Source organism: Miniopterus natalensis, chromosome 17 (assembly GCF_054644295.1).
Source record: "Miniopterus natalensis isolate mMinNat1 chromosome 17, mMinNat1.hap1, whole genome shotgun sequence".
Classification (NCBI taxonomy): Eukaryota; Metazoa; Chordata; class Mammalia; order Chiroptera; family Miniopteridae; genus Miniopterus; species Miniopterus natalensis.
The window spans coordinates 44,832,996-45,068,556 of record NC_142097.1 but is presented as its reverse complement, the minus strand read 5'-3'; the positions used below and the strand labels follow the sequence as shown (position 1 = coordinate 45,068,556).

The 235,561-nt window shown below is 60.7% G+C and overlaps 5 protein-coding genes and 1 long non-coding RNA gene across 7 annotated transcripts; 3 read left to right on the top strand and 3 right to left on the bottom strand.

The window, feature by feature from the left end:
- Positions 1–2,144: 2,144 nt before the first annotated feature.
- LMTK1 (lemur tail kinase 1) lies at positions 2,145–25,164 on the top strand. 2 transcript variants are annotated; one of them, XM_087826400.1, is made up of 15 exons: positions 2,145–2,196; positions 9,332–9,465; positions 12,106–12,253; positions 14,666–14,745; positions 15,198–15,316; positions 15,486–15,573; positions 16,300–16,433; positions 17,652–17,736; positions 17,814–17,935; positions 19,299–19,448; positions 19,884–20,780; positions 20,856–22,545; positions 22,640–22,793; positions 23,113–23,304; positions 24,298–25,164. In XM_087826400.1, the coding sequence occupies exons 1-15, from the start codon at positions 2,145–2,147 to the stop codon at positions 24,336–24,338; spliced, it is 4,086 nt and encodes a 1,361-aa protein (XP_087682526.1). In that variant the 3' UTR covers positions 24,339–25,164. The 2 variants fall into 2 exon arrangements, with proteins under 2 accessions (XP_087682526.1, XP_087682527.1); XM_087826401.1 differs by lacking the exons at positions 2,145–2,196; positions 9,332–9,465 and having other exon boundaries at positions 19,884–22,545; positions 22,640–22,823.
- Positions 25,165–26,654: 1,490 nt separating this feature from the next.
- BAIAP2 (BAR/IMD domain containing adaptor protein 2) lies at positions 26,655–72,946 on the bottom strand. The gene is made up of 14 exons (XM_087826403.1): positions 72,838–72,946; positions 62,652–62,727; positions 61,395–61,481; positions 48,754–48,815; positions 48,401–48,472; positions 47,856–47,993; positions 38,745–38,897; positions 37,009–37,233; positions 36,672–36,873; positions 35,931–36,132; positions 34,981–35,049; positions 34,250–34,412; positions 33,245–33,279; positions 26,655–26,926 (listed from the first exon to the last, which is right to left on the bottom strand). The coding sequence occupies exons 1-14, from the start codon at positions 72,889–72,891 to the stop codon at positions 26,857–26,859; spliced, it is 1,608 nt and encodes a 535-aa protein (XP_087682529.1). The 5' UTR covers positions 72,892–72,946; the 3' UTR covers positions 26,655–26,856.
- Positions 72,947–74,094: 1,148 nt separating this feature from the next.
- Positions 74,095–78,182, top strand: LOC107532064 (uncharacterized). Its single transcript, XR_015715899.1, has 2 exons — positions 74,095–75,503; positions 75,711–78,182. It is a non-coding gene; the product is annotated as an uncharacterized LOC107532064 (long non-coding RNA).
- Positions 78,183–83,185: 5,003 nt separating this feature from the next.
- Positions 83,186–89,848, bottom strand: CHMP6 (charged multivesicular body protein 6). The gene is made up of 8 exons (XM_087826404.1): positions 89,773–89,848; positions 87,678–87,787; positions 87,469–87,556; positions 86,588–86,674; positions 85,687–85,752; positions 85,379–85,459; positions 84,417–84,471; positions 83,186–84,014 (listed from the first exon to the last, which is right to left on the bottom strand). The coding sequence occupies exons 1-8, from the start codon at positions 89,833–89,835 to the stop codon at positions 83,959–83,961; spliced, it is 606 nt and encodes a 201-aa protein (XP_087682530.1). The 5' UTR covers positions 89,836–89,848; the 3' UTR covers positions 83,186–83,958.
- Positions 89,849–91,997: 2,149 nt separating this feature from the next.
- On the bottom strand, positions 91,998–190,365 carry RPTOR (regulatory associated protein of MTOR complex 1). Its single transcript, XM_016206316.2, has 34 exons — positions 189,977–190,365; positions 168,169–168,271; positions 162,306–162,388; positions 152,343–152,501; positions 149,445–149,591; positions 144,698–144,873; positions 140,792–140,851; positions 129,187–129,287; positions 128,639–128,783; positions 125,065–125,140; positions 123,242–123,343; positions 121,960–122,043; positions 120,091–120,201; positions 118,338–118,412; positions 115,666–115,731; positions 115,179–115,370; positions 114,798–114,938; positions 114,545–114,662; positions 113,596–113,736; positions 113,131–113,289; positions 109,946–110,064; positions 108,343–108,446; positions 107,655–107,838; positions 107,102–107,209; positions 103,569–103,674; positions 103,158–103,272; positions 102,692–102,816; positions 102,203–102,307; positions 97,671–97,777; positions 96,188–96,315; positions 95,772–95,858; positions 94,951–95,067; positions 94,644–94,773; positions 91,998–94,086 (listed from the first exon to the last, which is right to left on the bottom strand). The coding sequence occupies exons 1-34, from the start codon at positions 190,136–190,138 to the stop codon at positions 94,018–94,020; spliced, it is 4,005 nt and encodes a 1,334-aa protein (XP_016061802.1). The 5' UTR covers positions 190,139–190,365; the 3' UTR covers positions 91,998–94,017.
- A 33,214-nt stretch (positions 190,366–223,579) lies between these two features.
- On the top strand, positions 223,580–228,850 carry NPTX1 (neuronal pentraxin 1). The gene is made up of 5 exons (XM_087825706.1): positions 223,580–224,017; positions 224,292–224,499; positions 226,478–226,722; positions 227,803–227,982; positions 228,629–228,850. The coding sequence occupies exons 1-5, from the start codon at positions 223,580–223,582 to the stop codon at positions 228,848–228,850; spliced, it is 1,293 nt and encodes a 430-aa protein (XP_087681832.1).
- The last annotated feature ends 6,711 nt before the right edge of the window (positions 228,851–235,561 follow it).

The window sequence follows — 235,561 nt, the reverse complement described above, 5'->3', positions numbered from 1 at the left end:
AGGGGTCTGCAGAGGGACCAGCCGCGCCCCTCCGCCTGGCCCTGCGGGGAGGGGGGTGCCATCCACCAGCCACGGGGTGGGGAGTGTGCAGGCGGGCTGCTGGAGCCAACACCTGCCCCCAGATGACAGATGGCTGGTCCCCTGGGCTGTCCCTCGGGTTTCATTTCTGTCCGTAGCCCTGGCCCCGGCTCACTGGCCCCCACTCTGGGCTGAGCTGGCCCGGAGGGGCCATGGGGACCACCTCACAGCACCGGGGACACTGCTGTCCGCCTGTGCCCAGGCACGGCGGGTCACCCTGCCAGGGGAGCAGCAGGGCTCCTGTTCCTGTGACATCTCAGAGGACCCCAGTGCGTGGCGGAGAAGGGGCATCACTCTTGCAAATGGAGCGAAAGTGCTGGACCTGGAGCCCCGGGTGGTCTTCCCTTTCCTGTCCTGGACCCGGGGGAGGACTTGTAACCCCAAAGCCCAGAGATGCAGCCCTTCTGTGTGCTGGCACGTGCACACGTGTGTGTTCATAGGCAAATCCAGGTCACAGGGAGCCGGCTTCCGACCCTGGTCACTGAGGCCGGCCACGGGGGCTCGGAGGCTCTGGACAGAGGTAACTCAGGCCCCTGCCCGTCCACAAGGAGCCTCCCTGGCTGCGCTGGGGTCCTCTCCTGGGCGGGCAGAGGCAGGGCCCTCCCTGTGGGCTTGGGCTTGCCTCCTGGCGGGAAGGGGAGGCCCCCACGGGGCGCAGCGGGCACCCCGGGGCCACTCCTGGATCACAGCCCTCAGCTGCCCACATCACCGGTGGTCCTGGGATCCAGGCACCTCCCCGAGCCAGGACCTCCTTCCTCCTCAGTGTGGGCAGCGGCCACACACTCAGGGCCGGGAAGAGGGACCCCAGGTCCCCCTCCACAGGCCTGGGGTGGGGTGGGGACCCCTCACGCCTGAAGGAAAAGGAGAGCCCCACGAGGGGCCGCCTTAGGATAGGAAGGGCCCTCTCCTAAGGCCTCACCGGCCGCCGTCCCTTCTCCGTCCCTGCCCACCCCCCTGCCAGTCACCCTGACCCCTGATTCCCTGAAGCCTGGTGGACCCCGCTGGGCACAGGTGCCCTCCCCGGCCCCACCCTTCCAGCCGGGCCCTGCCCAAGGGCTTTGCTCATCCGGCCAGGGGCGGATGCGCGGGCGGGCGCGCGAGTGACCCGAGCAGCAGCGAACTTGAATCTCGGCCACGCGGGGCTCCCGGCGCCCCGGGGGGGGGGGGGGAGGGGCTTGTGGGGGCCCAGCTGCGCCCCGCCCGCCGCCACCGCCGCTGCGGGGCAAGATGGCGCGTGGGGCGCGCGCCGCGGGGGGGCGGCGGGGCCGGGCGCTGGGCCTGCCCGCAGCCGCCGGTCGGTCAGCCGTGCGCAGCGCGGGCGGTCCCGGGCGCCGCGGGCACGGCGCGGGGCTGTTGCCGAAGCGCCCCCCCCCCCCCCCCGCGCGGCCGCCGCCCAAAGCGCGCGGGCCGGACCCCAGCTGCCCCGACCCGCCGCCGCGCAGGCCCCGGGCGGCCGACCCGTGCGCGTGGGCCCCGCGCGTCCCCGCCCTGCGCGCGGTCGCCTCCCTGCGCCACGGCGCCCCGAGTCCCCGGCCCCTCCCCCTCCGAGCGCCCCCCCCCCGTGTCCCCGCGTCTCACTCTGCGTCTCCCTGACCCCCGCGCCCCCTTGCCCCCCAGTCTCTGCGCCCCCACCTCCTCCCCGGGTCCCCCTCCTGCGTCTCCTGCCCCCCCCACGTGCCTAAGTGCCCCCGGCCGGCGGGTTCCACCTCCGCACATCTCCGTGACCCCTCTGCCGCGCCGCCCCCACACCGGGCGCCCCTCAGCCTCCCGTCCCCCTCCGCGCGGCGCCCCCCAGCCCGCGGGTTCCCCTCCTGCGCGCCTCGTGCCCCCCCAGCCGGAGAGGGAGCCCCCCCGGCGCGCGCGCTCCCGCCGGTGTTTTCGGACTGCACCAGCCGGAGCCCGCGCCGGCGTCCCCGCAGCTCGCCCCGCGCCCGCCCCGCACCCCGCGCGCCCGGCTCGGCGCGGGCGGCTCTGCACCTGCGGCGCCGGCGATGGCGCGGCGCGGGCCGGGGCCGGGGCCGCGGGCGTCCTGAGCGCAGCGCCCGGTGCCCGCCCGCCGCCCGGCCATGTCGTCCTTCCTCAACCCCAGCTTCGCCTTCAGCTCGCACTTCGACCCCGGTGAGTCCGCTGGCCGCGCCCCTGGGCCGGCCCCCCGCGGCCGCGATGCTTCCTGAGCCCCGGTTCCTATTCTGCGTGGAAATGCACCGTTTCCCCGCCCCGAGCGGAGCCCGCGGAAGGACCGGCTCACCGGCGGGACCCCCTGGAGGCCTGGGATCCGCGTAGGTCCCGGCCCCGGCTGACACCCAGCACGGGGCGGCCTCGGGCGGCGGGTGGGCGGCAGAGGCGCCCCCACTCCCGTCCTCTGGACGTTCCTGGCACAGGTAACGGGCAGGAGGGCCCAGGCTCGCCCCAGGTGTTCAGAGGAGAGGGTGGCCAGGATGGAGGCGTCTCGGGAGGTGTGGGAGTGTCCCCCTGGGGCCTAGGCCACCGTGCCCCTTCTGGTCCGAGGTCTCAGCGTGGGAGGCTCCTTCCCAGGTTAGGAGCTGGGTCTGGAGCTCTGCCTGCCGCCCGCAGCCTGTGTGTGGAGGTGGGAGCCGTGGCCAGCACACGGGACAGAACCCCCGGGCAGAGGCTCAAAAGGGATGGGCCTTAGTGGGTGCCCAGGCCCCCCAGAGAGCTGGAGAGGCTGGATGGTGCTGTCAGGCTGGCTGTGGGGGACCTGGGGCCAGGCCTCTTCCCCTGCCAAGCTGGTGGCCCTGGCAGCGTGTTTACCCGTGGATGCCTGGCCTCTTGGCAGCAGTGGGCAGCTGGGGCGGGCGGAGTGGGCCGGGGGCAGAGCTGGAGACTAGCATCTGTCACCCACCAGCTCCAGCTCCCTTCCCCAAGTGGGAGCTAAACCCCTGCCCTGGAGCTGTGGCCCAGGGGACTTTGGGCCCACCCACATGTCACTGGGGCTCTGGCACAGGCTAATCCAGCCAAAACAAAACTAAGCGAGCCTGCGATGGGCTGTCCTGCGCCCCCTCCCTGGAGCAGGGCTCAAGGTGAGCAGTGATGCGCAGGGTCCCCTGGGCACCGCCCATCTGAAGGCATCTGCTCCTGCAGGAGGGAGCTGGCGGCAGGGCTGCCTGCTGGGCTTAGGGTGTGGGTGTCACTGTCTCAGAAATGACTTTCCAGGCGACTCTCAGGGCCTGGAGAACATAGTGTCACCAGCCAGTGGTCCAGGCGGGAGCCCTGGCTGGGCCCTGAGGCTGGGGGCGGGGAGGTGGGGGTGGAGGTAGCCCTGCTGAGCAGCCCAGGTCCAGACAACCTCTGGGGACAGGCAATGTGTGCTCCAGGCAGTGTGCCTGCTGGGAGGGGGGCAGCCTCAGGGCTGCTAGTGTTGGAGCTGTTGGCAGGGGGGTGGGGGTGCCAGTACTGACCCTGGGATGGGGAGACTCTCCCCCGTGCCCTGCCTCTCGCACTCTCTGTGTGGCCAGGACGTGTCCTGTGTGGGGCTGTTATCCCCTCCCTACCCTGGGGGTGTTGGGCACGAGCCCCTTCCCCTAGACGGTTGTGGTGAGTGTGATTACAGTGTCAGTTTAATGATTTCAGGGAAAGTTGTCAGAAGGCAGGGGCCTCTCCTACCTGCAGGTCAGTGGAGAGGAAAGCTGGGTCCCACTGCGGGAGGGGACGCTCTGGGTGGTGGTGCTGTTTAAAGGGTCGGGGTGCAGGGCTCCCTGTGGCTTCCATGTGGGCCTTGGGGAGGAGAGAGGTGGGGTTCCCTGCCATCCACCCCCTGGAGTCCCACAGCCCATCTTACCTCCTCGAGCCTCAGTGTTCTCATCAGTAAAATGGGATAGCAATGCCTACCCCCTCCCCCCAGATCCTGGGGAGGGGGGAGTAAGTGCCTGGTGAAAATTTGATGCTCAGTAAACAGAGACTGCTATTTTGGAGGGAGGTGCAGTGCATGGAGACAAGGCTACAGTGGCTTCGTGGCTTCTCCATCCCCAAAGCGGAGAATGACGGCTCTTTGGAGGTCTGTTTGCGTCCATGGGGGACCCTGCTGAGGGTCCACCAGACTCAGAGGGCAGCGGACGCTTGTGCTTGTGGCTGTCGGAGTTTGTTTCTGTGGTCACTCAATAGTCTGAGATAGACAGAGGGGCCGGCCCCAGGCAGGGGGTCCTCACAAAGTCACCGGCCAGGCCTGCTGCCCACAGTTGGCTCTCCATCCAGCATGGGATTCCATGCTGTCCCCATAGAGGTGGCAGTGATGGTGGCAGTGATGTTGAGAATGAAGGGGGCTGAATTTGAGGCTCTGGCCCTGGGCGCTCGGTCAAGTGCAGCCTGGGGACTGGGAAGCGGGGTGCTGGAGGGGCCAGGTGTCGTGTAGACTCCTGGAGTGATGTGGCCCACACAGGAGAGCATCCAGAGGGTGGCCTCCTCTGGGGCCCAGCTCTCCCTCAGGACCCAGGTGGCTCCAGGGGACTTGCTGGAGTCACAGCCCTGTGACATCAGTGCTGTGTGGCAGGACCAGTGCAGTGGGCAGTTCTGGGCAGCCTGGGCGCCACTTGTCATAGGATGGGTGAGGTGAGGCAGCAGGATGGCTGGGTGGGGTCTCCAGGTGACTTCTCACAGTGGGGTGTGGCCTGCCTGGCCTTGCTCATCCTAGGTGAGGGTGTGGTGCCCCCTTCTCCCCCTGAGGAGAGACAAGGTCGCTCCCACCCACCCACCTGCCTGGGCACCTGGCATCTGGCAGCCGCGACCAGCTGGCCGCTGGTTGGCTGGCTTGACAACCGGTTCGTCTGCGTGAGCCTCTGTGCCATCCTTGTCTTTCTGGCCTCACTGGCCATTCAGAGTCCTTGGCTTTCCCTCCTGGGTTGGTGGGTGTTAATCAGATATTCGGGAACTGAGCCCCTGGTCCGACGTGTGTGTCTGGGCTTCTGTTCCCGCTTCCTGGGGGTCTCGCGTGTCTGGTTGGAGAAACCGCAGGGTGGGTGGGTTCCGAGGTGCGTCTTCCCCACCGAGCTCAGTAGCTTGAGACGGAATTTACACCACCGGAACTGGCCAACGCCACACCTCCGGGCTCTCCCCATTCTCTCCCTGTCTCTGTCTCTGTCTCTGTCTCTGTCTCTGTCTCTGTCTCTGTCTGTCTCTCTTTCCCTGTCTCTCTCTCGGAAAACCAGTTGGTAAGCATTTACCAACACAGCACAGGTGTAGGCCGCCTTGTTTACCCCAGGAGGCAGGCATCCCTGAGAGGCAGTTTCTGGCCCCTGGGGATGGATGGTCCTCCCCAGACCCCTGGACTGGCACTCAGGCTTCTGTGGGGACTGCTCTCCTCCTGCCAGGCCCACGAGCACATTGCTGCCCTTGGCTGAGGCCAAACCTGGCCTGGGCACTGACCCTGCAACCCCTTCCCTAGCCGGCCGTGCCCCACCCACTCTCTGCCCCACCTGGGGTCCAGGCAGAAACCAGGAGGCCAGGATGTCCACACACCTGCTCCTGCTCCCCGAGCCTTTGTCCCCCCAGCACCCCCATCTTCCACAGGGCAGAGTGTCCTGTCGGGGGATGAAGAGGTTTGGAAGGTCCTGCGGTGGGGGCAGGGGGGCACAGTCTCCCCACACAGATGCCTCTCAGGCCCCTCTCACCTGCTTGGGGTGCAGCCTGGGCAGGAGCGGAGGTGGGGTCCGGCTGCACCTCTGCCCAGAGCTGGGTTCTGAGGCAGGGAGCGTGGGTTTCCGTTTCCCCACCTGGCTGTGGTCAGAACCAAAAGACAGCCGAGGTGTGGGGTCAGCTGGAACTGGGGGCTGACGCAGTCCAGCTCTTGGGGTGGGAGCAGGGCATCCTACAGATGTGGCCTTTGTCCTGGGAGGCCCAGGGGGAGCATGTGGGCACATGCACTCGGCCATGCTCCCACCCCAGCCCCGGGAGCCCCCTCACAGACAGCTAGGGCTCTGACTCCAGTCCCGGTGCCTGTTCTGTCTCCACCTGACCTCAGAGATCTGCAGGGAGAAGTGAGGAGACAGATGGTCTGGGACTGGCCCCACCCGGGAGACATCCAGCTGGGCCACACAAGTGCCGTGACCTTGCTTCCCTGTCTCCACCAGCAGGGGGTGCCGTGTCCCCGCTCGGGGATTCTGTTCTTGGAAGAAACTTCCGCTTCAGGGCTTTCGGGCAAACTTTTGCCAAGAAACTTTGCCCCCCAGGCCCCCAGTGCTGGATCTGCCCTGTGGATGGCTCATGAGGGTGTGGGCACCCCTCCTGCCACCCCCATGCCCTCCCAAATCTGCCACTTGCTTCGGCTGGGGTGTCAAGGACAAACGCTGGGCCTGTCCAGCCTCTCCTGACACGCCCCGGGCGCTTAGCTCCGAGAGCGCCCGCTGGTTGCACAGTTCCTTCCTGCACGAGATCCTGTTTGCATCACCGCAGGCTTGGGGGGTGGGGGCTGTGCCAGGATGTCCTCAGAGGCCCAGCTGAGGCCCCGCCCCAGGCCTGCTGGTGACCCCAAGCATGAGCCCCTGTAGGCTGTGGCACCGGAAATACTGAGTCTCCCTGACTCTGGGGTGAGGACCCCCCTCCGACGTCCTGGCTGCTCTCACTGGACCCACAGGCCAGCGGGGGCTGGGCCGGGTGTTCCATGTCCTTCCCGAGGGGTGGCATGGTGCCGTGGGTGTCGGTGTGAGCACCTCCCGGGGGCTGTCCAGGGCTGGGAGGGAAGGTGACAGCCTTTGGGGCCTCAGAGCCTGCGACCAGCCCTGGACCAGGTGCGTTACAAGGTGGGGGACACGGGGTGGGTGCTTGGCACTCAGAGCAGCAGAGCTGGTGGTTTAGCTGTGTATCGACTGGGTGGACCGGGCTGATTCCTTGGGGCGTTTGAAGCTGTTCAGCCTTGGGGGGGATCTGAGAACACCCACCCCTCCTGAATAGGGGCAGGCGGACAGGGAACTGTGCGGACGGGTGCTGGGCCCTGGTGGTGGTGGGCACAGGCTGTGCAGCTGGGGCGGGCCTGCCGGTGGGGTCCCGGCCTGTGTTTGCCCTGACCTGCAGGGTTGGGGCTGCTCTCCATCTGAGCCCCATGCAGGAGAGAGTGGCCTGTAAATTTCAAGGGCCTGGATGGGTGTCTGGCTGCTGGAAGCGTTTTTAAAATGGAGGTGAAGGTTGTGTAGCATAAACGTGAGCACTTGACGGCGAGCCATGTAGTGACGTTTCGTGCATTCGTGGCGTGTGGGTCACCACCTCTCTCTAGCTCCAGAACGTGCTCATTGCCCCAAAAAGATGTGCGTGGCCCTGGCAGTCACTCCACCCCGGCCCCTGGCGCCTGCCCAGGGTCTCTGTGCATCCGCCAGCTCTGGGCACGCCTGTCAGAGGTGCCATGCAGCGTGCACTGAGGAACCGTGGACTTCCCTTCCCCACGGCTTCCCTGCCAGCCGGGGTCAGGCTCCTGTGTCTCCATGCCACCACCACCACTTGGGGCAGATTGCTCCCCTATTCTTCAGGCAGCAGGCCGTGGCCCAGACTGGGGAAACTGAGGCACAGTGTTGCGGCTGGAGCGGGCTGACTGGCCCCACCCTCCCTCCCTCTAAATGGCTTCTGACTGCCCTTCCCCTTTTTCACCCAGTCCCTCAACCCCCCTCCGCTCTGGCAGCCAGCAGCCTGTGCTCTGTATCTACGACTCTGTTCTATGTTTTTCAATTTTGTTGTTTAGATTCCACATAGAAGTGAAATCATACGGTATTTGTCTTTCCCTGTCTGATGTGTTTATTAGCATAATACTCTCTAGGTCCCTCCATGATGTCACAAATGGTAAAATTTCACTCTTTTTTACGGCCGAGTAATGTTCCATCGCATAAATGTCCCACATGTTTGTCCGCTCATCTGTCGGTGGGCACTTGGGTTGCTTGCGTAGCTTGACTATTGTAAATGGCGCTGCAGTGAACATAGGGGTGCATGTCTTTTCTGATTAAGTTTTGGATTTCTTTGGGTAAATACCCAGAAGTGGAATTGCTGGGTTATACGGCAGCTCTGTTTTTAATTTTCCAAGGAGCCTCCACAGTTTTCCACAGTGACTGCCCCAGGTCCCAGTCCCCCCAGCAGCACAGGAGGGTGAAAAATCTTCTTAAAGCCACTGTTTCGGCCCCTGGGGTAGATCTGCCATTGTGATTATTTAACCCTTTCTTGTTGCTGTGTCTGGAGATGGGTCTTGAGGGATCCGCCGTTGGGAGCTAAGAGGCGGGGGGTGCTCAGTGGGCAGAGATCTGGGGGCCGGCAGACAGGAGAAAGCCCGCGGAGTGGGGGGTGCACATTGGGCCGGAGTAGCAAGACAGGAGGTGCTGGCCCTCCTATCTCTGGGGGACGCCTCGCCAGTCCTACCAGGCCATCCTGGGGGCACCGCAGGGCCGAGCTTCCCCAAAGCTCTGGCTCACTGGCTCAGCTGTGGAGTGGGGGCAGCTTGGAGCCCTAATTTAGGTGGCCGTGCTTGTGTTGGGGGATCCTGTTGTGCTGTCCTGGGCACCTCAGTTTCCCCATCTAGTGAGAGTCAGCCATGGGGGCCTCGCATGGACCAGGTGCTGTGGGAGGGGGCCCCTACTGTCCCAGGACAGTTCAGCAAGGGGGTGGCTTGGAAATGCCAGGCCAGCACAGTGCCACCTTCTGGGGACAGCAGGGTCCCCCTGCCTCAAGGGCCAGACAGGCCTTATGTCTCACAGCCCTGACCCCCAGCTGCCCAGAGCCTGGTGTGTGGCCATCAGCCAGCCTCACAGTGTCCCCCACTTAGTGGGGCCGAGTCCCCCTGTCCACTTGGGGTCTCACAGCTTTTCCCAGTGACATCCCCGGAGCTTTGGCAAGGGTAGCCTCCGGGGCAGGCTCCAGAGGGGGAGGCGGGGTGACCAGAGTCTGAGAGAGATGTGGAGGGGGTCCTCCACAGCCCTGGGCCCTGACCTTGAGGAAGGGTGTCCATGAACCCCCACAATGGGGAGGTGGGCAGGCTCTGGCCGCCTTGCTAACCCCACGCCCCAGGTGAGGCCAGAGTGGCACCTAGTGGCCGGCTGAGGGACTGCAGGCTCGGGCTCCTGCAGGACCCACGTGTGCGCTTGCTCCGGGTGTGAGGTCCCCGAGCAAGGGTGCCGGTGCTGCGGCTGGACCAGGAGTTGAGGACTGGGGAGGCTGGGACAGGGGCGTGCTGGTCCCTGAGGCACCCGGGAGAGTGGGTGTTGATGGGGGCGTGGGTGCCTGGGGGGACTGGCTGCAGAGGCCCCCTGACCGCTCTCTCCCTCAGCAGACGGCGCCCCGCTCAGCGAGCTCTCCTGGTCGTCCTCCCTGGCCGTGGTGGCCGTGTCCTTCTCAGGCCTCTTCACTGTCATCGCCCTCATGCTGGCCTGTCTGTGCTGTAAGAAGGGCGGCATCGGGTTCAAGGTGAGGCCGGGGGTCCCAGGGGCTGTGCACGGGATCTCCTGGGCCACCTGGGGACCCTATAGACCGGGGCCTGGGATCCCACAGTCCTTCCTCTGGGGATGCTGCCAGCAGAGGCCTGGGGCCCTCAGGGACCGGGCCGGCCTCATTTTGGGTCCCCTCCCTGAGGTCATGGCTTCATGGTATTCTGTCCCAGCTCAGGGTCAGGCCTCCATGGGCTGGGCACAGGCTGGGCCTGCAGGGCGGTGAGAGTGGGCCTTGCAGGGGCCACCGGGGCTCCTGAGCTGGTGTGGGAGGGGCCCAGAGCCCCTAACTTCCAGGGGTGGGGGGAGAAGGGGAGACATGCTTCCTGGCACCCAAACCACCTGGCCAGCCGGAATGAGGAGGGTTATATGGCCCTGGACACTGCCAGTGTGGCTGGGTGCGGGGCTTCCACTGACCACCCACCCTTTCTAGGGCCGCCCTCCGCAGGGCAAAGTTCGCAGCCGTGGTCATGGGGTGAGCCTCCTCCTAAGAACAGAGGCCGAGGGGCACCCCTTGGAATGCAGTTCCCCCGTCTAGCAAGCCCATGGCTGCCCCCACCGTGGCTGCACGTCCAGCAGCAGTTCTGAGCAGCGGGGCCAGGTGGGAAACTGGGAGCTTGAGAACCCCAACCAGAGGCCGGGCATCCGCGTGGGCCCAGTTCCTGCTGACTTAGCGAATAGCTGCTGGCTGTGCTCCGCCGCCCACGGCCAGCCCCGCCCTGGCTGGAGGTCAGATTCCTGGGCCCAGCGCTGCACCCCTGTGAGTCTCCATTCTAAGTGGTCCACACCCCAGGCGTTTTAGAGGAACAGCACCCCCCACCGCCCAGTGTCACCTCGCGGAGAGGGCGGGGTGGGGGTGATGGGCACCTACCCGGTGAAGACAATGGACAAGGCCCTTGCTGTTTACAAAGCCCGCGTTGGATGGTCCGGCCACCCCCCGGAACCCCCCGGCGGCGGCCCCTGGTCAGCTGGTGCCTAAGCAGCAGGGCGTGTCCCTGACTGGCCAGGCAGTGCAGGCATTTTCCTGGAAGACCTTGAGGCCAGAGCTATGAGATTTGGGGGGACAGGGGTGGGGCAGGGCCTAGGGGTGGGACTCGAGAGCCGTTGTATAAGTCAGCCCCTCCTTGTTCTCTGTGAGAACAGGGCCCGAGACACCGGCCAGCGGCCCCTCCCTCAGGCGCCCTCTCCACCTCCTGGGACTATGGTGCCAGAACATTCCAGCACCAGCTCCCCGGGGGGCAGGCCTGCCTGGGCAGTGGGTCCCCCCGCCCCCCACCTGAAGCTGTGCTGGGGGACAGGGCTGGGCAGCGATGCTCACACTGGTCTACCTGGTTGCCCGCTGTGCTGGCACCATCCGGTGGGCCTTCAGGTGGCACTGGCAGGTAAAGGGCTGGGGCCAGGGCCAGGGCCAGACTCTGATGGGGGGGGGTACAGCTGTGATGGGGTGATGGGGGGGGCTCACACAGCTGGGATTCCAGGGCCCCAGGGTGGTCTCACGGGCCCTGGGGGAGGGGAGCCCCCGCGGTCAGCAGCCCCTTAACCCCACCCTCAGTGACTGTCCTCTCAGGGTACAGACTGGGACGGACCTGTAGGGACACACAGGGCTTCCAGCCTCCCTCTTGCAGTTGAGAAAAACAAGGCCCCGAGAAAAGAGGGCCCCCCTGTCAGGCAGAGCCGAGCAGGCGAGGAGCCCAGGCCTCCTGGCTCCCAGTCCCTTGCCTGTCCACATGGAAGTCCCTGGAATCCCTGGGCCTCAGTTTGCTCACCTGGGCAGTGGGGCTGTCCGGTGGGAGGCCAGCCGCAGGACTCTTGCTGTTGCACCAGGCCCAGAGTCTCTCCAGACTTTGGCGCCCAGGGTGGCGCTCCGGCCCTGGGGGAGGGTCCTCGCCAGACAGGTGTGGCAGCGAGTTTCAGAACAGCAGCCAAGCAGGTGGGGCCCAGCCCGGGCTGCCCTGCGCCAGGCTCTCAAGGAGCCCTGGGCGTGGAGTACAGTCTGCCCGGTCAAGGTCCAGGGGCGGCCCGCTGGCAGATGGCTGTGGTAGGTGGCAGGGTGCCGGGCCTGGGGCTGAAGATGGGTGGGCTCCCTGCTTCCGATAGGAAGGCTCCTTGTCTGGGAGGCGGGGGGCATTTAGTGGCTTGTCCACTGGGGCAGAGTGGGGTGAAGGGGCCCTCGTCCCCACTCCCTAGCCCTGATACTCAGGCAGCTGCCCCATGGCAGGCGGGCTGTCTCTGGGCGGGCAGGGCTCTGTCTGCCTCCAGCCCCACCTCATCCTTTGCCGGTGTGGGGCCGGCGTTGCCCACCATCCCTGAGCACCGGAGGGGTGGGTGCGGCGGGCTGAGTTCTGAAGGGAGAGGCGTTGCTGGGGGGGCTCATGGCCCACCCTGGACCACCACAGAGCAAACCCCGGCCCTCCTGGGCAGCTGGTGTCCCTGTGGACAGAGGGGCTGTGGGTCTGCCGTCTCTCCCAAGGAGAGGAGCAAGGAGATGGGTGAGGGGTGCCAGCTGAGGGGCTGCTTCACCCTCCAGCTCAGGGAGGCTTTTCAGAGCCTGCCCTGCCCCTGCCCACCTCCGGCGCCCTGGAGCTTACCCCATGTCACCCATGTCGCCCACCTGGCCCAGGAGTTTGAGAATGCTGAGGGGGAAGAGTACACGGCCGACTTCTCGGCACAGGGCTCCCCGGCGGCTGCCGCTCAGAACGGGCCAGACGTGTACGTCCTGCCGCTCACCGAGGTCTCCCTGCCCATGGCCAAGCAGCCGGGGCGATCAGGTGAGCGAGCACGAGGGGGGGGGCCCAGGTGGTGCCACAGGGTGTGCACCTGGGCGCTGTGAGCAGGCTGGGGGTCGGTGCAGAGGGTCGGTGAAGGGCACGGGGGCAGGGATTGTCCCCTCCGGTCCTGGGATGGGCCACCCATGTGTTGGGAGGAGAGGCTCCTCTGCTGTCCCAGAATGCCTGACCCCTGACCCCCGCTCGGTGCCGGCTGGCCAGGGAGGGACATGGGTTCCATTGTGCCCAGTGGGCAGTGCCCACCCACTCAGGGGGGAGGGGCTCTTTGGGGCTCCCTCTGTGGGCGGCTGTGAATGGGCCTTTCACAGGCCCCAGGGGTGGGGGCAGGCCAGCGTGGACCTGACCAGATGCTGCCCGCCTGGAGCCCAGCCTTCCTCATGGGCCAGGGCCCCCAAGACACTGGTCTGGGTCCCAGAGCAGCTGTAGCTGCCAGCCCCAGGGCCCGGGGCTCCATAGGTGCCACCCCGCACCCCCAGCCTCCCTGCCAGGGTCTCCATGGCACCTGTTAGGCAGGAATGAGCGCATCTGTTTAGAGGAGCACCCATAAAACCCTGAGGGCAGGCTCTCTGTTGCGGAGCCCCCAAACTTCCCGGATGACCATGGGGGTTGCTGGACACTGGGAGGTGGTGGGGAGCCAGGGGCCACCCAGGGAACACTGCCCCCAGGCCTCGGCCTGTCATCTCCCAGCGAGTGAGAGCCTGGGACCCGGAGAATCTTTGAGGCCCGGTGTCTTCTCCCAGTGAGAGTAATGCTCTGGCTGGAAACGCCCGGGGCCTTACTTGGGCCATGGGCTTCCCACAGATACCTCCCCTTCCCAAGCCGCGTTAGCACTGACCCGGCCCGGGGCGTCTCGCTGGGATGGCGAGGCATCCTCAGGAAGCACCATAAGGAAACGTTGAGAAGATACAGGTTTATTACTCACAGGACCTGGAAGTGACAGATTCTTGGGCTGCAGGGAGGTCGCAGCAGAGAGGGAGGATGCCGGCCTGGGAGCTGCTCTCCCTGGGGTGGAGAGAGGGGCTCTCTTTTTAACGGGAATTTTAAAAAAAGCAGGAAGAGAAAAGAAACCCAGTGGCCCAGATGGTCAGCTATTGAAAACAGCCAGGGTCTCCATCCAGGACAAAGGAGGGGAGGCAGGGCTCTCTCTCCGGTGTGAGGCCGGCAGTGGGTTTATTTGAGGCAGCCTGTTGGCGTGGACACTTCAGCAGTGAACGCTTAAGTCCGTTTTTTTTTGCAATACCACAAAAACACACAACCCCCTCCTCACACAACAAAAAAAACCCAAAAACAAACTGATGTCAGGACTTACAAGACACCGGGCTTTTCCCATCCTGGGGGAGTGTCCCCAGGGGTGAGAGAGGACAGGGACCCAGGGGAGTGATGGCCTGTTTTCTCCGTTTTTCAGCTCTCGGTCTCTGTTTTCTGTAGGGTCCCCTGATTCCAGGGAGGGGGAAAGATTTTGGGTGATGCTGGGAGGGCAGCCCACCTGGAGGTCAAGGGTTAAGAACCTGGGCAGCAGGGAGGATGTCACAGCCAGGCCCAGGCTCCACGCTCCCTAGCCCGGCTCTGAGGGCACTGCCCCCTGGGCGGACCCCAGCACCCCCATCCCTGGCCCGCATGCCTCCTGCAGCTGCGAGGGGAACTTTCCCATTGGGGCAGTTGGCACGCTCCCGCCTCCCTCACTGCCCCAGTGCCCTCTGTCCGGACTGCTGAGCCTGCTCTGGGAGACCCCAGGCCAGAGGGGGACCCGCAGGCCAGGGCTCAGGGGGGAGAGCCCTGGGGCTCAGAGCCCACCCTAAATTCTGCTCAGCATCAAGGTCAGCATTCCCTGGGCCCTCCGGGCAGTTGGCGTGGGAGCAGAATTCAGGGAATCCCTTGGGCATAGGAGGGCGTGAGTGGCCCCCGCAGCCCTGGCCCTGCCCCTTCCCCCTGCTGACCTCACCCAGCTGGCTGGCAGGAGAATGAGCCCACTGTGTCCCGTGCGGGGCCGTGCCAAGCAGCCCCCAACAAAGGAACCTTTGGCGTGCCTGGTGCTGGAATGCCAGCCAGTGGCAGGGGTGAGGGGACGGGTCGGTCCAGTGTCGTCCTCCCCACGGCCTCAGCCTGGCCACACTGCAGGCCCACATTGCCCCAGCACCGGCCCTGATCTAGGCCCCGCTGTCCCAGCCTGACTCGTCCTTGCGGCGTGAGGCACAGCCTCCCCAGACCCACCCAGAAAGATGCCGAGATGCATCTTGCGGGTCCACAGCTCCCCTGGGCAGCCAGCACCCTGCTCCTGAGGGTGGCCCCCAGGTGTGGCTCCCAGAACATGCCGAAAGGGCAGCCCCTGTCGGGGCCAGGTGGGGGGGTGGCGGAGGCTGAGCTGAGGTCCCTGAGCGCCCCGCCCCGTTACAGTGCAGCTGCTCAAGTCCACAGACCTGGGCCGGCACAGCCTCCTGTACCTGGAGGAGATTGGCCACGGCTGGTTCGGGAAGGTGAGTTGCTGACCCTGGGGTTGGGAGGGGCTGGCACCATGGGCCCCTCTCTTGCCTGGAGGTGGGGGGGGCAGGTAGAGACTGCTTTTCCTGGGAGCCTCCCCAGTCCCAGTGCCCCCTCTCTCTTCTAGGTCCCACCCTACTGGGCCCTTTCCTGGGGAGCTCGGGGTCTGCAGCCCCTTCTGTGCTGTCCTGGGAGGTGCCTTGGAAAGGGCTGGGCAGGGGCAGGGGCAGCATGTTGGTCCTGGTTTCTCTCTGTCCCCAGCCTGGGTGGGGCAGGTAGGGCCCCGTTCCTCACTTTGGGCCTTAGAGAGCTCGACAGCAGCCAGGGCAGGATGTCAGGGCCAAGAGGGCTCACGGGGAGGGTCCAGCCTCATTTCTCAGCGTGCAAGTCGAGGCACAGGAGGCGGTGCCCAGCCAGGAAGGGTGGTGATACGTGCGCCCCTCCCCAGGTGTTCCTGGGGGAGGTGAACTCGGGCATCAGCAGCGCCCAGGTGGTGGTGAAGGAGCTGAAGGCCAGCGCCAGCGTGCACGAGCAGATGCACTTCCTGGAGGAGGCGCAGCCCTACAGGTGCGTGGCCCGGGGGGCGGGCGGGGGCGGCTGGGGGGCTGCACAGGCCCCGGGCCCCTGCCACCCAGGGTGAGCTCTGTGCTGTCCCGCTTCCCCCAAACCCCCTTCCCGTCCGGCTGCGCCCTCCTGCCCTGCGTGGGAGTCGGGGGCAGCCTGTTGGCTCCCGCAGGGCCCTGCAGCACGGGAACCTGCTTCAGTGCCTGGCCCAGTGCGCGGAGGTGACGCCCTACCTGCTGGTGATGGAGTTCTGCCCCATGGTGAGTCCCCGCCCCGGCCTCCAGCCTCCCTGCCCGGGCTCCTCTCCAGGACCAGAGGGTGGGCCCCATATCCCCACAGAGAGGACTGTGCTCCGCGGGGATCCCTGTCCCCCCTCTGTGGGCCTCATATTTCCCCTAAAGCAAGGTTGGGGTGGAGGGATCTGCCCCACCACCTCCCAGAGGCACCTGCAGACTGCCTCCAGGCCCTTCCTTGCATGCCCACATGGAGGTGCCCTCGGCATACGTGGGGCCCCAAAGCACCCAGGTCCCGCTGTCTGCTTTCTGGACTCCTGGCCATAGCCCTGACCTTGGGCTTCCCCAGGGTAGCTGGGCCCTCCTTGGAGCTGGGTGGTGTCAGCAGGTCAGGAAGTTGCCCCTGACACATTGGTCACCTGCCCTGGGTTCTGTACTGGCTCAGCATTGCTGATCATGTGGCCTGTCTGCAGCCTACCAGCGGGGCTCCAGTGGTCTGTACCCAGAATGTGGCCTCACTGGCCCCACAGGACTACCCGGGTCTGAACTGTGAGGCTGTTTGGAGAAGATGCCCCCTGCCTTCGGGTTGTCCTACAGAGAGCCAGGCCCCCGGTGGTGGGTGCAGCGGCTCCCCTGGGTGCCTGTCAGCAGGACCCCGGTGCATCCAGCAGGCCATGTGGGAGGGGGCGGGCGGTGGGCTTGCACAGGCACCCACTCCCCACCAGCAGATGATGGTGCTGCCCCTCTTGGCAGGGGGACCTCAAGGGCTACCTTCGGAGCTGCCGGGTGACGGAGTCCATGGCGCCGGACCCTCTGACCCTGCAGCGCATGGCCTGCGAGGTGGCCTGTGGTGTCCTGCACCTGCATCGCAACAACTACGTGCACAGGTGAGCGTGGGGCTTAGGCTGGGAGCCCTGGGCCCCGGGAGCTCTCTGCAGGGCCTGCGTGAGGAGGGCTTGTGTTCATTCGGCTTCCAGGGACCACCCGTGCAAAGTGATTTTATTAAACAGAAGCCACCAGGCAGGTGGGGGTCAGACACCCGTGCTCTGCAGGACAGTTGGCTAAGTGATGGGACCCATACTGTCTGGCTGGCCGGGGCAGAAACACCATAGGGCCAGAGCTTGTTCTTTGGCCCCAAGGCGGTCAGTGCCGCCCCTGGGCCCCACGCCAGCCCCTGCTCGCCTGTCTTCCCCCAGGCCCGAGGTTCTGGGGAGGGATGGCTCTGTCCTGCTTCCTGCCCTGGCCCCTGAGTCTGAAAGATGGGCCAGGGTGTCCGGCGCAGGGGGACCAGCCTGAAGAGGTGGCAATGGACATGGCCCGCCAGCCCTGGACGCCGACGGGCCGTCCTCCCCAACAATATCCTGGTGCTGAGTGATGACACACACAACTCCAGCATCAGTGATTTTGTTGAAGAGGGCAGCCGCCAGCCTCCCGACCTGCCGCCGTGCCCACACGCCCCCGTGCCCGCAGCCAGGCCCATCTGTGGCCCCATCCCATGGTTATCCCTGTGCCCTGCGCCCAGACACCCCGGGCAGGCAGGGGAGACTCGGGCAGCCACCGCCAGCCTCGGGGCTGGAGGTGGGGCTGGGGGTACGGAGCTGCTGCAGGCGGGCACTCACACCCCCGCCCCACCCGTGGGCAGGGCGGGACCTGCCGGGACACTTGGGACCTCAGTTTCTCTGATGACGGAGCTGAGGGTGATGGCGTGGTGGGCGGGAGGAAAGACCACAGAGTCCCTGGGCTTGCTGGCCCCCGAGGGATGAGGGACAGGTCAGCAGGCTGGTGTCCAAGAAGAAGTGGGGCTGGGAGTGGGAGTGACTGCAGGGCCACACCTTCACCCAAGGCCCGGCTTGTTCTAGATCTCTCTGGGCTCATTGCCCTCACCCACATTGTAATGTTTGAGGCCCATACGGACCCTCTGAAGTGCCCAGTGCTGGGCGAGGGCCCTGGGCTCTGGGCAAGGGGAGGGTGGCAGCCTCTCGGACGTCCCTTCCTGCCTATCACGGAGCTGAGCCAGGGTGCCCTGGGCAACAAGCGGTGCGGCCCCCTCGGTGACCTGGGACCCCGGCCGGGCACAGCTGGCTGACCCCCCTTCCTGCCCCCAGTGACCTGGCCCTGAGGAACTGCCTGCTCACGGCCGACCTGACCGTGAAGATCGGCGACTACGGCCTGTCCCACAGCAAATACAGAGTGAGTGGGCCGGGCCGGGCCGGAGGGGCAGGCCAGTGGCGTGGGCCTGGCGGTGACACTGTCCCCCACACCCGCAGGAGGACTACTTTGTGACCGCGGACCAGCTGTGGGTGCCGCTGCGCTGGATCGCGCCCGAGCTGGTGGACGAGGTGCACGGGAACCTGCTGGTGGTGGACCAGACCAAGGCCAGCAACGTGTGGTGAGTGGGGGGCGCGGCCCACCTGCTGCCCTCAGCCCTCCCGGCCGCTCTGCCTGGTGCTGGGACGTCCGGTGTGGGCGCAGGGACTGAGCCCCACCTACCGCCTGTTTCCCGTGCTGAGGGGACATAGGCTGGCTGCTCAGAGGCCACGTGTGGGAGGCTGTGCTCACCTGTCCAGCCTCATCGCTCTGTAGGTGGCCGCATGTGGCCCCAGGTGAGGTCACGGGTGCTGGAGTCACCTGTAGCTGCAGGTGCCCATAGTCCTGGCCTGGCCATGGAGGAGGTCCCGCCCCTCCAGGACCCCCTGGGCCAAGGCCTGCAGACAGCAGGTTGCAGGACCTTCTGGGAGCGACAACAGGCTGGACTGATGAGTCGGGGGGCCCCACATAGCCCCTGCTCCCATACAGAGGGACCGGTGGGGACCAGGGATCTCCCATGACTGCAGTCTGGAGGCACTGAGTGGGCACAAAGTGGGCATTTGCACCCAGCACTGCAGCCTCTGGGAGGCGTGAGAATCGAAAGGCATGGACTTCCACAGGCCACCCCTGGCCTTGGCCGGACTGCTTCCTACCCCCGCCTCTTCACAGTCCCCAGGCCTCAGTCTGGCCTCCCCTCTGCTCCTGATTAACCCTTAGAGTCTAGGTCCATGGTCCAGCCCCCCTTCCTGAGTTTACCAGTCCCCCTCCCTGAGCCACCAGACCATGCCCCCACAGTGGACACGCCGTTCCCTCTCTGACTCTCCCCTGCCTGCCTGTCCTGCTGCACGCCGGCTGGGGTCCCCTGGATGGTTCTGGCCGAGGCCATCATGACATCTTTGTTGCCAAATCTGCTTTGTCCCTCATGTCCCCAGCTGCCGGGACAGCTCAGGGTCCTAAGGGAGCTCGGTGAGGCCGGCACTCACCGTAAGGAACCCAGTTGCCTTCTCCCGGGCCTGTGTGTTCCCCGGTCCACCCTTGCTGACATGAGATGTCCCTAGACTCACTCCTCCCTTGATCTTGGCACAGTCCCTCTCTCCAGCCTCTGCTGGTGACTGGAAGGACCAGAAGCTTGGCCAGGGCAGCTCCTGCACCTGGTAGTGTCTGGTCTTTGTGGAAAGGGAATGAATGAATGAACACACAAGTGGACTTGGGTTCGTGTAAGGCCAGGCTGGCTTTTATTTGCCTGGGCACCATGGGCATGGGCTTGGGCCTGGCCAGTGGCACGTCCTGCCTGTTTACGGAAGGAAAGCCTGTCCGCGAGGGGCATCCCTAAGAAGCTGGTGTGATGATAGAGACTTCCCCTCGGTGCCCCATGGTCCGAGATCCTGTGCAGTGGTGCCCTGCTGACCGCGCCAGCCCCCTCTGATGGCCGTCGCCCCCTGCAGGTCCCTGGGCGTGACCATCTGGGAGCTCTTCGAGCTGGGTGTGCAGCCCTATCCCCACCACTCCGACCGGCAGGTGCTGGCCTATGCCGTCCGGGAGCAGCAGCTCAAGCTGCCCAAGCCCCAGCTGCAGCTGACCCTGTCTGACCGTTGGTGAGGACCCAGGGACGCCAGGCCGGGATGGGGGTGTCCCCAGCAGGAAGGCGAGACAAAAGGGGTACTCTGAGTCCCCAGGGAAGAAGCAGCTCCTGATCACTTGGGTTTCCATCTCGTCCTGGCTCCCCTCTGATCCGCAGTGACGACTGGGTCCCACCCTGCCCCTGAAGGGCAATGGACTCTTGACCCAAAGCACAAATTCTCGCAGGCAGGGTGGCTGGCCTACGGAAAGTGCCCTGCCCACCATCGGCGCCCACACCGTGCGCCACCTCCAGATAAACGGCAGCTTCCTTTAACTGCCCTCAAGGATTTTGTGTGTGAGGAGGGGACCCCAGACCCTAACTCCGAGGGCAGGTGGGCTCGCTCCTGTGGGGGTGAAGGGGCTGGGGCGGGCGGTTGGCAGGACTGAGCCCCGGGCCTCCCTCCCGGCAGGTACGAGGTGATGCAGTTCTGTTGGCTGCAGCCGGAGCAGCGGCCCACTGCCGAGGAGGTGCACCTGCTGCTCTCCTACCTGTGCGCCAAGGGTGCCACTGAGGCGGAGGAGGAGTTCGAGCAGCGCTGGCGCTCCCTGCGGCCCGGCGGCGGCGGCCCGGGCCCCGGGCTGGGGGCAGCAGGCCTGGCACTAGGGGGCTCCGGAGAGCTTCCCCTGGCCGCTGCCTCGTCCTTCCCGCTGCTGGAGCAGTTTGCGGGCGACGGCTTCCACGCCGATGGCGACGACGTGCTGACCGTGACCGAGACGAGCCGCGGCCTCAACTTCGAGTACAAGTGGGAGGCGGGCCACGGAGCGGAGGCCTTCCCACCGCCAGGGGGCATGCCGAGCCCGGGCTGCCCCGCCCGCCTGCAGGAGCTCTGTGCCCCCGACGGGGCGCCCCCTGGCGTGGTGCCTGTGCTCAGCGCGCACAGCCCCTCTGTGGGCAGCGAGTACTTCATCCGCCTGGAGGAGCTCACGCCCGCCGCCGGCCACGACCCCGACTGCGCCGGCTGCGCCCCTAGCCCTGGTGCTGTGGCCCCACGCTCTGAGGGTGGTGATCGTGACAAGGACTCAGACGACGGGGCAGCCACCTCACTAACTATGGAGCCGCTGCTGGGCCAGGCGCCATCCGCGGGCGGCCCCTGGGGCTCTAGGGACCACTACCCATGCGGGAGCCTTGCCCAGGACCCGCCCTGCCCCTCCCGCTCACCCTCTCCCAGGGGCCTGATGCTGATGGAGCGCGGAGAGGAGGACACTGACTGGGGGGTGGCCACTTTCTGCCCACCCTTCTTTGAGGACCCGCTGGGAGCATCCCCCTCTGGAACTTTAGGGGCACTGCAGTCCGGGGCCAGGGCGGAGCTGGGGGAGGCCGAGGAGGGCAGGGCCGCCCAGCACAGGCACTGGAGCTCCAACGTGTCGGCCAACAACAACAGAGGCAGCCGAGCACCTGGGTGCGCGGTCCCAGGCTACGCGGGTGGCCACACGGACTGCTGCCCTGGCAGGAAGCAGGCCCTACGGGCTGTGTCTGAGCTGGGCCACCCCCTGGCCCCAGAGGACCCCAGAGAGCCTCTCCTTGGGCCAGAGGGCGCCCCCTTTGGCCAGGAGCCAGGCCTCTGCCTCGACCTCCCGCATCTGTGTCCTGCTGAGGGCCTGGCACCTGCCACCAGCCTAGTCACATCCCCCTGGACAGAGGCAGCTGTAAGCGGGGGCCACAGCCCCCAGGCAGAGCCCAGGTTTGCAGAGGAGGCTGAGGGCTCTGCAAGACCCCAACTGCCCCTTCCACCCATCCCGACCCCATCCCAAGAGGGAGCCCTGCTTCCCACAGAAGAGGCCAGCACCCCCACTGCCCTGCCTGCCTCCCCGACGCCTGCCAGCAGCCAGGCAACTGCCACTGAGCCGGCCCAAACCTTGGACAGTGGCAGCAGCTCCCTGGAGCTGGAGGCGCCGGGCAGTGAGGACGACGACATCACCGAGGCCACTTCTGGTGTTTTCACCGACTTGTCCAGTGATGGCCCGCAGGCCGAGAAGCTGGACTTGATGCCTGCCTTCCGCTCCCTGCAGAAGCAGGTGGGAACCCCCGACTCCCTCGACTCCCTGGACATCCCATCCTCGGCCAGTGACGGCGGCTGTGAGGTCTTCAGCCCGTCGGCTGTGGGCACCTCCGGAGGGCAGCCCCGAGCCCTGGACAGCGGCTATGACACGGAGAACTACGAATCCCCCGAGTTTGTGCTCAAGGAGACGCACGAACCATGCGAGCCTGAGGCTTTCGGGGGGCCGTCCTTGGAGGGTGACAGCCCCGGGGCAGAGACTCAGCTCCCGGCCTCCCTCAGCGGCCTCAGCGAGAAGAACCCCTACCGTGACTCAGCCTACTTCTCGGACCTGGATACCGAGCCCGAGCCCCCGCTGGAGCCTGAGAAGAGGGGAGGAGGTGTCCCCGCCCCTGGGCCGGAGCCGGACCTGGAGAGTCCGCAGAGCCCTGGGCTGCAGCCTGCACAGCCTCCTCCTGAGCCCGGGGTGCCTGGGGAGCCGCAGAGCCCTGGCCCCCAGGAGGTATCTCCACTGCCACCTCCAGAGGACTCTTCCCGTGCGCCAAGCCCCTGCCCCAGTGGCCCCACCGGCCCCAGGGTGGAGCCTCTCTGGCCCCAGGGCCCAGCCCAGGTGCCACCAGCGCCCAGCCCTGGGAGGTCCAAGATTTTCCTGCTGACCCCAGTCCCTCAGAGCGCAGAGAGCCACCGCCCCGAGCTCCAGGAGGCCGGGGGACTGCTGTCGGCCCTGCAGGAACGGACCGGGGGCCTGGGCGCCCCCAGAGCCCCACTGTGCCTGGCCCTGCCGGGGCTCCCCGCAGCCCCAGAGGGCCGGCCGGAGGCGGGCGAGGAGGACAGCGAGGACAGCGACGAGTCGGACGAGGAGCTGCGCTGCTACAGCGTCCAGGAGCCCAGCGAGGACAGCGAGGAGGAGGCGCCGCGCGTGCCCGTGGTGGTGGCCGAGAGCCAGAGCGCGCGCAACCTGCGCAGCCTGCTCAAGATGCCCAGCCTGCTGTCCGAGGCCTTCTGCGAGGACCTGGAGCGCAAGAAGAAAGCCGTGTCCTTCTTCGACGACGTCACCGTCTACCTCTTCGACCAGGTGCGCGGCCCGGGCTCGGCGCGCGGGGGAGGGGGGTCCCCGGCGCCAGTGGCCGCTGCTGGCGGCCCAAGTCACCGCTGCCCTGACTCTGCAGGAAAGCCCCACCCGGGAGCTTGGGGAACCCTTCCCCGGAGCCAAGGAGTCGCCCCCCGCGTTCCTGCCGGGGAGCCCCAGCTCCCCCAGCTCCCCCGGCTCCCCCGGCTCCCCCGGCTCCCCCGGCTCCCCCTGCCGGCTGCTGCAGACCGAAGGCTCCCCGGACGGCCGGACGGTCCCAGAGGGTGAGCTGGGGGCGGGGCCTGCAGGGGTGGTGGGCCTCGTGGGCGTGGTCTTATGGGCGGGGCCTGCAGGGGTAACGGGGCCTCATGGGCGTGGTCTTGTGGGCGGGGCCTGCAAGGAAGACTGAGTCTCATGGGTGTGGTCTTGTGGGCGGGGCCTGCAAGGGTGGGGCTTCATGGGCGTGGTCTTGGGCAGGGCCTGCAGGGCGGGGCAGCATCAGGGGCGGGGACTTCTGGGGGTCGCCTGGCAGCCCCAATCTGCGGACTTGAGCGGCTGCCGGGCGGTTTGCAGGTGGAGGGTTCCAGTGGGACGTCGGCCTCCCCCCGACGCCGGGCCCGGAGCCCGCCCCCCGCGCCCCCGGCGCCCCCGCCAAGCCGGCCCCGCGCAGCCCCTTCTCGCGCTTCACCGTCTCGCCCGCGCCCGCGCGCGCCTCCCGCTTCTCCATCACGCACGTCTCGGACTCAGACTCGGGCTCCGTGGGAGGTGAGGCTGCGGCGGGGCTGATGGGAGGGGACCCCGAATCAGGCCAGTGAAGCGGGCAGCCGGCGGGGGGCACCTGCTGGGTGTCCAGCCCCTGCGCTTGTTCTTTCCAACGCACGATCTCCGTTTTCAGGCGGGGAAACTGGGCCCCGAGAGGCCGGTCACGCGTAGGCGTGTCTGGCTTGGCCCCTGCCTTCCGGGCGGAGACTGGACGCTGCCTGGCGCCCAGGCCTCCCGTCTCCTTGCTTTTCCAGAGGGACAGGCTGGACGCTGAGCGCTCCCTACCCTGCCCTCTCCCGACTTTAGCCCCCCAAAACCTGCGGCAGCCTCTCCCACCAGAGCCTTTCCAGGCCCTGCTGGTCGGCCTCAGCGGCTGCCCCCGCTGGCTCAGGACCCAGGGCCCCTCGGACCTGAGGGCTCTCGCCCCGCAGCTCCATGGTGGAGGCTCAGGGCCCTGGGGGGCCCTCCTGAGGGGCCTTAGCCCCCGCCTCCGTCGGCGCTGCACCCTGCCAGCCTCAGACCAGGCGGGCTCGGCCCTGCCAGGCTGCTCCCCAGCCAAGTTCTTGCCAGTCCTGAAAGCCCACCTCCCCTCAGACGCCTACTGGTCATCTTGTCCCCCAGGCAGGCCCAGCCCTGTCCCGCTGCCATGGCCTGTTGGCCTGTCCCTGCACACACCGTGTCCTGAATGGACCCCTGAACAAACCAGCAGGTCACCTGGAGGCGAGTGCGTGACGCTCTCCAGCCGTAGCCTCAGTTTCCCCACTAGTGAAAGGAGGGCTCGGAGGGCTCGGGGGTCAGACCCTGGCCTGGTCTGGGTGCTGGTGATTCTGTGGGAAGAGAAATGGGTCCAGCTCCCACCGAGACAGGCGGACAGCGAAGGGGCTGAGGGCTGCAGCCCCAGCTGGTCGGTGGCCCTAGGCCAGGGATCAGGCCAGGTGGGAGACCTGGGGAGCTCTTGCTGTGCTCAGCATCTTCTCCTTGGCGCCTGTTTGCCAGGCCCTGCAGGAGGTGCTGGGGTCAGCTGTGAAGAAGCCTAAGGCCAGGCGGCCCCCTGGGAGCCCCTGCTGGTCCTACTCCAGGCACGGCGAGGATGGTGACAGAGTGAGTGGGGGCTGCCGTCCTGGCGATGGTCGGTTGGCAGCAGCTTCCGGTCCCATGCAGCGCTCTGGACAGTGGACCGGCCATGCACGCCAGCCTGTGCTGCCCTGGGGGCAGGATTCCTCCCGGACACTTGGGTCTTCTGCTGTCCCCTAGGGATGCCCCACAGCCCCACCCAGCAGCACCCCACCCTGCAGCTGCCCCTCTGTCCTGGCCGCCTCTGTTGGACTGCTTGGCCTCTAAGGCCAGAGGACCTGCTCGTGGCTGGGGGGCCTTGCACACTGCCCACTGGCCCCTGCTGTGCAATGCACGCAGGATGCTGTGCCCCCTCGCAGGGTGAGAGAGCTGGCACAGGCCCACTGGACGGCCTCTCCCTGTCCCTTTGGCCTCTTCAGCCTACTTCTGGGTTTGCCCAGTGCAAGGAGAGGACCCCAGGCTCGTGGGCCCCACCACCCTTACCTCAGTCTGTGGCTGTGTATCCCCTTCACTGACCCATAAGCTCTCCGTCCCCACAGGGTCTGGGCTGACGCCCGCCTGGGTCCCCCTCCTGGAGCCAAGGGGGCAGCTTGAAAGATGGGGGGGCTTTCAGGCCCCACGCCTGCCACCTCGGCCACGTTCTAGAGGTGCCCTCTGCTGGCTGGTGTGGGCAGCACCCCTCTGCAGGGCACTGCACAGCCCTGCCCAGCTGCCAAAAGATAGTGGGGGCTGCCCCCAAGGTCGGTGTCGGGGCCCCTGCCGGCAGGGAAGGGAACGCAGAAGGGGTGGAGCTGGGCGGGGGTGGGGGTGGGGAAGCACAGGGAGTATTTTTGTACCCACGATTGTCCAGCGAACAGAAACGATGGAGGATTTTAAGTTATTGTTGCCAAAGAGACGTAAGTTTATCAAGTTTATCGTTGCTCCGGGAGTGTGGGTGGGGGCGCGGCTGGGTTTGTGTTTGTTTCTCGTTTGTTTGAGGCTTAGGATGCTGGTGCAATGATTTCCTTGTTCGTGTTTGTTTTTTAAGAGAAATCAGTTAAGAAAAAAGCCTTTATGCTAAGCGTGTTTTCTTTGGGGGGGGGAGGGGTTCAGATAAATCCTTGGGCAGGAGGGGGCTTGGCTGTGCTGGAGCGGGGGACCCAGCTCTGGCTCTGTCTGGGGGCGCAGTAGTCTCTCCTGACCACGGGGAGGGGGGCAGGGACTGCAGGAGGGGGGCTGCTGCTTCCCCCACTGCCCCTGGCACACCTGGGGGAAGGGAGACAGCGACCTGGCCCCCAGTGTGCCCAGGTGGGGTCTGCCCAGAGCAGAGTGGAGGGCTGATCCCTGCCGCCCTCTCTTCCTGCCCCACACCTGGCCCTGCCTAAGGAAGGGTGAGGAAGGGGCACAGACCTCCCCAGGAAGCCCTTCCCCACTGCCTCCTGGGGGGCCGAGGCTGTCCCTCAGCACTAAGGGGCAGTGGCGAGCTGGGAGGCAGGAGTTTTGAGTTGTTAGGGCTCCTATGCGTCCCCACCCCAAGCATCTGCCTTATGACCCCACCTCCCCCCACCTGGCCCATCTCCAGCTTCTGTGAGGTGAAAGGCCTGTGTGCCCACCTGGGCCCTCTGCTTCCTGTCCTGGGCGTGGGCCGGCTGCAGGCAGCTCAGGGCTCTGGAACCCTCCTTGGAGGTTCTGGGAGCAGTGGCTCTGCCGGGAACTTCTCTCCCGATGACTGCTGTCATCGGCACCAGGCACGGTGCTGTACTTCAGTCATAAACGTCTAATAAAGTTTTTAAAATCTGGTATTTCAGCTGAAATGGGGAAGAGGTGGGGCAGGGAGGGGGGCAGGCCCATCCAGGAATGCTGTGGCAGACACCCACCAATGGCTCACAGCTCAGGGACCCAGGCCATGGCGCCTACCACCCCCCCAGGGACAGGGAGGAGAGTGGTGGCCCCAGGAGCAGCCCGAGATGGGAATGGGGGCTTGGGTGGGGAGGACCTGGGACAGAGAGGTCCCCCAATACTGCCAGCAGGTGTGAAGGGCCCGGCAGAGCCCTGGCCAAGGGCCTGCCAGGAAGTTAGGTGCTCAGATATTCACCCAGCAAAGAGGATGGCAGGCTCTCTCCTCCCTGCGCCCCAGGCCTCCCACCCCCCAGATGACAGATCACAGAGGGCACAGGTAGGCAGCCTGTTTATTGACCAGACATCTAGGAGCTAGAGCATCGTGGGAGCTGGGCTCCCTTCCAGCCACAAGCTGATGGAATGTCCTTCCCTCACCCGAGGGCTCTGTGGCCCCACGGCCAGCCCCCCTCAGTTCTCCGGGGTCACGGGTGCCCTGTTGCAGGAGTAGCCGGGGTCCAGCCCAGGCCAGGCGGAAGTGGGGGCAGCGCAGGCAGGTGAAGGGTGTGGAAGGAACATCCTCTGAAGGGCGGCCCCGCAGGTCAGTCGTAGCAGAAGAGCTCACGGGTGGGGCGGGCCGGCAGGCGGCGGGTGCAGGTGTGGCTGTCAGCTGAGGAGGGGGGCCGACCTGTCATTGGTCACTGTGGGCTTCAGCTGGACGCTGGCGAAGGGATTCCTGGGGGGCAGAGGACACGGCTTTTAGTAGGGGATGCTGTGAGCGGCTGTGCCGCCCGGGCTGCCCTGTGCCCCAGCACCCCAAATGGCACCAACCTGGACCCTAAAGCCCAGCCTCTGAGATCAGAGCTGGAGTGGGGGAGGGGATGGAGGCTGCTGGGAGAGCCAGGGAGGGCCCCACCCGCAGGGCCACTGACCCTAATGCACCACTTTCCGCTCACCCCCACAGGAACCGTCAGCCCTCCCAGGGCAGGGTGGGCTGGGACGGGGAGGGCCTACGTCACCCTCCACATCTGCTCTGGGGTAGGGACCCAGTTCCTTCCCAGTCCCCAGTGGGCCCGCATCCAAGTCTGGAGAGGGGCCCACAAGGTCAAGCCACCCAGCTGCTGTCTGCCTGTCTGTGAGGACAGGTCTGTGACACACGGACACAGCCCAGCAGCCCACATAGCCCAGCCCATGCGTCCTGGCATCCCAGGGGTGACAGGACAGACAAGGCCCACACACACCGGCAGCCACAGGTCCGTCGGGGTGATGGCCCCTTGCAGAGGGGCTGACCACCTCCCCTTGAGGTGGCAGCCACCTGTCACCCCAGGGAGCTGCACCCTCCCCTGCATGCCAGAGGCCACAGTGGACGGACAGATGGACCGGCCAGACAAGAGACTGAGATGGAACAAGATGAACACGGGGGCCAGCACCCGGCCTGGTCCTCGGCGTCCCCGGAGCCTCGGGATGGCAGGCTGGGCGGCGGCAGGCAGCCAGGGGTGACAAGCACAATGGCACGTGGGACACAGAGGGCTGGGCAGGGACAGGACCACACTCCCGGCGAAGCACTCGGCCCTGGAGCCGTTACCTGGGCGGAGGCGCTCGGCTGTGGCGGGCGCTCTGTGCAGGGCGCCCAGGGAGAGCCGGAGGGTGGGGGTCACCTGTGTGCTCCTGAGCGCCTGGTGTTTCCTAAAGAATGGGGACGCTTTGGACTGACTTCACGAGGATGAGGTCCTGAGAGGAGCGGACCATCAAGGCTCGGCTTCTGCGTCTGCAGGATGGCATCTGACAGTTGGTGGCTAAGCTCTTCTGATTCTGGGCATCACAGGCCCGACGAGAGGCCGCTCCAGCCACGTGGGGTCTCAGGCCCCGCTCGCTTGGGCCTCTTCAGCTCCGATCTGCGCAGGCGAGCTTCCGTGGAGCCGGCCGTGGGCGGGGGCCACGTGGAGGTTCCTGAGGCCAGGTCTGCTGTGACCAGTGACATCTGCCCCTGGGACTGTGGCACAGAGTGGCCGTGCCCTGGCTGCCACCTCTACTAGACTGTGGTTCTCAAGGAAGGTTCTGTGCCCACGGCTGTCCCCAACCAGGGTCATGGTGGGAGGCCCTGGGGGGCTGCAAATGGGACAGCTTTGTCCACCTACAGTCCAGGACCAAGAGGAGGAAGGAGCACAGACCTTGTGCCCAGAGGAGGAAGGATGGCTCCGGTGTGACCACAGCCATGGGCAGAGTGGCCAGTGGGTTTGGGCAGTGCACAGTACACTCCCGCTGACCAACTTCTCATCAGAGAGGGTCAGTGGCAAACGGCATCGTCGACAGGGGCCGCAGGGGAGCTGTAGGGCCAGGAAGGCCCCACCTAGAGGTGTCAGGCCTCCCACCCAACCTTCCTTATCTGCTCCCCCAAACAGTGCTGCCATGGCCACCTACACACTGCCGCCCACACGTCCATGCTGCAGGTTGCGAGGACACCGGCGGCCGTGGCAAACATTCCAGGCCCCCTGAACAGCTCCCTCCCACAGCCCCTCACAGCCCAGGCCGAAGACCCTGGGTGGAAGGGCACTGCCCCCTCTAGTACCTATCACCTTCTGGAACGTTCTGCTCATGAGCTCCCCTGGGGAGGGCACCTCTGTGACCCCGAGCAGGGGCTGGGGTCAGCACTGAGATGGTGAGATAGACAAGACTGGGGCCCGGGGCCACTGCAGAGTCCGTCCTGCAGACGCTGGTCACTGCCTGTCTCCCAGTGGCACCGGGCAGGTGTACAACCAGCTCAGAACATGGCACAGGAAGCGGAGCCCAGGGGCACAGTCCCCTTCAAGTCAGAACTGTCGGGGCTCTGACCCCTGGCAGAGGCTCCAAGGTCACAGCTGTCCCCTCACCAGGAGCCACAGGGCAGGCGTTCACGGATGGGCACCACCAGTGGCAGCCTCTACATGGAGACTGGATGTCGGCTCTGGGTGCAGAGCAGGTCTGGGGTCTTGGGCTAAGGGGGCCAAGCGGGCACGGCGTTCCAGGACCCTGGTGCCCCAGGGCAGCCCTCAGGGGCACCGTGGGCATGGGGAGCCCTGACTGCACCATCCCTGCCGCCTCTGACCCTGCAGTCAGGCAACTTTCAACTCCAGTCTCAGGAAACACGTGGCTGTGGCTGTCAGGGGATGCCCAGAACTGTTCCCTGGGTCCACAGCGCGAACGGGAAGCGGTCGTTCTGAGGGCAGCCCAGGCCCGAGCGAGCGCAGTCTTCAGTGCGTCTGGAGCAGGGGAGCCAAGTGGGCGGTTCTCACACGGTCGTCTTCTCCAGAGCTGTCTTGTCTTCAAACCGAAGTGGTTTCCACAGCTTCAGAGCGCCAGCCCTTCCAGAATCATCTCAGCCCTTCCCGGCCGTAAACTTGGGCAGAGCTGGGCAGGGTTCTTCAACCAGAGGTGGTGCTGGGCACCCACCAGCTGAGTCATGGGCCAGGCAACTGTGCGGCCAGTGGCGCTGTGCTGTGTGCCCGCTTCACCCGATGCCCACTGGGCCCCCGGGGTCTGCCTTACACCAAGGGACGTGGTCCCCAGCCTCCGCCTTCCGGGTGCCTCCCGAGGCACGGACAGCTTAGAGGGACCACGGTCAGCACAGCTCCCGCGGGACAGGCGGGCCACTCGGAGGGGATGCGGTGGCAGGGAAGGAGGTGGCCCACGGCCGACCACTGCTGAACCACAAAGGCATTTCCACCGTGTCCCCAAACTTCAGGAGCGTGTGTCCAGGACATCCCAGAACTCACACTGCAGCTCATCAACAGCAAGGCGGCGACGGGAGAGCGGGAGCCCAGGCCCGCTGGGGTCTGGGTCGGCGATCCCATCCTTCACCAAGGATCAGGATGCTGCTGCGTGGGGTCGTCGTCTCAGTGACTTGGGGTGGGGCGGGGCCAGGTGGGCAGCACTGGCCACCCTGAGGGGAGGTCCAGGGACCCAGAGCTGTGGGCTCCATGTCCCCTGCTGGCTGTCAGTGCTTTCTGAGGACGGGAGGAGCTGTCACCAGGAGGGTGTTGGAGAAGCTAAGAGGGCACCCAGGCCTGGCGGCTGAGGGCCTGGTTTGGAACCAGGTGGGCGGGCCAAGGCCAGGTGGGTGGGGCAGAGCAGGCAGCAACACCCAGCAGGGCAGCCGGGCGCTCCTGCTCCCACATGCCTACGGCACTCGCCTGGCAAAAGCCACGGAGCAGCCCCCAGGTCCCATCCTGGTCTCCCAGCCCTCTTGGGGCTACGATACTCACCAACCCGGGAGCCGCCAGGTAGGCTCCGACATATGCCCACAGGCCAGTCTGAGGGGACACTCGGCCAAAGGAGCCCAAAGTCTGATCACCGGGTCCACCCTGATTGTGGCGGAAGCACCCAGCAGAGGCAGGAGAGAAACCCACGCACAGGGCAGGGCAGACCCGCGCCCAGCGGTGGGAAGGAGCCACAGGCGGGCAGCAGAGCAGCCCCGACAGGAAATCCATGAGCCCAAGAGTGACTGAGGCGAAGCAAAGGCCTGAGCCCTGAGCAGAGCAGGCCGGCCAACCCTCGGGCCCTGCCCTGACTGCCAGGCAGAGGCCAGAGGGTCTGTCCAGGGCCATTGCACACGCAGACTAACCAGCGTAAGAAAACGGGGCACTTACTAACTTGAGACGGCGGCTCAAAATCTGGCCACTTCCACATCGGGGCTGCAAGGGAACACAAGGGTGGTTGTTGCATGAGTGGGGGTGGGTCTGAGGGATCTGAGGGGGCGCAGAGGCTGGTGCAGGGTGGGGGACGCCCAGGGGCTGGAGCTCACCGCCAGGAGCAAGGGACACAAGCCACAGGGGCAGGCCACAGCACCACTCTTGTGGGGTGGCCACGTGGGATCCACGAGTGGGCCGGAAGGAGGCGCCACACCCAACTTGATGCAATAAATAAAACTTTTATTCAAACCACTGCAGTACAGGGCACAACTCAGTTTTAAAAAAAAAGAAACGGGAAAAGTATCTTCAGCACTTTACATCTTCGTACAAGTTTTGCGGTTTTGGGTCTACATTCATCCATCGAGCGTGGAGTCCCCTGGATTTAGGATCTGTTAGCAAGGTTAGACCACCAACACAGGTTCTTTTTACACAGGTCCACGTTCTGGCTTTGTGTTTCCCTTAAATATAAAACGGTCTGTGTCTTGGGCGGCTTCCGTCACAAACGCTACCAGCCACGTCCCAATCCACGGGCCACGTCCAAAGTCCACGGGCGGCTCTTGCTAACTCATCATTAAAGGAGCGTCTGCAGTTTCCCGGGGCTCCGTGGCGGGAAGGCCGGGGGCTGCCCCCTCACTTGCTTCCCGGATTCAGTGTGTGAGGAGGCAATACCAGTAGCCACTGAGTCCAGCGTGTCTCTTTCTGAAGCCACCAAGACACACAAAAAGATGAGAGCATTTAGGGGGGATGGGGGCAGGGACTGCCTGCTTCCCTGGGGGTGGCAGGCGTGTGGGCGGAGTGCCCAAAGCCCCCCTCACGGTTGGCCCTGCCAGGTCTGGCCGGGCCCCTGCCCTGTGTGGCCGGGTGGCCGAGGCTCCCTCACGAGGCTGGTTAAAGAACCGATTTCCAGAACAGGTGGGGTGGGGTGGTCTCTGGAGTCTTTGGAATGTCCGCGTGCAGCCGGGCAGTGCCTGCTCCCGACCCCCTCCCACCAGGGCGCTGTGTGCGGTCGCCACGCCTGAAGTGGCACCCACGCTCTGGTCTCTGTACACGGTCCAACAGCGTCCACGGAGAAGGAAACCCTCAGGAGCCCGGCCTGGCAGCGCGGGCTGGGCCGGGCCAGGGCCACAGCCTCCCTCACAGGAGCGCCAGCTTCCTCAGGAGGCCCCGCGTGGGGTGTGGCCCCGGGACGGGCCCAGAGGGCCGTGGGCCTCTGGGAGCCCCATTCCTTCCCTGTTCTGACAGACGCCAGCGGGTGCTGGGGGAGTCAGATGCAGAAATAACAGTACGTACACCGGAGTCCATGCATATCTGTTTTTCTGTTTTTGTTTTTAGGAAAAAAGTCCTTTTCCTGTTTTCAGGTTTTTTTTCTGTTTTTTTTGTTTTTTTTTTTAAAGGTTTTTCTTTTTCTTCAAACTTCAGAGCTGGCTCACGGTGAGCCTCTGAAAGGGGCTGAGCGTCGTGGCCATGGCAGATGGGGGGCAGAGGCCAGGACACGCTCCACGCTGCCGGCTGGCGGGACACGTGTGGGGCGTGTAAACACGGAGCAGAGATGGGGCAGCACCATGGACCCTGGGGATCTCAGGGTCTGGGGTCACCAACCAAAAGGCAAGAGGGAGCAGGTGGGGAAGAAAAATGACCCAAGAACAAACCAGCGAGAGCTGAGGAGGAAACCGATGGAGACCAGACAGATTGGGGGGGGGGCGCGGAAGCTCTTCCGAGCAGCAGCTGCCCGTGGTCAGCGTCCTCACACAGTGGACACCAGCGTGCCGCTGCCGCTGTGAAACAAAGCAAGGACAGCTGCCGGCCGCACGCCTCCCCCAGGCAGCCTCTCAGCAGCTCAGGGTCGGGGTCGCCTGGCCCGGGGGGGATGGGAGAGGCCCAGGAGCTGGGAGAGAGCAGAGTCTGGGCAGGCGGCCTGTGAGGCCCCAGCCCCCAGCCGTGTGCCGAGTGGACGGGGCGCCGGGGGAGAGGCGCAGGGCCACTGAACCGGGGGAGGGGCCCCTGCAGGGCCTGCTGGGCAGCACTGGGAGCCCCGAGGGGCCGGGTGGGACCTGGCCCCTCCGCAGGGGCGGCCAGCGGGGACGCGCCTGCTCCCGCCCACCCACGGGGAGCAGGGAGGCAGCTCTAGGAGGGGCCCCTTCCCACTCGGCGATGCCCCCGGACTCTGGGCCGAAGCCTCAGGACTGGGCGTCCTGCCCTAGGGGTCTTCACAGGCCCGGGGCTTTCAGTGTGGGGGACGGAAAACTGGCACCCGGGCCCTGCTCGCCCGGAGAGGAGACTGCACGGTTTCCAGCTAGCATCCCAGAGGATGCTGCCCCAGCCCCGCCTTCGGGGAGACCGCCCCCCACTGCCCACAGTCCCCAAGGACAACTCTGAGAGCCCCTTACCTGCTCACGGCCCGTGCCCCGTAGTCATCCAGACCCTGGGAGGAAAGGCAGAAACAGGTCAGGCTGGGGTCTCTGGGGCGAGGAGCACTGGGCGGGGCTGGCTGGGCAGGTGCCCCCAACCCCAGGGTGTCGTGCTGCCTGTGGCTGAGGGTGCAGAGGCCTCCTCCCCTACGGACAAAGGCGACCTCCCCAATCACGGGGACGCCTCCTTGTCTGGCCAGCAGCAGACTCGTGGCACATGCAAGACATCACCTGATGACCCCCTTCCACACATCTCCCATGGCAGGAGCGCCTGAGCAGTGAGGCTGGGCTACCTGGCAGTCTCAGGGCAGGCTGAGGGCCCTCCGCAGAAACCCAGGACCCCAAACCAGTGACATTTGGGTGGGAAAGCAGGGCTGACAGACTGGAAGGAGAGGGGGCTGCAGCGATGGTGACCTGCAGCCCAGCCTGAGCAAGCCTGGACTGGTTCCCAGGCCCCCAAACCCCAGCCAGCCTGGCCTGGCTCCGGGGCCATCGAGGGGCATTGGGGACACTCTCCTCAGCTCTCTCAGCACCGAGACCAAACCCAGAGACTGGGAAGTGAGAGCTGTGAGCAGTGGTCAGGGCCCCCCAGTGTGGTAGCTGTGCCATGAAGCCAGGCAAAGCTAGATGGGACTGAGTGTCTCACTGACCAGCAGGCTGGCCCCGTGACCTGAGGCACCAGGCCTCCACCAGCCGGATCAGCCTCTCCCTGAAGGTCCCGGCCACATCCCAGCCCAGGAGTGGCAAGTGCCACGTCTGCACCTTCGACTGCCAGAGTCCCATGCTCTCGGGGAGGGGCTCCTGGACACCAGGTTCTCCCTGACGCCCGGGCTCCTGTCCAGAGGCGGCGTCCGGGCAGTCTCAGGGCCCCGCCCCCCGACCCAAGCCTGTGGTCAGGCACCAGGCCTCCCAGCGGAGGTGCCAGTGTGGGGCTGCGGCCAAGCCCGCGCTCCACAGCCCGGGGACTCAGCCCCTCGCGCTCACCTGAGAGAAGGCGGGCACAGCCATGCTGTAGGGCCTCTGCTTGAAGGTGCCGGCTGTCTGGGAGGGGAAGCCTCGGGAGGATGTGCCGTAGTCGGGGGGCGGGAGGGCCAGGTCATCCTTGTCCAGGAGGTTCCCGGTGCTGCTGCTCTTGCCCTGCTGCAGGCTGCGGGCACGGGGATGGGCGCTCAGGGCCGAGTCAGCCCAGGATCCCCTCAGGCCCCATCTCCACGCCAAACTCAACCCCTTAAAAAGGGGGTGACGAGAGAATGCTCTCGGTGGCCCAGGTGGCAGCTGCTCTGACCCCGTGGGCCCCTCCCTTGGACTGGGCACTGAGGTGTGCCAGGAAGAAACTCAGAGGCTGAGTCCTGCGGCAACCCCTGCCCTCCCAGCAGCCGCTCGGCCCCTCTGCAGTTCCAGGAGCCATTCTTGTGCCCTCCTGAGGGCCAGGAGGACCTGGGGGACCCGTGGGAGATGGCTGGGGACCCCCCACATACCCTGCCTGCAGGATATGGCAGTGGGTGTGCCCTAGGCCCAGCATAGGGCAAGAAGAGCTCCTCCTGACGGTCACTGAACGAGGCTGCCCAGGCGGCACAGTGGCTGGCCCCCTCACAGAGCACCTCCCTGCCATGCGCCCAGGGCCTCGGACGTGCAGCACACAGGGCGCTCCCATAGCCGCAGTCAGCAGCACCCGCTCTCCCCACGGCCCCGCCAGCACCTCCGCAGCACCTCACCTCATGTGCAGCCTGTCACCGCCATCGCTGTCTAGGACCCGGGTGTAGGAGAAGGGGAACCAGCCCCGCCTGCAACAGAAAGCTCCGGTGAGGGCAGGCTGCGGCCCCAAGTCCCGCTGGTTCTCGTGCCTGGCTGTACGTGTCCGTGGTGGGGACATTCGCCAGCGCTCCCGGAGACCAGGACACCTCAGCCTGCCTCCCGGGTACATCGGGCCCTGGACGGACGCTGCGGAGTGAGCGGCACCCAGGCGGAGATCCTGCCGCTTCAACAGTGGGCGGGGCCTCAGCCCCAAGAGGCCACAGGCTGAGCCACGGGACTAACACCAGAGGAGGATTGGGAGGGAGGGTCCCTGCTCGGAGCCCCTCCCAGGACGGCAGCGGCCTGGAGGCCAGAGCAGAGCCGGGCCCAACCCCTCCCGTCAGGGCAGGGAGGTGTCGGGGCTGACCGTGCCCCAGTGGGGTCCCCTTCTCGCCAACACACATCCAGACAACAACGGGGGCAGTGGGAGGGTGGAGTCCCTGACCGGCAGCCCCAGGCTCAGCAAGAGCCAGACAGTCAGACAGCCTGCTGGGCACAGGTGTTGTTAAGCCACGAAGGCTCCGCTTGCAGAACTCAGACTCCTAGGACCCCAGCTCTGCCCCGAGATGTGGGGGCGGAGAATGGGTAGCAGGCTGCCCTGTACTGATTGGGAAGCCACAAGCCCACCAGCAGGGACGGTGCCAGGAACACAGGGGCCCTGGCAGAGTTGGAGACGGGAGTGAGGGGAGCTGGACGTGCCCCGTGAGCGAGAGGCCCGTCTGGTGTGTGCTGGTCAGGTTTTCGGCCGTGAAATGTTATGACCTCGACACTCAGTCTCACAAGAGCCCAGAATCGCTGAGATGCAGGGGCCCAGGGTCAGGGACGGTGTCCCCAGGCCCGTGGGCAAGAAGGCTGCCCGAATGGCACTCACATCTTGGTCTTCTCGCTCTCGCCGTAGTGCCAGCCGTCCCGGGCCTCGGGCACCAGCAGCGTGATGAGGTCGCCCTCCTTGAAGCTCAGCAGGGTGCTGTTGTCTCCGGCCGCGTGGGAGAAAATGGCCTTCACCCGCATGCGGCCATTGCGCTCCAGGCCGGCCGCCATGGAGCTGGAGCGGGGCAGTGTCTTGTTCTCAGCTGCCGGACGACAGGGTGGGCGTGAGGGGAAGAAGGGGCCTGGGCACCCTCCCGTCGGCTCCGAGGCCCCAGGCGGGCCTGGAGGGACCATGCATCCTGGTGGACACCTGCCAGGCTGGCAGAGCCCTGTGGGCTCAGGTTCTGGAAGGACCTGGGGATGTGGAGCGGCTCAGACCTGCCACTCACCCTGTGGCTGAGCCTCAGCCTTCCCACTGGCTAATCAGGAAGCTTATGCCAGGCCCCCCGGGGGGGGGGGAGAGCATGTGCCAGGCAGAAGGGGCCCAGGGGCCCATGGGGCAGAGCTGTCCCATTGTCAACTGACGGCCCCTCAGTACCCGCCCCACCACTTGCCAGACTTAACGGGGACCCTGAGCAGCCTGAGAGCCCAGGATGGATGTCTCAAAGGGGTCCCAGGATGCGGCACATGCACACACACACGTGTGCGCGCCTTGGAGCCCCCAACCCCCCCTCAGGTGTGTCATCGCTACTGTGGGCGGGGAGGGGCGGGGGCCCCGGCGTAGCCCCTGCGGAGCCCTTACTGGTGGCGTAGCTGTTTTTCGGGGCTACGCTCTTGCGCACAGGCAACGTGTTGGAGTAGGAATCGCTCATCTTGGTCTGAGGCTGTGGGGGAGACGTGGACTTGGACTGGGCCACCTTGCGGTCAGCCCAGGGGCTGTAGTCCTCACTGTCCGGGCCCGAGACGCCGTTCATGATGGGAGCGTTCTCCTGGGCGGACAGCCTCTGCGGGGAACAGGGGGCAAGGGCGCGGGATTGCAGGAGGGCCCGGCGTGGAGCCCCGGCCACAGCGGGGACGTCGACCGCGGCAGGGGGGCTGCCCTCCCCCACACAAGGGCTTTCTGGAGGCTGAACACTCACCCCCACAAACGGGGCCAGCTCGGGGGGCACCGGCAGGGGCTTGGCCCCCGGGATGGGGTCGGAGATGACCAGGCTGGACTTGGAGGCCGACAGGGTGCCGGGGAGGATGGCGCCGTTGCTGCTGGCCAGCTGCTGCAGCAGCTGCACGGCGCGGTCCGGGATCTTGTTGGGGTCGGCGCAGGCCTGTTGCCACAGCGGCAGCTTCTGCGCCAGCAGGTCCTTGCCCTGCAGCAGAGGAAGCAGGGAGGGCGGGAGTCAGGGCTGACAGCGGGGCTCCAGCACCTCCGGGAGCCTCCCTAAGGGCCTGCTGCCGACCTCACGATGCCACCCCGGAGACAGGAACACAGGCTCACACAGGTAACCGCGGAGCGGGTACACCCGTCGTGGACAAACTGCCAGATACTAAGAAGCACCGTCCCGGCAGACCTGAGCGCTGGGAGCCTCGGGAAGGGCGGAGACTGTGGGAAGGGCCAGCGCCGCACGTTGGGCTGCCTGGGTGGGAACGCTGGAGGGTGTGGACAACCGCCCTGCTGAGCAGGTGTGGCCCCTCCACGGCTGGCGGCATGGACCAGGGGCCAGGGCAGCACACCCAGGGTGCCCGCCCGTCTGGCAATGAAGTTTGACTGGTCTGTGTGTTTACACGTCACTGTGGCCGCTTCCTTGAATAATGGCTGAAACTGAAAATATTCACTATCTGGCTCCTGGTGGAAAGAAATGGTTGGAGAGCCTGGGGTGCTGGTGAGAAAGGCCAGCTGGAACCCAGCACCAGCTGGGACACCCCAGGGTCAGGGCACTGCCCTGAGCGGCTTCAGGTCTGAGATGACCAGGGTGGCTAGGGCCCCACCGGGCTATGAGGCCCCCGTTGCTAGAGGAACAGAGGCCACACCCAAGGGGCTGGGCCCAGCTGCCTGGGAAGTCAGGTGTCACCTCTCAGAGGTGGTGGTGTCCCCAGGATGATGGCTTTCCCGCCTGAGGCACCGATGGGCCTAGCACTCCCTGACCGACCACAGGGCCTGGCCGCCACCAGAGGGCGCAGGTGCCCGCTGCAGCCTCCTGGAGCCACGGGGTGTGCAGCCACCCCTGCTCAGAACACCGTGGCTGGCAGAGTGAGCACCAGTGTGCAGGTGGAGGCCACACCCCCGTCCACACCCAGGCTGCCACAGAGGATGCAGGTCCTGGCACTGTCCTTGCTTTGTGCCTGTGACAGTAGCCCTGGAGGAGACCGGGGCAGGCAGCAGGCTCTCCATTAGGGGGGGCCTCTGTCTCCTTGGTAGCCAGGCCATGGGGGCGGAAGCCAAGACTCAGGTCAAGAGCGTGCATCAGTGGGTGGGTGTGGACCTCACTGATCTGCAGAACCCGGTCAGCTCTAAGCTCTCAGAATGTTCTGGAATGTTACAGCCCTTGCCATGGACTATGGGGAACAGGGGCCCACGAAAGCTGCCCATCCTTACAGGGGAGTGTGTCCTGGGAGCGAAGCCGGCCTCTATGAGGGGCTCCTGGCAGTGCAGCCTCCACGAGGGGCTGGCCGGAGGAGACCCCTCTCAGGCTGTTAGCAACGCTGTTCTCAAAAGCACCTGGCAGCGCCTCAGACGATGCCCGCAGCCTCTGACCTGTCGGTCTAGGACCCTCCCCGGGGGAACCCTCTCCCTGGGGACCGAAACGTCTGGCGAGCTGCACTGGGCGGCTTCTGTTACGGCTCGAGGCAGGACCCGGTGTCGGGCGGGGGGCAGCCTCACCTTGCAGTGGTAGGCGGCGGCGTTCTTGGCCACGGCGCACTGCTTCTCCACCAGGAAGCAGAACCGCCGCCTCTCCTCGGTGAGCGCCGTCTTGTACCCGTCCGACACGTAGCTCTCCAGCTCGCCTTGCTTGCTGCTGATGGCGTCGATGTACTGGGGGGGGTGGGCACCAATGAGCCGGTGACAGGACATCACCCGCTCACCCCACATCCGGGAGCCCCACAGGCTTGTCACACCGTCCAGCCCACCTGCCCCTCTGCATTTGCCCGCAGTGGCCCGTGTGGCCCCGGGGCCAGCCTCTACCAGGGGCTCAGGGCAGGTGGTCTGCAGAAGGGTCAGGCTCCTCTCTGAGGGGGCGGGTGCTGTCTGCCCAGAGCTGGTGCCAGGCCAGCCCCTCCCTAAGTCCAAGGCCCAGGCGCCCAGGCCCCTCGCCCTGCCATCCCCTGGGCCCTCGCGTGTGGCAGTTTCCAGAACCTGTCTCAGCTCACACGGGAGGCACCGGAGGGTCCGTCAGGACGCAGCGGAGGGGGCCCCGCAGGGCAGTGGGACCCCAGGGCATGCCCTGAGCTTAGAAACGGTAAGTTTCCCACTGAGTGTTTTAGCAAAATTTAGAATCGTAAAAAAATGGCACAAACTCTGACCACGGGAGGCCACTGGACGGGACAACAAGCATTTTGACAAGGGGGTGACAGAGAGGAGAGGAAAAGGGGGCTTTGGGTGGAAAGTGGCCGCAGAGGCCGCTGCGAGGGGGGGGGGGCGCTGTCCTCCCACAGGTGCCCTGGCCCCGCCCACCAGGGGCGGAGCCCGGCGCCCGGCCAGCCCATTGGCAGGCCCCGGGCACGTGGCTTGCTTTGGCCAACGGGGTTTGAGTAGAAGTTACGGCCGCGCCGCCCCTGGCCCGCTGCGCCTCCCCGTCCCCCGGGAGCGCGCCCCTGAGCCCGCGGTCCCCTCTGCACCCCGCAGCCCCAAGCGCGGGGTCCTGCGGGCGCCGCCCGGGAGCCTGATGGCGGCGCGTGGCGATGGGCGCCTCCCGGATCCCAGCACCGGGAGCGGGGGGAAGGCTAGTGCCCCCCAGACCCGAGGGGGCGGGCGCCGGGCGCCACTGCTCTGATCCGGGCTGGAAACTTTCTGTGCAGAAGCTGCACCGCGTTGTGGGCGCACCCCGGGGGCGGCAGCCAGGCGCACCCGCTGGGGTCTGCAGAGCCCCCGGGGTGCGCTCCGAGCGGGGCTGACCGCCCGTCGGCGCGGGACTGTCCGGAGCGCCGGCTGCAGAACCGGCTCCTCCCGCAGCAGCCCGTCCCCCGCAGGGGCAAACCCGGGCCGCGAGGGGGCGGCCTCCCGCCGGCTCTGACTCACGCGGGTGGGCGGTGCCACGCCGGTGGGCGGCTGCGGGGGGAGCGCGGAGCAGGCTGTTCCCGCGGGCGCTGGGGGGCGAGCGCCGGCTTCCGGTGCGGGCCCGGCCCGCGCTGTCCCCGCGGCGCCCCAAGGCGGGACCCACCCGGCCCTGTGCCCAGAACCCGGGGCCCGCGCCCCCCGCCCTGCAGACCACCCATCTTCCACTGAATCCCTGGAGTGCAGCTCAGATGGGCCCCAGAACAGCTGCCCGCCCCAGACCAAGGCCACAGACTCTGGGAATAAGCCCCGGCTCCCCCACGAATGTGCCGGGGGAGCCCAGGATGGCATTTGGGGGAGAGCCCGCCAGCCCTGGAGAGAGGTCTGAGCACAGGCAGGAGGCCCCCCGGGGGGCTCCCCAGCTCCCTCTGCTCCTCCCCCGTGTCGGGGCAGCTGAGTACTTTCCCTCCGGTTACGAAATGCCCCTGCCCCCGCCCCTCCCCTGCGGCTCCTCCAGGAAGCAGGAAGGGAGCCGCAGGCTCCGCGAGCTTTAGGCCTCTGCAGGCCCAGTGGGCACGCGTGCTGTGGGCGAGGGCCCCTCAGATGCCCCTGGCTACTGTGGTGGGCAGGGTGCCTGTGCCCCCCCCCCAGCCCCGTCTGGAAGGCCCACAGGTGCTGTGAGGACAGGAAAACAGGCCCAGGGGCGGGGAACTGGTTCTAGACAGGGCTGGGAAGGGGTAGGGCTCGCTCAGGGAGAGGGGAGCACGTGCGGGGGGGGGGGCAGATGCACACACTGGCGTCCCACCCCCAGCACCGTGGGGCTGCAGCCAGTCCCTCCCCTCTCAGGGTACCATTGGGAACATGGCTGGTGACAAGGACACCTTGGTCTCTGTCCTCACAAACACAGGGGGCTCGGTTGGTGCCCAGGAGCCCCTACGGGGCAGCCTCGTGAGGAGCCTCTGCAAGGTTCCAGCAGGAGACGGGGTTTGACCCACCCAGTCCTGTGTCACCACCTCCCAGCGGTGCTCCCTGGGGGCTGCTGTAGCGTCCCCACCAGCTCCAGTGGTGGCCAGGAATGGGAGGAGTATGTGGGCTCAGGTGAGCCAGGCATGTGGGGACCCCGCCCAGGCGAGAGGGGCTGAGTGCTGAGAAAAGCGGGCAGGGAGGCCCAGGGGAGGCCGCCCAGGGCGATGGCCACTGTCACCTGAAGGGGGCTCTGGAGAAGGTAAAGCACAGCTTTGACCAGCCACCCAGGACGCGACATAAACGGGGACGCGGGCCCCCTGGGTGCACTCGCCCTGGGCACTGCTGAGAACAGCTCCTTCTGAGCCCAGCCCTCGGGCGCCCAGCCGGCCTGAGGACGGTTTCTGGGTTTCCAGGCTGCGCTCCCGTCCTTCACATCAACGCTCCCCACTCCCAGGGCTCTGGCCTCATTAGCAAGGGCTGGCAGCCTCCATTGTGTTTGGGGGGGAGGGGGTGTGTGATGTCTTATTTTGAAGATTTCCATTTGTTTAAAGACGGGTCTCAAGTGGGAACCGGAGCTTTGGTGGGGAGGACAGCTGGGGGGGGCATGGGGGCCACTGAGCATCTCCCTGGGGACCATTCCTCCTGGGGAGCAGGCAGGAGAAATGCTGCCTTAGCTACAAAGGCCTGCAATGCAGCCACCTGGGTGGGGCCGTGAGGACAGGGGAGAGCCAGCACCTTCCCCCAGGGTCCTGGGCTGTCCAGCTGCCTGAGCACCGGCACTGTGCTCTCTGGCCGGAGCAGTGTCCCAGCCGTGAGGCCACGTGGCCACACTTCTGTCGAGGAATACCGGCTGGCCTGACCTCCTTTCCCAGGGCACCAACTGCTCGTAGGGAAAGACCACAACTTCACCAGGCGGGCCTGGAAATCTAGGCCGTGAGGAGCCTCGCCACTCTGGCCCGCTCTGTGGGCAGCACTCCCCCAAAAGTGGAGAGTTCGAGCTCTTGGAAGCGGTGCAGGGGACGAACGGGCCCCACACCTCCGATGCCTTAGCAATGGGTGCCAAACAGCCCCAGCGCAGCGTCCCCGTGGCAGGCAGGCCCCCGCCCGGCCCCTCCCCGCCTTGCCTGTTCCTCGCGTAGCGGGTGCTATGGCGACGGCACTATAGAAACACCCAGCTGAAAGCATTTAAGGCCCACAGACTGCGCCCACTTAGTCACCCTGGGCAGAGCAGCCCTGTAATCCGAGAAGACAAAAGTGATCAGAACACAGGTCTCTTCCCTCCAGAGCAGCCGTGACTCAGCGTGGGGGAGGGGCGGCTAGAACAGACCCCACGCCCGTGATTCACCCGGGCCCACCCCATCCGGAGTGGCCTAGCCCCTTTCCCACCTTCCTCAGAACCCTAACATACCCTGCGCCCCTTCAGGTCCCTGCAGCTTATGAATGAGCGTAACCCGGCCGCTGCCACGGGTAACGACGACTCCAGGGGACAGCAAGGGAACCGGACTAACTGCCCTGTGGGGGAAGGAGCAGCAAGGCCGCCCAGCCCAGGCTGCCCCAGTCGCTGGGGGCCTGCCGGCTGCAGCCCTCGGCTTCCCAGGAGCCTGGGGCCAGGCCTGTGCCCCTTCCCTGGCCTGGTGGGCCTGGTACTCAGGCCACGAACAGGAAGCTGGCCCAGGATCAGTGGGTGAAACCCCGAGCTGCTGGACTATGGGCGTGGCAGGGCCATGAGTCTGACCAACAGACTCCAGCTGCCCATGCCCCGCCCAGCTCACCTGCACACTGGGCTCAGGATGCACTGGCGGGGGTGTGCCCATGGCGTCCCCACGCCCAGTGCTCCACGGAGGCGCCAAGAGGGAGCACACCAGCAAGTGGGACGCACTGACAAAAGCCCACACACCAACCCCAACCCCAGGCCAAGGGGCAAGTCTCAGGAAACCATAGGCACCCCTGAGCCATGGCCCTGGGTGGCTGCCAGGGAGTGTGTCACCTTGAAGGATCCACACGGCCTGGGTCTGGGGTCTGCTCTGCTCCCTGAAGACCTGGAGGATGTCAGGGGCTCACGCTAACTCCTGCTTTGCTGAGTGGCCTCTGCAAGTTGCTAAACCCTCCAGGTCTCAGCAGTCTCATCTGGAAAGGGAAGGGGCTGAATTAAACCACACTGTCCAGGTAACAGCCACCTGACAGGGCAGCCCCGCCTCCCGTGGCCATGGAGGTTCTGAAGGTGCCAAAGTCACACCTAATTTCAAAGACTTCATAGCGGGAAAAAATGCAGAACATTTCATTAATATTTTTATAATGGCTGTGTTGAAAAACATCCGAGGTATATTCAGCTAAAGAAAGTACGTTACTAAAACCAACTTCCCCTGTTCCTTTCCACGTGTTCACCTCGGCCACTTTCCGTGTGCAACGACAGCCTGGCATTGCCCTCGGGAGCCTCTCCCGGCTCTAAAAGCAAAAGAGGCTCTGAGTTACCGTCAGCGCCGGCTAAGGAGGCACCCAGGCCACAGCCCTGCGCCCGTCTGGGGAGGTGGGGGAGCGGAGATGGCCACAGTGGCTTGGTCCTGGGATTCAAAGGAGCCAAGTCCTGTCCCACGGGCAGAGTCCCCACAAGAGACCCTGAATGTCTTGGTGCCACCTCTGGACACAGGGACCCTGGGACGGTCAGGGGCCTCTGTTTTCTCAGTCCTCTCCCCACGGAGGTCCCTGACCTGACTGTCCACTGAGGCCTTCAGCTCCAAGGAGCTCTGTGAAACCGAACAGCACAAGCACCAGGGCTCCTACCTCCAGCGCGATGTCAACGCCACCCGCTAACAGGACCAGCCTCTACCATTATCCTTGACGATCTAAATTACGGTTATCTTGTTTCTGCTTTGTTAATTACACATCCTTTAAATAGAAGGCACAGTTCCCCTTTCTCAGACCGAGACTGGGATGCACGCCTTCCAGAGCACGGAAGCCCAGGGAGGGGGAGGCCACCTGACGTGGTCAACATCAGGCCAAGGGGCTGCCCCACAGCCTTGCCAGGCAGCACCCTGCCCCCAGGATCCCTCAAACCACACCAGCCGGGGCTGCCTGTCACACCTCCCCCCACCACCCTCCTGTCAGAGAGGGACCGGGAAGGTGGAGCCAGGCTTGACTGAGCCCTCCCTGCAGCTCCGGGCACCCTGGCAGCCCCAGCCTCAGGTGGGGGGTGGGCCGCCCTCCGCCTTCCCCAGGGGCAGGACCTGCCTCCATCAGCAGCTCCAAGGGCTGGGCTGCCTGGAACCCCAACAGAGACCCTCACAGGCTACAAGCACTCTCACCCCCTGCCGTGGAGTTGTACCCCGCTTTGCTGAGACACCCCAGGCCCAAGGGACAGGGTCACCAAAGCCTTGGACACATGGCACGACCTCCACCAACTGTGTCCCCCGTGGTGTCCTCCATGGACGGCACGCCCGTCAGTGATGACCGGAGGCGTGGGGAGCCCAGGCCGGGAGGGCAGGCTGGGGGCACGTCTGTTTCCCGAGAGAACCCTGCGGCCTAGTTAGCGCCCCAAATGTCTCTGCCTGCCTGTCCCCGACCTATAATTAAAACCTATTCTGTTCACGGAAATCCCAAAGCACAGTCTCAATTACCAGCAGTTCTTGACAGTGGCCGGCGATGACCCAGCCCCGTGTCAGGAGCACCCACCGCTGACGGACAGACGGACCGAAGCCTCTTGGTTCTGCTCTCTCTGGGGCAGAGTCTGGTCAACTTCACCACCCTCCCTCACCCCCTTCGGCACTTCATGGGCAGCGGCGACTGCCCTGGGTACAGCCTGTCCTTTGTGCCACTCGGGCCGCTGGGCTGGCCACTGGCCCAGGAGGATGAGCCGGCGGCAGTGCCCGGGAGTCCAGAGGCCCGGAGGGCAGAGAGCAGGGCCCGCGCTGGGCGTGCACCCATGAACCGCGTTCCGCCCCCCCCCCCCCCGAGTTTCATGCTCACTAAGCTCCAGTGGAGGCTGGGGGACAGCAGGTGGCCGGGGCTCCAGGCAGCACAAGGTGATCCCAGCGAACGGCGCTCATGAAAGACCACCCACCTCTCCCGAGCTTTGCAAGCCCACGCTCACCACGTGCTGGAGCCTCCTGGCCGCAGCGCCCACACCTGAGAAAAGCAGGCGTGTGGGCTCAGGCATCTGGGACACCGCCCCCTCTACCAAGGAGAACCTGCAGGCAGCTCGAGCCAGGCAGGGGTTTCAGTGTGGCTTGAGGGCCCCCAGGTGGGGTCCCTGTGCCGACTGCGGGGTCCAGGACCTGCCTCCAGCTGCCTGCATGGCACCCTAAGCTGCACGGGACTGGGCCTCAGGGGAGAAGCCCTGAAGAATGTGAGAGACCCCAGGATACTAAGGAGTTTCCAACAGACCAGCAGAGAAGCCACTTGTGCCCAATGCCCCACCCAGAGGGGCTCCTCAGGCCACTCCTGCCTCCTGGGGTCATCACCCACCTTCTGGTCGGCTCATGGACACGACCCCAGGAACCCAAACCCATCAGGATTCCAGCCCCCCACTCGGTGACAATGTATGGACACACCTGCCTCTCCACCTCTTCTCCAGGCTTGGGGATGACCACTGAGGTCCTGGTGACCCACTGAGGGCACACGCAGGAGGTGGTGCCCAGAGCCTGGAGCAAGTGGACCTGGTGCTCATAGTGTCCTGCAGCTCTGAGAACCACAGGAGACAGCCCCAGGTGCCAGGGGCCCTCGGCCGCCAGGTGGCTGGGCATCTCAACCAGGCTGTCAGGGGCATCCCAGCAAGCACTGGGCCTCCCCCCAGCTCAGAAGTCAGCCCTGGGGCCCTTTCCCGTCAGCACACGTGGGGGCTTCACACTACCGGGGAGCAAAGCACACACAGGGCTCAACAGTCCCTCTGCTCCCCCAGAGCTAGTAACTGAAATAACGGGCCTCACGTTCCCAGCCCACAGCCTGGGCAAACCTTGAGCACGTTACGCCGAGTGCGAGAAGCCAGGTGCAGGTCGCGTGCGTGTGACCACAGCCACAGGAGATGCCCAGCACGGGGGTCCACGGAGACAGACGGTGGCCAGGGAGCTGCTGAGGGAGTCACTGCTGACGTTCTAAAAGGGGCTTTAAGCGAGTGAACTATGGTATGCAAGTCGTATCTTGATGAAACTACCTAAAGAGAGCACCTCGAGGAGAAACAGGTGTGCGGGCACCTGAACCACAAGCCGCCTCCTGTCCTCTCTCCTGCCGTCAAACCAGCCCCAGGGGCGCCCTCAGACGGAGCTCCAGTGCAACCCCGGCGCCAGGAGCCCAGGCAGTGGGGGTGCTGTTCCCCGGTCAAGGCTTTCAGGAAGCAACAAGGAAAACTTCAGGGGTGGGACAAAAACTCCCGACTAACCAGCACGCGTGTCTCCAGGCTCCACTCACCCCCCACCCAGGAGCTCAGAGGAATGACTCCAGGGCGGCCCGCGTGGCAAGGCCTCAGGTAGGACGGGCCACGGATGGCCCACAAGACCATGGAGGCAGGGAAACGAGGGGGGCAGGCTCAGAGCGCCGGGACTGGGTCCCTGCAACTCTGGGAACCACACAGGACGCGTAGAGGCTGCAGGCCGAGGTGGACAGCGGCTGTGCGCTGGGTAACAGGGGACTGCTGCCCCCACCCCCGCGAACACTCGGCTGCTCCCACGGGGGGGATGATTCTCATCTGCCGAGGCCCGGTCCGTCCCCTCCGCCAGTGACGCCCACACACGGGGAGCAGCAGGCCAGGCCCGCGTACATCATGCTCACAAGAGGCAGGATCGCCCGGCTGGCGTGGCTCAGTGTTTGAGCGAAGACCCATGAACCAGGAGTCACTGGTTCAGCTCCCAGGCAGGGCACTCGCCCAGGTCGCAGGCAGGAGCCAGCCAATTGATGCATCTATGCCTCTCCCCTAATCTCTCTAAAATCAATAAACACATTTCTTAAAAAAAGGCAGGACCAGCTCTCAGTCCCTAGGGCGAGGCCCGAGGCTCTCGTGGGCAGCAGAGTCCTGGCACCACACGCACACACACACACACGCACACACACACGCACACACACATGCACACACACACACACGCACACACACACACACACACACGCACGCGCACGCACGCACGCACACGCGCACACGCACACACGCACACACACGCACACACAGGCGCTCACACGTGCACACACGCCGTCAGCAGCGGGCAGGTGTGTGCGGTGTGCCTCCAGGCTTGCCCACCTGACAGGAGGAAGGGTGGGGCTCCGAGAGGTGAGGCTCACCCAAGTGTCACACCCACACCCACCCCAGGGTGCTTCCCAGAAGCTGCCATTCCTGACCGGCCGGGAGCTGTTTTCCTGTTTTCTTTACTAACAAGCCAGTGCCCTGTTTTCTTTTCCCTCCTTATCGGAGTTACACGTGACCTTAGCGAGCAGGTGTCCTGGGCCTGGTCTGTGTCACCTGCTGGGGCCGTGCTGAGTCAAGTGTATGGGGCCGTGCCCATCAGGGGTCCCGCTGTCCTGAATCCTTGCCCCACTTGGCGCACAACGCCCGACGCTGGGCGGGAAGCTGAGACAGGACACAGGCTGCCCTCCCTCGCCCTCCAGTGCCATCTGCCCCGCACGGCAGGGCAGCTGAGAGGCTGCATGCCCAGAGGCCTGGGCCCAGGCGGACGGGCAGGCGGTGATTAAAACAGTCTGGGGTCACCGCCGAGGCCGGAGCGCGAGGGGGCGGGTACAGGCCACGTGGGTCTCTGCTCTTTCGGTGGAGAGCTTTCGAGCGCCCCACTGTCGCTCCAGCTGGAGCCCAGTGCCCGCGGACGGGCGGGGTCCTACCTGCAGCTCCTTGTCCGAGTACTTCTGGGGGTTTTTGCTGCCCTGGCTCTTCTTACGCAGCTTCTTCAGCTCGGCCTGGCACTTGTCCAGCGCGTCCCCTTTGCTCCTCTGCTCCGTCTGGTACTTCTTCAGCGCGGCCTGGCGCACACAGGACAGGACACAGAGCGGCCGATGAGCCCCCCGGCTCGGGGACAGAGGCCCACACAAGCCTCGGCGCTCCCAGCCCCCGACTCGCGTCACAAACGCCAGCAGAGCCTGGCTCCGGAAGTGGGTGGGCATGAGGGGCGCGGTGGAGCCACCGCGGGACAGGGAGCCTGGGTGGGCTCCACGGAGAGCGACATCCTGCCCCTTTCTCACTAAAAGCAGCCCGGAGGCGGGTTCAGGGGAGCCGGGCACGCGGGTCACCCGCAGGACTGGTTCTGTCTGAACGGGCAGGAATGTCGGGGTGGGGGGACCCCTGGATGGGGGCTCAGAGAAATCGGGAACCTCTTAGAGGGAGGGAAGGACACAAACACCAACAGGCAGGGGTGGGCGGGGCTACTTACACTCAGGTACCTGGAGTCCAGCTCCACCTTCTGCTCCAGCTGTGTGAGCAGCTCATTGTGAAAGGACTTCAGCTGCACCGGGACAGAACACGCGTCGGTCAGCCCCGACGTGTGGGCGGGAGCACCCCGAAGGGGGGAGATGGAGGCAGGACCCCCCTGGGGAAGGAGCAGGGGCATCCTCAAGGGGGAGAGGGGCCCGGCTGATCTGGGAGCCGACCACCCTGCAGGGACGGGTGGGCCCCTCGGAGCCAGAAGTCTCTGGGAGGAGGGAGCAGAAGCCCATGTCTGACCTCCCTGGCCTCCCGCAGGCCCGTCTGCCCCGACCCAGGGCCATGCTGGGCAGCTGGACTCACCATTTCTTCCAGCTGGTTCTGGATCTGCCTGTGGACTTCGGCCATCTGGAAGAGAACATCTCCTGGACACAGGACGGCAGGAAAGGAAAACGGTTAGGTCAGGACTCAGTCGACGTCCCTGTCATCCTACTGTGGCTGAGAAGTGGGGCACCAGGCCCAAGGGGCCACCAGCTGGCAGGCAACTCGTGATGGGCACCCTGAGCGCCTCCGGGGACCCAGGGCACCAGCCAGTCTCTCAGGACGCTGGCACGCTCTCCCACATTTGCGGGAAGGTGTCCGCACAAAGGTGCAGTGGTCACCTGGAGGCTACTTCCAGCCTGGACGTGAGGGAGTGTGGGTGTGGAGGACCCGCCCCCCCCAAACGGCTGTGGTCGGGGGGGCTGGAACACGGTCTTGGCCGCATTCGTTTGAGCTGCAAATATTTGCTGAGGACCATTTTCTCTGGCAGGCACAGCATGTGCTGTGGACACAGCCAGATGCCCACCTTGAGATGTTCCTCGAGGGCAGCCACTCCCTGGCGTGTCCTGTCTCTGAGTGCTGCCCACACCAGGATGTCCCTCCCCTGCTCTTGGCCTGGCCCCTGGGATCACGTGACCCACAGGGTCTTTTTGGAGGCAGCCACAAGGAACATCTCCAGCCCCCAACGAGGCCACGCTCCTGGGACCCTGCAGGAAGCCCTAATGGGATGGCAATGTCCTCTCCAAGACCACACCCCACCCCAGAGATGACCCCATGCCTCCGAAGAGGGGTCACGTCCCCTCTCTGAAGCACGGCTGGGTTCTGGGAGGTCCAGCTTCTCCTAGTCATCTGGCCCTTCCACTGGCTGCTGACACTGTGTTCGCCCTGATGGCCGTGGGTACCTGGAGCACCGACCATGACCAGCGGCCTGTAGAAGGATCTCTGCTCATTGGCACAGCCCTGAGCCCACCAGCTGCCCCCTGAACAGTGGGACAGGCACCCACCCTGCAGGCCAACGGCTCTGCCTCCTGGAGGCCCTGGGCTGTCAGAGGTCCCCCAAGAGTGGCTGCAGCCGTCCAGGCCCCCCACCCACTGTCGGGGCCTGAGTTACTCTCGCTCTCGACACCACTGGGCCACGTTCCTGAAAGTCTGGCTGCACAGATTTCAGTTGAAGGAGAGGAAGGGACGAGAGAGCTTCCAGGGACCTCAGACCGTCACCTGGCAGCTGGGACTAGACCCCGGCTCTGCCCTGGTTTCCTGCAGCCAGGACGGAACTGTAACCACGTGTGGTCCACCACCTGCTGAGGGGCCGAGCCAAGGCTGACCAGCCCCAGCAGGAGAAGACCCAGCCTCATTCGCTTCTCCTGTCCCCGACCCCACCCCCACTCCACCCTGGCTGGTCCCTGACCCGCCCCATCCTGACCCTGTGACTCAAGGTGTCAGGGAGCCGGCCGAGTACAGACATGGGCCGGAGGAGACACGAAGGAGGCCAGTTCCAGTCCTTGGCGGAAAGGAAGCCACTGGGACAAACAGATGTGGGTGTGGCCCAGGACAGCCCGGAAGACGAGACCAGGCTGCCACCACCTTGCCCTGCCTGGTACAGGCCCAGCGGGGAGGGGACCCCAGAGCGCTCTCCTCAGCCCCCCCGCCCTGTCAGCACCCCCCGGGGGGCTGAGGCTCCTGGGCACTGCCCAGGGCGTAACTGTGCCGCTGCTCCAAGCTGCTGAGAGAACTGGGCACGCAGGAAACCCAGGCACTCGGGTCAGACCAAGAGCCCGGAAGGATAGCACCGGGCCCCTGCCTCTCCCTGCTTTTCAGAGCCTGTAAACTTCCCAGGGTGACCGCTGAGGCTCCGGGATCAGGAAACCGCCTGGAGCCCCGTCTGTGTTCCTGAGACTCGGCTCTGGGTCCCCCTCCCGGCCCTCGGGGCTGCAGGCTCTGGGACTTGGTTACACTGAGGCCAGGGGTTGGCGGTGCCACGTGGCCCCAGGGCAGAGCCCTCACACACCCGCCCGCCCTGTGACCCCATGACCCTTGTGAGGGATAACAAATCCGTAACTAAGACGCAAAGCAAGCGGCGGTGACGGTCACATGCGGTCCAGCCAAGGCCCCACCGGGCAGGGTGCACGCCAGCAGCCACACAGGCCCCAGGATTACACGTTCACTACTAGTTCAGAACGTTAGAAAAAGTCAAGAATCGTGAGTAGCAAACCCTTGAGAGAGAGAGTTCCCGATGCCAACGGAGTACCCGAGGCCACTACACGGGCACCGTGGACACGCTCAGGCACACGGCAGTACCCCAACCAGCCGGAGCCCCACCCTCGGGCCCACAGCACAGCTGAGTCCTAAACTCAGAAAGCCAGTTTTAAAACAGCAGCTCGGGCGCAGCCTCCCAGAGTGGCTGCACCAGGGGCTCAGAGCCAGGAGGCTCCGACAGACGGGCGGCCTCGGCCCCCACCCCACCCAGTGTTTACCCTGCGAGTCCAGCGGCCAGGTCAGCGGTGAGTCACCCCCCGGCACACTCTCAGCCCGGGGGCCCTCGGGAACCTCAAACATGGCCTTTCATTTTCAGGTTGGGAGTGAAACTCAATCCACGTGGCAACGCCCTCCCCTAACGGAAAAGCAGAGGCCGGGGCAGCCATACACACACACACAGGCACATGCACACACATAGGCACATACACATACACACACAGGCGCACACACACAGGCACACACACACACAGGCACATACACACACACACAGGCACATGCACACACATAGGCACACACACACACACACACAGGCGCACACACACACACAGGCGCGCGCACACACACACACGCGCACACACACACACAGGCGCACACACACGCACACAGGCACACGCACACACACAGGCACACGCACACACACAGGCACATACACACAGGCACACACACAGGCACATACACACACACACAGGCGCACACACACGCACACACACAGGCACACACACACACAGGCACATACACACACACACAGGCACATACACACAGGCACACACACAGGCACATACACACACACACAGGCACATACACATAGGCACACACACAGGCACATACACACACACAGGCACATACACACAGGCACACACACAGGCACATACACACACACAGGCACACACACACAGGCACATACACACACAGGCACATACACACAGGCACATGCACACACACAGGCACATACACACAGGCACAGGCACATACACACACACAGGCACATACACACACACACAGGCACATATACACACACAGGCACATACACACACACAGGCACATACACACAGGCACACACAGGCACATACACACACACAGGCACACACACACAGGCACATACACACACAGGCACATACACACAGGCACACGCACATACACAGGCACACGCACACACACAGGCACATACACACACACAGGCACATACACACACAGGCACATACACACACACAGGCACATACACACACACAGGCACATACACACAGGCACATGCACACGCACATACACAGGCACACGCACACACACAGGCACATGCACACACACAGGCACATACACACACACACAGGCACATACACACAGGCACATGCACACGCACATACACAGGCACACGCACACACACAGGCACATACACACACACAGGCACATACACACACACACAGGCACATACACACACACACAGGCACATACACACAGGCACACACACAGGCACATACACACACACAGGTACATACACACACACATAGGCACATACACACAGGCACACACACAGGCACATACACACACACAGGCACACACACACACAGGCACATACACACACACAGGCACACACACAGGCACATACACACACAGGCACATACACACACACACAGGCACATACACACAGGCACACACACAGGCACATACACACAGGCACACACACAGGCACATACACACACACAGGCACACACACAGGCACATACACACAGGCACATGCACACACACACACAGGCACATGCACACACACATGCACACACAGGCACACAGGCGTGTCCACGCCCAGATGCGCGCACACACACACACACACACACACACACACACACACAGGCCACGAGGGGCGGGCCGTCTTCCCCCGGCACAGCGCGCTGTGGTGAGTGCAATGTGCACAGAATGTCTGCTGGACACGGGCTGTCTTGTGTGGCTACCACCACCTTTGTTGCAAACAACTGTGACGTGGGGCTGCAGCAGCAGAGGTCAGGTGACCTTGGGAGGCTGGCTGGAGCCCTTGTCCCCTGCAGTGGGGGCCCAGCCCTGGGCAACGGGCAGGCGGGCCTGGCCAGCCTTGCAGTGGGCACAGACGCTGGAGCTGCTGGAGCCCAGGCCCGGGTGTGCCCCTCGAGAGCACTCACAGTGCGAGCAGCCACCCCCACCCGACTCCAGAATGTTCCAAAAAGAGCCGGTGCTCCCGAGGCCCTGGCAACCAGTGACTGCCGCCTGCCTGCGGGCTTCCCCGGTCCGGGCCCTCACGTAAGTGGAATCCCCGCTGCGTGGCCTGGGGGTCAGCTCCTTCCTGAGCAGGTTTCGACGGTCGTGCACACGTGGTGGCCACGGCCGGTCTCCCGCCCTCCCGAGGCTGAGCGACGTTCCAGCACGCGGTGGGCACGTTTACTGTCCTGCTGAAGCGATAACCTGCTCACCTTAGGAGTGTTTTACCTCACCCTGACCCTGCACTCCACGGGCACAGTCTTCGCAAGACGTGTTTTCAGGTTTTCCCAGCTGCTGCTCCCCCCGCCCGGCTCTGCTCCCCGCTGAGTCCGCAGACCTTAGGGTCGAACGTCCCATGCGAGTTACTGCCCTGGGCTGTTTTCACACTCGCTCCGCACACGCACCCACACTCCCTTCTCTGAAACTGGTGAGCAAGCCGAGCGCTCGCCCTGCAGGGTCATTCATGGCAAACCCTGCCCCCCTTTGGGGTCACCGTGACAACGTGTCCATTGCTTTTCTGGCTTTTATTCTACAGTCAAGACTATAAATTCTCCGTTTTGTGGCTTTTTGTAACTTTGTAGCACTTCAGATAGCGTGTTTATACTTTGTTGCATAGAGTAAAAGGATTGTGGTGAATAACCCTAGGATTGGAATTGGGAAAAAAAAAAGAGCCGTGGGACTGGCAGGATCAGGAAGGACTGTGGCCCGTCCGTGGGCCTGGAGGCCTGGACAGAGGTCAGAAGCGGGCGGGGGGTGGAGGGAGGTGATCAGAGGCCCTTCTCTCTGCCTCTCCGGGCCTTAGCCTGGTGCAGACCCGCCTCCCACGTGAACTGGACAAGACACCAGGCGGGGCCCCAGGGCCGAACGCTGGCGCAGAGGCTTTGGGGTGGGTCTGAGGCCTGTGGCAGCCACACCCCGAGGTTCCCATCAAAGGCTCCAGGTGATCAAAGGGCTGAGTCACCTGCGCCCTTCTCTGGGGCTCAGAGGAGGCAGAGCGCGGTCTGCTCCCAGCACAGCCTTCCAGCGGGGGGCACTGCCCCGCCAAGGCCACGGGCACCGCCTGGGCGCCCTCCTGTTGCCACGTGTGCCCTGCTGCTTTTCTGAGACGTACGTACGCGTGTCGGCGAGCACACACTTTTTCGTCAATCCACCTGAAATGCAGTAGCGGGGGTCACGGCACAGCCCCCAGTCTGTGCCCAGCCCACTGACGGAAGTGCAAGGACCCTGGGCCTTCCCGGCGCAGCGTTCCTGACACTCGGCGAGGGCCGCTGAGCCCCTCATGCCAACCACACAGTGGCCTGTGCACGCAGGGCACCCCGGGTCTCACCCCGGTTCGTCTCTCTTCTCTGACGACCCAGCATCCTGTTACCTGAGCGCTGCTTCCTAAGCCCCTGAAACAAGTAGAATCAACATTTTCGGGGGGACCCACCATCCCTGCTGAGTGGCCACGGTGTTCCTTTTGGTCCCCGGTGACCACCAAGGGCACCAAGCCCCACTCGGGCACCTCTCCCCAGGGGCAGCCGGGGCCCCTGCTCCCTGCTGGCGGCAGAGGGCTCTGAGCCGAGGGGTGGCTGCCAGACTTGGCTGGGTGCGCATGTCACCTTCCGGAACCTTCTGAAGCAAACGTCCAAATGCTCAATTATTCCGGAGACTTCCCGAGTGGAAAAGGCACCTCGGAGAGCTAATCAGCATGGACCTGAACAAGGCAGGGATTCAGAGCTCTCGTTACAGGGAGACAGGCAGCCGGGCCGCAGGGGCGGGAGGCCTGCCCGGGGTCTGCTCCCAGCCCCGTCCTCCCCGCTGGCCTCGGAGCCACCAGCTCCTTCCTGGGAGAAGCAAGCAGGGGTCTTTTCCCACCTACAAAAAGGTGAAAAATGGGAGAGGGGGACCCAGAGAAAAACCGATGGCTGTGTTGCCACGGTGACGACACCCGACAGCAATCCCCTCAGAACAGGCCGGGGAGGCCCCTCTGCGCCCACGTTGAGTCAACAGTCAGGGCCTGGTGGCCGGGGGCTTCGGGACCGAGGGGGGGAACGGCTGGCCGCAAGCGGGGCCCCTCCCCGTCCGTCCAGACCGGCTGCCTTCCCTGGCCCTTCCCGAGGAACCTCCACCCCACCTGCCCCAGCTCAGGCCCTGGACCCGCGTCGGCTGCACCTGGGCGTCTGCTGGGATCTCGGCATCGCCTCAGGCCGCCCCTGCCCCTGGGTCGTGGTCCTCGAGACCCACTGGCGCTCAGGCCTGCGCAGTCGCAGGGCGGGGCTGGGGTGGCTTCAAAGGGCCTCCTCCGCCTCCTGCTACGTGCAGGACGGGACCGTCCCACCTTCCCTCTCAGAGCCGAACGAGCCGAGGGCAGAGGCCCCGGGCCGGGTCCTCGCAGCCCTCACGCAGCCCCGGCTTGGACCCAGGGCTGACAGCCCCTCGCCTCCCCCCAGGCAGGAACCCCGGTCTCAGGGAGTGGCCCTGCCGTCACCAGCTTGTCCTCGGGACGAGGCCCAGCCATGCACCGCCGTCCCCACCAACATTCCTGCCCCCAGCAGGCCCCGGACGCCCAGGGACCTGCACACACGCTGAGCCTTCACTCCTGATACCACCAGGGCCCCTGCGAGAACACGGCGGATCCAATTAGGATGTGTATTAATCCCCCGGGACACAGGCTTGATCCGGCACACAGAGTGCTGGGCAGGGCGGGCATGCGGGAGGACTGAGAGGGGCACCCCTACCCGGGACACCCAGCCCCCTGCCCCTCCCTGCGCCCAGCTCCTCGCTGCCACTGGGCCAAGTGAATGCAGCCCAGGAAGGGTGAAGGTGTCCCCACTGCCCCCCCCGGCTGGCTGCAGCCTACTTAGTGCCCACACCGAGCTAAGCACGAGGACAGAGCCTCCACAAAACCCTGCCTGGGTCAGGCCCCGACAGATGGACAGGCCGAGGAAGGCAGAACAGCATGGCCTCTCTCCTTGAGGTTTTGGAGACCACTTCTGGTGGTTGTCTCAGGGGCACCCCTCCTCCCTGTCCTATGCTGGGGGGGGACATCGGGGACAGGCGTGGCTTTATTGGCTGGGGAGGGAAGGTAAAGGCAGGTTGCAGGCAAGAAGTCCTGCTCCAGGTCCGCCACGGGGACGCCGTCTGCCGCCAGGGCCCGTGGCCCCAACGTGACCTGGGGGTTGGGCGAGGCGGAGGCCGAGTCAGGCCGCCCGGGGGTGAAATCAACACGGCTCCACCTGCAGGGGTCCAGCTGCACATCACAGACCGTTGTCCCGGCCAGACGGGGGCTGGACGGCTCTGCCCGGCTCAGGGCGGGCAGGTGGGCCGCTCGACCAAGCAAGCAGCGGGTGGCGCCACCTCAGGGCCCCTGCAGCCTAAAGGAGGCTCCAGCAACGGTCCCACAGGCCCCGGGGTCAGGCAGCAGGGGGTCCCTGTCTGCAGTCCTGTGTTTCAGCGACACGGGGACGGGCTCCCTGCGCCTCTGGGAGGGTCGGCTGGTGGCTGCAGGGACGAGAGGAAGGCCCCAGTCCCACAGGGCGAATCTCTGAGGCCGCCTGGGAACGCTGGCCTCCCTTCCTCACTTGGGGAACCAGGTGGACGGCAGCCAACTGCCAGGGGGTGTTCAGGCCACACCTCAATCCAGTGACTCAGTGGCCAAGCCCAGCCCGGTTTCAGGCTCAGGGGAGCAGCCTCCCGCCAGCGAGCACCCGCCCCGAGGCCGAGCCCAACAGAGCCCCGCCGCTCTCACGGGTGCAGGGTGCCAGCACCCAGCAAGCACGCACATGCCCGGGTCACAAACAGGCGGCCTCTTCAAAGGCAGAGAACACAACAGGGCCGGGGAGACGGGGTGGACCGAACACCACGGCCGCCGGCCCCAGCCGCACAGACGGACGACACCAGGGGCAGGCTCCGGGCAGAAGCTCCGGCCAGGGCAGACTTCGACCCGCATGGATGAGACAAAGGGTTCAGGGGAGGCTGTGCCCTGGTCACAGCACCGACAATGCCGCCTTCCTGAAGAGTGCAGAACATTCCAGAAGGCTGTGTAACCTCAGCCTCTGCAAACCCAGGGAGGGCCAAGGGGCGGGCAACGTGACCCGCCTCCTGCACGCCTGATTCCAGCACAGAGCGCCCGAGTCTCCTGCACACCTGCCCACGTTGGCACCGTGTGCCAGGAGCCCAGGTGCCTTGGGACTCGGGCCTCCGCCTCCCACTCCCACAGGCTCAGGCCCAGCTGGCTCTGCACAGTCACGGGGGAGGAGAGCTCGGGGCCGGGCTGCAGGTGGGGTGGGCTCAGGTGTGCAGCACCCTGGGGGCACAGGGACAGTGCAGTGTCCCTCCCCTACGCAAGGGACTAGAGTGGTGTCCATGGCTGGCACCTCTGGAGCCAGCACCCCCTGGAGAGGGTACCCCGGAAGCTAATCCTGGGAGAAGTCAGCAAGCACAACACAGAGGGGGACCCTGGGCCAGGCCATTCTTGAGTGCAGTGGACCCTGGGTGGGGGACGTGTGCTCTCAGCCCCTAGTGCCCCACCCCGTGCAAGCCGACGGGGGCTGGAGCGGGAGAAGCCGGTGACGTTGGGGACACTGGGGGGAACAGTGATGGGCACAGGTGGGAGAAGACCCGTGACCAGCTCAGAGCCCGGTGGGTAACGGACACCCTGAGTTCTTTACACTGTTCTGTCTGCTTCTGCCTGAATGAAAATGCCCCAAAGCTTAAAGCTCACAACAGTGGGACAGCCCGCAGGGGACACGGCCACTGCTGAGCAGGCCCAGGCCGGGGATGGATGCCAACACCAGCTGAGGAGACTCTGCAGCCAGGAGACTCTGCCCTCCCCCGGGGCAGAGAAAGGGACCCCCACGCCGGACCCGAGCCCACCTCGGGACATTCGGGAAACATCCTTGGCTCCGTGCTGTGCTCCCACCAGACCGCCGGTGGACAGAAGGACTGGCCGGGTGAGGCCATCCGCCTGCCCGCGGCCCTCTGCCCTGCGGCCTCCAGGCCGGGCCCTCGCCGGCCGCACAGCCTGGGCCCATCCCTGGCCTGTGGGCTCAGGAACACAAGCCCTGCTGGTGCCCGGACAGGCAGGCCGGCCTGGGGCACCCTCCCCGACCATCAGCCCCTCCTTGGCCGCCAGGCAGGGACGGTCTGCCTACGGCAGGGACTGGCCTGGGGCCTGGGCCCGGGCTGACCAGCGGAGTGCGGGCGGCGAGAGGAAGGGGCTTGGACGAGCCGGCGGCTGCGGGGCAGGCGGCCGGGGCACCTCGGGGGCTGCCGGCTGCCGGCGGGGGCCTAGCACGGCTGCGGGAGATTCCAGAGCTCGGGACTCAGGCGGCGCGCACTCCGGCTACGCAGCCTGCACATGAAAGTGAGCGGGGGAGCCCGCCCGCTGCGGGAGGAACATCCCCGAGAAGATGAGAGGCGGCCTCTGTGCGGCGCGCAGGCCGAGGGACCAAAGGCCGAGCGGCACTCGCTGCTCCACAGGAGACAGACGCGGGGCCGCCGGCTGCTCGCAGCTCGCAGCTCGCAGGGCGGCTTTGAAAACCGCGGGGAACTGCGCGCTGGAGTCGCTCCACTGCCAGACGCGGGCCCCCGACGGTACACGGCCGGCCGGCCAGCGTGCAGGAGCACCGGGCCCAGCAGGAAGCGGGCGGGGAGCCCAGGGAGCCGGCAGGAGCCGCTCTAAGGAGCGGGACAGAAAACACCGGAAGGACCGGGGAAGGGGAGGGGTCAGGACAGGACACTGAGGGTCAGCGAGGGGCGGCCAAGGCCCCTGACCCCTCGGCCACACCCGGAGGGGCCCAGGCAGGACGTCTTCGGGGGAGGGCGGACGAGCCTCTCGAGGCCGAGTCGGTCAGCGAGCGTCGCCTCCGAGCCCCGGGTGGAGCTCCCCTCCCCGGGAGCCACCCCGGCCACTCCTGAGGGCCCTCCTCACCCTAGACAGCAGGGACGTGGCCCCTCTAGCTCCGCCCTGGGGTGGGGTCTGCAGAGGAGAAAATGACCAGGACGGAGCAGCCCCGGGCCGCAGGAGGGGAACGGCTCCACGGGAGACAAATCAGGACGGTGGGAGTGACAGAGGGGCCGCCTGCAGGGAGGTTCAGCTCCACCTCCGTCCTAATCCCTGCTCAGAAAGCACACGGGTGGCGGCCTGGAGCGGGGCACAGAGGGGCGGCGGCAGGAGGGGTTTCTCGGGGCCCAGGAACTCCGGGGCGATGCAGCCGTTCGCCACCATGGCGTCTGCGCACACGAATGCGTCAGGCTGGTCACACTGTCCCCGTCAGACGAGGCGCCCACGACGGCCCACAGGGACGCTGCGAGCACAGCGATCAGCCTGCCGGGTGGGCCTCTCAGCTGGGCCAGGACCCCGGCCGTCACCTACACACTGGACAGTGGACCCGTGAGCCCCGTGGGGTTCACATGGGCGCTGCCCCCCGCGTCAGAAGCCCCCGTGTAACTTCTGGTTGCTCCAGACTTAACCGTCCCGGGGTGTCTGCGGGGAGCTGGCTCCGGGAACCCCTCCCCCAACACGGCACCAGAGCCCGCGGGTGCTCAGGCCGCCTGTAGGAAGTGGCCTCCGGCGTCGGTCAGTAAGTAACGCACGGTCCACACGGGGAGCGTCCAGCCATGAAAAGGAGTGAAGCACCGACACGCACGACAGGAGGGGCCTCAGAAACGCGAGGCCAGGGCAGCGACGGGCGTCTCCCCCCACGCCCCCCCGCTGCCCCCCCGGTGTGGCACCAGCCACAAGCCGACATCCTGCCCGCTGGGCCTGTGGTAGCAGCGACCCCAGGGGTCTCTGTCAGCAGGAAGCTCTGGAGCCTCACGGCGGCGGGACTGCGGGCTACACGGGACCCCGTCTTCCCCAGGGCAGGCCTGGCCCTTCTGTGCGGGTGACCCCAGGGAGGTGGCAGGCCCAGGGCTCCAGCACACGTCTCCCTCAGCCACATGGAATCAACCCCAACAAGTGCCCGACACAGACGGCAGGGGCTGTGTGCGAGCACACGGACTCACACCCACACCCGGCTCCCCGCCCCCAGGGCCCAGACCAAGGCTGCAGGCGGGAGGCCCAGGAGCGCGGGGTGGGGACCACATGCGGCCTCTGAGTCTGGAGCCAGCTGGCCCACGGCCCCGTTTACCACAAAGCAGCCCAGACCTGCGTCCACCAAATGTCCCCTCCACCCCCAGGCTGAGCCTGAAGGCCTGGCCACCAGCCCCTAGGCCCCTCCATGCACTCGGGGGGCTGCCAGGCTGGGGCAGCTCTGCATCCATGAGGGGCGAGAGCCAGAGAGCAGCAGGACCTCCCCGAGCCCGGAGGAAGGCCCCCCATCCCTGAGCGCAGAGCCCCCCCCCCCCGCAGGAGGAGTCTGGCCCCGGCCACTCCCTCTGCCTCCTGCTCTGACCCCACCTCCAGCCCAGGCAGGTCCCACCGTGTATCTGTGGTCACAGGACACACTGGCAGGCCTGCTGGCAACGGCACTGGGCCTCCATGTCCCCAAACAAGGGAGCGGCCGGGGCCACTGCAAACCCCACAGGACACAGACCCGACTCCTGGTGCAGGACGGGTGAGAAGCGCCAGGGGCAGTGGTAGCCGGACGGGAGCTGACCCTCTGGCTGACAGTCCTCTTTTGTCCCCACCCGAGGGCCCAGCCAGAAGCCACCACGGGTGAGACGGAAGCTGCCCCCAGACCCGGCAACTCAGCGGAGCCCATGACTTCCCACGTTTCACGCTGTGCACCTTGATCACCTGGATCACATGAGCTCATCGCAGGATATTTGCAAAACACGAAAAATAAGTGTAAAGAAAACAACCCACCCCGGGAGCCCCCGTTCCCGCCCGAGGTCTCTCCACCATGTCTCACGGGGTTTGCAGGCCCGCGGGGACCTGTTGCAGCCGTGGGCCCCGCCAGCCCGTCCGTTGCTCATGTTTATGCCAGAAACGCCACCTGAGCCCAACGCATTTCACAGCCGCCTCTACAGCCACTCACGTTTGCCCTGAACCTGCACCGTGAATCTGCGCCGCCCCCCACCGCGGGCAGGGCGCCTCAGGGACAAGCCACCTGCCCGGTGACCCTTCCGGAGGGCGTGCTCCTCCCAGCCCTCGCCAGCTCGGAGGGTACCGTCGTTTTAGAAAATCTCTCCTCATTTGACAAGAAAAAGCTGACCCCACCTCCAAGACAGACCAGCCTCCAGACCTGCCGGGCACACCTGGCGCCGTCAGGGGGTCTTACCGAGTTCTTTGGAGCCCTGGCTCTCGCTGGCCAGCTCTCCCATCTTCACGAGCGCGTCGAAATAGCCTTTGGCAGCGTAGGTGACACCTGGAGAGGAGGGGGGAGGTTAGTTTCCTCTGGGGTCAGCAGACCTGTGGCCCGCGGGGCGCAGCCAGCCGTCCCCGGGATGAGACAGGCTCCAGTCCGGGCTGGACCTGACCCTGGGCCTGGGGCTGATGCTCCTCTGGTCTCGCCCCACCTGAGAACACAGGTGCGTTCAGGTGTAGAGCCACCGAGTCCTAGTGCAGGAGCCACTCCCAGCAAGGGAACCAGGCGATGGGGTTGGGGGGACTGAGTGCCCCTCGTGAGACAAAGACTCAGAGAAGCCTGGAACCCGGCCGGTCGAGAGCCAGCTAACCAAGGGTCCTGGCCAACCTGGGAGAGAGAGCTCTGTCCCCCATCTGTCCCTGGTCTGGGAGCAGACTCATGGCTGGAAGTGAGTCGTGCTGTTCAAAGCTGAAGCCACCACTGCCCGTGGGGGGTGGGCAGGGGGTCACACGTGGACCTGGCTTCTCACTGGATCCAGAAAGCTGGGGGCTGCTGAATTCGTGCCCGGCATCTGCTGCCTGGGGCGACTTCCTCCTGGGGGCCCGTGGAGACCCAGGCTGTGCCCTTCAGCTGAGGAGGGGCCGGCCCAGGGCCCCGGGGCCCGTTGCCAGCGGATAATTACAAACTCCAGTCCATTCTACAGAACCCAGTTAGGGGCTTGTAACTGGGCACTTATCAGATTTTATTTGGTGGTTTTTAATCAGGTTCACACAGCGTGTTCTGCAGCCCAGAGGTGGGGGCTCCTCAAAACCAGTGGAAACAGGCTGAACTTGGCACAGGTCTGGCACCAGGAGGCCGAGGGCAGCGGAGGTGATGGTGGGGACGGTCCAGGGAAACAGGTGGAGGGAGGAAGCCTGTGATTCTGCTCAGGCCCCTGGGGAGCCGGGGGTCCAGGTGGGGACGGGAAGGACCGGGAGGGAAAGCTGCGGTTCACACCACAGAGCAGGCACATAGACCAGGGAAAGGCAGGCCGAAGCCTTGGCCAGGACGCCACGCACTCGACAGGGAAGAGCCTGGGCTGAGAAGTGCCCCACAGACGGCCCTAAAAAAGGAAGCAGCTGCCAGCCTGCACCGTCCTGACACTTCCGATTCCCACCCCGTGTGCACAAGGAAAATGAGGCCCAGCCGGGAGGAGGTGAGACCGGCCCCCGCGCCGGCCCCGCGCCTCACCTGCCAGGGCCTTCTCGTAGTTCTTTCCCATGGCGATGAAGTTCCGCAGGCTGGGGTTGAACTGCTCCATGATGGTCTGGGAGAGAGGAGAGAGCGTGTCAGTGGCCGGGGACCAGCCATGGGGACGAATGCAGGACGCACATCGCCTCGGGGAGGCCACAGCCAGTTGCCCAAGCCCACCTGTGCCCTTGAACGCCCTTGAGCAAACAGCCTTTCGCATCTGTACAATGGGGACAGGAACAGAACCCGCGGCGGCGGGCTCTGCGGCCCCCTCAGCAGGCCGTGGGGCCGTGCGGGCCGTGGGCCATGCGTGGCACACAGTGGAGCCCAGACGCGTGGCTGCTCAGATGCCGGGTCGTCTGGCAGGGCTGAGTCAGCCGAGCGAGGCCCTCCCGCCGGCCACACGCTGACTCTCAGCGCCCGGTGTCCTCCCCACCAAAGTCCTCGCTCAACACGCCAATTACCGAACAGCAGCTCTGATTAGCACCCCACGGCCGACCCGCACGTGCCCGCTATGAGTAACCCGCCGGCTCCAGAGCTGTGCGCCGTGGACTGACGTCTCGGTGCCAATATCAGCAATTCTTAGATCTTAGACTGAAGAAATTAGATTTCCACTCAAAGGCCAAATAGATGTTTTAATTACAAGGCATAAACACAGGCACACACAACCGGAGCCAAGCGCCTTCTCCCGGGGAATCTGCACCGACTGCCGACAGCCAACCCCACCAGCCAGGCGGGAGAGACACCCCGTCAAAGACACCCCGTCTTGGCCACGTCCTGTCTTCAGGGCCGTTGTTACCACCTGCGCCCCATCGTTCCTGAGGCTGAGGAAAGGCGCGGAAGGGAAGCCCGAGGCCCCTGAACAGAGGCCAGGTGCCCTCCCCTCCCAGCCCAGGCCACGGCCCAGGCAATGCCCTTCTGTCCCCTGCTGCTAGTGCCCCTCAACCAGTGTGACCAGTGTGACCAGCACAACAGACACCCAGAAGGGCAGCGGGACCTGGCTCTAGAAAACCCGCTACCTGGCTCCTGCCTCCATCTACCCGCCCTGAGTTTGGCAGGAGCGTCAGTCCGGGGCACCCACCGGGCCCTACAGCATGCGGGGACCCCAGGGAGGAAACGCACAGCCAAGCCCCCAGCGCAAGCTGGACCTCAGCTCCTGGACCACCTGCCGCGTGATCACCAGGGCTGAGGCACACGGGGCAAGAGCAGTGGCCCCAGAGATAAAGTCCCGTCCCCAAGGGGCTCCCAGCTCACGTGGGGGTGGGGAAAGGAGCTCTCAGCTGAGGTGGGCAGCAGGCGCCTGGGCATGTCATAGGGAGAGGGAAGCCGCCGGCAGGCAGGGGCAGGGCAAAGGCCCGGAGCCAGGGCCCGCTGGGCGCTCCAGGGCGACAGTGTAATCCAGTGCCAGGGGAGGGGGCAGGGAGCAGTGCCGTGATGGGCCAGAGCCCCTGCCTCGCAGACAGCCAGGTGGTCCCAGGGCATTTCTGGAAGATCCCCTCTGGCTGCGGGGTCCAGATTGCAGCCAAGGGCAAGGGCAGGTATGGGGACTTGTTGGAACTGCTCAGTCACCTAAGAGGTGAAGGTGCCGCGGAGGCAGTGCCCACGTGTCCTGAGCACGGTGGACCGATGGGGCGTGGGCGGGGGGGACAGGACGCAGGTCATTGGTTTGGGGACTGGACCCTGCAGTGGGGAACCCAGAGTCCAGACACATCATGTGTAGGGAGTGAGGACTCGGGGTGGGGATGTCATGTAATGGGCAGGTGGGCATCCGGGAGGACTCTGAGCCAGGTTAACGTGTGGCCGGAGAGCTCTGGGCCTCGTGGCTCAGCAGCCGTGTGGACCTGTCGGTAGAGAAACCGCCAGGGCTGCGCTTCTCCAAATGGGAGAGGGTTTGGACAGAAAGGCACAAGCCTAGGAAGGCGGGTCCCATCCCGAGGCCGGCATTCCAGCGTGTGCACGTGTGTGCTCAAGTATGTGCATGTGTGTGCATGAGTGTACATATGGGTGCTAGTGTGTGTGTGTGTGTGCACAATCTCAGCACCTTTCTCCCTGCGGTGACAGGCGCGAGTCTGAGACGCTGTCCTAGAGGGTGAGGTTCGAGGACCTGCACTCACAGGCCCCGGCGAGCTGAGCTCCAAGACCTCGCCCCCCAGGTTCCTGGGCAGCACCGCACCCCCACCCTGGCCCCGCCCAGCTTGTCCTCTGAGCTCCATTACCTTCCTGAGCGATGGCAGGAAACAGTCCACCAGCTGCCCAGGCCAACCACGGAGGTCACCGTGACGGCCCGCCCACACCCTCCCAGTGACACCTGGGGACAGCGCCAGGTTTCACTTCCTCAGCTCAGCGTTGAGCTCACGCACAATGAATGTGGGAGCAAGTAGGCAGGACGGGCACCTGTGCAGGGCAAGGCCCTCGCCCCGCGAGGAGGGGCGGGTGGCCAGGACACGGGGGCTGGTCACACAGGTGTGGCTGCCTCCTGGAGGCTGACGCCCAGAGGAGTCTCCTTCCCTGTGGAAGGGTCAGCTCTGCCTTCCAGCTCAGAGTGTGGCCGCCCAATCCCTGACCCGAAGGGCCACCCTTCCTGGGGCGGGCGGTCGTGGCGTCACCTGCCTGCCTCAGAGATTTCCTAAATCCACACAACTTTGTTGGGAGGGGCCTGGGTGGCCCAGGAAGGACCGAGTCCCTCCAGTGGGGTGTCCTCTCTTGCCCGAGTCCCTAGCTATTCGAGGACTCACGCAGACGCATTTGGATTCAAGGTGGACCCAGACCATGCTCAGAGACCTGGGGAGGGGTGCCTGCCCCCCGCCCGCCCCCCCGAACCAGGCCCTGCGGCCGCCTGCGTCGAGGGGCAGGAATGCCAGGAGCCCCCATCTCTCAGAGGAGGGCCTGTGGCCCCATCACCACACTACATTCTCAGAAGCGATGGGACAACTGTATTTTGGGGGGAACTCTCTGCTCAGAGAGAGCCAAGATCCAAACATGCAAACACCCTCCCCAGCACGTGCCCTGGCTGTTCACTTGGCAAGGGGAGGGAGAACCTCTTTGTTACGGGCACCGAAGGGAACCGGAACAAAAGCAAGGCCGGGACCCTCGGGTCCTGGCAGAGGAGCAGCGGCGCTCTGTGCAGCCGACCTCAGGCAGGGCCCCAGCAAACCACAAGCCGGCCCGTCTGCGGGCTGTGGGCGCCCAGGGCCTCAAGGTTCACGCCTCACCCCTGTCATGAAACTCGGGGGCCCTGGAGAGCCACGGGGTGCACCGAAGTGTCGTGGGACCCCACGCTCCGAAGCAGCTCCCCAGGCCAGGACCGAAACCTACGTGGGCCTCGACCAGCACCTTCACACTCCAGCACCTGTGCCTGCAGTCGAAACCCCCGGATCTGTTCCCACCCTGCTGACAATGGGAGGGGCCGGCCCAGGGCCCAGGTGGCCATGGGTCCCCCACACCCCATAGGCTGTGAACCCCACAAGGCCTTCCTGCGTGGCCCGCTCTGGTGACTCCCTGGACGGTGATAGCCATTTTGATTTTCACGGGTCACGGGTCACGCGTCTGCCCGACAGCAAGGACAAGGGCAGTGGGACACACGTCTCCAACTCGGGAGACCAAGAAGGGGCTCTGCAGGGCCTCCCCCAGCGGCCCGGCCGCCTCGGGCTCTGCTCCCTCCCGGCTCCGGCTCCGGCCAGGGCCCCTCTCCAGCCACTTCCTGGCAGGGCCGCCGCAAACAAAGAACAAAGTTTCTGTGCCGCGGACGGAAGGGAGGGCGCGCCTCCTGCCTCCTCTCCAGCCCCACACGCAGGAGCCGGAGCGGTGGCCCCTGCGCCCCGCCTCCGTCACCCCGAATCCTCTCCCAGTCAGTCTGCGTCGCGGCCCCACTGTACCGACGGACAAAGTGGGGTGGTTACGGGGCTGTGCCAGTGCCTGCTTCGCCCTGGGCTGGCAGCACAGTGGCTCATCCCCCCCCCACAGGCTCCAGCACAGCCGACGGGCCACCAAGGCTGCAGGACAGGACCAGGTGCCACCAGGTAGCTCCACCTGCCTGTGGCTCCCCAAGGAGCCACGTTTCAGCCACAGCAGAATGGGGTGAGGTTGAGGTGGGGTCCTGCTCCAAGCCCCCCCTCCAGGAGGGCCAATCCCTGGCCACCTGTCACTGCGGCCTCCCCCCAATCCCCATGGGCATCAATTAGCTGGGGCTCTGGGCAGAGTGCAGTCTGTCCCTCTCTAAAACCTGGGACGTCTGTCCTGGGAACCTTTCTTAAAGGAGTAAAACCAACTCCAGGAGCTCAGTAGGTGCTGGGGGGCTTCTTGGAGGAGGCAGATCTTGAGCTGGGTTTCGTCTGGTTAAAACCAGGGACAAATCAAGTGGGCTGACAACGCTTTCAACAGCACCAGGCTCCCCTCCCCACACTCTCCACCAGGCTCTCCCAGGGGCCATGAGCCCCACCCATAGACCACAAGCCCCCCTGGGCCGCAAGGACCCCCCCACTCTCACGGCCTCAGCCTGACGCCTCCAGCTGGGGTCAAGGGCCAGGGCCACAGGCAGCCTCCAGAGGAGGGATGCGAAAGCACTTTGCAAAGGAACCCTGCACTAGCAATGGGAGCAGGGAGGGCTGGGCCCGCCCCCAGCGAGGGGGAGGGGGGGCCCGGAGGGAAGCAGCCACATGCTGCTCAGAGACCAAGGGTCTCCCTAGAGGGGCTGGGGTCTCGGCCTCCTCAGCTTCCCAAGAAGTTGCCAACATCATAATAAAATGACATCTCATGTCTGCCACGGTGCCCTAGTGACATCGGGGAGGAGCTGAAGGGTGGGTATCCCGTCCTACCGTGGCGTGGGGCCCGAGGGTGCTGGGCAGGGTCTGTCCTGCTGTGAGCCGCCCCTACAGGAACCAGGCAAACCCCATCAGACCAGAAGCCAAGAGCAGCAAGGTCCAGACACGGGCCCCACTGGCCCAGCCACTTCCTTCCTGTCCGAGAGGCCTGTCCTGCCATCCAGAGCCGGGGCAGGGCCCTCGAGGGACTGCAGACACCTTCCAGTGTGCGGTCCTGGGCCGCTCGTGTCCCGGCCACTCAGGCTGCCCCAAGGACACGTGTGTTCCACTCACTTTCTGCCTGTGGTCAGGCTACGCTGGGGCCCTGTTCCCGCCAGCTGCTCACAGGGTGGGATCTCAGGAAGCCCTAAGAGGCCTGTGTTGTCACACACTGAGGGCTGGTGTTTGATTGAAGGTGGGGGGACCCCTCAGGGCCTGAAACACCAGCGGCCTAGAAACAGGCAGGTCACTGCAATTCCGACAGCACCCAGATGACCCCCACAGTACCAGCCTGCTCACCTCAGGGGGGTGACGGCCATGGGTGTTGGGGGCTGAACTTGTCCCCTAGATTTTCATGTGTTGAAGACCTAACCCCACACCTCAAAAAGTGACTATTTTGGAAATAGAGCCTTTACAGGGGTAACCGAGATGATGTCCCCAGGGTGGCCCCTGTTCCACATGGTGGCGTCCCTCCCCTGTGACGCTGTCCCTGTGAGAAGAAGAGACCAGGACACAGACGCACACAGCAGGATGGCCGTGAGGACAGGAAGGAGACGGCCATCTGCAAGCCCAGGAGAGAGCCCCAGTCTGAGAAATGAGTGTCTGCTGTCCAACCACCTGGCCCGAAGGGCTCGTCCAGCAGCCCGAGCTGACCAGGGCCTGGGCCATCCCCACCTGCCATGTGGAGGCCTGACCCCTGGTCCTGTTCTCAACACTGACAACAAAGCCAGACCTGGTTACTGCTTGACCGGCTGGTCAGAACATTCCAAGGCCACTGACCCGTGCCCGACCCCAGGCAGCTGCAGCCTGAGTCCAGGGGCTGGGCTCCCTCCAGATGAGAAGCGCCTGGTGAGCAAGCAGGGCGCTGGCCTCGGACCTGCCCCTCCTCCACTCCTCCCTGCTGGGCGGCTGTCACACGGACTAGGACACAGGCACTCGTCACCCAAGTCAACAGCAGGGCCCGGGCCTGGGCCTCCCCCGTCTGCCCCGACCTTACCATTCTTACAGCTAATAACCAGAACCGCCACTAGCCCAGGAAGCATTCCACTGTCCCATTTAGCCACTAGTGAGAAAACAGCAGCGCTGAAGCTAAAGCACTTGCCCGAAGCTGGTGGGACTCGGGGAGAAGCGGCAGGTCTGGAAGCCAGAGGCCGGGCTTGGGGCAGGCTCAGCCCCGGGGACGGGCCGATTCACAGCACGGCGGCTCCCCATCCAGCCGGGACACCCTGGACCCCGAGTGGAGCGGGTTTAGGGACAAATGAGGCCAGGCATACAGGACTCAGCACAGGAGCCAACCGACGTCCCCAGCACAGCGCACGGGCTCAAGGCAGGACCCTCCAGACCCAGCCAGTGCTGCGCAGACCACTGCCCGGGCCAGCGCTCCGAGCTGCCGTGACCTTCACCTGCAGACACTGGCACCTGCCTCCATGTGAGCCAACAAGGGTCCGGCGCTGTGCAGCCCAGCCTCTCTGGGAAGTGGCCTGAGCACAGGAGCTGCTAAACCCTGTCCGCCTGGACCTCAGTGCAGCAGGGAAACTGCCCTGTGCTGCCCTGGCTACTCCAGAGAGCGGGTGAGAGAGGCGCCGCTGCCGGGAAAGGCGGCCGCCACGCAGCACACTCGGGGGGGACACACAAGCAGCCCACGCAGGGACCGCGAGCCCCGCCATTTTTTTCAGAAGACGGTCCCTCAATGGAACATCCCCGGAAATACCTGTGAAGCAAAGCAAAGCACCTCCCCGCCACACACTTGTATGCACACACACACGCACACACATACACTCGAGCACACACACGTGCTCTCATGTTTACATACGCACACCCACACACATGCACATGTCCACACATGCGAGTGAACACAGCTCCCACACGTGTACTCATGCATGCGCACACATGTACTCAAGCACATGTGCACACTCTCACATTCATGCACACACAAGCACACGCTCACATGCACACGTGGGGCTGGGCGCCGTGCTGTGACTCCTTGCCTCCTTAGCAAAGCAGGCACTGGGTCTGCTCCGCCCAGCAGGCATTTCCGTTGCCAAGGAAGTGCCTGCAAGAGAGTCAACTTCACCACCTCCACTGGCAGCCTGCTGAGCTCTGTCCGCTCCCAACGCCCGCTTCTGATGGCTTGTCAATAGTTTGCCATGACTGCCCAGGCGTGGGCGAGGGTGAAGGGGGTCTGAGGTCAGCAGCAGAGGGCTTGAAGGCCCTATGCTTCCCACCACTGCCCAGTGGCCACCTGGGAGAGTGGGTGGTGTGGCAGATAGTGGGCCGGGGATGGCCAGCCAGGCCTCGATCGAAAAGCCAGTGGGGGCCTCTCACCTGCCCCGGTGGGCTGCCTCCTGCCAGCGGCCAACGCCTACCTTGCACCAGCCCTACCGGAGGTGGCGAGCCTGACTCCCTCTGGGCGGAGAAACCCACTGGCCCCACCACTTCACCAGGGGCCACACCATGGCCAGGCCGGCTTCCCCACAAACCTGCAGAGTGAGGACAACCTCTGGTGACCAGCCTGGCCCTGCTGACCCAGGCCCAAGGGCCATGACACCGTGAACACCCGAGGTTTTCCTAGGGCCCTCTTCTCCTCAGGTTGCCCCCCAGCTCCCACACGGGCTATATTCCTCGAGAACGCTCCCGAGCGGCCACCCTCAGAGGTCATCAGGTCGCTTGGGAGCCAGGGCTTTTCCTGGGACACAGACCGTGAGAAAAACATCAACCTAGCAGTCACTTTCCAGAACCTCTAGGGTCAAGATCAGCTGCTGGGAAGCCCCTCTCCCGCATGCGGGGCGTCCAGGGTCTCCCCCAAGAGGGCTGCAGTGTGGGCTTCATTCTGAGCAGTAAATGCCCCCCCTTTCCCTCCCCTAGGCAATTACCCAGGCTGCCCCGACAGCCAGGTGTGCCTGCTGCCTGCAGCCCATGCCGGGGGGTCTGAGGACCAGTTCTCAGGGGAAGGCTTTCTGCTCCTTTCCCCTTCACCCGCCACGAAATCCCCCGAGGACACGGGTCCCACGGGAACTGGGCCACAGGGAAAGAGAGCAACGTCTGCGCCACAGCTGCTCCCGGGAGAGAAATCAAGCTGCACGCTCTACCCTCGTGTTTTAATCAGCGAGGCCAAGGACGAGCGCCCGCCGCACCCTCCTGTGCCAAGGCAAACACAGGTCAGAACTGCAGCCGAGGGGATGCCAGGGCCAAAGCAAACAGAGGGCCGGGCCGCAGCTCGAGGTGACACTGAGTGGGGCCGCATCCCAGCCGCTCTTCCACAAGCCACCGACTCCATGCCCGAGGGGACGCAGGACCCGCCCGACCTGCCCAGGGCCGCACACACGTGGCTCCGGCTGTGTCCTGACCGTGCCTTCGTGTGGGCTGGTTTCTGCCAAAGCCGCCCAACCTGTACGGGCTCTGCGGAGGAACCTCGCAGTCACCAGGGACGAAACCAGAAGGGACGGGCGCACTGGGGGACGGGCGCACTGGGGGACGGGCGCACCGGGAGACCGGCGGGGAGCCCGCTGCACGGACCGGCCCGCCCAGGGGCTCGCCCGTCGACTGACCCACCGAGCTCCGATGCGCCTGGTGACTGTGCGCCCCAAGCCCTCCAGCCCGCTCCCGGAGGGCTCCGCGCCCCTGAACGCTCCACCTGACGGCTTCTGTTGCCCACTGTCCTGGCAGAGTTCACCTCAGACTCCAGGCAAGTCACAGCCCGGCGATCACGGCTGCTGACCGGCTGCCTGCCCGCCCACCTGCCCAGGCGCACCTTTCACTAAGGCCGACGCTGGGGACACCCCAATGCAAAGCCCTGCCGTGTGCCCCCCGTCACGCTGGCCACAGAAGTTCTTCCCTATTTAATGGTTTCAAGGCAGAAGTAAGGAAACGGGGGGGGGGGGGAATGCCCCGCGGGCACTGCCCTCTCCCTGCAATGAGCAGCACCTCCTAAGGGAACAGGAGTAACTGAGTGAACCTCCGCCCCTGAGCAGCAGGACCAGAAACATGTAGCAGAGGCTACACACCAACCCCCCCACGCTGCTCCTTCCCGGCTGCTTCCCCGCCGCGGGGCTCCTGGCGACCAGCAGCGCGGACCTGGCTCCAGAACTGGCCTCCTCGCCCCGCCGGGCTTCTGGACTCCTCCGGGGGACCTCGCTGCAACTCCAGAGCCTCCGCCGGGCCCCTGCAGGCCGAGGGCCACCCGAAGCCTCCCTCCCCGTCCAGAGCCGGGAGCCAGCGGGCCTCGCAGGCCGGGCTGAGAAGCCATAGTTGTCGGATACAATTAGAAACTGTTGCGCTGCCAGGCGCCGCAGCCCATGTAGCTGCCGCGAGCCGGCAACTGCCGGGTAAATACCAACCAGGAGCCTCCAGCCTACACCTAACCTTCGGACACAGTTTCGAAATAAAGCGCAGCTTTGTCCGAGGGCCGCGGAGGACGCCCCGGGCAAACCTCTCCTGCGAAAAGGCGTCCGGGCTGCAGCGGGCCTGAGCCACCGAGCCCGGGCCTGAGCTCCCGCCGGGGCTGCTGGGCTGGGGGGGGGGGGGGGGGAGCAAAACGGAGGAAATGGATGCTGGTGAAGCACAAGCCCCGGGGCACGTTAACGGGTAAAGGAGGCACACAGGGGACCAGAGCGCTTCCCGGTGACTTCCAGAGCAGGATGCGGATCCGAATGGACCCCACACACATCAGAGCAAAGGCAGGCACGCCAGCCTCCTACACAATTAGTCTTCTCCCTACGCGGTTACATAAGATGATGGATTATCTGCCCACCCGTCCAACCTGCCCGTGCGACCTCCCACCTGGGCCACGTCCACGAGTGCCCCGGACGGAGTTGTGGAGAGCGCGAGCCTGTTGAGAAAAAGTGCCCAGAGGCTTGCGTAACCGCGCCTGGAGGGGCCACCGCGCAGACCCGGGTAGGGCGACTAGAAGCCGTGGCCGCGGGCACCGCAGCCCCCGGAACCCGGCCGCCCCCGCTGCTGCAGCCCCGGGCCCGCGCCCCTCTCCACTCCGTCCCGGGCGCGCGGAGGGCGCGCGGGGGCAGCGCGGGGCAGCGCGGGCTGGGGAGGCGGGGGCGCCCGCGCACACCTGTGACCGGCCGGTGCCGGGTCCCCGTGGCCGCGCCGAGAAGGCGCCTGAGGGCCCGGGGCCGCCAGGTCGGGCCCGATCGCGCGGGCGGCGCGGGGCTCACCTTGTAGACATTTTCCGTGAGCCGGTGCATCTCCTCCGAGCGCGACAGCGACATGGTGCTGGTCCGGCTGCACCACGGACCGGAGCGGGGGCGCAACTGACCGAGGCGGCGGCGGCGGCGGCGGCGGGGGTGGCGACGAGGCGCGACCAGCAGAGAGAAGCCGCGCGCGGAGCCAGACCGGGAGCGCGGCGAGCCGCCGGCGGCCGCTTTTATAGCCACGCGGGCCCCGCCCCCTCCGGCCCCGCCCCCGAGCGCCCGCCCCCGCCGCGCCCTGCTCGCCGCCCCCGGCAGCCCGCCCCCGCCCAGCCCGCTGCTGCTAGGCAACCGGCAGGCCCCGCCCCCGCGCCTTCCTTCCCATTGGTGGGTTCCTGAGCGGGGAAAGTGGGCGGGATGAGGGGGCGGGGCATGAGGGACCAGCGCGGGGCAGCGATTGGTCGGTGGCGCTGTCGATCGCGGGGGTGGAGGCGGAGGCGGGGCGCGGGCCGGGGCCCTGGGAACAGCCTTGGGGGGCCCGGGCAACAGCAGGGCTGGGGGCGGGGGAGGCGGGGGCGGGGTGGCGCAGGAAAAAGGGAGCAGAAGGTGGGGTGCGGGGGGCGCCCGCGGCCCAGGAGCGTGGGGGCGGTGCCTCGCGAAGTGGGAGCGCGGGGGGCCCGGCCTCCGGAGGGCGGCGGGTTCGCGGGCTCGCGCGGGGCAGGGACGGTCCCCGGCCGCTCGGACGGCGGCCGCGCGGGCTGGCGCGGGACGGGGGAGGTCGGCGCGCGGCCTCGGGGCCGGCCCCCGACCCGGTACTTCCGTAGGTGAGTCGCGAGGCGGCGGCGATTCCGGGGCGCCCTTCTGAGGGGGGGCCCGGCGGAGGGAAGACTCGGGGGTAAGATCGCGGAGGGCCCGGGAGGTGGGGGTGCGGAAGAGGACCCCGGGGAGGGAGGGCCGGGGGCCGGGGGCCCCTCGGGGTTCTCGGGGGGCGGGGCGCCGTCCCGGGCACGTCTCGGTGGGACCTGCTGGGGCTCACGGGGCTCCCGGGAGGCCGTGGCCGGGAAGCGAACTCCCAGTGCGAGTCCTGCCAGAACTGTTCGCACGAATTCCACTAACGTAGGGGATTATCCGTTTCACGTTGTAAAACACAGATCTGAGAGTTTCGCTTTAATTAGACCCGACGTCCCGCCGGCCTCCTGCCCCGACGGCGCGGACTCGGCCCGCAGCAGCCCCGCGGGCAGGGGCCAGGGGCCAGGGGCCAGGGGCCAGGGGCCAGCCCGTGACCCCGCGTGACCCGGGCGGACCGCGCGCTGCTGCCCGTGGCTGCGCAGGACCAGGACGGGCCGCAGGACGGGCCACTGGACAGTCCCCCAGAGGCGGCTGTCCCGGCCCAGCCGCCAGCCTTCCTTCCGTCGATTTCCTTCCCGCGCTCGCCTCCTTTGTCTCCACCGCTCCCGGGTTTCAGGGTAGATCCCAGGCCGGTAGTTTCTTGGATCCTTTCGGTTGTGAGCGACAGAAAGAGCTCAGAGCGGCTGTAACAGGGACGGCGGCTATCGCTTCTCTTTCCCTTTCCTCTGGCCAGCCTGACTGGGCACTCCGTCAGAGCCACCCTGACTCCTGCCCACTGACCAGCGGGGGCACTGACCAGCGGGGGCACTGACCTGCAGGGGGACCCAGGCCTGGCTGCCTGGGTGGGGAGAGGGAGGGGCTGCTGCTGGTCCGGAGGGAAGTGGAGGGCTGACCAGTGGCAGCATGACCAGTGGGAGCTGGTCACTCTGGGAGGGGAGTCAGGGGGGCAGAGGTCTGGCTGTCGGCCTCTGGTCCTCAGCCCTGCTCCGCCCTCTAGAAGGGCCTGCTCCTGACACCGTCCCGTCAACTGGATGCTCACATTTGGCAGCAGCCAAGTAGGAGACCCACGCAGAGCCCAGCCTGGCTTCCAGGTGGGCTAGTGGCTCAGCGGCCTTGTCCCAGGCCTGCTCTGCCCACCTCACCACTGGGCAGGCAGCCAGCTGGGGGGGAAGCCATCAGTCAGAGGAACGTTCACAGCACACCTGCCACAGCGATGGAGACAAAGGAGCATCGCGCCTTGAGCAGCGGAGACGCGCAGGGCTGACGGCAGGTGCAGAGCAGATGTGGGCGCGGTGGTCTCCTACCCTGGAGAACCCAGCTGAGAGTCGCTGCCCTGCCCGCCGGCTGGCAGAGCCTCCAGCCTCCGGAGAGGTCCCCAACACGGCGTGGCCGCCCCAGCCAGGGGACACCAGTGTCCCACGAGGCCTTTCTTACTTTCATGGAAGGCCCTGCGAATGGCGGCCGTGATGGGGGGCCGAGGACCAAGGGTAAGGGCCTAGGGCCTAAGCAGAGTCGAGGGCCCGGCGGGGGGCAGGGTGTGAGAGCTCAGACCCGGAGCCAGCTCCCAGAAGCCAGGAGGGCGAGCTTGTCCTGGCACCTGTTTCCTCGGGGGGCGTTCAGAGCCCTCTGTGAGCCCCACCTGGTACCCTGTCACCTCACCTCTGAGAGTGTGATGGGGGCCGTGGGATCTGATGCGTTGCCTGGAGCTTGGCAGCAGGAGCAGCTGGGAAACTGTTGCCCAGCCTTGGGGTCCGGCCCACCCTTCTCCAAGACCAGCAAGAGGAAGCCACTGTCCTGCTGGGCTGGAGGAGCTTTGCTCTTCCTGCCTCCCCCACAAAGGACTGGTGAGCAGGCGAGCTCTGCAGGGAGGGCCAGCTGCCAGCACCCAGGCCCTCTGTCCTCGCCGGGACCGGGGTGTTTTTCCGGCACCCTGGGAGTGCGGGGGGCGTGGGGAGCGGGGGTCTATAAGTGAGCAGCTTATTGAGAGTCCCTGAGAAGCAGGTGGATGGGAACCTGCATGCCTCTCATTTCCTGTCACTCCTGATGGCCAGTCCTCACCTCGGCGGTCCACACGACCAGGGAGGTGTGTAGCCCTGCCAGTCGTCAGCACCCCAGCTCCGAACCACAGGGCCCCCCTGCCCCGTGCACCGCTTGGCCTCACCTATGCGGCGTGCTGACGCAGGAGCCTGACCGGCCAGGAGCTGCCCACGGTGATCCCGGCTGGCTGACCCCGCCGGGCAGCCCAGGGGGAGAGGCTGGAAGCAGAGTGAACACGGCTCTTCGTCAGCTTATTTTTAGCCAAGTTATGTAAGTGGCTTCGTCTCAGCGTCACGTAGGGAGGGGGTCTCAGATTTAATTACAGGATGACAGCCTTGGTTTCTCGAGCAAGCTGTTCTCTTGGCGAGGCAGGCCCAGGATTTGTGAATTCCTGCTAAACAGAAGCGCCCTTTCCGAGGTGACCGCCCAGCAAAACTTCGGGCAGTCTCCTCCTCCGTGCCTCTCTGGCCAGTCTGCCCCGGCTTGGCTGAGCCTGGCCCAAGGGGGTGGCGATTTGTCTCAGATCACAGGGAAACTCTGTGCCTGTGAAGGGAGCTGCCTCTCTCCCCCTCCTTCCTCCTGGCAGCCTCCATCCAAGAGCAGGATCTACCCAATCAGAACTCTTCCTCTTCTTCCTGGATTGAAGCACTTGTCACCAGTAACCAGAAAGTTCCAGAGCAGGAGAGACCAGAGGCGAGAGCCCCTGGGGACAGGCGTCAGGTTTGGGGCCTCGTCTTGCCCATCCTTGGCCTCCCTGCTTCCTCCCTCCACCCCAGGTGTTCCGGGCAGCCGGCTGGCCAGAGTCACCAGGGAAAACTACCCAAATTGTGTCCAGAGTACTGTTTCCTGGCTCCCGGCCAGGCCCACATTCTTTGTGCCTTGGCGTTATCAGCAAGAAAGCTCGGAGGCGCCTGGGACTGGAGCACACAGGCGGGAGCCCTGCCTCCTGCAGCAGGAGGTCACCTCAGCACCTCTGGCACAGGTGGCTTTGTCCAGCGTAAAACGTGGAGCCAAGCTTCCTGACACGGTGGGGCCTGAGGTCCACAGATGGGTTGTGGTAGAGAGTGGGTGCAGAATCGAGGGGGAGTCATCAGGAGCCGGTCACTGGGACACCGGCAGCATCAACTGCCCCACGGGCTTGGGCAGATTTTTGGTGTCTCCGGGCCCCACCTGTAAGTGGAGCCAGCAGGTATCCGCTGCAGCAGAGCCTATAGGCAGGAGTCCAGGTGTAAACAGGGCGGGAAAGGCCTGGAGAACTGGACCTGGCACGCGGCGGCAGGCCCTCAGTGTTTCAGCCATTACAGCTGCCCTGTCTACGGAACACCGAACGCCGTGTAGAAAGGCACACAGAAGCCCTCGGCTCTTAAGGGCAGGTTTTGCATGGCGACTCCTTCCAGAGAGGATGGAAGGGGAAACGCTGAGAAGAACTCCTCTGCCAGGTGAGCCAGGTCCTAAGAACAGCGAGAGCCTTGGTGCAAAGAGAAGGGCACCTCCCCCCGTGGTTTCCCCTGGAAACCATCATCCCAGTCTAACCCGGAGGGAAACGCTGGGCAAAGAAATCCCCACAGGAAGGCGTCTGCACAGTCCCGACCCACACTCAGCACCCACAACGAGGAACTCCGAGACGGCCACCGCCCAGAGGAGCCCGCTGAGATGTCAGTGACGACTGTCCCGTGGGACCCTGGAGCAGAAAGGGGACAACAAGCAAAAGGAAGGAAGCTTGAGGAGTGTGGACGGGGTAGCGACAATGTATCAGCTTGGGCTGGTCAATGTAACAAACGTGACAATGTATCCAAGTTAGTGTAACAAATGCACTGCTCTCACCAAAGACGTTACCAGCAGGGGAAAAGGGGCCTCCGGGCTGGGTATACGCAACTATTCTGTAAGTTTAGAATCGTCCTCAAATGGAAAGTTTCTGAAAAGTTTCTGAAAAGTAGGGCGATAGTTGCTTGGACACACGCCTCTATTTGGCCTACAGGTCTGAAGGACAGTGCCTGTCCTCACCCCGAATGTGGTCCCTGGAGGGTCAGCGGGTGCAGTCATCACCTGCTCCTGCGAGAGGCGCCAGGGCCCACTCTGCCGAGTGCGCAGGGCGGCTGCCAGCTGCCTGGCGCAGGGGGTCCCCCAGTCTGCAGCCCTGCCCACCACAGGAGGCCGTGAGGCACATGGGCGCGGCCAGCCCAGATTGGGGCTCTCACCTTCCTACCTCCCCTCTTTTACTTAGTTTTGCCCTTTCCTTCCAAACCTGCTCTCCCTTGACCTGAACATGGTTCGAGGGCTTTCTTCTCTGAAACCAAAACACTGGCCAGTGTTCTCCTTCCGGAGCTCACACCTCCCCGCCTCCCTCTCCCCCAGGCGCGTTACCTTCACCTGCCTCTCTCCTGAGCTCCAAGGGTCCTTCTTTTGCCTCTGTAACTTTTTTCTTGAGCCATTTCTTCTACCTGTGTGACTTTCTAAATAAACTTTCTCTTGTTAAAAAAGCAAAAGTGTTGGTCCTAGAATGATTCAACCTCATGCATCTGGGGACCTAAGCCCGCGTCCCCTTTGCCCTCACGGGGTGCGTGACGGTGCAGCGTCTGAGCTGAGCGCGCCTGAGAGAAGGGACTCGGATCTGAGGCCATGGGAATGGTGCCGAGCAAGACTCTAAGGCTCCCGCTGGGGAAGGTGGAGGAAGGAGGAGTGGGGGTGAGGGTACAGCCTCCCAAGGGCCTTTCAGGGCTGTGGACCAGCCTCCGTCCTTCTAGAAGATGGCCTGGAAAGTTCTGGAACTTCCCTTCTGGCCAGGCAGGGAGGTGCCGGCCCAGTCGCCCAGCCTGCAGGGAGAGGTTTCCCAGCAACAGCCCCCTTACATAATCTGCATCCCGTGACTGCGGGTGCCCGTGGGAGGCAGAGTGGGGGAGCAGGGGCTCGAACCAGTCTCGGAGTCTCGCTGGGGTGTTTCTCCCCGATTGTCTCTCAGCGTCATCCTGCGTCTGCCGGCTCAGTCACCCACCTGCTTAGGAGAAGACGTTCGCTGATAACGCAGATTTAAATAGTTCGGCAGGTGACGAGGCCTCTGGGGAGCCCTGTCCCTGGGCCTCTTCCCTGGCCCAGGTGAGGCAGGGAGGGCCTGGGCCATCCAGCCGCTGCTAGGCCTCAGTCTAGAGCTGGGCCGGGGGGGCCGGGAGGGGCTGGAGGGGCAGGCGAGGTCCCAAAGGGTCAGCAATGTGCCCAAGGGCCAGGTGCCGGTGGTGAGCCCTGGGCCCAGCCTGGTGGCCCCCAGGCACCCCGGGGCTTGGGTGGCCACTCGGCTTCCCTGGGCTCCAGGGAGAGGATTCTTCCTCAGGTGCCCCTGAAACGTCTTTGTTTTCTTATCACGGCTCTTAAATGACCTCAGTTGCCTTGAAAGGGACCTGAAAGGTGTTTTGGAAGGAGAGGAGGAAATCTGTTCTCTGGAACTTGAGACTGGAGGATGGTCTGGCCAACGAACCTGGGTGTGCTGTCGTGAGTCCTCCGAGCGGGACACGCGGGCCCGCAGACGGTGCCTCGCCGCCAGCCTTCGCCGCCGCCGCAGTCACTCCAGACGCCGCCGAGCGCCGAGCTCGCGCAGATGGTTCCGCCCAGGGCGCTGCTTCTAATTTCAGCTGCTGGAGGCTCCGCTCTCTCTCTGTCTCTTTTTATTCCGTGTTTATTTAAAGCCAGATTTTAAAATGTTTTCTCCAGCCCTGAAACCTTTCTCTTGCTGCAGATCCCAAACCTCCACTTGGGAATCTCTAGCTCCCAAAGGGGGGACATTGAGGCTACCTCAGTCCGGGTCTGTGCTCACCTTGCCAGTGGGGCAGAGAAGTGGTGGGGGCCGTCCCCAGGGTGCCCACTGTTGCACGTGGGAGGTGAGTCTGGGGCTGCCCCCCATCTCCGCCCTGACTAGGGTGGGTCCTAAAGCAGCGGGGCCTCTCCTGGTCCAGGTGTGTGCCCTGGAGGTGGGACAGGGCCCAGGTGGACAGTTCTCACCTGAGGGGTCAGGTCTCCCTGTGCCTTGCCTGTTCCCGTGCTTGGCTGTGCTGACACAACACTAGACTGCTCTGGTGGGACACCTGCCTGCTGACCACTTGCACCTCCAAGGGGATGGTGGACGCCCAAGAAACATGAGGTCCAGGTTCCTTTAACCAACACCTCCCTTCCCTCACCCCTTCCGGAAGCTCACCCCAGAATGTGCTAGGACTGGATGAAGGTGCTCAGGCAGAGGTGACGCTGGCTGAGGCCAGGCTGGGCAGACACTGTGGGGACAGAGTGTGTCTGTGAGACCAGGAGCTCCTGGTCATGCAGTGGGAACGCAGAGGGGCTGGGCCGGTGGAGGCAGTGCAGCCGCAGAGCAGCCCTGGGTGCGTGGCGTCCAGGAGCAGGGACCTGGGCCTGGGCTCCCTCCTGGTGAGCGACCAGGCAGCCATGCAAACAGTACTGAGGTGACAGTGCCGCTGGCTCTCTGATCCTAAAGAGCAGTGTCTCAGAATCTCTTCCCTGGCACGTCTGCTCTGAAGGTGAGATGATTTTGAGAAAAATTTCAGTGTCGAGCTTGAAAATATTGCCCATCAGGCCCTGCTTCCTCTCAAGAGCTGGAAGAGACAGACACCTTTGAGGTCCGTGGGACACTGGAGCTGCCCCCAGCTGCCCAAGTGGAGAGAAGGTTCCGTCTGTGGGGAAACAAGTGCTCAGAGCAGGTCAGGAGCCATCCCAGCCAGCCCAGGTGACCTCTGGGGCCTCCACGGAGTGGCCCTGTTGCTGGCAGAAACAGTTCCCGTGGAGACCTGGCAGCTCAGCTGCTACTTCTCACCCAGATTTGCATAGTTGCTCTGCGGAGCCCTTTGGGCACCTGGGCCTGGCTGCAGGGCTGTCTGCGGTGCTGGGTTCGGCGGTGACTTCTCTTTCTCCTTTGGCCTGTGAGTCCGCACAGGAAACCTCAGCAACCTTCACTCCGCCCCAGCAAAGTAAAACCCAGACTCTTCCAGCAGGACCCAGGCTCCTTGCTGGACCCCGGTCCTGGGGGGTCAGGGGCGATGGGGACAGGGTGGGATGGGATGACAGCCCTGTGGTGCATTTTGCTGGACAGGCGCCTCCCTCATGCTTCTGTCTAGTGTCTGAGGTTCCCGGCTGAGTTAGGGGGAGAGGGCCACAGGTGCGCACACACTGGGGTGTATACTAAGCTTTCTCCTGCGGGAGAGGTGACCCAGCACCTACGCCCCAGTCTGCAGAGAGGGGTGGGTGCGGCCTGGGTACCAGGCTAGGGTCCACATCAGGAATCTTTGCTGCCCCCTGGTGGACGGCGCAGAAAGGTGGCGCTGGAGAGCAGAGGCACAGAGTGGTGGCCCCCTGAGAGTGTGTGTGTGGGGGGGGGCGCTGTGCTGGGGACAGGAGAGTGCCAGCATGGACAGGCTGCAGGTGTGGAGGGGTGGTGGCTGGGACAGGGGCAGCTGAAGGCTCTGCTTGCCCGTGAATCAGGCAGTCAACAGGTGGATGTGAGGCCACAGGGTGGGGAGGTGGCACCTCCTCCTCGCCTGTCCCTGCACAAGTGACAGGGGTCTGCCCCAGCACCATGCAGCCCTGACCAGGACCTGCAGGGGAGTGTGTGCAGGACCTGGGTATCTCCTAGGCAACTCGGGCTCTACAGGAATTGTCGCTGTGATAGGTGTTTTCAAAGGGCCCTGTGACACCTTCTTTAAAAAACTGAGATAAAATTCACATAAAACTAACCTCTGTGATGTTAGTGCCTCTGTCTAGTTCTGCTTTCCTCACTGGCCCCCAAGCAGCCACCAGTCTTCTGGCCCTTTGGGTTTGCATCTCCCTGATGCCCAGTGGCACCAGCCCCTCTCCATGTGCAGAGCATCCTTTCTGATGAGCCAGGCTTCTCTAGAATTGCAGCATCATTTCAGAACTCCACCAGGGAGGGAGCTCTTGAGAGACATGTGGCCTCCCTGGAGGCTTTGGACCAAAACTTAGCTTCCCGCAGGATGAGGGACTCCCTGGACCCAGCTCAGCTTCCTCTGCGGCCCAGGCAGAGTTCCAGGAGCAGTGAGGACCACACCATGTCTGCGAGTGGAGCCATTGCTGTGTGCCTCTAACATGAAGCCCGTGGTCTGAAGGAGGTGGTGTGTGTGGAACTGAGGGCTCCTGGGCTGACAGGCAGCCCTGCAGGCCCTCCCTGGCCGATGCTCCTTGAAGAGACAGGCAGATGCCTTCTGACACGTGGAGTGAATGGAAAGCCTGACCTGCTGCCTGCAGACGCCTTGGGTGGGAGCCCAGACAGGCTGCAGCCCTGGCAGGAGGATTGTGTGGCCAGGTGGTGGCCAGGAGCCAGGGAGCCGGCTCAGCAACCTGCCGCAGGACAGGTGGGCAGGACATCACACTGGAGCCCGGGCTCCAGAGGGGCTTTCCCAAGGCCACAAGGCTTGGGGGGTGAGGGGGCAGAGCCCCACCCACTCCAGGCCTCTTCCCATGGGGGGTGGGAGAGACCACGCAGCTGTACCTGCTGGCAGGGGCCCCCTATTCCATCTGTGGGCACTGCTGAGACTGCAACTCCGACCCTGGGGCTGGTGCTGTCACCCACCTCTGCCCGTTGCCTCCCAGCTCTGCCTGCTCTGGTCAGAGCCAGGAGGGGATCTGGGCCCACTCTGCTGCTGGGGTCTGGAGGGGCTGGGGCCATGCTCTGCGCCTCCCTAGAAGCAGGCCATCCATCCCCTCTCTCCTCCCCGGGCCCAGAGCCAGGCTGCAGAGGGACAGGGTCATGGGCCTGCCCCTCCTTTTAGGTGAGAATGGCTGGCCCTCGGGAGTCCTAGGGACAGATGGCAGGAGGTGCCCGGCAGACTGGAACTGGCCATGCTGGTTCCTGCAAAATCCAGAGACTAGCAGGCAGAGCCCCCTGCTGGCAGAAGCATGCGCTGCACCTGCTGAGGATCCCTGCACCTGAAAATCCAGATGCCCGGCTTCTCTCCAGAAGCCCAGCCCTGGCACATCCACAAAAGAGCCCTTAGATAGGATGCCCCCTTCTCTCTCCTCGCTGTTGCCTGCTTGCTCTCTGGGGCATCTCGCTTCTTGCCTGGGCATCCCAACCAGCCCCCGGGGGCACCAAACTGCCCACCCTCCCTCACCATGAGGGTCTGAGCCCCGGCTACAAGTCAGGGGAGTCACACAACAGCTCTTGGACAAGGAGAGGCTATCAGTGCCCCTCTAAGGGAGGTGGGGCCAGAGCGCCACCCTGCATCTAGCTGAGAGCAGCTGTCCAGAGGTGACCGAGAGAACCAAGGCCAGCTTGGCACCAGAGCCCTGTCCTGCCTCCTGCCCATGGCAGGGAGAAAGAGAACCTCCACCTGTTCCCGACACCCGGCCCCACTGTGGTGCTGCCCAAACAGGTGCCTTCAAGTGAGTGCGCCATGGGGTTCAAGGGACACCTGGGATAGGTGGGGGCACCTCTAACCCACCCTGGAGCTCCCAACCCCAGTCCACGAGGCGGCAGGCGTGCAGGGTCAACTTTAATGGGGGCCAACCTGTTCACGGGGCTGGGGAGGTCTCGTTTCTGTTCCTGTTGGGAGTGAAACCCCAGCGAGACTAATCCCAGAGTGAACCGTGATCCAGTGAAGCAACTCCACCTCCACGGCCAGCTCTGGTGGTGACAGCTCAGAGCTGACAGGTCAGCAGGCCCAGGCCTCTGCAGGTTCCCAGGTCTTGGCCACAGGGAGTCCCATAGACACACGTATCCTGTCAGCACCTCCGGGAACCCCAGCAGGACACGCTGGCTGTCTTGTAATGTCCGTTCTCAGCAGGACCCACAAGTGACAGCTGGTCCGGGCTCCTGGGGTCATCAATGCAACAGGGATGGGCCCTTCCCGGCCACACCCCCAAATGCAGACACAGAGCATGGAGAGGTTTCTGACAGAAGCCAGTGGCCATGGGCCCTCGGGGGCCAGGAATAGGAAGTGTGAACAGCACCAGGTGTGTCCAGCTGTCCATGGCCTCATGGGAGCCACAGCTTCAGAAGCTGTGTTTGCGTTTGGCGAGAGGGTTTGAATGTTGCCATTTAATCCGAAATGAGAGCGAGGCAGAAGATCCTGACCCTGGGAAGGCTCCATGGAGTCTCCCTGACAGGAGCCCCGCATGCACTGCACCATCAGCACCGTTGGCCTGGCCTGGCACTGGCCTCCTGGGAGCCCGGTCAGGGCTGGCCATACACCCAAGCTCTCTGTGGGCCCCAGTCCCGAGGAGTCCCTGCCAGTCCTGCTCAAGGGGGCTGAGTTAGGAGGCTGCCACCAGGTCCGCCTGCCTGGGCCTGGCCTTGATGGGGACTTTCTCTGTGGAGGAAACAGAGAGACGTTTGTCCTGTGGAGAAATGGCCCGCAGAAGACAGGAGCTCCAGGGTGCGGCGGCAGACCAGAAAGAAGCATCTGTAACCCGCCAGTCAGGGTCCGGTGGGGAATTTCGAAGGCCTGTTAGGGGATGCCAGGGGATGGTCGTCCCAGGGCCAGGACACTTAGAGGACACTGGCCCAGGGTAGCCTGCACAGCTCAACTGGCCTTTTCAGGCTCCTACCTTCAGGACACGCCTCTCCTAGTAGGCGTCAGCTCCTCCGAGGTTACCCACCCCAGGGTGAGGCTGGTGTTCACCCACCGAGCCGGGGAGAGGGCAGATCCCCCGGCCAGAGCACTTTGCTCTGTCTAGAACTCACAATTTCCCCAGCACAGAACAGGGAGTACCTGGTTTCTTCTCAGGAAGGGGCTCTGAAGGAACCTCTGGGAGATCGATTTGTTCCTGCAGGAGAAAGGGAAGGGCTGGGACATGACCCAGAGGTCTGCCTTGTTGGGGAGGAAGGGTCCATCCACTACCTGCCCACACTGGGTTAGAGCCCACAGGATCCTACAGCTCCAAGCCCCTGAGGGCACCCTGCTCAGCTGCCAGCATCGCTGAGACAAGTGACGGGTGGCGTCTTCCCGCCCCAGGGCCCTGAGGGGATTCCTGACATCTCGGTCAGAGTCTGGGCCGTGCCAGGACCTTGGGCACCCAGGTCTGCTATGTGGTGGGCTGCCTCTCGGGCCCGGGGCAGGAAGTGAACCAGCAGGCAAGTACACAGGGCCCCACAGGACGAGCAGCGTCGCTAAGGCTGGCCAGCCTGCGGGACAGGATGGGGGACAGGTGATGTGGGCTGGAGCATAGTGGGTGGGGCATCCTAGGGCAGTGGCCCAAAGATGGAGGCTGCCTCGCCAGGGAGCACAGACCTCAGGGCCTGGACGGGACAGTCCTGCCTGGTCGAGGCTTTTGGGGCCGACCTGTGCAGGGCTGTGCAAGACAGAGTGGCTACCCAGGGAAGAAGACCTGCCTGATCGCAAAACTACATTCCTGCCCCCTGGGGAGGAAGGCTGAGGGGACAAGGGCAGTGGCTCTCCGCTGTGTCCAGGCACAGCTCGCTAGCAGCCCCCACCTGCTGGCAACGCTCCTGGGTGCACAGCCCCTAAACCACTTTCCAAGTCAGGCTTCCCTGCTGTCGGCCAGGGGAGCGGGGGACGGGCTCATGTGGCAAAAATGCCCATCGTGTCGGGGACAAAACCAGCCTGTGTGCTCAAGTAAAACCCAACACAGGCGCTCGACAGGCTCAGCCACCGTGACACCCGGAAGCAGGGGCAGTCCCGTCACCTGCGTGACAGCTCCGTGCGCCCGTTACCTGAGTGATGGCATCCAGCTCCTCCAGGACGGCCTGCTCGTCCTCCTGAGTGAAGCTTCCTGCCAACAGCTCATCAATTTGCTGCAAAAGGAGGGGCCAGGTGAAGTGTGGGGCGGGGCCAGGCTGAAGGGGGAGGCAGCCCCTTGGGGGAGGGGCACAGCCTTGGCTCAAGGCCCCTCACTTGAGGAGGTGGCCACCACGAGGCAGCAGACGTTGGGAACCAAGGGCGGCCCGTGGACATTCACCGAGTTGGCAAGGGCACCCGCTGGCTGGTGAAAGGTGGGCCCCAAGGCCATGGGGACACCTACCCGCTGGTACTCCACAGCCTCCTGAGTCTCGTCCAGCACCCGCTCCACCTCCTCTATGGACATCACCTAGAGAAACCGATGGAAGTTCTCAAGTCTTGTCAGCGAGGCCTTTACAAGAGCCCCTGCGTGTGGGCCGCCTGGACAGTAGGGCACAAGGCCTCACCCCTGTTCCTGTTCAAACAAAGCCAGCCCAGCAGGACACAACACATCTCCAGTCACTGTCCCAGGCAGGGCCCTGCCAGGGGCCACAGCGACGGAGGCCCCGGAGCTGCCAGACCAGCCTCCCAGAAGCCTCAGCTGCACTCAGACTCCCACGGTGCTTCTCACCAGACCCTGTACCCAAATCCGCCCCCAGTTTCAGGTGAAAACAAGTAAAAAGTGTGAAACGTTTTCCCTGGGCAGGTGATTCAATTCTCCTGGTGGCAAGTTCCAAGCAGCATCATTGCTTGAGTGGCAGCCACACTCGCCCCAGAAAAGCAGCAAACCAGGCTCTCCACCAGCCACCCCATCTTACTCAGAGGAGGCAGGGGCAGGGTGGTGGCACAGCCTCCCTCGGCTTTGCTCTCCTTTCACCAGCCACAGCCATGCTGCTCTAAGACGAGGCTGTGTTCACCTCCTCCAGGAAGCCCTCCTGGTTAGCTCCCACCCCCCCCACCCCCACCCCCCGCCCAACCAGAATTTCCCTCTGGTCATGTCAACACCTGTGGACCCAACTTGAAAGTGTCTGCCCACCACCCTGCTCTCAGGTCAACATCAGTCTGCCTTACCCTCTCCCAGTGGTAATGGCTCCCCACTCCCCATCCAGCAGACACATCCTGGTACAGGCATGGCCTCAGGGCACTGTGTGGGGCAAGCCCCCCGTCCCCATCCCGACCCCTCTCTGCTATAGCTCAGGACCCACCTGGTGCATCTTACTCAGACACTCGTTTCCAAACCGCAGCCCCTCCACCACCTTCATTTCAATCTGGGTGAACTCAATGCTCTGGACCTGTGGAGAAAACCGGCCCAGACCCGTGAGGTCAGGGGCTGCCTCTGCCTCTTCCAGACCCATGATGGATTTAGGACAACACCGTTACGGACTGATGGTCGAAGCACTTTCCGCTTTAGGAAGACAGCCTCCCCCCCCCCCCCCCCCGACCTTCCTGCCCTCACCACACTTCAGGGGCCGAAGTAGGGATGAAAGCGCCCAGGAAGGGCGACCCATTGCTTACTAGCAGCTCTGGGTGGCAAAAGGGCAGAACATCTTGTTCAGCGCCTAACACCACGGATGCCCCAGGAGGCTCCTGCTGGCTCCCTACCACCAGGGCAGACCCCCTGCCCACATGAATCACCTAGAAGTGGCCTAGCCCCCCAACCACCATCCTGCAAGAGCCTACCTGCTCCCCCACCCCTTAAGACCATCAGGCTCCCATCAAAGATCCCCCTCCAGTTTGGCCAGCGTGGTTCAGTGGTTGAGCACTGACCTAGGATCCAGGAGATCAAGGTTCGATTCCCGGTCAGGGCACATGCCCAGGTTGTGGGCTTGATCCCCAGTTGGGGACATGCAGGAGGCAGCCAATCAGTGACTCTCTCATCATTGACATTTCTATCTCTCTCTCTCTCTTTCTCTCTCTTCCTTTCTGAAATCAATAAAGATATTTAAAAAAAAAAAAAACCCCTCTCCACCTCCAGCTCCAGGCCTCACCACTCCTGAGCCTCAGGCTGAGAGGTCCAAGAAAGGAAAGGTATGGTTCAGTCCCGAAGGGGATCCCCTGCACCCCTTCAGCTCCCCCCTTGGCCTACCATGGTCTCCAGGCTGGTGATCTGGTTTTCTGTCTTGTCCAGCAGCTGTTCCCGATACCGCTTCTTCTTGAGCAGCAGCTTGGCCCGCCTGCACGGGGAACCCGGTGATGACCAAGCAGCTCTCCCCACCCCCCGGGCTTCTCCACTGCCCCTGGCCTCTGGGCCCACCCCAGCCCCTCTGGCCCAGCCGCCTGGCCAGATGCACTCACTCCTTCCTGCCTTCCCGCAGGAGCTGCCGGGCGATCTCCCGCTCCCGCTCCAGCTGCTGTGTGACCCTCTTCTGGTACTGCTTCAGCTTGTCCCGCTGCTGCTTCAGTTGCTGCCAAGAAAAGTGTTGCATTAACACCGACCCTCTGCCTCCCAGGGGACACGGGGCAGTGTCGAGACACTCCTGACTGTCAGATCCTGGGGAGGGAGAAGGCCCTAGTGGGGAGGCCAGCTATTCTGCTCAGCACCCTGCAGCGCACAGGGCGGCTCCCCCAATCAGCCAGCCATGTCCACAGCTCTGAAAGCCACCACTATGCAGCTTTGACTGTGGTCTCTGAGAAGCGTGGGTGCTCTGGTGTCAGGTCAGGGGGTGCTGCAGTCCCTCGAAGGTTCTGACAGTCACCCTCCCACCCCAGCAGTGGGCTGCCCTCCGGCTCTGCTCCTGTGGGCTCCTGCCACTTCCTTATCTTCCCTGCTCGTCACTGGTCATGAGTCTGAGAGGACAGCAGGTGACCCTGCCGAGCACCTCGGGCTCCTGTGCACTGTCCTGGAAAGGATACACGGTTATTCATGCACTCGAGCCAGTCGTCCCCTGTCCTAGGCATTCACGTTTCCACCAAATGCCATTGCGTCAGGACATTGTGAAGATACCTGCAGACATTGGGTGTCTTGGACCTGCAGGACTGTGTCTTTCTGGTGGGTCACTCTGAGCAAGTTAGTCAAGGGGACGCATATCTTTAAGACTCAACACAGCGAGGAATGATCCGCCAGTGGAGATGCCCTCGGCTCAGCCTGGAGGGGTGGGTTGCAAAGCTCCCTCTGCCAGGTCTCTGTAGTGTCTGCCCCAGGGCACTGCCTGGCCTGTGGTCGGCCTGGTGACGCTACAATGAAAGGTGCCCGCTCTCGCCAGCTCTGGCTGCCTTTCCTCTCCAGGCCGCAGACACCCACCCCTGCCCCCGGGGCCATCATCCATGCTGGCAGTGTAGCCAAGGGGCCCACCGTGTAAAATGAGTGGTCTTGGCAGAGGGTCACAGGCCAGGCACTGGGCCCTGTCGTTTCTCAGCTGGCCTTTCACCCTAGGAAACATCAGCCAATGACTTGCAAATTGTGCGCAAATCACATGGTCCCTGTGGGGATCTCCACAAGGTGGACACCTGGCAAGTGACAGGTCTCCTGGAGAGGCCCGAAGGCGGGTCCTTAGAAGAGAATGGCCTCAGGGCTTCCTGCTCGGCCAGGGGCTGGGTCAGCCCAAAGCGAACGGGTGCGGGGCCCAGGTGGAGGCAGCCGCCTGTGGGCGGGGCCGGGTGGAGGCGGGGCCTCTTGTGGGCGGGGCCCGGGTGGAGGCGGGGCCTCTTGTGGGCGGGCCCGGGTGGAGGCGGGGCCGCCTGTGGGCGGGGCCGAGGGGGCTCTCCGTCCTTCAGGGCCCACCCTGACCACCGCCTCGGGTGCCCAAGCTGTGCTGACCTGGCCCGTGACCGCCATGTCCGCGGCCGCCGCTGCTTCTGGGGAGCTTCCGTTAAGAACCCTGAGAACTTACGGTTTCGGAAGCTAAGGCTAAAAGGCCGCTCCCTGCAGTTCCTCTGAGTCTCAGAACAAAAACCACCCGCGTTGCGAAAACTCGGGAAGCGGGGCGAGCGCGGAGACGAGCGCCGCCCTCGCTGCCGACGCCTCCCTCCGACGCCTTTTCCTCGCGGCAGAAACGGGCGGCTCGGACCCAGCACCCACTGAACCCACCGTGGGACCCTCTCCACGGAACTAACTTCACGCGGAGCGCCCGGAAGCGGGAGCGCATCGCCGTCGCCATGGCAACGAGCGCCCGTCCGGCCCCGGACGCAGCAGCCGGGAGGTGGCCCCGGGTCCCCAGGCCTCGGGGGCGGCCCTGGCCTCCCCGCCCGAGCGCGGCCTCGCGGGCGCGAGCCCGTGGGGAACCCCGGTGGCCGCGGCGGCTCGCGGGCTGGTCCCGCTTTCCGAAAACCCCGAGCTCCGGGCGCAGAGGCCTCCCCGACGCCGCCACCCGGGCCTCGCGCGGTGCCCGAGGTCGCCCCGCCCCGCCCCGCCCGGCCCAGGACGCCGCGCCCGCCCGCGCGCCCGGCTCACCAGGATGGCCTTGTCCTGCTCCGTGACGCGGCTCTGCTTCTTGCGGCCGAACAGGTTGCCCATGGCGCCCGGCCCGCGCCCCCCGCCCGCCCTCCCTCCCGCCGCCGAGCCGTCGCGCCGTCGCGCCGTCGCCTGCGGGACGCCGTCCCCGCCCCGCCCCCGACGGCGGCCGCGCGGGGCCAGGCGCCGCAGAGCGCGAGCCACGACACAGCGCCCCCTGCGGCCCGCACGGGAAGGGCCACGGAGAACCGCGCTGGGGCCGGGAGGTGGTGGGGGCGCCGCTCCGGGCGCGTTCCCAGAAGGCCCCGCCTCTGTAGACGGGGGCGAAGCGTTCCGACCTACTTAGGGGGCCCTCGCAGGTGCACCGCGCGCAGCGTGACCTCCGAGGCCGGCGCGAAAGGCCACACGGCCAGTGTCTTGGGAGCCGCCAGGTCGAGGACCCAGCAGCCCGCAGAGGCCCGAAGGAGGAGCCGCCGCCCAGCGCCCCCTGCCGGCCACCAGCTCGGGCCGCAGGGACCCGGCGCTGCCTCGTCGCCTCGCCGCAGGTTGCGTGGCTCCGCAGCAGGAGATGACTCGCCATGGTCTAGGCACCGAGGGGCACAGGACGGGGGACCTCGCACTTGGACCCCACCAAAGGGGACCCTCTGCCCGCCTCTCGGCCGGGCCCTGGGCGGCGGGTCACGACTCTCCACTAAAGCTCCGCGTCGGGTCCCGTCGGCAGGCCCGGCCCGTGTCCCCTCCCGCTGTGGGTTCGCACCGCCCTGTCCTGCCTCCGTCTTCTTGGGCCCCCTCCCTGTGGGTCTGTCCACGTGCCCCCCTCTCATGAGGACAGTCACAGGCAAGGGCCCGCACAATGACCGTATTTTAACTTGATGGCCTCTATGAGGACCTCTCCAAATAAGGGGACACTGAGGTGCTGGGGGTAGGACTCCGCATGAATTGGGGCGGGGGCCACACTCCACATAACCTGCGGGGTGGCCCGCCTGCCAGCGCCCCTGGCGGGACCCGGGCGGCAGGGGGTTAAGGGCTGAGACACATCTTCAGGGAGCTCGAGAGCTCAGGAGACAAGGCCTGGGAGAGGCAGCGCTGGTCTGGGGGTCACACCGCCTCGCTCAGGCCCCAGGGGGCACCAGGCTGCGCGGGGTCGGGCCGTGGCGACCCCCGCGGTGGCCACGCGGTGGCACTGCAGGACGGCCGGCGGGCACGCGGCCCCTCTAGCTGTGAGCTGCTGGGTTTGGGCTGTTATGCAGCGTCACGCACAGGGGAACGACGCCCCCAAACTCGGGGCTCAGAAGCAGCTTCGCGGCCCAGGGGTCAGTGATCACCAGGTGTGACTGCCCGGGGGACCCTCTCCCAAGCTGGCCCGTGGCTGTGGGCTGGAGGACTCCCCGCAGGATGCCCGCTCCCCAGGGGGCTTCCTGCAGAGCCCAGACCCCAGGGCCCGGTGCGGGCTGCTGGCCCGTCGCCCAGCGCAGCCAGGGCTCCCTGATCTGGGACCGGGCCGGGGGCCACGCCTTTCCCGTCCTGGCCCCTTCCTCCTGAGTACCCCCGGACCCGCACCCTGGTCACAGCCTGCCCTGCCCCTCTGGCCCCCACATGCCCTGCCATTGGCTGCCCCTCACCCCTCGTCGGGGATATCTCCTGTCCATTCCGAGGACCCTGGTGGGAGCCTCCCCAAGTCCTTTCCTGCCTTAGCTGGTGGCCAGGCTCCCGTGTCACCACGTTGCTGGCACCTCTTCAGGGACAAAGAGCCACACCAAGCACCCACACCACCTCCCCTCAGCCACACGGGCCAGGCACAGCGGTCGGGGGCTTCTCCAGGAGGCAGACAAGCCCCTCACTGGGTGCGGAGGCAGCGATGGTGACCCCACGCCCCAGGAGGCTTGTCCGTGCATCGCACCCCAGGGCATCCAACCCTGATGCCAGCTTCACTTCTCACCCCTTTTGCAGCTGGTGGGCACAACCACTTCCTGGGGTGCTGCCCAGCCCCTTGGGGTCTGGATGCCAGAGCCTGTTCCCTGTCCCAGGGGGGTGACAAGAGCCTGTCCCCAAGCCGACTGCAGGAAGCCACAGCCAGAAAGTGTGAAGTGACCCAGCACCCCTGGCTTCCCACACACCCTGTGGGCCTGCTGATCCATCTTCAGGACCCCCCCCAAGCGTGGAACTGCTCACGTTCACGTGGCCGATGTGCTGTTTTCACAGACCAAGCCGCCAACGTGGCCCACTTATTCATTAGCGTTTATTGTCCACCACCGCTCTCCCATCCACATTACAATCCCATGTTTGTCAAAGTCTTTCCAATTCTTGTTCTGGTAAAATAAATAGAGATAAATGAACCTTTAGGTCAGGCCCCGGAGCCTGGGTCAACTTCATGATTGAATTTTCGCATTCAACCTGGGCACACCCTCTCATGGTGGCCATGGTCACCCCACAGAGGGCAGTGGCCACGCTGGGACAGGTCAGTTTTGTCTCAAAACAAACAGAACCGCACGTAAGCCTGGGATCTGGAGGGGAACTGATCCACGAATCAGACACGCCCTCAGTGTCTATGGGTGGAGCTCAGCTTCTGGAAGGTCTGGTGCCAGGAGCACCTCACAGAGCTGACAGGCACCGTGTGGGGAGCGAGACTTTCTGTGGCTTCCTGACCTCGCGTGGCTCTCACCCAGAACATGGCAGAAAGTCACAGAGCCAGAGTGGGAATTCTGTCCCAGAGCCTTCTCCTGGAGGGGACAAGCAGGGCCCATGGGCGGGACCACCGCCCGGCCCAGCCCATCCCGCCCCGTCCAGTCCCACGGAGACTGGCCCAGGGCTCCCAGGCTGTACTGCCGGGGGGCTCTGTCCCCGCACACGCCCTTGGCTGAGGCAGAGCCAGTTTCTGCAGTGCAAGGGCCTTTAAGCTCTCGTCACCGCTCACTCACATTCACACTATTATTGGCCTCTTTCTGGCAGAATTAATTAAGCCTCCTCGGTTCTCTATATGAATAATCCTGATTCCCAAGGAAAATGGAAAAAATGCTTTTCAAATATCATCATTGTGGTTGTTTTGTTTTCCAAGTGCTGTCTGTGATTGCTCAGCACATCCTCCGTGGTCCTTCCTGGCTCAGCTGTCGCCACGGCTTCCCTACTATGCACATGCACACCCACACACGCACATGCACAGACACGTGTGTTTGCACACACCAGCACACTCGCACATGCAGGCACACACCTGTGCACTCGCACACACAGACATGCACATCCACACACACCACTTGCACAGATGCCTGCACAATCACACATACATGTCTGCATACATGGGTACACACACACAGACACGAGCTAACGCAATCTGCAAGGAGCTCCCGTGTGGCGGCTGCACTGTGTGGGGATGGGGCCTGCAGACTGGACGTTGTCTAACCAGATGCTCTCGGGGCTCCAACTGTGCCTCCCATGTGCACGTGTGTGTTGTGTGTGACATGTGTGCATACACAGGCGGGGAGATCACAGGCCTGGGCACTGTCACTGCACCTGCCAGGAGCAGCCCTTCCACGGAAACAAGCCGTGGCCTCGGCAGTGGCTGAGTCACCAGAGACCTGCCTGCCCATCCAAGGCCACAGGCCCCTCCTGCTAAAGGATCTGTGGTGACAGGGCCCAAGCTCAAATCCAAGGCTGCGCCCGTGCCAGGAAGGTGGCTGCATTGCAGGGGGTTGGGGGGGAGGGGAGTGAGCCCCAGTGGGTTAGCCAGAGGCCCGGGTGCCGGCTCCTTCATCTCCTCTGTGCTCGGTCTCGAACCCCCAGCCTCTCCCACCTGCTTGGAACTGTTCCCAGTCCCTGTGTGCACAAGCGGGAGGACTCGGCCAGGCTGGGCTGCACCGGTGCTTGCTCATGGCCAGGCAGTGGCAGCCCAGCGACCCGCCAGGTGGCCGAGCCCTGGAGAAGCCGGCGTCCACCTCGGAGCTCTGTGGGGCTCATGCTTGGATCACTTGGAAAATAAAATGAGTGTTTCCCTCTTTAAAACTCTTGGCAGGAAAATGAGACAGGAAGGTATGGACAGTGACTGGTCCTCGGCCTAGAAGTTGTGTCTCAGCAGAGAAGCGACCCTCACACCACAGGGCTCCACCAGAGTCCCTCCCCTGGGCTCCAGGTGTGACAGCAAGGACAGACAGACAGCGGGGGCCTCCGGGAGCCCTCAGTGGCCAGGTCAGGATCAGAGTTGCCGGGCCGTGGAGGGCCCACTATGTACACACGGCCTGGCGGGCGGCGCCGCTATCTGACACGCTTCTCCACGGAGTACACGGACATGTAGTAGTCATTGCTGCCCACGGCCAGGTGAGGCTGCAAGGGGAGAGTGGAGAGCGAGTGAGCAGGGGAGTGGCCCTGGGGGATGCCCCCCTACACCCAAGAGGCAGGTGTAGGACCGACGGGACCCTCAGCTGGGCTTTCAGCAGAGCCCCTACACACCCTCCAGCACCGGAGCCTACAAGCTACCCAGTCCCTGAGCCTCCCCCAGGACTGCCCCCCAGGGATGGCTATGGGGATCGAATGTCGTGCATTTCGGCACAGCTGCACGCTGGGCTCCCATGGAACCCAGGTGGCCCAAAGGCAGGTGGGTAGAATCTCACTATAAATACAACAGACTGTGGTTCCCCAGACTTCTCATGGAAATCCCTCCAGGGTGACATTAGTGCAGGGGCCACAGGTGATGTGGAGGGCGGGGCTGTTTTACATGTTCCCTGAGTGACAGGACTGAGGGCAGTCTGGTGCCATGGCCCTGGACAGGGGAGGGTGGAGGCCCAGGGCAGGTGGTGTGGGGGGCCTCGCTGCAGCCCATCCGCTCGCTGCTGCTGGCCCTCAAGCCCCCAGCCCTCCCCCCCAGGCACAGGGACACAGACCCAGTACGGGTGGAAGGCCAAGCAGCTGATGGCACCGACACGCTGGCCCATGAAGCCGTCGTAGTACTTGATGCTGTTGATGAGCTCCCCGCTGCCACTATAGACGGCGGTGAACTGGTTCATGGAGCCGCTGCAGACGAGCAGACAGACCAGAGGGCTGGTCAGCACCCTTCTCCTGGGGGTGGGGGAGGGGCAGGCCCAGATCCTCCTGCAGGGGTCAGGAGGGGGGTCTACAGGGACAGCTGGGTCCAGCCTCCAGGGCCAGGGCCAGGGCCAGGAAAGGCCTGCAGAGGGGGTGGGCACCTACCACGCGATCAGGTTGGCCTGGGGGTGGATGTCGAGGGCTGTGAGCCCCTTCACGATCTGTAGCACGTTCACAGACTCTGGCATCCGAGGGTCAAAGAAGCGCACATCTCCATTCACGCTGCCGAGAGGGGTCACGGTGCCATGAGTCCCGGCACATCAGCCCTGGGAGCCCGAGTGCCTGTGAGGCCTACCCACTAACCTGGCTTCCAGGACCACCACCCACCACGGGAGCCAGCCAAGGCCCCGTCACAGGGCAGAGATGGGAGAGATGTGACTTATTTGTCTCATTTCCTGTGCCTGAGATTAGATTTCATGCAGCAGGGACCATGGGAGGGGAGGCCTGTGAGGCCGCACATGCCCCAGGAGGCCTCTCTCCTGCCCTCGGCCCTGACGGGCTTCGCTCCAGGAGTCACCTTCTGATCTTGTGTCACAAACGAGGGACACAGCAGCTCCTTGAAGAAGCGGTGGCTGTGACAGTAAATTATGTTTTGCTGTCCCTTTAACAGGCAAATAAATATTCGCTGCTCTCAGCTCAGAATTTACTGGCAGCAGAAATGATTTATGGGAGGACGACTGCAGGGGCTCCCACAGTCATGCGCTGGTGGATGCCCTGTGCCTAAGGGGAGCGCCTCCCACCCACCCCCCTGCACCCGCTATGCAGTCCTCCTGCCGCCCAAGTCCTCCAGCGGGGGGACCAAGGCGGCCCCTGCCCGGAACTCGCCCCCGGCACCACCACTACAGATGTTCAATACCAAGGATGCATTTTAAACAGGTAAACAATGTTCCACAGCAACTGTCTGGCAGCTGCTCAGCACATATCACCTCACGCTCACGATGTGGCCCTCAGGACGCTTCTGCAGGCAGGCCTTCACCACCCAGGCCGTGTGCTCCCGGTACGTCATGACGCGGCTGCAGGGACGAGCAAGGGACACGGGCTCAGAGCCCCATCGGGCAGGTGGGGGAGCCGGACCTGGGGTGTAATGGTGCTGTCACCTACCAGCCCCAGGGCTTCAGGCAAGTGAGAAAAGCTGGACACCAGCTCCTCAGTCCCCACAGGTGCCATCACCTGCCCTCCAGCTCCCTCCCCGCCTGGCGCAGCTTGGGTGGGAAACTGAGCTCAGGGAGGCAGCGCCTGGCCAGAATCCCTGCCCCGGAGTTCCACATGGTTTGTCCACAGCTCACAGGGAGGGAGGCCTCCATGGGGAGTGCCGGCAAGAGAGGAGGTGTGGCCCAGTTACCATTCGCTGAGGGCCATCCTCCTGTCATAGACACGGACGGAGCCGTCGCCCAGGCCAGCCACGATGAGGGACCGGTGGGAGTCACAGGCCAGGCTTGTCACACAGCTGTCCGCGCCCGTGGGGATATCCTAGGACCAAGCACAGAGAGCTGGTGAGGCCTCCACGGGGGCCTGAGCGCCTGCCGCCTGGGCCAGGGGACTAACCGTGCCTGTTCTCTGCCAGGACGCTGTCAGAGGCCAGAGGAGCCTGAGGGACCTGCAGGGCCCCGGGGTTGAGTCAGGTCCCCTGCGCCTGAAATGACAGGCCAGGCCGCACCAAAGCCCCAGCTGGGAGGGCACACCTGAGACCATCCCCAGGGCTGCTGCCTGCAAATGAGCTGGTAACAACGGACTTTGGTGCCAATTAAACTTTCCAACGCCTCCCTCTTTCCTGAAAAGAAAGACGATGCACGCTGGACAGTAGGAACCCTCATCAGCTCCTGCTGAAAACTAATGAGTCCGGGGAGGGTCTAGTGGGAGCTCTGAGCCCATAAACCATCTGCCCGCTGTTCATCCTGCGGCTGTAAATGCTGGACAAAGGCAGGAGTGAGGAACACTCAGCAGGAAGGAGCAGGTGAGAAAACGTGGCCTTGACAGGGGAGATGTCCTTCAGCCTAGAGGCCCTGCGCTCTTGGCACATGGGGGGGGACCCCGCAGGCTGGGGAATGGCAGTCATAGGGGCTTAAAAGGCAGGAAAGGCCTGGGATCCAGCCCCACTTCCTCGCCGATCAGGGGGCTCAGAGCACTGGCTCCTGTGAGTGACAAGGCATCCGGCCGCTAGCTGTGTGGGGAGGGGGTGGGCTCGCCCAGCCAGCACATCCTCAGAATGGCCGCAGCATGATGGCCCACGGCGTCACTGTGGGACAGGCAGAGGGGCCACGGCTGCCACGGCTGCAACTCCCCCTCCCCCAGGCCTCCTTCCTACATCAGATCCCGGGCACGAGCCGAGCCTTCCTTCCCACCAGGTTCTTGTCTAACCAGAGGGCTTTGCAAGTGGCTGGGGCTCTGCCCTGGGCTGCCATTCTTCCAGGAGGTCTTAGGCAACACAACCTACTCCTCTCTCCTTATTGGAATTAGAAATAGAAGGTACTTTGAGAAGCACACAGTCCAATAGTTAACCATTCTAATTTAGGATGTTTTCGTCCCATTGCTCTCCGACAGTCCCTGGCCCCCACAGACGGTTAACATTTGGGAACAGCAGGGTCAGTGCAGGGTCTGCTCAGGCTCAGCCACACTGCCGGGAAGGGTCACCATCACGACCAATGTGCATCCAGCCGCCAGCAGGTTTCTACAGGCTCTGGGGTTGGCTACACGGCTCCCAGCACCCAGGCCCCACTCGTCTACCCCCTACCCTGGGTAACTGTCATCTCACAGCTGCTCAGTGACTCTTGGTCTTGGTTTTCCATGAGGAGGGTGTAGACAGCTGGGGGGCACTGAGCAGTTACCTGCACCTTCATCTCACGGTCCGTGTCCCAGATCCGGACGATCCGCACGTCCCCTGAACTCATGAGGAGGCCGGTCTCCTGCTCCCAGTCCACCACCATTCCAGCTCCTGGGGGGACAGATGGACAGTAGCCTCACTGTGGGAGCCCATCCTAGGCTGACCCTCCACCAGCCAACATCAAGGACCCAGACCCACACAAGCTAGAAATGGGGCTCCCAGGGCACCCCGAGTCCTGGATGGGGCAATGGTTTGGAGGCGTCTCCAGATCCCTGCCACGCCCAGGCAGCTGCCAGAAGGACAGCGCCCTCCCAGGACTGTCCACGACACCGGTCTCTGGTTCAAAAGGCAGGTCTGGGGACCTTAGATGGGCATCGGGCATGGAGATGGGTGCCCCTCTGGGCCATGCGGGAGCTCGGGGACCGCAGTTCCCACAATAAGCAGGGGCCCTGCAGCTGCCACCTCCAGAGGCCGGGCACCGAGGTGGGGTGAGAGGCCTTTCCCACTGGGACTGGACGGGCCAGCAGGTGTCTATAGCACTAAGACCACACGGGAGGGACTCAGAATAAGACTTAACTTTAAGCTTAACTTTAAGTGTTTAGCTATGAATGTTTTAAACACACAGAAAGAACACAACAGAAATCCTTGTACCCACCTCCCAAATAGAACAGTTTCTAACGTTTGCCATTTTTGCTTTTTTTTTTTTTGAGAAGTAAAATTTTAGACCCAGTAAAAGCTTCCCTTTCCCACTCTGTCTGGGGACGACCTTCCCGAAGGTGGAGGGCACCCAAGACAGGGAGGCTCCATCTGCAGAGGGCCACCTCTCAGATCGAGACACTCAGGCACACAGGGCTGTGCTGCACCCAGCCCGCTGCCCCAAGGGGCCCTGCCTGCTCCTGCTCCTGGGTCTGTAGCTTGGCTGGTCCTGTTGCCCACCAAGGGGACGTGGCTACTGCCCTGCCCACTCAGCTCCTCCTCCCAGCTCAGGGTGCCTGACCCGCGGGGGCCCGGCTGCCACCACCACCGCTCTGTGGAGGTCACTGCCCTCTCCACTCCTAGCTGCTCCCTGTGACTGATGGTCAATAAAGGGCCAAAGGCCCAGGGAGATTTCATGCTCACACACGGGTGCCGGGCAACCCATCCGTTGCTCCTGGGCGGCTCTGACCCGTCCTGGGCTCTGTCACGGTGGGAAGGAGCTTGCCCTGGGGCCCCACTGCGATCCCACAGTGTGGCACTGGCTCCAATGTCCACCGACCAGCTGAAAGGTCAACACGGCCTGTTGGCCTTGTGTTGCCCTCCTCCCTGCCCCGCCCCAGGCCTCAACCACAAAAGATGCCCTCTGGTTCTCTGGGTTTTCAGAGGCACGGACCCCACCCTTTCTCCAAGAAGCCCTCTGGTCACCGTCACGGCCGCCACCTGTCCTCTCAGCTTCCTCTCTGGAGCTCAGGGGTAGAGGTCATGTTGACCTTCAGTTTCTCTTTTCTAACCATTCTTCCTTCATTTAGAACTTTTTACTGGAGGAGTTATTCACAAAATGCTCAAATGTAAGGCCACAATGCCCGCAGGAACTTCCTGTTCCTGGCTTCCAGGGACACGCGGCACCCCACCAGCCCCACGCTGCGCCTGCCTCCCGCGAGACTGAGCAACTAAACAGGCAAGGAGGAAAAGTCACGGGAAGGCGGGTCACACCTCAACCCGGACGCTGCAGATCCCAGGTCAGGGGGCACACGGCCGCCCCGGGCAGTGGCTCGGCTGGTGGGAGCACTGTGACACGTACCCAAAGGGCGCAGGTTCAGTCCCGGTCGGGTGTGTCTGGGAGGCAATGATGATGTTTCTCTCCCTCTCCCTTCCTCTTTGTCTAAAAATCAATAAAACATATCCTCAGGTGAGGATTAGAAAAGTGTCACCTTTGTTGCCGGGCTGGAAGGGCCCCACCTTTTTATAATTTACCTACATGGTGAGACAGAGAGAAAAAGGACTCGCTCTGTAAAAAGTGATGTAAACGAAGCGGCTTTAACGTGGAGCCAGAGCTGCACCGCCCGCGCGCCAGTCCCGGGCTTAGAACAGGCAACACTGTATCTATCCCGGAGGAGCGTCGACAAAGTTGCGAAGGTAACGAGGCAGCAGTGTGACGCCGGCCTGGGAACCAAGAACACTGCGGGCCGTGCCGCAGTCACCGCCCCGCAGCACTGCCCGGGCCCTTTCTCCTGGGTGCCCCTCGCCCGTGTCCTCCTCAGAGCACCGCCGGCCTCCTGCCCGAGCCGGCGCCCCCACAGCCATTCCCTGCTTTCGATACGCGCGCCCCTCTCATCGAGGCCTGTTTCCAGGGCGGCCGTTTCTGGAGCCGAGCACGGGTTTGTTGACGCACTATTGCTGGGCATTGGGGGCAGCTGCGCACGGCGCTGGTAACAGTCAAACCCACGGGTGGGTTTCTCAGGGAAACAGATGCTGCAAGAGCCTCGGTGTTAAGAATCTTCTGGAAAAGGTTCTTTTTGAAGGTTTTGGCGGGAAAACAAGCTGGATCAGGAGTGTCCGCTCTGATGAAATGGAAGCGAGCTCCCTAGTGACTGCCCTGCGCAGGACTCTGAGGCGGCGGCCGCAATGCCCCCGCCAGCAGATCTAAACTGCGTGTTCTCCGTGCTTGGAGAGGGAGGAGGGCACCGGACTCTCCATGAAGGCAGCAGGAGCCCACGAGGGGCAATGCAGAATGGGGAGGGGGTGAGATTCGGAGCCGGCCAGGCTCGGCCCCCCTGTGGAGTAAGGAGGCCCAGGAGGGTGGCCACTAGGGAGGCTCCCTCCTCGGCTCTAAGATCTCCGCTCACTGGCTGACATCCTTGTATTGGACGGGCCTGCACGGATGGACGAAGGAGAACCACAGCTCTAACCCTCTGCCAGCCCCGCGGGCGCTGCAGGCGTGGGGACAGCCGCCAGCAGAGGAGGGGCAGCTCCTGCTCCGGCCCTGGGCAGTCATGGGGCAGGGAAGGCACTCACCTCCCTGCTTACTGTGGTCAAGATAGATGGAGACCTTTCGGGCCAGACCTGCGAGGAGACAGGATGTGGGTCTGATGGAAGGCGAGCTGGCCGGGCAGAGCAAACTGACCCAAAGGCTCAGAGCACCAGGCAGACGAAAGGGAAGGAGGCACAGGCGGGAGCAGCTGGGCAGCAGCAGCTTCACCCAGACAGGGCAGACCTCCCCGCGCCTGCTGACCTGGGCGAGTGTTTACCCCACAAATGTCCAAACTCAACCAGCAGGGTTTTGAGACCTAGTTTGTCTCTAGACAGGAAGTCCGAGGTGCTGTGGTCACTGAGAAATGTGGCCTAACATGGCACCAACTTCCAAGTGCCCGGGTGCTTGGAAACACCGCATCGCTGAGGGAGCCTGGAGGGTGGGGAGACATGTGGGCAGCTTGGGAGGTTAGAGGCCAGAAACACACACATTAGTGCAGCCAAATTGGCAGAAGCTGGCCCGGCAGCTGCGCCAGGAGGCAGAGCAGGGGTGGCAGGTTCCAGAAACAAGGCGAGGAAGAGACTGGGGGCCCCAAGATTGCTGCCCCATCACCCCATCAGTGCACAGCCCAGCCTGGAGGGCCCTGGGCCACAGGGAATGGCTGTGTGGAGGGCTGGGGAGCAATCGATGACTAGTTTGTTTCTGAAAAAACACAAGAGTTGTCCACCCTGGAGCCGTGTGTGCTGGTGGCCGGAAGTCCCTCCCTTTTAAGTCGCCTCTGAGGGTGGAGACCCCAGGACAGGTGCTTGGACCAGGTGGGAGGAGAGAAGGAGCCACACAGACACCACTATGAAGACCACGGCTGCACAAGGACAGGCCACAGATGAGGCCACGTGGAGGTGGACAGATGGGTGGAAGCCCCAGGCCAGTGAAGGAGCAGAGGGGAGTTCACGGCTGTTGGCAGCAGCAGCAGCGGCTCTGGGATCTCGGGAAGGGAGAAAAGGACTCCGCTGCCCAGGCCTCTGGGAACCCGGACCCTGACAGCCTGACCCTGACTGGAAGCCTGTGAGCTGAACCATGGGGCCCTGCGGCCCCTGACCTGGCTCCCAGGAGGACGGCAGGGGGCCGGCACCTCTCACCCCAGCTCAGGCCCTGACAGGCAGTGTGCAGAACTGTCCCCGTGGGGCTGCAGCCACCCCCGCTCAGCTCCGCCTGCACACCCTCAGCACAGGGCAGGCCAGGTGGGCGCATGTGGCCTCCACGCCCAGACACAAGCACACGGCCGGCGACCACCGTGCACTCGCCCCATAGAGGAAATTAACTTGGGTGCAAAGAGCACAGAATGCAAGTCCCCCAGCCCTGTCAGTGGCAAAGCTTTGCCCAGCAACCCTCCCTTCCAGCCAAGGACGAGGGGCGGACAGGTGCATGCAGGCCAGTGACACACCCAGGCAGGTCAGAGGTTGGCCAGACGGCCACCTGCACAGCCATGTCTCCCAAGTAGAAGCTCTTTTGTGGAGACGGGGGAATCCGACGTGAAATCATGGCCTGCAGGTCCCCCAGCCCCCCTTTTATCCCTGAGGAGGACCCACCTCGGGTTGTGGGCAGCATGTCCGAGAGCCCCTGCCAGGCGGTCACCATTTCTGGATTCTTTTCCAAATCAGCGAAATTCTTCCAGACTCTGATGGCGCCATCATCTTGGGGAGAGAAGAGAAGGTAGTGAGAACGCAGGCCCGTTGCCCTCAACCTTGCCATGTGGGCTTCACGAAGGTTGCGGGGACCGAGGCAGCAGGTGCCTCTCCCGGGCAGGGATGAGCCGGGTCCCAGAGGTGGACACAGTCCCTGGGACACCAACTGGTACTGGTCATCTGCTCTCCCCACTACTGGTGAGGGAAGCCCTTTCCCTCGGAAACCTCCTAACTCCTTAGTGACAGCAGCCTTCACTGTGATGTAGGACAGTCCCCTTTGCCAGAGGAAACGGTCGGGGTGGAAGTAAATTCTGTGCAGGTGCATGCTGAGGTCTTGCACGGGCCCTGCCACCTGTGTGGTGGGTTTAAATCCCCGCGGTGTGCGCCCCTCACCTGTGGCTGTGAGCAGCAGCGAGCAGTCCTGGCCGTTCAGGTACTCCATGGCGGTGACCCGCGTGTACCGGGGGTTCCCGTTGTGGAAATAGTCCAGCTTCTCCCCTTTCTCCCAGTCCCAGAAACTAGGGGACGAGAGAGGGACAGGCCATGAGACCCCTGGGGATACCGCCTCACACCTCCCAGGCCGGTCGTCATCGGCAAAACGGAGACGACATGTGGGGGGATGTGGTGAATCGGGAACCCTGGGGCACCGCCGGTGGGAATGGTGGGAGCAGCGTGGAGATTCCTCAAAGTAACTCCACCCCGAACTGCCGTGTGACCAGGATCCGCTCCGGGTTACAGAGGGAGGTGTCTGGGCCCAACTTCAGGGCAGCACTTTCACCACAGCCACAGGCGGGGACTCCTCAGGACCGTGAGATGGATGTCAGCTCACACCAGGGGCTGCCTGTCCCCACGAGCTCACCAGATGCTGTCCTTGTCAGCCACGGCCACACACGGGGTGAAGGGGTGGAACTTGACCACAGAGGGGACACCTGGATTCCTGTTCAGGAAAATCTGGTCGTCCAGCCTTGTGATGCCTGAGCAGAGGAGGGCATGGCGGCCTTAGCTCAACATGGACTCACACCCAGGGGCCCTGGCCTGGGGAGGGCTGGCTCCTCCCCCCGAAAACGTCAAACACAGGAGCTGCGCTTGTGGGAGAGGCTGTGGGTCAGACAGGCGAGAACCCCTGGGGCTCTGTGGGTCTTGGGGTGAGGCACTCCCCACACTGGCTCCCCAGCCCCCCTTCCGGCAGCATGACCTGGAGGAAAAGCTCAGCCTTCCTTTCCTGTGGGCCATCTGGCCCCGCCCTGCACCTCAAAGCCCCTGCCCTCACCCTTCTGGATGAGCTGCTGCGCCTGCCTCCTGACACAGCTGTTGCGCAGAAACCTCCACTCCCGCTCCTTGCGGATCTGACTCTCCAGGTCGTGCTCTTCTGGGATCTGCAGCAAAACCCACAGATTAGGTTCAGCAGTTAAAAACTGTTATTTCCCCACATGCTGAAGAACCGGGTCCTCTGGCTGGCTGGTCTGGGGCCTCAGGTGGGGACAGAGCCCAGATGGAGAAGGGCTGGTGCTCAGAGGGTCTGCCTCTGCTCCTTCTCTGGCATCTGGGTAGAGCCACCGAGGGCAGTGACCAGAGCAGGGCTGCCCTGGGCACTTGGGAGGCAGTGGGCCCTGAGGGGACCCTGGGTCCTTTTCAGGAGCTGTGCTTCACCTAATACGGCCGAGGGTGCAGTGGCCGCCGGCTCCCCAAGGCTGGAGAGTGGGGAAGAGCTGGGCGATTCCCGACACCCCTGGGCTCTGCTCAGAAACAGATTACGATCTGAGCCGCCCATGGGGACGCAGCACTGCGCCCGTGGGGGGATGTGGTCTGTGACTCGGAGCGGAGTCTTACCGTCAACACCTCTGGGTTAAGAAGGTTAAGGGGCTCAGACAGAATTCAAAACAAGCCCGTGGCCGTCAGGGTGGGGAAGCCGAGGTCGGCAAAGGGGGGATGGGCTCGAGGGCAGGGGGCGGTGCCGGTTCTGACCAAGCTCCGTTTCCACCGCAAGTGTGATCTGGCGCCAGGACGCGAGCCAGCGCTCAGGGTTGACCGCCGACGTCAGCCATGTGACGGCCGAGCAGGGGGCCTCCTGCGGTCACTGGCACGTCCCTGTCGGCAAACTTCAGACGCGTGCCTCACAACCGTGTCTTCCGTCTGCCTGTAGCTTCTGTTTTCACTTTTTCCTCGTAGGGCTTGTGCCTTTTGTATCTTATTAAAGAAACCATCGCCTAACCCCGGGCCACCGGATTTTCTTCTGGAAGTTTCATGGTTCTGGCTTCTCACTGGGACGAGCTGTCTTTGACTCTGTAGGAAGTCGGTGGGCTGTGCGCGCTAGACCTGCTCCCGGGCCCGCCGCCCTGCTGGCCGAGGGCGTTTCATCCTGATGTCCACGGGCCCCGACTCCCTCAGCTTCGCAGCGAGCCTCTCGAGACCGGGCGCGTCCTCCGACCACGACCTGTGAGGCTCACTGGGTTATTTGCGGTTCCTCTGATTTTCCCCATAATTTGAGAACAGGCTTGTTGACTTCTAAAAGGCTGCTGGGCCTGGCGTGGGCTGTACCGACCCGCACATCACTTTAGGAGGCACTGCTGTGTCTGCAGCCCATGGGCGTGGCCTCCATGATGTCTCTCACCAGTGTCTTGGGTCCCTCAGCACCTGGATCTTGAGGCGCTTTCCTTTTGGTTTATGTCTGAACATTCTGTGTTTCATTTCGTGTAGGAATGCACCTGATTTCTCTACTACAACCCTGTACCCTGCAATCCTACGAAGCTCGCTCACTCCAGCAGCGTTCAGATTGTTTGGGATTTCCATCCACAGTGATACTGTCTGACTGGAGGTCGCTGTACCTGACCCCCTCCACCTGCACCCTAACTCCCACCCCCTCCACCTGCACCCTAACTCCCACCCCCTCCACCTGCACCCTATCTCCTTTCTTGCCTGCTGCCGTCAGGTCGGCCCGCGGGATGTTGGCTGGGAAGGGAGATGAGACACCCTTGTCTTATTCCTGATTCTAGAGAAAAAGACTGATTTTCCAGTGACTGTGATGCTGACTGGGTTTCAGGTGCCCTGTGCGGGGGTGGGTTCCATCTGTCCCCAGCCTGTGCACGTTTTATCCTGAGTGGCTGCTGAGCCCTGTCCAGTCCTCGCTCTGTGGCTATGGGGACACCCTGTGGTTCTTCTCTGGTCTGCTGATACACTCAGTCTCAGGCCCCTTGCTCCTTAAATACCTTTTTTCTGACATAAAGGTCCTTTGTGTAGAAAATGTAGGAAAGACAGAAACATGCCAGGAAAAAGCACACTCAGGCCCACCACCATCCGGCCATTCAAGACCCACTGTCAGGACCGGTCTCGTTCCAGTCTTGTTTCTGGGCACAGATGTGTGTGTGTCACATTCACAATGGAGGCCACACAACGACATCACATCACAGCTGTGACCGTTTTGTAGGCAGCCTGTGTCCTGCCTTTATCTCTTTTTAAAAAATACTTACCAGAAGCATTTCCTGATACTAACTTTTAAGCCTAATTTTTAAACAGCTCCAGTAACCCTGTGTTAAATGTTTCTCGGCGTGTAACTCTCTCCCTCTGGCATCTCGGTGGACCCTGCTTTGCTGTTGTAAACTGCACACAGATCATCCCTGACTACTTCCCCAAGTCAGCGTCTGAGCAATGAGCTGCGGGCCAGGGGAATGGCTGTGTGAGGCGCTGACCCACAGCCAACCGCTTTCTGGGAAAGTCAGGTTTGGGTAAGAGGTGGAGGAGGGCTCTCCTTCCCTTCTCCTCAAAGGGCTCGAAGATCAGAACCACTACCTGCCTCGGGGACTGGTGGCGATTATTTTGTGATTTTAGTGACAAAGACCAATGTCCCTCTGGGGAAAGCGGCAGCAGGCGGAAAGTGCGATAGAGTCCAAACACTCTCCTGTAATGGCTTAGACGCGAGCCTGACGCATGATTACGAACAAGCCCCAGTGTCACTCCCGATGACCTGTGAGAGGGAGGAGGGGAGGTTTCTGGGCAGGTGCTGGAGCCCAGGAGAGTGAAGCTGGGCCCCGCAGCTCCCTGTGAAGGACGGGACCGATTCTGCTCCGACAAAGCAGGGCCCGGCCCACCCGCCACCCCACTATGGGCTCCAATCTGCAGCGACAGGAGCATTTCCCATTGCGACTGGTGGAATTAAACCTGAGAGGAGTCTCTCGTGGAACAAGCCGGAGGCAGCAGAATCGCCCCAGAGGATGGGTTTTTATAAATATCAGCAAGATTAGTCCTCAAAGCACAGAGCCACACAGCGAGGCCTGGGGACAGCCATGAGCCATCTTCACCAGGAGGGAGCTGAAAAGCCTGCAGTGACCGTGCCAATCAGGGCAGAGGCAGTTCACAGGCAGCCTCGGCAATGGCAGGCCTCCGTTCTTCCCGCCTTCTCTTCCTTCTGAGCAGACGCAACGGTAACTGGGGTTTGTTCCTTCCGCTGCTTTATCCCCACTGTGAGCACCAGCTCCCGGGACAGTGCTGGTGTCACCCCTGAACAGCCGCAATGCAGTGGGACGCGAGTTTCAGGGGGCAGTGTGGGCGGCTGGCACCACAGGGCCTAGGCAGCCCTGGCCACCTGCCTGGGTCACGGCTCAGGGACATGGCAGCGTGGCTTTGCCTGGGGCAGTGGGAGCCACAGTGAACAGCCAGCTGAGGCTCCCGGTCGGCACACCCAGGTGGGTCCCAGCCATCAGCCGGTAGCTGAGGGGTTCGGATGCCCCAGGCTGGAGGGGAGATTCCTGGGGAGGAGGGAGCCTCAAGGAGCGTGCCCTTCGCCCCAGGGCTAGCAGCGAGCGGTACCTTCATGACGGGCTGGGCAAAGTACCGGGCGCTCCAGTCGCAGAAGCCTGTCTGCATCGTGGCCGAGATGAAGCTCTTGTGTCCAGTGTCATCCGGGTCGTCCGTGGTCTTCCGGGAATTAGGGGAGGAGAGGGAACAGACGAGTGAGTCACACCTCTCCATGCACTAGAAGTGGCTCAGACTGCAGACAAGGGCAGGGCTGGCTGCTGTGTCCTAGTGATGCCTGGGGTGCTGAGGGTCTGGGCGAGGCTCTGGGCGCCGGCGCTAGGAAGGGCGACCTGAGTCCACACTCAGGGAGCTGCATCCCCCTGGGGCTGGTCGGGGAGCCTGGGCTGTCTGTGTTTGGAGCCAGGTGGATAGGCCCATTGGCTCCGGGTCACCGATCCCCACAGGCCTCATCTACCTGGTACGGGGGCTGCCACTCAGACTGGGCCCCTGTGCCCCCCACGAGGTATGAGTGCCCCAAAGATTAGGTGTGAGGAGCAGAGCCCTCAGCACCTCCACACACGGGAACCAGTGTTTAAAGCCATGCGCCACACAACACAGTGTGTACCTGGTCGGGGCCCTTGTCGAACATCTTCCGTGTGCGGGGGAACTGGTGGGAGTGGGGTGTGTACTGTACCCCCGTGGGCCCTGTGGCACCCAGCCGACCCGCAGGCAGCTCGCGGCTGGCTGGCTGCTTGGCCACGTCATTGGTGGGGCTGGAGCTGCTTGCACTGGATGTCGGAGGGGAGCCCCTGCCGTTGGGGAAAAGAAACAGGTCACCTGGAGCCGCCACCTGACAGCAAATGCCAGCAGCTCCTCCCAGGCCACCACCCGATCCGTGGTCGTGACTCCAACCCCAGCTGCTGATGCTGAGCCGGTGACCCCAGCAGGTTCTAGGAACCAACTAAAACCAACGCAGGGCAGGCCAGCTGGCTCAGGCCTTGGCAAACGGCCCAGTGCATAGGTCCCTGTCCCTAAACTCAGCACACAGCTCCCTTCCCGGGGATGAGCTTGGTCCTGATTACGACAGAGGGTGGGGGACACAGAGTCCCCCTCACAAAACTCCAAGCCAGGGGCACAGAGTCAGGACAGAATCGCAGGAAGGAGCCAGATCAGAGCCGTGCAGGGTGTAGGAGGAGCAGGGAGGGAGGGAGGGCACAAGAGGAAAGTCGGGCGGGGTGGGGGGCAGTGAGATGGAGGGGGCGCCTGGGGCTGGAGAGCAGACCTGGGATGCTGCCCAGAGCCCGGCCACTCACCCTGCCTGCTGGATGTGGATGCCCTTGTTGGTGGGGCTGGCGGGCGCTGACTGGGTAAGCGAGGAGGTGCTGAGGATGCGCTGAGGCCGTGCATTCATGGTGGCCTGAAAGAGCAAAGGGACTGGTGATGGGGACGGTTAGTGACAGGGACAGTCGGCTGGTGGCGAGCCGAGGCTGCAGGACAGAAGCGAGGCTGGAGGGCCTTTCAAGCAGCTTCAGGAGAAAGGCCTCTTGGCTAAGGAAACTCGCACAGGATGGAAGGTTCCAGGTGAAAATTCCCTCCAATGTCGCCCTGCAGATAAGATATTGCTTTGCTTTTCTGAAAACTATTCACTGGGATGCAGTGTAGGCCCAAGGCTGACCCTCCGAGACACAGCGAGAGGGCCGGGGCCAGGAGGCAGGAGGGAGCCCCATGAGCCCGGGTGCTACAGGGCCAGGAGCGCCTGCAGGCCTGGTGTTTCACTAGCGAGGAGGTTTGTAGCCTCTTGATGCTGGCACTCGGGGGGGGGGGGGGGGGCGTAGTTTGTTTTCATTTCTTGGGAGGGTCTGAGGGATGCTGGAAACCACTCTCTGCTGGGGTGACAAGTACGAGGCACATTCAGCAAGCAAGGGCCTCTGCTCCTGCTGGGACCACCACCTGCCCAGGTCTCTCGAGGCCCTGCTCAGAGGACACCGGGCAGCGGATGGCCCTGCTGGCTCAGGACATGGCTAGTGGGACCCTGGTCTGGCACTGACAGGGACCCACACACTTGGGATTGGTGTCTCAGCCAACAGACAGAGAATCACAGAAAACCCACAGACACAGCTCTCTGCATCCTACCGGCGTTTCCCAGGCAGCCGCTCACTGCGAAGTAAGAACAGCAGGAAACTGAACCACAGCCAGCCTTTCAGAAATGCTTTTGTGTCTGAATTATACAAGTTACGTTGTTTGTGGACTTGCTTTTGCTGTGGTATTTCAATTATTTGGCCAGCCCTACACACATGCACACAGACACATGCATGCACACACGCAGACACACACACACAAAGACACGCACAGGCTGTGTGTCGCGGTCACGCGGTCTCAGGGAGAGTGGCCCGCAGAGGAGGCACTGGGAGCCTGGCCCAGTACTTAGTGCTGCTGGGCAGGCTGAACACTCAGGGCCTGGAAGAACCCCGGGAGGGAAGGCCCACGATGCCCGGAGCTCACAAGGAGGATGGGGCAGGGCTCTCGGTCCCCAGAGAAGAGTCCCCAAAGTGAGCAGGAAAAACAAGGAGAGAGGCGGGTGTCAGCGCCCTGGGAAATGAGGAACAACAGGAAACAGGGTGAAGCTAAAAGGTGGCTCTTTAAAGTTCCTTCGGCCGGACGGTCATGTGTAAGCGAAGTCGGGGCTAGAACGACCACCACAGGTCCCAGGGACTGAGCAGTAATGGGGACGGTGGTGATCCTCACCCGGTGCCCTGACACGTAAGCAGTCACAGCAACACACCCCAACAGAAGCTCCCTGTGGACACACCCGGGGTGTGGTGAGCATGAAACCAAGGGCAGACCTGGCCGCACCCGGAGGCCCTGCCGGAACCCGCGCCCCTGAGAACGGGGAGCCCCGAGGAGTGGCACACGCACCTTATAGGCGATGCTGTTGAGCACCTTCATGGCCAGGTCGGACACGTCTGGGTAGGGGTCCGCGGCCAGGTGCAGCAGGACCCTCCACATCTGGGTGTAGACGCTGTTGAAGGAGACGCCTGGGGAGAGAGGGGGAGACAGTTCAGGAGCAGGTGGCCCTGGGGGAGCCCCGTCCCTGCTTCTGGGGACAGGCCAGACACTCAGGAGTCCTGTCGGCACGCAGGCTTGGTGACACAATTCCAACTCCTGAGCCTGGATCTTTCCAGAAGGAAAAGCAAGTCAGGAAAGGGCAGGACTCCCATCTGGACACCAAGCTGCCTGGAAGCATTGGGGGCTGTGACCTGTGTGGGGGAACGCGCTGGAGGCATCCACGCCTCTCTACTCGGGCGAGCTCTGGGCTCCGGACTCGCTCACACAGCCCGTGCTGCACAGGGAGTCACAGGCAGACGGCACGGGTCACGTGTGCACACGCGCACAGTGTGGACGTGCAGGGAAGGGGTGTTTGCCGAAACCACATGCTGTCCCCCCCTCTGCTCTCCTGCACCTTCAGACAGACACAGAACAGAACCTTCCAACTCAAACGCCACGTCTCTGACACTGTACAGATTCACCACCCACGTCTAAGGAAATGGGCGAAATCAGCCTGGAATCGCGAATATTTCCTGCGATCTACTTTTCCGGCCTCCCACAGAGGCAGGACCCGGGCTTGTCAGGTGGGGGCCACCAGGTGACCGCAGGCATCACTTCTTTCAGAGGAGGGAGGTGGGCAGGAGGATGGCACCGGGTCTGCCGCAGGGCGGCTGTGGAGGAGGCGGGTGATGCGTCCACGAGGGAGCAGCTCTCAGGAAAGAAGCCCCCGCGGGAGGGATGCCACCGGCCTCAGGCCCCACGGGCTCTCACAGCCTCCATGCCACTGCTTTTCCTCTGGCGTTTTTGGGCGCAGAGCGACCCGTGGCAGCAGCTTCCTGAGCGTGGCCGTGCGACAGGATGCCGTGACAGGACAGTGATGCACCGTGACGACGACAGACCCTCAGCAGTGGGGCCCTTGGCACAGAAGTGAAGGTGGGCGCAGGGCAGCGTGTGGGGGGCCAGTTCCGTCCCTCCCCAGCTGTGTGACCTCAGGCCGTGAAGTGGGCGGCAGATGCTGATGCGGTGGCCTCAGTACACAGGTCACGGCGCTAAAGCCACCCCGGCGGAGGCGGAGGCCATGCTGCGCGCCGAGGAAGGCGGACACATCACTGTTGCTGTTGTTTACTTCCAGGGAGTTACTTGCACTGCTGTCGCTGACTTTCTCGCAGACGACTTGGGCTTTGCTCTAAGTTTGTGATTCAACAGGGAATAAAAACATCTCACTTTGCCCGGGTCCCTGACCACGGGAACGGTGGTGTGACCATGGACCAGGAAGCAGCACTGGGGTGTGGTGGTGTCCTCCGCCATCCGGCCAGTTGCTCAGCCTCTGCTCCAGGACTGACCCGCCCGCACATCTGCTGCCTCCCACATGGACGACCTGCGCCCGGAGCCGGGCCTGGGGGGCGACCCCTGGGGGACAGGGAGCTGGGAGGCTTCTGCTGTTAAACACTCAGAAAGGGGGCCTGCCTGGCCCTCACCAGACTGCCCACGAGCCCGAGAACTGAATCTCATGTCTAGACTGAAGTATTATAGAATCGTAACTAATGGTCTTAGGACTTATTTTCCGGAGCAATGGCTACAACTTTCCAAATAGCAGGTGGTGGAGGGAAACTGGCTCAGAGCTTTGTGGCAACTCTGGGTATCTGAAGTCCCTCGGGAGGCAGGAGCTGAGACTACTGCCTGGGCCTCAGGGGTCTCCTGCTCTGATGCTGTTGGTTATGCGGGTCCTAGGGCCTCTGCCTCCTCCAGGAACTAGTCCCCAGGGCTCCCCCCTACCCACAGCTGGGGCCCAAAGCGCCTGCGACCCTGGGCTCCTGTAGGAGGATCCCCTCACAAACCCTCTGCCTGCTGGAGGTGGGGGCCCATCCCACTGCTGACAGGACCAAGTGCCTGGGGCCACCAGGACGGGGCTGTCAGGATGGGGTGGCTGGCGTGTCTGCACAACCCTGTGATGTGCCTGTATCCCTGTTTGTCACACTAGAGACAGCCTTCGCTCAGGGCTCTGGCTGTAAAAACATAATTGATCTTGTGCCTAACTGATCACTTCCCTGTCACCCTTTCCTGACAAGAGACCGAAGCGGTGCCTGGGCCGCCCCTGCCCTCAGGAGGTGCGAGGTCCCGGCACCTTCCTTCTTGTGGGACGAGCTGTGCTTTCCTCCAGGGCCTCCGAAGGAGCCGGCACCGCCCCTCCGACTGGGGCTGGGGTGGGACACATGCGTGCGCCCTGTGGCTCCAGGTGGATGTGAGCACAGTCTCCCGCGTGTGTGGAACAGACCCGGGGGCTCGGATGCTGTCTTCTGAATGCTCCGAACTCCAGCTCAGTTAGCAGCTTTTCCACTCAAGTTTTCAAAGATTTGAATGATAAGAAGAAAAAAACCTCAGTTTTCTGCAGCAGAGAAACGCCCAGGAGTCGGGTTTTGTGTGAAAGGTGGAGGTGAGGTGCCCAGCACTCTGTGGAGACAGGCTCGGGGCTCTCCCCGGGGGGGGCGGAGGTGTGCGGCACCCAGGCCCCAAGCCCGAGGGCGAGCTATGGCCTCCCCAAAGCCGGCCGGCTTGTTTCTGCACGTGAGCAGAGAGCAGGGATTAAAAAGTCAAGAGAATACTGTGGGTGAAACGGAACAGCAACCGGAATGACAGCCACAGACAAGCGGATGGCCCTGCCAGTGCTGAAGAAGCGGAATCGGAATGAAACCCACAGACCCGAGGCCCAGCACCTGGAAGCCAGTTCCACCCAGACACCGGGTAACACGGAGCCCGTGCTTTACACAAAGGGTCCCATCTCAGGTGGGGCCTGTGCCGTGGGGAGACGCTCCGCCCGCCACGCGTCTCCTGGCACAGGGCCCCCGGGACACCCGGTCCTGGCTGTGAGGAGGGAGGTGCTGCCCCACAAAACGAGCCTCCGACCCCCTCCCCTCAGAGCTGAGGTGATGGGAGCGTCTCTCACCTCCTCGTGGCCCAGGTCTGGCACCTGCTGGGGGGACGCTGCGTGGTGCTGCGTGGGTTCTGTGTGGGCTGTGGGGGGCTGTGTGGGCGCCGAGGGGTGCTGGGGGACTCACCTATGAGGGAATTGAGGGCGGAGTAGGAGCTGACCCTGCGCATCTTGTCGATGGTCTCGAAGGACAGGATGTACTCCTCGTTCTCGGGGCTGCCCAGCGTGCTGCTGGCGCTGCTGCTGGTGCTCAGGTTCCCGGGCGAGAAGGCGACCGCGCCGCCCGCTGCCAACACAGGGAGCATGTCAGGCCGGGCGCCCAGGGCCGGCTTGGCCCCGCCCTGAGCGGCAGGTGACTGAAATGTGCATTTCACCCCCTACGCACCCACTGATTTCCGGGCTGAGCCACCCTCCCCCGGACGGCAGGGGACCCCAGGTAGGGAGGTGGGGCCTCAGGGGCCAACGTGCCCGCTGTGTCTGTGCCGGGCCACGGGCTCGGGCGCCGACCTGCCACGCGGGACACATTCACGGCAGAGAGGGGGCGGCACCTGATCACACAGCGTCCCCCCAGCACCCGGTCCCAGCGTCTCACACTCCTCTGTCAGGCTCAGGTTCTGCAGCGACTTGTTCAAGCTCCGGGCGGTGGTGACGGCGCGGATGTTCCCGTAGGAGCTCACGGAGCGCAGCCTGGGGGTGCAGGGGCTGTCGCGCACGGGGGTCAGGCTCCCGCCCTCTGGGGGGAGGGGAGAGGGGAGTTGCTCGCAGTGGGCTTCAGGAGAGCCCGGCGCCTTTCCTGCAGCAGGTGGCGATGGCAGGGGGCAGTCGCCCCTGCCTGGAGGAGCGCAGCTGCCACCAGCAGGGCCTGCCGAGGCAGGGAGGACCTGACACGTGCCAGCCGGGCGAGCTGCGCCCAGCAAAGGGCGGGGTAGGAGCAGGTGACCCAAGTTCCTCGATTTGCGAGCGGGCGGTTCCGGGAGACTCCACAGGGCAGGGCTGGCCCTGTGGCGCCACCAGGTGCTCTGTGTCCGCCCCTGGGTCCCCTCCCTGCCATGCTAACAGCAGCAAGGCCTCCACTACTGATCACGAGCCCCCTTCCTGGCAAGGACGGCTGTGTCCAGGGGAGGAGGTGGCCCCGGGAGGATGAGAGAAACCCGATGAAAGGCAGACGTGAGCGGAGGGGCTGCCCAGTGTGACTCAGTGAGCCGGGGACCAACAACGTGGTAACATCAGTCACCACGGGAGGGGCCCCGTGCTGCTCTCTAAGCCCTCTGTGGCGTCCAACATTTCCATGAATCTCGTTTCCAAAAAGGGTAAAAGGAAAGAATCAGAGAGTCAGAGCCGCCTCCTCCCTGCCCTTCTGTTCTGCTCAAAGGCTGTGAAGGTGGGAATCAGAGCCACTCAGAGCTGGTACCCGCATGGCAGGGACTGGACACTTGAGCCCCACATCTGGCAGCACTGAGGGGCCACCGACAGCTGTGACCAAGGGTCCTGTCTGGCGGATGGCAGGTGGACGGTGGTGGCGTGGTGGGCGAGGGCCTCACCTGCGGCCGCTGGAGAAGGCAGGGGGTAGCTCTTTTCCTCCTCCATGAACTGCAAGGCCACGGAACAGAAGTTGCTCTCGTACTGAACCACCAGGTGCGTCAGCGCCACCACCAGCTCCTGCCGAGAAGGAAGGACAGTCAGCGCCTGGCGGAAAAGCAGTGGCCCCTGAGAGTTTGCGCTGGATGCTGGGGTCACGGGAACCAAGCGCTCACGGCTGTGGTCAGGGTCACGGCACAGACAGGGGCCATGTACCTTCCGGACCACGGGGCTCCCGTCACTGATCAGCTGGGCCAGCATCATGGCCACGTTGTGGTCGATGGTGGTGGAGTGGTCGGTCCTCTCCGCAGAGTTGCCCACAAACGTGCCGAGGGCGAAGACGGCTGCACAGCGCACCTGCGGGAGGGCACAGGTCACAGCCCCGTCCTGCCGTGTGCGTGGGGACATGAAAGGGTCCCTGTCGCCCAGCTGAGGGGCTGGTGACAGTGAGAGAGACAGGGGTTTGGGGACGGGCTGTGGGGGGGACAGTTTCTGGAGGCAGGCAGCACCCCAGTGGCCCCTCCACACTTTCGTCCGACAGGACCACCAGCATGTGTGGGCCCTGCGACCTTAGCCTCGGCCCTGGGCGGCACACACCTCAGGAATGGGGTCGGAGAGCAGGCTGCAGAGCTTCTCGTGGGCACTGTCCCGCACCCCACACCACCGGGCGGAGTCGAAGTTCTGCCAGATCCGCCCCAGGCAGATGGCCACCCACTGGCGCAGCAGTGGGTGGGGGTCGTTGAGCTGCTCCAGGCAGATGGCGATCAAGTTCCCCTGTAGGCAGGCTTCCTGAGGGAAGGCAGAGGACACCGTGGGCCCCCCGCTGACCAGGGCGCCCGGGGAGGGGTGCAGCTGGGGTCATGACCCTCACCCTTCTCAAGGAAATCTTGGTCTGTTCCTCATTCTAAATCCCACCAATTTCAATCCATCCTGAGGCCCCTGGCTGAACCCTGTGCTGTGTGCTCTGGTCACCCCCTCTAAGGGTGACTGTCCCATTAGACACTTGGGACAACAGCCCCTCCGACCCCCGAGTGTGGCAGCGGGGGGCTGGGGGCTGGGGAGCAGGGCTGAGCAAGGCGCTCACCTGCCCCGTGTTGTAGTTGTTGACGATCACAGCAAGGATGAAGGCCGTCATGGTCCTGTGTTCAGCCTGGAAAACAGAGGCCACCCTAGTCTTGCACTTTTCCGTGGAAACTCACGGTCCCCACGCACAGCAGAGCTGCCTCTCAGACCTGTGAGGAGCCTGATGACACAGTCGCAGGAGCCAGCTTTCCTGCCCCTGAGTTTGCAGGAAAGAGCAGCCCCTGTAAGAGGGTCTGACGCCGAGGGCCGGCCTTCGGGTGTGGAGGCTGCAGGACGGCACAGCCGGTGCGCTTCCCTTCCCAGGCTGTCCTGTTCTACCAAGGCCCCGGTCGCCCCGGTCAAGCACAGGAAGTAAAGTGAGTCCCGACCTTGCCTCTGCCTCCTTCCTGGGCTTTTGCTGGATGGATCAACTTTCCCTCCCTCCCTCCCTCCCTCCTCCGCTGACTCAGGAGTCGGTCTGTGCACTTTAACTGCTCAGCGGTTGTCAGAGGCACTGAACAGTCCATTCTGAGCACTGTCTGTCTCCCTGGGATGAAGGCGAGCCCCTTATTCCAATGCACCTCCCGTCCTGGCCCCTCAAGTGGGTGATGGTCCGTTATTTTCAAGACCAACGACTTTGCCTTCTGCCGCTTCCTGTCCGACTTCCCTCTGGGCTCGACTTCCTCCTGAGCCTTGGGCTTTGGAACGACCTTCGGTGGGGGTCGCGCACAGAACCCCAGTCTTTGAAGACGCGTTGGCTCTGCCCTCATCCTGGTGACGCGTCAGCCGGACAGAGAATCCGGGGTGACGTGTGCAGGCCTCCCCATCTCCCCTGGTCATCCACGCTGATGGAAAGTGGGCTGCTGTGGACTCGCGCTCACGCCTCTCTCTCCTGGTTCTGATCACTTCTGCCTCCGACGGTCTCCACTTTCACTATGATGGCTCTGTGTGGACCTGTCTGTATTCAGCCTTCTCCGGCATCACTGTGCTTTTTAAGTCTGAAGACTCACCTCTTTGAGGGTAGAAACACCTCGGCCCCAGTTCACACTCCTCCCCTGGCCCCCAGGTTCTCGCTAGCGCCCCGCGCTTTCCTGGCTGTGTCCCTGGCAGAGTCTCCCCTGCCCAGCGTGGAGTGTCCCTGAGGAATTGTTCTGCCTTTGCTTCTCCCAGGTCCCTGGAGAGGTCAATGACCCTGAACGGGTCTTACATTCATGTCTCGGCAGGTGGCTCTCACCCACCTGTGTGCACAGGCCTGAGGTCTCAGTCTCTCAGAGGCTTCTCTTTAACTCTCTGACCAACACGGCCGGCCAGAGAGCAGCTTTCCTGGTCCTTCGTGATGAGCAGAGCAGGGCAGGCCAGGGGCACCCTGCGGGCTCCTGACTCTAAGCAGGGGAGTCAGTCTCTGAGACGTCGCCAGCTCAGGCCCCACATCTTCTGTGCAGTCTTGGGTCCACAGGCTGCGGGGACGCCAGGGTCACGCGATGTCCCTGCTCACTTCCCACCACGGCCCCCTCTGACTCCTTAGTTTCTGGCTTTTGGGAATTTCCTCTCCTTTCAGATCTGACTACGTCCTTGAAACCTGAGTGTGCCTATAGCTGAGGTGGGGCCCACTCGTGCTGGCTCAGTGCACGTTTTACTGAATTTCACCAGTTTAACTTTTTTCATCCATTTCATTGGTTTTCTTACTGACCCTGAGGAGCAAGGAGTTATTCCCAAAACTCACAGAGACTACAGACTGTAACTGCCCAAGATGACGTCTAAACGCCACACTCAAAACACACGCGCACTCTCTCCCTTCTACATACAAATCTCATTTTTAACCCTCTCTGTTTTTTAAATCATTTAGTTTGAAAAACCAATGAGAGGGTTAAATTATGTACAAAAATCCCCTCCTATAACTAAAGCCACCTGGGACTGTGTGGACGAGCCACACAATTAAACCAGGACGCCCACTCTGCCCTTCACCACGCCAGCAGCTGGAGTAGGAGCATAAAAACCCATCGCGTTTATAGGAGTTACTATATATGCCACTCACAGACCACTAAGCTTTAACACTTTAATATAATAAAATACAGGGTGTTCCCCAAAAATGTACACGCACTTTGAATAATTATAAAGGCAGTGTTTATTAAAATACATTTCATTTTCAAAATATAATAGAATCGGCTGTTAAAGTGAGTATACATTTTTCTTGGGCACCCTATAGATTTAAAGTTTGAACCTCCCTCCATCCCACCCTGATCCCTAAGGCAGGTCAGGGCCTGTCGTGTCCCTGCCCCACCCTGGGCATGTGAACTGTCACAGCAGGGCCCACGAGCTGTCGCTGAGCCAACTCAGTTCCTAGGGGGTGAGGGAGAGTGGATCCCACTACATGGCAGAGGTGCCAGGGGAAACAGACTAACGAAGACCACGCCAACCTGCACATCAAGGTTAACCAGATCCTCACTTAGAGACAGAAACGAGGCAGCTACTGAATTAACACACTGTATGTAACGAGCACCGTGTGAGTAAAGCAGTAGCGGAGTATAAACGTGGCTCCCAAAGCATGGCCCGTCGTGGCCTCTGCCTGGTGGCGCGTGGCGAGGAGCACCTCTCCAGAGCCTCCTAAGAGGTGCCCTTACTGCGCAACAGGTAAGCAGCGACAAGCGACACAGATCTCGAGCCATCGGAAACAGAATGGAGCTTGGTCCTTACTGGCATGTAGGGGTCGGCCAGGACGGAGAGGAAGTACTTGTGGCCGCTGTCCTTCACCAGGTCAGCTTGGCAGGACTGGGGAAAGAAGACACGAGAGGCGGTGAGTGTGGCTGCCTGGGTGGGCTCCCTGACGCTTGTTTATCAATCCATGTCAGCCGTCTCCGACTTACTAATTTAGTGTCTTAATATCTTTCCTAGTACTGAGCCGGCCTCATGTCCCTGGAAGACACCCCGAGTCCTGGGAGCGACAGGGGTCTGACCTGGCGCTTTAGGGAACACGTGGTGAACCTGCCTTGACTCCAGGTTCTCACATCGACACTGGTGGCACCTTCCATGGAGCTCACAGAGCCACCACAGCTGCTGGAGTCCAGTCGTGCGGCCGATCTCCTGGCTGACAACCCGTCCCTGTCCCCGCCCGGCCCTGCATATCTGCTCATTCAGCACAGTCCTCCAGTCATCGCAGCCGGTGGCCTTGCTGCCCTGCCTTTGGCCCCGGCAGATGCTCCACCCGCAGAAGGGTGATCCGAGACCTCCCCACCAGCACCGACTGGGGGGCCCAGTGGCCTGTGCCCCACTTCTCCTTCAGCTGGTCATGTCACTCTTGGCCACTTAGAGGATTTCAAACAACTGCCTCCCTCCTGCCAGACAGACACACCAGCTGCAACCTGGCCCCCTCCCAGGCAGGGGGGCTTCTGAGGCAGGAACCAGGCAGCAGCTCCTGGGACCCGGCGGAGCTTGGGCTCTGCTCTCCTGGTCCCCAGGTCCTCAGGAACCAAGAGCAGAACCCACTCCGAGGGCTCCGGGAGAGCAGCAGCTCACACAGCCCTGATGACAGCTAGGAAGGCATGTGCACAACAGCATCTCACCAAACGAGAGCCCCAACCCCATGAGCCACTTACTCAGCTCGCCCGGCTGACAGCTCGTGGGGAAGGCATGGGTCTCCGCAAACCTGTTCCCTAATGCTACAGCTTTGTTCTGCGTCTTATGATGTACAGTTTAGAAAGTAAACGGATTATCAATGCAATTAAGTGAATTCTGTTAAATGAGAGTGGGAGGTACAAGTGACATCTGTTAAGGGCCCGTGACAGCCAGGCCAGGTGGCGCCTGACATCAGGCCGGCCGGGCTGCTGCTCGCAGCTGTGTGTCTGGGACTCAAGGCCCCTGGAGGACACTCCCTCCCAGACCTCCTCCTCGGCTCCGCAAGAGTGGCCGCTCACCACTCAGCCCTGAAGCCTTTGTTTCACACCTGGCTGGACAAGACCCCAGACTCCTCTCTCAGGCCACAGGGCCTCATCACCGTGGCCTCCCGAACGTTCCCTCACCACAAGCGCCCGGCCACCCCATCACCAGCACAGCCGCCCCTCTGACTATCAAGCCCGAGAGAGTCTCCTCCACATCCACCAGCCCTCCCTGCCCATCGGCCGCACTTCCCTGGCCACCCTCAGCCCCTGGGGGAGCTCCCTCCACATAACCTCTGTACTCCGACGCTGGACGTCTCATAAACCACCGCTTGGCTCCCACTGTTCTGTTGCTAATCTGAACGAGCCGCCCCTCCTTCTACAGCCTGAGTGTCCTCTGTGCTTGCCCCCATCCCTCACTCGGCTGTGTCCATGCCCCCACCTGCCATCTACACTCAGCACCCCTCACACATTGGAGGCCCTGCCCACCCACAGCAGCCATGCCCTCGGGGCCGGGCACCATGGAGACACTCAGAGATGGCCTCATGCCCACAGGGAGGACAGGGACTACTCACACTGTCCACAGCAAGAATCTTGGCCCAGATGAAGACAAGCAGGGGCCGCAGCTCCCGGGCCGAGCTCTGCAGCAGCTTGAGCACATACGGGAAGATGCCCACGGACAGGGCCTGCAGAGAGAGGACAGCGTCAGCAGAGGAGCAGGTGGCTGGGGTGGCAGGTGGTGCTGCTGGGGAATTCGGCCGTGGTGCCGGCTCCCACAGATGGGCAGCGAGACGGGAACAGCTGAGCCTCACTCACGCAAGGGGCACCCTCCAGACTCCCGGCTCTGACTTGGTTCCTAGAAGCTGCCAGGCGGCCCCAGTCCCGGGAACCCCTTGGCCTTGCCTGCTCTTAGCAACAGGACAAAACGATGCGGGGCGTCTGGCTCCCCACGACATGCCACCCAACTCCCACAGGCACACGTGCACCAGAGAGGGGCCTCCAGACAAAGACTCGCTGGGAGGGGCCATTTGCAGCTTCTGGTCTCCCGGGGCCCAGTTTCTGGCAGGGTATCACCTTTGGGCGGGGGGCTTCCTGCTCTCAGCAGGAAAGTCAGAGAGGAGATGGTGTCTTAGTGAGCAGGGCAAGTGGGCAAAGCCCGGTTATGCCTGTCCCGTTGGTTTTGCACCACCCTCATCTCAAATGTGTGGGGTTCCAGTACGGTGTCCTCCCCAGGACGGGCAGGGAGGGATGCAGGCCAACGGCAGGGCCCGTGTCCCTTGTTAAAGCCCACGTCTAACAAGGGACGAACACCCGTTAGGCAGTTGGGCCCCTACGTCAGGGCCAAATCTGTGCCTGTTGTAATGCCTTGCTTTCCCAGCAGATCACAAATTCCCAGTGAGCACGGCTTAACTCCCTAAGGGCCTGATTCAGTTTTTTAAAAATTAGCCACATGAATGAAAACCTCTCTGAGATGTTATCAGCACACGTCTCCCTGTCTTTTCCACGGTGACCGAGCCATACTGCACAGATACGCAGACCCCTGCCCAGGCCTCTGCAGCCGCAGGCACCCGGAGGGCCGAACCCCGTGGCGGGTGCCGCGTCATCCTTCCCAATCCCAGACTCTCTCCTCCTTCAGTGGACTATCGTTACCAACCTCTGTTGACATTATATAATGAGAAGACTTAAATAGCCGTGAAAGGAGATCTGATAAACACTGAACACCCACGTGCCCATCACCCAGCTTCAGGAACCAGCCCAGTGACAGCCGTCCCGCCCACCCGCCCTCCCACCTCCTCGTCCCCGGGGCTCTGAGCACAGCTATGCCGCACAATTTCATTTGCAAACATTTAGCGCGTCTCTCTGCAAATAAGGTCTCTTTTATAAAAACAGGACCACGTACCGTTACACACCTAAAAAATGCACAATTATTCCTTAGTAACAGGATATTCAGCTAAACCTCCCATTGTTTCACGGGTATTAATTTTTCAAACTTTAACTTCCAAGTTATTTGCAAACAGAACTGGATAAAGTCCACATACTGCGACTGACTGACAGGTCTCTCTCGAATCTCCTCTAATCTACAGATTCCTTATCAGCATCTTTTCCTTCTGACTTGTGGAAACACAGAATTGCCCTTTGGTTCCACTTTCCCAGACCCTTCTGTTTAACCCTGCTCTCCGCACAGTGACCAGGAGAGTGTTTCAGCATCGTGCCTGGAACCAGAATGGAGAGGCAGCGAACGGGGGCTCCGGGAGACCTGCCACGCGGGCTGTGGGGGGCCGTGGCAGGGCTGAGCCGCTCCCTGAAAAGCCACATGCTGGCAGCACATTCCATCCTGCACAGGGGGCGCCTGTAACCAGCAGATGGGACGAGAGGGAAAACCAAACCCAGACGCTGCGGCAACAGGCCCACCACGCGGGCCCTGCCAGGGCAGAAACACGCACTAGGCTCACTGCCCAGGGGCCCAGGTCCAGGAACCGTCCCAGCAAGTCCAGGGCTCTCAGCCGGTGCACCTGGCTCAGCAGCACCTGTGGGGAGAGGGGGAGGAAGTGTCACTGGTGGCACCACTCAAGGCCATGCGGGTCCCAGTGGGGACCATGCGTAATGACAACACCCTGCTGTGAGTCTGCGGCCCCCACGGCCTCCTGGGCTTCAGAGCAAATGCTGTTTGTGAACAAAATGAGGCGGTGGAGCCGACAGTTTTCGTCAGTGAGGCCCGTGCTGACTTGGGGCTGACACTGTCCCGGAAAGTCCCGCCTTCGGTCCTCGCCGCCACACGGGGTCCTCCTCTACCTCCCAGGGCTGCCACGCACAGACCTCCCAGGGAGCCGGGACAGCGACTCCAAATCCGGCAGAGCCACCGACACCGGCTTCGCGGGCTTCCAGAATCTTCCCTCCCATCCCCTCTGACGACAGGACGTGGGGCTGGTCGGGGAAAGCATCTGTCCCTGCTGTCCCGAGGGGACATTTCACTGGACCCTGGCCCTCCTCAGCTCATGCCCGCGTTCCCGATGGAGAAGCTCCTCTCTGGCCTGGGGAAGACCAGCAGGGGCTGGAAGCTACAGGGCGGCCACCCAATCCTGGGCCCTGAGCAACACCCTGTGGCTCACTAGGCCCAAGAGGATAATTTATGGACATTGGGATCCAGACTTTGCAAGAACAAAGCTCCTTAAGATAAAGCAGGGTGAGGTTATCACCATGGGCCACCCAGGGAGGCCAGCGCTCGCTGCCCTGCCCCCTCCTCCTGAGTCCAGGCTCCTGGGTGGATCCGCTGGGCCCCAGGACAAGGCAGGACCCGCCATCTCTGTGTAAGGTCACAAGAAAACGCCCCTTCCTTTCTACTGCAGTTGCCCCCCTCCATCCCAGCATCAGGGAGTGGGCTCTAGCGGGTCTTTTCTCCCGAGGGAGCGCAGGTGTAGACGGAACATTAAAATCCCGTTGACAAGAAGCACTTACAACAGGCTGTTTGCCAGACCCAAGAACTGGCTCTGCGTGCCTGGTGCCACGCCTGTTTGGGAGATGTGACTGCCCCACTGCTGACATGACAGGGAGGCCAGTGCGAGGGCCACGCGTCCCCACCGGCCCCAAAGCCGTCTGTCTGGCTTCATCCACACCTGGCCTCCGTGCTGTCCTCCTCCACAGAGACAACCTCGTCTCCCACGCGGCCGCAGCAGCGAGAGGGCTGAGCCACACGCCCGCTCACATGCCCGAGCTGGAGGCACTCACCTGTAAAACGATGGGGAGCTGCTCAGGTGGGCTCCTGTTTTCCACACCCATCGTAAGCCACACCTGGAACGCGGTCAGCTGCTCGGCAAAGAACGGACTGTGCTGTGGGAGAGGCAGAGGGACGTGAGGTAGGGACCCACCTGCCTTAATTCCGCATGCCCCCCCACCGCCCTTCAATTCAGTCCCCCCTCTGCACAGCCACCACCCACTGAGAGAGCAGGGGCGGGGGTGGGGCCAGGGCAGAGCAGGGGGGGTGTCAGACCTGGGCTGCCCAGAGGAGCCCGTGGGCTGTGTGCAGACTGGACGCTGGCTGGGAGACACCTGTGAGTGGCAAGGACCACTCACAGCTCAGCCTGAGCACCAGGAGGGGGCATGAGCGGAGGTGGAGGCTGTGGGGAATCATGTCTAGGAGGAGGGTTGGCTGGGCCGTCAAATGTGATGCCTGCTGGACGCCGAGTGAAGATGTCCAGTGAGGATGGGCCATGTGGGTCCATGCTTGAGGAGAGGTCTGGGCTACAGGACCCTAGGCTGAGCCTGGAGCACCCCAAGGGTCAGAGGCCGAGGAGGTGAGGTGGAGCCGGCAAGGCCAAGGCCAGCAGGGGAGGGCAGGGGGCACCGGAGGGCCGTGCTCAAGGAGGAATGGTCGGCAGAGCCCAAGATGGGGGGACGGTCAGGCAAGACTCAGGTCTGGAACTGACTGTGCTGGGCTGAGCAACACAGGGACACTGGAGACCACCCAGAACCATCCACTTTGGCATGGGCTCAAAGTGGAAGGCAATGCAAAGACTCAAGCGCAGACAGTTCCTTGGAGGAATCTGGCTGCAGGGAGAGAAAGAACACCGTGGGCCTGCAGGGGAAGGGGACTGAGTGAAGAATTTTGGTTTAAAGATGGAGAATGGGCATATTTGTAAGCTGATGAGAGAGATTTGGGGGAGGGGGCACTGCCGGGCAGCATGGAGGCTGCGGGGGATGCCCCTGGGCCCCTGGGCGGGCTGGGATCCTGGGTGGGCGGGCCCTCAGCCTATCTGTAAGCTGCAGATCCCCAACCAGCGCAGACCAGTAAGAAACGGGTAACCGAAGAGGGAAACGATCAGGAGATGTCAGCAGGCAACTGACTAAAGGGGATCCACGAGGGACCAAGGAAGACGGGAAACTGCGAATGGCATGGACAGCCAAGGGAACAGAGACAGAGCTCAGTGAAGTTCCCTGTCAGGTCAGACGGGAGCCACCAGGGGCGGGGCGAGGGGACCCCCGGCTGAGCACGGAGAGCAGGGGGCGCCCTCACTGAGCAGGAGCAGCTCAGACTGTCTGCAGCGCCCACTGGTAAAGGCAGGACGCGGCGGGCGAGGGGGCGTTGAGGAAAGCAGGTTATAACAGCGATGCTTTAACAGGGGCATTTCCCAGAGCTGACCACTTCTAATCTAATTGACCCCCGGTGGACACCCATCTTGTTGTTACCCCTCACCGAGGATAAGTTTCCATTGATTTTTAGAGAGTGGGAGGGAGGGAAGGAGGAAAGAGAGAGAGAAACATGTTGTGAAAGAGACACATCCATGGGCTGCCTCCTGCCTGTGCCCTGACCAGGGCCGGGGACTGAACCGACAACCAAGGTATGTGCCCTTAACGGAGAATCAAACCCGGAGCCCTTGTCTGTGGGCCGACGCTCTAACCACTGAGCCGCACCAGCCAGGGCCAGGCACGCATCTTTTAAGCTGTAAGTGCAGACAGGTGCACGGCACCTCGAGTCCTGGGCATCACACCCAACAGGTGCTTTGCAGACCACGTCAGAGTGGCGGCCACGCCAGCGGTGCCTGGGGACTCACCCGGAACGCAGTGCCCTCCTCAATGATGGTGGGCAGCTGGGAGAGGCAGATGTCCACGGCGAGGTCCCAGGCTTGCCTGAGGAGAGAGCAGAGGGCACCAGGGCGTCACTGACTGGCTCCCACCAGGAACCTGGACGGAGCTGAGCAGCACTGTGCCCATGGCTGCATCTGGGCAGAACTGTGGCCCCTGGAGGAGGGCAGAGGAGCTGAAGTCATTTTGTTGGTGACATCTTTTCAAACTGAAATGAAAAAAAAAGCCTTGAAACAGTCAAGGGACTCACTCCCCCCTCTAATGTCGTTTCGGTCCGACTCGAGGGTCCCTAGCACGGGGCCCGCCCACTGCACATGCTCCAGGCAGCAGCCCAGGACACTGGGTTTGTTTGTGCAGAGGCTCGGGGGAGACGGGCCGTGTGAAAGGGAGCCACCGGGCAGCTGTGTCACTCAGGTAGTGGGGAGCGATGCAGAGAAGCTGCTGGGGGCCACCGATCAAGGGGTGCAGCTGAATGAGAGGAAAGGAACTTTGTTCAGTCTTTGCAGGGGCTGGGAGGGGAGGAGGAAGGTGTAAGAGCATCTGAGACCTGCTGACAGTCACATGGGCAAACACGAGCACCAGGTGAGGGTGCAATAGCCCGGGGGCGGCTACTGGAGGACCTTAGAGCCCCAGTAAAGTCTAAAGTTAACAGCACAACAATTATGTTCTCTGCTGGGCATTTTATCAGTTGACAAAAATAGGTGCATTTTCCAGGGTAAAATCGAAAAAAACTCAAGAGTCTTCATTTGGGATTCTCACTGAGGGAAGTGGGAAGTGAGGCCTGTGAATTCCTGAGGCTGTAGTATGGGCCGCTGGGGCCTGCTTTCTGGCACCCAGGCATCTGCACCCCACGGCTGTGCCCCAGAGAGGGGGAGGGTTAGGGGGGTGCAGAGCAGATATGGGAGGAGGGACAGGCTCACCTCCACCTCTCCTCCCTCCCCTCCCCCACCGGGCAGCTGGAGCTTGGGACTTGCGAGTGGCGCTGCTCAGATGAATCACAGCCTGGAAGATGTGCCACCCAGGCAAGAGGTGGGGTTTTCAGGAAACAGACCCCCAATGGCAGCGCCCACTCGGGGGGCAGGAGGCAGGCCTTCCAGGAGTGGGCCTCTGTCTGCACAGATCAATCAGCGGGCAGGGCGCCCCGGCTGCACTCGGAAGGCACAGGTCATCACCGCTGAGAAACGCAGGGGCTCCGGATGGGCTGAAACTGCACGTGAAGGGGAGCGAGTCCCTGATGGCTTCACATCAAAAATTAAACAGGAGCCAGGTCAGAGCAGTTCCTCATTAGCGCCCCCGCCCGAGGCAAATGTAAACGGATGTTACTGTTTTAACCTCAATTTTTGTCACGCTTTGTTCCTTCCTCCCCTACTAAAAATTCAACCTTTCCATCGCCACCCAAAGAACATAACAACCTCATGTAAATTATTCATTCCCGGTACATGTTCTGATGACCCTGGCCGTGCGCTCCCCGGGGACCCACAAACTACTGTCTATTCATGAGCAGCGAGGGCGCTCTGGGCACCGGCTGGTGTTTCCCAGGAAGCGAGCGCCGCAGAAAGGCCGCACCGCACTGAGCACAGCGTCGCCTCGGGCTGGGTGGCAGCAGTTGGCAAGACCAGAGCATGGGTGGGCACGACCCGCTTGGCGCCCGGCCGCACCACAGGATCAGCCAGGGCTCAGGGTGTGCGCCAGCCCCGGGCTGGAAGCACTGAGAAGTCCGGGCCTGGAAGGCGGCGACCCCTGGGCGCGACCACACAGGACACGTGCGCAGTGGCCAGCGTCCCCATGTGCCGAGGGCCCCGAGAGGCGTTCTCCGCGGGTCTGGCCTCCGCGACTGCTGTGCTGTTCTTGGTGCCACAAACACGCAGAACGGGGGCCTGTTGAGCACTGTGGCCACTAAATTCACAGGAGCCGCAGGGGCTGCGAGGCTGGAGAGGGAGGCGCATCGATGAGGGGCGCGGACAGGCAGGAGCTGCCAGTGCGTCTGGAACCCGGAGCTTGGACTCAACAGACTCCAGCTCTGGGGCCTCCAGGAGGCTGGCACTGGGGACAACGCTCCAGGACCAGGGCGCCGGGCAGGGGCGGGCCTATGCCGCTGGGCAGCCCCACTCTCCCCTCCCGGCACCCTCCGCCCTCCTGTCCTCTCCCTGCCTGGCTCTGGTCGCACTACCTGCCCACACAGCAGCGTCAGCATCTCTTCACATTGAGCAGATGACAGATGCGCACTGAAGGTGACCAGCTGGGGGGGGGGGCACTGCTGGTCGGCACCATGCGTCACCCGAGGAACCCGAGAGCTGGTGCCCAGTGGCCGGAAGGCCCTCACCCGGGAGGCTGCTGTGGTGCCTTCTCAGGTGCTTAACTGGTTTTCCGTCCATGACCAGACGCGGCCCTGACCCTGTCGAGCTTTCTCTGTTTTTCGTAACTTGCCGTGTAAAAGCTGGCTGAGAAGGCAGGGAGGGATCAAGGCGTCGGCTTTCTTAAGGGAACAAGGTGGTTCCGAGGACGCGGTCTCCCTTCTAACACTGATTCCGAGTGTCCGCAGCCTCTTCAACCATGCTCCCCGATCCTCGCCTTTGCGGGGGAGCGGAGACGGGGTCCGCTGTGTCCGCCATCCGCTCACCCAGGGTTGAGGCTGCTGCCTGGCTCCCGTGTCTCCGGGGGGGTCCCCCGTTTCACGCAGAGCGCTCAGGAGGAACACTGCGCCACGTGTCCTAACCTTCCCGTCACATCTGTGCGTGGCCAGCCGGTTATCTCACAGGCATGGGCACTGGTTCCCGGTTTCCTCCGGGGGGAGGCAGCACGTGCCCGCGTCCTGGCCTCAGGTTCCCCACGGCAGGGAAAGTGGTCATGCAGATAACAAACCTGACCTTGAAAACACACCATAAGGTGGCCTTCCAGTCTAAACACAAGGGATCAGCTCTTTTCAAAGACTTGTAGGAGGTGCCCCCGCTGGTGGGGTCACCCGCCCTGCCTGCACTGCCCCAAGCTCTGCCTTACGAAAGCGAGGGCGCAGGCAGGGGCCACAGGCCTTCAGACACAACGTCGAATAAAGATTACATGTTACTCTCAGTGGTGCAAGTAACAGTAACCCACCTGTTTTGAGGAAAACTGTAATCAAGAGTCATAAAGGTCCCACTCGTGTGCACGTGTGTGTACAGGGGCACATGTGTGCATCGGGACGCGCGCGTGTGTGGAACAAGCCCGGCTGCGACTCTGAGCAGCTCTGGACGCCGCCAGGACTCAGCGGCAGTCTGTCCTCTCCACGCCGGTCTCCACAGGACCCTGCCCTCCACAGGGAACCCCCCTCTGCAGGAGCCCCTCCCTCCGCAGGTCCTACCCGGGCCTGAGACCCTCAGAGGCACCAGCCCTTAGGCAGAGACGCGGTTCCCACAGGCAGAGAGGAAGCCTGGGGCTGCTCTCACTCCCCTGTTGGCACCACCTGGTCTCCACGTGTGGTGGAAGCCGGCCTGTCTTGGTCACGTGACCCCACCCAGAAAGGGGAAACCCCATCGCTGTGCGCCCGGGGGCTGGGGAGACACTCACCACATGGCGTGCATGTAGGTGGGCGGCAGGCGCGGGCTGCTGACGGGCGTGCAGTTGTAGGACCGCATGATCCTCTCGGCCAGAAGGAAGTTTCGGAACAGACTGGCCACCAGCAGGTCCTGCCTGAAGAGCTTCTGGAAGAGGTCTGCGGGCAGAGGACACGGCGGCCTGCCTTCAGCGACTGACCCCAGCATTCCAGCAAATACACAGATTTACCTCCATCAAAAATGAGCAAAGACCCAGACCCACCCGATCAATGAGTTTAGGAAACGTGGACATGGCCAACGATCATGAAGAAAGGTGAGCCCTTGATTCTGCCTAGAAAACAATCGGAGCAGATGCTCACGGAGAGCTCACTACACGCCATGCTCTCAGCCCTGACCAGCTCACCCCCCAGAGACCTCCCAGGTCCCTGCCCCCGACTGTCACCCCGCCAGCTCTCCTCGCTGTGAGAACCCATTTCCTCCATCTGACCTCCCTGGTATCGGAGGGCAGCGGCCCCTGGCCCCCAGCAGCCCTCCCACCCACTGACCCCAAGGCGGCCTCACCCCGAGGGAGCACGTTCCACGCGATGGTGTCTGTGATCGCGGTGAAGATCCAGTTCAGCTCGCCCAGGGGCGTCCTCCTGTCGTTCAGCCGGCCAGGGATCCTAGAAGACATGGCATTTCCGTTAGTGATGGTGGGAGGAGTCACGGCTGTGGAAGAAGGTGGGAGACAAGCAGCTTCGGACCAGAGGCGGGGGGCTTGGCCACAACGCGAGGAGCCCCTTGCCTTGCCGAGATTCTCAAGCCTCAGAAGTCTAACTTCACACCTGAGAATTCACCCCACCTTCCACCTGTAGACAAAAGCTATTTGTTCAGCACCCCCAGACAAACCCCCAGAGGGACCTGACCCAGTGGCCACATGCACCATTCCTGTGGTGTCCACGTCTGAGATGAGCCACACACTGGGCCCCACAGGCAGCCTGTGGCATCTGTGGCCAAGGAGTGAACACATTTCATTCCACATCCCAGCCCCGCCCGTGGCTCCCACCTGCGCACATGCACTCTAACGCCAGAGCGGAGGAAGGACACTTGTCCTCTAGGTCAGCTTACCTGCCACTCACTCAACAACTCTAAGCACCTACACCCCAGCTCAGCACTGTCCCAGCACCGATGCAGCTGCCGGGGAGCTTGCGTTCCGTTTGGAAAGGGCGGACAGGAAGGTCAGAGAACGAAGTGGACCTCCAGGGGTCTACCCTAAACCCAAAACCAAGGTTGGGGAGCAGACATGCATTTTCCTAACAGGGCCACATCAGAAACGGCCTGTTACCAACACGGGAAAAGTGATTAATGAAGGAACAACCACAACGAAATAACTACAAGCTACTAAACTATTGTCTATAAATATTTTAATAACGTGGGAGAGCGTTTGCTTTCTAACATTAAGTAAAGACGCAAGACAAATACGGTACCGTCCCAATTACACAGAGCGAGAGCAGGGCGACGACCGGCAGGAAAACCTCAGGGTGCGACGGGGGGCGCTCGGCTGTGGTTCCGAGCCCCCCGCACCAGCACTCTCCTGCTGCTGAGCCCGGGGAGGCTGGGGGAGGGGAGCCGCGACCACCTGGGCAGGGGCAGGGGACGGGCAGGTGCCAGGGCCGCACTCCGGAGGAGGACAGCGGCCTGACCGAAGTCCGTCTCCAGACCTGACCGAGCACAGCACCGCCCAGCTCGGACGCAGCCCCAGCCGCTCCCCAGGCCTGACCCGGTGAAGGAGCTGCTGTCCTTGGCTGTCTTTCACCAAACACGTGCCTCCCAGCTACACCGAACCTGTCCTTGTCCAACAGCCAGTGTGCCCTCCTGTCGTCCGGCTCAGGGAGCACCAACCAACACGCAAGGTGCCTCTTCTCAGAGGACATTCCAGGGAGCCACCTGCTGTCCCTGCCTAGGGTCCCCCAGGCTCTCAGGTTACTGCTCTGAGCTCCCACAGAACTCGGTGGGGTCTTTGCGTGAACGACAGCTATTACCCAGGTGACATCTTCCCCTGGGCTTGGAGCCCTCTGGAAGCCAGGACCGAGTCCTTCATCCCTCCAGCCCAAAGCACAGCACGGAACATGGGGGGCACGGCAGGTGAGCCACACGCATCTGATGAGCGGCTACCAGTCCTGACTGCAAGACCGCACGCTCTGTGTAAGTGAAACGTGAGAAACTGTGGTTTCCAAGAAAACAACACAAACTCACTAAAACCACTCAAGTGACAAGAAGGAAGACAATCGTCCCAAACTCCATCCTCTGAGAACTGCTAGAAACACTTGGGTGACTGGCCCTCCAGGTATCTCTGTGTGCACAAAACCAGGTCATTTTAAACGTGCAGAAATAACAGGGTGTAAGGGATGCTGCTTTTTTAAAAAGCTCACGCCCAGCTGGGCGTGGCTCAGCGGTTGAGCATCAACCTAGGATCGAAGCGATTAGGGCTCGATTCCCGGTCAGGGCACATGCCCGGGTGGTGGGCGGCAGCCGATCAATGACTCTGTCATCATTGATGTTTCTATCTCTCTCTCCCCCTCTCTGAAATCAATAAAGATATATTTAAAAAATAAATAAAATAAAATAAATAAATAAACTCACAAATACATTTAGAGAAAAGCCTGGAAGGGCTGCACCCAAGCACCAACCGAGAGGAGACGGCCTTGGCAAAGATTATGGATGATTCCAATTCCCTCTGCTGCTCTGTATTTAATAATATGTCTGTGCTGAATGCATCCTCCTTGCATAACAAAGGAGATAAAACTTTGTTTTTTAATAAGAGGGAGGCTACAGCACATTTTCCTGAAAAGGGGAGATATTTTAAACTCCATCGTTTTATAAACTTACATCATCTCACATCCAGCTCAAGTAAAGCGGATGCTGTCCACCGTGTGCTCCAAAGGGCTTCATGAAAATGGCTGCGGAGACGCTGCCGGGTCACTGACCGAATGCAAACAGCTCCGGACAGAGAAACGTGCAGACTAGGGAAATGGAGGTAAACCTGGCAACTTCCCTTTGAAACAGTTCTTCTGCTTGTCCCAGCCGGAACCTGATGGGTACTCAGTGGGAAGACAAGAACCACACGCACGAGACCAGGCTGTCTTCACCTGTGGGCGCGGGGCCTGGGAGGTGCGCTTGGCGTCACCGAAGGAGCCCTCAGGGGTGTCTGTGCACCGTGGTGCGTGCATTTCCTTAACTGGTGGGTGCTGCCCCAGAGCCAGACACACACACGTTCACAGAGCACACACACCTCAGTCTTCACGTAGGCACCACACTCGCCAGCACGTCTTGTGAGAACATTTCTTCATTTGCCGACATTCTCAGGAGCCAAACCAAGCCACACGTCCATCAGTCTCTTGTGATCTCTCTACTCAAAATTGTGCAGAACCCACGCTCTCAGTGTCATCTGAGTCCCCTGCCTGCAGGCCCTGCTGCTCCAGCCTCTGGCAGGCTTCAGGTGAGGACGCGACGTCCACTCAGCGTGCACGGATCTGCGTCTGTAGAGTGTGAGGTGCGTCCCCGGGGGTCTGGGGCGTGAGCGGAGGAGGCGTCTCCCCTCACCTGGACGCAGGACTGTGCCTGCCTCCTCACAGGAAGACGGGAGGGAACATGGGGAGAAAGCCTGTGCAGATCTCGTCACTAACTCAGCTGTTGTGATGCCACCCGGAGGGCTGAGTAGGCAGGGCCCTGAGTAACCCCTGAAACCCCAGTGTGTGGGTGGGTTCATCTCCAAGGCCCGGATGACGTCCTGGGTTCCCTTCTGGCAGTGGGGCCCTAGGTGACTCCCCCTCCTCCTGCGGGGAGCAAGCAGACGGGCTGTGTGTGGAACCTCTCTGAAGCCCCTGCCGGGCTGGCCAGGCGAGATGGAAGCCCCAGGTTTGAACCTGGCGGCTCCCAAAGCAGGACCCAGAGGCAGAGAAATGGGCCGAGCCGGCAGCCTCCTGGGCTGGAGAACAAACTGGAGCTGAGGGGCTGCCAAGGAGAGGGAGCTCTGATACCACCCCTGGGCTCTGAGCTGGGACTCGGAGGGGGGCTGGAAATAGCTCAGACCTCACAGCGCCCACTCACCCCAAGGCTCCGAATTTCCACGTTCAATTCATAGCATTCAATCAAAAACAAACAGGCACTTACTGGGGACTTAAGTGTACGCTCGAAACCAAGATAAACAACTGACAAGAGAAAGACTGCAGAGGACTTTGATAACAGCAAAATCAGAGATTTTTTTTTTTTTTTAAATATGTCTTTATTGATTTCAGAGAGAGGAAGGGAGAGGGAGAGAGAGAGAGAAACATCAATGGTGAGAGTCATTGACTGGCTGCCTCCTGCATGCCCCCGACTGGGGATCGAGCCCCAACCTGGGCCTGGGCCCTGACCGGGAATCGAACCCCGATCGCCTGGATCCCGGGTCGATGCTCAGCTGCTGAGCCACGCCCGCCGGGCAAAATCAGAGATTTTATGATAATCTCACTTGATGTGTTCAATGAACTGAAGAATAGGCTGGAAACTTTGGCAGAGAGTTGGAAACTATAAAATAAAGCCTGTCTCTGAGGAAACTAAGTACAGAAGGGAACTTTCTCAGCCTGATAAAGTACATCTACGAAAAATTCACAGCTCACGTGACACTCACTGAGAAAAGATAAAACGTTTCCTCAGCGGAGAGCAGGGTTGGGCGCCCAGCTGCATCTCTTCTATTTAACACTGCGCTGGAGGCAGCAGCCAGCACAATAAAGCAAGAAAAAGGAACAAAGACATAAAGATGGGAGAGGGAGACGGAAAACTACTTACGGACGACACAGAGAAGACCCTAAGGAGCCTACAAAACAGCTATTAGAACTATCCAGAGAGTTCAGCGAGGTCACAGGAAATGGGGTTTTTATTAAAAAAGCAATAGCATTTCTACCTGCTGTTGATTAAACAAGTTAAAAACTGAAATTAATTAAACAAAATATTTGCAAGCGATGAACATTTAACCTGCGGTGACTGCATCCAGGCAACCACGCGGCACTGAGGACGCCTAAGACGACGAGCCTGCTTAGTGCTCAGTCTAAGGCCCCTGCACCACCTGGCGAGTGGAAAGGGACTACCTTGCATTAGCCTTTAAGAAGCCGGGGCCCAGAGCCACCGCCTGAGGGCCAACTCCAGCGGGCGGCCTACGCGTCTGTACGGCCCACAGGGAACGGTCTATCCTTTTGACGACGAGACTTTGCGTGGCCCTCGGAGCCGCCAGCGGGCACCGCCTGGCCCTTCGCAGCAGCCACTGCTGTACGCGGCCATCCCAGTGCAGGGGGACACAGCTCAAGGGCCGCCAGAGGGGAGAAGGGAGCAGTGAAACTGCTAAACCAGCCCAAAGGGGGCAGGAAGGAGAGCGCAGGCAGCTAGAAAGAGACGGGGAAGGACCAAGACAGCAGGAGCTGACGGCTTTAACCGAAGGCCCACTGCTACGCAAGCACAGAAAGGCCAGGCACTTCGCCTCAGGTTCGCGGCTTTCAGTCTGGACTTAACGTGACAAAAGTCAAGGGTATTCTGCTAATAAAGAGATGCACCCTGAATATACTATGTAAAGGTACAGAGCACACGTCAGGACACCTGCTCACGCGTACGTAAGGGCGGAAACAGTGACCGGGGGACGCCGCACGGCCATGCCACTGTCCCCGGAGGGACGCTGTGGCAACGGCCTCATCCGACACGGGGAGTGACATTTCTGGATGACAAAAGGTGCGATTTGTCCCAACAGGCAGGGGACCAGTTATGTGACCCACCCTCCTGCAGGTCTGCAGGGCAAAGCCCGAGGTCAGAAGGGGACATGGGCCTCCAACCGAAAGCCAAGTGGCAGCAAACTGTCAAAGTTCCTTCTTGAACAACAAGAGAGGACTTGAGGAGACGTATCAGCAACGTCTCCAGCAAGGGCGCAGGTTCCAGGAAGCCAGGTGTCGGGCTGCAGCAGGTCAGGGGTTCGGGACGACAGACGGGAGGGAGACCTGAGTGCTAACGGCACCACTGACGAAATGGACGGACACGTAGGGTGTCAGCACGTCCAGGGCCCCCGTGGACACAACTCCAGCAAGAAACGCAGTTCGCCTGGCGACATACACCCCCATGTAAACACACACATTCAAACACAGAACTGGAGGGCATTCGTGTTACTAGGAAATAAAACATTTTCCATCCTGGTGAAAACGTGCAGACTGATCCCCAACCAGGACCCCGCAGCCTGACAGACATGGATTAAATGAAGCTCCTGTCGGTTTCTCCAGGGTACGGACTCAGGGTGATCGAAATGTTGGGTGGTGCACCCGAGATTCAGAGATTTCAAAATCATATAATTCTCACTCTCAACGAGCTGACTGACTTTTAACCACCTACCCAGGCAGCGTGTCGCCTAATGATCTTTCAACTCTGCAGTAAGCCTCTGAACGGAAGGGTCTGCGTGGCCTGCTGCAGCCCCGGCCGCTCTCTCCTTCAGCTCCCACAGAACAGAAATGCTCCTCTTCACTTGTGGAGCAAATGCAGAAAAATGTAGTTTTAAATTCTGAAGGAAAAGGAGTGATGTTTCCATGGCTCACTGGTGAACAGGAGTTAATACAACACCGGAGATAATCTGCCTTTTATTGACTTTATTGCAGAATGACAAACTGCGGCGATCCCCCGAGCCAGACATCCCAGGGCGGCAGGGGAAGGAGCCCTGAGGCTGCAGGGGGAGCTCCCAGGGAGATCAAGATGCAGGATCAGAGAGAAGACGGGCTTGGTCAATGAGCTTATTTAACGTAAATTAAACCAGGTGATGTTTCTTTCTCCCGAAGAGAACGTCGGGTCAGTGAGAGGAAGGGCTCTGACCGGGCTGTGACCACCCAGCGCCCAGCAGAGCCCTCAGCAAACGTGCTGAACAGAGGTCTGGGGACATGTGCCACCCGAGTGCGCGGAGCTGAGAACAGCAGAGCCACCACCAGCACTAGCACTTCACACGCGGCCTGTCGTCTCCAGGTCAGAAGGTGACGTGCTCCCCAGAGCTGAGTCCTGCTCTGGGAGGCGACTGGGCACCCGGCCCGTGTCAGTGCCGATGACCGAAAGTGCCAATTAAGGGACGGGGGGACCCAGGTCATGCACATGTAGAAACCGGAGGGAGGGCTGCTCAGTGACCCTGTCCCCCCACCTCCCGGGAATGCAACAGCCAGCACGGGGCTGCGAGGAGGGGCGCACATGGAGCTGGACTGGACAGCAGCTCAGAGAAAGGACGGGGGGCCGACGGTCCTGCTCGGTTGGTACAGGCACCCCACGGTGGCGGTGCTGCTGGTTGGAGGAGGGGTGAAGGACACCCCCACCTGCACAGGCACGTGAGTGCTGTGTGAGCACCCAGCTGTCCTCTCGGGGACAAGCTCCCAGGAGGGCCAAGCCCAGTGCCCAGTGAGCTGTGGAGCTCCCCGCAGCCCCCTGCCCCCGAAGCCGCCTGCAATGACAGAGCCGCCTCCGTCAGACACACGGCTCCTCAGGCTCCAGGAGGTGGAACCAGTGCCACAGCTGTGACGACCAGGGCCTGCTGTGTGGGCCTTTGTTCTGACGACAGAGGCTGGGATGCTGATCCCACTGTAAAGGAAACCGAAGCTGCCTGAGCGTGTGTGGGCGCCCGGGGGGGCCCTGAAACCTCATGCTCTCACCTCATCCCCAATTTCATGTCCAAGCTGGGCCCCCTCACACTGGCTCATCAGGACAAGCCTGGTGGGACCTGGTCCCCTCACATCCTGGCCCTGGGACAGCGCCCAGGACGAGCTGTGGGCGGCCAGTGGGCTCCATGGCAGAGGCCGCACTCGGCCATCACTCACCCTCTCCCGCTGCCTCCCAGCTGCTTTCCCACTTTCCGTCTAAAACAGCCCCAGCGAGTCTGCCTGGCAAAACCCCTGCTCCAGCCGCCATCCAGGGAGACACTGGGCGGGCTACTCGCCTGCTCCCTGCCTCGGTTTCCTCCCTTTGAAAGGCTCCAGCCAGGACTGGGAAAGCTAACATGGGTAAAGCCCTCGCACAGCACCTGGCGCACAGTAGGTGCTCATTAATGTTCCTTGTTATAATTCTCAACCACAAGAACCATGAACTGCTCTCTACTCTCGAGCACCAGTTTCCCTTCTCCTCGAGGCAGCCCCAGGACTCCTGGGGACCAGGACGCTCAGGGACGGGGCCACATCTACGCCAACGGAACGCTGCAGCGCCAGAGCCAGAGCCAACGTGGAACCCACGGCAGGACAGGCTCCCAGCCTCTGGAGCGCCAAGGGGGGGACACCTCACTCACTGCCTTGCAGACACTGGGCTGTGAGCTGTTTAAAATAAGCTGTTTACACAGTAGATGTTAATTATGAATAATTCCTGGTACACTCCACGCCTGCAGCCGTCAGCACACTAACAGCCCTGCGGAATCGGCTCAGTGTCTCTGACTCCCCGGAGCCTCTGAGCACCCGTATTTTCAGCTCCGCTTAAGTGTTTCGTTACCCTGTTTCAGAGCTGAAAAATGTCCCTTAATTCCCACGCACGGATCTTCTGCCACTCTCTGCGAGGCTCGCAGAGATAATTAGACATCGGGGCTGGAGGAAGGTTCACTGTAATTTACTCCAGACACTGCAGCTTAATTGGAACACAAACTCCTTCCGCAGCTTTAAAGATTGCTAAATAATTATATCTCACACACACACACCCCACAGGCACACACCCCACAGGCTCACACACACACACAGACATACACCACAGGCACACACACACACTCACACACAGACTCACACACACCCCACACAGACACACACAGACTCACACACGCACACCCCACACACACCACAGATACACAGAGACACACACACCCACAGACACACACCATGCACCCCCACGCACAGACACACACACTACACACACCCAGTCTCATCTCCTCTCGGTCTCAGGTGGAGGCTCTGAACAACACATTTTGCACACGTGACGGGGGGTCGAGGCCGGCAGGGGTGAGCACAGGGTATCCGGGGCCTGGGCACAAAGCCACCTGTGCACAGCCAGCAGGGCCGATGCCCTGGCAGCAAATGCCCACAGTCCCAGCCGAGCTCTGAGCCTGCAGGGCCCAAAGGGAAGCGGTGGGCAGAGGACGGGACATTATTCTTATCTCCTGCAGGTCACTGATGCTACAGGACGTAAACCTAGTGACACAGGCCCGTGTGCTCTGTTCCACCTCTGGGTTATGACTGGTCACTCTGGTCAGGTGGGGACAGTGACCCCTTCACACCCGGAGGGGACAGAAGTGCTCAATGGGGAAAGTCCGTGTGGTGAGCTGAGAAGAGGGATAAATTGCAGAGTCAGTGCTCAGATCCTTCCACGGGCAGAGTCGGGGGGCTCCGCACGACAGCCCAGCTAAGGGGTGTTTACCATCGCCAGGAGGCCCCACATCTGTTTACAGCGTCCGCACAGCTCCCAGGCTCTGGATAGTGCGGAAACACTCCCCTGGGTGTTTCCTGGCAGACGGGGTCCCCTCCCAAACCCAGCGATCAGGGATATGGAGTGGCCCAGAAGTAATTAAATAGGACCAAGGAACTGAGCAAAAGAGCTGGTTTCTGTTTGGTTGGGTCCTTGTATTAAAAATGAGCCATCCCGCCAACTAACCTGGACCCATAATCCCTCGCACATGAACTCCCTGGACGCCATGTGAGGTCCCCACAGGTCTGCAGGCGATGGCCATGTGTGTCCCACCTGGGAGACGGGAGACAGGACAGGGATGGCCACACGACTGTGCCATCAGCTCCATGCAGATGTGGTCACGGGGCTAGGAGTCCATGGTCCTCGGGGCAGAGAACTACATGGGGACATGTGGGAGTGTCACCGGCTTCACCGGCTAACCCCCGGACTGAGATCTCACCCGTAACCACTCTGACAGCTCTGCCAGCATTGCACAACCATTTTATTAAAATCTCTCACCCTATTAAAGATTTCCATCTTTTGTGTGGCTCTGACTGCGTCCTAAGCTGATGTTACGGCGAGTTAGTCATGTGCCCGAAAGGAGCCCTAGCGGCCCCAACCCGGGGAGTGCAGACCAAACCACCGCAGGGTGTAGGAGCTGGAACCAAGAGCTGCATATTTTAAGAAAAAAATCTCCAGAAAGTGATAATAAAGTGGGTGAAAATAATGAGACATTTCTCCAGGAACAGTCTCTGTGCACAGAGAGCGCGGCCCCCGGGAGACCGCCACACACGGGCGGGCGGGCGGGTGGGATCAGCCGAGCTCAGAGCCACAGACTCAAACCTGCTGGCTGACATGTTCTAGACGGCCGGCGCCCCGGAACAAAACTCTAAATTAAAAACAGGGCAGCAGCCTTTCTTTTCAGTCAACTGGTGAAATTAACCTCGCGTTGGAAGCAGGGGGACGCACGGCCGCTGCCCGCCGGGCCTTCCCACACCTTTTCACGTGCTCTCTGGCCCTAAGTCCCCTGTACAGTCTCTTCACGTCTTTTGCCCATTTTTTAACTGAGTTGCTTTCTTCTTATTTTGGGGGTTAGATCCTTCATACATTCTGGATACAGGTCCTTTCTCAGCTGTGTGATTTGCAAACGTCCCCAAGGCCATAGCTTGTCTTTCGGCTCTGAGCTGTGTCTTTCAGAGAATAAGCATTTTAAGTTGTGATGAGGCCCAGGCTACCAATCTTTTCTTTTGTGGAGCACAGTTAGGGTATCAAGTTGCTGCTCACATTCTGAAACTGGGACAGTGACAGGATGGGAGCCAGTTGTCCCAACCACCGTCTGGGGGAAGGAAGGGCCTGTGTGTGGGGAGGACCCCAGGGACATGGCCCGACCAGCCAGCTGCTGCGGGGGAAACGCCACCGGGAGGCTGAGCACACTGCACACCAGGCTCCTCGTCAGTAAAACTGGAGGAGAGGGACAGCACAGCCCTGCATGTGCCAGGTCACCAGGAGGCAAAAATCAAACATCAACAAAACGTAAAACCCTGTAGGGAAGGTCTGAGCAGGCAAGAAGCAGCGCAGGATAAAATGCAGCTTTGCTGAAATCTTAATGGACACAGTTTGAGAAATTACATGTGTAAGACAACCCACGGGGCAGGGGGCAGAGCAGTCCTGACTCAGAAATGCAGGGAAATGAAGACAGGACAGCGCCCAGCACCGACTGGCAAGCAGGGTGGCCTACTGGACCCTGAAACCTTGCCAGAGAACTGAACTAGACGCAGGGGCTGACCAGGCGGACCTGGTGTTTTCTTAGATTTAAACTCTTTTCCGCGGGACGTTTCTGGAGGATCGCACTGTGTGTTCAGCGTCTATAGGTGGTTTGGACGCATGTGTAGCCCCATCTGTCACCAGACTCACCACCGCTCACGACCTGCCGAGAGCCGGCAAGCGCTGCTCCTGGAGCATAACGTTTGCGGCCGACCACTGGGTCCCGTCGATGGAACTCAAGGTGACACACCTGCATGTCCCTGGGCTCCTGGGCGGCACGCCAGGAGGGACCCAGAGGTGGATTTGCTCTTCTGACCTGCCTTAACTGTTTTAACCCATGGAAACCCTCAGCTGTTTTAACGCACCATTTTGCATCTCAAGACTTAGAAAACCGACCTCTATGCCAATTCCAGAAGCAGGGGGTCCAGAGCAGTGTCTGAGGACAACCCGCTGCACGAGTTGGGACAAGTCCAAGGAGCCACACACAAAAATGCAGGCCAAGCGCAGGTCAGGAGGCGGCACCCAGACCCTGGGAGGCTCCCGACCCGAGGCGGACGGGCCTGCCCAGTGACCAGGGTGCGCAGAGGCCACACAATGTGAAGGGGCCATGGGGGCGGCCTGCCTGGACCTCGCACCTGCCCTAAGGCAGAACACAGAATGGGCAGGTGGGGTCGGCAGAAGCCTAGCTCTGCCCTGCGGCTGCCCCAGGACCAGGTAGGTGGTTTGCACGTGGGGGTCCATGTCTGTTCCGGCTCAGGGTCGGAGTGTTAAGTGATCAGGAGGATCCAGATGTTGATCCCTTTCTTTGATCCGATCCCACACCGAGCTATGTCCTGCACTGGGCACACACGGCCTCAATCAGAGAACAGAACACCCCAGGGAAGCAGACAATCCCTGCGCAGGGGAAGTACTGAGCACGGGAGTGGAGAAGCCCCAGAGCGGAGGCCGGGCACGGAGCCCCACTTACTTCTCTATCAGGTCCAGCGTGACTCCGGGCACCAGGCTGACACACTTCTGCATACAGAACCTGCGGGAGAGCAGAGAGTCAGCCACCCGTGGCGCTCGGGGAAAACGTCACCGTCCGGCAGGGGAAGCCAAGCGGCAGGCAAAGTCAAAAGAACCAACGGCGCATGATCCCACAGACTGGATGTTAGGAGCTGCGTCATAAGCGGAGCAGCTGGCACTATTCCGTGCCCACTGCTTGGTGCTGGTGGGAGCTCTGATGGGTTCTCTGTATCCGACAGGACAGCTCCGAACAGCGGCGAGTCCCGTCTGCTTTGCGTTGGTCACACAGACCCTGACACCACTCACCTCCTGCCATCAGTTGTCGCACCAGGTTCCTGAGCCAGGCACTTGGGGCCGGGTCACTCTGTTGTGGGGGCAGCATCCTAGCCGCCCCGACTAGATGCCGGCAGCAACCCCACTCCAGTTGTTAACAATAAAAAAGTCTCCAGCTACTTCAGGGGGGCGGGGGGTGAAATCACCCCCCTCAAGCCACAGCCAGAGGTGGAACCCCGGCACCTCTCCCATTTTCCAGAACAGTCTCTACGCCCACGCTCGCCTGCCCTCCGTCCCTCCTCCATCAGTTCTCCGCCCGGCACCCACAGCAAGCCTTTCAAAGAGGAAACGTGACCGGTCCCTTCACCTGCTGAAAGCTCTCTGCAGGCCCCCCGAAGGCAGATGACACACAGGCCCCTCCCCAGCCCAAGGCCCTGCAGGACTTGGCTCCCGGCCACCCACTCCCCGTGAGTTTTCCTTTTTACACTTAAATCTTTAGTATATTTGGAATTTATCGGGTTTTAAGTTTCTAACGGTTGGCCACGTGCCCCAGGTCCTGGCACTGAGTGAGTCTCTCCGGTGAGGATTCCCGCACAGGCGCCTCCGGAGCTGCTGTTCCGCCGCCTGAACCAGCCTCCTCTCCAGCTGCACCTTCAGCGGCACGTCCCGCACCAGCCGGGCGACTTTCTTTCACAAACCCCTTTCTTCCATTTTCATGGCTGTTCTCACCCCGATTCTTCCTACTGCCCTTGACATTCTGCGTGTGGTGTCGTTTAAGGTTTAATCTAGGGGGGATGTATAGCCCTAATCGACTGGACCTCACCACGTGACACCGGCCAGTCCCTCCGCTCATTCAAACCTTCTCTTGCCTGTCAGTCAAGTCCTGTGAATGTTCTGTGTCCAGGCCACTCGCAGCTGGTTTGGTTCCTGTCACTGTCTGTCGCTGCTATGAGTCAGACCTGCTTTCCCCCAGCGTTTCCTCGCTGGCTGTTTTTAATGTAAAAGGGGCACATGAAGAGCCTCTGGGACACAGACCTGAGTTTAAGAACAAAGTCAAGACGACGTCCCCGGATTAGGGACTCGTCCACGACAGAATCTGCAGGCCATGTGTGTCCCTCAAGTCTGCTCCCACCGTCCTCAGGGGCAGCCACTCGGCTCCATCGTGGGATCTGCATGGACACATTCATTCAGTAACGGCCACTGCTGAACATGCATGTTTCTGCTAACAGTTTTCCAAAGCATCTCATTGGCTTTTTGGCAAAGCTGCAATTGAGATCACACACAGACACTGTGATCTGCCTTCTCCTTAGAACATGTACTCCTTCCGTTCCATTTCTTGTCCAGTTGTCACACCAACTACACTTCAGAGCAGCTGGAGGAATGAACTAACCCCCCCTCGCAGGTCTAACCGCATAAATGAAATGCGGGGTGGCTGCTGGCCTAGAGAAATTTCTCTCACGCAGAGGGAGCTCGCTGCTATTCTTGTTGTAGTTTTTATTAAACTTCATTTTTAATTTTATCAAATAACTTTCCTCCATTTGCCTATTAAGATGATGAATTATATTAATAGGCAGCCTAATAGAAAGTCATCAAGCAGCTCTGAAACCCATCTCATCGTCCAGAGTTAACTGTTCTCTCACTGAGCTGCAGGCTCGCGCCTCCCAATGTTTTATCATGAGCCCGTCTATGGTGTCTGTGTACATGTATACGTGCGTCTTGGTGTGCATGTATATGTGTGTACATGTATACATGTGTCTGTGTGCATGTATATGTGTGTACGTGTATACATGCATCTCTGTGTGCACGTGTATACGTGTATACATGTATACGTGTCTCTGTGTACACGTGTCTGTCTCTGTGTACATGTATACCTGTGTCTGTGTGTACATGTATACGTGCATCTCCGTGTACATGTATACGTGTGTGTGCATGTGCGTGTTAGTCAACTCATTTACAGCCACATCATCACTTTTATTTGGAACTCGTCTCGGCCTCGTGTCGGCAGCTTCCTGTCTGCCCTCCTTCCCTTGCTCTTTCCCATCTTCTTCTGCAGAGAAGACACCTTTCTTCTGCGTGAAGACAACGTTCTGTCTCTCCTCTTCCGGGGGTTGTCTCCGACACACCCAAACTTGCATACACTGGTTTTTCACGATTAACATCTTAGAGAATCAGACTTAATCCTGTCTCTCTGGTGAGACTCCCTCAACTTGGCTCTAACCTGTCCTTCAACAGCACCCCTGCTGCCATTCTTTTTTTTTAAAATATGTTTTTATTGACTTCAGAGAGAGGAAGGGAGAGGGAGAGAGAGAGAAAGAGAGATAGAAACATCAATGACGAGCGTCAATGATGAGCTGCCTCCTGCACGCCCCCTGCTGGGCGTTGAGCCCGCAACCCAGGCGTGTGTCCTGACCAGGAATTGAACCGCGACCTCCTGGATCCTAGGTTGATGCTCCACCACTGAGCCACGCCAGCCGGGTCCCCGCTGCCTTTCTTCCTCGCTGCTCATTTCCCCTCCTGCTTCCAGAGTCTCCTCACACCCTGAGCACATGCTGTCCTCACTTGAAACCCACTCTCTGCCTGTACAGCATGTTTGCTGTCCCATAAAGGACCCTCTTTTTCCCCTTCCCTCTGTCCATATGCCTGTGCTGTGCCCACCCTCAGCCTGCCCTCACCTCTGGCCCTCACCTGCCCATCTCCCTTCCTGCCCCCTCTTCCCCAGTGGCCTCAGCCACCCCCGAGGGCCCCGTAGCATTTCTGACTTCGTCGCTGAGGGACTCGCCAGGGGACCATCACTCTCCCGCTCCCCTGGCACCCCGAGGACAGGCTCAGGAGGAGGCAGCCGACCGTGCCACTCTGCCTACTTCAATCCTTCTCAGCAGCATAAATCAGGCTTCTCGTGCCCACTTTTCAAAGGAGCTGCTACAACATGTCGACATATTCATCTTGATTGAGTGCGCGTCAGGAGACGGGACAGTGGGAGCGCACCGTCTGGTTTGGGGAGAAAAACTCCTTTTCAAGGAGGGCACCCAGCAGGTTATATAACCCAGCAGACTCTGCAGTCACCCCGAAGCCACCTTGGGCTCATGCAGAGGGGCCAGGTCACGCTGGGCCACACAGGGAAGATCTCTAACCAAATTCTACCCACCGCTCTGGCGGCTGAGACATGCTGTGACGTCACCAAAGAACCACACACAGAGACGTTGGTGTTGAGAGGGCAAAGGGAACAGTGGTTAAAAAAAGGTATTTTTTAACAGCTCACAATAAGTTGGAAGATTATACTTCAACTCAGCAAAGAACTAAATGACTTCTCTTTTCATGATAACTTTTCCTTTTTTCAAAGACAAGAGCACTTTCAGGTCTGACCAACCTTGGCACCATCTGTGACACTGCTCACTGCAGCAAACCACGCACACAGCTGCCCCAGGACACAGGTGCCCCGAGACCTCCAAGGACACCCCAGTGCCCACCCAGGAACCAAGTTCATGTCCAAAACCCAGCATGTGACACCGGGCAGATTCCTCAGACCCGTGTGATTTGGGACCCGTGGGAAGCCCCAGGGTGTGGGTCACAGGCGGATATGGTGGGCGCCACTCACCAGCGCAGGGCGATTTTGATGGGGGTGGTGAGGCAGGAGGTGAAGAGGTCAGCTGGGAGGTCGGGGATCATGGGCAGGAGCTCGCTGGCTTCGCAGGCAGCCAGCTGGATGCAGTTCTTCATGGACGGGGGCAGAGGCATCTGGGCCAGTGGGTGGTTGGGGTTGATGGCCGCGACCTGGGGGAGGACATGAAGGAGAGAGAGTGACATGCTATTGTGCCCACTGGAGTCTGCTGGGAGTGGACCGGGAGGGGGGGGACCCTTCACACTGTGGTTCCTGACAGATCCTTGCATGGAGGCGGCAACACCGAGGCCCCTGCTGGGGAAGGACCGCGGCTGCCAGGCTGCCATTCCCGAGGTCCCCCGACGACACCACTAGTCCCGGCCTCGGGGAAATCGGGTTTGCTGTGCCAGCGGCCTTCCTTACACTCCGATCATCTATGTGCATTTCCCATCAGGGCTTTTAGGGTGTTTTACTGTTTATTTTAAAATTCAGTCTTTAACCTACCGTAACCCAGTGGCAGGGACCACAGAGGGGGAGGGACGCCAGGCCTCTCCTCGGGAGACAGGCGGGCAGCAGGGTGGCGGCAAGACGGTGACCAGACACAACAGGGCCCCACTCGACCCCTGTAAGACGACGCTCTCTGACAAATGCCCCCCCCCAACGCATTTCACTTATCTCGCCCCGTCCTCCCCACCCGGCACTGGGCCCACAAAGGCGCAAGCCCTCTGCTCTGGGAACGACCAGATCGTCCCACCTGCTCCCCACCTTACCACCCGTGTCCACCACACTGTGTGTTCTCAGCTACAGGCTGAGTTAGCTCCCCTCTGTCCCCGAGCTGGGAGAAGTTCAGGGGTTTTTTACTCCTGAAAGGTGCTGGATTTTGTCAGATGCTTTCTCGTGCTGGTTCACTGACAGGATTACGTGACCCGTCTGTCACCTGCTGGGAGGGTGTTACATCGACATTCTGACCATGAGCGGGACCCGCCCACCTGGAATGAACCCCACGTGGCCACGGAGCACAGCTCTTCACAGCTGCTGGACGGCTCGTGGGGACCTGCACCTGGCTGGTGGGGCAGTGGCCTGCAGCTTGAGGTTTTCCTTCTGTTTGGTGCGTCCACACTGGCTCAGGGTGAGCACGACCTCATAAAATGACCTGCGGCGTGTCCCTCCCACCTTCTGTTTTCTGGAAGAGACTGTGAAATGGGTGCTAATTCTTCTAAACATCTGGTGGAATTTCCATGAACTCTCTGGGCCGGTGGGTTTCCTCTCCAGGCACCTGCAGGTGACTATGTCCATTTCTGCCGTGGTGTCAGGACGGTTCACCACAGGTTCCCTCGGCTGGCGGTATGTGTGGCTCGGGAGGGATCGGTCCACTTTGAGGTTCTCAGACTTACGCAGCTGAAGCTGTCCACCATACCCCCTGATTTTTCACCTAGAGGCTGCAGGCCCTGGTTCTCCTCTGGCTCCGTCTGTCAGTCTTGATAGAGGTTTATCTGCTTCATTGATTATCTCTGAGATCCCACTTCTGGCCTCACTGATTTTTCTCTACTGATTTCCTGTTTTCAATTTCAATGATTTCTGCTCCTCTCATGGTTACTTTCTTCCTTCTGGTTGCTCTGGGTTTATTTTGCTTTCCTTTTCTGGTCTCTGGAGGTGGTGCTGTGCTCTGAATGTCTGTCCCCCCCCCCCCCAAAATGCACATGCAGAAACCCTAACCCCCAAAGGTGATGGTGTCAGGAGGCAGGGCCTTTGGAAGGTGCTCGGGCCATGAGGGTGGAGCCCCAACCCCTCCCACCAGGTGAGGGCCAAGCGAGAGGCCTGGGCTGTGAGCCAGTGCAACGCCCTCACCCGACCGCGCGGCACCTTGACCTTGGACTGCCGGCCTCCAGGACTGTGGGGAACACGACTCTTGTCCATCAGCCCCCGGTCGGAGCTGTGCTGTCACAGCAGCCAGAACAGACAAGACCAGGGATCCGGAGGTTGGCCCTTTTCCTCTTTTCCGGCTCTGGTTTCGTCCTAAATTCCCCCTGCCTTGCTTTAGCTGCATCTGATCAATATCGACACATTGTATCTGTTTCAATTCAGTTCAATTGAGACTTCTATTTTTTTGGTCAGTTCCCTTGAGACTTCTGTTAATTCTTTCTGAGATTTCTCTGTTGACTGTTACCAGTAGATTCCACGTGGTCAAAGAGCAGACTGTGTGTCACTTCAATCAGTTACTGCTCCTGTGGTCTGCTGCGTGGCCAGGACACGGTGTTCCCTGTGAACACTCATGGACACGTGTGCTGCTGGTGTGTGGAGTCTGGTGAAGCCAGTTAGACCTTCACGGCTGTCGTCTCGACAGGGAGGATTGTTTCATCTTCACAGACAGGCCAGCATCTCCTTTCCCAGCCCTGAGCTTCCTTCCATGGCCTCGCCATGCAGGATTCCTCGCTGTGCGATGCTGAGGAGGCACCGAGAGCGAGCTCCTCCTTCCTACTTCTGACCTCAGTGCTAGGAAAAGCTGCTCCCCTGCCTGCCCCCTGGAGTGGCTTCCTGTCCAGCCAGGCTGCTGCAGCCATTCCCTGGCCGCCACCAGGAGCTGCACTGCCCGGAACCACCGCGGGTACTTTGCAGGCCACCTGGCCATGGCCTCCACGTCCTCCAGCTTCAGCCTGGGGGGGGGGGGGGGCACGTGCAGGGGAGGGGCTCCTGTGACAGCAATAGGGCCAAGCTGATGGGCACCCACACCACAACCCAGGATGCTGGCCAGGATCTGTGGTGCAGAACATTAAGCACTTTCTTGAATATTTTAAAGAGATGAAATTAGACAAAAGGATTAAGCTCTAAAGACTGAACTCTGGAGAGGCATGTCTGCGAACAGTGCATTGCAGTTGCGGGTTTAGGTTGACAATTTGTTTCCTTTTATGTTTCACACAAAGATGAAACATTCAACTAATCACAGACTAAAGGAGATGAGTAAAGGCAGCTTATTTCAGATGTGATTCACTTCTCAGACCAAGTCTGCAAATACCACCTGAGCCCCTGCTTCCTGTGCCACTCCCTGGAAGGTGTGCACATCAGGTGCAAATTACAGCTGCCAACCCCGAAAGAAGGCAGGCGGTGAGAGACACAATTAATTGTCACATTAATTGTGTAACTGTTGCTACAAGGCTGGGGAGGCAGCCTCTGGGCCCAGGGCAGCATCTTCACAGCAGAACCTGAGTTACAGTGGAGTTGAGTGTACTGAGGACAGACTTTGCTTGTCTGGGGATTTCATTAATGCCATCAGTGGTGAGGGCTCCTGAATTTTTTATGCAGAGAAATCACTTTTCTGTCTCCCAAAGCCTTTGAATGACAGGACTTGAATGGTAAAGGTGCTGGCAGAGCAGAGCGGAGTCCTCCCACACTCACGAGGAGGGGGTAGGGGTGCCCAGCGGAGGTAGAGTTCAGAGATGCCCAATGGTTCCCCCTGCATGCAGGTGATGGGGCTCCATGCAAACAAACTCTGCAAACTACACACTGTCCCATGAATGACAGGGAGAGGTGCTCTGGCCCCGGGGTGGGGTGCTCTGGCCCCGGAGTGGGGTGCTATGCCCTGGGCCACCCCTCCCTCCTCCCTCCTCCCTGCCCCTTAAGAGGCCGCAGAAGATAGCAGATCATAAAACGACTAAGATGCTCATGAAGATATGAGCTGGGCGCCAATCTCATCATTTTAATTTCCACTGTTCGTGCAGGACAATGTGTGAACAACAGTAAGTAGTAGCAGGTGCCATGGGAGAACACGGGACTCATCCGCAGTGTAGTTAGGAGAGCGAAGGTGCCATCGGAGCAGATCCTACGATGCATGGGGTGGCTCTGACGGCCATCTACATGCCACTTCAGACAACAGGTCTCCATCTCCTACGTGAGGCACTAGTTAGTCCATTAAACATTTCCCCTCACAAAGATAGATGGGGATCTTCTCTGTCACATTCAGCGAAATGAACAGTTTCAGCTGATGAATCCTCAACAGCACAAAGACAATGCTGACACACCCGCCTTCACCGAGAGATGTCGCACTGGTCATTCCTGAACCCCCAGAAGCTCATACATCTGGTTTAAAAACCATCAGTGGGGAGGAATTTCCTGCATTTCACCAGCTGGGATCCGTGACGTTCATGCCTGCAGAGTGTTACCCTCATGCTCTTGTGCTGGCAGCAGGGTGGGGGCCCTCAGCAGAGACTGCCTCTTCCATCTCTCTCTAGCGTTCACTGTCTAATTCAAACATCAAATGGTAATTAAAACAACCAAGGGAGCTGTGTCTTCCCAATCAGAGCGCCTCTCGGGCTCTCCTGCTGGACACCACGACTGATGGCAGCTGTTCTGGCTGGTTTTCTCTATTTAGCTTAATGGGTGTTTTTTCTTTTTTGTCTGTTTGTTTTTATTGAAACAGAAAATAAAATAAAGTTGGTCAATAACAAAAATGCTAGTGAAACTAAAGACTTTTTTCTCCTAAAGTAAAGGATTTGGGTTCATTCCCGTGTCTGTCTCAGGCCAGAAGAGCACAAGCCAACTCTTAATATCATCACTTAATTCATATTCAGGTTTAAAATGACACCCAGTAAACGGAGACGTAACAAGATGCCCGTTAGCCACCTCCGTGCCCACCAAGTTCCCTGTTGCTAAGGGTCCCCCCTTGCCTGAGCACTGGGAGCAGACCCCCCTCGAGAAGGACAGAAGCATAGAGTCCAGCCCCCCTCATCCCCCTAGGACACAACCTCACCTCCAGCTCCTGCTCCCGCTGCAGGGCGAACTGCCGGAAGGACTTGACGATGAGGCCAGCATTGGAGCAGTCGTACACGAAGATCGAGGGGCTGCCCATCCACGTCTGTAGGTCATAGATCGACAGTGGGATGTATTGCGTGTAGTTCTGGAAACAAAACACAGAGCATGCACGTGACCCACATGGAGGCCTCTGGCTGCCAAAGCGGCAGCCTCAGAGGGTACAACACGCACCCATCCATGGGACAGTCCCAAACTGTGTCTGCACCCCATAGTGACGGCCACGTGCACATGACCCCGCAGAGCGGGTCTGGGGGCTGTCTTGTGTCCATCCCACCCTACGCTGCTCTGCTGTGTCACCCAGGTCCAGCTTGCTGTCCACTCCAATGTGGGGTCTCCCTCCCCGTATCCCACCGCAGAGTCATGGTAGTCACCCACCCCCACCCCCTTTCTCTCTCTGACTGAAGGTCACAATGTCCCACTGCTCCCTGCTCAACAGCCCAAGTTGCTCTGTGCTCTTTACACCATACACTGGACACACTGTACCGCTCCACTCACGGCCCCCGGGGATGCTGGGGAATGGGGGGAGAATATCCCCCCTACTGGAGAGACGGTGAAAACCTCACTCACGCAGACATTGCTAAGCTGCTGGACAGAGGCCTCCTCCCTCCCCCTCTCCGAGAATGCCAACAGGGCGGCGAGTCTCGGCAGAAATCAATTCTGTGCTCTCGCAGCAGAGGTGACCGTGTCCCCATGGCTGAAGCACCAACACACCCCCGGTGTAGCTGGAAGGGCTGCTGTGAGGCCACAGGGAGAGAGCCAATGACGGGACCGGACAGGCCGGGGGAGTCTTATCAAGGCAGCAGAGGCTCTGTCAGCGCACAGTGAGGCGCCAGGTATGAGTCCCATCCCGACAGGCGGGGCTGAGCCACCGACTTAGGTGTGCTCGGGCACGTCGCAGCATGGGCATGCTCCCGACGTCCTGTGCCACATCACTGCTGCCCAGTGGCCTGCTTGGTATCGGGCACTGTGAGAGGACACGTGGGCGTGAGCTCTGAGCAAAGGTTCACGGGAGGATTCAGAGGATGCTGACTCTTCCCTGACGAGCCTGTGAAGTCAGCGCTGGCCATGCATAGCACCCACAGGGGCTGCTGTGACGAATTTGGACAGCAGATTCTAAAGCCAGTGCAGAGAGACGTGCCCAGAGCACAGGAGGCCATCGTCTGGTGAAGAAAGAGCGAGGCACCACCAGATACGAGGTACCCGCTAAACCTCTGGTGACCACAGGGAGGACTAGGGAGGCCAGACGGGCAGACCCACAGTGATTGTGTGGAGGCAGTGTTTCAGCTCCGAGGAGAGAAGCGACCAGCCGGTCAGCAAGGCTCGAACATCTAACAACCATCCCTGACTCCACACCCAGAAAACCAGGGCAGATTTAGGATAGGAGCAGGGGGACCCACATGCAGAGCTGGGCCCAGACAGCCACACGGACTGTCATGGCCCGTCCTGGACCCCAATACACTCCCAATGGATCACTAACAGAGCAGGAACCACACATCTGGTCGGAGGACCCCATATGGCTGTAGAGAGACCGCTGTTCAGACACATGGAGAGGGACAGGTGCTGGAGGCTCACTGTGACGTAACAGGACGTGTCTCAGAGCCTCATCTGTCCTGGGATCCCAGTTTGTGGGGAGAAATGGAAAGGCTGTGTATAAGGCGCCACATGGCTAACACTGCTCACTTGGATGCCATAAACCACCCTGAATGCGCTCGCGCCTGACACAAGAGCTCAAGTACGCAGAGCAAGACCACCGGGAACAAACCCATGGTCCTGTCACAGGTCCCAATAACCTCCCATCAGTGCTGACAGGTAACAACTTCCTCACAGAAAAAACTCCAGACACAACAATTACACTCTTTCTAATAAAAACGTCAGTGCCGACATAAAGACTGGAACAATACTACCCCTCGCTCTGACCGAGTGACACGAGCTCCCACCGGCCACTGCGGAAAACTCTCAGGTGCAGGAGGGATGTTCCCCAGTCTGGCGAGATGCTGGGTCATAAACACACAACTCTGGGAAGTCGCAATGATTGAAATCGCACCAAGAATACGATCGCTGAATGTGAGTTACAGGATAGCTGGGAAATCCTCAAATATTTGGAAATTAAATAACACATGTCAACTAAGATGTCACAAGGGAAACAAAAATAATTGAAACAGGACAACAGTGAAATACAACTTGTGGAAATGTGACTAGAGCTGTGCTTCCACTAAATCTCTCAGAGAAAGGAAGAAAGGTTAAAACCCAAATCTAGATTTCCACCTTAAGAAGCTAGACGATGAGCAGTTAAACTCAAAGTCAATGAAGGGGACAAACAATAAAGAGGTCCAACCAGTAAAACAGAGAGTAAAGTTGCTAAAATCTGTTGCTTTTGTTTTAAAAAGAGGGCGTAAAGAAACAATGTATCAACAAGAGGGGTGAGATGGACAAGTCTCAGCTTGAGGGTGTGAAGAAACAATGTATCAACCCGTGCAGGGGCGGCCCCTCCATCCCACAGGCCCTGAGAAGACGAGGAAGTAGTAATAATTTCATGCCAGTAAATTTAACAAGTCAAATTAGATGAAAAATGGCTTAAAAGTACAACTTACTAGAAGTGACCCAAAAGGAAACAAAGTCTGAACAGCCCTGTGTCCATAGCAGGAATCAGATTCACAGCCATGAGCCTCCCTACTAAGAGCTGGCAGGGGTTGGCCCTGGGAGGTCAGGGCTCAGGAGGGTGTCCTCAGACATTCCCAGCTCCTAAGTGTGTCTGCCTCCCAGAAGGGGCCCACCGCCCCACAGGCTCTAGCCGACCCAGAGCCAACAGGCTCGAGGCTGTGGCTGGCATGCTCACCTTGTTGAAAACCCAGATCTCGCCATTCACCGTGGGCCGGGGCACGCCGTGGCCATTGTAGTGGAAGAGCACGCGCTCCTCCTTGGCGTTCCGGCGCAGGGACGTGCACAGCTTCTTCACCTCGTCCACCGTGGGGTCCAGGCTCTGCTTGTACCGGGCCTGTCACAGAAGAAGATAAGAAACTTAAACGGGTTCGGGGAACACCCAGACCATGACTCTAAGCCGGCACTGAAGAGCCGCAGGAGCCAGGCTGCACTCCTGGTGTCTGGCTCCACTTTCCATCCACACGCCGCTGGCCTTTGGCCTGGGAGTGATAGGTGCCCCTGCTCTTGCCAGGCTTCACTGCACCCTGCCTCCTCCACGTGGCCATCCCATGAGGGCAGTGAAGTCCCAGCCGCACTGGCTTGCCCAGCATGGTCTCCTGAGACACATCCTAAATAAGAGAGCTGTTCCCCAAACACACACAAGGCCCAGGTCCACATCACTCAGAGACGCCAGTGAAACTAGGGGCTCACTGTTCCTGACCTCGGCTTCATCAAGGCCTCCCATGTGGGCTGCAGAGATGACTGAGCCCCGTTTCCTCACCGAGAGCCCGGAAGGACGCATTACTGGCTGGCGGGAGAGGCATTGCGGCATCAGGAATGGGCCTCCTGGGGCTTTGTGGGAATTAATTAATATTTTTAAGGGCTCTGAAATGAGTAGCAGTAAATTAAATGTCAGTGTACCACCGCGGCTGTGGAAACGGGGAGGCTGGGGTAATGGCCTCGCCACTGAGGGGCGGGAGTGGTGGCGGGAGCATCGACCTGCCTGGGGATTTATGACAATGGGAGACGGGCGCGGAAACGACAAAGCAAGTCTCTAAAATACTGCCTATTGTGCTGGGCACAGCTCCTCTGGGCCCAGGTCCCAGATGTCATAAAATCTGCGCATGTAGCTTCAGGGGACGCCACAGAGTCAAATAAAGGAATGAACGAGGGAGAAACAGGCCAAGGAAGGAGCAGAGAAAGGCTGCCCCTGACTGCCCACAGCGCCCTTTCCATCCAGTGGTGGCCTCTAGCCCCACGGTGACACCTGGTCACTTGATGTGTGTTGGTAGGCTGGTGGCTGTGGCCCATGTGGCTGCAGTGGAGTGGGATCTGCCTGGAGGGAGCTTCCTGTGCTGCTCGGGCCTCCTGCAGCAGGACCGTGAGCAGGACAACATCCCCTTGGCCCCCACCCTCCACATCAATGGGCCACACCTCAGCTCTGACCCACACCAAGGTGCACGGGGGTCCGTCTCAACACCAGATACAGCCCACCACCTCCGGCCCATCTGCCACTCCCGGCTCAGCCGTCCTGCCCCGGCAGTGCGGCCAGCATGGATCCGATCAGGACAGCCTCACTCACGCTCACAGCAACGCCCTGACGACACTGGTAACCTGCCCGAGGGCCCCCTCTAAGCCCAGCCTTTAGTGTGTCCAGCAGGCTGGACGGAGGGAGAGGGCCGCGGCCTTCTCAAGTTCATACCAGGAGAAGGGGCAAAAAATAAAACCCTGTTTTCACAAATTTAGAGAAAGGTGATTTTTTAGGTGATACCAAGTGCGATATTTCTAATACTTCATGTTAAGATAGAAAATGCAGTTCCTCCCAGGAGGGAACCACTGGACAGAAAGCAGCCCTCCCCCCCCAAATGAGAGGTTGGCCCCGTGATAACAGGCGCGAGTCCCCAGGAAGTGGAGGGAAGGTGAGCATGGTCTTGAGGGCTCCCCAACAGTTGGCCCCAGCGCTCCCTAGGAAGGCTTCCTGGTTCTGTGTCTACATCACTTTTAAAGGGTAAGGTTCCCGAGGAGCGAGGCGAGCGGGCCAGGCGCACCGGTGACCAGGCAGCATCCTCATTGGCACTGTGCCCACTCGGCTCTCCTGGGACTGGGGTCTTTGATGTGGAGCAGCCAGCAAACCACTTAATTAGGGTACAAGGACGCGGGAGAGGCAGGCTCCAGTCAGAGTGGGCTCCACCGTCAACAGCACGGGCGTTTCCGAAGTTTCCTTTCAGATATTGTCATTGACAGAAAAGGGAGGGTAGGAAAGGGGGAGAGATGAGGGAAAGCGCAGGAGGGAAACCTAGGCGGTACCCACAGAGCAGGAGAAACACAAGGCTTTTTGTCCCTTTGGGGAGGAATGAGGATTAAAACTCTATCAATACGGTCTAGTGTCTATAAAAGCACATTTCTGGGGGCACCTCACAGTTAACAAGCACGTCATATAAACGTGCCATCTTCTAATCAAGTTTCTGCCTCATTGGATACAAGAGAATAAAGCCCTCAGACCCAGAGCAGGTCAAAGCTGAATGAACCTGGAGATCTATCCGAGTCACAGTGTTCTCAGGGGCCACCTGACAGGCACGAAGCCGCCTGGTCGTTTCCACCCTGTGGTCTGTCCACCCTCGGTAACCTTGCGGGGTTCTGGGTGTGGCCAGTACAGATTTTTTCAAGATGTTCATCCTTTGTTTCTTGATAGTAATCAATATAACATTTTCTTTCTACTAAGATGACAACCTAATTGCTCACCATTTGTTGTCCTTCTTGGGTTAAAATGTTCATAAGTTTAGCTGTTGGATGCTTGGTGCAGGTAAAGAAAGGCAAGGGGGAGGGCTGGCTGTGAAAGACCCTCTAGCTCCCCACGCCTCCCGCCCACTGCTCCTCTGAGTCAGTACAACTGGCCCTACAGACACAGGCCTCGCCACCCCAGACTCATCATTCCCCAACGAGGGCTGGGCCCCCCTGGAGAGTGATGAACACTTGTCCCTAAGGCTGGAGGAAGGACCCTCCCCTCCAGGGCACAACCACGGGGCACAGAGGAGAAAAGGTGCACAGCAAACAAGCCTCACAGCCCAGAGGCAGAAGTCACAGGTGGCTCTGTGCGCCCATAGCCCCTGCCTACCTGGTGGGGCTGGTGGGGAGCAGTATTTTAAATCAGCTGCCGTTATTAAAGTAATAAATAATTATGACTTTTACGTGCAAGGCATATATAGAGGACTTAGGATAAAAAGCCAGTCTCCTTCAGCAGCTGCTCCACACTCACTGTGACAATGGACAAGTGTCTGTGACTAAAACTGACCATTAGGCAAGACCCCACCAGGTCAATGGGAACCGAGCCGGCCACAGGCTCGTCTCCCGCTGCAGGTTCACCCAGGCATCAGGACAGCTGGGGAGGCAGATCTACCTACCTGTCTACTACCTACCTACCTACCTACCCACCTGTCCACTCACCCATCCAGATGCCTTCACATCCTACACACCCACACTACTAATCCCACAAGCAGGAACAGATATTTTTCCAAAGAAGGTGAACAAATGGCCGGTAAGCACATGACAAGATGTTCAACATCTTCAGTCATTAAGAAAATCTGATTTAGAACCACAGAGACAGGACTTCACACCCACAGAATGGCTATGACGATAACATAGAAAATAGCAAGTGTTGGCGAGGCTGGGGAGACCCCGGGACAGATGCAGAAACAGGAAATGTGCAGCCCGTGGAAAGAACTGGGAGGTTCCTCCAAAAGGAACGCAGAGCTGCATCTGACCCAGCAATTCCGCTCCCAGGCCCAGACCCAAGAGGACTGACACAAGCCCCTGAGAAGCCCACCCACAGTGCCCACGTGTCCATCCACAGGTGGGTAAGCAGGGCGTGAATGCCCCCCACTGGGGTGTCACTCGGCTGCAAGAACGACGGTGTTACGGAACCACAAAACTATACACCCATGGGCGGATGCTGAAAACACTGCTCAGTGGGGAAGTCAGACACAGAGGCCACATAACTGTTACGTCACTTTTATACCAATTTCCTAAAAATGTCCACCATGCAGCACATTAACTAGTAAATCCCGACGTTCAAGAAGGGGTGTTGGCCTCTGCAGACCCTGAGGCACGAACGCCACTGTGACCCACTGTGACCCACGGTGTCCCCGGAAGATGAGATCCAGGGAGCAAAAGCGCCATCCTTCCAACCCGTCACATTCCCCCTCAGTGGCACCTTCCTGCTTGGCTGGGTGCCGTCGACACCTCTTCAAGTCACATATGGCGAGCAGGCGGCAGCTCCTCGTGGCACCTCCACTTTCCCCGTCCCGTGCTCTGCGCACCATCTCTCCCGTTTTCTGACAGAGCCCGGCACTTCCTCTGACTTTATTTCCCCCTGCAAGCCCCCCGAGCTCTGCGACCCGGGCCTCTGGGCTCACTGGGGAGCCCAGTGCAGCACAGGGAGCCTGACGCTGCAGAGGTCAGCGCCACTGTTTTGGTCCTTGCCCAATGGCACCTGGCCCGCATTTGCAGCCTGTCACACACGGGACGCTCCTGCTAAGGGAACGTGAAGAGTGAGGCCGAGGCCAGTCCTTGAGAGGCTCGTTAGGGATGGAGCGGAGCCCTCATTTCTCTCTAAAATACCACACTTCAAGTAGGTCAGTTCTCGAGGGGAGCCGAGAAGAGCCGGAGCGTGCCAGCCAGGAGGGAGTGCAGGCTGAGCAGGCTGGGTGCCAGCTTGTGCTGAAAAGGGGGGGGGGGGTCTGCCACAGGCTGCAGGCCTCCTGCTATGAACACTTCACCTCGCTTCGTTCTCCCCAGAAACCCCCAGTAGAAGGGTTAACAGGTAACCTCACAGTTATATCTCTGGGGAGGAGCAAAGCCAAAATTCAACAAGTCCACGTCCCTTCTGTGGTTGCCAGGCACGGGCCCTGCCCCTCCCCACACCAGACCCCAGGTGTGCTCCCTGCCAGTGGGGGACACACCTGCACAGGTAGGGGGGCTGCCTGCCCATGACCCCAGACAAGGGGAGGTCGGGAGCGTGGAGAGCTGGACTGGATCAGCCCCTCCTGCAGCTGTGCAGATGGTCTGAGACCATGCGGGCCGAGGCTCCACTCCCAAAGGCCAGGCTCACACCCCTTGGGCTGTTATTTACAGGTCAGGTCTCCACTCTGAGTGACGGGGGGACAACAGGGTTGCTTTCACGAAGCACAGTGGGAGAGGGTTGGCATGAGGACTCGGGCACAGCTGATGCAGAACCTGAACCCCGCACCCAGGAGGCTGTCTCGGGCGCCCCGGCCTCTGGAGGTGCGACAGGAGGCACGTGGGCGGGCAGAGCAGGAGCCCTGCAGTTGCCGAGCACAGACCAGTCTGCACGGATCTCGGCCGGGGGAGCTGTCAGGCGAGCGCGATGGAGCAGACGGGAGAGATGAGGGGACACCGTTAGGCCAAAGCAGGGAGGTAAAGAACACGCCTGTCAGGGGACCCGTGTTAACACTCAGGCAGGAAGCAGGTGAGCGACGCCGTCGGCACCGCCGGTTAACCCACGAGGGCCAGCCTCGGCCTCGCCCGCACGGCCACGCGGCTGACAGGCACCTGCCGCCCCTGCTCCACAGCAGCCAAGGTGATGAGAGCGGTGGGCCCCCCGCTCCCGCTGCAGCCCTGCCGGTGGCTACAGCCCTCACATGCAGTTTGTCACAAAAACAAGAACACAAACACGGTGGGTGAAGCCCAACCTCAGGACCCACAGGAAGGGACAGCGGGAGGTGAGGACAGCAGGGGAGCTGGCTGGCCCGGGGACAGCAGAGCACAGGGGAAGAGGGGTGGCAAGCCGAGCTCCTGAGAGGGCCCTTCTCCCAGCTGAGCTGCCATGTCCACTGGGACGAAGGTTAGGTGGCCACCCCAGGCAGGACAATGGAGGGACAATCCACACTGGTCTCCAGCACCCCCAGGTGGAAACAGCCCTGTGGCCACTCTGGTCTCCTCCTCAAACAGCGACCTGTGACTGAGAATCCTGACAGTAGCCGGAGCTGCCACTCAGGTCTACAGCATCCCTCACTTCCCCCAGCATCTCAGGTCTACTTCGGCCTTCATGCTGGGGGGAAGTGAGGAGAGTCCAGCGTGAACACCTGCTGCTCTGCCCCTACTCCCACCCAGAGGCAGGTGCCGCTGTCCAGGGTCACAAGGCTGCGAGCAGCCCCGGGAAGGACACCTGCTGTCCACACACCCCTCCCTCCAGGCAAATCAATGCTCTCGCAGCCGCTCCCAACCCCCAGGTCCACCCCCAAGGGAAGGGTGACATCACTACATCCAAGGGCAACAATTCCTTCTGCCTGGCTAGTGGACCAGGTGGAGGAGCCGAGCTGGTCCCAGACAGACCCCCTCCCTGAGGACCCTATGCCCCCAAAGTACCAGCAAACCTGTCAACTAACAGCAAAACCAACGGCTACCCCCGAATTGCATGGTGACTTCGACAGACCAAGGGAGAGGCTGAGACGCAAAATCCACTGTGTGGGGGCCACTGAGAACCGCCAACTGTTTCCATGGCCTGTGTGCCCACAGCCACTCACAGACCGGCAACGAGGTGCCTGAGTTATGCACTGAAGGGCATTTCCCATCTGCCACCCCCCTCACATTGACTCCCACGCCAGCCGGGCGCACCTCAGACACCTGCAGGCAGAGAAAGTGTCACCTCATTTCCCCCCTACCAAGTAAGTTAGAAACACCCACCTAGATCTGCCCTCCAGCCCCAGGAGAATGGCACATCCACTGGAGGGCGCTGTGGCCCTGCCTCTGGCTGGGAGCACCCTCTGGAAAGAGGAGAGAGAACAGAGAACAGAGAACAGAGACAGGTGCCATCTACATCTCCCAAGGGCTCCAGCGCCTAGACTACCCTGCACTAAACTGCCGCAGACTGTTGGTTAGAAAGTCTCAGTAAGATCCACCCCCTATCCCCCCTGACATGCTCAGCTTCGTATTTCTGCTCCCACCAGTGACACCTTCAGAGCAGACTCACGAAGAAACGAGGGGTTTATTTAACTGTGGGGTTTTCAGCTGAAACAACAGTTGGCGTTTCTCTTGCCATCTCCCACAGAACACAAATTCACATACCTACCTGGTAATAAGGCAGAGCCTTAGATCAATCACAAGAAATATTTCGCCAGTGGCAAACTGATAAATTATGTAGAAAAGGCTCCATCAGCCTGGAAGGGAAACCTGGGTCTGACAGTCCGGCACATGTCATGGTTTTTCTAAACTCCTTCCTGACCCCAAATCACCTTTATCAAAGGTTTAGTCTCGATAGTTAAAGCTGGAAAAGGAAGGGGGAAAATCAGGCCATCAGGATGCTGGTGAGGTCCCAGGGGCGGACTCTCCCCCCTTCCTGGAGGGGACTGAGCCGGCAGGAACCCCCTCGCCCCCCTGGCCCCACCCAGGGCGCCGTGGGGGCCTGGGAGGATTTCTGAAAACATTCACGGAAACCCCTTCTCCCCAGCTGCCCAACTTTGTGGGCCTTGAGGTGCAGGCGCAGGGACAGAGCCCGGTCTGTGGGCAGCTTCGACCAGGGCCAGGAGTTTAACGGCGCCCCTGTTGTGCCATCACAGTGGCGCATCCTCCTAGTTATTACTGCAGACACTCGAGAGCCTGCAGAGTGCACTAAAGTATGTGTGCTCAGCTCTGCGATGTTTCAAAGGGCCCTGATTTACAGTGAGGAAGCAGGCGCCGTGCGCACTAACGTCAGAGCTTGTAATTGCCTCATGTTTTGTGCAAACTCTAGAGGCAGTGTGAGGGGGGGCCACACACGGAGCCACGAGGCCACACTGCAGGATGCCAGGCCCCCTCCGTCCTATGACAACGGGAAGTCATGAAGGGCAGAGAGGGGCTCTTGCCCCAGGGTGTATACCGTGGCCATCAGCCAGGCAGCAGGCACCCTGCTCCGCCCATCACCTGGGCTCCTTTCTGAAACAGACAAGGCCCACTAATGTTTGTAGCAGTAAACGTGAAACATTTTTATCTACTTAAAGATGAATGCAGTGGTTCAGAAAGAAAATAGTAACCATTCACCGTGTGGCTCTGCGTCTTCCCAGGCTGCTGCTGCCTTGTTGCAATTCCACGTCCCACCTGCACCTCTTTCTCAGTCTGATAATCTGAAACATTCCCCCAAACCAGCCCATCCAGCTCTCCCCTCCTTCACAGAATCACACTGCAGATCAATCCTGCAACCCCACCGACTTCCCCGAGCTCCCTGGCTAGCGTCCCCTGAGCACTGCGGCCCTCTCCGAGCTCACTGCCCTCCCCTCTTGGGAGGCAGCGTCCGGGTCCAGTGTGTGATTCTGCACTGTCATCCGGGGACCCGCAGTCACGTCCCTGCATGAATGCTGCCTGCCGTACGCGGAAACGCCTCTTCCGGGTGCCAGGAGAGAGATCTGCTCTTAGACAGAAATTCAGGTTTAACAACAAATAATAGATCCTGCTTCAGAAGACTGCATTTGTGCCAGCCAGTGTGAATGAGCTGGTGTCTACCGAGCTAAACTAATAATGAAGCCAGAGTAATCAACTCCAGCTTCCAGAAAACTCTGCAGATCCCAGCAGTCAGCATGTACCACCCTGAGTGGCGACTCCTTAAGGGAGAGAGTATTGGGATGGGGCGGTGGAGCCTCGCTCGGGGAAGAGCACAGCCGAAGTCCTGAGTCTGGCTGCGTCTCCACTAAACAAGCAGCCCCGGGAGACAGCCAGACTCGGCTCCTCAGAAAGGCGCTCTTTCAGGGTGAACGGTGCCCCTTCGCCATCCTCTAGATGCCAATGCTACCATGTCATCTGACGTCACCTGCATGTATTGTCACAAGTGGTGTGAAAGGTTGGTCTGTGACACCCACCCACCCAGAAGTGCTGTCTGGCCTGGCTGAGGCTCTGGAATCCCTGGAAATCTTCAAAGAAACTATTTTCTACTGATAACCCCAGCAGCTCAGCTTTCTAATTTTCTATTAAAATCCTAAAGCCAGCCGATGAGAAAGGCTACAGGAAATAGGTGGTGCGTTTCTAAAGTAATGCACCACCAAGACATCTCTTGGTCCCCAGCCAACCCCAAACTGCTCTCCCAAGAGAAAGGCTCCTGGGTTTTGATCTGAACCATCAGGAGATAACAATGTGACTGGAGAAAGGCCTGTCGGCACAGATCCAAACCCCTACTGAGCAGTGGCCTCCAAGGAGCAAGACTCCCTCACTGTTGACCTGATGAGTTAGAAACGCAAAAGCAGAGTATACACCCCAAGACACAGAGGCGGCGTAACATGAGTCACCAGCATTGTGAGCAAAAACGACGGCAGGCCCTTCTCAGGCAGGAACCAATTCATTTCCAGCCATTCTCTTCACTCAGAATGTAAGTGATGCACAAAGAATTCCTAATTCCCGACAGTGTGGGTGAATGATTCACAAACGGAAGCTCAAGCAGGCGAGTCTTCCCCAGGGCGCTAGGCCGCCTGCTCCCTGGAGGCTGATGGCAGAGGAGGGGCAGAGACTCCGGAGGCCGGGGCAGGGCCACCTGCCCACCACCCTCCTCATCGCATCCTTAGGTGACTCCAGAACCAGCCCATCGCCCAGAGTAGAATGGAGAGGCACCTCCAGAAACACCTGAAATTTTGAATTTTCTATTAAAATCCTCAAGCCAGCTAAAGAGAAAGGCTACAGGAAATAGGTCTGGGGGCGGGTTTACAAATAACTTAAGATCTTACAGTCACTCTGACACAGTTCTCACACTCTACACCACTCTTCTATAAAAACGGCAAACTGTAAGAAGCAAGCAACAGAAGACAGTAATCAAAGAGAAAGCTCATGGCACGCGCCACCCCTGATGCCAAGTGCTTCGGTTCTCTGTGGGAAAAGTGGAGATGGAGAAACAGCTCTAACTAGCTGAGCTGCGGGGAAGTTACTGAAAACCCACTTCCTGGGCAAAATAAAACCATGATCAAACAGAACATGGGAAATACTGTTTCTTTTCCAAAGATTCCCGGGGGAAACGTGGGCAAAATAATAGACTGGTCAGTTCATGACACACTCAAAGGGGAGATGTGGGGACAGGGGTCAGATCTCGGGATTATAGGGTGATGGTTTCAGAAGTTCCCGCCTGGACTCAGACTGTCTGAAACCAAGGAATCGAGGTTCCCCGTAAGCAAGCAAGCAGGGGGCTTACCCTGGGCTGCCAGTTCTCGTACTGCTTCTGCAGGTTGGCGCCAATGGTCTCCAGAGCCTTCTGAGGACCCATCGAGAGCGGATCTGAGGAGCGACAAGAGGAGAGAGGTCTTTACGGGTGCCCACCCTCCACTGCCAAACCCCTTCACAGTCCCCTACCCGTTCACTTCAGTCACCCCGACAGAGACCACACACAGGACCTGAGGCTCGTCTGTGCTGAGCAGACAGTGCTGCTGAGGTGCCCACGTGGGCTCCCCGCCCCAGGGCCCTGCCTTTCAGGGGAGACTGGGCTCATCAAAGGGGCACCAGGACTGTTCTTGTCCTCTGTGCCCCTGGGCCCCGGTGGTCTGCACTCCGCTGGCTCCCTCGTGTGTGGACAGCCTCGGGCATGCATCTGCCCGCCAACACCATGCGGGGTGGCCAGCACAGCGCAGCGCAGCTTCCTGGGCACAGGGGAGGGGAAGACGCCGAGGGGCAAGGATGGGACATCCGACTACACAGCTATGCTCCAGGTCTGCCCATGTATCTCAGGGGCGGCTCTAGAGCAAGTCACTTCCAGCCAGCAATTCTGCCGCTGAGTCTGGTCTCAGGAGCTCTATGAGCTTCCAAATCCTGCTGTGTCTATGAGCCTTCACTGTGCTCGAAACTTGGATGAAACACTTAAAAATTATTTCTTTATACACTCATTTAAAATAAGAAACCCATTACATTGAACATAAATATTTATTATGAAAAATGACTATTTTTTCAAAAAATAATGAGAAGAATAGCACTGTTTTACGTTCTGCCATTTCTGTAACAGCTGGTTCAGCAGGGGCCGGCTGGGCCCTCCCACCTGCTTGCCCACCCGCCTGCTGCGATCTGTGGTTGCAGCTCATGTTCCTGAGGAGAATCCCCCCACCCTCCCCGACAGGCAGCACTGACATTAAACAGCCTCCCCAAGTGAGCACGGCCAGCCGTCATCCTTGATACGACACCAAACCCGGACAGCAGGCTACGGTTACTTGAGACGTGGATCCGAAACCACAGCCCAAGCCTGTGCCTGGGCAGACTGAACTGCACCCGTCTCTCCCGCCCTCCAAGCGGCTCTTCACCCACAGGGGACTGTCACCCTCACTGTCGCTGGGAAGCAGCTCGCTGAGCTACACGTGTGCATCTTCTGCACTTCAGTCTAACGGCTCGGCTTTTATCAGGGCCATGGGAACCGCCAGTCACTCTCCCTGAAGTGACGGCCACTCCGTCCGCCTTCTAGAAGGTGCCTGCCAGGCCCTACGGGCGCCTGTCCCTCCTTCGGGTGAAGGTGAGGTACCATGAACGCAGCCGGCCAGCCCCCACCCAACTCCTCGGTCGCAGGGCCCTCATCCCACAGATGCTACAGACTCAGTGGCTGGAGCCTAACGCCAACAAAAGGAGGAAAGACAGACAGACAGCCTCATCTGAGGAAGACGGTGAGTCTGCTAGAGTCGACACCTCAGGAACCTGGTGTCACCTTCAAGGGCACTAAGGACCCGCAGCTGAGCTGCCACCTGAGTGAGCAGGAAGTAAAGGCCACGGCCCACCCGTCACAGGCCAGCCGAGGAGCAGACGCGCCCACAGTCTGACCGGTTCGGGAAGTTAGCAGCAGGCTCCTGTCTGTGCTACGCGTCACCACAACTCCAAAGTGAAACACACAGAGCTCACAGCTCCGTGCAGCTTGCACTTAGTGGCCATTTCATACGTATCTGTTAATTGAGTTATTAACGGGGTGCCGTCTGCCAGACCAAGCGCAAATTTCTCCGCGTGACTTTGAAGGGCTCTGCCGCTAATTAGCTGAGTGACCTTGAGCACAGAATTTTTAATGGAGAAAATGCATAACGGCAGAGGGCTGCTTTGAAACCAGACATGGCTTTTAACGGCTCCGTCTCACGTCAGTGTAACGTCGCTGCACGCAGTTCATAATGAGCGTATAGTGAGAGGCGTTTCACGGTCCTGCGCCCGAGGGCAGAGCCAGGAGCCTCGGCAGCACCACCTGCCGGTAATACCCCAGCTCAGAGCCTTCCTCACGGCCCACCCGCGCTGACGACCGAGCTCGCCCCCACACTCCCGTGCTGTGCGGACGCCCAGCAGACACTGGGAGCGGATGGCTCAGAAGAGTGGGGGCATGGCTGGGACGCCGTGTGAAAGTACAGCCTTGTCCTGTCCACAGACGTCGCTCTGCACAGGTAAGGCGGGGAGGTGCCCAGTGGCTCTAAGGGCCTGCGGCAGGAGTTCCCAGTCAGCACCTCCCTGGGCAGTGGCGGCCACAGCAGGAGACAGCGGGTACCCTAGAGGCCACATGCTCGCTTAGAGCAGCTCGGTGTCTTGTCAGCTTGTCTGTCCTGGCTATGTCCTTGTCACCACCAGGAACCCTAACGTGCCACTTCTCAAGCACTGACTCCCGAGCCTCTGCAGGCAGCTGCTCCTGCGTGTGGGCCACGTGCACGCTGTCCATGCACACGCTGTCCACAGACAGAACAGAGGGAACAACCCGGCACTTCCCCAGCTGCCCATCCCTGTCCCAGAGCAGAGGCACCAAGGTCTCCGGGGGTGTGAAATGTCACCACCCACAGCTCCCCGCACCTCCCCCCACCCCGGGGAAGGCAGGAGCCACGCAGGCCACTGCTGGTATGTTCAGTGTCTACTCTGTACTGTCAGGGGTTCTGCTATGGATGCCCGCTGGAGACCTCCAGCCAGGTGAAGCTGCTGCCCCCGGCTGGCCCCTCCCTTGGGTGGGCACGCAGACGCACGAAGTAGCTCCAGCTCCCTCTGGCACCCTGAGGTGTGGGGATGGTGCGAGTGTCTCTGCACTGAGCCATGTGGGCTCCCAGGGAATCCCGAGTCAAGAGGAAGGTGCTGCCATGGGCTCTGAGTCGCAGGAGACGAGGGTTTGGCAGCGAGGTTACTGCTGATGAGGCAGCCAGTGAATGACATCCCGCAGGGTCCTGATGACCGCCAGCCTTGGGCTTCCCATGACAGGGCACTAAACGCTGAGACCTGGCACAAAGCTGAGACCTGGCACAAAGCAGCTCTTCGAGTTGTTTGACTGCACTGACCCCTGTGGGGCTCTTCCTCGGACTCCTCCCAGGGCAGGGCAGTGACAAGCTCCAGGCATTGAGGTCTTGGGAAAGGCAGGACCAGCTCGTCAGGCCATGGAGCCTGGACCCCCGCCTGCTGGCCAGGCAGCTCCCCGGCCTTTGCCTCATGTCCCCTTCTCTCTCCAGGATCCTATAGCCCGCCTGGCCCCAACTCTCATTCAACTGTAGCCACTGCTGTGACCATCAGCCACCGTGACCGTCAGCCATGCCCCAACAGGATGCAGTGGTGGACAGGCACGTCTCTGACACTCCTGTCCCAAAAACACCAGAATGGTCTCCCAGACAGAGCACCGTGGTCTTCTGAGGACAAGGTCAGGAGGTCGAGGAAAGGTGGGGACCTGCTTTGGGATGAGTGAGGCTGAGTTGGGTGAAGGCCAGGAGACACTTGGCCAGGCCCTTGTGCCGTGAAGGACGTAAAGGGCCTCGACACGTGGCAACATGCCTGTGTCCGGGGCTCCCAAGGCCGAGTGGTGTGTCAGCTCTGACCTGATGGCCGAGCTAGTTTGGAGAGAGGAGCCTCATCAGCAGGAGTTACACGCAGGACGTGGGGGGCTGGGTCCCTATTTCAGCAGCTCTCTCACAAACAAACCTGGGGAAATGCTGCTTCCGACTGTACTTGCAATTTCTGAATTTTTTAAAAATTAAAATTAAAACAGACTGTTAGATATCACTGCAGATTTGCCAAATCAAATGTCTAGGATTCTTCTTGTATCATCACTGTTAAAATCACCATCACGAGGACCACCCTCCTGAATAAAGGCCAAATGCCCTTTTGAACTCAATATCCACTGAAATTATTACAAAGTAGATTACAGTCCTAAACTGCAGAAAAAATTTAAAAACACAATATAAAAAAATCTATTCCTTTGCTGGATCATGGAAGGAAGGAAGGAATTCTTTTCATTTTCACTGAAGCTTCCCATAAACACTGATCCGCTAGACCGTGGGGTGGGGGACTCTTCCGGCTTCTTCTCTTTTCTTTTTTTGGTGGTGGGGGGCAGGTGAGGACCCTGGGAAACCTAGTCACAGCCAGGCCTCCGAGGTGTGGAAGATGCCATCCACACGCAGACACCACATAAGCAGGGTTCACGCATCCCTGGGAGCACATGCTGGGATCCAGGAGCCTTGCTGTAAAATCTAATGGAAGAGCAGTCACAGGGAGACAGTGGAGAGCAATCGATTAAGCTGTGACAGGGACAAATGAAGTGGAGACCGTCAGAGTCCATTTCAACCAGCACGGCAACCAGGCAAGCATCTCAGAAAAGCAGCCAGAGAACACGACCACTATCACTGGGTGTGGGGACAGGGCCTGGGCTGCCAGCAGGGAGACTATGAGACAAGGACTGTCACCCTAAGATACCCCCAAATACTGAGGCAGGCAAGTAAAATGGGGGGAAACATTTTTTTCTCTCAATTCAGATTAGAATAATTTCTAACGTTTGCTATTTAAAGTAGATAAGGGGGCGCAGACGGGTGTGGCTCAGTGGTTGAGCATCAACCTAGGATCCAGGCGATCAGGGTTTGATTCCCGCTCCGGGCACATGCCCTGGTTGCGGGCCCGATCCCCAGTCAGGGGCATGCTGGAGGGAGCCGATCAATGACTCTCTCATCATTGATGTTTCTATCTCTCTCCCTCCCTCTCCTTTCCTCCCTCTGAAATCAATAAAGATATATTTTTAAAAATAATAAAATAAAATAAATAAGGAGGACTCCTGCTTTTGCTCAGGATGGAGAAAGCTGGGCGGGGGATCCCAATCCCATCAGCAGTGGGAAAGAAGGAGAGAGCACCCTGAGACGGCGCCACTGGAAACCACACCAGGACGGAGAGGAGAAAGAATACCCATGAGCACACACTCTTCCATAAAACAGAGGAGACAGGAACGTGTCTCAACTCACTGCATGAGGCCAGTATTACCTTGACACCAAAGCCAAACAGATACATTGTAATAAAAGGTTACTAACCAATGTCCCTCATAAACAGATGCAAAGTTCCTTAACAAAATATTAGCGGTCAAGTCGAGCAACTCAGTGAAAAGACGACAGAAGTGAGGTTTGTTCCAGGAATTCAAAGCTGGCTCGCCAACCAAGATTTGATCAACGTAACTCACCACATCAAAAGAAAAGCCAGGCGATCATCTCAATAGAAGCTGAGAAAGCATTTTGTAAGATTCAACATTGATTCTTGACAAAAACCTCTCAGCAACTAAGAATAGAAGTTAACTTCTTCCCCCATAAAAGGCATTTAAAACAACTTGGCTACTATCACCCCTAACAGTGAGGCCTGATGTTTCCTCCCTGGAGCAGTCGGGGGTGGCTGTGCACACCCCCGACTCCCATTCAGCCTGCGCTCAGTTGCTGTGGGGGGACCATGACCAAGAACAGGTGGCTTCTCATGGGAAAAAGACAGGACTCTGTGCTGTGGAGTGAGGCACCTGCACACAGGTGTCAGTCACTCGATTTTTAAGGATAAACAGCTACTATTATATGCCAGGTACAGGGCAAATGTACAGGAGAAAAATCACATAATCCAATAACCATGACTTTATTAACTTTCCCTGAAACAGTTTCTCCATCATGAATCACAAGTGACTGCATCCCAGACAACTTAAAGGTCGGAGGCCTCCTGAGAGACACCCAGGCCTCAGGTTCACACAAACCAGCACCAAGCCCCCACTGGGCCAGGGCAGGGAGAGCACGCCCTGCCATGCCCTGCCTCACCTGGAACCCCACCCAGGGACCTTGGGGACTTACCGATCCAGCACTCCAGACGAGCACAGGGGGTGGTCTTTACCACATCAGGAGGGTCCACACCAACATTCAGGCACAGGACTAAGGCAACGCTGACCGTCTTCATCTGCAAACAACAGAAAAAGCAACAATTTCAGCATGAAGCTCATGGGGGCAGCTTTCCCGTTTTCAAATGTCCCCGGGGTCTGCCCACTCTGCCTCTCTGCCACATCTTCACCGCCTGCACCTGCACGGCCAGGTGTCACTTCTCTGAGAGGTTTCCGAGTGAAGTGGGCAGAGGTGGCGAGGCTTTCCTCGGGCTTCCCTGTGACACGTTCCCAGAAAGAAGCACTTGATCAAACGCACTAACATTTGAGGCACTTGCAGCATTCTGCAGATTCCTCCACCTGACCTCTGCACAAGTCTATATGCACAGTAAGGTGGTTACTTACTTAGCAAGAGACAGTGCACTGGCGTGGGGGTGCCCTGTCGTGCTCCTCGTGCCTTATCCTCTGGGCTTCCTGCCTGTTTACACCGGACCAGTGGCTGCTCCTGATCGGTGCTCACACCCTCTTTACAAGCTAAAGACTTGTCCACACTGCTGGCGGCAGGTACTTCCCTAGTCTGGTGTTGCCACATGATTCATCAGGCACACCACAGCCTGGGTCTGCCACCTGAGACACTTTCCTGCCCACCTGTCCCCTCTCCAGAGACCTCGATTAGGAGATGTCAGCCTACCTGCCCCGACACACAAGCCAGAGACCTGGGCCGCCACCTCCTTCATCCTGTAGGACTTGTAAGTACACAAACATGCTGTCTGAGACGACGCTGAGTCCATCCAGTTCTTTCCAACAGGTCACCCCCCCCCCTTTCCTGCCCTAGGCCTGTCGGCACTGCTCAGACCTCCAAACCATAGGACTGTGATTGTCACACGAAGACAGCGAGGTCTCTGCACTGGCCTCAGTGCTGCACCCTCGAGGATGTGACGGCCACAGATGTGAAATGTCACCTCCATCATCTCAGGAAAGGTTCCTCCTCTCAAAAGGGACATGTTTTAGTCCCTCCTCTCTCAGCACTTGAAAATACATGCTTATTAACAACAAGACCACTTTCTAAGGAACTGCACCCCTGCCCTAGCAACACTGCGGAGAGAACAGCATCCCCAGGCACATGCAGGAACCTGCCACCCGAGTCACAGGAGCACGTGCCCCTTTACCTGCTGTTGGGGGAGAGGGAACCAATGAGAGGACAACTGCAGCCGCCGTGTCTGTCAGTACCGATAACCCCACACAGCTGACCGATTATTTCACAGCAAACCCAGCCCTGGAGGATCAGCTGCTAAAAACCAGAAGTCCCGTGTCAGTACCTCTGGGGTCTTCCTGTGGCCATGGCGAAGACATGTGAACACCTGCCCACAGCCCCTCCCAGTCAAGGGTAGTCTCTTTCTCCCTGACACGGAGCTCACAGCCATCTCCTCTATGCGGCCCACACTCCAAACAAATGACAGTCCCTCCACCTCCACAACCACAGCTAATAAACTTTTAAAAATTCTAGTAAAATAATCTCTGACTTGATTATTAAAATTCTTGTCTCCAAAGCCCCCCGAGTCCCTCAGACGGAAATTCTAGTGGAAGCACACGAATCACTCCTCCGTCCCACAAGCCAGCTCCAGCCTGTCCACCAGGTGACCAGCCAGAGGTGCTGAGGACCGTGGCTTGTCTGTGGCGGCTTCACGGGGGAGCAGCAGGAGCGCAGCCTCAGACGGCAGTTGTGACGTGGGCTACACTCCGCAAACGAAGATGTGAAAGGACCCACTTATACAAACACTGACAGATGAACTAGAGAAACGTATCTGTCCTACCAATTCAATGCCACAATCGGCAAAAGGCAATACCATGAGTAGCCGCAAGCCACTCAGATACGTCGTGTTCATCCCCCTGCAAATGTTAACAATGTCAGCCTGATTTTAAACATGGTGAGTTTTAAATTCTTAGCTATACCCTAAAGAGTCTTTTTGGTATTTTATTTTCATTTCTATGGTAACCTCATTCCAAAAATTCTAGATTAATGTTTTTTAATAATACAGTTACAGCATTAAGAAAATGTAAGGGCTATCCATTTAATGTGCCCAAAACTGCGTAATAACACATAAAATAACCATTTGAACTGGAACACACATCCTCTCCAGTGCCGTGTAATTGGAGACAACAGTCACATCGTGAGTTAATTCTGAATTTGCAAAGAGCATCATTTTGAGACTATAGGACATTCAGCGACAGCTGAAACATGCGACTTCAGACCCGCCAGCGAGTCACCCTCTCTCCCGAACAATGTCCTCACCCTAAAGGAAGGGGGCTGGGTGCAGGTGAGCTCCAAGGCCCTGAGGACATCACTGACCCTGAAGCTCTGACCCAGAACTGGCCTGCTCACCTCTAGAAGCGTGGAGCCTGCTGCCTCGACCCTGAGCCCAGCCAAGGTCTCGCCGTCACCGTGGACATGAGTTGGAGAGGCTGGGGACAGGCAGGCAGTAGGGCCTGGGCAATATCCCGTACAACCTTCTGGCTCCAGATGTGTTTGGAAATGCAGAATTTTCAGGTTTCTGAAAGGGTGGCAGGGCCTACCCCCCAGAGGTCTGGAGCAGCCCCATCCTAAGAACATCACAACAGCTGCAGGGAAAGGTAGACACCACTGTCCCCGGACAACAACGACTCCCAGCAGCTCACGCCCAGCTTCCCCACCAGGAGCTGTGGAAACGTCCCCCGTGTCAAAGCTGCATGGACCTCAGGGCAGCAGGTGAGGCTGGGGGCCTGGAGTGTGGGTCGCCTCATCAATTACAAACACACTCTCCTGCCGCCCAAGAATTCAAAGCAGAATCCCACGTGGTTCCTTTTTTGGCTTCTTCCCACCGCGTGGGTCTGATCAACCATATTTTCTAAAGACAGTTGACCAAGTGCCACAGCCAAACCCAAACACGATTCCCAGGTCCACAGGCACTGAGCCAGGCTGTGCGGCAGAGTGGAGTCGGGATGCAGGGTGAACAGGCCAGGGCCAGTCCTCAGTCCCCACGCTGAGTGCGACTCCTCCTTTCCCACCCAGTGTAAACACTGAGCGAAGGGGAAATGGGAAGCCAGAGGCTGCCATGTCTGCCCCAACACCCACCATCCCGCCTGGTGGAGGCACAGCCCCGATTCCCAGCCGTGCTCATTAGGACTCAGAGCATGGAGCGAAAAACCTGAGCTGAGCGGAAGCTCCACAAATGCATAATTTATGGAGAAAGCCAGAGACTGATACACAGGGCAGAGAGAGTAGATGCATAGACCGGGGGTGGGCAGGGTGAGGACTGGATAAAAGGAAACGCAGTGTACCCGACTCAGCTGTTGAAGTGTGTATACATTTTGGGGGGACACTCTGTATCAATCGGATATACACATATCCAATTAACTATTCAGTCGCCTTACCTAAAAAGTGGAAAAAAAACCACACACAACCAAAACTTATTTGTCTCAAAGGGATATGGGAAACTATAAAAATATGTATCTGCCTCAGACACATACACATCCAGATGATTCAGCAAGATGAAGCCAGAACGGGGCGAGCTTTATTCCAGGGAGGCCCAGGTGGACTGAGGGTGTCACTAGGGGCAGGGGCTTGGTGCTGGAGCAGCGTCAGACACACGCCTTAGGCCGCACCACCTGCGTGCGCTCCAGAGGCACATGGGAGCCGTGTGGCAGTGAACTGGGTCCCCCATGGCCATTAGAAGGGACACATTCCAGAGTGTGGCAGGGGCCTGGACGCAGCCCACAGAGCCCGATACAGAGTGGAGAGCACAACCTCGTACCCACGACTATCGCTCCAAACGTGCAGCACACACACGAAGGACACAGGACGACACAGAACGACAGCACGGGCGCCGGAGGGCTGCCGGCCACCGAGGAACGGGAATGTGGCTGCTGCCTCCTCTCCGCCTCTGCACCTGGCCCTCTGTGTGTATTTTCAAAGTTTCTAGCATAAACACATGTGATTCCTGTAAGCAGGGGGAAAGTAATAAAAATGTTATCACAGCCGTCGAGGGTTTTTTATGTGTGCGCGTGTGCGTATATGTAATTTTTATTACGTTCTGAAGAGAGAGAAAACAACTCGTTCGGTGAGCTGAAGCTCAGACCAGTATCCAAGGCAACGAGCGAGCAGGATGGTGAGGAGAGCGATGCAGGTGGGTCCCCACAGAGCTGCAGACAGACCGCGCCTCCTCTGGACAGCGCTGCCCCCCAGCCCAAAGCACCTCGTAACCCATGAGCGCTTGTCCTGGCAAAGCCAGTGCAGCCCAAGGCCAACCTGTCTCCTCTGCCCCCTTCCAATGGGACACCTGACACTGCCCACCGCCCCCCCCCCCCCCGGTGCCTCTCACAGGGACAGCGAGACTCTCAGGGTCAGCATGGGGATTGATTCACAGCTGTGCAGAGATGTCTCCCATTTGCTAGGCCGCTGGGCTGCTGCTTCCCAACTCCTGATGGAAATTAGAGTCAGCAGTATCATCACAGGGCTGAGCCGACCGCTCAGGACTAATTTCCCTTCCACTCTTCATTACCCAGCAATGTTACCACATGGTGCAGACCTCACAAGCACAGTCCCTGGGCAGACAGAATCGCAGAGCGCCTGGGCCGCCAAGGAGACGCCCCAAGCTGGCCAGAGCATGTGGTGATGGGCACTGCACAGCATGGAGGTCCGGGCGCGCTAGGTGTGGCTATTCTCCTCGCCCCTCCAGCCTCTGGGGCGGGCCAAGGTCCCACAGCGCCAGGGGAGGGCAAGGTGGGGTCTGTAACAGGTAGTCAAGGCACAAGTGTGGCTAAGCTGTGTTTCCAGGAAGACGCACGGTGACAGTGGCTCACACCCACTTGGGATGGAGGAGAGTGGGGAGGGGGCATGAGCCAGGAAGCCAAGAGTCAGGCAGCGAGGCCTGCACAGGGCCTGGCAGGACAGGGAGGGGCTGGGGCAGCAGGAAAAGGAAGGACCCTCTATGCCAAAGCAAACGGGCGGTAGGTGTGCTGCTCAGCAGGCGGAGGTGAGAGGAACAAGCCAGTCCAAGGTCCTGACCACTGGAACCCATAATGAGCCACCCCCTCACACTCCATGGGGACCTGCAGCTGACACCTGCCGTCTGTGGTTCCCCACGACCTTCTAACATCTCCCATACACTTGATAACTTCCTACACAGCCCCCCTTCCCCAGGTAGGAGGCAGAAGCGATGTGTCCTGACTCTTGCAGCTAAGGGGCGGGCGCGGAGCCTGTGCCCCTCCAGGCAGATGCCCAGGAAGCAGGCTCTAAACCCATCCAGGCCGCGCTCCACGGGGCTGGGGGGCAGCAGCGCCTGGCAGGGGAGAGTGGCAGGGCTCCTGGGTTCCTCCCCAGGATCCTGCTGTTCAGCAACAGACGCCCCTGGGGTCTCCGTAACTTCAGGGCCTGGCTCTGGGTCCTTCTCTTGTTTCGCCCAGCCGGCTGGATGCTGGCGTCTGGAACTAAGAATTCCTGAGGGTCTTCAGGGGAGAAAACACTTGGAAGCCAAAATCGCCACACGGTGTGACTGTGTGGGTGTCTGTGCCCGGCCAACGTGTGTGAGGGAGGGAGGAGGAGAGAAGCTCAGAGGAACCTTCGCTGACCATCGCTACCAAGGAGCGTCCGGGCCCTGACACACGGGGTCTGAAGCAGCAAAGGCAGCATCTTGACCCCTCGGTCGCTGGATCTGAAAGTGGTGCTGGTGAGCCTTTCCCCTGGGTGGCAGGTCCGGCAGAAAGGGGGTTCGGGGGTCCTTACAGGGGGCTAGGCATGGTCAGAGAGAGGCCGCAGCAGGCCCGGGGCGCAGAGGGCAGAGACAGAGCATGCGGGGCAGGGACAGGCATGACGGCTGGGGGACAAGCAGGCCACGGGCTTTCTGCCACCTGCCAGAGAACAAAGGCCCAAAATGATGTCAGTGCTCGCCCCCGACCCATTCACTCAGAGGAATCTAAATGAGAAACTGCCATAGGAGGGGCCAAAGGTGGAAGTGTTACAAACACAAATAACAAACAGCAACATTTCAATTCACTTCAAAGTCGCGCTGGGAAAGGTGAAGGCACACACACCGGTCTCCTCCAGGAGGATCACCCACTAAACCGCAGTCTAGCTACTGTCAAGCCCACGGCCCAGGAGTCACAGGATTCGGGTGGCACCCATCCCGCCAGCAGCCCCAGCCTCCCAGCCACCAGCACTGCACACATTTCCTCCTGACATCCCTGCAACTCTGACTGCTGGGAATACTTTTTCTTTAACACCCTCTGTCTGCTCTGATCACTCCAGGATGCAGCCCCACTTCATCAACACCTGGGCACCATGCTGGAACAGAGCGAGGCCTCGTCTAAAACATGGGCCTGCAGACGTGATGGGTTTTTCTGCCAAGACAACTGAGCATAAGAATCAAATATCCCTGGAGGAGCCATAAAAACCATTAATAATTCCAACAAAACTTATTATTTAAAAGAAAGGAAGGGAAGCAAATTAGATTTAGTGCTGGTGGCAAAAAAAATCCCTTCTTGATACAGTAATTTTACAGAAAAATCCAAGCTGGGCCTCATAAACACATTTAGATTGGTTTTTTTCCCCTTTAAAAACACAAAACCAATTTCAAAAATGACAGCCTTCAGGAACCATTTCAATCATGAATCAAAGCACAAACTCTGCACCACAGGGAAGGCAGGTCCCTTCCTTGGGGGACCACCGCTCTGTCCCCCGCCAGCCACGCAGGCCTCCCAGACCACAGCACCAGGCCCCTCCTGGATTGTGGCGTGTCCACTGCGCCTCGTCCTCTCTGAAGCACCAGCACTGGGGCCCCTGCTGACAGGAAGAAGGTCCTGGATAAACAAGGGAAGAGGGGAAATGTCTCCAGATGACAATCAGGGACCCTCCCTGCTTCTGTGGCAGGAAGCCCACCACTGCAGTGCAGAGAGAAATGTGGAGGAGACGGACTGCTCACCACCTCACACAGACACTGACAAGATGTGTGGCCAGCGAAATGAATGCTATTCCAGTCACGCTTCCACTGAGCAGCCAGAGTCACCTACACCCACTTTGTTCCTCTTGGAATTGTCCGTACACAAATGTGACAACAGTTAAATAAAAGCACAAGAAGAAGGCAGTGATAGAGATTCTGCATATTCCTTTCAAACGTCATCCCAAACACCTCTGGCACCAGAGGCAGTCACAAGTTTGGGGGGCACCTCAAGGAGTACGTCTCTCCTCCAGGGAAGGAGAGGTACCATTAGAGATACTTCCGGAAATGCTCAAAAGAAAGGCTTAGCACCTGCCCTGTCTTGAGAGCACTGAAAAGGCTCAACAAGGAGTAGGGATGCTGGCCCTGGGTCTGCAGAGAATCCTCGGGCCAACATGAAGTGCGGGCAGGACCACGGCCAGCTCCTGGGAGGTGGGGCAGGAACCAGGGTGTTGACAGGCTTCTACTTCCCCCCTGTGCGGCCAGCAACCTCATCACAAATAAACCTGTGTGTCATGCGACTGCTGGTCTTCATTAACCACTCAAGGAAAACAGCCTCCACACCAAGTGTAAGGTCGATACGAAATAGCAGGTCTTCCTGAGCACTGGATGTTTAACAGGGAGGCGTTTTCCTGGGTCTCTGCTGTGACTCACCAGAGTCAGTCTCCCAGTCTCCGTCCACACAGGGGACCCACAAATTCCAAGAGTGGGAGGAACTCATTCTGCCAATGAGCATGATCGCTGGACTCAATGTAGCAGGACCTCAGAAATCAGAACTAGTAACAGGAACCCCCCCCTTGAAAGATAAGAATCACTGGCACCACACTCCAGGCCCCTGATGTTACAATGTTTACTGCGGGGTCACTCCACCAGGAAAGCCAGGAGATCCCAGGCCCCTGATGTTATAATGTTACTGTGGTATCACTCCACCAGGAGATCCCAGGCCCCTGATGTTATAATGTTACTGTGGTATCACTCCACCAGGAGATCCCAGGCCCCTGATGTTTTGATGTTACTGCAGGGTCACTCCACCAGGAGATCCCAGACCCCCAATGTTACGATGTTACTGCAGGGTCACTCCACCAGGAGATCCCAGACCCCCAATGTTACGATGTTACTGCGGGTCTCCTGCCAGCACTGCTCCGCTCCTGGTGCCGGGGTTCCCGATTCCCTCTGGGCTCTGTGCGGGAACACTGCAGTACAGGAAACAGCACCAAAACAGCTTGAGCCAGAAACCCAAACTTATGTTCCTTCCCTCACTGAATTCCCTCAGAAAGTAATTTAAACACTAGTTATGCTGGGCTCCCCCCACCTCATCACTTGCAATAAGCTGCCAAAGCATTTGATTTCTTCTTTCCCAGTGACTCTACCTCAGTCTCCCCAGGCTCCCTGTGCCCTGGCTGACCACTCCTACTGGCTCCACCTCCCTCCATGTGCCCCACTCAGATCCGTCTTCAGAAAACAGCTCCCACCTGCTCAAAACTGTCACTGCTTCCCCCTGCTTTTCCAAGATAAGCCCCCCCCCAGTCCCCCAGCAGCCTGCCGCCCAGGTGTGCCCCTCAATTACCCAGCCCTCCCCTGGCCCTGTGGAGGCTGAAAAGGTCTTGTTGTCCCTGCATCCGAAACCCCCTTCACTCAGCTTCTTCAGGCCCCAGTGGGGTGTCACCCCCATCAGCCCCTGCCTCACGCTGGCCTCCCAGGGCTCTCACGGCATTTGCTGAAGGTTCCAGCTCAGCCACCAGCTGCCATACAGGTGTCTGCTTCCTGCTTCCCTTGGTTCCAAGTGTATAGAACTGTTTCAACCTCGATGCAAAGCCCTCTAATGTCAACCAAAACACAGTGTCACACAAAAGTCAGCAGGAGACAGACACGCAGAAACCTGGACTGTTGCTGCTGCACCTGCCCGAGTGCCTCTCAGGAGGAGCCACAATACTGACACCTCTGGCCCCGCACCAGAGCTGCTAAAACGCCAGAGTCTTGGTCCTCTTGGAAGAGCAATAAGCCTGTGATAAATGGCAGGTCTCTGATGATCTCCACCTCCTCCCATTCAGCCTCTTAGGGGAAAGGTGAGCAACACCATCCAAGCTCAAACCACACGGGCTTTTCTCCTAAATCCTCTCCAGACAGGACTTCCTAAATACAGCAGCAGCATCGAGCAAAAAGAGTAAAATTATACAGTTACAGGTCTGAGAAATAAACTGGATAAAACAGAAGCCTGGGGGCCCTGGCCGGGCAGCCCAGCCAATTAGAGTGTCGACCAGATACACCAACGTTGCAGTTCCATCCCCAGTCAGGCACATACAAAAGTCAACCGATGAATGTGTAAATAAGTGGGGCAACAAACCAATACGTCTCTCCCTCTCTATCTCTCAGATCAATGACAAATAAATAAATAAACCCCCACTTTATAAAATACATATGAGCCTGGGTACCTCTCCCCATAGGGAGGCGCTGTGCATGGCCCGCAATCAGCCACACACCCGAGGACCACACGCCCCTCGGACGCTCCCCGGCAGAGGCGCAGCTGCGAAGGCAAACATTTCAAACAAACAGCTGGAGCCTAGCAGGGCCCGCAGCCCGTGAAGAATCAGGGCGGGGGGAAATTCACGGAGAACCGTGTATAACAGACGTAGCCAAGAAAGACAGACACACTTCTTTTCGACTTATCTAACGTCCACGTGCGTCCTCTGTCTGGCTCCCAGGCGCACAGTGCCGGCGCTCCCTGGGCTCTCCCGAAGGTTCCCATCACCGCCTGTCTCAGAGCTGAACCGCGCCCGCCTGACACGGGGGGGGGGGGGGGTGGCCGCCGGCATAGACATTGCAAGTTTACCGCCACGCGCTTCATGGAAGAGATCCCACTCACCAGCTGCGATTTACCACGGAGCCAAGTGCAACCGTGGTTATCACGGGGCCACCCTAGGGGAATACAGAAGGGAAGAGCCACCGACAGATGTTTTTAATTGAAACGTTCAGTTTTCAGCACAGTGAGTTCTCTCCTTCATCCGCAGGGGCTGGAACACGGCTCTGGCTCTGGGAGTGGGAGGTGCAGGCCGCAGTGGTGGCTCCCATGGGTGCTGCTGTCGCAGGGCTGAGGGGTGTGGCTCTGTCCACCCGCAAGGCCAGAGAACTGACGGGTCACGGGGTCGCATTCTTGTCTACACACAGCAGCTCTCCAACTGCTCGCACAGGACCCTGAACATTCTCAAACACTACGGAGGAGCTTGAAGAGCCGCTACCAATAATGGCTACCGATGCTTATCTTGTTATGAGTTACAACTCAGGACTTTTCACTTTAATTCATCTAAAAATAACAACTGCAAACCTATTCTGTGTTGACATATATGACATATTTTGATTTTTCTTAGACTGTCTTCCCAAACAAAAGAACGTTAGTGAGAACGGCAGCAATCTCACTACTCAACAGCTTTATATGTCCTTCTGTGTGTGTGCACGTTTTAAAAACATACAGAGGTTAAAGAAAACACGGGTGAAGTGGTGCCTGAGTGGCCCATGTTTTCACCACACACACCTTCTGAAGACCACTGGGGGGAGGCAAGGTTCTCACCATCGGGAATGTCAGAGTCTGGCCTGAGGAGCAGGAGTAAGTGTGACACACAGCAAAGAGTGATCACGTCCCTGAGAACATAAAACTTGGCAGGAGAAAAATCAGACAGATGAGCTGGACCTTAAAGAGCTGGAAGCACCTGGACTCAGTCCTGGGCCAGACTGTCCAGCTGTCCCCTGAGCTTGAGGACAGAAGTCGCCCTGCTGCTGTGTCTACCCAGGAGCTGGACCAGGGGCCTCCGGGCCAATGGTGAGCTGTGGCAGGGCAGACACAGCGGCGATCGGAGTGACTCTCCAGAAACATAAACCTTCTGCTGTCTTCTCTTTTTAATTCTTTAATTCTTTCTCAGAGGAAACATAGGGGCAGGATTCTGGCCACAACACATCGCCTGCAATCGTGGCGTGTCTGCCACACCTAGGAGCACTGGGGCAGGAAGAAGGCATCCAACCAGGGCCATGGGTCTCCATTTAGCAAAACCTATGACAACTCAAGTGCAATTTCTGTCTCTCAGGCTCAGTCTCGAAGAAAAATGGAGCTGCCTGAAGCTGGCATCTGCAGGGGAGCTCAGCAGGGTTGGGGTGGAAGTTGACATATGGTTTCCCTGTTGAACCAAACAATTAAACCTGAGCCAGAACCCAAGGACTGATGTCCTCGTGGGCCCTCCGCACGCCATCCTTGGCCCTCCATCTGCCGCAGCGCAGCTCCTCGGACAAGCTGCAAGCAGCACGGTGATGTATGCGGGAGATGTCAGCTCACAGCTCCGACCGGCGACGAAGCACAGCCGCGTCCAAGCAATATTCAGTGCCTTGTGCTCGGGACGCTGAGCAGACCGCGCATACGCACACCGAGGCAGTAACAGGAGGCAGATTTGCAGCGAGCATTTTTCATAAAGACTGCAATGTCTTAACCTCTCATCACCACAGTGTTTGTTTATCAGGCATCCACATATTTTAAAACCCAATCTAAAAATCACGGCCTGACTCGGGATGGTAAGCACACAACACAATACACGGACGATGTATTATAGGGTTGTATACCTGAAACCTATAGGATTTTATTAACCACTGTCACCCCAATAAATTCAATAAAAATAAATAAATGAATGAAATCACCCTTCATAAATAAATAAACAAAATAAAAACCATGTCTTGCCCTGGCCGGTGCACCAAAGGGTTGGGGATTCAATTCCTGGTCGAGAGCACTGGCCTGGGTTGCAGGTTTGATCCCTGGCTCCCTGGGGCTCATTCGGGAGGCAACCAATTGATGTGTCTCTCTCACACCGATGTCTCTCTCTTTCTCTCTCTCTCCCCCCCCTCTCCCACTCTCTCTAGAAAGCAATGGAAAGAAATATCCTTGGGTGAGGGTTTTTTTAAAAATAAATAGAAATAAAAATCTTGACCTGATTAAGTCCCCAGGGTCCTCATCACAGCTACGGATTATGGAATGTCTTATTTCTAAACTATATGTGAACAGCTCTAAATAAAATTCTCTCTGAGAACACCTGTCCTTAAGCTACCTGAGTGTTTAAGGCATGAAAGCCCAGGTGTCCACAGCAATAACACGTGATGCTGACGGCGCCCCCTGGCGTGTGGGTAAGGCCGGCCCAGGAGGCAGCGCCCTCACCTCACCTCAGAATCCTAGAAAAATAAGACGCTGACGTCCTGGATCAAGGCGGGCGTTACACAACTCACACCGGTCTACGCAGCTTAGAGTCCATCCACCTCCAACCGGCCCCTCCCCAGCTTCCGGGACCACTCACGCCAAAGCAAACTCAGCCTCCCTGGGAAAGCATAAAGAAGGGGAGGAGAGGACACAACACCCGGCCACCGCCAGCTGTGCTCCTTCACACGTGAAGAAGTGGCAGCAGGACCTGTGGCAGTTTCAGACATCTGAACCCTAGTAGCACCTTGTCAGCACACACCCCAACACACCTGAGATCATTTACTTTAACAAAGTTTTGTGACTCACCAGCTACCAAAGATGTGATTTAATCAAAAGTTCAGAACATAATTCCCACTTTCTCATGATAAAATAAGTACTAAATAAGCTTCTGAATAAGCACGAGGTCACAGGAGCACCCTGCCGAGGCCACGCACACTCCATGCAGGCAGAGAAGTGAGTTGTGGGCGCTGCGGTCAGCCGGCCCTCAGAGAAGGGGAAATTACAAGGAAACGGGCGGGGAGAGGCTAAGAAAAACTGAAACAATAACCGACAGACCAACGCCTCCCCTGTCATTTCACTAGTCTTCCTCCTCCCCACCCGGGGGGACCGAGAGCTTCGGGGCGATGACAGCCACCTCACCTGCCCCTCACCCGCCAGCCACGCCCAAGCCCTGCACTCACTCCTGACCACTGTGTTTACTTTACAGTAATGTTACAATAAACCCAGTGACAAAAGAGACGCAGAAACAGCCAGACCTCGAGTCTGTGCTCTGCCCTGTCTTCTCGACCAGGCCCACTGGTCCTCACTCAGCCACGTTGTGAGCACCTTCCTGTCTTCAAAAGCACAGCAAAACCTGATTTTTAAACTAGGGAAAGTTATTTTCACCTTTCTATTAACCTTCCCAGGCACTGGTTACAGCAACATCAGTGGTGTGTAAATATCATGTATATTAAAGAAAAATGCATTTATTTTAGTGATCAAATCAAGAGCTTTGGTACTGATCACATTAACATAAAAATGTGCCTCAATTAGAAAAACATCTCAACCGACTGGTAGGAATTGACATTCGAGGCCAGTGTGAGTGTCGCCCCAGGAACCAGGAGGTCAAGGTTCGATTCCCATCAGGGCTCGTGCCCGGGTTGCAGCTCGATCCCCAGTAGGGGGAGTGCAGGAGGCAGCCGATCAATGTTTCTCTCTCATGGATGTTTCTCTCTCTCTCTCCCTCTCCCTTCCTCTCTCTGAAATCAATAAAGACTTTTTTTTAAAAAAAAAGAACCAACGTGATACAGAAGCATGTACACATGAAAGCCATGTGCGTGCCATGCCCCCCAGCCTGGTGCATGCTCCCACACCCTGACTCTGCAGAGAGACTACACATTCACACAGATGAACGGCTAACACATTCCTGGAGTCCGCTCCCTTCCCTTGACAACACCGTGAACACGGGTCAGCTTGCACGTGCCAACCTGTGCTAAAATAAACCCACTGCACAGAGATCCCGAGAGGTGGACATCATGCCCATTTCATCTATGAAAACTGAGGCTGGAGTCGCGCAGCTGGAAGTAGGTGAAGTAGGAGCGAGGTGTGAAGCTGGCCGCCCGACCTCACCACGCTACCTCCCTTAGGAACAGAGCTAGGAGAGGGGGAAGGGCAGCAAAACATCCACATGCAGAACATTTACTGCAGTCCCCCCACGACCGGGCGAGAATTCCTCCAGCAGAAGCCACGTCCACGAGCACACTGCAAGTGAGAAGTCCAGAGGCCTCGGGGGCATCGGCTACCCTCTTCACTTTCTCAGTGCAGGGTGGCACTGAGCCACCCGGCACCCTCACTGCCTCGGCACACGGCGCGGCTCGCTGTCACTCCAGGAACAGAGCGGTTGATGTTGGGAAATGCAAGAATGAACGCTTTTTCACTGCAAACTCCGACGGAGGCACCTTGTCACGAATAAAAGGGTCTAGCAAAGTGAGGGTCCCTGCCTCGGGAAAAGGGTGCTAATGAGAACAGGCTGGGGGCAGGGCCTTCACATGGTTGCCTGTCCTCACTCACTGCAGGTCTCCCGTGTCCCTCGCCCAGCAGTCTGACTTCTGGAATCTCTACTGATGAGATCATTCACAGTACAGGGAGGGAACCACAGGAAACCTGAATATCCAACAACAGGCACATTAAAGCCCGGTCATGAGGAGCTACAAAAATTAGTCAGGAATAGTTAACAATACAGAAAAACTACATGTAATAAGGTTAATACAAAAAAAATCAAACATAAACTGTATCAATATTACATGGCAACAATGTAATCATATGTGCACTTGAAAATGAAAGGAAACTCCAGAATTCACTGGAGTAGCTTGCAGTATATTTCATTATTATTACCATTTTCCTGGATATTTCAAATCTTCTATGAAATGGCTTTCTCACTAGTATAAATTTTTTAAAAGGTAAAATTAATAAAACTGCAGACCCCAGGATGAAGGTGATTTACGTTGCAGGCACAGAGGCTCGTGATGCTGCGTGATTACCGAGGGGCGCACAGGTCCGGGCAGGAGAGCACTGGAACCGGGCCTGAGAGGCTGCAGGCTTACAGGGTGGGAGGCGGCACATCCTCGGTGATCGCATTTTCTGTGCTTTGCAGCTTCAAAGGCTGAGTGTGTGTGTCAATAGCCACATAACTCCTACCCCGATTACCTTTTGGCACACAGGGACATAAATTTGTGGGGATAAGTGGAAAGCCTGAAATAAAAAAAGACTGCAACACAAAAAAAGGTAATACCATTTTTTAAAAGTATGACTATTTATATGCAAGTTAATGCGCTATAAATTCCGAACTCATATTTTATTAACCATATTTTAGTTCACTAACTCAGTAAATATGGCCTCTCTGTGTTTTTAATTTAGCCAAAGTACTATTTAATATATTTTACTGGTAGTGCCTAAGCTGAGGTTTCTCTCCCTCTCGCTGTTTGTCTGTCTGGTGTCTGTGCTAAGCCGTAGCCATTCCTTCCCTGACCTTACCCAGAAAAACAAACACTGTGGGCGGGTCACAAAAAACAAAGCTGAACATAACCTTGGCCAAACTTGAAGGGAGAAAGAGACTGGGAGCTGTGCTGCCGCGAGAATAACTACCAGGGGTTATTCCCTTCCTGGAAGTTCCAGCGCACAAACATGATCCGCTCACGTCGGCCCCTCCCCACAAATCAACTCCACTTCTGGAGTTATTCCGTGAAATCATATGCAGCAGTTTAGGACTGGACAGTGGCCTCCCGCCTCCGGCGCCAGCCATCAGCCCAGGTATGGAGCTCCACCGAAATTTGGGACCATCTGACATCAATCATTTGAGTACAAGGTGGCAGAGCAGGGGCCCCAAGCACCACACCGTCTAACAGGCGGGAGGAGACCCGACCCAGGGAGGACGGCACACCCAGAGGCGAGGGCAAGGCTGTCCGACCCGGCCAGCTGCTGTGCCTTCTCTTGCTTTGCCATCTCCTTCAGGGCGCCGAGGAGCTGCCCAGAGAGTCAGAGGGGGCGAGGAGAAAACCACCTGAGGGCGAGCGGCGAGGCCAGGCCCGGGAAGGCAGGGAGCAGGGCGGAGGCGGAGGTCGCAGCCCACGTTTCTCTCTCACACTGGTCTTCCTCTCTCCCTTCCTCTCTCTTAAATCAATAAAAAACATATCCTCAAAACAAATAAATAAAACGTCCTCGTCTGAGGATTAAGAAGGAAAGAAAATCAATCACATGGGATGGAACGAGCCGGGGTCAGTAGAACACCCAAAGGCAAAGAGCCGCCGCGGCTCCCTGCTGGGCCATGATGACCCCTAACGCCTAACGAGGCCTCCGTGTGATTAACAGGGGAATCAACAAACCCCAAGGCAGCAAGTCACCCCCTTCTGAGACTGCAGGACCAGCGCCAGGACGGGCGGGAGCTTATGCTTAAATCCTCCCGTCCAGCGTCCAGTGTCCAGCAATCCCTCAGCTCCCCACGGACCCGCCTGCCTTTATAAAAGCCAGGGAAATGCAAATGCTCCCACCAGCGACCGGAGGCCCGACCCGGGCTTGTACACGCCAGCGTAGGGGTCACGCAGGCCAAAGCCTTCCAAGCTCCAGTCGGTTCTAATTTCACACACCGATGTAATCTTAAATTTTAATGCCACATTTGATTGGAAAGTGTCACTCCAGGGGAGAAAACGGGGCTCGGAGAACACCTGACGCACAACACTTTATTAACACAGGGACTCGACCTCAGCACCTCTCGCCTGTTTAATGCAGGCGCCCTGCTCGTGCACGTGGTGATGCCTCCAACTCTTCCTGTCTCTCCGCCTGGCTCTTCCCTGTCACACTTAGGGGACCTGCACTCACCTGATTACCCAGTGAGTCCTCCCACCACACACAGCTAGAAAGCTGGACTAAACAGCATGCACTATAGGAAGGTGACCCCTGCGAGAAGAGGCGTGTGAAGTGAGCCCCAGGACCACCGAACCTTCCGTTTGGAGACAGCGGGCCACAAGCAGAGCAAGACAGGGTCACAGGCGAAGGAGACAGAGATCAGATCACAGGGGCTGCAGCAGGTGGGAGTGAGAGGCCAGAGCACCATGGGGGAGAGGGCTACACAGAGGGAGCTCAGGAGTCTTCATGGGTCCCTTGCTCGCTGGCTGAGTGCTGGGCATACAGTGCTGAGCGAGTCTCCAGGAGGCAGGGAAAGAACTACAGGCAAGGCTGGTAAACACCCACGTCCCAACGAGTGAGGAAGAAGGGAGCTCCCCAAACACTCAGAAGGGCTGCACCTCAGGCACCAGGCTAAACCAGACCCTGGCAAAGGCTTCTCTGGACAGGGGGCTGTCAGGTTTTTTCTGTAAAGGGCCAGAGGGTAAATACGTTAGGCTTTGGGGCCATACATCTCCATCTCAACTACTCAACTTTGCCACAGTAGCAGGAAGGCAACACAGAAAATACACAAACGATGTGGCTGACATGGTTCCAAGTATGTTCACAAAAAGAAACAGTGGCCAGATCTGGCCTGTCACCCTCGTGTGCCAGCCTCTGACCTGGGCCTGCTTTAACAATTGGAAAACAAGCCTTCAAAGAATGAAGCTAACAGGCTGGTAAGTTAACTTCCTGCCCGGACAAAACCCAGCTCAGCACTGTCTAACTGACAATAACCAATGTAACACTCGCTGTGCCCAGCATCCCATCCAAATTCCTGGGTGTGAGTGAAAGCAGGAAAGCATGGTCCATGGGCAGAAGAAAACCAGGCAACAGAAAAAGACCCAGAAATGACTGCAGCGATGGAAACAGCGGACAAGGGCTTTAAAATGGCATTACAAATCTGTTAAAGGATTTAAGGGAAAGCATGAACAAAAGAGAGAAATATAGACTATAAAAAGACATTTCTAAAGAATAAAAATATAAGGTCTGAGATGAAAAATACATTGGATGGGCCCAACAACAGTAAACACTGCAGAAGAACAGATGAGAGAACATGAAGACGTTGCCACAGGACCGACGGAGACAAACTGAAACAGGAACAAGGCAGGAGGGGTGGAGCCTCGGTGGGACAATGTCAAGCATCTAGAAGAAATGTAGCTGGAATTCTGCAAGACTGAAGGGGACCGGGGGTGGAGGCGCCAAAACTATGGCAACACATTTTCCAAACTGTTGGTGAAAACTAATCCTACAGACCCAAGAATTTTAACAGACGGCGCCAAAGACTCAGGGAGCCAGTGGGCAGGGCCAGTAAGGCAGCAATGGAATCGGAGTCACACTTTCAAAGATCCCTCTGGCCACTATGTGCAGAATCGACGTAGAGCAAGAGTGGATGCAGGGAGACCAGCCAGGACAACACAGAAGGCGGCAGTTGCCTGGGCCAGGCTCAGCAGTGGAGGTAAAACGAGTGGTCCAACGGGAGAGATGCTTTGGGGGCAACGCTGGCAGGTTCCACTGATGAACCTACCCGGCAACAACGAGAGGAAGAGGAAGGAATTGAGGGTCGACTCTGGATTTACAGGCTGAACAAGTGGGCAGCAGGGTGGTGTACTGGGGGAGGGAGGGGACCCAGGCAAAGCAGGCTAGCTGCTATCTGAGAGGGTTCCTGAGGCAGGTCAGAACCGAACGTGGCACTGGAGGGTGGGTGGCGTGTAGACAGCATTTAAAACCGTAAGCGAGAAAGGTGTCCAAGGATCAAGTCCTGGGCGCTCCCACACTTAGCTGTCAAACAGCAAAGGAGTCTGAGGAGGAGCGGTTAGAGACCTCAGAGCAAGACCTGGAGCTTCGGAAAGACACAGAAGCAAGTGAGGAAAGAGGTTCCTGAAGGCGGGGGTGGTCCGCGTGGAATGCTACTGAGAGGTCACACAAGGTAAGGACCCAGAACCACCTTTAGATTTAACAAGAGCGGGCCGTGTGGGGGGCAGCCTCAGCACCAGGGTAGAGAGCCTAACTGGGCGGACTGAGAACGGATGCAGGTCAGAAAAGGAGAGGGAGAGATTTAAGATTATAAAGTGTTACTATGTACCCAGACTGTTACTATGTACCCATAGCATTACTATGTACCCTTTCACTGTCCACACATTAGTTTAATGTATCTACTCACTTCCAGGCTGACTTAAAGCCTGGCTTTCCAAGAACGGCCACCAAATCTAGAGATGGGTTTAGGAAATGGTTTGGGAACTGGCTTCATCACTTTACAACTGCACCTCTTCCGCCCAGGTAGGTAAAATGCCTCTGCCGATGGCTTCCTTTAAGAGCAGCAGCTCTCACGCTACCCCATTCAAGCCCACGTAGGCGTAAGCAAAAGATCCACCTGAGACCAGTTAGCCCCGCATGCCCACTTCCCAGTGGGAGAATGAACTCTGATAACTATAAAGGACCACAGTAAACTACAAACGGGGGAGGTTCATACACATCCGTTTTGTCCACAGGGCTATGAATGGTCCATTTTGAACTGTAATTCATATAAGTCCAGTTATTTGAACATTACAAGCCACAAATGCTATTGACGCAGATACATATCCTCAGCACACGTGGCAGAATTGACCAAACAACAAACCGATTTGATGTTAACAGTACTCAACTAACAGTGACTTAGTCATTAGAACACAACAATAGTGGCGTTTTAAAACCAGGACTGATTCAAAACTAAGACTGTGGGGCTGCCAGCTGAGAGTGGGCATGTGCAGCTCTGCAAGAATGCCAAGTGCCGAGTAGCAGGAAACTTTCTGGAGTTGCCAGTCAACTTTAGTAAAGATGTGAATTGGGATCCTTAGAAACGTCAATAAATAGCACACCGTTAATAAGCACTAGTATATATAACAAAATAAAAGTATATGGAATTGCACACTGATCATGGGAAGAACCAAAGACTGGGTCTGCATTTAGGACAGTCCATGGCCCACCGGAAGTGGTCTGCATAGGTAGGTCAGCGATTTTCAACCTATTTCATCTCACAGCACATATAAACTAATTGCTAAGATTCTGTGGCATACCCAAAAAATATATGTTTCACCAATCTGACAAAATCCTTGTGGCACAGTAGTTGAAAATCACTGGCACAGGTCCTAGCACAGAACAACTGGACCCACACTTGCTGCTTTACAACGATGCTGCTCCATCTGGCCGCTGGCGGCCACCTGGAGCACAGGAGACAGTCTGGCTGCCTCTGCACTCAAGACCCCCAGCTCAGAGCTGGTGGAGGCACCACAGCAGAGCAGAAGTCACCCACTGTCCAGAACCAGCCCACAACTGGACTCCTTAGTGTTTTGTCATATCTGAATTAGTGCCAATATTTTAAAAATAGAAGACTTCACATAAAAAAATAAAATAAAATAAAGGTTTTCTGGCTTCTCAAAGAAAAATAAGAGAGAGAGAGAAAGGGAAGGGGGACTGGCCGGGGCCCAGCTGCCCCCTTAGCCGCGGCTGGGTGTGCTCCTCGGAGCTCCACTCTTCCCACCCTCCAGAAAAATCAGACATGTGTGCTGAGAAGGTCCCCTCAAGGTTTGAGCACGGGAATGATACCACGAGGACTGTTAAGGTGCCGAGTTTTCCCAAACTAAGCTAAAACTCTTAGCTGCTGATTTTCTCCTTAACAAACGTCAGAGACAGCAAAGTTCTCCCCTGGCTCCTTTCTAAGTAGGAATCATAGTAATTACTCAGACTCACAGAACTTCTTTCTCCTAATGACTTGTGAAGAACTTATCATAGGTTATGTTGATCATTCAAAAATTAATGCTTTACTTAAAAGGTCAAAAAATATATCAGTTAATCACTTTTGAACAGTTTGAGCATGTGTTTAGGGTAGGAGAGGAAACCACATTTCAACAGAGAAAAAAATGCCCAAGTGGAATGAAAGAAAATCTTTAGACAGCAACTTTAAAATAAATGTCTTTGCATATACGCAGAGCAACCACAAAAGATTTGAACTATACTTTGTACTAAAGATGTCCATGAGGCAGGCTTTATACAGTCTTTCCCAATGATTACTTCTTTCACTCCTTAAACTACTTTTGGATGAAACAAATGTTCCTAACCTTTTAAAAGGATGCCACATCAATAACCGCAGCACTGGTCACTAGTGACTGACTGACTGACTAAAATTACCGTAACGGTAATCTCACATACATTTAACATCGGATACCAAGAACAATAATCTTCCATAAACACATTCACAAGCCCAGAGCAATCACACTGAATTGTAACAACAGCTATGCCTCTTACTCTACCGAAATGTTCAAATAAATAGACAGTCTTGACGGAGAAAAGAAATCACAAAAAGACAAACGCAAATGCTAAGTGTGCACAGTGAGACAGTCCCACCCACTTGCCTCGGAGACCAGGAAACTGGTCGATTAAGGACAGAGGAAACCAAACTGGCCATTTCCTTTCCTACTACTAGCTGCTTGCCCGTTGCTGTCCACACTCCAACATCAGGGGGACTCCCCTGGACGCCAGGACCCAGGTTCCAACCCACCATACTCTAACTCCGCTATTGGACAAATCCTGTCTCCAGGTTACAGCGACCTGAAACCCCACGGAAGGAGGAAAGTCTGGGTTCGAGACACATTGTTTGGAAGGCTGTGATGAAGTTCACTGCAACTTCAAAGTAACTGTGTACTCATTTGTTGCTGGCTGAACACTGGCCGGTAACCTTGTTTCCCAGTGAACTCACCTCAAGAGATTCACCGCCTGGGCACAAGCAGCGCATCCCAAGCTGTCCTTCCTCTAGGTGTTAACAGCACTGCCTAAACCAGAGTGTGTGAAAACCTGCAACGCTGTCATTTCCAAATCGCTTCTTCTCCGGCGCTCATCGCAACTTAGTTTCAATCAACACCCATCCGGCGCCTCACTGCCAACCGACCAGCCACCGGACACTGGAGCCTGGGCTGGTCTGTGCTTTTGAAAGTTAACTTGCAAAACATGTGGCTGGGGGGGGCCGGGGGGGGGACAAGAACTCAAACAAAAGCCAAGACATCTCCGCTTTGCCAAGGACACGCTTTTGGCTCTGCACTTTTTCTGCGTTGGAGAAAACAAAACAAACAAACAAAAAAACAAAAAAGAAAAGAAAAAACACCAAGGCCCGAGGGGCGCAGCGGGAACTCGCTTACCCGGTCCTTCATCCTCCAGCTCTGCGCTAGGGACTTGGAGCCCTCGATCTTCTCACAGTGCCTCTTCTTCATAAAGGCCAGGGGCAGGCTCCAGTCGGCGAGGTCGGCCTCGTCGTCCTCGCCCAGCCCCAGCAGGGGCGACTGCAGCATCTCCGCCTCCATGGGCGGCGGCGGGGTCCTGGGCAGCAGGCGCTCGAGCACCTCCAGCCTGAACCGCGGGGGGAGCGGGGCGCGGCGCGCGGGGCCTTCCTCCCGACCCGGAGCGGGGAGCGCGGGGAGAAGCGGGCGGCGGGCCGGCCCGCGGGCCGAGCTGTCACAGGCGGCGGCGCTGGCGGCCTTCCGAGGGCCGCGCTCCGGGCCTCCGAGCTCGCGCGGGCCGCCCGCTCCGGCCGCCGCGGCGGAGGGTCTCCGGCCGAAGGGCAAAAGGTCCAGAGCGCCCCGGGTGTCCCCCGGCCGCGCTCAGCCCTGCGGGCCCCGCACTCGCCGCAGCGGCTGCAGCCGGAGCCACGACCGGCCCATCGTGCTCGCCCGCAGCCGGCTGCTCAGCGCCCGGCCCGCGCGACCCGGAGGGTCCTGACCTTCGGCCCCGTGGCTCTGTCCGGCCCGAGAACGGACCCCGAGAAACGGGCGCCACGGAGCCGCGCACGCAAGCCGGGCCCCGCGGGCTTTACGGGGCCGGCGGAGTTTCGTCCTCGGGCTGGAAGCTACACTGAAACTCCTCTCCTCAGCGCGTCAAGGAGGACGCCATGTTGCCGAGGCCCGGCGTGCACCGCGCGTACGGCGCGGCCGACGGGCCAAACCGCCTCCGGGACGTTCCGAACGCGCTTCCCAGGAGGCGGCGCGAGCGGCCCCGCCCCCGCCCCGTCGCCATGGCGACCGGGACTCCGCTTCCCGGAGCAGCCCGCCGCTGCGCTGCGGCTGCAGGACCTCCAAGTCGGTCCTGCCAATGAAACCTGTTAATTAACTTGGGGGAGGAAATAAAAAATCTTTTTACGATGACACGTGGCCCTACGTGCTTCTGAAAGGAAAGGCATCGACCCCGTCCGCCGTTTCCTTCCAGATTTTGGAAACGCAGCGAAAGCTTCCAATATTACAAAAGAACCAGGGGTCCTTTGGGGGGTTTTCTATTTTTTATTTTATTTTGCGCGTGCCGTGCCTTTCCCAGGATCAATCCGATTTTCTTTTTGTTTAGGCAGAAACGTAGTTTTCCGATTGCAATTCCTTGCTTCCCGAGCAGTTCGTTTGGATGCGGCCTCAGGTGCAGGAACCAAAGCTGCGGGTGCCGGGCTCGCCTGGGCCTGAGTCTCCCCCGCACCCCTTCCCATCCCCGTGGCCGTGGTCAGTCCTTTAGCCAGCTTGGTCTGCTTCCTCAGCTGCAAAACTGGGCCAGCAATGCCTGCCCTGAAGGGTGAATGAAACCATTAGGGTGCCTGGGGTGCAGTGGGTGCCCAGGGCAATGCTCGCGATGATTGTTGTATCTCTAGGAGTGAAGTCTCGCAACCCTGGGGGGGCGGGTGGGGAGAGATTAAACAAATAACATATATCCACATGCATGACCCAGGGGCGCAGGTGGTAAATAGCGCAGTGAAGGCCTGGGGGTGGGGGTGTGGCCGGGGCGAGGTGCAGGGGGGCCAGTGGGAAAAAAGAGGACACCTGTAATAATCGCAACAATAAAGATAAATTAAAATAAGTAAATAAATAAATAAACAAACGAAGCCTCGGGGGTGGGGAGTGGGACCCTGGAAGAGACCCCGCTTCTCAGTGCGGTCCCCCCAGGCTCTGACAGGCCGCGTTGGTCCATTTCGAAATGTGTTCCTTTGGACATCCGAGTGAACGGTGCAATCCCAGGCCTTCTCGCCTGGCACGTAGCAAGCGTTTGATGGAAGCTGTTGGATTAAGTCATCATCATTCCCGGCATTCATTGTTATTACAGCCCTGGGACCCTAATTGTCCCATTAAAAATCAGGACAAACTCACCGAAACAGAGGGAGGTTAAGACCTTCCTTTTCCCTGCTCTGTGTGTTGGCAAATTCACCACAGTCAGCAGTAGAGGCGGCGGGACTGGGGTCCTGAGAAGACCCTGTTCTCACCTGACGGCCATGTCACGGCTCCTGCGGCGGCCGTGTCCCCGGCAGCGCCCGACAGTGAAGGCCAGGGTCCCCGGGCCGCAGGCCGCTGCTCCAGGCTCTCCTGCGGGAAGCCAGAGCCTCGTACGGAGAAGCCGCAGCCTCGAAACCACTCGTTCCTCACCAGCTCTGCGACCCGAGAACCCGCCTCACCTGAGTGCCGCTCGGTCCCCACACCTGTAGCGGGTCCTCACCTGTCCCGGAGTCTCAATGACGACAGTAGAGGAGCCCGTGGAGCCCAAACCTGGCAGGTCGTCGGAATCACCGGGGAAGCTGCTTTAAAGTAAAGGCGCCTGGCCCCACCCCGGACATGTGGAAACGCGGGGAGAGGGAAGACAGGCACTCAGGACCCGTATTTTGCATCAGGAAACCCTGGTGGTAGCACACCGTCAGCCAGACGGGGGGAGGCTGGAGAGTATTTTCCTCCAGGGATTGTGCTCCGGCCACATGCCGGGCCTTCAGTGAATGCAGGTGTCCCCCAAAAATGCATACACACTTTAACAGCTCAACTGATGTTTCTTTCTTTCCAGATTTAACCCATTGGAATTAATAATGGGTTAAGAGCATCTATACATTTGGGGGGGACACCCTGTATTTGTACCGAATAAATGAAAACTATGAGGCAGTTAGCCAATCCTCCAGCCGCCAAGCCAGAACAGGACTCACGCTCTCCCCCAAACCCCAGAACAAGACACGCCCTCTGCTGTTTTACCGACGTGACCCCAGAACCAAGAGGCCGTTTGGGGTCCGCGTCATGAACTGAGGGTCAGGATATGCACGTGCTGGTCCCCAGCCCCCCACCAATTCCTGCAGACGGCGGCCGAGACCCTGCCCTTCTCTGTCCTCAGTCTCCACATCCGTGACAGGAGGAAGGTGACGGTGGTCTCCAAGGACACTTCAGGGTGATTCTACGATTTGTGAAAACACCACAAGGGGGCTGGTGATAGCGCAGCTCTGGGCCTGAAGGTTGGACAATGGGCCTGAGTCCTGGCCAGTGTGGCTCAGTGGTTAGAGCGTCAGCCTGTGCACTGAAGGGTCACAGGTTTGATTCCCGGTCAAGGGCACGTACCGGGGTTTCAAGTTGGTTCCCTGGCCCTAGCTGGGGCGCGTGCAGGGGTCCATGTGTCTCTCTCAAGTTGATGTTTCTCTCTCTCTCTCCCCTCCCTCCCTCCCACTCTCTCTAAAAAAAGGAATCAATGGAAATCCTCAGGTGAAGATTAACCAAAAAAACAAAAACCAGACTGGGCCTGAGTCATTCATAGCACCAGGGCATTAAAAAGAAGCCTGGATCCTGTGTCACGAATGACTGTTCCAGTCCCCTGATAAGCTCTTGGAAGTGTGGCTCCAGGTTTCCGGAAGGCAGGGAGCGTCTGTGACTAATGAGGGGCTGGGAATTCAAGGGCTCATCTTTCTCACCTGGGCGATCTCGTCACCGCCGCCTGAGATCAGCTGGCCACTCGGGCCTGCAGTTCCAATTTCCGGCGTCCCCAATTCTTCACAAGCAAGGACATCGCCCGCTTTCCGCAAAGCTTCTAAATAAGGGAGTTTAATCTTGAAAACAGATTTTGTGAATCTCAAAAAATGCATGAAACCCTGTCTGAGTCAAGCTAGGAAAGGGGGTGGGGGTTGGGGACACCAGGCCGGCATGAGCCTCAGGCCGCAGAGGGGGCTCCGGGAGAGAGGAGGGGCTTTAGGCCCCGCTCTGACCGGAAACAGCAGCCTAACCTTCAGCCTGACTAGACAGAGCAGGGGGCCTGGTTCTAGCCCGTGAGGGTGACCGGAGGACCCCTTCCAGCCGAACTCGGGCTACTTGGCAGCCAGAACCCAAAGATACATGGATGGGCAAAAGTAGGTTTACATCTGTTAAGTACACAGAGTTTATTCTTGTATTTATTATTTATGGGCCATTGTATTATTTTCCATACAAACAACTGTAAACCTACTTTTGCAAACCCTGTACAGCAAAGTGAGCAGAGAACAGACGTACAAACCTGAGTGTGTTGGTCAAACAGTGAAGTCGTAAGTCAGGGGCAAATAAGGGCAGGTGGGAGCAGGGAGAGGGTCGGAGCAAATGCCTCCAATGGAAGCCAGGGTTGTTGTTTTTAAATATTTTTATTGAGTCCGGCCAGGCGTGGCTCAGAGGTTGAGCGTTGACCTAGGATCCAGGCGATCGGGGTTCGATTCCCGGTCAGGGCACAGGCCCGGGTTGCAAGCTGGGCAGCTGATCAATGACTCTCTCATCATTGATATTTCTCTCTCTCACTCCCTCTCCTTTCCTCTCTCTGAAATCAATAAAGAAATTTTTTTTTTAAAAAAAAGTATTAAAAATAAATAAATAAATAAATAAATATTTTTATTGATTTCAGAGAGAGGAAGGGAGAGGGAGAGAGAGAGATAGAAACACCAATGGTGAGAGTCATTGATGAGCTGCCTCCTGCCCGCCTCCTGCTGGGGACCGAGCCCAAAACCGGGCATGTGCCCTGCCCTGGAATCGAACCCTGACCTCCTGGATTGTGGGTCCACGCTCAACCCCTGAGCCACGCCGACCAGGCAGGAGGCTGCGATTTCACAGCTTCCAGGCTCAGCTGTGGGCCCATCTCCAGGGGCCTGATCTCTTCTTCAAACACGAGCCCGCGCGGCCCCCGCAAGGCTCTCCTTTTGCAGGAAGCACAAGCTGTGTCCTGTCCTCCAGTGTTGCAGCTTCTCCGCTGAATTCATCAAGGGCAGTGGGTGTGTTTTGTCATCAAGAATTGGGAGCAAGACTGGAGGTCAGAAGGACTCGGGAAAAGTGGGCGCTTCCCTGAGCTGTTCTCCGCTCGGAGGGGCCGGCCAGCTTCCGCCCTTTCCAGAGAAATCTCTGCTTAGCGTAAAAGAAACCAAAATAGATCATCAAGTACTTGGCTTTTGTCTGAGCATCATTCCTGTTTTTAGCAAAACCCAAGCCACCCCCTCCGCAGGTCAGATGTTTTGTTGACAGGGGGGTGACAGGAGGAGAGAAGGGAGGTCACAGGCTGGCCCATGTCGCCCTCCGTGGGGACCACGGCTGCAGGAGCCCCGGGCTCTGACACCCTCGCCACCCCCCGATCCGTCCAAAGCCGGGGGACACCTGTGTAGGTGGTTTCACACCTCCCTGTTCAGTCATTGTTTTTCCACACGCTCACACGCAGTTGTGATAAGCAGACCGTGTGATTCGGTTCTACAAAGGGGGCCAGGCCTGGGTAGCACAGGGACCGCGGTAGAAAGCGCCTCTCGTGGAACCCCCCCACCACCCACGTTGCTTCGTTCAGAACCGAGGCTCTGCTTAGCCTCGGCCTCAAAGCGCAGGCCCAGGCGGAGCCGAGGAGTGGACCCTTCACAGCAACGCAACCTTCATCCCCCGGCCTCCCTACTCCAGGGGCAGATTGGTGGGGGGCAGGGAAGGGCCTGTCTGGGAGCCTGAACTGTGGAGCGAGATGAGGCCCAGGGGGCGCCCCGACGGCTCAGTCTGGGGGGCCTCCTGCACCGGATCCGAGCCTTCACTGGATCAGACCTGGGTCAGACCTCAGTCCCTCTGTCCTGTCCGCAGGGCTGGGAGTGCCCTGCAGAGGAGGGGCGAGGGCCGGGTCCACCAGGTCCGTGAGCCTGAGCCCTCCTTTCCCCCAGGGCCCCGGAGGGAGACTCACCGAGATTCGCTCTGTGCCCAGTGCCGACGGTGCGTTTCCGAATCGGGGGAGAAAGAGGAAACAATTGAGAAAATTGATAGAGGCTACAATTGAGAAAATTTGTTATCCGGTAAAAAAAAAATATGCAAACTGAATTTTAAAACCTTTTATTTTAATAGTATTGCCTGTAATAAGATCCTACCTTTATGAAAATACTAATTATATAACCAACTGTCTTTTTAAAGTCCTTTTAAGCTCCCGGTTTGTTATTTTATGTAATATTCGCATCTCATCAACGGTTCTCGGCAAACACCTGGTCCCGGGGGAGCCTCGGCTAACCCTGCGGTGGCCTATGCCTTTAATGGGGGATTAGAGAACACGCGGTAACTAAAATATTATAATCCCGCCTTGTGTGGGGGGAGCCAAGCTCTTTTCCTGAGAATTAACTCATTTAATCCCTCCTAATAACCTCATTTATAGCTCCTGTTTTATATCCGTTTTGCCAGTAAGGAAATTGAGACACCAAGCAAGTAAGCAGCATTGGGTGCTCTCTCCGCTGGCCGGGGCTGGGCTGGGGTCCCAGCCGTGCAGTTGGAGGCTGGGCCCTGCAGCCGGAAGGAACCGCAGCCCCTCCCCGGGCCCCTGGGGTCACACAGACCTGGGTTCAAATTCCCTGCTCCGGCATTTCCGGGCCTGGGACCCTGGGAGAGGTGCTGATGGCACCCTGGCCCCAAATCCATGTGCAAGATAGGGGAACAGACAGCTTCTGTTCCATAGAGATGCTGTGAGGACGGAGCCGGCCGATGCCAGGCGCAGGGTGAGCCCTCCATAAAGACGACCAGTGTCATTACCAAACTACTATATGAAATAAATTCCACCTTGTCGAGCGACCGGAAAGGCTCCCTGAAAAACACAGCATGTGTGCTTGGGCCTCAGACACGGACTTCTTTTTTAAAAAAATAATTTTAATTGCTTTTCTAAATGAAAGCCCTACATGTAGAGCGTGACCCTATTTTGAACTCCGGGTGAGTGAAACGGGCACGGGTCACGCCTGCCCATAGGTCTTTATTTTGCTCATCTCGGGTTATTCCCTTGTATTAGTCATTTTATGCTAAGTGCTGGACCCCTCCAATCTCAGCAGAAGGTCATTGCTCCCCACACAACAGGTCAACACCGGTGTTTGGGGTGACCTCGGGGGCACAGACTCTTCCCGGCTTGTGGGTCCCATCACCCCCAGGGCCCCGGGGACCCTCTGCTGGACGTTGGCTCTGGGGGTGAGGGAGCCGCAGGAGGGGGGCCGAGGTTCCTATTGGCCAGGCCTGTGCCTCACATCACCATTGGCCAGGCTCGGTCACATGGCACAGCTCACTGCAAGGGAGCCTGGGAAATGTAGTCTTGGCACCCAGGAGGCAATGGAAAGAAGCTGGGTCCATAAGGAGCGACTAGATTTCTTCCTAGAAATGAGCGTAAGGCATGCAAAGAAGTCTGGGTGCGTTTCCTGGGGCGGCCGTAACAAAGCACCACAGACGGGCGGCTTAAAACGACAGAAAGGGACCGTCCCGCAGGCCCGAAGTCAGAAGGGAAGGGGTTGTCGGCCGGCGCTCCCTGGGAAGGTCTGGGGAGAACCTGCCCCGGGCTCCCTGTGAGCTGCTGGTGTCCCCTGCAGCCCAGGCCTTTCTCGGGGTGCAGAGCCCCCGCCTCCATCACGCTTCCTGTGTCTCTGTGTTCCTCCACTTCCTAGGACTCCAGTCGCGCTGGATCAGGGCCCACCCCAAATCTTCTTAACTGACATCTGAATAAGAGCTGCAAAGACCCTATTTCTTTAAAAAAAAAAAAGATTTTTTAAAATTTATTTTGAGAGCGAGAGAGAGAGACATCAATCCACGGCCTCCTGCACGCCCCCTATTGGGATGGAGCCTGCACCCTGGGCGTGTGCCCTGACTGGGAACCCGGCCGGCGACCTTTCAGTGCAGGGGATCACGCACACCCGCCCGGCCGAAGGCCGCATTTCTAACTAAGGTCGCGTTTGGTACCAGGGCTTAGGACTTGGATGTATGTCTCTGGGGATGCAATTCCACCCATCAGGAGCGAAGGGCATGAGCTCCTCAGGGTTCTCGGGACACTCTCCCAGTGCTTCCGAAAACATCATCCCAACCTGCACTGAAGCCAGCAGCACCGGTGCGGCCCCCCTCCCCCCAATTAGCTTCATGGTGGCAAATTTGGCACTTGAGCAACCGTTTCCCATTTTTGTTCTGACAGACACTTCCCAGGAAAGACACGGAAAGTGCAAGGAGCGCCGAGGAATCACATCATGGTTGGAACTGCAGGGTGGCGCAAAGCCAGGCAGAGGGCCGGGGCCGGGGCGTCCTGGCATGTGCGCCCGGCCCTGGGCACCGCGGTGGCTCAGGAGCTGCAGGGCGCTTGCCAGGCAGCCAGCGGCCCTCACAGGATAAACCAGGGCTGGGACGGAGGCGCGTGGAGCTGGCAGGAGCTCGAAGGCCGGGGGATAGTTGTCTCCTTGCAGAAAGCAAGTGTCAGGAGGCAGAGAGAACAAAGAGTTCCATCCATCCACCTGAAATTAATGTCTCCAGCGAGGAGGGCTGGGCGGCTTTCTGCAGACGCCCAGCTGCCGGGGGTGAGAGTTCTGTCTGGCTGGCTTGTCACGGCGGCAGACCCGATCTGATGGCTGCAGGGGATGGATGGGGCGGCGGATCCGCAGAGCAGGCGGCCGGGCCGAGGGGGCCATCCCAGCCGGCACGCTCCGTACTGGGCCCGGGACAGCCCCGCCCCGCGAATCATTCACGGCAGCCACCCTGTGACATGTGATCCCGGCCCAGGCGGAGTGTCAGCCGGGGAGAGACGCGCCAACGCAATTGTGTGATCAATTTCTGTCCCAGTCTCGGTCATTATTTCCCCCCATAACTCTCCATCTTCCTCACATAATTTTCTCGTCCCGGTTTTAATCAGAGGGACGCGCCAGGAGGGAGCCTGAAGTCCTCGCCGCCCTTCCCAACAGGCCCTCGCTCCGGCGGAGCGCCAGCCTCGCGCCTCCCGGCTTATGTTTACCATACGGGTTTTTATTACCACTGAGTCAAAGTGATTGCCACGGTTATCTCCTTCTTAAGTATATTTTCTCTCCTTTCATTTATTTGGAGTATGGCTTGAATTTTTATGCGTCTTTCAATCCCTGCTCCCAAAAGAGGTGGGAAGGGAGCTGGGGAGCCGGGGCGAGCAGGGAGCCCGCCTCTTCCCTCCAAGCGTGGCTGTCACTCCCGCAGCACCCCCGGGGGACAGGCAGCCTCCCTCCTCTGCTGCCTGGGGGGGTGAATAAGAGCCCCTATGCCACCCACTCCCAGGTAGGCCTGAGCCGGGCTTTCCTGACGGCCCCCGAGCGCCCCAGCTCTAATCAAAGCAGGGGGCTGACAGAATGAATTGAAAGGAGACAGAAAAGAAAGCCCCGCGTCTGTCACGCTGCTCTCACCGGGTTAGGGATCCTTATGATGAGAGACACGCGGCGGGCTCCAGGCGGGCTCAGGAACTCACGCCTGGAGCCGGCGGCCGCATCGCTGAGCTAACACTGTCCAAGGCTGACAGCACAGCCACAGCCAGGATCCCCCGGCCGGGCCCAAGCCGCTGCTCAAAGGCTGTGCCCGCGGCTCCCTCCTCCCACCGTACAGCCCCCCCCAAGCCCCCGGTTCCATCGCGAAGGTAAGAAGATCCAGGCAGACGGCTGGATTTCTCACGAGTCAACGTGCCTTCCAAAGGGAACAGCTGGGCGTTGGAACCTTGGAACCGTCCGCGTTGACCCTGACACCGGCCAGGGTGCTGGCCCGCGAGAGACGGCGGTCAGGCTGTCCGTCTGTGCTGCAGCAGGGCCTTTGGGGCAAGACAGCCGGCTCCCAGCCCCTCTCTGCCTCTCGCAAGCTCTGCGCCCGAGGGCAAGTTGCTTGACCTCTCTGGGCCTTAGTTTTCTCACCTGCAGAATGGGGAGAAGATGAGATTGCCCAGGGCCCTGCGCTCTGAGGCTGTCATGGGATAGCGCTTAGTAGGCATTTTGCAAAGTGATTCTTTTAAAGCTTCGATTATATCAGGGACCATCGAAGGCTCAACACCTCCAAGAGCCCAATTTCCCTAGAACCAACCAGGTTCCCACCAGCACCCAGAGGTTTCCAGGGTCTGAGCCTGTCGCCGCTCTGACCACGTGTCAGGCCGAAGCCCCCGGCCTAGCGGCAGCCACGGCAGCCGGCCTCTGGGCTCCTCCTGGGACATCACCAGCCACACACATTGTCACCTCCGGCCTCGCAGGTGGCCTCCCTGCTTCGCCCGTGCTTCCTGCGGGCGTGGGGGTGGCACCTGCTCCCGGAGCTAAGCCTGCTGTGTGTGGGGCACCGGCTGGAGGGGTGAGGGAGTCTAGGCCTGAGCAGGGCCGCTGGGCGCAGCTGGGTGTCTGGGAAGCACACTGGCAGCCACGGGCTCTCCCCAAGGACCTGAGGACAGAAGCTGCCCCTCGGAGGGTCTTCGGGGCGGGTGATCTCTAACCACTGCAGGACGGCCGGCCAGGACGGGGCCTCTCTGGGTGGCCACCTGGATTGTGAGCTGGGGTGAGGCTCCCTGGGGACGTGGGCACCCCAGGGTAATTCGGAATGGGGACTGGAGGTCCTGTGGGTACGGGGGGGCAGAAGGAAGGGCTGTGGGCAACAGCCCCTCTGTCAGTCATCACACTTTGTGACTCATGCGTGAAATGCTGCATTTACCCCGGACGGTCCCAGCTGCACATGCAAGGCCAGCGCTGACTCCCGCACGTGACCACAGCTCCGTTGACATTCTGGACAAATACGTCGTCTTTTGTTTTTGTTTATATTGCAGCGCTTTTGAAATTGTGGTAAATATATGCCATTTTTAAGCGCACAGTCCAGTGGTATCAAGCGCGTTCATATTGTGCCCCCAACCCCCCCCCCCATGTCCCCTCTCTGTCCTGCGGATCAGAACCTCCGTCCCTCCCCGCCCTCGGCACCGCCGTCCCCTTCCTGCCTCTGAATGTGACTCCTAAGGGACCTCATAGGTGGGATCACCCGGGATCCGTCCTTTTGCATCTGGCCGATGTCACTGAGCACAGTGTCCTCCAGCTCCGTCCCAGTGTGGCTGTGAGACTCCCGCTTCCTCGGGCTGAGTCACACTCTGGGCAGATGCTCCTGCTGGGGGGGGGCGGTCCTGCGCCCGCACCGGGCGGCCTGAGCAGCGTCCCTGGGCTCCGCCCACCAGATGCCAGCAGCGTGCCCTCCTCCCAGCTGTGACAACCAGAAACGGCTGCAGACTTTGCCAAATGTCCCCTGGGACACGGCGTCCCCCTGTTGAGAACCACTGCCCCCTGCCACTTGTGTCTGAAGACTCAGGTCCCCCCCCCCCCCCCCCGTGTGTACCTGAGCCTCACAGAGCAGCCACAACTCCGCGGAGGGACGGGGCGCCTCTGGGGTGCGGGTCCAGCCCTGGCTGTGGCCCAGCTCCCAAATCCCATCACGAAGCGACGGCCGCACACGGGTCACGTCACAATCGCTTTACAACGTTTGGGCATTTTCACAACAGCCCCTTTTAATAATGAAAAGCCCCCTCTTTTCTGAAATCCACTTAAGCATATGGTGAGCCAGGTGCCAGCCGCGCCTCTTGCAAGCTGAAGGCGGCCCCCCCCTCTATCTGCCATCGGGGAGACATAAATCCTTCTTAGCGTCAAGCCCCGGGAGCCCCTGAAGTGTGAGAGTCGGAGATGAAGAGCCTGCTCTGCCCTTGGACACGTAGCGGGAGGTTCCTCGGTAACCCAGGCCCTTCGTGGGCACTGCCCAGAGCAAGGAAGCTTTCCACGCAGTCCAGGAGGGGAGATGCACACACACGCACACACACACATGCACACGCAGGTTGGCACCAATTCTGGGCCCCACCCTTGGCCGTGTGACCTGTGGATCTTCCCTGGGAGGCAGAACTGCTTCCCGATCCCGGACCCCGGGCCCCAGGCTGGGCCTTGGGACAGGTTTTGGCCAACGAGACGCTGACAGAGAAGCACAGCAGGGCCGGGGGTGGGCCGGGGGCAGCCCTGTCCCCTGCTCAGCTCTTTCTGCTCAACCGGAAGCTACCCAGAGAGCCCACCAACCCGGGAGGACGGCAGGCACACCACAGACGGGGCTGGTCGGTTAGGCTTCGTTCCGGAGCCCAGAGCTGACCCTGCAGAGACGGGCCTCCTGCGTCCCGACCGGCCTGAGCCCGTGGCTGCTCCCACACGGATGCAGCCGACCCCGTAGGCGAGGGGACCTCTGACGCTGCCTTCGTTGACACTGGCCGTTGCGGGACAGTGGCTGTGCTGTTGGGCCGGCTTTGTCCCTCTACCCCGGCCGTGGGGCCTCGGCCCCTGACCATCCTGAACACAGGCCATCGGTTGTGGGTTTGGCTGCCTGTCAGCTATTCTGGGACAGCTCTCGAGTCTCCCCAGTGTCTCCCTCCCTCCTGGCGGCTACAGGAAGACACGGTCCTGGCCCTCGGGGTGTATGTGGCAACCAGGGAATTTCACAGGGAGCGAGAGAGGGTGAAGCCAGAGGCCGGTCACGCTGTGAGAAGGCAGTGCCCACCGCAGCCCCTCACCACCCCCGCTCCCGGACCCTCACCCTGAGCCTGGCAGGCCTGGGGACTTCCCTCCAGCCCTGTCCCCCTCGCAGCCCCCATCGCCAGGGACCTGTCCCGAGCAGGCCCTGTACCCCCCTGTCGAGAGCAGTGTTCCTCCCGACTGAACGCCCATCGCCGGGCGATGCAGAAACAAAACGTGGCCCGTCCAGACAACGGAGCACGTCCAGCCTTAGGCAGGAAGGGCATTCTGACGCCTCCCACCCCGGGATGACCCCACCGGACGCTGTGCTCAGTGAGCCCAGCCAGTGGCGCAGGACAAGCTCCGTGTGGTTCTTCCTGCGAGGCCCCGGAGGAGTCACATCCACAGAGACGGAAAACAGGAGGGAGGCCGTCAGGGCTGGGGGAGGGCGTGATGTACAATTGGCACAAATCTCAGCTTGGGAAGGTGAAAAATATCTGGAGACAGATGGTGGTGCACAACATGAATGTGCCTAATGCTGCTGACTGTACGTCTAAAAACGGTTAAGATGGTCGTGTTTATGTTCTGTATATCTTACCGCAATTTAAAAAAAAAAAAAAATGACCTGTCCTATGTTCTGCCTCCTGAGGCCAGCTCCTACCTCCTGAGGCCAGCAAGGCCACCTGATCGGCGAGATGAGAGCGCTGAGCGTGGGTTAGAGGCCCGTCTCCTGCCCCCTGCCCCTGCCCCCTGCCCCTGCCCCTGCCCCTGCCTTGGTTTCAGCAGGAACCTTCAGCATTCTCATTGCTCTAGGGCACCCGCGGGTGCAGGGTGGGCCATTCAGGGAACTGACCCCGCCAGCCACCACAGGAGCCTCGGGATGCCACCCAGGTCGGAGGAGCCAGTTCCCACGCCAGAGTCCTGACCCACGGAACTGCGTGATGACAACTGCTGGTTTAAGCCACTCCTTTTGGGGCTAATCTTTTGCACAGCGACGGGCCCCTCACACGGTCAACAGTCCTTTGCCCTCTCCAGCCCCTACTGGGCTCTAGCGGCGCCTACCTGGCAACTGCATCTTCCAGTTACCCCCAACGCCCGAGCCCAAGCTCCTCAGCCTTCACCTCTCCCGCATTTTGCCTCCAACAACACACACGCACGCACACACATGCACACGTGCACACACACGCACACACAAGCACACGTGCACACACATGCACCAACATACATGCACATGTGCGCGCACGTGCACATGCAGGCACACACGTGCACACACGCACAGACATACTCACACACTCACACGTACACACTATCTACTGCTTGTTGGCCAAGACAAATCTTCCAGAGCTCTGTCTCCAGGGAATGACTGCAGGAGGGGTCTCGAGACCGGGGGTCCAGGACCACGAGGACAGGTTGGTGCTAGTCCAGCCCCTGCCTCCTCTGCTCCTTAAGCAGGAGGACCCCAGGAGTAGGGCCAGGGCTTCCCGGCCAGTCGCAAACGTCTGCTGAGAGCATCCAGCCCTGTCTTCGCTTTCAGAGCTGGAGCCTGGCACTCCCCTGGCTGCCAACACGCAGGAGGAAATCCATCTGCTCGGTTTGTTTCCTTGGGTATCCAGGAATTACACGTGCTCGCCACGCACGCAGAGTTTCAAGCCTGCCTTTCATTCGGAAGAGACGCTGACATTCAAGTTCTTACGACTACGTTTGGACCCTTGAGGACGAGGGGCTGGAGGGCCTTGGGCCAGGTGGAAACGCAGGAAGGCTGGGAAGGAGCCCTGGGCCCAAGTTCAAGCCCAGCTCTGCCCCGACAGGTGGGGCCGCTCCAGCAGACTCCCCGCCCAGCGGCGCCTCTCCTTCCTTTCTGGCCCGGCCGCAGGGCAGGTGGGCACCTGCAGGCCAGAGGCCCTGGCTGCTGCGTGGTCAGCCTCCCACGCTGCCATCTGGGCTCATCACTCAGTCTCTCGTGAGTTGGGTTATCATGAGTCAATTCCCCAGAGCCCGAGCCCTCAAGGGCTGGGGGCCTGGACCTACCAGGCACAGAGCTCTCACCCCACGCTGACCCTCCCCCCATTGCTGAGCAGGATCACCACTCATTACATTCTTGCACTGTCACATGTCCTCTCATCTTGAAAAAAAACAACCTTCACTTGACCCTAAACTTTTCTCTAAGGCTCTGCCAGGCTGCAGAGGGTGGACTAGGATGTAGGCTGTAAATCAGGAGCCCTCCTGACATTTAGATCCATTAATCCATCAAAAGAAGATCTGCTGCCTCTTAATATCCAGAGAGAGACCAGAAATCCTCACACGGCTGCCAGGAGGCCCAGGCAGCACAGTGACCTGCTCGGCACATTGTGCTGGGGCCCACGGGGAGTCACGAGGTGTCACACTCTTCCCTGTGCCTCATCTTTCACCGTGGTACCAACACCCCCAACCCAGACAAAGGAATTTGTTACCTGGTACCTTTGCCTGTCCCCAGATCGTACGTGAGGGGAAAAAAGTAATCTGGACACATGAAGGAGAACATTAGCCACCGCCATAGCCTATGGGACCCAAATAACCTTCCAGACTGGGGGATCCTTGGAAGCTGGAGCCACCTCTGACCTCCAGCACTTAGCCCTGGGCATGGCCAATAGGGGCTCGATGTGTGTGCGTAGGAGAGAGGAATGACGGATGGTGGATGGGTGGTGGGTGGGTGGGTGGATGTTGGGTGGATGGATGGATGGATGGATGGTGGGTGGGTGGATGGATGGATGGATGGATGGATGTTGGGTGGGTGGATGGATGGATGGATGCTGGGTGGATGGATGGATGGATGGATGGATGGATGGATGGATGGATGTTGGGTGGGTGGATGGATGGATGGATGCTGGGTGGATGGATGGATGGATGGATGGTGGGTGGGTGGATGGATGGATGGATGGATGGTGGGTGGGTGGATGGATGGATGGATGCTGGGTGGGTGGATGGATGGATGGATGGATGTTGGGTGGATGGATGGATGGATGTTGGGTGGATGGATGGATGGATGGATGGATGGATGTTGGGTGGATGGATGGATGGATGTTGGGTGGATGGATGGATGGATGGATGGTGGGTGGATGGATGGATGGATGGTGGGTGGATGGATGGATGGATGGATGGATAGTGGGTGGATGGATGGACAGATGGATGAATAGATAAATCTTTGTCCAAGGAGCAGAAGAAGTTCTTGCCCAGACTCTACCACTTAGTAAGCCTGTAACTTCCCTCATTTGTAAAATGAGGCGAGCGTAGTTCTTTTTCTACTCAGTCCATAAGGCTGCTGTGAGAATAAAATTATAGGCTATAAATAGAGTTCTTTGGCTACCTCTGTAGAGCGATACCAATGAGAGGAATCGTGTTCAAAAGAAAATATTCTCTTAGCCTAATAATCGATTCTAGGTAACTCATTGATCCAGTCAACGATTTGATGAATCCCCCTGGGGGACAGCACTTCTGAAGTCTTTAGGGGCAGGATTGAGGCCTGCGAGGCTCGGTGGGCTGCACAGGATGCTACGTGGTGACGCTGGTCCCTCCTACGAGACTATGGGGCTGTAGGGGCCGGTACCGTGTCTTCGACCTACCATCCCCCTTGTTAGTAAAAATGAGTGACTAACAGGCACACAAAGAGCTACTGCAGCAATTTCAACAAAATAGCCAAACTGTAGCATTAAAAAGATACAACTTTACAACAAGACAGCCACAAAGAAAGGACAGAGTGAAATTCCAACTGTGAACTGTGTCCAGTACGACTCTGAACACAGTTAGCACCTGAGGCAGCTTTTCACCAGTTTGAGGCCCGTTCTAAGGGTGGCACGGGGCCTGCCTGTCTGTGAGAGGGCAGCCAGGACAGGGCACAGGCAGGGGTGAAGCCTGTGGAGCGGCTGCACCCTCCTCGGCACGTGAGACAATCTACACAGACAGCCTGACCCAGCGACTGACGTAGAAAATGCTCAGTCCAGGGCAGCCCATGGTTGCAGGGATTTGGGGTCACTTGCCGCTTAGGTCTGGGACCCTCTTCTTTCCTTCCCTGTCCCACTGGCCTCCCGGCCCCTTGGATGGAGCCGGAGGTGGTGAGGGTGGTGGGTCAGGTCTCAGCAGGGGACGGGAGCATTGCAGCCGCGCGGGGGGAGCTGGACTCCCTGCTCAAATGCCCCACCCCACCCTCTCCCCGCTCCAGACGTCGCCCAGCCAGACCCCAGCTGCCGGCGCCAGAGCCGGAGGGGCCGGCAATTGTTTCTGCAGGGCGCGCACGGAGGGGCAGACCAGCCCTGGACTTGGTGTGGGGCTCTGGACCAGGGCAGCCAGGCTGGGCTGGGAGAGAAAGGGGGTACAACTACCCCTGGCATTTTCAGGCTTATCCTCAGAGCACCCCCCCGAGTGCTGGCAGGCGCCTGCTGCGGGGCACGCCGGGGGACAGGACAGAGGGAACATAGTGACAGCTTCTGTGCATGACAGCCCCATGAAAAGGGCACAGCATTTTCTCGGGCGAGCTTGGCACTGGGGGTTGGTGAACGGACTGGAGCTGGTAAATATCAAGGGTTAAGCAACAGGCCCCAGCCCTGACCCCGAGCCAGAGCCGCGGACGCCGTAGCTTCGGAAGGACCGAGCTGGGGTCAGGGGGGCTCCCGCACCAGAGTTCCTCATCTCTCGGTGTCACACAGGCGCAAGACGAGACAGCTCCGTTTTAAGCACGTACTGTCCCCCGTGATCTCTGATGATTACAGAAATCTCCGACTCCGGGGCTGCTTTCCAAGGTCACTATCGTGGCCGCTCTTCAGAGGCAGCCACAGCTGGGGCCCCAGGCTGATCACCGGAGAAATCGGACCGCGGCGGAGTGGCAGTGCAGGGCAGCGGGGAGCCGCGTGAGGCCCACTGTGTGTTCCGGACCCAGCCCGTGCTCTGGGGACACGGATGAACATGCGTTCCCTTCGCTGTGAGATCCAGGCCCCAGCTAAGCAGAGACATCACCCGGGGTCTGGAGCCTGGTGCCCCGAGCAGTGGCCTGAGGTCCCAGGTGGTGTCCAGCTCTCTGACCACCTTCCCTGACAGGTTTTCCTCCGAAGAGCCTCCCCTCGTCCCCCCGGCCCCCAGGCAGGGATCATGCAGAAGTGGGGAGCGGGCTTGTATAGTTGTCACGTGTCTGAGGACCCTGCTGCACTGAGAGGACAGGGGCCGGGGCCACCAAACGGCACAGGACTGGGTTAGAGAGCGCACAGTGGGGGGGGGTGCATGGAGTCCATGCCAAGGCCTCGCCCGGCCCAGCAGGAAGCCAAAGGTCACCTCCGAGGCAGATAAATCGAGAAACGGCATCAGGAGCATATTAATTAGACTCGGGGAGGCGACGCCACCGTAAGAAGGGGGGCTGTTTGCAGGGGTTGCCCGCAGGGAGGGGGGGAGGGAGGGAGGCCCTTTATGGCTCTCTCGGCCCCGTGGCTTTTTCAGATTCGGTTATGGGAGGAGCACGCGCGTGCTGCTCGGGCAGGAGGGGAGGAGACCGAGAGCTGGCCCCACTCCTGCCCCCGCGGCGGAGGCCCCCCAGCCCCCCAGCGGCCACCGGGTCCGTGCGGCTCTCGGTTTGAGGTGTCCCCATGGGTTCCCTGAGGAGGGCCAACCTCAGCGTGTCCTTTTAATTGTAGTAAAATACACACAATGTAAAACTTACCATTTCGACCATGTTTAAGTGTCCAGTTCAGAGGCATTAAGCACATTTGCTTGTTGGGCAGCAGTCCCCCTGCCCACCTCTAGAGCCCTTCATGGGACAAAACTGACACGGTCCCCGGGGAGCACCAGCCCCGCCCCTCGCCGGCTCCGCCCGCTCCGGGCCCTCCGGACCTGACTCCCCGGCCCTCCTGTAGCTGGGATCCTGTAATATGTATCCTTTTGTGTCTGGCTTATTTCACTCAATGTATTGTCTTCAAAGTTCGTCTACATTGTAGCACGTGTGGGAATTCCCTTCCCTTTAAGGCTGAATACGCCTCCGTGGGGTGGATGGACCGTGTTTGTTTATCCATCTGTCCAACAGGGGACCCTTGGGTTGTGTCCACCTCTTGGCGACTGGGGATAAAGCTGCTGTCAACTTGGGTGTGCAAATATCTCGAGACCACACAGTCTAGGGGACTTTCGCTGTTGACATACGGCTCTTCACAGAATTCAGAGCAGCTTTCTTTTTTTCTTTTTTTAAAAAAATATATTTTTATTGATTTTAGAGAGAGAAGGGGGGACAGAGAGAGAGAGAAGCATCGACGGTGAGAGAGAGGCATTGATGGGCTGCCTCCTGCACGCCCTGACTGGGGATCGAACCCACAACCCGGGCCTGTGCCCTGACCAGGACCTGAACCCGGACCTTCTGGTTCCTAGGTCCACGCTCAGCCGCTGAGCCACACGGGTCTGGCCAAAGCAGTTGTTTTTCAATCAGAGCCCCCTTGAGTTCTCAGCACAGTGGACATGACTGGGACCCTCCCCAGCCCTGGCTGACATGGGGACGTCTTTCCTAACCTGCCCCCAGGGGGGTGTCTAGGATGATTCCCACTTGATCCACGAGGAAACCGAGGCCCAGAGAGGAACCCGCTGGGGCGGGACCAGGCAGTCTGGCGCCTGAGCCCATGTTCTCACCACTTTGCTCGACAGTGTCAGTGTCCCCGTGAAAATCAGGGAGCTGAGCACAGTTGTCATTCTGTGGGAAAACGCAAGTCACAGAAGTCCTGAGTGGCTCTGAAGGCCACACGGCTTATCTCTGACTCCTGTTCTGCAACTTAGAAACCACGGTACAGTCAGTTATTCGCAGACTTTCTGACTTCCTTCCCCCCTCCCCTTGCCCCGCAGACAGAGTCCCTCCCGAGGACTCGCCCGCAGCTCAGGAGAGGCCCTGTGACGTCGCAAATCCACAAAGGACAGACATCTGCTGGCCCTGAGTGAGCCAGAGAGCACAAAGTTTAGGCGGCCGGGGGGCTAAAAGCCCCTAAAAGTTTAACCAGGTCCTGCCAAATGGGCAATTGGCTCCTGCTGAGATTAGTTTCAATCAATTATTAAGCAATAGTTTAATATTTTAAGAGTTTCCTCAATCACAGAGACATGAAAACATTTCATGATTTTCTTTCATTTCCAACATGAAAGCGTAAAACACGTGTAGGCACAGGGACATAGAGTTTTAAAAATCCTTTCTATTGAACTAATTGAATGTATTTTTAAAAAATGTTTTAACTCCTTTCGTAGTCCCACAGAGAGCTCGATGGGAGCCCGAGTGGGTGCCGAGCTCTGGCCGCCTGATATCCAGGCACCGCGTGGTCTGCGCCCTTGAGGAACATCCGGGAGCCTGGTGACGCCCCCACAGCCTCGGCTCAGTACAGCAACGTGGCAGCCGCCCCCGGGCTCTTGAGGTGCACCAGGTGGCAGAGGCCCAGCACCTGGTTCTGACCGTCCACCCTCACGAAGTCGGGGCCTCCAGCTCCTCGCTGCTCCCTAAGTCCTGCTTTTCCAGCCAGAGGGCAGCAGGAGGGGACTAAAGCACATGTGTCATCAACTCGAGTTCTACAGGGGACGAAGCTCCCGTTTTTGTTCTGTGGTCAATTCCCCTTTGGAATCTGGTACCACGTGCCTTCTTCCACCCATGCATCCATTCATGCACTCTTCCAGCCACTCACCCAACCACTCATCCAGCCACTCATCCATCCATCATCCATCCCCCCACCCATCCATCCATCCATCCATCCCCCATCCATCCCCCATCCACCCACCCATCCACCCATTATCCATCCATCCACCCACCCATTCATTATCCACCCATTAATTCATGCACCCATCCACCCATTCATCCATCTCTCCATCCATTTGCCCACCCCCATTCATCTCTTACCCACCCATCCATCCATTATCAACCCATCCATCCACGCACCCACCCACTCACCCATCCATCCATCCATCCATCCATGTACCCAACTATTCACCATCCATCCATCCACCCATGAATCCATCCATCCACGTACCCATCCATCCATTCAACCATTTGTCCCTCCATTCATCCACCCACCCACCCATCTACCCATCCATCCCTTCACCATCCATCCACCCACCTATCAATTCATCATTTACCCATCCAACCACCCATCTATCCACTCATCCATCCACCCATCCATCCGCCCGTCCATCCATCCACACAGTCATTTATCCGTATGTGTAATAGCATGTGCCAAGTTCTAAGCCAGGTGCTCAAGGAGCTCAGTCTCTGAAGGAAGAACAGACCTGGAACCATACATACCATCCAGAGGTCCGTGAGCTAAACCAAAATGTCCTCAAGATGTGCTGGGCCTAAGGGACAGAGTGCCCACTCCTCAGGGCAGGCAGCCTCACAGGGAGGGGCCTCTGTGCTTAGTCTAAGGAAACCAAACGGGGTGTGGAGCTGCCGTTTCAGGTGAGAGACCAACGCTGAGATGTGGCCTTAGCGCCACTGGGGTCACCTGTCCCGGCCTCGGCACACTGCACCTCCAGCATCCAGTTCCCTGCCCCGTTATGTGAGGACACTCCAGCCACTGAGGGCCTGTGTGCTGGGCAGACCCCGCATTGCCCACCCTCCCCTGCCTTCCAGGGGAAGCTCCTAGGGGGTGGAGGTGGTCACAGCCGGAGCCGTTCTGTGGATTACTCAGATTCATTTTCTGTATCTAGATCACGCCGTGTCCTAATTAAGGCGGACCTTCAAGGTTGAACTGCACTTGCGAAGTTTTCAGAAATGGGCCAGGGCTCTAAACTCCCATGACGTCTGCCTCCCCACCCAGACTTCTCTCTCCCTCCAGGGTTACCCCAGACCCTCTGCTTCCGCTCACGGTGCAGGTCCCTCTGCCAGGCGGGCGCATCAGAACCTGCCTTTGGTGTCTCTAAACTCCGAGCTGCACTAACCAAGGAGCAGGTTATGACGGACTTGCCTCCGTAACATTCAGAGGTGACTAACACGCCCGGAAGCCTCAAGCTGCTCCTGGCTTCAGCTCTGTGCTCCCCGCGTGTGGGTTGCTTCCATCGGATGTCACGGGGGGGGGGGGGGGGGATCTGAGGCAGGAGTCGTGGCCACGGGGACACATGGGCAGAACGGGGGCCCGGCCTCTCCCACATTCCTTGGGTTCAACTCCTCAGGCAGGGGCTCTGTGTATCCTAAAGACAGTACGTAAAATATTTATTAGGGAGAATCTCTATTTTTAACCGGGGATGGTTTCAGTTCTATTATTCATGCAGCCTCGGAGGACAGGCTTCCTGCCTGTGGGCTCCCGGGAGCTGAGAGACGGTGCAGAGGCGAATCTGAAATCAGGGCCGGGCGGGGGGCGAGGAGGGGGTTGGGCGGGGTGCGGGGAGCCGCAGCTGGTGTCTCCCATGGTTTCAGCCAAACCTCCACACTCAGGAGCGCGAGTGGGTGAAAGCCTAGGTCCTGTTTTAAACACGGAGTCACCTGAGCCCTCGGCCGGCCCGCTCTCGGCTCCCTTTTACAGGGACGTGGCCCTGAGCCACGTGGGAATCCTGACAGTGGCCCCTTTCAGCTCCCGGAGCCTGGGGTGAATGCTGCTGTTAGGCCCGTCAGACCCCACACAGAAACGCGAACATACGTGGCCACCCACTGGGCTGGTGGAGGCCCCAGGGGTGACCCACGAAGGGACAAGGGGCCACACCCTCTGCTCCCCCAGGTCCTTGGGTGCAGAGCTGCCCAGCGCCTGGTCACCCAGCGCAGGGAGGAGGCCGCCCTTCGCCAGCAGCGGCCGGAGCCGGTACCCAGTCAGGAACCAGCGGCAGTCGCCAGGCCCCTGAGGACACACGCCCCTCACCAGGACGTCTGGTCCTTCTGTCCAGCAGACAGGAAGGGACTGGAGATGGAAGAAGACAGACAGACAGACAGAAGGACATTCTCATTCGGCGTCTGACACGCGTGGGTTCGTAGAATCCCCACACAAGCCCGCGCCCCTGGCATCACCGCCTCCGCTTTGGAGAGGAGTCAGGCCGGGTCCTCCTCACACATCTCCAGACACAGCAGCGGAGAGGGGTCTCTAAGGGGGGTCATGCTCTGGCACCTGCCGCTCAGCCGGCCAGGCACGGACCCAGCCTCACCGTCTCATCCCTAGACGAAGACTGAAGGGGTGGGAGACACCCCCACAACCCCCCATGAGAAGCCCGGGCCATGCCAGGCACCCCAAGCCTGGCTCCCAACTCCAGGGCCGCTGGCCTGACCTTGCTGGGAGCCATCAGTGGGGGATGAGACTCGGGGAAAGAAGGCACAGGCCTGGGGTTGAAGAGTGTCGGGGAGGAACGCTCAGGGACAGAGCGAGGCCAGACAGGACAACTGGGTCAGTGCCAGAGGGGCCCTTGTGAAACCCACGGGGAAGGTCGCCAGGTCACAGCGGCTCTGGCCTGTGTCCCAACTCTCTCCGGAGCACAGATCCTGGCCCCCCAGGGCCCCGGGTCCTCGATGGAGGGCAGGAGGGCAGGGAGGGGACAGAGGAGGCAGAGCCCACCCTGCTGCTTCCCCGTGGGGATGGCCCAGCTCCTGCGGAGGTGGGCAGCTGGGGCCCACGCCGAGCAGGGGGCGAGGGGGACACGCGGCCTGCCTCTGTGGGTCCTGGCCCCGCAGTTGGCCCAGTGGATGATCTTACCGCGAACTGAGGATGTGGTACGTGCCAGGCGCTGTATATATGTCCTCCCCAGGCGTCCCCCCAGCAGCCCCAGGTGTTGTTATCACCATATCTCAGGTGCGCTCACTGGGCTCCAAAGAGGGGATTTGTGCAAAGACCTGCAGCTGGTAATCAGAGCAGCTGCGGTTCAGATCCAGGCTGGGGTACCGGGAGGCTGCGCTCTTAACAGTGAGGCCACCTGGTCTTTAGACCGGGGGGGCTGTTTCACAAGGGTCCAGGCCCGCTCCCTTCTCCCTGGCTGGGCACCGAGGAGCCCCTAAGCCCGGGACCTCCACTGGCTTCCCCTCCACCCTCCGTATTACCTCTGGGATCTGAGCATTGGAGGGAGGGAGCGACAGCAGAGACCACTGTGCTCGGCAGGGACTAAGTGCTTCCACAGGCCAGCACCATTCTAAGCCCTTTATGGGGCTTGTCCAATTGAACCCTGGGCACAGCCCAGAGAGGTGCAGCCACCTGTCAGAGGCCACACAGCTGCTGAGCGGAGGAGCCGGCTCAGGCCTAGGCGCGAGACCAAGCTGCTCCTCTCATTGCCAGGCTCCCCGACCACCTCACACTCCCTGGGGTGTCTGGGGTGCTCCAAATCCAAGCTCAAGGACTGCGGGGGAAGCGGCCGAGGAAACCAGCAGTGCCCACAGCCTCAGTCCTGTTTCCCAGGCTGCACCAGGCCGAGGTTTCTGGGATGCGTGTGGGCGGCCAGGGAGGAACTGTCTTTCCTTTTTCTAGCCTGAAAGCAATGCCCAGCCCCAGGTTTCTGTCTGGATGGACCCCTGGCCCCTGCAGGTCCTCTGTCCCTGGAGGGTCCCCCGCTTCCAGCTGTGTGAGTCTGCCCCGCATGCTCTGGTGCCCTACCTGTGAGCTATAAATGCTGCAGGTCTCATCACACTACACCTGAGCCTACAGAGCCTCTGAAAACCACAATATTTGCCTTGTCCTGGTCCCCCAGGCATGCAGGAGGGAAGCCTGGGCGGCGTAAAGGGCCCTCGGGGTCAGGAGGCCCTGGCCCAGCACTGGCCCCGCCTTTTCTTAGGGAACCTGCGAGGCTCAGATGCTTAGACCCCAGTTCTCACCCCTGTGGCCCACAGTGCCCCTGGGGAAGCGAACACCTCCAGGGGGCTCTCAGGCAAGTCTGCAGCTGGGGCTGTGGGTGGCCATCTGCCCCCTGCCCCCCCGCCCCCCGCCCCCTGTGGGCGTTCTGGATGCCGAGGGCTCACCATGCACCCTCCGCGAGTGGACACGGACATGCACCCCGGTGTGAGCAGCACCTAAGACTGTGTCCTGGCCATGTGGCTAGTGACCCGTGTGCATGTGGCCCTCGAGAGCCCGCGACGGGGAGGGGAGGGAGCCAACCCAGGGACGCAAACACCCCTCAGGCTGTGGGCAAGCCCCCAGCGAGCTGTAAATGCTAAGGCAGCAAATCAATTTTACAAAGCAATTTGTCCTCGTCTCCAGCTGGCCCCAGGAGGCTTAACCTAATCACGCCGGAACAATGTCAGAAGTTAGCTGGGATGCGCAGAGCCTGTCTTCAGAGGCGTCGTGGCCTTGCCAGGGCCTGTGGGGACCGCAGAGGCCGGGCCCAGCCAGGACAGCATGGTGAAGTCCCCAGGGCCTCTCCTGCCCACCTGTGCTTCCCCCTCCCCCTCCATCTCTTTCCCCTCCTGGAAAGAGGGGCCACGTTCCCCCCCCAATGCCCCCCCATTGGAGTGGAGCCCCAGGGCGGGGTCTGTGGGCTGCAGGTGGTGGCACCAGCCCATTCCTCTCCAGAGGGAGGGAGTCCTGATGAAGAAATAAGGCTGATGGTGGCCTCTCAGGTGCCAGCCACGCCCAGCAGGGTCCTGTGGACTGTTAACCATCAGCAAGGGCCACTTGCCCAGGGCCACACAGGGGTGATGGTGACACAGGCTGGGTGGTGGGGCCCTTCACTTACTGACCTGGGAGGTGTCGCACCCATTTCTGGGGTGGTGGGTGTGGGGCTCACGCGGAGGGGCCAGGAGGGTGTCTCCAGGGCACTCCACCCGCCCACCCCAGCCCCCCTCCAAGGCCTGGGCTCCAGGGAGCTGCCTGTGGCCGGCGGGGAGGGAAATGGCACATGCTTTGGAGAAGCATTTTCTGTGAATGGTCCAGTCACCCTCCCTCCAGCATCAGGAGCAGTCAGGCGGAAGGCAGCCAATAGGAGAGGGGCGGCTGTCCGCCAGAGAAGGCCCCCTCCCTCCCAGGGGTGTGCGTGGGGATCCCCCTCCCCCAGGCCGCTCACCCCACCCCAGGGCTGTCCCTCCCTTTGCATCCTCAGGCATCCTTTTAAAGGGAACACTGCAGATTTAAACCACAATTAAATTTTTAATGAAGCCGCATCCCAGTAGTGCCCGACACGATGCAATATTGATGAGCTCGCAGTGTCCGGCCGGCGGGAGCGCGCCCTGGAAAGCTTTTCAGGGTGTTATGCAACAGAAAACCAAATTAATTATTCGAAACAAAGGGCCCCGTGTCTCTGTCGTGCTGCTGGGACCCGGGGAGTGTGAACCGGTCGCCTGACATGATTGCAGCTATAAATGGCAGTCACGGGAGGAAGCCGAGACCTCACAGGCCTGGCACTACAAGTGTGTGCCTGAGGGAGGAGGCGGGAGAGGGGAGGGAGGGGCGGCCAGCCAGGGAGCACTGGGGCCTACAATCCAGATACTGCAGCAAAATGCAGCAGTTCATCGAAGCCGGCTCCAAGCTCCCCCCAAGCTCTCCGAGGCATCCCCTCACTTAAAGGGGCAGCAAGCAGGGCCAGGCACCCTAGCTGGGGTCCAGGGTGAGGCTCCCCCACCGAGGATGGCAGCCACCCCCGGACCATCTGGGGGTGCCGAGGTGTGAGGTGGTCTGAGAATGGCCACCAGCAGGTGGGCTTGCAGGTGGCCAGGCCTCTGTCCTGCCAGCCCCCCCCCCCTGCTGTCCCCACCTTCCAGCAGCCACCAAGGGGCTTTCCATGTGGCAGTGATGAGACCGCTGGCTGGAGCTGGGAAAAGGCCAAGCAGGGGTGTTGGGAATGTCCCCGGACTGACCTCAGGACTAAGGAAACAGAGGCCAAGGGCCAATATGGGGGCGTCAGAGGCCTGTGGAGGGGAGGTGGGGCTGCTGGGCTCGTGGGAAATCGCCCAGGGCAGCGACGAAGGCGGGGGGCAGCCTTGTCATTCACACTGAGGGTCACTGATCCCACATATGGTATAATTTGGGGTATTCTCCCCCTACTACCCTTGTTCCCACCCAGGGTCACCAGGCCAGCCTCCTATCTGGTCTCCCTGCCTCCTCTGGTGCCCACGCTGGCTCCATTCTCCGCTGACTTTCTAACATGGTCATCTGCCCCGGACCCTTCCGGAGCCCCCATTGTTCCTAGTGCGGTCTCAACCCTTCAGGGTGACCCACAGAGGAGACCCTGTTGACCTCCACATTCACTCCTCTGCTCATCCCGGGCTCTGCTATTGATATTTTCAAACGCCTGGCTGCCTCAGGGCCTTTGCACGTGCTCACCTAGAACACCTCTTGACCTGGACAACTCCCCCTCCTGCTCCAGAGCTCAGCTTAAATGTCTCTTCCTTGGGAAGGCCCTCCCTGACCCCCAGCCTCAGTCAGGGCCCTGCTGCTGTGTGCTCTCCAGATGCCCCTGTGTTAGCCAGGTTGCCCCCAGAGCAGAGCCTGAGGCTGCCTTATCTGTGAAGTGGTCCTGGAGGGACAGGGAATGCAGGGTCATTAATACAGTTGGCTGCTGCTGGGGACAACCGGTGCGCCGTCCCGTGGGACCTCCCCGGAGGCTTATGAGCTGGAAACTTTCCCGTCCATCAATTCTTCACGTCATGGGTCCAGGGTGGCCTCACCTGCATTGAACCCCCTGACACCGTGTGTGAGTGTGAGTGTGTGTGAGTGTGTGAGTGTGAGTGTGTGTGAGTGTGTGAGTGTGTGTGAGTGTGTGAGTGTGTGAGTGTGTGTGAGTGAGTGTGTGAGTGAGTGTGTGTGAGTGTGTGAGTGTGTGAGTGTGTGTGAGTGTGTGTGAGTGTGTGAGTGTGAGTGTGTGTGAGTGTGTGTGAGTGTGTGAGTGTGAGTGTGTGTGAGTGTGAGTGTGTGAGTGTGAGTGTATGTGAGTGTGTGTGTGAGTGTGTGAGTGTGTGAGTGTGTGAGTGAGTGTGTGTGAGTGTGTGAGTGTGTGTGAGTGTGTGAGTGTGTGTGAGTGTGTGTGTGAGTGTGTGAGTGTGTGTGAGTGTGTGTGTGTGTGAGTGTGTGAGTGTGTGAGTGTGTGAGTGTGTGTGTGAGTGTGTGAGTGTGTGTGTGAGTGTGTGAGTGAGTGTGTGTGAGTGTGTGTGTGTGTGAGTGTGTGAGTGTGTGTGTGTGAGTGTGTGAGTGTGTGAGTGTGTGTGTGTGAGTGTGTGTGAGTGTGTGAGTGAGTGTGTGAGTGTGTGAGTGTGTGTGAGTGTGTGAGTGTGAGTGTGTGTGTGTGTGTGAGTGTGCAGAGCAGATTTCTGCAGGGGCCCCAGGGCCAACACAAGGTGGGCCCCCTGGCGGCACCCGTGGGGAGCTGGCGGCAGCCCCTGCACACCTGGCCCCGAGCAGCGGCTGCAGTAACAGGTGAGCCCCGGAAGTGGTGGGTACGCTCCCCACCACAGCTCCCCGCACTGCCAGGACCCCTCGTTTGGGCCGACCTCCCCGGGTGAGGATGGGGAAGGCCCCCCAGAGTGCCCAGCACCATCCTGGCCCATGGGCAGCACTGAGTAAACACCGGTTCTCGCCCTGATGGAGGTGGGACCACAGGGACCAGGAGTCAGGGAGCCATGCGCAGCCCTAAGGGCAGCGGGGACACAGGCTCCTCTCAGGGACTGAGCCCGGTGAGGCTGTCCCTGAGCTGGGCCGGGGGAGGCCAGGGCTGGCTCGGAGCAGTTCCCAGCTCTCCCGCCCTCCCCGCCTCCCCAGCACCGGGCCTGCCTGCGCGGAGCAGAAATGAAACAGGAGATGAAAATCTTCCCGGAAAGGGGGCTTTGTGACCTCCGACAGGTTCCTTCCCTCTTTGGTTGTCTTCCCAGCTGCAGGACCTGCTTCAGGTTTCTCCCCCCACCCCATCCCCACCCGCGGAGCGGGGGTCTGAGGAGGGCCCTCTCCCAGGATCTGAAGGGTTTGGACCCTGAGCCATGGCACAGGAAGAGGTGGGAGGCAGGGCCCCAAAGAGAGACAGCCCTCGCCTCCTGCCACATGGGACCCACCCCTCGGAGCCCTCCCCGGACTCACCCAGTCCTGCCAACAGCACAACAAAGCCACGGTCATGATAGTGACAGACGCCACCATTGACCGTGTCCTCTCTCTGGGAGCCAGGCCTCTGCTGGGCGCCCCTCCACCCAGACCTCGAAGCTGGTGACCTCGGAGCCAAGCTGGGGACCCAGAGCTCGCAGGCTGAGCCGCTGTCCTCCCAGGAACGCCTAGCCCTGCACCCGAGGCGACACCCACCGTATTGCTATGACACTGATATTGGGGGTGGGGCTATACCCCCGCCCCCCACCCCCCAGAGCTGTCTGTGAAGCCCTGTAACGTCCTGCCCTGGGAAACCACAAGCCATTCAGGGCTTCAGCTTTGGGCCCAGCCACATTCCGTCTTGGAGAATCTTAATTTAGCTTCCAGTAGTAGACGCCAGCGTTTAAGAAAAGGGCATGAAACTGAAACTTAAAACCAAGAAAATGCTCAACATCAACTTAAAAAAAAAATTAGCTGGAAAGCTCTTACGTCTGTGTCTGGGGAGTTCCTGGCAGCACACGGCGGGTCCTGGGAGAGGGCCGTGGAACGAATGCATGAATGGGAACCCGCAGGCCGGTCTTGCATGCCTGGAATTAGCTGTGCTACTCAGGCCGAGGCATTTAAATCTAAGGAGGCTTGATTGCCCCATCTGTGAAATGGGTGCAATTAAACAATAGCACCTGCCTTGCAGGTTTCCTACGCGATCGAGTGAGTTCAGGTGTGTGAAAACACCTTGTCAGACACAGGTTTTCAAAGCACTGATCCCCTCCTGTCTTCTGGTGCACTGGCAGCCCCAGGGGGCCCTGGTGTCGGCTGCCGGTACCTCTCCAGCTTCGGGTGCCCTGTAGTCTCTGTCCACTGAGGCTCCTCTGTGGCTCAGTCCCTGGAGCAGGAGGCCAGAGAGGAGCCCCGGCTCTCCCCCTCCTAGGATGAGCGATGGCAGCCAAGCACAGGCCTTGTGATAACTGTAACCCCTTGCCGGTAAATACCATTTTTATTCCAAACTTTTATGCCTCGGCTCATTCTATATTTCATGTGCCCTCTCCTGGCGTTCGGCAGATGTGAAATGGATGTGCAAGGACACAGCAGGCAGGCGGCCCCCGCGCCCACCACCTGGCCACATGCCGCTGGCTTGGAGGAGCCAAGGAGCCAACTGAGCGAATGCAAACGGGGCTCCAGGGTGGGGGCTCCAGAGCCACTCCAGAGCCTCGTGCCCACTGACTGGCTCCGCCGGCAGGAGGACAGGGAAGGGCGAGGGAGAGCATCGTGAATCGGGAGAGCCCGGTGGAGGTGCTGAGCGCGCAGGTCCCCGGCGTTGGCGTTGTCAGAGGCAGACATCAGGGATCTTAACAGAAGGGACTCTGGAATATGGGGTCGCCCTCCCCTGTAGCGCCTCCCTGGTGGTCTCCCTGCTGACTGGCTATGACTCCGCCACAGCTGGAAGATGCTTCCGGAGCTCCACCAGCAGCCGGCCCTCAGGCCCCTTCAACTCAGGTCAGCTGGGGACCAGGAGTCTCAACCGGCGCTACTGAGACTGCTGAGTGCTGGGTTTGGGGACAAGTACTTGGACTTCACCGCTTTTGTCATCTCCTGGCTGTCGGATAAACACTTTGAAGGTGGCTGTCCCCACGTGAACTCGTGGTCTCTCCCTCCCTCCAGACCATCCCCTCCTCGACGGGGGGCACCACCCCCTCACCCCCACCTGGTCAAGTCCTCACACCAAGTCCTGACAATTCAGCGTCCTCAGGTGTCCTCAGATCCATCTCTGTGTCCCTTGCTCCTGCCATAACCTTCATCCCACTCATCATCTCTCCAGCAGCGGCCTCTCCCAGTCCTCCTGTTCCCCCTCACATCTGCCCTCCAAGGAAGCCTCTGGGGAGGGCCCTGTGCCCCCATCCATCGTCCTCCCAGGTCCTCCCCGTGTTCTCGCAGCACCCTCCCTCTCACCCACCTCAAGGGGAGCTCTGTCCCGCTCGGGTGGAAGTTCTAGACCAGCCCCCGGCTCTGGCCTTAGCCGTGGAAGGGAACAGGCCCAGGAAACACCACAGAATGCTCGAGGGCCCCGGGCCCAGCTGCGGACTCAGGCCTCCTCCTGGGTGCGTTCCCACCGCTGCGGCTGGGTGACGACACTCAGTGGGCACCACCATCCTCAGGACACTGCCCGGCCGCATGCTCGGCCTTCTCAGCCTGCCTGCCTGCACCCCACTGGCCACACTTCCCCACGGCCCCCTCGCCTTCCCTACGGCAAGATGCTCCCTCCCAGGCTCACCTGGGGGCCTCTGAATTCTCCGTCAGTGGGGTGCTGAGCTGGCTGCAGCGGCTGCTACATTTTCAGGAGTTTGAAAGCTGATTGTTAAGCACAGCTAGTGTTAAAACATGAAGGATACAAACTTACAATAAAATTAATTATACTAAGGACCAAGGTAGACACACTCAGAACTCTCCCTACCTAATTATTTGTTACATTTTGCTATTATCTCCGCTTTCGAGGTTATTTACATCGCTGTAGTCCGCAAGGGGGGAATACCATATAGTCACCAGCCCCAGGACTCCCTCCCCACCCCCGCTGCGGCTCTGAGGTGTGGACCCGGCCAGACTGGGAGGCCGGTGTCCACAAACGAGGCTGCCCCTGCACCAGGACCTGCCGACGGGGGTGGGGGGGGGGCGAGGCAGCTTGGGCTTCCTCCACTGAAGGTTTTGTTCATTCCTCTCCCGCCCCCCACCCCCAACACCGCCGGGAGAGGACTTGCAAACGCCACCAACACAGAACCTCCACCCGCCCAGGGCCTTGCGTCCAGTTAAAAGTCTTTAAAGAAGGCAGAGGGCGGTGGTGGTTGGACTCCACCTGTCGGAGCAGCGCCCGGTGCGCGGGAGTCCCACACAGCGCCTTCTGGTGGAGAGGTCGCTCGCTGGGCCGAAGGGTCCGGGCCCCTTGACCCCTGTCCCTTCCTCCTGGGCTCCGCACTTCCCTCCCAGAGACCCGGCTGCCCCTGGACACTGCCTCAGGGCCCCTCCTCCCACCCTTCCCGCGGTGCCCGAGCTCCGAGGTCCCCTCTTTTGGCGGTAAAAGCCTGTCCCGCCTTGCGCGCAGGCGGCCGCCGCGGCCGGGCACGCGAGGCCCCTCCGAGGGACCCCGTTCTGTCCACGCAGCCTGCCGGGTCCCCGCTGGGCTCCTCTCCAGCGCCCACGAGCTCTCTGCCGCTCACCCTCCCTCTCTGCCCCAATAGCCTCGCCCCCAGGGACCCGCGGGAAGGGGACCCCTAGAGACGGCATCCCCAGTCTGTTTCGGGTTGGGAGTTGGAGACAGAAGCCGTCCCACCCCTCCTGCGGGTAATTCCTCAGGAGTCGCCTGCTAGCCTGGGCCGCTCGGGGCGCACACCCGCGCGGGGGTGCCCGTGGCTGCCGTGCGTCTCGGGGCTCCACGGTGCGCAAGCCCGGCCGCCCGACCCGCACACCCGGGGCCGCGGCGCTCGGAGCCGCGTGCGGGCCGCGGGGTCCCTCTGGCGCCGGGAAGCGGAGGCCGAAGGACGCCCCGGACGTGCAGGGGCCGAGCCAGGACGCTACCCCAGCTCCGGGTGGGCTCACGGCTGAGATGCCCGAAGGAGCGCAGGCGGCGCAGAGCCCCGAGGGCAGGGGTGGGCACAGGCCGCCGAGGGGGGAGGGAGGAGATTGAGCTTTATCAAAAGGGCTCAGTGCAGCCGGCCTCTCCTTCCACCCGCGCTCTGCGCTGCTCGGAGCCGCCGGGAGCTGCCTGCGGTCCCCGGGGCTGGGTCGCCGGGAGGGACCGCGCGCTCCCCGCACGCTCCGCCCTCGCAGCGCCCGGAGGCTGTGGAATGAGGGGCTGGGGCTCCAGGCCTCGCTCCCGGGTTACCTGGGGCCCCACCTCGGCAGTCTTGGCGCCTGTTTCCTCCTCTCTACTGTGGGGGCTTGGAACGGGCCCCCTCCGAAGCGCCTTTGGCCCTGACCGCCTCAGAGGGCCCGCGGCTCGGAACTGGCGGCGGAGCTGGACGGGTACCCGGCAGCCGAGCCCCGCAAAAAGGCGGGAATGTGTGTGTGTGGAGAGGGTGGGGGCTGAGGGGGAGTGTCTATGAGTAAGTGGCCGTTGTGCGGAGCTCTGCAGGTGTGACGTCCCCCCATCCCCAGGTCCCAGACCCTCCCCGAAGACTCTCGGCCAGGAAGTGGGATGGTTTGAGGTCCAGGGGGTCCGGAAAGCCCAATACGCACACGCGCGCGCGCACACACGGGAACGCACCCCGACGCGGACACACGCGGGCGTGCACACACACCTCCGCTAAGGGAAGGCCCTCGGGGAGCGCGAAGGGCCGGCGCCCGGTCCTCTCGGAAGCACCGCGGGATCCGCGCCTCCCCTGGGGCCGCAGAGAGCGTCCAGCCCCGGAGGCGCCGGCTGCCCGGAATCGAGCGGGCTCCGCTGGCAGGAAAGGCTCCATCCACCAGGGCGGCCTCCGAGAAGTCCCCGCCCGCCCCGCCGGCCCGAGGGGGGGGGGGGCTGTGATTCCGGGGAGCTGCTGCCTGGCACCCAGAGGTCGGGAGCTTGGGGCGGGGGCGGGGCCGCGAGAGAGCTCAGGGAACGAGGTGGTGGATGTGAGCAGTTTGTCAACCCCACAGGGGCATCTAAGAATCGTGGAGCGGCCCGCGCCCCCCTCTCCGGACTTGGCGAGGCCCCGTGCCCCCCGTGCTCCCCACCCGGCGCCCGATGTCGACGATCTGAGCCCTTGGGGACTCGGCCTCTCGCGCGCCCCGGGGCCCGAGCTCCGCAGGTGTCCTGTGCAGCCGAGAGAGTTGAACAGATTCCCGTCTCCGGGGCGCGCGGCAGCCTCCCACCCGCCCCGAGCCCCCTTGGAGATCTGAGGACATCACTCAGGTGGCCCACCCTCGAGTCCGAGGCTGCGGCCTGGCCCATCCCACTCTACCCGCCACCCCGCCACCCCCCCTCCCGGCGCTCTAGGAGCTTTCGGGGAAGCGGCGGGGACCGGGGCGGGGGCGGGGGCGGGGGCGGGCCGGGGGGGAGCGGGGGGGCCGCGGCGGCGCCGGGTGGGGGCGGGAGGCCGGAGGCGGCTGCGCCCCGCGCGCGCGCTGGCGACCCCCGCGGCCCCAGGGGCCGGGGCCGCGATGAAAGCGGGATTCCTCCCCCGCTGACGTCGGCGGCGCCCAGGCCCCTCCCGCGGCGGCATAAAAGGCGCGGGCTCCGCAGCGCAGGCGGCAGTGGGGGCCGGACGGCGCATCGGTGCGGCCGCGCGGAGCCGCCGGAGCGGGAGCCGGAGCGCGGCCGCCCGCGGAGCCCCAGCCGAGCCGCGCCCGCCGGGCCCGCGCCCGCAGCCATGCCCGCCGCCCGCGCCGCGCGCACCTGGGCGCTGCTCGCCCTCTGCCTCCTGGGCAGCGCGGCCCAGGATTTCGGGCCGACGCGCTTCATCTGCACCTCGGTGCCCGTGGACGCCGACATGTGCGGCGCGCCCGTGGCCGCCGGCGGCGCCGAGGAGCTCCGGAGCACCGTGCTGCAGCTCCGCGAGACCCTGCTGCAGCAGAAGGAGACCATCCTGAGCCAGAAGGAGACCATCCGCGAGCTGACCGCCAAGCTGGGCCGCTGCGAGAGCCAGAGCACGCTGGACCCCGGCGCCGAGGCCCGGCCGGGCGGCCGCAAGCAGCCCGCCTCCGGCAAGAACACCATGGGCGACCTGTCCCGGGCGTCGGCGGCCGAGGCGCTCACCCAACTCGGGCAAACTTTGCAGTCGCTCAAAACCCGCCTGGAGAACCTCGAGGTCCGCGCGCGCGCCGCCCCCCTCCGGCTCGCGCGCCCCTCGGCCCTCGCCCTGCCCCCGGGCCCCCCTCGCCCGCCCGCCGCCGACCCGGCCCCACACCCCCCACCTGGCCCGGCGCTGCTGCCGGGCCCCGCCGCCCCTAGCCTGGGGGGGCCCCCCGCGAGCTCCCCGCCAGGCCGCCCCCGCAGTCACCCTGAGGGGACGGCGCCGGGAGGCTCCCGGCACGGTCCCCGCTCTGCGCGTAACGCCGTGGCCCCCCCTTGCACCCCCGCAGCAGTACAGCCGGCTCAATTCCTCCAGCCAGACCAACAGCCTCAAGGATCTGCTGCAGAGCAAGATCGATGACCTGGAGAGGCAAGTGCTGTCCAGGGTGAACTCGCTGGAGGAGGGCAAGGGGGGCCCTAAGAACGACACGGAGGAGAGAGTCAAGATCGAGAGCGCCCTGACCTCCCTGCACCAGCGCATCAGCGAGCTGGAGAAAGGTAACTGTCGGGGAGGGGGCCTGCTGCCCCCCGGGGCCCACAGTGAGCGCCCAGAGCTCCCCACCCTCGGGCGCCTTCCCGGAGTCCTGCACGGGCCTGGGCTTCCCGGGGGGTGATCCTGGTGGGGCTGGGGCACCTGGGCTCTGGCCGGCTCTGTGGAAGGGAAGCAGAGAGGGGAAGGGGTCACCCGGTGTCCCCTCCACACACACTCACAGACTGGCAGGATTTTTCTAGTCTGATGTTTCATCTTCCGTAACTTTACTCCGTAGCTGTGGTCAGCCTGGGCCCTCCTTGTAGGAAACCCTGGCTCCAGCTGGTCCCCAAGCCCAACAAAGAGCTGGCTTGGGCTGGACCTGGTCCCCCCTTGGTCCCTCACAGACTTGGGCCCTGAGCGGTGTCCTCCCAGCTCCTCCGAGCCCCTGGCATCCTCCGGGGAGCTCCAGGGACCCCTCTCTGCCCTGAGCCCCCTTCCCCGTGGTTTTCTCTTCCAAGTGACCGATGCCTGGCCTCCTGCACACCCCGCAATTCCCGGGTCCCCAACTCCAGAGGCCCCCAGGGCACCCCGGGGCACATGGATGAGCTGGGCGGCTTAGCCTTGAAGTCGCAGAAATCAAACAAGGTTGTAAAGGGGGGGAGGGTGCCCGGGCTCGGAGCAGAACAACGTGACCCTTCTCAGACCGCAAAATGTGCCGATGGATTTAAACAGTGCCATCTTAAGGCAACTTATGTAACTGAAAAACAGACCAGGGGAGGGCGGGGTGGGAGGAGGGGAGAGCGGGGACAGGAAAACCACCCCCTGGATAGGCCAAGCCTGGCTCTGCTCCAAGGGCAGGGGACTGAGCCCGAGACCATGTGGGTAGCCCTGAGGAGCCAGCCCTGCCCTGTGCCCTGACACCTGGCTTGGAGGGCTGGCCAGAGCTGGCCCAGCAGGCCGCCTTCCAGAAATAATCCTTGGCCTGGGGGCCAGTTTAGTACTGGGCTCCCTGGCAGGCCTGGGGCACACTCAGGCTGGTAGGCGAGTGTGTTCGGGCCACGGGTCTGGTGCCAGTGCCCATTGCCGGGTGGTATGTTTTGCCTGGCGTCAGTCACACAGTGCACTGGGCCACAGCCGTGGCCACCTCGTGTGTGTGGGTGGGGAGGGGGCAGCCAGTATTCCCTGGAAACATCCCCACAGGCAGGCAGGCGGTGGCTGAGTGTAGGGAAGGCTGTGGCCAGGAGCCCCATTTTTCAGGAGCGTGGGTGACACAGTCCTCAAGGCAGTCACCTTGGTGGGCCCCTGGCTCCACGGGCACCCAGCTCCCTGCTGTTCCGGCCTCTCCGCAGGGCTCTGGACAGCTGCTAGAGTGGCCTGGGAGTGGACGCTCCCTCCCACGGGGCGGATGGGATCCTGGAAGTAGCCAGAGTCCTCGGGGATTGTTGGCTGGGTGGGAGGAGTGACCAGGGGCAGCAGTGTGCCCTGGCCTGGAGGGAAGTGTGCCAGCACCAGGGGCCTGGCTGTCCCGGTGGAGGCCCAGGAGAGAGGGAGCGTCTTTCTGAGCACCGTCAGCAGCCCGCAGCCTGGAATCAGGCCGGCCCCCGAGGGGGCTGCTCTGGGGGGAGCCAGCTTCTTTCCGGGAGGGTGGAGACTGCCTTCCTCTGGGCCAGACCTTCAAGGGTCAGGGTATGGGGTGTGCACGGACCCACTCCCTGCCCACGCCCACCGAGCAGCCCAGTACAGGTGCTCACAGTCCAGTGTGCTCCCCTCACCCCCACCCAGCCTCCCCAGGGCAGCACCAGGAGGGAGCCAGAGCCTGCCGCAGGGCCCTGGATCCGAGCTCCTGTCCCAGCCCTGTGCCAGCCCTCGCTGCGCCTCCCCCCGAGCACCTGTCGGATGGAGGTGGAGGCGGCTCCGTCTGCATCACGGCGCTCGGAGGCCTCCAGACGGGGGGACCAGCGCCTCGTGGGGCACAGGTGTCAGGTCTGTGTGCCTCCTCCCCAGGTCAGAAGGACAACCGCCCCGGGGACAAGTTCCAGCTCACGTTCCCTCTGCGGACCAACTACATGTACGCGAAGGTGAAGAAGAGCCTGCCCGAGATGTACGCCTTCACTGTGTGCATGTGGCTGAAGTCCAGCGCGGCGCCCGGCGTGGGCACGCCCTTCTCCTACGCAGTGCCCAGCCAGGCCAACGAGCTGGTTCTCATTGAGTGGGGCAACAACCCCATGGAGATCCTCATCAATGACAAGGTACAGCGGGGACGGCAGGCGAGGCCCGGGGCCCAGCCCTGCTGGCTGCGGGGCGGGTGTTTGGTGGCATGGGGCCCTCAGCCTCAGGTGCTACTGTGGCCCCAAGAGGAGGGCCTGCCAGGCAGGGCTGAGGGAGGGGAGATGGGAGGGCGCCCTGGCCCGACTCCATGGACAGGGTGAAGCTGGAACCTTCCCGGACAGATACGGAAAGAGACCCCAGGGCCCGTCCCTCCACAGATCGGTCCCCCACTTCTTCCTGGCCGGCAGGCACTGGCTTGCTCTCCCTGTTTGGAGGAGCACAGGTGCTCTGGGGTATAAAGGTGCCCCTGGAAACTCTTCCGAGTCCCAATCTATTCTGCGTAGCCCCTGACTCCTGGGAGGAGGCCAGACCCGGACGGTCCCTGGGGGAGGGCAGCCTCTGGTCTCCGGGAGCCCTTCCCCACCTCGGCCTCCGCCGGCTGTGGGTGAGCTTTCACCCCGGCCTCTATGCCCGTGTTGGTGGTAAATGTCCAAACCCGGGCTGGAAATTGGATGCTAAGTCCTCACTGCCTTGACCAGGGAGGCTGTGCCTTTCTGGGCCCCGTCTCCCCAAGATAGAAGGTGCCCCACCCACCCCCGGCCGTCAGGAACCTCTGAGGGCGAGACACCAGGTGGGAGGCTGGCCTGAGCGTCAACAGGCAGCTGCCCTCTGCCCTGGCATCTCGAAGGTTCTCCACAGAGACTGGGCGGGGTGTGGACCCAGGAGGCCTGGCGACGAGGGCAGAGTGTTGGGGGAGGGAGGAGAGGCCCTGAGGGAGCAATGGCCTCGGGCCCCAGGGTGGCCTGTCCATCCAAGGCTGTGGTGTAGACTAGCGTGGGGGGGGGGAGTTATATTCAGGTGGGTCTCAGGGGCCCTGGTGGAGATTATGTTCCCTCTGCCTCTGTGATCCACCCACGGGGGGGGGGGAGGGTGACAGGTGACAGCGTCCACGGTGGTGCCTGTTGTTTACCTTAAACGTATGATAGGAGGAGTGACAGTGGGACTAGTGACTGGTGGCTCGGGGGATCCTGAGCCCATATCGTCACGTGTGTCCTTCCCAGGTGGCCAAGCTGCCCTTTGTCATCAATGACGGGAAGTGGCACCACATCTGTGTCACCTGGACCACCCGGGATGGGGTCTGGGAAGCCTACCAGGACGGCACCCAGGGCGGCAGTGGCGAGAACCTGGCACCCTATCACCCCATCAAGCCGCAGGGCGTGCTGGTGCTGGGCCAGGAGCAGGTACCGGCCGTGGAGACAGCAGGGGGAGGCGCCCGGGATCCAGGCACCCGGCGGGGGGGCAGGGCCGGGGGGGGCCGAGTGGGGCCCGGGCTGCCCAGGGAATCCCGGCAGCATGGCCTTGGGTCTCAGCGGCTCGGTGGCCGGGCTCCTGGCTCGGGAAGGCCACACCTGCGCCCACGATGCGCATGTACTTCCTGGGGCTGGTTTGTCTCCCACTGGGCACCCAGGGAAACAGAGGCAGCAGAGCCCAGGCCTTCTGTTCCCCTTGGGCAGAGTGACATCCGAGTCCCTTGACTAGAAGCAGGGAATGTGGGGACATGGCCCACGGCCCTGCTCCTGGGGCTGCCCATGACCCCAGCTGATCCCCCCTCACTGGCTGGGGGACCAGCTGTGCGAGAGGCAGAGACCTGGTCCCCAGGAGAAGCTGGGCATCGGGGCAGAGGTGGCCAGCAGTGCCCCTTTCCTGGGCTCCCTGGGGTGTGGGGGGTGTGGGACAATGTGTGGCTGAAGACCCAGGGGCAGGAGAGGTGAACATGAGAGCCCCTGATGGGGAGGCACGGACTCTTGTCCCCTAAGGACACTCCCCCCCCGCTCTGCCCCCACAACTCCCACCCCCTCCACCCTCACCCTCTGCTTTTCTCTGAAGGACACTCTGGGTGGCGGGTTTGACGCCACCCAAGCGTTTGTGGGCGAGCTGGCCCACTTTAACATCTGGGACCGCAAGCTGACCCCGGGCGAGGTGTACAACCTGGCCACCTGCAGCAGCAAGGCCCTGTCGGGCAACGTCATCGCCTGGGCGGAGTCCCACATCGAGATCTACGGGGGGGCCACCAAGTGGACATTCGAGGCCTGTCGCCAGATCAACTGAAGCTCTGCGGCCCGGTCTCCCGCGCCGGCCGGCCCCACCCGCCTCCTCTGCTTGTGCGGTGATGACCATCCTCTGTCCTCTCCCTGCCCCAGGACCGGCTAAGGCCACGCCCTCGCACGCACACACGCCTCCTCCTCTGGTCCCCGTGAAGCGGGCCTGGCTCCTGTCTGTCCCCGGGGAGTCCTGTCTCTGAGCCCCGCGCGGCGGCCCAGGCCTGCCCCGGGCCCGTGACGCTGGCGAGCAGATTCTGAAGGGCGGTGCAGGAGTAGGTGAGAGGGCTGCGGTGTGCGTGCGTGGGCGCGTGTGCCTGTGCATGTGTGTGTGTGCGTGCATGTGTGTGCGTGCCTGTGCATGCGTGTGTGTGCATGCGTGTGTGCATGTGCCTGTGTGTGTGCCTGTGTGTGCCTGTGCGTGCGCCTGTGTGTGCGTGCGTGCGTGTGTGTGTGCCTGTGTGTGCGTGCCCGTGCGTGTGTGTGCGTGCGTGTGCCTGTGTGTGCGTGTGCGTGCGTGTGTGTGCCTGTGCGTGTGTGTGCGTGCGTGTGTGCCTGTGTGTGCCTGTGTGTGCCTGTGCGTGTGTGCGTGTGCCTGTGCGTGTGTGTGCGTGCGTGTGTGTGCGTGTGTGCCTGTGTGTGCCTGTGTGTGCGTGCATGTGCCTGTGTGTGTGCACGCCTCTGCCTGGCTGCCCACTACTGCGCGTCTCCGGGGGAGGCTTTCATCTCCTTCCTTCTCTGTGGCTGGGGCGATCAGGGCCGGCCGCACCCCCATGTTTGCCAGCCCCCTGCAGTCTGTGTGCCTCGGGCGGGCTCGGCTCCCTCAGCCACGCACATCTGTCTTCGTTTGCGAAGCCTGTTCAGAGCCACGCGTCTCTCTACCAACGAGATAAATGCCTTCGAGCGGTTTGCTGAAGGGGCGGGGGGGGGGGGGGGAAGCTGTCCTCGGAGATGTTTTTTTTTGTAGCAAAAGTGAATTTTCTCTGAAGGGTGAGGGCAGACAGAGTCCTGGGAGGGCGCCAGGCGCTCAGGGGCAGAGGAGGTGGGAGGGGGTCCCGGCAGCCCCCTCACCCCGGCATCCTGCTGTTGGCCTCAGAGCAGCACCAGGCTGCGTGCTCAGCTCTGCGGGCTCCGGCCCTTGGCCCTCCCACCTCCTCACACCCAGAGCGCCCGGGACCCCCCCTCCCTGTCAGCCACCAGCTGGTCCTGCCGCCGCACTGGTGCCCCTGAGAAAGGATTGCCCCCCACAGCCAGGAAGCCAGGCCCCCCAGCCCCCCTTTTGCCTCTGGTAATAGAAGAGCAGAGGCTCCAGTTGGCCAGCTTGAGTGGGAAACCACCACACTCGGATTCGGACCCAGCCACACAGGGCCACGGGACTCAGCCAGCCCTGGGGACACCAACAGCCATATTCCTCCCACACCCGGGGCTCAGCGAGTCCTCCGGGGGGCAGGGTCTCCGGAGACCTCCCACAGGCAGCCAGGCATGGCCAGGCCAGGCCCTGAAACCCACTTCCCACCTTACAGGGCTCCAGTCCTGCTACTGTCCCCAACCTGTCACCAGCTGGTGACACTGAGACCCAACCAGCATTTAGAAGCTTTGCCTTTTTCTTTCCCCTGTGAAAAGCAGTCGTGCATATTTCCTTCCAGTCCTTTGAGGCGGGAGACGCGTGTGTGTGCGCGCGTGTGTGTGTGCGTGTGTGTGGTGCACGCGCATTAGGTGAGAGAGAGAGGTCACTCAGACGGGTCATGCCCAGGGTAGGGTGGGCTCCCTGCTTTTTTGCACCATCTGGGGGTCGCACTCCCCAAGGGCACCTGGACTCTGTCACCAGGCGTCTGAACAGCAAATGGCCGGCCGGTCTTTCTGGAAACCCCGCCGCACTGCCTGGCTCGCCCGCAGCGGCAGACACCTCTTCGGGAGAAGCAGGTTGTCTCCGTCTGCTGTTCCCTCCAGGGGCGCCTGTCCCCGTAAACGCAGGTCCCTGTTGTGTCGGAAACCCAGTGCATCCGTGTGCGTCCGTGTAGGTGTCTGTGTCGGTGTCTGCGTGGGTGTCTGCACGGTACCCACCGCCGCTCCACAACGCATGGCTCCCGTGCAGGGGGTGCGGTCCAGGCTGCACCCCGGGGTCCAGCAGTGGCTTTTTCTGACCATTGTGTTTCATCAGAGCCCGTAGGTTGCGGCATCTTTGGATCTGCAGGGATCTTCTCTGTCTGCATGTCCCTCGGGGTGGCGTGTCCCTTGCTCCCTCAGCCTGGTGTGTGTCCCCCCGCCTGCATGGACTTCTCCAGTTCTGTGTTTCGTGCCGAGTGCCACCCATTGTTCTGTGACCATCCACGTAGCTACCGAAAATGGCTGGGAAAGCAAGCCAAGGGTGTCGGGGGAGGTCCCGGGAGAGGCCGGTTTCCCTCTCTCCCTCCCCGCCCCCCCAAACACACCAAGAAGTATTTTCCCCCTGTAGGAAGAGAACAGGCCTAAACAGCACCCATGGGAGAGAGCGAGAGCTGGGGAATCACCCCTCTAGAGCAGATTGCCCACCCCCACGGCGGCCATCTGGGAGCTGTCGCGAGGCGAGGCCCAGAGCCGCTCGGTGCTCTCCGGTCAGCGCCTCCCACCAGCCCCCCCGGATCTCCCGGACCCCAGACCACCTGCCCAGCGGGCGCGGTGGGAGCTGTCCGATCAGGACCACAAGCCATCCTCTGCCCTAACTCGACAGGGGCGGAGCACACCCGGACGCCTATGTCCACGTCCCCCTCCCTGCCCCTGCCCGGGCGCCTCCCCGGCGCCAGGGACACAAGCTGACACTTAGCTCCCCTCCCTCTCCTAACTGGAGCCTGTGCCAAGCCCCCGACTCCCTCACTGTGTTAACACCGGGCACTTTGCCGGCCCCCAGAGAGGCAGATGACACAGCCACAAATCGAACCCCCGTAGTTTCCATCTCCTCCTCAATCGGATCGCTCGCCCTCTCGCACTGACTAACCCATGCCTAACTCAGGTACGCCGTTTTATAAAACAGGATCAGAAGCACTGTGGGGGCGGTCGGGTCCGCGTCAGCCCAGCCCGGTCCCCGGCTCCCCGCGCCCGAGGCGGGGCCGCCGCCCGCAGGCCCCCCTGGCCCTGGGGGGGTGGGGCTGAGATACCACTTGAATCGCAAGCCTTCCTGCTTTTGATAACTTGGTGTTATTCCTCTTACTGTAGAAGACAAAGTTTATTACCAAACAAGAGTATTTTTATGAAAGAAAATGACAAACCTATAAATTAACCCGTATCTTCCCCCGAAAACACTTTTAGGCTCCGCCGACACTTTGGACCGAGAGCGCCGTATTTTGGGAGAAAGAGACACGTTTTGTAAGCTTTCTTTCCCTTTTGTAGATTCCCAGTTTATTTTCTAAGACTGCTAAGGTCACCTTGTCACCAGCCCTGGGACCTGAGACCAAGGGGGGGGGTGTCTTGTGGGCGATGAGGAAGGAGGGGAGAGGCTGGCGCGGCCACCTGTGCCCACAGGCACGTGGGGACTAGGCGGTCACGGCCGTAGGTGGACCCGGTGAGGACTCGGTTAGCAGTCCCAGCCCTGGCGGGAGGAACTAGGGGGACGCGTTGCCAACACTAAGAGGACGATTCTTTGTAACCTCACGGCCACCACGATGGGGCCCGAAGCAGCCGCGGTTTCATCTCTTGAAACACAGTGCGTAGCTCACGCCGCTGGCAGGCCGGCAGCGCCCCTGCGCCGGGGACTGTGCGGCCTGTCGAAGGGGAACAGGCCATTGAGGAAAAAGCCCTGTCCTTAGACCCCCAGTCCTGTCCTATTTGCCAACAACAAAACCACAAAACAGAAACAACCCTCACAGCGTGGCCCCCCTGGTTGATATTGTTACAATGTATATACTGTGAGAGGCCTGGGCCCTCTGGTTGATATTGTCACAATGTATATACTGTGAGAGGCCCAGCCCCTCTGGTTGATATTGTTACAATGTATATACTGTGAGAGCAGGGGGGGCCCCTCTGGTTGATATTGTTACAATGTATATACTTTGTCACACGGAAGAGAATCGGTGTATCTCACTTTTTCATTATTTGCTGACCAAAGCTGAACATTTTTCATACGACTTGCAGCCTTTTGGCTACCAAATGGGTCAGAACCCTGGGACCCGCCACCTCCCACCCGCGATTCTGGAAATGCACTATTTCTACTGGTATTCTTGCTTTCTTCTTTTTTTTTTTTCATTTTCTTGCTGAAACGACATGAATTGTTGAGTTTATTTTTACACAGTAAAGAGTGAAGAAAGGCTGTTGGTCTCCTTGGAGTGTTCCTTCTTTTCATTGCAACCCACCAGACGCCTCAGGGGGCCACCCAGGGGACCCTCACCTGCAGGGGGAGAGCCCACTGTCCCTCTGACGACACTAGGACATCGGGGTGGGGGTGGGGGAAGGGCCCCCCTCCCAGTCAGCAGGTGTAGCTGACACTGAGGCTGAGAGAGGCAAAGTGATCTTCAAGGCCACACATGGCTTGGGGTGCAGGGTGGCTCCCCTGAAGCCTGGGGGACGCACCAACCGGGGCACAATGGGCGCAGGTTCTGGGGCCCGGGCTTATCTTCCCGAACAAGCTGCTCTGTTCTCCTTGGCCAGCACCCAGTGGCCTCTCCTGGGGTTCCAGGCCCTTCCCTGCGCTCTAGTATGGGGGGGTCCCCAGAGTCACGTAACGAGGGGCACGGGTGATGCAGGAACCCTGAGCACAGGGAAGGACTTTCTTCCCTGGCCCCTCGTGGACCAACCTAGACTCCGGGAGGACATGGAGCATGGGAGCCGCTCTCCTGCAAGGCATCAAGTGACCAAGAGCCCAAAGAGCATCCCTGGCCGATTGGTCTCCCACGCTCCAGCTCGCACACTCACACACTCACACACGGAGGCGCACGCTGGGTGACAGAAGGGGTCACGGCCCCTCCTCCGCATTCCTCTCAGGTCTGGACCCTGCCCTGCACCCCCACAGGCCTCTCCCCTGGACCATCACCTCCCAGGGCCCCTAAGCCCCAAAGAGCTTGGAGGCCGTGCTGGGCTGGGGGATCTTCCTGAGGCTGGGCCACGGGACACCCGGCTGCAGGCCTGGACCCCAGGGGCATGGTCAGTTTCAGGCAGCTTGGCAGCCCCCAGAGTTCTCAGCTCCTGGCAGCTCCGGAGGAGGTGACTCCCCCCCAGGACTCAGGGGTGTCCTTACCAGACTTGGCTGCAACGCTGACTGTCCCCTCAGGGTCCCTGTCATCTGCCCTCAAACCTTCAGGCCAGACCCCTAACTCCAACCACACGCAGGCTCATATTTCTGATCGTCTTGGAAGACAGAGTCACGTTTTCTCCCCGGGAGTTTCTCAGCTGCCATCCAGTCAGGGGGCACTTGGGGGGGCTGCACTTTGGAGGCCTGGGCCCTAGCGCCCCTTATGACCCAGTGAGGCCTCCTCTGAGCTGAGACCCTGTCAAGGGTGACTTGGACTCAGCCTCCCACTGGGGAAGGGTGGAGGGGATGGTGCAGAAAAGGGTGGTAGGAAATGAAAAGCCGCAGCCAAGCCCTAGAGACTTCCTCCCTCTCCCCTCCCTCCCTCTGTCCTGAGGACATAGTTCCTGGGCCAGCCCCTGGGCCAGGTGCCCAGCCGGTGGTCTGCAGGCGGCGTGTCCCTGGGCAGCTCCAGGGTGTAGAAGGATGGAGACACTGGCGGGGGTGGGATGCGCCGAGTGTGCGGGCTTGCGTGCCTGGAGACATTGCCAAGGAAGCCGTCTGTCCCCGGCTTGATGTCTGTGCTTCTCAATTCAGGCCAAGGTAGGGGGCCATCTGCTGAAGTGGGCACAGAGAAAACACTTTCGCTGTGCAGAAAATTGGCTTCCGAGGGGAGGCTGCGTGCTCAGCACAGAACTAGCCTGCGGAGGAGCTGCCAGAGGCGCAGGGCAGGGCGGGGGGAGCCGCATGGGCTGCAGAGACACCCCTGCACCCCCTCCCATGCCAGGCTCCACGCCCCGGACCACCCAGTGCCTTGAGTACATCAACCCCCTTCCTAACGTTTAGGGGCCTTCGCATGGCGCTTGCACCGCCCCCTTTACAGCTTTATTGAGATACAGTGAACAGATTATATGGTTCACCCATTTAATGTGTACAATTCAATGGCTTTTTTGGTATATATTATATTATTGATTTTTTTAAATTGTGGTAAATAACCCAGCCAGCATGGCTCAGTTGTTGAGCATCGACTTATGACCCAGGAGGTCGCAGTTTGATTCCCGGTCAGGGCATGTGCCCGGGTTGCGGGCTCGGTCCTCAGCAGGGGGCGTGCAGGAGGCAGCCGATCAGTGACTCTCATCATTGATGTTTCTCTCTCTCTCCCTCTCCCTTCCTCTCTGAAATCAATAAAGACATATATACATACATATATGTGTATATACAGTAAATATATGTAACAGTATTTACTATTGTAACCACTTTAAGTGTACACTTCAGTGGCATTTATTATATTCTCAATTTGTGCAACCGCTACCACTATTTCCAAAATTTCTCATTGCTCCAAACAGAAACTGTTCCCTTTAAACGCTTAACCCCGGCCCCTGCCCAGCCCTGCGAACCTCTGATCTGCTCCTGCTTCTGTCTCCGCGCATTCGACGGGCCGGGGCCCCTTGTCTAAGTGGGATCGCGCAGCGCAGGCCCCTCTCTGGCGTTTCACTGAGCGCAGTGCCCTCCGGGTCCGTCCAC

Coding starts and splice junctions, on each gene's coding strand:
- LMTK1 (XM_087826400.1), top strand. CDS start 2,145: ATGTCGTCCTTCCTCAACCCCAGCTTCGCCTTCAGCTCGCACTTCGAC. Junction 2,197..9,331: donor CAGCTCGCACTTCGACCCCG/GTGAGTCCGCTG, acceptor CTCCCTCAGCAG/ACGGCGCCCCGCTCAGCGAG. Junction 14,746..15,197: donor GCCACGGCTGGTTCGGGAAG/GTGAGTTGCTGA, acceptor GCCCCTCCCCAG/GTGTTCCTGGGGGAGGTGAA.
- BAIAP2 (XM_087826403.1), bottom strand. CDS start 72,891: ATGTCGCTGTCGCGCTCGGAGGAGATGCACCGGCTCACGGAAAATGTC. Junction 62,728..72,837: donor TCACGGAAAATGTCTACAAG/GTGAGCCCCGCG, acceptor CCTCTCTCCCAG/ACCATCATGGAGCAGTTCAA. Junction 34,413..34,980: donor GGTGACAGGCTGCACATGAG/GTGAGGTGCTGC, acceptor CCGTGCCCGCAG/CCTGCAGCAGGGCAAGAGCA.
- CHMP6 (XM_087826404.1), bottom strand. CDS start 89,835: ATGGGCAACCTGTTCGGCCGCAAGAAGCAGAGCCGCGTCACGGAGCAG. Junction 85,753..86,587: donor GTCTGAGTAAGATGCACCAG/GTGGGTCCTGAG, acceptor CGGTTTCTCTAG/GTGATGTCCATAGAGGAGGT. Junction 85,460..85,686: donor AGGCTGTGGAGTACCAGCGG/GTAGGTGTCCCC, acceptor CTCCTTTTGCAG/CAAATTGATGAGCTGTTGGC.
- RPTOR (XM_016206316.2), bottom strand. CDS start 190,138: ATGGAGGCGGAGATGCTGCAGTCGCCCCTGCTGGGGCTGGGCGAGGAC. Junction 123,344..125,064: donor AGGAGGGCACTGCGTTCCGG/GTGAGTCCCCAG, acceptor CCTCTCCCACAG/CACAGTCCGTTCTTTGCCGA. Junction 97,778..102,202: donor CATGCTGCCCACAACCCGAG/GTGGGTCCTCCT, acceptor CTGTCCCCCCAG/GAGCTGGAATGGTGGTGGAC.
- NPTX1 (XM_087825706.1), top strand. CDS start 223,580: ATGCCCGCCGCCCGCGCCGCGCGCACCTGGGCGCTGCTCGCCCTCTGC. Junction 224,500..226,477: donor CATCAGCGAGCTGGAGAAAG/GTAACTGTCGGG, acceptor CCTCCTCCCCAG/GTCAGAAGGACAACCGCCCC. Junction 226,723..227,802: donor AGATCCTCATCAATGACAAG/GTACAGCGGGGA, acceptor TGTCCTTCCCAG/GTGGCCAAGCTGCCCTTTGT.